We start from the raw sequence: 288,358 nt of genomic DNA on the forward strand, positions 1-288,358 counted from the left end.
AGTTCTAGAATTACCATACCATTGTACTGACCTAGTAAGTATCTGCAGAAACAATCCTACCTCTTTCCATTCATGTGACATTGGACATCACTTTATGGGATTGGGGTTACATGGAAAGTACTCTTGAAATAACAGAAGGTGCCTATTTCCTCCCAGATATTCTTCGAAAAATTTAGGAAATACTGCCACCAAGTGGATAGTAGAATTTAGTTTGGAAAAAAAAAAAAAAAGAATTTAGTTTAGGTTCCTGTTGCTTTACTCCTATGTAGAAAGAAGAATAGAGTAGACCAAAGAGTGTATATATCTGGAGAAACTCCTGGGGGCTTAGGCTGAATCAGGAGGGTTAACTCAGATAGTTGCTCATGTATATGTGAGCCAAGTAGGAAAGATGAAATCTCAACTAGGAGGGAAGCTAAGGTAGAAATCTTCAAGAGACTGATTGAGTATCTAGTACACTGAGTAGTATGTCCTGAATTATCATGGATGTGCAGATTTAATGCTGCTGTTTAATGCAATGTGTTTTACTTTATCATTTTTTTATTTTTTATTTTTATTTTTTGTTAATCCTCACTTGAGGATATTTTTTCCATTGATTTTTAGGGAGAGTGGAAGAGAGAGGGAAAGACAGAGAGAAACATCGATGTGAGAGAAACACGTTGATTGGTTGCTTCCTACACAAGCCTCGACCAGGCCTGGGTCAGAGAGAAGCCTGCAACCAAGGTATGTGTCCTTGTTCGGAATCAAACCCGCGACCATTTGGTCCGCAGGCCGACGTTCTATCCACTGAGCCAAACCGACTAGGGCTCATGTTTTTTTTAATAAAAGTAAAAACAAAAATGTAAATGTCCAATTATTGAGGATTAATAATGATATGTATCTACAATTAACTACTGTTTGATCTTAAAAGTGATACTAAAAATGTGTAATGACAAAGAATGATATTTATCATATACAATTGACCCTTGAACAACATAGTTAGGGATGCCAACTCCGCACAGTTGAAAATGTGTGTGTAGCATTTAATTCCCCCAAAATTTAACTATGGTATCCGAGAGAGATTGGTTACAGGATCCCCTGTGGATACTAAAATCTTAGGATGCTTAGGTCCTTTCTATATGGCATAGAACAATGCATACAGTTGGCTCTCTGCATCAGAGGATTCCCAGCAATGGATGGAAAATAATGCTTTGATCAGTGGTTGATTGATGCCTCCGATGTGAAGCCCAGGAATATAGTGGGCCAACTGTATATTTACTAAAAAAATAAGTCTACATATAAGTAGACCCATGAAGTTCAAACCCCAGTGAAAAATGCAGATCACAAAGTAGCATTTTTCACAGATAGCTAAAACACAACAAGGATATACATCAAAGTGCTAATAATAAAAATGTATATGTATTTAGTGCTTGCTATGTGTCAGGCAGATTAAAATAGTTATCTTGGACTCACCTTGGACCCTCTCTTCTCCAATTTAGTCCTCCTGATGCTCCCCCCTCCTTCCATTCCTAGCCTTTCTTGGGCCCTGGGCCTCTTTAGCAGGCTGGTCATGCATATGAAATTTAGAAAGATGTCTTTAAATACATAAAGTAAAACACATTGCATTAAACAAGAAATAATTACAATGAAATAGTTATTAAAATAACTAAAAAGAAATGTGTGATATAGTAATATGTACAAATAGTGTAGGTATATGTAATATACTAATGTATATCTATATACTTTATTTTTCTTTAAAGAATTTTATTGATTTTAGAAAGAGGAAGGGAGAGATAGAGAGAGAAATATTGATCAGTTACGAAACACACCCGGACTGATAAGTTGGGTATGTGCTCTGATCAGGAATTGAACCCACCACCTTTTGGTGTACAGGATGCTGCTGCAATCCACTGAGCCACACCGGCCAGGGCTCTATATGCTTTTTTCAAACATATACTTTATTATTATTATTATTTATTTTTTTTTTACAGAGAGGAAGGGAGAGGGAAAGAGAGTTAGAAACATCGATGAGAGAGAAACATCGATTAGCTGCCTCCTGCATACCTCCTACCAGGGATGTGCCCACAACCAAGGTACATGCCCTTGACCGGAATCGAACCTGGGACCTTTCAGTGCTCAGGCTGATGCTCTATCCACTGAGCCAAACCGGTCAGGGCAACATATACTTTTTTAATGCATTAAATAAGATTCAGTAGAAGGTATAGTAATAATTTATAAGTAGAGATATTAATAAATAACATTTCAAGATAATTGAAACAACTGTGATATGATATGAAAATATTTGTGATTTCTGTTAGTGACAAAGTCACTGTGTTTTGTTGGCTATATTCATAATTGAAGTAAATGTTAAATTGCAGCTAAAACTTAGTGACAATAATTTTTTTCCTATCCATAAGATATGAGTTAAGAAGCCGTGCCCTTCAGTCTATTATGCAACCAGCTATCAGATCACGTCATTTCCTTTTTAAACCCCTTAAATGGTTTCTCATCTCACTTAAAATCCTTATCCCAAGAAGATGTGGCCCATAGTGTCCTTTCTGCTCTCATTTCCTGCCATTTCCTACCATCCCCTTCTTGCTCCCTGCCATCTAGCCACCCTGCCTTCTGTGCAGATCTTTAAACACAAGCCAACCACAGTCCTGACCTTTGCTCTTGCCATTCTCTTCCCCAGAACATTCTCCCCTTAGATATTGGTATGACTTGCTGTCTTATATCAGGGGTCCATATTTTCCATCAAGGGACAAATAGTAAATATTTTAGGTTTTGTGAGCCATATCATCTTTGTGGCAACTACTCAACTCTACTGTGAGGGTGCCAAAGCAGACATAGACAACCCATAAATTAATGGGCTTCAATAAATCTTTATTTTTGGACACTGAAATTTGAATTGTGTATAATTTCCACGTTTGGAAATAGTTTTCTTTCATTTTGATTATGTTAGCTCCCTCATCAGTTATCCTATCCATCTACATAATTGATTACTTTTATGTCTTCTTGCAAACCTTTCAGAGTAAGGCAGAGCGGGGGACTGATCCACATGACTCCTCCAGGTGGCTGGAGCACCATCGATTCACCCTTGTGGCATAAATCCTGTAGGTGATGCTTTAGGTGAGGGTAATGGGGAAGTCCTCCATCCTAGAACAGGGAATGGAAGAAGGGGGGCGGAGGGCTTCAGGTAATTCAACTAAATAGAACAGCTGAGACAGTCAAAGCACATTCTTAAACAGGGAAATGCCCAAGATTAAAATTAATGTGTGTCAATCACGAGGGTCTGGAACCTGCTGTGGAGAAACAAAGGAGAGTCCCTGAAGCAAATATGGGCCTTACTCACCCAGCCTTATGTCAAGCCTCCTAATAGAATATCACTGTTAATAACTGGCTTTTTGAATTATCTAACGAACTCCCTTTGTCCTATCTGATTCCAGACTCATACAGACACACTCTAAAGATTCAGCTTCCCATGTAGTGATTCCACAGGGACAGCATAGGCTGGTCAGATCGACTCCACTGTGTCACATTTCTCACTGAAAGTTAGTAAAATAGTGTCTGTTCCAACAAAGTATATGTTCATCAACGAAGTACATAAACTACTAAATTCATACATTGGAGTACTGCTTAGCAGTAAAATTAGAACAAATAAGCAAAAGGCACTTATAAGATCACAACAGACAAGGACGAGATGAGCAGAGGCTTGTTCGCCCAACCGTGGTGAACTAGAATCAAGGGCTACCTCTTCCTGTTTGTGAGATAAATTTAGGAGAAATAAAGCACCCACCACAAGATGAAATGAAAATAAAACAATGTAGAAATGAGCAAAAACAAAATGATCCCAATCCAAAGCAAGAAACAAAGTTCCTGCCCTCCGGCAGCGCTGGATCCAGCAGTGGGGACTGAGCCCCATTTAAGAAGTCTGGAGTTAAGCGTCCCAATCACAGGCTTTATTATTATTTTTTTAAATATATTTTATTGATTTTTTACAGAGAGGAAGAGAGAGGGATAGAGAGTTAGAAACATCGATCAGCTGCCTCTTACATACCCCCTACTGGGGATGTGCCCAAAACCAAGGTACATGCCCTTGACCAGAATCGAACCTGGGACGCTTGAGTCCACAGGCCGACGCTCTATCCACTGAGCCAAACCGGTTTCGGCACAATCACATGCTTTATTAAGTGAAGTTCTATCATTATAAAAGATATACAGTGTTTGCCTGAGTCGGCTCAGTGATATGGATACTTTTTCTGCTGATGTAATTAGGGGACAGTAACCAGAGTATAGCTTTATTGAATTCTGCAAACACAGGAGGCAAAGGGGAGATGCCATTTTTTTGAGCACTTGGTTCATAATAAATGTTCAATAAATGGTCTTACTTTTACCAGTACTCTCACTAGCCTTTCTAGTGTCTCTGTAGTGATACAGATGCATTTGTTAAATGCATTTGTGAAATTTAATAAATTTTCTTGGTTATTATTATTAAATCTGACCTGAAACACTTATATAGCACATATTCTGTGTTAGGCAGTGTCCTGGGTGTTTTATATGTGTTAATTTATTTAATTCTTACAATAACCCATCAGCTAGGTGCTACTATCACCCCCATTTACAGATTAGAAATCTAGGGTGTGTGGCATGGTTACTTTGCTCAAGATCAAGTAATTGGCAAATGGTAGATCTAGGTTTTGATCCCAACATGTTTCAATAGTCCTTGTGTTACTTGTATCTACTTGGGATTGTATTCATTAGAACCCTACCTCAGCCTACTCAATCGGAATCTCAAGGAATAGATTAATCTTAGGTTTTTAAAAAAGTATATATTTTTTATTGATTTCAGAGAGGAAGATAGAGGGAGAGAGAAACATCAATGACGAGAGAGAATCATTGTTTGGCTGCTTCCTGCACACCCCCTACTGGGGATTGAAACCACAACACAGGCATTTGCTCTTGATGGGAATCAAACCTGGGACCCTTCAGTCCCCAGCTGACTCTATCCAGTGAGCCAAACCAGCTAGGGCTTAATCTTAGATTTTAACAGGCTTTCCAGGTAAAGCTTCTACAAATTAGTCCAGCATCAGCCAATGGACTGACATGCAGGAACCAGAGCCCTAGGTTCCTCTTGCTTCCTATTGCCACTGTTTTAGGACATTCTCATCCATTAATTTTGCTTACATTTTCTTTTTCTTTTTTTGATGTATGCCCAAGAGAGATAAATTTGATAAAAGTCAAGAGATCTTTCAATAAATTTAAATATCCTTAGTAATAAGAAAGCAATGTGTCATAGTTTAATTAGCAGTTTCTGTTCTTTCCTTGTGGTCTATATAATAATGACAGTCTTAGAATCAGTGGCATCTTAGATGAGATAAAATACAAAAGAGTTTCTCTAATATTTTAGAATTATCCTTTGGTTCCTGATAAATGAATGAGATATCTAAATTCCTTTTCAGTGGACTTGGATCCTCACTTGGAAAGAAACCAGAACTAGATGGAGTCAGAGAGATCAAGCATTTTACTCTGTAACTACAAAGTGCTCCTCACTTTCCCAAAATATTCCAATTTTGGAACGTTGTTTCAAGTCTTCTGGAAACTCTACTCTTGGCCTATAGTTGTCAGCAAGACCTGAATAAAATTCTTTCTAAAAATTTCGAAGATTCGAGTTCTTTTTGTTGACAGCATAAATTTAAGGAAAATTTCCAGAAACTGCTATATAGCTCATCTTCAGCTACCATCTAATTTGTCAGAACTTAAGCAATGATCAAATAGCAACACGGTTGGCTGGGAAATGTAGTCTTTATTCCAGGCATTTATTTGCCAGCTGATAACTGGAGATTTTAATTAGGAGAAAGCAGATAATGGAAAGATAATCAACAACTATCATCAAGACACAGTCCTGGCCCGGCCGAAGTGGCTCAGTTGGTTGAGTGCCATTCCATGAAGCGAAAGGTCACTGGTTTGATTCCTGGTAAGGGCACATGCCTGGAGTTTCGGGCTCAATCCCCAGTAAGGGGCATGCAGGAGGCAGTCGATCAATGATTCTCTCTCATCATTGATGTTTGTATCTCTCCCTCCTTCTCCCTTCCTCTTTCTAAAAATCAATAAAACAAATAAAAACAAAAAAAGACACAGTCCTGGATTTCTAGGCAGAAAAGGGAAGGGAATACCTGTAGGGATGTATAACATAATTCACACCAGGCAAAGCTCTCCAGAGATGGGGGCTGTGGGCCGACACTGAGCCAAGCCAGCTAGGGCTGAACCGAATTTTTAAGGAAGAGTAGAACTTATTTAGGCAAAGGGTGTGGTGGTGGTGGTGTGATGGCGGTGAGGGAGTTTCTAGACGGGAAGTAGTGAGTTTCCAGAGGCTTGAAAGAGCAAAGAAATTACGAGCACTTCAGTGTGGTTGCAACATATATTTAGAGATCAGGAATATCAAAAGATGACATTGGAAAAGTTAGCAGGGGTCAGGTCATGCTATGTCTTCTCTACTCTACATAATGATTACTTAAATGATAAAATATTTTTAAAAATTTCTTCCCACTTAAGCTCTCACTTAAATGGGTTTGTGAAACCGCTAAACATTGATATTTAAGGAAATCAGAAATTACCTGTTTACAAGATTCATTCCTGCCCTTCTCCCCTATAAAAGTGTAAAAATCTCCCTGTGTACAATGCATCCATATTAGAGACAAAAAGCCAAAGGCTTAATAAGGGGTGAGTTCAATAGCTCAGATTCGGAGGTATAGTCACCAAGAATACAGTAATTTGATGTTGCCACTAGCAGAGAAAGACATCACAGAAAATATATAAACTTTTCATCCTATAAGTAGTATTCTTACTTAAAACAAACAAAAATAATAAATCAGAGGCTATAGAAATGATCAGAGGTAGAATCTGGGTCTGTGATAAAGGCTGTTTGAAAAAATGGCTATGATAATTCCTCTAATATCTCTTTGCAACGTGACTGTCCTGTTCCTCTCATTAAAGATGGGATTTATTTCCCTAGGCCTTGAATCTTTGCTGACCCTGTGACTTGTTTTGACCAAAGCATGTGATAGAAGTGACTGTGTGTAACCTTCAAGACTGGGCCTGAGATTGCTATGAAAGTCAGTCTAGGCTTATGGAGGTTGAAAGGTTATAGGGGCGGGGAGGGGAACCAAGGCATCCCAGCTAGCATCAACTGCCAGCCATGAGCCCATCTAGGACCCTTCTACCCTAGGTGACCCCCTCCAGATGAATGCAGCTGCATGAGTGAGCCCAACTGAAACCAGCAGAGGAACTCTCCACCCAGTCCACAGAGCAAAAGAAATAATAGATCGTTGTTCTTTTAAGCCACATAGTTTCAGAGCGGTTTGTTACATAGAAATAGATAAATTTCACTCCCTCAATATTAAAAATACATCACCACTATAGCTAATGACTCAAAAGCAATGAAGGAATTCCTATTACATCAATTTCAGGCTTAGTGTAATAGACTGCAAAATGAACTGGTAATAGGGAATCAGGACTTTCATTGCTGTCTGCTGAAGAAAAATTGTTAGATATCTGTAAGAAAACTAGAAGAAATATTGAAAAACATGGCATTAGACCCCTCAAACAAACACATTTCTCACTTAGGAAATTCAAAACATATAAAGAGTTTACTGATAAAGAACTGATAACAACAGATATATCAAAGATTGTGGCACTCTAGATTTATGAGTAGAAATTCCAGGTACTTCTGTAGGTAAGAATAAGAATGACTCAAAAGATGCCCCCTGACACTTGAAGATACAATCCTTGGGTTCTGTGGTGTGCTAGTCCAAGGTGGCCCTTAGTGCTTCTCATTTCCTGGTATTCACTCTTTTGGGAAATATTCTCCCATGCTAAATCATGGCTGGTCTGTGTATCCAATAAAATATGGTGGAAGTGATGGTGTGAGACTTCTGAGGCTGGGTTATAAAAGACATTGCAGCTTCCACTTTGGTCTCTCTTGGATCACCCGCTCTCAGGGAAGCCAGCTGTTATGCCTTGAGGACACTCGTGGAGCACGATGGAGAGGACCATAGAGGGAGGAGCTGAGGCCCTCAGCCAAACACCAGGATCAACTTGCCATCTTGGAAATTCTTTTAGTCTCAGTCAAGCCTTCAGATGACTATAGTCCTGGCTGACACTTGTGTTTTAGATAGCTTTAATGAGGTTATAGTTTATTTACCATAAAATTCACTAAGTACAATTCAATGATTTCTAGTAAATTTAGAGAGTGGTACAGCCATGACCACAATCTAATTTTAGAATATTTCCATTGTGTCCAAAGAAACCTCATGCCCATTAGCAGTTACTTCCCATTCTACCACCAGCTCCAGGCAACCACTAATCTGTTTTCTGTATCAATAGATTCGATTTTCAGAAAAGTTAATCTAAATGAAATAATGCAGCCTGGCCAGCGTGGCTCAGTGGTTGAGTATGGACCTATGAACCAGGAAGTCACAGTTTGATTCCTGGTCATGGTCCATGTCAGGGTTGCAGGCTCTATTCCCAGTGGGGCGTGTGCAGGAGGCAGCCAATCATATTCTCTCTTATCATTGATGTTTCTATTTCTCCCTCTCCCCTCCTCTCTGAAAACAATAAAAATATATTTTAAAAAATAATAAATGAAAGAAAGAAAAAATAATAAATCAAATAATACAATATGTGATATTTTGTTTTTATTTATTATCTAGCTGACATTTTGACCACAACATCAAGAGAGACTCTGAACTAGAACCTCCTAGCTAAGCTACTACCAAATACTTGATGTACAAAAACTGTGAAATAATAAATTATTATTGTTGATTATAGCCACTAAGTTTTGGGTTACACAGTAATAGATAACTAGTGTATATGATTATATGATTATTGCTGGGAAACTAAGTCCCTCTGACATGTAATATTCCATTAAACCCAACCCCAAAGGTACAACATGTGCTACTATTAAAACCTGTGGACATGAGAAATAATACCTTAGAGTTGTACTGGCATGTTTTGTTAATAACACTAAACATATTTTTTTCTAGTAAAAAAAGCCATTTCCAGATCAAAAGAAAGAATCTTCCCTTTATTTTTAGGCCCATGGAAAAGGTTTGATGAACGAGTTAGAAATAAAATTGTGGGCAGTTAAAATGTGGCCCAGCGACCTAGTTGGGTGGGCTACTAAGGAAACTTGCCATATTAGTCGTAAATGAGTTTTGGTCAATCAGATTAGACTATTAAAGGCTTGCCTATAATTCCAAGAGACTTACTTGCCAGTTGCAACCTTGAGATGTTGATCGATCAAGAAGTCATTTAAAGGATTCATGACGGAAGAGGGAACAGGTGTATACAGGCTTCAGGTTTTTTGAGTTGATACCAAAAGAAGAAAGAGCCTTACAATTTCATAGCTGTGTGAATGCGTCAAAACTTCAAGAAGTGCTATAAAACGAGAGCCAGTTGTGAAGTGGTTAAAATAATGTGGAATTAATGTTCCTGATGATCTGACTACAATTTCTTGTTTGATGATGGTTTTGACTCAGTTTTTAATGTAGTGAAGGTTGAAAATTAAGAGATTAATCTAGAATTCAGTAGTAGCAATGGTTTTTCAAGCTTTGAAATATTTATGTTTCGAGAGTGGAGATTAAAATCTTTATGACACTTTGAAACAGTGTTCATTTCTTGTTATGCAGCTATTATTCACTAAAACACTAGTTTGTCATTTCCCCCCCTGTTATTCAATGTGTATAAAAAACTTAGTAAAATATTTGCCTTTAAGTATGTCGTGACCCACAGGTTGAGAACCGCTAGCAGGGTCGCCTAAGACCATCGGAAAACACAGATATTTACATTACGATTCATAACAGCAGCAAAATTACAGTTATGAAGTAGCAACGAAAACAATTTTATGGTTGGGGGTTACCACAACATGAGGAACTGTATTAAAGGGTTGCGGCATAGAAAGGTTGAGAACCACTGTTCTAGATGAAGCCAGGGCTGTGAGAGAAGCCCAGGTCCTGGGTGCCAGAGGGAAGCCGGTGTGGCAGCTGGGGGAAGGAAGGCCTACTCTTGCACAAATTTTGTGCATCAGGCCTCTAGTATTAACATGAGCATGTAATACTTCCCTCCACAAAACCACTATAAAATCATTTAAACATCTTCACAGTACATATACAGGTATAATGAAAGGTACTTTAAAAATTTATTTATTTATTTGTTTGAGAGAGGTGGGGGGCATTGATTCAATTTGTTGTTCTGCGTATTTATGTATTCATTGGCTGATTCTTATATGTGCCCTGAACAGGGATCAAACCTGAAACCTTGGCGTGTCAGGATAATGCTCTACCTGGCCAGGGCCTTGAAAGGTACTTTTTACTCCAGAAATTTTTCTTGCAAAATTGGGTGCTCTTGCTCACATTCAAATCTTGTATGTCAGCAAACAAAGTACAGTACTGTACTATGATTCAGGCACTGGGGAAATGGGGAAAGTAAGATATTGATCCTGGCTTGAAATATCTAAAATATCTAATATCTAGAAGAAGAACCAGAAACAAAACAATACTTACATTGCTATGTGATATGTGTGTTTCAATAGGAGGAAGCCTCAAGGTGTTTGGGGGTGGATAAAAAGGCTTTACTAAATAGGTGACTTTTAAACTGAATTGTGGATTGTCAGGTCCAGAAGAGGAGGAAGGGCATTCCAGACAGAGCAAAGAACATGAATCAGGATGAGGAAGCATAAGAGAATGCAGCATGCTCTGGAAACAGCAAATAACTCAGTGGGGCTGGAGCATAGTGGTTGTGAAGGAACAGCTTCAGATGACAAGATTAGGGAGAAACCGGAATGAACAGGTTGGTCAGACACCCGAAGGAGTTCAGATTTTAGCCTGCAGGGAAGGGGGATTTTAAGCAGAGGAATTTTTCCTTAAAAAGGTTTCTCTGGCTACAATGTGGTGGGTGGATTGGAGAGCAAGAGATGGAAGGCAAACTAGTTAGGAGGCTGTTATGGTAATTAAATGAGAAATGATTAGGTCTGAAATGAAGGTAAATGGCAGTGGGGATAATGAGGGGCAAGAATTAGAGACTTCGAAAAAGGGTCCTTAAATATAGGCAAGAGAGAGAAAGGAGCCAAAAGTGGCTCTATGGTTTCTACATTGGAGGAACAGTTATGTCACTAAGTGAAAAGGAAAATGCCCTAGGTCATCAGAATTATCTTTGACTCCTTCTCCTTTCCACTGAAAAATGACCAATTCCTCCCAGGCATTTGCCTCTAATCTTCCCCACCCTCCTAACTGTGCTTGCAAAGTCATCTTCCTAAAAACAGTTTTGACTGTATAGACATTTGAAGGACACCTCCCTCCCCCATCCCCATGCAGGATGAAACCCAAGCTTCTTCGTGGAGCATTCAAGACTCTCCACCTTCAGGCAGGCCACAAGCTACCTACTGAATACCTTTATCTCCTCAACTATCATTTCCTTTCCCTACCTCAAACATCAATCTGATCTTTGTTCCTCTGCCAAAAATATTCTTCCTTTTCTGTGATACAAAGACTTCGTGTCTCACTCATGACACTTGGCGTTCTGCCGGTTTTATAGATAGTTGTGCCTTGGTATCTCTTCTACTTCTTTGGCCCCAATGACTCCTACACAGTGTAGGATAAAAAAATTGTGATGAATTGACCTGGAGCGGGGATCTGACCCCCCCCCCCCCCCCATCAACCACTCAAAGTTTAGCAGACAGCCTGGAAAAATCAGGTGATTATGCGAATCCATGACATCATGCATGGGAAAAAAAAAAAAAAGGAGTCTATTCTAGAGGAATCACCAGTCTCTAGTGGCCCTTTCTCTGTCTACAACAACCGTGACAAAAGGTGGGAGCAAAATAATTTGCTGTCAGGGAAGTACGGCATCTCGAGGTTGAAGATGCCTTTATTGTTTATGTAAAATAAAATATCATAGGCACTGTACTTGGAAAAAGCTCTTAGGGATCTAAGATCTCCCGAGGTGGAATTTCCCGGTGGCGGATTGTCCTCCTGAGGTCAACTTCACTGACCATCACACAGCGTACCTGGCAGTGGGTTAAATACGGCAAAACACTCGGCGGTGTTTCCCGGGTCGGACAGCGTGCGGCCCCCAGCGGCCTCCGCCCGGCCCGGGTCCCGCCCCCGCCCCCGCCCCCGCCGGCGGCCGCAGCCCGGAGGCTCCCAGGGAACTCCCGCACGTCTGCGCGCGCAATCGGGCTCGAGGATCCGCACGGCGGGCGCAATTGCCCTGGAAACCACTGCGCGCGCACGCGCAAACGCGGGGCTGGGCAGCAGGGCTGAGCTCAGAGCCCAGCGGCGGGAGGAGGGGTTTGCCCTCCCACTTGACCGTCGCGCCCAGCTAGCTCCCTCGGGCGGAGCGTCCCTGCCTGCGCGCTCCGGCTCGCACGTCCCCCGAACGCTCCCCGCCTCGCGCGCACCCTCGCCCTCCCGCATCTGTGCGCCGGTGCGGCGGGCGGTGGGAGCATCCGGGCATTTCCGCCGCCGAGCTGCGACCCGGGCGGCACCGGCGGTTGAGGAGCTCCCATGGCAGGGACGAGGCGGGGGGAGGCGAACGGAGTGTGAGGCGATAAGCCGGAGCCGCTGTGCGGCGGGTCCCGAGGGAGGCGGCGGGGCGGCGCTCTCGCGGCCGGGGGAGGGCCGGGCGCGGGCGCGGGCTGGTCAAGCCTCTCGTGCATTCCCCGGCCAGCCCGGCTCCGGACATGCATCTGCATCAGGTCCTCACCGGTGCTGTCAACCCTGGAGACAACTGCTACTCCGTGGGCAGCGTCCGGGATGTCCCTTTCACGGTGAGCGGCGCCCGGGAGCCCGGGTGGCGGGCGGTGTGGGTGGGCGGGGGAGAGACCGGGGCCGGACCCGGGGCCGAACCCCCCCCCCCCCCTCCCGTCCCGGGCCCCACGCTTCCCCGGGGGGCTGTGAGATGTTGGTGGGCCCCACCCGCTCTCCGTCTGCGGCCCAGTGAAGGGGGGAGGGGGCGTGGGACTGTCCGTCCTGCGGCTGGTGTAGGAAATTACCCACCAGGGAGAGGGTTAAGAATCCACCCCCACCCCGTCCGCCCTCAGCAAATGGTCCGGGGGCTGTCTAGGCGAGAAGGTTCCTCTCCGAGGGCTGCCCCGGGGCTGCGGTGAGGAAGCGGGTTGCAGCGGCTGACACCCCAGGGCGCCCCTTTCGCACCTGCTCTGGGCGTGGAGGCGGAGAGACGCGGTCGTGCCTCGGAGCGTGGAGGCGACACCGCGGCGCTGGGCTCCCCTGGCCCGCCCTGTTAGGGCGGCTGGGCGACGTTGGAGCCTGCGGCTTTAAACCCAACCCAGCCCTCTGTCTCCTGATATGCAGAATCTTAATTCCAAGAAGAAAACAGAAAAATTCATTCTTTTAAGCGAAGACAATGTGAAATGTTACGACAGTGCTTTCCTTGTTTGTGCGAGTCAAGTGTGCATAAACAATAACGTGTTAGAACCTCTTTGAAATCTAAATGAAATAGGTATGTTTCTCCCGCAGCGTGGATGGATCAGTCCTTTTTGCGAATGGGATGTTGGTAGTATAGCAAATTCAAACCGAGCTCTAGAGCGTTTATCTATAGACTCCCATGCATGAGTTTTTTTTTTTTTTGTATTAAATTTATACAAGGCCCTCCATAGAAGAAACTGTAGGCAGAGACCGCGATTAAATACACATTGTTATTGACGACCATCTGCTTGATAAAATTGGAAATAGCAAAATGCTTTTTAGACAAGGGAAACACTTTGATCTGATGTCTGCCTCCCAACAGCATGTGTTTAAAGCTGCAGAAATAAGAAAAGCTCCAGCAAAACTGCAGAATCATTATGTAGCACAGTGCATTCTGGAACAGAATTTATCTGTCATTGTGATACATTAGAAATAACTACAAGATTGCTTTTTTTGGGTCCATTTTAATTTTTAAATGTAATTAAGATGGCTTTGTTCCAGTTGAGAATGAACCCTTTAAAAATATAATTTGCCTGACTTATATTGTTACACCTTTCTCTATCAATAGTGTCATCTGTGTTTTGTGTACATGAGACCTAAAAGATCCATATAGTATTGAGCATGTTTGTCAAGTGTGGAGAGAATATTTGGGGCGCAGAGAAGAAATTTCCCTCTCCCCCAATTGTGTAGGTGGTGGAGAAGTTCCTCAGGATTGGAAGAGCAGACTTCCTCCATGAAGTAACAAATCTGGAATCCTGGGTTATGGGGTATTTCCACACTATCGTGGTGGTAATTCTCCTGTTTTCTTCTAAAGCAGAATGGTGTCTCACTGCGGGGCTGGTATATAGTGCTAAAACGGATTCAGATGCAGTCTGGAAAAGTCATTGCAAAAACTATGAGTGCTGTGCAGGTGTGGTTATGCTGGAGGCCACCTATGACCAGGTCCTTGGGATCATTTTCATATCTTTTTCACACACCCCCCTCCCCAATTCAAACCTGTCACCAATTCTCGGTGACTCTGCAGTGTCTATTAGATTTACCCCTTTCCATGTCCCGAGTTGACACCTTATTATAGAGCCTTATTTGTATTTTTTAATATGACAGCTTCCAACTGGTTTTCTTGACACTTATTTGATCACTTCAGTTCATCCTTCACATAGCTGCTGGGTTAATTTTCTTCCAATACCATTTCACTATATCATTCTGGGCTCAAGAATATGTAGTTGTTTCTAATAGCTGTGTTATGAAATTTAAACTTGTCAGATATTCTTCTGCCATCTTTGACTTTATATTTGTTTATATATACTTCTCATCTTGGCCCTACTGCTCTAGGCATACTAATCTTATTTTAGCCTACATTTTTGTGTTGCAACAAGAGAATCCTGACTTTCCCCCCCCCCCAAATAAGACTCAAAAATTACCTGGTTTAGGATGCCTGCCTGTGATTATATGGCCCTTTGGCATTGCAACCCCACCCTCATTTTAATATCTTAGTTTTCTTAAAAAAATATTTTTATTGATTTCTGAGAGGAAGGGAGAGGGAGAGAGAAATAGGAACATCATTGATGAGAGAGAATCATTGATTTGCTGCCTCCTGCATGCCCCCTACTGGGGATTGAGCCGGAAACCTGGGCATGTGCCCTTGACTGGAATTGAACTCGGAACTTGTTGGTCCACAGGCCGACTCTATCCACTGAACCAAACCGGCTAGGGCTAATATATTAGTTTTGAGTACACTGATCCAGTTGTAACTTTGCCTTGAACTAGAAATGACCTTTTGGACTCAAGAGAGTTGCTTACCAGAAACGAGAACAAGCTGTTTTTAAGTACTCTAGAATTAACTAAAAATTATTTGAATGCCTATATTAGTATGGTAAAAATACATTTTTTTGGGAAGTAAACCTCCTTTACATAGAACATGCCATTTAATTTCTATAGCAATCAGATGGCAAAACTTCAGTTCTGGTCAGATGACTAAAAAGGGGACCAGCCAGGACTGGAATGAAGTCTTGTGACTTCTCATCTGGTGGGCATTTTTTTGGTTGTGTTTCTTTCCTATGGGAGTTCTTGCTCTGAAGGGGTGTATGTGTGTGTAAGGCCATTGTAGAAGGAAAGACTGTCTTGTAGCTAGCCAGTGGTTCTTAGCCAATGATAACTTGAAGACCTTTTCAATATAGGGTAGATCTATTTTTTTGGGGGGTCATTTATTTAGGAGTCTATAAATGGAAAGTTTTTGTAAAGGAATTGTTCTAAACGGATTTTGAAGTATTCATAGCATTGTAATTGAAAAACAGTGTTATATATATTGCATTGTGCCTGGTGGGTGGTGGGTGGTGGGTGGTGTGATTGGACTGTGAATGACTGCTTGGTTATGTCACTGTGCTCAATCTGTGCTATGGTGACATAGTTGTGTAATTTGTAGTGGACAGTCTTAGTGTTGTGTATGCTTTTAGTGCTAACATGTGAGCTATGATGTTTCACTTGTGTTTTGGCAGTTAGCAGTTTTTTACAATTGTGATTTTATAAGTATCATCGTACAAGTGTCCCGGTGTATGGATTAGTGCACATTGAAAGGAAATTAATTAGAAGAAATATTATAATACTGCTATTCACCCTTTCTCTATAATATAAACCAAATTCACAATCGACAATGACAGATCTAAACACACGCGTGCAATTGGCGCCAGCAAGAGCTTTATATGTATTGCGCATGCACAAGTCAACTTAGCCTTTTATATATATACTAGAGGCCTAGCGCATGAAATTCGTGTGCGGGTACCATTCCTAGGCCTGACCTGTGATCAGGGCCATCTTCCACAGCTGCCCACAGCCGGCCCTGCCCGCTGCCGCCACCCACCCCTGGTTCCCCATTTGCCATCTGGTGATTGGTGCCTGATGGCCAGGGGAAGGGACCAAGAGGTTGGCTGTTCCCACCCGCTTGTCAGCCCCGCCCCCACCTCGGGTGGCCATCAGGTGATCAGAGCCTGCCAGCTTGGGAAAGGGACCAAGAGGTGGTCAGTGACTGGTCTAGCAGTCGTTCTGGTCATTCTGCCATTAGGGTCAATTTGCATATTACCCTTTTATTATGTAGGATAGAGGTCTGGTGCATGGGTGGGAACTGGCTGGCCTGCCCTGGAGGGGACCCCTGATCGAGGTGGGGGGGTCCCTGCTGGGGGACGGAGCCAGCCTGGGCTTTGGGCCTCTGAGGGTTTGCAGGCTGGCCATGCCCCCGATCGGGGCGGGGTTCCACGCTGCAGGGTGGGGCGGCCTGAGTGAGGGGCCACTGGGGGTTTGCAGGCTGGCCACACCCCTGATTGAATTGGGGGTCACCGCTGGGGACAGGGCCGGCCTGGGTGAGGGGCCTTGGGTGGTTTGCAGGCCAGCCATACCCCCAATCAGAGTGGAGGTACCCGCTGGGGGATGGGCTTGCCTGGGTGAGGGGCCACTGGCAGTTTGCAGGCTGGCCATGCCCCTGATAGGGGTGGGGGTTCCCACTGGGGGACAGAGCCGGCCTGAGCGAGGGGCCACGGGCAGTTTGCTGGCCGGCCACGCCCCTGATTGGGGTGGAGGTCCCCGATGGGGGGCAGGGCTGGCCTGGGCCAGGGCCTGTGGGTGGTTTGCCATGGGTGGTTTCCATTATCCAATATGTATTTAATAAACTTTGGGCACATTATTATAAATTAGAGGCCTGATGCACAGAATTTTGTGCAAGAGTAGGCCTTCCTTTCCCCGGCTGCCAGCACCTGCTTTCCTCTGGCATCCGGGACCCAGGCTTCCCTCGCAGCCCTGGATAAATCCAGTAGGTCATCCAGAAGGACCTCCGGAAGGATGTCCAGTCTAATTATCATAATACGCTTTTATTATTATAGGTAGAATAAACTTGTTTAATTTGACCTGCTTTCGGATTTAGCTAAACTTTTTCCAGCCCAGTGAAGCACCCCAACTTCTCTTTCAGGTAGTTATCAGCAACACAGCAGTAAATATCAACATGAAGCAGATTATTATTGTAGATCATGCAGGGAGAACAAAGGGTAAAATATTTAACTGCAGCAGTGTTTGACTATATTCTGTGCAGTGAGAAAACCTGAAGTCATTTTCAAGTTCCACCATTTCTTACTTCTTTTCAGTTGGGTCAAGTTTCTAAACTTTATAAATCTCCATTTTCTGGCTAATGAAAAGAAAATAGGGTTCTACTGAGTCTCCTATCTACCTACTCCAGGACTTCTGTGAGGATCAAATGAGATGAGGCATGGGAAAACGCTTTACAAACATTTGGTTAAAGTGTAAAATGTTTGCACTTGGCAATAAAGCAAGTCGTGTTCCTGGGCTGAAGAAACTCCAAGGATGCTAGTCGCTAGGGAGAGGAAGCGGGGCATTGCTATGTGATGTCATTCCCCGGCGCCCACAACAACTATTCCAGAGCTGGGCTGTGGTCCACATTTTGCGCCATGGGGTCTTGGCAGTATTGGCTGTGATTTGGTGGGCTGTCGCTCTTGGGTGGTGGCGGGGCCTGTGTCGCATTTGGTGTGTTGGCGCCTGGCGCCGTTTATTTTTAAATGGCCAGTGTGCATCTTGGCAGCTCCTGCATTGAGCGTCTGCCCCCTGGTGGTCAGTGTGTGTCATAGCACCGGTTGAACGGACACTTAGCCTTATCCTCCTATATAATAAAAGCCTAATATGCTAAGTGTCTGGTCGTCTGGTGACTGGTTGACTGTTCAGCCAATCAAAGTGTAATATGCTAATGATATGCTAAGGCCGCTCAATGCTCGCTATGACATGCACTGATCACCAGGGGGCAGACAGTCGACTGGTCGACCAGTCGCTATGACATGCCCTGACTACCAGGGGGCAGATGCTCCGACTGGTAGGTTAGCTTGCTGCTGGGGTCTGGCTGATCGGGACTGAGCGAGACGGGCCAGACATGCCCTGGAGTCCTCCCGCAGTCCCTCCCCAGCTGGCCAACCTCCTGCGTCCCTCCCTGGCCGGCGATCATCGGGACTGGGCAAAATGGGGCTGGACACACCCTGGAGCTCTCCTGTGGTCCCTTTCCAGCCCTGATCTTGCTCTGGTGGAGTCCCACCAGTGCACGAATTTGTGTATGGGTGGGGTCCCTCTTGGCCTGGCCTGCGCCCTCTCGCAATCTGGGACCCCTCAGGGGATGTCGGAGAGCCAGTTTCAGCCTGATCTCACAGGCCACTCCCATAAGAAGGGCGCCAGACACAGGGCTCACGGCTGTTGAGTGCTGCTGCTGCAGCAGCACAAGCCTCTTCCAATTGGGACTGATTGGGCATGAGCCTGCGGCAGGCGCAGTGGGGCCGGGATGAGTGGGAACGGCAGGTAGGACTGCAGGCGGCGTTGGACTATGGGTTTCGGCCCGATCCGTGCAGGCCACCCAGAGGGACCCCACCCATGCACAAATTTGTGCACCGGGCCTCTAGTATAAATACACACACACACACACACACACACACACACACACACACACACACTCTGAGTGGCCAGATTATTATGATCTCTGAACGCATAATAATCTGGCCACTCAGTGTATATCCTATATAATAAAAGGCTAATATGCAAATTTTCCCCTCGACCAGGAGTTCGACCAGCAGGCAGGCCGGCCAACCACCCATGTCCCCGCCCCCTGGCCAGGCTGGCTGGACCCCACCCATGCACGAATTCATGCACTGGGCCTCTAAAATATATATATATATATATATACACACACACACACACACACACGTACTCACACACACACACACACATACATACATACACTGAGTGGCCAGATTATTATGCATTCAGAGATCATAATAATCTGGCCACTCAGTGTGTGTGTGTGTGTGTGTGTGTGTGTGTGTGTGTGTGTGTATGTATCACCTTTTGATCATTCTTTTCTTTTCAATGTAGATATAAATTCTGGAAATACAGTTATCCTGCAAAAGTTAGGTCCCAGACAGTCCAAGGAAATAATTTCTACCATGTATGAGCTTTCTTATATTTTATTTTGCCATTCAGACATTTCCAACTACATTCTTATAGATAAGTGAATGCTTCAAGTCTTAATGCAATGGATAGTGTAAATTTTTTCCTCATTTATGTTTTTACTTTCTTGAAAAATAGTCCTTAGTTATTTTTTGTAAGCATTAAAATACTAATTAAAATGATGATGGTACATGATTATTATTAATCTAACTAGAGGCCCGGTGCATGAAATTCGTGCACGGAGGGGGGTTGTCCCTCAGCCCAGCCTGTACCCTCTCCAATCTGGGACCCCTCAAGGGATGTCCCAGGGATCGGGCCTAAACGGCAGTCGGACATCCCTCTCACAATCCAGGACTGCTGGCTCCCGACTGATCACCTGCCTGCCTTCCTGATTGCCCCTAACCGCTTCTGCCTGCCTCTCATAATCCAGGACTGCTGGCTCCCAACTGCTTGCCTGCCTGCCTTCCTGATTGACCCTAACCGCTTCTGCCTGCCAGCCTGATCACCCCTTAACCACTCTGCTGCCAGCCTGTTTGCCCCCAACTTCCCTCCTCTGCCAGCCTGGTCACCCCTAACTGCCCTCTCCTGCAGGGTTGATCACCTCCAACTGCCCTCCCTTGCAGGCTTGGTCCCTCTCACCTGCCCTCCCTTGCAGGCCAAGTGCCTCCCAACTGCCCTCTCCTGCTGGCCATCTTGTGGTGGCCATCCTGTGTCCACATGGGGGCAGGATCTTTGACCACATGGGGGCAGCTATATTGTGTGTTGCAGTGATGATCAATCTGCATAGTACTCTTTTATTAGATAGGATAGAGGCCTGGTACAGGGGTGGGGGCCAGCTGGTTTGCCCTGAAGGGTGTCCCTGATCAGGGTGGGGTACCCTTGGGGCGTGGGGCGGCCTGAGCGAGGGGCCTGTGGTGGTTTGCAGGCCGGCACGCCCCCTGGCAACCCAAGCGGAGGCCCTGGTATCTGGAATTTATTTCCTTCTACAATTGAAACTTTGTAGCCTGGAGCAGAGCCAAGCCTGGGGCTCCCTCCGAGGCCCGCAGCCATTTGTGTTGGGGTTATAATTGAAACTTTGTTGCCTTAAGCGAGTGGGCCTGGCCAGGGTGTGTGGAAATCTTTGCTTCCCCTGTTGCCGGCGGCAACCCTGGCCTGCTCTCTCAAGCTCCATTCTGCCGCCATTTGTTTGAATTTGTTTACCTTCTATAATTGAAACTTTGTAGCTTAAGTGGAGGCTTAGGCCTGCAATGGCTGGCAGAAAGCTTGGCTTCCTCTGTTACCTAGGAAACCTTGCTCTCTGTGGCTGTAGCCATCTTGGTTTGGGTTAATTTGCATACTCGCTCTGATCGGATGGTGGGCGTGGCTTGTGGGCGTGGCTTGTGGGTGTGTCAGAGGTATGGTCAATTTGCATATTTGTCTATTATTAGATAGGATTTTAAAAATTCACCATTTGGTTTTAAGGGGTGCAGACTGTATTTTCAGGTGGATAGGGGCAGTTGATGTTATTTCAATCTGATATGAATTCTACACATTGATCAAAGTTTACAAAAATTAGTAAATCATTTCCACTCTTAGGGAGTTTGTAATATAATGGCAGAGATAAAAAAGGATGTACATAATTATAATGTAAGAAGAGATTGCTTATATCTGGGAAGATTTCACAGATGATTGACATTTGAAAAGAGTGGTTTTAGGCCTTTCTGGATGGCAAGAACAACAAAAGCCAAGGAATGGTGTGATGAGGATAAATTATTGGGTATAACAGTGTGATAGGATGAATTCCTTCACAAAAGTGATTTTTAAAAAACAAACTGAACTCTTTATTAAAGAGCAGACACCCTTAGAATGTTGAAAAATATGATTCTCAAACATTACCCATATCTTTTTAGGAAAACGTATCTTGATATTTCTTGACTTTAGTTGTTGGCACTGTGTTTTTTTTTTCTCTTTCTCAAAGTCACCAGGTTAGTAATGAATGAAGAAACATTAATTTAAAAGTTAGAAGATAATGTTATATGATCTGTTTTCTGGTATTTAGATATATTTTATCATAGCATCATATCATTCCAGTCCTAGAATTATAGCAACACCAAACTTGGAAAATGATAAGGCTGTTTATACATTTAGTAAATGTTTGTTGAACACATAGTGTGTGTGAGGCTCTGTGAAGATTAGGGGGAAAAAAGGAATAAAAAAACTTAGTCCTGATTTCAGGGAATTTATTAAGTGCAGGAACCTGGTAATCTACTTGGAGAGTTAAGACATATACTTAGCCACAGCAGGCCAGCTGAGTGGTATTGTGAGGCACTTAAGTTCTGGTGGGGTTTCAGGAGGAATAATAGATCACTTTTGGCCAGGGGAATTGGGGAGTTGGACAGAAATATGCTTCTGTATTAGCTGGTTATTAATAGGTCTAACAACTCTTATACCTATTGACAGCCTATGCTGAAAGTAAAGGGGAAGACAGAAGTCAAGAATTTATAATAGGCTTGTTTTCCAAGAGAAATTGGCCCATTTTTTTTTCTTGGAGAGTAGCTTCTTGTTTATTTAAATAGATATTTTTTAGAGTTTGTGGGCATGCGTTTTGTCAGCCTGTAGGTGTACAGGGTGACAAAAGTAGGTTTACAGTTGTGAGTATGCAAAACAAAATTTATTCTTATATTATTATTTATTAATTTCCATACAAACAACTGTAAACCCACTTTTGCCCTGCCCTGTATATGAGGTTATATAAGTTCTTTTCTTATGTCCTGATGTAGATTGTTAATTATCCTTCCTACTTTTAGTGACAAGACTTCCAGCAGCTACCCAGAAACTCTGGTATAGTCCTGAAAAATATAGTCCAGAGACCGAGTACGACCTTGGCTAAATCACTTAACCTCTTCTAGGTTTTTCATCTGTAAAATGAGGTTCTTAGATTAGGTTCTCCTTAAGTATTCAGACCTCAAATGAGCATTGTATCGGCTTGTTTAAAGATTTCCAAGGGGCAAGGGAGAAAATGAACCAGAAACATGAAGTGCTTGTGGTGAAGTCTGGCATGTTGTATATTTCTCTTCACTTGTATGTACAAGACTGTTGGTCAGACTTTACAGTCAGGGAGTGTGACCTCCTTTTTGGCTCAGGAAAGAAGCCATACAGAGCGTTTATGAAGTAGTGGCTCTTTGGGCTCACAGTAGAAAAGGAGGCTCTTGTTTTTGATTTACTAGAGGCCCAGTGCATGAAATTCGTGCAGGAGGGGGGTCCCCTCAGCCCAGCCTACACCCTCTCTAATCCAGGACCCCTTGGGGGATGTCTAGACCGTCAGTCGAACATCCCTCTCACAATACTGGACCGCTGGCTCCTAATTGTTCACCTGCCTGCCTGCCTGGTCGCCCCTAACTGGCCCTGCCGCCGGCCTGATTGCCCCTCACTGCCTCTGCATGCCGGCCTGATTGCCCCTAACAGCCCTCTCCCCCGCCAGCCTGGTCACCCCTAACTGCCCTCCGCTGCCGGCCAGGTTGCTCCCAACTGCCCCCCCCCCCCCCCGCCAGACTGGTCACCCCTAACTGCCCCCCCTGCCAGCCTGGTTGCCCCCAACTACCCCCCTCTGCCAACCTGGTCACCCCTAACTGCCCCCCCTGCTGGCCTGGTCGCCCCCAACTACCCCCCTCTGCCGACCTGATCGCCCCTAACTTCCCCCACCCCCCCGCCGACCTGGTCGCCCCCAACTGACCCCCTGCTGGCCTGGTTGCCTCTTACTGCCCCCCCTGCTGGCATGGTCACCCCCAACAACCCCCCCTGCCAGCCTGGTCGCCCCTCACGGCCCCCCTGCCAGCCTGCTGTTCAGTCGTTTGGTTGTCCCTCACTAACCCCCCTGCTGGCATGGTTGCCCCATGCAGCCTGCTTGTTCAGTCATTTGGTCATCCCTCACTAACCCCCCTGCCAGCCTGGTTGCCCCCAACTACCCCCCTCTGCCAACCTGGTCACCCCTAACTGCCCCCCCTGCTGGCCTGGTCGCCCCCAACTACCCCCCTCTGCCGACCTGATCGCCCCTAACTTCCCCCACCCCCCCGCCGACCTGGTCGCCCCCAACTGACCCCCTGCTGGCCTGGTTGCCTCTTACTGCCCCCCCCTGCTGGCATGGTCACCCCCCACAACCCCCCCTGCCAGCCTGGTCGCCCCTCACGGCCCCCCGCCCCCCGCTGTCCTGGTTGCCCTACACAGCCTGCTGTTCAGTCATTTGGTCGTCCCTCCCTAACCCCCCTACTGGCCTGGTTGCCCCATGCAGCCTGCTTGTTCAGTCATTTGGTCATCCCTCACTAACCCCCCTGCCGGCCTGGTCGCCCCACGCAGTCTGCTTGTTCAGTTGTTTGGTTGTCCCTCGGGCCAGCCCTGGGCAGCTGGGCAGTCTCCATCCGAGGCTTGCCTGCACCTTGGGCCAGCCCTGGGTGGCTGGGGGGCTGAAGGGACTGGGTGCTGCCATCTTGTGGCTGTGGGTGCCGCCATCTTTGAGGGAATGACAGTCAATTAGCATATTCCCTCCTTATTGGCTGTGGGCTCCACCAGCATTGTGAGGGCGTGATGGTCAATTAGCATATTCCCTCTTTATTAGATAGGATGATTGTATCTTTAGTATTTGGTTACTGGTAGTTGCCTGGAACTGTCACATGCAGTATGGAGTGGGAGATGGGGCCAATGTAATGGTGTTCAGGTTCTCCAGCCCCTACATATGGTCACTCCTTTACTTTCTGTTCTTAGGATTTGTGATATTTGAAAGATGACTTAAGAAATTATAATCAGTATCTTCACTTGGATCTTGGGAAATTCTTAGAACAAATCAGTCTCAGTATCTATATATATAAAAGCCAAGCAACCAGAACAACTGAAATGACTGGAACAACCGGTACGACTGGTCACTATGACGCGCACTGCGGCTGGCCAACTGGCCCGATCAGGAGCGCAGCCAGCTGGCCAACCTCCTGTGGCCCCTCCCCCAGGCTGACCCCACCCCCAATCGGTCCCCAACTCCGATTGGGGGCGGGGCTGGCCGGCCAACCTCCCGTGTCCCCTACCTTTGGCCAGCTGGACCCCACCTGTGCACAAATTTGTGCACCGGGCCTCTAGTTTAATCATCAAAAAGGACACAGGATGTTGGGTTACAGCTACAGTGGCACAGTGGAAAAAGAAGTCATGCCTGACCAATTTAATTTTCTTCTATGATAGAAAGGAAAGCACTATTTCAAAAGTAATAATAATAGAGAATATCTAATTCAGATTTAGTATGGCTTTTTTAACCCTGTGGGTTATTTTTTAAAATTAGTTTGGAAGCCAAATATTTTAATAGAAGCTTTAGGGTTTTCAGACTTTTTGAGTATGTGGAATCGTTTTGCATTATATTTTTGTTCTGTAACCCTAATTCATGATGTAACAGGATAGGACCTATTATTGAGGGAGCACGTGCAACTTACATAGGTGGTATGAACTGTACTTTTTTTTTCTTTTAGATATAGTTCATGTAACCCTGGGACTTGATGTATACATGTGAAACCAATTGCCATGTTTTCATTCTGATTTTTAGGAGAAACCCAGGAAACCTGAGACCATATGGGCATTATGCAGAGGGGCTTCAAGCATGTCAGACTTGCGGCCGGCGGGCTGCATGTTTGACATGCTTGGCATGTACCCGAAAAACATGAAAGTTTTGGCTTAGATTCAGTTCAAAGATACACTTAGCTTATATGGTAAAATGTTAACATTTTCCTAGGAGTGATTGTTCTTGGAGAATTGTGCGGGTGGAATTTCTCCATTGCTAGTGGCAGTGGGGTTCTTGGGGCACTGCTGGAATAAGAATTTCTGGAGGCCCCAACGGGAGGATGAGATGTGGTAGAAAGCGTTATTTGTGTGAAGTTATATTCCTCGGTTTGCAAAGTCCCATTTCCCTTAAACTTTCTGGAAAAGGTGCAGCTGGGATCCAGCAGAGCTAGAAACAAAGCCAGTGTCCAAAGTTTCCAGTCCATGGTGGAGTTGAGTCCAGAACAGCATTGGGCTAATTTTAGTCTATTAATTCATTGTGTGTGGGGCCCACGTGGCTGTGACCATGTGGGTGAATGCAGAGCATGAGAGCCCCACAAGCCAGGAATCAGGCAGGGGCAACAAGAGCATAAGCAAGAGAGGGAATCCCCCTTGTTTAGGACCGGGATGGGGAACATCCAGCCCTCATTTGGTCTGGCCCTGCTAAGGCATTAGAGGTGAGTTAATTAAATGTTTGACCAAATATAGCAGGCTACTTTTTTAGTCGTTAATTTTGTATGGCTTGCAAAAGATGTTATGAACATCCAAATGGTCCTTGGCAGAAAAAAGGTTCCCCAGCCCTGGTTTAGGAGATTAAATATCAAATCTTCCCAGGCTTGCAGTGGCCATGTCCACACACCTACTCTGGCCAATGCCCTGTTCCCAAGTATGACTGATAAGCAAGCACCCTTTCTAGGACATTTAGACTTTACTGGGCATGCCTATCATATTTAGCCTCCCCTCTGTTCCTTTTTAGTTAATTAATAACCAGGTCATTAAAACAGTATCACAATGACTTTGGTTTTGTGATATGCTGGCAACTTCCTCACGTGTCTGGCCTTGACTGTATTGTACTTAGAAGGATCTACTAAGGAGATAATTCAAATTATTATATACTCAACCCATAGAATCTTCCATCATTCCTTTTATGTGGATGGATTGTGTCTCTAGCAAAGTCCAGTTCCTCCATTTATACATCAGTGATTTTGCCTCCAAGGGGACACTTGACAATTTCTGGAGACATTTATTTTGACGGAGTTGGCAGGGAGGACTGGCATCTAGTGGCAAAAGGCCAGAAATCCTGGTAAATGTCATATAATGCATAAGACAGTGCTCCCCCACCAATGAAGAATTAGTCATCCCCAAATGTAAATACTGCCTAAGTTGTGAGAAACCCTGGTATACCCTAGTCTCTATTCCCTCATTACTCAAGGGCATTGCACTATAATTTCTCCTTTTTGGGATACTTTCTTCACGTAGCTCTCCTGGTTTTCCTCTACTTACCTTAATTGCTCCTTCTCAGCCTGATTCCACATTTCTATATCCAGCTATTTCTTTGACATTTCTCTCTTGAATGTCTAATACTACCTCAGAGTCCCCATTCTCATAACATTGTCCTCCTCCAGCCTTTCCTAAACCAGTAAATGCTACTTCAGTTTTTTTCAGTTCCCTTGGAATTTTTCACTATTTTAAAATTTACACCTTATCCTATATAATAAAACCCTAATATGCAAATCTAATGAACGGTGGAATGACTGGTGGAACATCTGGTCACTATGATGCGCACTGACCACCAGGGGGCAGACGCTCAATACAAGAGCTGCCCCCTGGTGGTCAGTGCGCTCCCATAGAGAGCGCAGCTCAGGCAGAAGCGGGGCTCAAGGCTGGCGAGTGCAGTGGCGGTGGTGGGAGCCTCTCGCGCCTCCACAGCAGTGCTACAGAGCAGTGAGCCGAGTGGTAAGGAGCAGTGAGCAGGCAGGTGGTAAGGAGCGAGGGGTCCCAGATGCGAGAGGGCACAGGCCAGGCTGAGGGACACCCCCACCCAGTGGACGAATTTCATGCACTGGGCCTCTAGTACCTAATGTTGGCAAATTATGTTGGCTCTACCTGCAAAATAATCCAGAATCTGACCAGTTCTTATCATTTGTACTGCTACCACTCTGTTTTTTTATTTTATTTTTTAAAATTGATTTCAGAGAGGTAAGGGAGAGGGAGAGAGAGAGAAACATCAATGATGAGAGAGAATCATTGATCAGCTGCTTCCTATACGCCCCCTGCTGGGGATTGAGCCTGCAACCAGGCTTGTGCTCTTGACTGGAATCAAACTCGGGACCTTTCAGTTTGTAGGCTGGTGCTCTATCCTCTGAGCCATCCAGCTAGGGCTTTTACTGCTACCACTCTGGTCCAAAACACCATCATCTCTATGATTATGGTGGTTTTATCCTCCTTCAGTTTATTCCCAACATAGTAGCCAGAATGATTCTGTTAAAATACAGTCACATACCACTTAATGACAGGGACATTCTGAGAAATGTGTCATTTATGATTTTGTCATTGTGTGAACATCATATATTATACTTACACAAACCTAGATGGTATAGGCTACTACACACCTAGGCTATATGGTATAGCAGTTATCAAATTTTCCTCAATTATGATTTGGAAAGACTTTAATGCATAAAAAATTGGAGTTAACCTAATACCTAGAGTGTAGTGATTCTGTATTTTAAGAGTTACATGTTTTAACAATCAACTGAGTTTGGCCTGGAAATGAAAATTGAGGAGCCTGACAAAGAGATGATTGAGGTGACTTTCCCATTTGGCAGTAAACTAAAGTCAGCCAAAGGAGTATTCTTGGATAGAAGCAAGATTCTCTTGGGAAAGTAATTTTAATAATATACCAATGGAACATTCAAACATGGCTAGAATAATTTTATGCTGGAAAAATTTTTATATAGATATAATAATAGAGTAATATGCAAATAAGCATAACTCTGCTACGCCCACAATTGGGCCGGCAGGAGGCTGGGGGGCGGGACTCGGGGTGGCCTCTCAAAGGCCGGATTGGCCCGGACCCGCTCCCATCAGCGTTCGCGCGGTGGCGGAGGCAGTGGCGCCCAGACCCGCCCCATCAGCATTCACGGGTCGGAGCAGCACCCGCTCCCAGACCCGCCTCCATGCACTTGCACTGGGGGAGGGCCTGGTCAGCAGCCACGAGGCTGCTTCAAGAGCCAAAGAGGGAGGCAGGGCCAGACCCCAGTGGCCGCAGCTGCTGCGGGGCCCGGGGAGCCAGGCAGGGCTGGACAGGCAACCTCAGGGTGGGCCTGGGGGTGGGTCCAGCAGTGCAGCTTGACAGCAGACAGCAGGGCCTGCTTGACCTTAGCTGCCGGCGACCCACAACAGGCAAGTGGGCCTGCAGGCAGCACCCAGCAGGGCCTGCTTGGCTGTTGCGGTGGCAACCCGGGAGCAGAAAAGCGCAGCTGCAGGCAGCACCCAGCAGGGCTTGCTTGCCCATCGCTATGGTGTGGAGCAGGCAAGCCCCGCAGAGAGCAGAGAACCACAGGGAGCGGGAATAAGCCATCAGCAGGACATGCCCTGAGGGCTCTCGGATTGGAGAGGGTACAGGTCGGTCTGAGAGACCCCTCCCCCTCGTGCATGAATTTCATGCACCGGGCCTCTAGTATAGATATAATCAAGTGCTCAATTTTGCTTTTAAGAACAAAGACCCTAAAGCACTCTTTTTAAAAAAAATATTAATGTAAGCCCTGGCTGGGTAGCTCAGTTGGTTAGAGCAGTGGTCGGCAACCTCATTAGTCTACAGAGCTAAATATCAACAGTACAACGATTGAAATTTCTTTTGAGATCCAAATTTTTAAAATTTAAACTTCTTCTAACGCCATTTCTTCAAAATAGACTTGCCCAGGCTGTGGTATTTTGTGGAAGAGCCACACTCAAGGGGCCAAAGAGCTGCATGTGGCTCACGAGCCGCAGTTTGCCGACCATGGGGTTAGAGCATTGTCCCCATATACCAAGGTTGTGGGTTCGATCTTTGGTCAGGGTGCATATAAGAATTGATGTTGCCGAAACCGGTTTGGCTCAGTGGATAGAGCGTCGGCCTGGGGACTGAGGGGTCCCGGGTTCGATTCCGGTCAGGGGCATGTACATTGGTTGCGGGCACACCCCCGGTGGGGGGTGTGCAGGAGGCAGCTGATCGATGTTTCTCTCTCAACGATGTTTCTGACTCTCTATCCCTCTCTCTTGCTCTCTGTAAAAAATCAATAAAATATATTAAAAAAAAAAAAAAGAATTGATGTTTCTCACCCCTCCTCTCTCAAAAAAAATCAATTAAAAGTTATTAATATCTGCATTCTAAAAAACTCACAATTCAAACAGTGTTGATATAGAGAGTGAAAAGGAAAGTTTCCATTTCCCAATAGAATTTTGATTAGCATAACTTCCTGGTTATCCTTTATTAAAAAATATTTGAGTGCCTAGGCATTGTGTTAGGCAAACCAGCAATTAAATGTGCACTGTTGTACAAGAGGACATGGTGTGTGTTGTTATAAGCTATAAACTAGTGAAATTGGGGGTCATCTATCAAAGTAATGATTTTGGTTATAGGATAATTGAACTGGAGCCCTTCTTTCTGGCAGTATTTAATAGTGCCATTTGTATGTAGTGGTATATAGAAACAAGACAATTTGTGTGTGTTTTTTTTTTAAGTGGTAAGATTAATTTCTACCTTTATGTTAAATTGGTATAAGAAATGAAATGTTTTACAAATTACATCTACTAAAGGAATTTTATATTTAGGCATTAAAGGGTTTAGTCAAAGTCACATAGCTAGACCTGTGGCAGAATTAAAACTAGAACACAAGGCTCCCAATCTGTTTTTTTTATCCTCTCCCAATCCTTTTTGTCCCTTTTAAATTTAAAAAGTAACATATGCTCTTGTAGATCATTTGGAAAATGTAGAAGAAAGCTAAAAATTACTGTTATGGTACAATCCAGTGATAACCCCTCTTAACATTTTGGTAAATTAGACCGAGGGCTTAAGGAGGAGGCTTATATTACCAATTTGAGAATGTTTATCTAAACTTTTTTTTCATAATGAATTTTGGGTCATTAGTTTTCTAAGAATTTATTCTTTTGCAGAGATTTCCAAATTTATTAGTTTAAAATTGTTCACAGCAACCTCTTATTATTTTTTTAAGATCTGTAGCATCTGTTGTGTTGCTTCTTTTCTCATTACTGCTCTTGGTTATTTGTGCCTCTTATTTTCTTCAATAGAAGTTTATTAACTTTATAAATCTTTTAAAACAACCTACTTCTGACTGTTCTCAATATTATGCATTTATTTTCTACTTTATTAACTTTTATTCTTAATTTATTATTTTCTTCTTTCTATATTATTTGGATTAATTTTGCTGTTTCCCTCATAACTTACTGGATAAATGCTTAGCACATTCCAGTTTTTTTCTATATGTGCATTTATGTATGTTAGTTTTATATCCTTAGGATTTACTTCTATATCTTCATACCACACAGATATTTTTTAAATCACTAACTCATAAATAATTAGAGGTGTGTTTCTACCCTAGAAATTACAACATGCATTCTGCAATTACCATGTGATTTACTAAAGTCTGATGAGGCTTTATATTCTTGCAGACAATATGAGAACCCTTTGCAATGTTTTTTTAAAAATAAATCTTTATTGTTCAGATTATTACAATAGTTCCTCTTTTTCCCCCCCAGAGCTCCCCTCCACCTGGATCCCACCCCACCCTGTGCCCTTACCTCCCCACCCCCACTGTCCACATCCATAGGTGTACGATTTTTGTCCAGGCTCTTCCCACACCCCCACACCCTTTGCCCTCCGAGAATTGTCAGTCCACTCCCTTTCTATGCCCCTGATTCTATTATATTCACCAGTTTATTCTGTTCATCAGATTTTTTATTCACTTGATTTTTAGATTCACTTGTTGATAGATATGTATTTGTTGTTCATAATTTTTATCTTTACCTTTTTCTTCTTCCACTTCTTAAAGAATACCCTTCAGCATTTCATATAATACTGGTTTGGTAGTGATGAACTCCTTTAGCTTTTTCTTATCTGTGAAGCTCTTTATCTGACCTTCAATTCGAATGATAGCTTTGCTGGGTAGAGTATTCTTGGTTGTAGGTTCTTGCTATTCATCACTTTGAATATTTCTTGCCACTCCCGTCTGGCCTGCATAGTTTCTGCTGAGAAACCAGCTGACAATCATATGGGTACTCCCTTTAGGTAACTAACTGTTATTCTCCTGCTGCTTTTAAGATTCTCTCTTTGTCTTTTGCTCTTGGCATTTTAATTATGATGTGTCTTGGTGTGGTCCTCTTTGGATTCCTTTTGTTTGGGGTTCTCTGCACTTCCTGGACTTGTAAGTCTATTTCTTTCACCAGGTGGGGGAAGTTTTCGGTCATTATTTCTTCAAATGGGTTTTCAGTATCTTGCTCTCTCTCTTCTTCTGGCACCCCCATAATTCTGATGTTGGTACGCTTGAAGTTGTCCCAGAGGCTCCTTACATCATCTTCATATTTTTGGATTCTTTTTTCTTTTTGCTTTCTGGTTGGGTGTTTTTTGCTTCTTTGTATTTCAAATCTTTGACTTGATTCTTGCAGTCCTCTAGGCCACTCAGCAGGAACTACGGAGAGATCTGCAGATTCCTCTTCTTTGTTTGGGTTTTAGAGGTGCCCAGATGAGGCCCAGCTGTGAAACAGTGCAAGCTGCTGCAGGGCCTTGGGCCTTCTTTTGGATGTTCTGGGTCTCACTGACTCAGCTGCAGTTTGTTAGGTAAGTTTAGAATTCAAAGGACCAGGCCATTCATATGCAAAAGCCTCTGCACTCATCTTGGATGGGGCGGAGTCTCAGGGCGGAGCAAACAGTAATGGCTTCCTGTCAGCCTTGCCCTAAGAGGCCCCTAGGTCTCAGTGTCCCGTGGTAATCACTGCAAGCACCTCTGAGAGAAAGCCGCCCTCGAGTTCTACCCGCTGCCAGACAGTCGAGTTTCTCCCTGTATGAGTCTGGGTCCCCGAGTCTCGCCCGGAACTGGAGTTCGGAGCAGTCGGGAGCTTGTGTCTCCCTCTGGCTTGAAAAAGCCAGCTGCGTACTCAGTTACCAGCCCTCTCCGCACGTGCGCTTCCGTACCTCTGCCTTCAGCAGCTCCTCTGAGTCTTAGTGTGTTTTCTCTTTCCTTCTAGTTGTAGAATTTCCACTCAGCCAGCCTTCCAGTGGTTCTGCATGATGTCCATTTTGTCTTTTAGTTGTAGTTTTGAAATTGTGCGAGGCAGCAGTTCAAGTGTTTACCTATGCCGCCATCTTGGTTTCTCCCCTTTGTAATGTTTTTTACCCTCTTCCTGCTTATAATCTATCCTCCTGTGATAAGTTGTTTATATTCATAAATTCTATAAGACATCATTATTTTACAAAAACAATGGTTATTTAGATTTACTTACATATGTACTATTTGTTTTCATCCCTTCCTACATCGCTCACACTCAATTTGGGATCATTTTCTTCCTGGAGAAACTTTTAGAATTTCTTTTGGTGTGCATGTGTTGGCGTTGTAATGTCACCTTTTGTTTGTCTGAAAATGTCTTTATTTTGTTTCATTTTTGAAAGACGTCTTTGTAAGTCGAGGATGGCAGTATTTTCTTTTCAGCACCTTGATATCTGTCTTCTGGCCTTTACTGTTTCTGTTGAGAAGTCAGTTGCCAGCCTGTTCTTTAAAAGTTGTATTTTTTGGGAGAAACCAAGATGGCGGCATAGGTAAACACCTGAACTTGCTGCCTCGCACAACCACTTGAAACTACAACTAAAAGACAAAACGGACATCATCCAGAACCACAGGAAGGCTGGCTGAGTGGAAATTCTACAACTAAAAGGGAAGATAAAAGCACACTGAGACTCATAGGAGGTGCAGAAGTAAAGTGCGGAGTTACGGAGGCGTGCACACAGAAAGGGCTGGCAACTGAGAACGAAGTTGTCTTTCTCAATCGAGAAGGGAGACACAAGCTCCCCACTGCTCTGAACTCCAGTTTTGGGCGAGACTCTGGGGACCCAGACTCATACAGGGGAAACTGGAATAGAATCAGGGGCATAGAAAGGGAGTGGACTGACAATTCTTGGAGGGCAAGGGGTGGGGGGTGCGGGAAGAGCCTGGACAAAAATCGTACACCTATGGATGAGGACAGTGGCGGGGGAGGGGGGGTAAGGGCACAGGGTGGGTTGGGATCCAGGTGGAGGGGAGCTCTGGGGGGGGGAAGAAAGAGGAACAACTGTAATAATCAGAACAATAAAGATTTATTAAAAATAAATAAATAAAATAAAAGTTGTATATATATATTTTTTAATCTAGCTGCTTTTAAGATTTATTCTTTGTCTTTCTGGAGTTATACTGTGTTATGTCTAGGTGTGCATATTCTTTTTTTCAGTCCTGTTTGGGACTTTTAAGATTTTTAATCTGTGAATTGATGTATTTCATCAAATCTGGAAAATTTTCAGCTAATATCTCTTCAACAATTGCCTCTGCCCCTTTGACCTCCTGAGACTAATATTGTCATGCGCTGCATAACGACATTTCTTGGTCTCAACAGACCGCATATACGCAGGTTGCCCCGTAAGATTATCATGGAGCTGAAAAATTCCTATTGTCTAGTGATGTTGTAGTGTCCTAACTTTGTAGTGCAGCACATTACTTATGTGTTTATGGTGATGCTGGTGCAAACAAATCTGCACTGCCAGTTGTATAAAGTATAACACATACAATTATATACAGTACATAATACTTGAAAATGATAATAAACTATGTTACTTGTTTGTATACTTACTATATTGTTATTGCTCTTCAATTTAAATATGTTTTTATTGATTCTGGAGAGAGAGGAAGGAAGAGGTAGAGATGGAAAGGGAGGGGGAGAGAGATTGAGATTTGATTTCTTTAATACCTAAAGGACTATTTAAGTAATATATTCATGTTCTGTGTGTTTTTGTAGTTTCTGTTTTGGAGGAATTAATCTTTTTAACCCATTTTATGGTCATATTTATTTATAGTATTTCATTCATTATTATCCTTTTACTGCCCACAAGATTAGTACTGATGTTCCCTCCTTTATTGTTGATGTTGGTATTTTGTGTCTTTTCTCTTTGTCTTGCAAGAAGTTTATACATTCTATTGATTTTTTTCAAAGAGCCAGATTTTTATTTTATTCATATTCTCTGTTGTTTTTGTTTTTAATTAATTAATTAATTTATTTATTCATTCAATTTCATTGATTTCTTTCTGATTTTTATGATTTCCTGCTTTTTGCATGCTTTGGATTTGCTTTGCTCTTCTTTTCTAATTGATTAAGAAGGAATTTTAGATTACTGATTTGAGAGTGTTTACCTATATACTCCCTTTTTTTAATTTACCTATATACTTCTTTGAGCGTTTTTTACTAGCCACTTTAATATCTTGGATAATTTCAACGTCTGTGCTGGCTATCGTATATTTTTTTTTATATGAAATTCTTGGTCTTTGGAATCAAGTGTTTTTGGTATGAAATTGTTGGCCTTTGAAGTTTTCTGCAGTGGGTGTTGGGCATGTGGTCTGCCTTTCCGAAGGACTGTTCTTTCAGAAGGACTGGGTGGGAGCAGTTTTGTCAGGAAAGGTCTGTGAGTAAGATGGACAGTATACTTGACATGATAAAGCATAATTTTTCTAGAATGGGATGTTTAGGTGGTTCCCATTTTAAAAAGTATTTAAAAAATGCTGCAATGATTATTTTAGTACTAGTTGTAACGTTTGTCTGCATGTCTGAATGTTTTCTTAGCCTAGAGCCCTAGAAATAGACTTAATGAATCAAAGTACTTAAAGCTCTTTATAGTCTCTTAATTCATATCACCAAGTTGTTTTACAGAAAAGCCATATGGTTTTATACTCAAGAGTGTGTGAGAGTGACAGGTGCACCATACTCTCTTGCTCATTGCTTTTTGCTATTCTTTATTTAAGGCTGAAAAAACTACATTTGGCTATTCAGTGCTCCAAAGCATTATTCTCTCTAGGTATATATTCTGGGTTCGAAGGGATCACATATGACTGCTTTAGTACCTATATCTGTATTATATATCCTGTTTTGCTAGCTTTCCATCCTTGCAACCTCATTGCATTCCCTACTCTAATATCATGGTCAGTTCTGCATTTACTTTGAGTTCTGCTCTGAGTATCTCCGATCTTCGTTCCAGTTATGGTTCTAGTCAGGGACAAATGAACTAAAGTTAAAAACAAGGTTTATTTCAGGATATATGATGCACCATCAAGGAAGGGCAATTGGGCTTCAGAGTGATTGGAACTAGAAGCTGGTAGAATCAAGACTGCCTTTTCTTAGGGATTTTATATACTTGTTTTCTCATGAGATTGTTCTTGTTTTTTGATATGTGATCCATTCGCTTTTTAAACTGGTGGTTTCAGTTTCAAATTGCATGTAGTTCTTAATGGCTACCTTATCCCTGAATATGTATGTCTTTTCAGTTCAACTCTTCCTGCTAACTGTGGTTGTTTTGGTTTAAATTTCCCAGAGTGGACTTTGATTGGCATAGCTCATCTTTTCTGCTGGTCATTTTCCTGGACCATCTTTGCCTCCTGTCAGCTGTGAGTAGGGGAAAGAGTCACAAGATAAAAAACACTAAGTTGAGCTCTATATAAAGTAGTGTACACTGGATTATTTAATCTTTTATCAGGACTTTTTGAAGCAAATTTGTGCAAACAGTAGATACAGCTTAAAAGTTGAAAGGTCTTTGGAGTGATCTAGTCACAATCTTTTATTTGACTGGTGAAGGAAACATCTACAGAGAGATTTTGGTTTGTTCATTATTATAGTTGGTGTCAGCACCTCTAGATTCTCAGGAATTCTCTTTCGATTATATTGAAGGTATTGAAAGTTTAGTTACAATTCAATAGTTTAATTATATTATTTGGGAAACATTTTTTTGAATGCTATCAGGACCATCTCCCTCAAAATATCAACACTTAGATTAAATGATTTTCTGGAAATGTCCGGTAGTTACAAAGTAATTGGAAGTTGTCATAAACATTATATATTAATAAGGCTACATATTATATAATATGCTATTAACCTGCAAATTCTTTTAAATGTGGGTAGGATTGAGAACCACCTAAGAAAAAAAATATTGGGTCACTTATTTTCTCTGTTTCTAGTTATTTAATGTTAAAAATTTGTTTATTGATTTTTTTAAAGTAGCCATTTTAAAAAGTAGTATTTTACTTTAGTATTCTCTGTGAGGCAAATTGTTATATACTCTAAGCTTTAGAGAACAAATTAGAGGCTGAAAGGTGACTCTAGGTTTTTATAAATGCTAATCAGTCCATGGGGCTTATTTTGATCATTATTACTATGATTGAATTTTAGAGAGAGTGCAAAGGAGAGGGAGAGACAGAGAGAAACATCGATGTGAGAGAGATACATTGATTGGTTGTCTTCCCACACCCTCCCTGATTAGGGCCGGAGAATAAGCCTGCAACTGAGGTCCATACCCTTTCCTGGGAATCGAACCTGGGACCCTTCAGTCCTCAGGTTGACTCTATTGACTGAGCCAAACCAGCTAGAGCTCCTGTAGAAATTTTTCATAATTAATACTTTGAATGGTTTATTCTTAGCACTGACATAACATATTCATAAGAGGTGATTTTTGGTTTCTACTTCTAGACCTGCCTTTTAATGAAAATGCAGGCCAGCCTAGAGCTGGTTTAGTAATGGTTAATTAGAGCAAGTTAACTAATATTACATATTTCTCTTTACAAGGTCTCATTTTTCTTTCAGATGATACTAGAATGAATAAATTAAAAAACATGTTTTGTTCAGGGGTACAGCCATAGGTTTAGTCTGGACTGCAGTTGGTTATGTGCTTTTTTAATCTTAGTACTTAGAATTTTTTATATCTCCATTTTGTTAGTAAGTTATCCAAATTGGCTAGTTTTTAACTAATATTAAAATAGTTTTTTAAATATAAAGTTTTAATTTTAAAGAACGTTCTCCTTTTTTTAAAGATCTTTACTTTTTTGGGGTTTTTAGGAAGAAATTAAAACAAAAATTATTTTGTCTTTTACTACTTAATCACAAACAGATAATACTTTATTAAATTTTCTTCTATTTTTTTTATGGTCATATATTTTTGTCTTATGTTTTACTCAGCATACCACTCACAGTTCTGCTTTTTTCTACAGTAGGCTGTTAATTTTGCAAATCCTAATTTGCTTTGTATTCTAAAAGGAACAGTCCCCTTGGTTACCACACAAGTAATCATTATTAGATTATTTCTGACATTGCTCCACCTGTTAACTTAGGTTAATTTTTTTGTTCTAAGCTTTTTGAATACTATTTAGTTTCTTACTTATTCATTTTGCTCATTTAGCATTCTTGAATGGACTTTAGGCTGTTAGAATGAATCATCTCAGTAAAGTGTGTCCTTAGTCATGTGGAAAGAAGAGCAACTTACTCAGCTACTACCCTCTCCCCCCTTTTCTTTCTTTTTTGTTTTGTTTGTTTAAATTTCTTTATTGATTATGGTATCACATATTTGTCCTCATCCCCCCATTCCTATCCCACACCCCTCCCCACGCATGCCTCCACCCCCCCTGTTGTCCTTAACCACTGGTTAGGCTCATATGCATGCACACAAGTCCTTTGGTTGATCTCTCCCCTTTATCCCCACCCTCCGCTACCCTCCCTCTGAGGCCCGACAGTCTGATCCATGCCTCCTTGTTTTTGGGTCTGTTCTTGTTCATCAGTCTATGTTGTTTATCATTTCCCCTAGATGAGTGAGATCATGTGCTACTAGAAATATACTTATAAGAACTGAAAATGAGACAAGCAATAATGGTTATGGTGACAGGCAAATGAATCAGTCTGTAGTGAGTTTCTTTCTGGGCCAACAGTTCTTTTGAGACCCAATTTCAATGTCAAACAGTTCCTTATGTGTACATGTCAGCAATGATATTTCAGTTCTGGATGGTGGACAAATGGTGGTAATGCAGGTCCGACCCTGTCTGGTTTGGTCCTGGGCAACCTGCAGTGACACACAGCTGCTAACTGCTAGTATGGCAAGGCGACGTAAGCGTCTTCCATCTCTGGACTGCTTCTCTTCTGTCTTCATGGCTGGAGTAGTCCTGTCGATTCCTCTCTGTTGCCAGAATCCACATGGTCTCGGAGTTGTTTTCTGAAAATATACAAACATATTCTCGACCAAAAGTTAATAAAGGGATATTTTCTATAAAATTGACTTGGGCTCCTTCTTCATTTTTTGCCCAAATGATTTTCCTCTGGCTTGTTTTGACACCATGTATGTTTTTCATGGGTGTCTTGCTTTTAGCCTTACAATTAATTTTCTAAAGTACAAATTTTCTAGATGTAATTTACTTACAGGGTATTTTTCCTTACACGATATTCTTCTACTATTCCCCCCTTTTTTGATTTAAATATTAGGAGGCTTTTGAAAATTTTATAATGTAGTCTTGATAGCTTTTAAATTTTAATTTTTTTGCACTATAATATTATTGCTTTAGGTTCATTACATGTTACGCAATTTTATCATGAGATGAACTACCAATAAAAATTTAATTAACACTTTAGGAACTGCTTTTTGTACAGTACAATTAATTTTTCTAGAATATTCGCTTGTTTCAATTAGCCAATTTAAATTAGCCTGAAAATTTGACTACTATTTTACTGTCAAATTTATTATTCTAACAACAATCTTATTTTACCCTGTAAATATTAGTAGAAAGGATTATTTGCCTTCTTGAGTAGGCCCTGAGCATTCCTGGTGGTAGGCTGGATTTAGATATCAAAAACCCACTTCCCCACTTCATGGGTACACGACAACTCAAACAATTCTTGTTGGAGTGAGAGGGCAGCTGCTGTAGGCCAAATCTGTCTGTTACCTGGGTCCCCATTTGAGCTGGGCATGGGAAGTTAAGCAGCCATGGGGGCAGAAGACTTCCTTCAGAAGTCTTAATATCTTTTGATCCATCAGTGCTTTTTCTTTTAAGTGATTGCTCCTTGGGAATGAGGGGTGAGTGTTCAGGCCCCTGCAAAGTTGGGGGGGTGAGGTTCTGTGCCCCACCTCTGTTGACCCCTAAGTTCTCTCCTGATGGCCCCTCTGCGACTGTGCCTGTCTTAGGTTGTTCCTTCCCTGAGGAATCTTACCCGTCTCTGGCTAAACAGCCATCCTCCAGGGCCAAGCAGGGTGATGTGAGGTTCAGTTCTGTCTCCTTGGTACACTATGCCCCCGTGGCCTCCATGCCCAGCACCTGCCTTGTCTCCCCCCTTTTCTAACTGTAGTGCAGACGTATCTAAATGAAAGGAGGCTTATTTGTTTTGGAGGGGAGGTGGTAGTGATGGGCAGTAGTTGATAATGGTAAGAGTTTGACTTCATGTGTGGAAGCTTGCTAGCTATACAGTATATGACAAAGGGTGGGTCATGTAAAGAGCTTTTATAAATCACTTAAAACAACAAGACTAAAGGCCCAGTTAAAAATGGACCAATAACTTGATTAAGCAGTTTTCAGAGAAATACATACAAATGGCTGATAAATATATGAAAAGATGCTCAACATTCCTCCTAATAAAAATACAAATTAAAACAGCTCTGTCAGGGTTTGTTGGTTGGAAAGATTAAAACATTTGATAATGATCAGGTTTAGTGAGAAGTGAAGAAGTAGGTACCTTTATATACCTGAGAAGTACAATATTTTTGGAGGCTAGTTTGCAGTTGTTATTAAATTTTAATCACTGACCCAGCAAATTATGTCTTAGAATTTATCCTATGGGTATATTTGCACACATATGCATAATATATTTTATACATAATATATTTTATACTTAATATATTTTATACATTGAAGCATTATTTTTGCTTCAGTGGTAAAAGACTGGACACAACCTAAGTTAATGACAACAAAGCCACAAAATGGAATACTATGCAACAATTAAGAAGAATGAGCTTGGCCAGGGTGGCTCAGTGGTTGAGCGTTGACCTAGGTTCTGGTTTGATTCCCGGTCAGGGCACATGCCTGGGTGGCGGGCTTGATCCCTGATGACGGGTGTGGAGGAGGCAGCAAATCAATGATTCTCTCTCATCGTTGATGTTCTATCTCTCACTCTCTCTTCCTTCCTCTCTGAAATAAATGAAAAATATATTAAAAAAAAAGAAGAATGAAGTAATTCCTTCTTTGCTGATAAAGGAAATTTTTAAAGATATATTACTAGTTAAGTGGGAAAAAGTTACAGAATTGTGTATAGCATAATCCCTTTATTAACTTAGGTTAACTAGTAGATACACTTGTATGTACACTAAACATTTTAGGAAGAATTCATAGGTAACTTTTAAGTGATTGCTCCTTGGGAATGAGGAGAGGTGGTCAAAGCTAAGAAGGTGGCCTAATTTTTCTATTTAGTTTATAACTTTAGTACATGTGTTATTTTCTCTATAAAAAAGAAAATCTTGTTACTGAAAACATTAAAATTAAACATTTAAAATGGTTAATTTTGCTTGTAGATGGCTTTAATGGATAAGTAAAATATGAAAATTCTAGCTTAATAGGGAAACCTACTTGTCCATTTTAGAAGTTAATTTTTAATTCTGAGAGCATCATAAGCAGTTAGAATTTTAATTAGGTGACTAAAATGAAGAGAGGGAAAGGATTTTTTTGGGTGGGGGGAAAGTTTTGTTAATCTGTCCTTTTTTGTTTTCTTGGTTGTAGGATTTTTCATAGGTCAGCATTGGCCTCTTACGAGTATTTTCTCAAGATAACCCTGTCTTCTCTTTAGCTTTTTGTTTGTGACTAGAGCCAAGATCACAGCAGAAATAAAAAATTTAAGTGAATTTATGTAATTAACCAATAAGAAAAAAATTTGAACAATAGAAAACAAACTATCTGAGATGGTCACTAAGTGGATAAAAAGTATAAAGAAATCTGAATTTGCACCCCAGCATGTATTTACCTTATGACTTAGGACTTTGATTAAATCATATAAACTTGCATTTCCTTGAATTAAAATGGGATTAATAACCAACTTCTAAGATTATTGCTGTCTTGAAATGCATAGTACTATACCTGTTACCCTGTAGGCTTTCAATAAATACCTCTTTCTAGTAAGTATTTTTCTAAGTCTTAACACATGTGCCCTCACTTGTAGAAGTATGAATATACTTTCATGAATTAAAACTCACTCTCAGGGAGATGTGGGAGTTTAACAGTAACACTCTTTAGAGTAGAGTATTCTTGGTAAGACTACACCTTGTTAAAGTAGACAAACCTCTCAACATACTTAATATCTTTTGATCCATCAGTGCTTTTTCTTTTAAATTTAGACACATCTATCAGTGGCTGTCAATGATCTCAAAATCTGATTTTATAACTACCAGGATGTTAAAGCATCCAGGTACTCCCTTAGAAAATGCCAATATAATTAATCTATTTGTATTCTGTATTCTCATAGGAAAGTTCATGCTTCTGTGAGATTTAAAAAATGTTTTATTTCTTTTCTTTACACTTCAATTTATCTAAAACTTGAAGGAAATTTGATAAATTAGTGCAGTATTTGTAGAATATGAGTATTAGTTGTTTGCTTTTCTGAAAGTAATGTAGTCAAGGCAATTATATGTAAAACGGAAGTTAGAGAAGACAATGAGTGTGTTATGCTTATTTGGATATACTTAATCATTGTTCAAATGACATTAAACACACTGGAGAAGGCAACAATATTTTCATTAAGATGATAGTATGTTAATGCAGAGTATTTTATGACGTTAGAAAGTATTTTAAAAAATGTTTTATTGATTTTTTTTTTTTTAGAGAAAGAGTAAGGGAGAGAGAGCAAGATAGAAACATTGCTGAGAGAGAATCATCAATAGGCTGCCTCCTGCACGCCCTCTACTGGTGATTAAGCCTGCAACCCTGGCATGTGCCCTGACTGGGAATCAAACCAGTGACCTCCTGTTTTATGGTTAACAGTCAGCCAGGAGACTTTAGAAGATACAGTATTTAATTTTTAGCTTTTTGTTTGTGGTCAACAGTCAACACACCAGTCAGGTGACTTTAGAAGATACAGTATTTAAATTTTTTTACCAACTAACATTTTTTAAAACAGTAAATGCATGTCTTGATTGTTTTACTGAGTGCAAAAATATTGCCATACATATTGTATAAAATTAAAACGTTACAGAAAAATACAATCTAAAAAATAGGTAACCCTAGTAACGTGATCGTCAAAGAAAACTGCTGTTGACTGCTTGGTGTCTTTTTTGGCAGAATTTTTCCCATGCAAAGAAACACCTGTAAATAAATATTTTTAATAGGAGCATAAACACATTTTATTTTACATTATTTTAAATAATACATCCTGGAAATATCGATACACAGAGACTGTTAAGTGTAACATTTTAATGAGGTAAAAGAAGAGGGTTACTTTGTTTTTCAAACTCAACTAACTGGCAAGGCTCTTGTAACGAAGTTTTTGATGTCATAATGAGAAACACAAAAGAATCTCAGTAATAACCATTACTCAAGTGGGAAAATATGACACACTTTATCTAAGGAAGAGATTCTTTTAGACAAACTAATGAGATCTGTGGACCCAGGGAAAACAGTATATTCATGTGACTTTAATTTCAAGGCCTGGCCAGCATGGCTCAGTGGTTGAGCATCGACCTGTGAACCAGGAGATCACAGTTGGATTCCTGGTCGGGACGCCTGGGTTTCTGGCCCAATCCCCAGTAGGGGGCATGTAGGAGGCCGCTGATCAATGGTTCTCTCTCATCATTGCTGTTTCTATCTCTCTCCCCCTCTCTCTTCCTCTCTGAAATCAATAAGAACATATTTGAAAATAAAAAAAGAAAGAAAGCGGGGCCTCTAAAAAAAAAAACAAAAAACACCATACATATATTTTCCAGGAGTTCACAGACCTCCTGTGACACCCATTACACTCCAGGTTGAAAACTCTTAGTTTCAATGCTTAAAGTAAAGATAACTTGCCCTGCTGATTTGGCTCAGTGGATAGAGCATCGGCCTGTGGATGAAAGGGTCCTGGGTTTGATTCTGGTCAAGCGCACATACCTTAGTTGCAGGCTCCTCTCTGGCCTGGGCCCTGGTGGGGGTTCATGCAGGAGGCAACTAATCGATGTGTTTCTCTCACATCGATGTTTTTCTCTGTCTTTACCTCTCCTACTCTCCCTAAAAATCAACAGAAAAATATACTCGGGTGAGAATTAACAACAATAAAAAAAAGTAAAGATAAATTTCTCTTTCCTAATTGAAATTTCTGTAAAAATAAGGCTAAAACAAGTGAGGTTTATAATTTTAAAGCACCCTCTTTGACTTTTGAACTCATACTACAGGATTATCACTTCTGAGTTATTGTTAGCTACTTATTAATTCTTTATCATTATAAGGACAGCTCAGTCCTTCCATAATAGAAGTCCTCCCACATGAATGGAAGGAATGGTGTTTTTCTGACTCTTTCTCTTTCCTTGGGCCTTATCTGTGTTTAGACCAAACCTCCTTAATTTTGAGGTGAAATGTTTTGTAGGTCAGTACTCTTATCAGTGCAAGACACTGTTATATGGTGCAATGGCACAGGGACAATTCTTCCAGGAACACAAAGGAGTACAACCTGGTTAAGGGATTCCATTTGCTCCAGAAAAGGGTTGGTTGTTGCCCTTTTTTCGGCTTCTCTGTAATGATCCTGTGGTCTGTCTCCCACATGTTTATACTCAGCTAAGACAGATATATTTCATTTACCTGCTACAAAGGAGCCCACATACCATACTCTCTGAGGTCATTTTAGTATTTGCTTATAGTCTCAGTGAGCACCCTCTTCCTCCTGCACTATTACCAGGTGTACCAGTTAAAAATAGCGGATTTTGTAATCAAAGAAAACGCGATAATTTCAAGAGAAACATCAAAATGCTTATTCAAAGTAAAGTCTATTGCTAGCTACACATTTCCCCATCTTTCAGGTAATTTGTGGATACCGTCCCAATAGAACTTTTCTTGTTTTGAGGCAAACCATTCAGAGGCCCAATTTTCCACTTCTTTGTATGTTCAAGTGCTGTGCAAAAAGTGTGTGTGCCATCGATCAGAACAAGTGATAATCTGAAGGAGCAAGGTCTGGTGAATACAGTGGGTGGGTTAATACTTCCCAGGCAAGATCTTTTAATGCAGTGATTCTCAACCTTTCTAATGCCGCGACCCTTTAATACAGTTCCTCGTGTTGTGGTGACCCCCAACCATAAAATTATTTTCATTGCTACTTCATAACTGTAATTTTGCTACTGTTAATGAATCGTAATGTAAATATCTGTGGTTTCCGATGGTCTTAGGCTCTACAGCAGCGGTTCTCAACTTGTTGGTCGCGACCCACAGGTTGAGAACCGCTAGCAGGGTCGCCTAAGACCATCGGAAAACACATATTTACATTACGATTCATAACAGTAGCAAAATTACAGTTATGAAGTAGCAATGAAAATAATTTTATGGTTGGGGGGGTCACCACAACATGAGGAACTGTATTAAAGGGTTGCGGTATTAGAAAAGTTGAGAACCACTGTTTTTTTTTTTTTTTTTTTTTTTTTTTACAGAGAGGAAGAGAGAGGGATAGAGAGCTAGAAACATCGATGAGAGAGAAACATCGATCAGCTGCCTCCTGCACACCCTCCACTGGGGATGTACCCGCAACCAAGGTACATGCCCTTGACCGGAATCGAACCTGGGACCCTTGAGTCCGCAGGCTGATGCTCTATCCACTGAGCCAAACCGGTTTCGGCAAGAGAACCACTGTTTTAATGTGTCTTTAACTGGTTTTGAAATGTGTGATGGTGTATCATCATGAAGTCAAATTACTTTGCCGTGTCTTCTGGAACATTCTGGTAGTTTCACGATCAAAGCATGGTTCAAATTGATTATTTGTTGTCGGTAGCGATGAGTATTAACCATTTCACCTGGTTTTAGAAGCTCATAATACACCACACCTTCCTGATCCCACAAAACGCAGAGCATTGTCTTCTTTCCGAAGTGATTTGGCCTTGCAGTCAATATTGATGGTTGACCTGGATCAACCCATGATTTTGTGCATTTGGGATTCTCAAAATAAATCCACTTTTCATCACCAGTCACAATTCGATGTAAAAAAGACTTTCTTTTGTGTCGTTGAAGCAACATTTTACTGATGACTTTTCGGTTTTCCATTTGTCTTGCGTTCAGTTGATGTAGCACCCATTTTCCTTCCTTTAAAATCTTTCCTATTGCTTGTAAACGATCAGAAATTATTTGCTGAGCAATGTTTAATCTTTCTGCAAGTTGTTTTTGAGTTTGACACACATCTTCATCCAATAATTCTTATAATTGTTGGTCTTCAAACTTTTTCGGTTGACCTAGACATCTTTGTCTTTCACATCGAAATCATCACTTATAAAACATTTAAACCAGCGTTCACAAGTATCTTGAGATAGAGCCCGTTCACCATAAGCTTCCCGAAGTATTCAGCAACACTTTTCTTCAAAATAAAGTAATGAATTAAAACTTCCCTCAAATGCGCTTTTTTTTGGCACGAAATTTGACATTTTTAAGCGTAAAAATATCTATGATGTTAACACCTTCGGAAAATTTGACATATGAAGTTTTGAAGCTTATTGTCAATACAACAAAATAGCATGCATATCAAATCGCATATTTATCAACATATGTGTAACTCCATCTATTGAAAAAAATCCACATTATTAACCAGTACACCTAGTAAGTCTTCCTCTGGTTAAACTGAATTCTAAAAAAAAAAAAAAAAAAGAATAGAACAGATTTGCTTTTGACTAAAAATTGAGACAATGGTAACCTCTTGAGTAATTATAGATTTTTGTATAAACCTTCACAGCTATTGGTGTTTACTAAGTGCTTACTTGGGGAAAGGGCGCTGTGGTAAATATCTTGGGATCACAAAGATGAACATGGACCTTTTAGTACTAATAAGGCAGAAGGTAATGGAATACAAGTGGGATATTGCAATGGAAAGAGTAGGGGCTTTACTATGAAGCAAATGAATCCTCCAGGAACTTGGGCAAATTACTTATCCTTTTTGGGCCTCACTGTTTTCATCTTTGAAAGGGGGGCCTGTGAGGATATAATGTTTATAAAGACCATAGCAGACTGCCTGATCATGATAGGTATTCAGTAAGTGATACATTATTATTGTTATTTTAATATATTTTTTATTGATTTCAGAGAGGAAGGGAGAGAGAGAGAAAAACATCAGTGATGAGAGAGTCATTGATTGGCTGCCTCCTGCTGGCCCGGCTCTGGGGATCACACCTGCAACCCGGGCATGTGCACTGACTGGGAATCGAACCCCTATTGTCTGGTTCATAGGTTGGTGCTCAACCACTGAGCCACACCGGCTGGGCATAAGTGATAAATTATTAAGAAAGGCTTTAGTAGATTCCCTTCTGGTAGGTGATTTAAATTCATGACACTTGTTAGACTGGAAAATCAGCCAAAAATCTTTCCTTTTATAGCTACTGTCATAGACTTGGCCAAATTATTAGGTTATGTCAACTATCTGAACTTCATGTTCTTTGACCAAGTTTCTAGGTACTTAGGCTTCTGGAGCCAGACATTAGGAAGATTTTTTTTTGGTTCAAACAGTGTTTATTGAATGTAAAGTAACCCCAGCCCCATGGGGAAGAAAGTTCCAAGGGGAACAGAATAATACAGATTAAATACCCACCTGTGCATTCACTCTCTTGCGTGCGCGCGCGCGCGCGCACACACACACACGCACACACACACACACCACATACATATCCAAATTCGTAACAGTGACATATCAAACACCTGCTTCCTCCAGCCTAAGTGATGGCTGTTAGCAGGTGGTTCAGAGGTGGGGCTCCAGAATGGGTTTTAATAGCAGCAGCCTGTCCCTCCCTGCCCTGCCCCAGAGAGCTGGGGTGTCTAGGAGGTAGGTGGCAACTCTTCCCCACTCTGCCGCAGACGCTTCTTGGCTCGGATCTCATTCATGGCCTCTTCAATGGAGAGTGTGTCCTTCTTGTTGGCCACGGGCACACAGCCATAGGTCTTGTTTGCCTGTAGAATATGGGCTGAATCCTTGGCTGCCCCCTTGCCGATGAGGTGGCTGTACTTGTCCTTGTAGTCACTGGTGGGGCTCACTACCACAGGTCCCTGCTGAGCTGCCTCATCCTCCTGCCGCTGGGCCAGCTCCTTCAGCTTCCGTTTCTCCTCAGCCTTCTGGGGGTCCCATTCCTCTCCACGACGGTAGGAGTCCAGCTCTTCATCTGAGGGTGCAAACTCCTTTTTGATGATCATGACATAGCGACATTCATCATCTTCTCCAAAGGAGGATGTCCGGCCAGCCACTTCCACCACATCGTGTAGTATGCTTCTCTCTATCTTGTTCATCGGCTGAAACTTTTTCTTGATCTGCCCACTGTCTTGGATGAAATCGGATACCTCTTTCTCCATCCTTTTACGAAACTCCACTTTCTGTTTGTCTTCTCCTGTAGTTTCTTCAGGCGGGCAGCCTGCTCTCGGGCCCTGCGCCGAGTCTCCTGGTCACTGAGGCTGGGTGGCTTTTCCATGGAGCTCAGGATGGAGCCCAGTAGGTCCGCCATCTTGGGAGTGACCGACATTAGGAAGATTTTGAATCATTTATTTGCTATACAGATATTTATGGAGGGCTGCTTATGTGCTAAGTGCTAAGAATACAGTGCTAAACAAGGACACGGTCCTTGTTCTGATGGACCTTTTAGTATTGGGAACCAGATAGACATTACACACATGTTTGTATAAATAATTAAAATCTTGTGAACCTTCAGTTATAGAATGCATGTGATTCAGTACTGATTGTTTATGGTCCTCTGTTCTTCCATGGCTGTTTGTGCCTTAGATTCTTGTGTGTGTGTGTGTGTGTGTGTGTGTGTGAATCCTTACCTGAGGATATTTTCCCATTGATTTTTAGGGTGAGTGGAAGGGAGGGGGAGAGATGGAGAGAAACATTGAAGTGAGAGAGACACATTGATTGGTTGTCTCCTGCACACGCCCCAACCAGGGCCAGCGATGGAGCCTGCAACCAAGGTATGTGCTCTTGACTGGAATCAAACCCTGGACCCTTCAGTCTGTGGGCTGATGCTCTATCTACTAAGCCAGACTGGCTAGGGCTATGCCTTAGATTCTTTAGAGAAAGGTAAAGAATAATAATATGATTTCTCATACTTTTGCAAGCTCCTAGTGTGCAGTAGTTGAGTGGGTTCTATTGTAGCTATGACCATGGATATTATATAAAAAGGCAGGCATTGCCTAAGTATAGTTCAACAGGAACCAGTACCAGATATAATTGTTCCATTATGATGGTAATTACTAGTTTGATAAAGGATTTGAGATCATTTTAGACCATAGGTCTCTAAACTTGTAGTAGCTGCATAATATTCCCGTGTAAGGCTATATCATAATTTATTTAACCACTTCTCTATTGATCGATGGTATGGGTTTTTTTTTTTTTAATTTTTGCTGCTATAAATAATGAGGCAGTGAATATCCTTCTATATATTTTTTGGCAAACTTTTCTAAGTATGCTTATAGAGTAATTTAGGGATTTATTCGATCAAAGAGTACATTGTATTTAAATTTCGATAGATATTTGCCAAGTTCTTTTATCCATGAAGATTCTGATTTAGTTAAGTCTGGGGTGGGACCAAGCAGTCTGTGTGTCTAAGTTCCCTGGGTGCTTTTCATGCATCAAGGTAGGAATTATTTTAGGATCAGAAAAATGGCAAGATTCCCTGCAGGTAAGGAGTATGGCACATCTATCTCCTCTGGAAAAGATCTTGCAATTATGAATATCTAGGGAAGAATAAGCTCCCTTTTTAATAACTGAGCAGTGAGCACCAATCTGTCCACAGTAGCACTTCTAGGGATGACCCATCTTTAGAGAAGCAAGTGTACTAATAATTATCTGGGATATTTTATTTATTTATTTTAACAAGTAATGTTGGGGGAAAAAGCATAAAAATTATAAGGACCTGAGTTTGAACATCTACCTACTAACTGCGTCATCTTGGACAAATGAATGAACTGGAATTTTTATACAATGATAATGACATATCTTCCAAATTTGTTGCAAAGATTAAAGCAGGGTAATATAATATTTATTGAGGACCTTCTGTTTTCTGCTAGTATTTTGTGGATATCTCTGTCATGGCAGTTTTTTATTTAATTGTGATTGGTGATTCACTTGCTCATCTCCCCATTAGACACACTGGGACCACATCTTGTGGTTTTGTAGTTCTAGTCCCTAGTGCACTGGTTTGTTTCTTAATTGAATGATGTATGCCAAGCACTATGCAAATAGATTTTCTATTTTAGTTTTCACAATTATCCCAAGAGGTAAGTATTATTTCTTCCATTTTATTACAAGGAAGAAAGCTCAGAGAGCTTAAGTAACTTGCTTAAGATCACACAGTAGTGCAGAACCATAATTAAAGAATCTACGTATGTACTTCCAAACTAGATAAAGTCTATGCTCTTTCCATCAATTCACTTTGCTGAGATAATGCTATAAAACTTTGGAAATTGTGAAATGTTGTTCAAGGGTAAGGTTATTTTGATAATGTAATTTTTAAAACTAGACTATTTGATAATATAATTTTAAAGATTAGCAGCCTATACACTGAGTGGCCAGATTATTATGATCTCTGAATGCATAATAATCTGGCCACTCAATATGTGTGTGTGTGTGTGTGTGTGTGTGTGTGTGTGTGTGTGTATTAGAAGCCTGGTGCATGAATTTGTGCATGGGTGGGGTCTGGCCAGCCTGGCCAGGGGGAGGGGACATGGGCGGTTGGCTGGCCTGCCTGCTGTTCGAACTCCTGGTCGAGGGGACAATTTGCATATTAGCCTTTTATTATATAGGATATACACTGAGTGGCCAGATTATTATGTGTTCAGAGATCATAATAATCTGGCCACTCAGTATATGTGGACCTCTTCAAGGCATAGGTCACTGACTTAGGTGCCTGGACATGTCAGCCCTCATTATTGGATATCTGTATTTTGTAGGACATGACCATATTGCATAATGGTGTAGAAATAGAAAAAATACTACCTCACGCATTTTATATTTATGTTGCTTTTAATGCAGCTTTTTCATTCGAGAATTAGATTGTTAAGTTGTTTTGAGTATTTAGTCATAAGGCAAGTTTGGAAGAAAAAGGAAAATGTCCCACTGCCTGTCCCTATCCTCCTATATAATAAAAGGGTAATATGCAAATTGACCCTAACAGCAGAACAACCAGAATGACTGCTGGACCAGTCACTATGAGGCGCACTGACCACCTCTTGGTCCCTTCCCCTAGCCATCAGGCACCAATCACCCGATGGTGAATGGGGATCTGAGGGTGGGTGGTGGTGGTGGTGGGGGGGGTGGCGCCCGCTGTGGGCAGCTGGGGAAGATGGCCCTGATCGCAGGCCAGGCCTAGGGACTGTACCCATGCACGAGTTTTGTGCGCCGGGCCTCTAGTGTCATCATAAAATTCACAAAGTTGCAAAACAGGAATAGCATACACCAAGAAGTTTGGCAATAGGAAGAAATATGTGGTTTTACTCATTATAGTTATGTTGAGCAAGGGAATTTCCCAGGAACCCAATTTGGTCTTATATTGTATTTTCCAGACCATATAGTTATATTTGCCAACATTTTATACAAATCAGTTTATTTTTTTAACCTTTTTTTTTTTTTTTGGTGAAACCACTTTGGGTTTGTTTCCTATCTTTCTCATGCCCGGTAAGGTTGAGGAGAGTGGGCAGGCAGGCTGCATCATGGATTCACTTATGCATGTTTAAGTTTAGTCTTTGCCTTAGTGCATGTAATTCTGTCTTGAGGGTTCATGTCTATTTAACTAGTTCTTTAAGCCATGTGGAATTGTGTTGGAAAATGCATATGATTTCTATCTTTCTCAAGCCTGGTTTGAACCCTGGGAACACAACTGCAGCCTTCAATGCCTTATTACTTTCAGATGGAGATTTTATTCTTTAGGGTTTACTGAGATAACTTTTGGAGAGAAGCTCTGAACAGAATGACTTATGACCTGCAAGACAGTGTTTAAGAACTGAAAGAATATTTTTTTGTTGTTGTTGTTAGTAGCAGTTGTTGAATGATAATGTGTGGGGTACCATTACCCTATTTGTTTTATGTGAATTTTAATGTTATTTGGAAATTGATATTCTTAATATTCTTACATTAACTATTTAAAAAAATGTGTCAAAGTATACATTTCATTAGCAACAAAATCTAAGCTAACTATTATATTATAATAATTCATAAGTTACATATCTTACATATTGTAAAACTTTTTTTTTTAGGCGTATGGATCAGGCTGTGACATTGTTATTTTGGCAAGTGACTTTGAATGTGTGCAGATCATTCCTGGTGCTAAGCATGGAAACATCCAAGTCAGCTGTGTGGAGTGTTCTAACCAATATGGAAGAGTAAGGGATTTAATTACTTTATTAAATGTCTCTTAATATATTTAACAATCTCAGAAATATTCTTATCCTTTTGTACAAGGCTTACCTACAATTTCCTATTAATATACCTTGCTTAGGTGGCTACTGATAGGAGTGGGTGAAGTGATAGGTTGTATACAATTGTAAAGAGCCATTAAGCTGATGATGTGATAATTAATTGTTCTGCAGGTTTATTCTATCTTGAAAGATCTGTGGGCTTCACAATCCTGTAGGTACTGATATTCTGTCAGTTAATAATTCTAGCAGCTAGTAAGCCAACAGAAGGGAAGTAACTTTTCTCTACCTAGCACCCCTTATCTCTCCCAAATTATAATAACATTAAATTTTTATCAAGAAATTTAGCAAATTGTTAGTGTCTAATATAATATTTTTCATTTAAAGATACTTTATAAAGTTTCTGTTACCTTTTTTTTTAACTTAAAATGAAATACCTTTTTTATTGGGGGAAATTATCCAACAACTCAAGTTTCAATTACTTTAATGAAAGTTTATTTGGTGAATGAAGAATCTTAAAGTTCATTCCTTTACACTTTAAAACAGAGGGCTTAAATTTCATCATGTATATCCCTCCTCCAAAATTTCAAGCATAATGTACATCAAATTTTGGTTATATGTAAAGTAAATATAGCATATTGTATATTCTAGCAATTCAGTAAGGCCACTATTGTGTAGCAGAATTGAAATACTCTACAAGAATATGAAAATGAGATTTTTCTTGTAATAATGATAATAATTTAAACCGTCTTAGCGTTCTAGAAATTGTTCTTTACTGACTAACAATAAATTTTATCAAAGATATATTAAATCATAGTATTCATGGTGATGGTGATAAATAGTAATCATGTAAGTTTATGCCAAATAATAAATTATTCTACAACTTCTACTGTTCTTCCCTGCTGCTTGTATCAAGCTTTAAATTTATGTTAATGTACCATAATATGGCAGTCCAGTGACATAATTGACCTAGAATTGAAACACTGAATTTCCTGGTGTGTTCTGATACTTGTTTGTTGTTTTCTGATTCTTTGTCATGGTTTTCCTTAAGCAACCATTGTTTACTTTTTTGGGAACACTGAGAGTGTCAGATTCTTTCATTAATTTTTTATTGCTCATCTCCCTAGGCCAAGCAAGGTAGCTTTAAACCTACCTAGAGAAGTATGATAATTGTCAGAGATAAATTTTAGTAAATTATGTATGTGCTGGTGGATAATCACAATGAACATGTTCTCTGGGAGCAAAGTTTTTAAAAAATTTGGTGTCCATAACTATGTTTCTACTTTTCCTTACCTGATTGATAGCCTTTTAAAAAAATCCTCACCTGAGGGTATGTTCATTGATTTGAGAGAGAGAGAGATCGATCAATTGGTTGCTGCCCATATGTGCCCCAACTGGGGATCGAATGGCAACCTAGGTATGTGTCCTGACCAAGAATTGAACCTGCATCCTTTCAATGTGCAGGATGATGCTCTAAGCCACACTGGCCAGGGCCTTACTGGTTGAAAGTAAAGAAGGCAAAATTGTGACATCTTTGATGTATTATCTTTTATTTCCCTCCTCTCTTATTTCCTTTATTCCCAGTGCTTGTGACAACTTTCACATTTATGACCTTGTATTAGCCAGCTGTAACCATTCATTGACAAGTTGAATGTCATGATTCATAACACTTTTTGCCTAAGTATTACCTCAGCCAGGCATTTTAAGTAGCTCCCCCCCCCCCCCACCATTTTGGATGAAAAGCTTTTTCTTGGAAAGAATATTAGATATTAATAACAATTAAAATTACTTTTTTGGCATGAGAGTACCTTGAAATTACAGTGCACCTTTTTTTTAGCTGACTTTAAAAGAATATATACCTAATTTAGTTTTATAGGTTAACCCATAGGTCCAGAGGTGTCAAAAGGGATGGTTTTGGTCTGTTCCCTATAGTTGATTCCCTCTTGCCAAGAGCAGGATGAACTGGGAAATGTCTTTCAAGGAATTATTGGAAAGCAGGCTCTGGTAGTTCCTAGGAACAGAGGGATTTATGTCCCCTCTTATCAGGTATGTGACCTAGAGCAAAGTCTCCTTGGCTCCCAAACCCCTAGCTAAGTCAGCTCTTTCTCCTCCATTTGTAGCAGATGTCTCTCTTTCTCCTTAGTCCATTTTCTCTATTCCTTCTTTTAAAATCTAGATGGTTTTCCCAATTGATATTTTTGTTTGATGGTATCATTAATATAATTTTATTTGACATTTTAATGCTTGTTATTCTTTGATGTTTTTTTCTACTTGTCATAGTTTTTATATTTACTGGACTATGAAGTTTCTGATAGATGTACCATTGAAATGTGTTTTTGTTAATAAAGTTATTTCAATATTAAAAAAATACAAATTCTTATAGAAAACGATGATTTCTTTGAATGAGTCAACCTTGTATTTGATATGTGAAATAAAGCCTGCTGAATTTTTGATAAAAGAAGAGATTCTTAAGTTCAGTAATTTTCCAATTATATTTATGAAAGGGAATAAATTGTGAATACTGTATCGGGATTGTATTGTATATAATTAGTTTATACATTATTGTAACAAGGAGGTTATCTTTAATTTTCCTTCTCCTAAGTATTAATGTTTTGTTCATTCTTTTTTTAGATTGCAGCTTCATATGGTAATGCTGTTTGTATTTTTGAACCTTTGGGCATAAATTCTCATAAGAGAAATTGTGTAAGTATTAAATGATAGTAGAAAACATTTAGAATTCAATTTAGAACCAAATCTATAGTAATAAAGAGCTTCTTAGGAGCTGGTGCTGACGGTGAGCTGGAATATCAATGTGAAGCTGGTCTGATGCTTTGGGGTGAGACCTTTTACATTCACTGGGAATATATCCCTTTGCCTTTTAGGAACTCAGTTTTCTGGAAGGTTGCTAATTGAGATTTACCTTGTTAATTGGTATCTTTCCTAGTTGAACTATTATTTCTTGTCTAGATTACTAGACTAGTCTCTGTTTTCTATCCTTTTCTGCCCTTCTCTCTTCTCACTGAAGCAGATTATGACACATCTCTGCTTAAAACTCTGTAATGGCTCCATATTTCCCTCAGATTCAAAGGCAAAAAGCCTTAGAATAAACTACTGCTTTTCTCCCAGCATCCACTTATTACTTCTCACAGTTCATCTTGTACTATTCTTGCCCTCTCTGATATCACTCAGGCCACACTAGCATTTTTACTGTTCTTTAAACAGTTATTTTCCTATCTTAGGGCTTTGCATTGGTTGTTCGTTTGTCTGAAATGTTCTTTCTCTAGATAGCTCCTGGGCCAGCTTCTGCAGATATTTGAAATCTTTGCTCAATAATACCTTCTCAGTGGGTTCTACCTTGATCACCCTTTAAAAAATTGCACTTGCATCTACACCTTTAACTCCCATTCTTCTTTTTAAAAAAAAAATATATTTTATTGATTTTCAACAGAGAGGAAGGGAGAGGGATAGAGAGCCAGAAACATTGATGAGAGAGAAACATCAATCAGCTGCCCCCTGCACACTCCCCACTGGGCACATGCCTGCAACCAAGGCACATGCCCTTGACTGGAATTGAACCTGGGACCCTTGAGTCTACAGGCCGACGCTCTATCCACTGAGCCAAACCAGCTAGGGCTCATTCTTGTATTTTTAACTTTTTTTCCATAGCACTTCCCTTGTTTATTTACTTATTGTTTACTGTTTAGAACGTAAACTCCATGAAAATAGGTAGCTTTGTTTTTTGTGAGTTCACTAATGCATCCCAGTACTTAGAATCTATATCTGGAACATAACAGGCTCCTAAATATTTGTTGAATGAAGGAGTTAAGACCTTAGCTAAATTCACTTACCAGCTAAGTGATCTGGCATACCACATTGAGAACCATTGAGAGTCATTCTGAGTTCTGTGTTTTATTTTATCTTAATATTCAGAAAATCCCATATGATTAGAATTATTAACCCCTTAAAAAACACTGCATGAATTGGAACTCCACCATCACTCACAAATAGTCAAAACTGCCAATGTGAAATTTGAATTTACCAGTAATTCAAAAAATATATATATTTTTATTCATTTCAGAGAGGAAGGGAGAGGGAGAGAGAGAGAGAAACATCAATGATGAGAGAGAATCTTGGATCAGCTGCCTCCTGCATGCCCCCCACTGGGGATCAAGCCTACAACCCAGGCATGTGCCCTTGACTGGAATTGAACCCGGAACCCTTTAATCTGCAGGCCACTGCTCTATCCACTGAGCCAAACTGGCTAGGGCTGCCAGTAATTTTTTAAAAAAAGTTTATATTCTTAAATACATTACAGCAAGTGGTTTTAATGTTTCATTAAATGTATATATTTGAGTTTCTTTTTACATTGCCAAGAAATACCAATTAAAATATTAGTCTTTTTCCTGTGATAGTTTTATGAAATGAATATCAAATTTTAAAGTCACATCGAGTATTTATTAAAAATTCAGATTCCATGGCTGGGAGTGGGGGGTGAAGGGAGCCTAATATATGGTGACAGAAGATGATTTGACTTTAGGTAGTGGGTACACAGTGCAATATATAGATCTTGTATCATAGAAATATACACTTGAAACCTATATGATCCCATTAACTAATATCACCCTAATACATTTTAAAAAATTCAGAATCTAGGCCTCACTTCTAAATTTCTGCTATATGTTTGGTCCACAGATTATACTCCAAGAAATACTAAAGGAAAGAATATTAGGGATGTTTATAGTTTTAGGAATGACTTAATTAGTACTTTGAAATAGATCTGTTGAACAGTATTTAAAATACTGTTGTGCCCTAGCCGGTTTGGCTCAGTGGATAGAGCATCGGCCTGCAAACCGAAGGGTCCCAGATTTGATTCCCATCAAGGGTATGTACCTTGGTTGTAGACTCCTCCCTGGCTCAGGCCCTGGTTGGGGCTTGTTCAGGAGGCAACCAGTCAATGTGTTTCTCACATCAATATTTTTCTCTTTTTCCTTTTCTTACTCACTTTAAAAATGAATGGAAAAATATCCTCAGGGGAGGATTAACAAAAATAATAAAAATAATAAAATACTGTTGTGATTGTAGTCTGTTCAGCAGTGGCAGGGAAAATAACATTTTCCTGGTTAAAAAATATAAAGTTAGTTTGGGATAATAAAATTCAAGTTTTGCAGTTTTATTTTAAAATTATGGCTGTAGATAAATAAATTATTAAATAAATCTTAAATAAATTATTTCATTGTTGAATACTCTAAAAATATTATAAAGAGAGAAGGAATTACGATTCATTAATATTACTGTCCAAGCGGTTAATGTATAACTTGCCTAAGGTCACATAGCTTTACATTGCAGAATACTTTCACAAAAGGCTACTTTATATTTATATACTAAAAAGAAATATCTAAATTTCTTTTTACTTAGATACTGTATGTAATGGAAAAGGCCTTGGACTTTCAACTTTAAATCTTTCTACCTTTTAGAATGAAAATAGTTAAGAAAAAAGGATGGAAATTATTCAAATAAATTTAATATAGGTCAGGTTTGTGGATTTTATACATTATGTAATTTAAATTTGTTGACTTTATGGGAGGAATATCTAGTTTTATTTTAGACACTAGAGGCCTGGTGCACGAAATCAGCCTGCACCATCTCGCAATCTGGGTCCTCTTCAGGGATGTCCAGATTGGGCCTAAATTGGCAGTCAAACATCTCTCTCGCACTCTGGGAGCTCTGGCTCCTAACTGCTCATCTCCCTCCCTGCCTGATTGCCCCTAACCACTTGCCTGTCTGCCTGATTGCCCCTAACCACTTGCCTGCCTGCCTTATCATCCCTAACCATTCGCCTGCCTGCCTGATCACCCCTAACTGCCTCTGCCTTGGCCCCCGCCAATGTGGCTTTGTCCAGAAGGACGTCTGGAAGGTTGTTCGGCTGTCCAGTCTAATTAGCATATTACGCTTTTATTATTATAGATAGCACTTTTTTCTAAGGTGCATTTTATTTTATTTTTTAAAAATGTATTTTTATTGATTTCAGAGAGGAAGGGAGAGGGAGACAGAGAAACCAATGATGAGAGAGAATTATTGATTGGCTGCCTCCTGCATGCCCCCTACTGGGGATTGAGCCCACAACCCGGCATGTGCCCTTGACTGGAATCGAACCTGGGACCCTTCTGTCCGCAGGCTGACGCTCTATCCCCTGAGCCAAACCAGCTAGGGCTTATTTTGTTTTTATAAACATTCATTGAACATATGCATTCTAGCCATTTTAGTGCTAAAGACAATTCCTGCTCTAGAAGAGTTTAATATTATGGGAGAATCAAACATATGAACACATAATAATTCAGTGTGACCAATCCTCTCTAATAAAAGGGTAATATGCAAATTAACCATCACTCTGCTACAACAAGCCACACCCACCACCCAAGCCATGCCCACCAGCCAATCAGGGCGAGTATGCAAATTAACCCCAGCCAAGATGGCTACCATAGGGTTTCCCCGGCAACAGAAGAAGCCAAGTTTTCCACACACTCTGGCAGGCCCAGGCCTCCACTCAAGGATACAAAGTTTCAGTTATAGAAGGTAAACAAATCCAAGCGGCAGCCACGGATCCAGCAGGAGGCTTGGCTCTGCTCCAGGCTACAAAGTTTCAATTGTAGAAGGTAAATAAATTCCAGATACCAGGGCCTCTGCTTGGGTTGCCAGGGGGTGTGGCCGGCCTGCAAACCACCACAGGCCCCTCGCCCAGGCCGACACCCCAAGGGAACCCCACCCTGATCCAGGACACCCTTCAGGGCAAACCAGCTGGCCCCCACCCGTGTGCCAGGCCTCTATCCTCCTATCTAATAAAAGAGTAATATGCAGATTGACCATCAATCCAACACACAATATGGCTGCCCCCATGTGGTCAAAGATCCTGCCCCCATGTGGACACAAGATGGCCACCACAAGATGGCCAGCAGGGGAGGGCAGTTGGGAGGTACCAGGCCTGCAAGGGAGGGCAGTTGGAGGCAATCAACCCTGCAGGGGATGGCAGTTAGGGGTGACCAGGCTGGCAGAGGAGGGAAGTTGGGGGCAAACAGGCTGGCAGGGGAGCAGTTAAGCATCAACCAGGCTGGCAGCAGAGTGGTTAGGGGGTGATCAGGCTGGCAGGCAGAAGCGGTTAGGGGCAATCAGGAAGGCAGGCAGGCAAGCAGTTGGGAGCCAGCAGTCCTAGATTGTGAGAGGGATGTCCGACTGCCCGTTTAGGCCCGATACTGCTAGGATCGGGCCTAAACGGGCCGTCGGACATCCCTCTAGGAGTCCCAGATTGGAGAGGGTACAGGCTGGGCTGAGGGACAACCCCTAGTATTTTAGTATTTTAATAACTGTGGATGGTGTCTGATGGGTCCTCAACTTACCAGGGTGATTACTTCTAGTATTTTAATAACTGTGGATGGTGTCTGATGGGACCTCAACTTACCAGGGTGATTACTTAGTAAGTTCCTTACTTATCTAATACTCTTTTGTACTTCTGAAACTAATATGTCAACTGTAATTGAAAATTTTTTAAAATATATATTTTTAAAAGTACAGATGACCCACCTTCCCACAATTCTGATCTAATTGGTCTAGGAGGGAGCCCACTGATCCCAGATTGGAGAGGGTGCAGGCTGGGCTGAGGGACACCCTCCCCCTCCGTGCACGAATTTCATGCACTGGGCCTCTAGTATTATAATGATAGAATGTAAAAAGTGTTAGGAGTGCTGCTAGGATGTCAGAAAAGGCTTCACAGCAGAGGTGATGATTTATCCAGATCCTGATGTAAGCATAGGAATTTTCAGGTGGAGAAGAGAGGAAAAGCTGTCTTAAGTATAAGAATGTGTTTATAGACATGGAAAGAAGCCTGAGAGAACATGCTTTGTTTGGGCATGGCAAACAGTTGGATATGGTAGAATAGACAGTAACTGGAACCATTGGAACTTTTCAAAAGAACAATATTTTGAAAGTAATAGTGAAATATTTACATCTTTATTTTAGATCGTAAGGTCTTAAGTTGAAGAAAATGATACAGTGTTTGTGGATATTATTTTCAAAACATACCTTTTTCTTTTTTCTCTTTATATGTTTCAGCAACTCAAGTGTCAGTGGCTTAAAACTGGGCAGTTTTTTTTGAGTTCCGTGACATACAATTTGGCATGGGACCCTCAAGGTATTCAGTAGTTCTATTTAGAAATTATGAAAATTAAATAATTTGTTTAAAATGTATGGCGACTATGTGATATAATAAGAAAGTGATCAACTGTAAAATTTATTTTTGCTAGTGAATGAATGTACTTTTTTCCTTCTTGGTGCACATGGCTTTATACAGTGCTGAATTTACTATTAGTTCTGTGCTTTCCCCCTGCCTTTGAATATTGTATTTTAAGAACAGTGATGATTTGTTTCTTTAGTGAACATGTACTGCATTTTATCCTTAACTGTATTTATTAAGAAAGAAAATCAGAAATTAAACAGGACCAAAAAAACTCCTATCTTATTTTGTTATTTGTATTTCAGGAAGTTATTCTCTTTAATTTTGAAAGATTAGAAACTTCTAATGATAATGGCTTTTGTCCCATTTAACATTCATAATTAATTAAATTAATTTTTATATTCCAAGTAGAAAAACAAATTTCACTAATTTTTAGTTATGTCTTACATCTTGACAACATCCTATGTGGTATTTTGGGGGCTTTTTTTAAAAAAAATTCTACTTTGCTGTTATTTTTTTAAAAAGATTTACCTGATATAAGCTCTTTCTCAGTAAAGCTTATTTTTTTTTGTGTTTGTTTTTGTTTTGTTCTCAAGTTTCTGCCAAGAACTACTCTTTTTTGTGTAGTGGATTCTTAGAGCTTTTAAATGGATATGTCCCAAGTGTTTTGCATAGAAAATATTGCTCATTTTTCACAATATAGTTTAGAAGCCCACGTGTATGTTCTTTCTCTAATTTTTGCTTATTCATCAGAACATTCTTTAATTTTCAGATAACAGATTGTTGACAGCAACTGATTCTATTCAGTTGTGGGCTCCTCCAGGAGGTGACATTCTGGAAGAAGAGGAAGAAATTGATAATAAAATTCCCCCTGTTTTAAATGATTGGAATTGCATCTGGCAGTGCAAGTTAGTGTCTAACTCTGTTGTTGTGTTTGTTAATGTTTAAAAAACGTTGCCTAAAATATATTACCTTTCACAATCATCTTTATTTTTTGATGGTACTGTCGCATTTAGCAGCCTAGAAAGTAGAATTTTTCTAAGCAAAAGTCATTATAATATATCATTCTATCTGTGCTATAGTTGGTTGTTTAAGAAAAGGACAAAAATATTTTCATAGTATAACTCAGGACTTGGGTTGACAGGGTTGCACATAGGAATTACTCATTATTAGAAGAGATGTGGATGGTGAAGGGGAAGGAAAAGATGTGATGAAAATTGCCAGCCACTCTTTCAAGTGGAAGGGTGGCTGAACTATTAACAATGTGGATTATGTGAAGGGGACCAACTAGCCAGGGAAGATGATGAGCTTAGTTTTTAACATGGTATATTTAGGATGTTGATGGGACTTGTAGGTGGGGATATAATTTATACATTTTAATTACACTCTTTTTTGTTTCCCTAAAGTAAACTCTGCATTAGTTTTAATTAATTGTATTTTTAAAGAGGTGATATATTTTATTTTTAGAGTGTTGAAAACACTCTTGTTCTGATTATGTTAAAAATCTTATTTTGACCATCCTATATAATAAAAGGGTAATATGCAAATTGACCCTAATGGCAGAACGACCAGGAATGACTGGTCACTATGATGTGCACTGACCACCAGGGGGCAGATGCTCAATGCAGGAGCTGCCCCCTGGTGGTCAGTGCACTTCCATAGGGGGAGCATCCACGGGGAGTGGGCCTAAGCCGTTAGTTGGACATTCCCTAACTCCTGGCCTGCCAGAGGGATGTTTGACTGCCAGCTTAGGCCCAATCCCCCGGGGAATGGACCTAAGCCATCAGTTGGACATCCCCCGAGGGGTCCTGGACTGCAAGAGGGCGCAGGCCTGGCTGAGGGACCCCTGAATGCATGAATTTTCATGCACCAGGCCTCTAGTTTATATATACAGTGTTCCAGATTTTTAAAATGTTAACTCTTTAACATTTTTTTTTTTTTAGAACTGCAGTATCTGTACATTTGATGGAATGGTCCCCTGATGGTGAATATTTTGCTACTGCTGGAAAGGTAAAGGACCAAACAAAACAGAAACAAAGAAACAAAACAAAGATGTTTCTATTCTCATTTTCAGTTTTCTCATCTGTAAAATTGGGATAATCTTACTCTTTAAAGCTGGCCTGAGGCATAGTAATAGATTTGTAAAAGATTAGGTATGTTTTCTGTAGGTAATAGGCACTGGGAAATAATGGCTATTATTCTTATTTCACCTTTTAAAAAGTCTATATTTTTAAAAATTAATTTTTATCTTTCCAAAATAGCATGTGTGCATAATTTAAGAAGTAAACTAGTACCACTAGAATCACAATGAAAAGAAGCTTTCCTTCCTTGAGGCAATTATTTGTCAAATTGCACATTTTGGCACTTCCTCCCATGTTCCTAAATAACTTGCTTTTGCTCCCATTTCTTGATTCTTTTCCCTTTATTTTTATGTATCACCTCTTGGAAGCTGAGACTTTAGTTCTCTAGCTGATGATTCTAACCCTCTCTCTACTTTTAGCACATACACACATTCACTTCCCTTCCTCCTGTCTTCCTGAGGTATCTCATAATTTTGCATAAATCAGTATTTATTGTTTAATTGATTGTGAAAAATATTCTTCACAGAATAATTACTTTGGTGTTAATAATTACTGTGTTTTACTCTTTGCTTAGTTTTCTGTTTACCTAATTTATCTCCTAAACCTCTGATCATTTTTGAATCTTCTCTCATTATAATCCCACATAGGAGGTAGATATTGTTCTCTTTTCTCCAATCTGGGTTATGCTCTCCAAGTCTAAAGTAGCAGACCTATAATTTTGGGGTTTTCTTTTAGCGACCTCAGGAGATTTTCTTTGCCTATCTCCTTTGTTATATTCCCTGTTTCTTAGCATCATTTGTCTGCCTCTCTCCTTGATGAAGATATCCTTTAGTAGGTTCCTTAGAAAAGTTGGAGGGGAAAAAACATTTTGAGGCCTTGCAAATCTGAATAAATATTTCTTTGGCTTTTATGTTGATTTGGCTGGGCAGAGAATTGGGTTGAAAATATTTTTCCCTGAGAATTTTTTGTCATAGTTCTATTGCCTCTTAGCTTCCACTATTGCCATTTGTGAAGTTCAGTGCCATTTTGACCATACTGACCTATCTTCAGCTTATAGAGGTTTTGAGAATCTTCTTCTTTTAATTAAAAAAAAAATATGTTATTGATTTTTTTATAGAGAGGAAGGGAGAGGGATAGAGAGTTAGAAACATCGATGAGAGAGAAACATCGATCAGCTGCCTCTTGCACACACCACTGGGGATGTGCCCACAACCAAGGTACATGCCCTTGACTGGAGATGAACCTGGGACCCTTGAGTCCACAGGCTGACGCTCTATTCACTGAGCCAAACCGGTTAGGGCGAGAATCTTTTTATTTTTTTTTTATAGTGTCACATGTCTGAATTCTCAAATAATATAATGTTTAGTTCTACATAGTTTTGGATTTATAAATATGATACCATATAATTATTGAAATACAACTTAAAGATATTAAAACATAAATATATTATAATAGCCATAATGTACTTTTAAATTAAGGCATTCAGTAAAAAATTACATTTAAAAATCATAAGTTAAAAATTAAATTGTATTTTTATTATGGAGTTAAAATTTCCATATTACACTTTATAAGGCAAGGATAGGTTTTCTAAGAACACCAGAATTTACTCAAGGCTTTTGGCTTAATCTCTAGTTGTGGAACACTCAACTGTTTTGTGGCTGGAAAATTACTTGGCACAGAGGTAGTTGCTCAACAGTTGATGACAACACAAACAGGAAGAATGTGCAACACTGTAGACAGAGAGACTGCAACCATGTGTAGTAGTTTAGCAGTAAGCTAAGTAATAACTCACAATTTCAAAGTACTGAGGAGTATACAAACTTTTGAGATAATCTGCAGAACTATAACGTAATTTTAAGACATATGTGATTTTTATTAGAGACAAAGTCATATGTACTGCACATATTACTTTGGTTTGCTTATATCATAACTGAAGTTTAACCTTAGTGATTTTATAATTAACAGTTATGAAAATAGAAACATAATTAAAATAATTTTTTTAACCAAGGAGTGAGGATGTTTTTGCAATTGATTTTTAAGAAAGAGTGGAAGGGAGGGGGGAGGAGGAGAGAGAGAGGGAGAGAAACATCATGTGAGAGAGACATTTTGATTGGGTGCCTCCTGCACATGCCCTGGCTGGGGAGGGCAGAGAGGGAATGTATGTTCCCAAGACCAGAATCCAACTTGTGACCCTCCTTCGGTTCACAGGCTGACACTCTAACTACTGTACCACACAAGCCAGAGTGAAACATAATTGTTTTTTCCCCCACTCAAATTCATGGTAATTTTGGGTCTTAGTTTTCTTGATTTCTGAAAAGTAGACCCCAAAACAAGGACTCGAGTATAAGTAATTAATATGGGGAATGATCACAAAGAAATATACTGGATTTAAGGCTAGTAAGTGAAGGTGCTGAGTAAAGGGTATGTTGTCATGCAGGTGATTAATAAGGTTAAATCTCTGGGTAACTCTGGGAGCCAGTGTTCCTCACACATTGTTTCTCACACATGTTCTTTACACACATTAGTCATTGGTTGAGGGCTAGTGAGGGCAGGGTGTTAATTCGCAGCTTTCACACAACTCCTGAAAAACCTCAGGCAAAGAGATGTAGATGCTGGAACTAAAATGCTAAGGCATGTGGGGGATCCAGTTGATATATTTTTATTAATTTAAATGAAAAAGTATATGTTCTTCTTTCTCTGACAGGTTGCTTGCCTCCATTTTGTTTACTTTCTTTTCTGGTGATGCCTGCTTTTCTTTCATATGTGGGCTGTTTCTTTGTCTCCCCATGATCTCTCTTCTCCGGGTGTCTGGTTATGTAGTTCTCTCTCTCCTGCGTTGATTTAAAGGCACAAAATACAACACAACAAGGCACAATGCACAAGGCATGGAACACAAATGTATTCACGATGTTAATAACCCCAAATAAAGGTGACCACCAGAGAAAGGCGAATTAGAGAATAAGAAAGAAAGAAGAAGAAGAAAAAAAAGGACTGCAAAAATGAAATTTGGAAAAGGAAAAAAAAGTAAGAAAGAAAGAGGATAAGAAAGGAGAGGGGAAAAAACTATTTATATGGGGAGAAAACTCCAATAGAACAGCCACTAATCCCAACAAATGCCAGCAACAAATACCTAGAGATGAATGCAAACTACAAACAACAACTAATATCAAGCAAGGCGAGGGAAAACAGAAGCAAACAACAAACAAAAACAAAACAAACAAAAAGAAAAAGCGAAACAATCTCACAAACAAGCATAAAAAAACTGATATAATCAACAATCAAGCAAACAACAACAAAAGGACAGAGAAAAAAATTTTTGGATAGTGAAGTCACCCAGTCTGTGGTATTTTGTTATGGCAGCCTGAACTGACTTAACACAATGTAGCATATGAAATGTGCTATAATTTGCCCATTTTAAAAGCAAACTAACAATAACAAAATCTCCTGACCTTTTCCCTCAGCTTCTGCCACATTTTCCCCACCCTCCTTATAGCACCTTGAAAAGGTTGCTTATAGTTGCTGTCTCCAAGATTTTTTTCTCATTTTCTGTGGTGCCTACTTACCACCACTCCTGTGAAACTGTCATTGGTGAGTTCCCGTTACTGAATCCTGTGGTTAGTTCTTACTTAACCTGTTAGCATGATTTAACTGATTACTTCCTCCACCTTGAACACTTTTTTCAGTTTACTTGTAGGACACAACACACTCCTGATTTTCCTTTTTTTTAAAAAAAAAATTATTTTAGAGTAGAAAGGGTTGGAGGGGTGGGAGGGGGGAGGGAGAGAGAGAGAAACATCGATTTTTTGTTCCACCCATTAATGCATTCGTTGGTTGATTTTATTTTTGACTTGAAATAGTTCTTCATTAAATGCATCATCCCAGACTGAGCAAAATTCTCTTTCCTTGGAAAGAACAGTTCCACCTCAATGTGCACCAAATATTTTTGAGGAAAGTTTTACAGAAATACAAAATATTATGAGTCAGGCAGATATCAGTGATCTTATTTCCACCACATTTTTGCCACTTGCATGGACTTTCCTTATATTATTTTTATTTTAATTTAAAAATCTGTTATCACCACTCTTAGCTGGAATGGTGATAGTAGATTTTTTTTTAAAAAAATCAAGGAATGGTGATAGTAGATTTTTAAAAAAAATTTAAGGACTAAAGTAACTTATAGTCATCTTTTGATAAATAGTTGATGAATGAATGATCAGAGGTAAATATGTCAGATAGTCTTTGCTTCTCCTTTTGTACCATAAATCCCTCTTGCAACATTGGTTGATTTTTTAAAAATTTCTTTATTGATTAAGGTATTACATATGTGTCCTCATCCCTCCATTAACCCCCCCCCCCCCAATCCACCACTCCCCCCCGCCCCGCCACTCATGCCCTCACCCCCCTGGTGTTCATGTCCATTGGTTAGGCTTATATTCATGCATATAAGTCCTTTGGTTGATCTCTCCTCCTTTCCCCCACCCTCACCTATCTTCCCTCCGAGGTCTGGCAATCTGATCGATGCTTCTCTGCCTCTGGATCTGTCCCTGTTCATCAGTTTATGTTGTTCATTATATTCCACAAGTGAGTGAGATCATGTGGTATTTGTCTTTCTCTGACTGGCTTATTTCACTTAGCATAATGCTCTCCAGTTCCATCCATGCTATTACAAATGGTAAGAACTCCTTTTTTACTGCAGCGTAGTATTCCATTGTGTAGATGTACCATAGTTTTTTAATCCACTCATCTGCTGATGGGCACTTAGGCTGTTTCAAGTCTTAGCTATGGTGAATTGTGCTGATATGAACATATATCCTTTCTGATTCGTGTTTCTAGTTTCTTGGGATATATTCCTAGAAGTGGGATCACTGGATCAAATGGGAGTTCCATTTTTAGTTTTTTTGAGGAAACTCCATACTGTTCTCTACAGTGGCTGCACCAGTCTGCATTCCCACCAGCAGTGTAAAAGAGTTCCTTTTTCTCCGCATCCTTGCCAACACTTGTCGTTTGTTGATTTGTTGATGATAGTCATTCTCACGGGTGTGAGATGATACCGCATTGTTGTTTTGATTTGCATCTCTCGGATAGTTAGTGAATTTGAGCATGTTTTCATATGTCTCTGTCCAATTTTCCCAACACCATTTGTTGAAGAGACTATCTTGACTCCATTTTATGATCATGCCTCCTTTGTCAAATATTAATTGGGCATAGTGGTTTGGGTCGATTTCTGGGTTCTCTATTCTATTCCATTGATCTATATGTCTGTTCTTGTGCCAATACCAGGCTGTTTTAAGAACAGTAGCTTTGTAATACGGCTTGATATCTGGTATTGAGATCCCACCTACTTTGTTCTTCTTTCTTAGGATTGCTGCAGCTATTTGGGGTCTTTTTTTATTCCAGATGAATTTTTTGAAGGTTCGTTGTAGGTCTGTGAAATATGCTGTTGGTATTTTAATGGGGATTGCATTGAATCTGTAGATTGCTTTGGGTAGTATGGACATTTTGATGATGTTGATTCTACCAGTCCATGAACACAGTATGTTCTTCCATCTATTTATGTCTTCCTCTCTCTCTTTTTTCAGTGTCCTGTAGTTTTTCGCATATAGGTCTTTTACCTCCTTAGTTAAGTTTATTCCTAGGTATCTAAATTTTTTTGGTGCGATGGTAAATGGGATTGCTTTTTTAGTCTCTCTTTCTAGAAGTTCACTATTGGTGTAAAGAAATGCCATAGATTTCTTGGCATTAATTTTGTATCCTGCTACATTGCCAAATTTATTTATTAAGTCTAATAATTTTTTGATGGAGTCTTTAGGGTTTTCTACGTACAATATCATGTCATCTGCAAATAAGGACAGTTTTACTTCTTCTTTTCCAATTTGGATGCCTTTTATTTCTTCTTCTTGTCTGATCGCAATGGCTAGTACTATGTTGAACAGGAGTGCTGAGAGTGGGCATCCCTGTAATGTTCCTGTTCTTAGGGGAAATGGTTTTAGTTTTTGTCCATTGAGTATGATGTTGGCTGTGGGTTTGTCACATATGGCTTTTATTATGTTGAGGTATGATCCTTCTATTCCCACCTTGTTGAGTGTTTTGATCAAGAAGCGGTGTTGGATTTTGTCAAATGCTTTGTCTGCGTCAATTGATATGATTATGTGATTTTTATCTCTCAATTTGTTTATGTGATGTATCATGTTTATTGATTTGCAGATATTGTACCATCCTTGCATCCCTGGGATAAATCCTACTTGGTCATGGTGTATGATCTTTCTGATGTATTGCTGGATCTGGTTTGCTAGAATTTTGTTGAGGATTTTGGCATCTATGTTCATGAGGGATATTGGCCTATAATTCTCTTTCATTATCTTGTCTTTATCTGGTTTTGGTATTAGAGTGATGCTGGCTTCATAGAATGAGCTTAGAAGTGTTCCTTCCTCTTGAATTTTTTGGAATAGTCTGAGGAGGATAGGTTTTAGTTCTTCCTTGAATGTTTGGTAAAACTCCCCTGTGAAGCCGTCTGGCCCCGGGCTTTTGTTTGCTGGGAGCTTTTTGATGACTGTTTCAATTTCTTCCATAGTTATTGGCCTATTGAGATTTTTAGAATCTTCCCGATTGAGTTTTGGAAGGTTGTATTTTTCTAGGAATATGTCCATTTCCTCTAGGTTGTCTAGTTTGTTGGAGTAGAGTTGTTCATAGTATTTTTTAACAATCCTTTGTATTTCTGTGGGGTCTGTTGTTATTTCGCCTCTCTCATTTCTGATTTTGTTTGAGTCATCTCTCTTTGCTTCTTGGTGAGCCAGGCCAGAGGTTCATCAATCTTGTTTATCCTTTCAAAGTACCAGCTCTTGGTTTCATTGATCTTTTGTATTGTTTTTTTTGGTCTCTATGTCATTTGTTTCTGCTCTGATCTTTATTATCTCCTTCCTTCTGCTCACTCTGGGCTTTTCTTTTTGCTCTCTTTCTAATTCTTTGAGTTCTAGAGTTAGATGATTTACTACCATTTTTTCTTTTTTTTTTTTTTAGGTAGGCTTGTAGAGCTATAAACTTCCCTTTCAGGATTGTGTCCCATAGATTTTGGATTGTTGTGTTTTTGTTGTCATTAGTTTCCAGGATGCTTTTAATTTCTTCTTTGATCTCTGGTAACCCAGTCTTTATTTAATAGCATGCTATTCAGCTTCCAACTGTTTGAGATTTTTGGATTGTTTTTATTGTAGTTTATTTCTAATTTTATGGCATTATGGTCTGAGAAGATGCTTGGTATGATTTCAATCTTCTTGAATTTGGGAAGACTTTGCTTGTGACCCAATATGTGGTCTATTTTGAAAATGTCCCATGTGCACTTGAGAAGAACGTATATTCCGTGGCTTTGGTGTGAAATGTTCTGAAGGTGTCAGTTAAGTCCATCTGATCTAGTGAGTCATTTAGGATTGCTGTGTCTTTGCTGATTTTTTGTCTAGAGGATTTATCCAGTGATGTCAGTGGTGTATTAAAGTTCCCTACTATGATTGTATTGTGGTCGATCTGTCCCTTGATATCTTCCAGGAGTTTTGTTATGTATTTGGGTGCTCCTGCGTTGGGTGCATATATGTTTATCAGGGTTATATCCTCTTGTTGTATCAATCCCTTTAGTATTATGAAGTGGCCTTCCTTATCTCTTGTTATGGCATTTACTTTGAGGTCTATTTTGTCAGGTATAAGTATTGCTACCCCAGCTTTTTTTTTTTTTTCATTTCCGTTTGCCTGAAAGATATTTTTCCATCCCTTCACTTTCAATCTGTGTGAGTCTCTTGTTCTGAGGTGGGTCTCTTGTAGACAGCATATATATATGGGTCATGGTTTTTTTTATCCATTCAGCCACTCGATGTCTTTTGATTGGAGCATTTAGTCCGTTTACGTTTAAAGTTATTACTGAAAGGTATTTGTTTGTAGTCATATCTGTTTTTGTGTCTGTGTTCCTTCTTACCTGTTTATTTCTTCTTTTTACAGTATTCCCTTTAGTATTTCTTGCATTGCTGGTTTGGTGGTGATAAACTCCCTGAGCCTTTTTTTTTGTCTGCGAAGCTCCTGATTTCCCCTTCAATTTTGATTGATAGTCTTGCTGGATAGAGTATTTTTGGATTCAGTCCTTTGCTTTGCAACACTTTGTATACCTCCTTCCATTCCCTTCTAGCTTGATGTATTTCTGTTGAGAAATCATTTGATAATCTGATGAGTGTTCCTTTGTAGGTAACTCTCTGTTGAGAAATCATTTGATAATCTGATGAGTGTTCCTTTGTAGGTAACTCTCTGTCTCTCTCTTGCCGCCTTTAAGATTCTCTTTGTCGTTGATATTTGCCATTGAAATTATGACGTGTCTTGATGTGGGTCTTTTAGGGTTGATCCTGCTTGGGACTCTCTGTACTTGTGTAACTTTTTTCTTCCCCATATCTGGGAAGTTTTCTGTCATTATTTCTTCAAATAGATTTTCTAATCCTTGCTGCTCTTCTTGTCCTTCTGGAAGCCCTATTATACATATGTTACTTCGTTTTGTGTTGTCCCAAAGCTCCCTTAGGCTTTCCTTCCATTTTTAAATTTTTTTCTCCAATTGCTGTTCAGAATGAGCTTGTTTCTGTACCTGATCTTTTAACTCACTAATTTGGTCCTCTGCTTCTTCTAGTCTACTGTTGAAACTTTCCATAGTGTTTTTGATTGTAGCTATGTCACTTTTTATTTCTTTCTGATTCTTGCATAGGTTGTTGATTTTCTCATCCATCTGATGTATAAATTCCACGACCATTACTCTGAACTCTTTTTCGGTCATGTTGCATGCTTCAGTTTTACTAATTTCCTTTCTTGGCGACTCCTCATTTTCTTTCCTCTGGGGATTGTGTTGTCTCTCCATTCTGACTATCACCAGAAGGTTCAAGCTTCAAGTTGCGTGGACCTGGGCCGTGTGCTGTGGGAACTTCACACCACCCAAGTTTCATTAAAGTGCTCCGACACTAGGACATGTGGCTGCCGTGGGTTGGTGGGAACCAGGCTTGCCCAGGGTCAGTGTTCCCAGCATTCATTGTGGTCTCGTGTCCGCACTTAGAGTCAGGGACCCTGCCTGCACCACATTGTTGGCATGTGCCAAAAATGAGTCCCCTAGTGCGTGCTAGGAGTCAGAGTTTCCCTGTGTCTGCACCAAGAATCGAGTGTCAGAGTCTCTGTTGCCTTGTGCGGCTTCTCGCTGAGAATCAGGGTCCCTGTGTGTGCATGCACCAAGAATTGGAGTCACTGACTCTTAGTGTGAATGCGCTGTGAGTCAGGGATCTCAGGCGCACACGGTAAAAAACAGAGTCAAGTCGGTGGTGCTCAGTGCAGCCTCTTGCCGGGAGAATTTGGGTCCCGGTCACCATGGGGGACTGGGTTGCACAATAGCTCTGTGGCATGCCTGCGCTGCGGAAAACTGACTTCCGTGTGTGCTTGCCCAGAATCAAAGTCAGGTGGCACTTCCGCCCTGCATGGGCTTCGGGTTTGGTCACCTGATTGCGTTGAGGGGAGCAGATTCCAGTCTCTCAAATTCCAGTAGCAGCGCTGCAATCCTCGCGCTCTCTCAAGCTCAAATTCCCCGTAGGGGAGCTGTGTCCTGCGTGCGCATGCTCTCAAGCTCGAATTCCCTGAATTCCCCATAGGGGAGCTGTGTCCTGCATGAGCTCTCAAGCTCGAATTCTCCATAGGGGAGCTGCAGCTGGAGCGAGGGGCAGGTCTATCAGTTACTATGGCGCTATCTGCGAGCCTGCGGGGAGGGGGATAGGCTCTTTGACTCACAGAAATCTGCTGCCGGGAAGTCTGGATTCTTGTTGTCTGTTGGTTTGAAGCTGTGGTCGCAGTTCTCTGTCCCCAGTGGCTGCAGGGTCCTGGTTTGTGTCTGAGACCAGGATCCTAGTCTCAAGCAGCTCTGTTTGTCAAGATGGCGTGGTCTCTGTGCCCGCACTGGCTGCCCAGAAGTGTCTGCTTTGTGCACGGGGCCCCACCGTCTAAGACTGCCCGGTTTGGCAGCCCCTTGGAGGACCTGCAGAATCTAACTGTCCCTAGCTCATACACATACACACCACACACGTCTACACTCTCCTCTCTGGGTTCCTCACTCTCTCACACTCTCTCCCTCCCTACCTTCCTGCCGTCATCATCTTGATCCTCTTGTTGGTTGATTCTTATATGTGCCCTGACCTGGGAACAAACCCGCAACCTTGGCATATTGAAATAATACTCCAACCAACTGAGCTACCCGACAAGGGCCTGATTTTCTTTTTGACTCTCTGGCTGTTCATAGTTAATTTGCTAATATCACCTTGTCTCCACTACTTTTGAACGTTGGAATACCCCAGGGCTTGTTTCTTGGACCTTTTCTCTGACCATAAGCATTCCCTTGACAATTTCATCTTATCTCATAGCTTCAAATTTGTATCTATTGCCTGTACATCTCCCTTGATCTCCAGATATATGGGCAAAGGTAAGATTACAGTTGTGAGTACGCAAAACAGGGTTTACTCTTGTGTTGTTGTTGTTGTTATTATTATTCAAATATATTTTTATTGATTTCAGAGAGGAAGGGAGAGGGAGAGATAGAAACATCAATGACAAGAGAGAATCATTGATCGGCTGCCTCCTGGATGCCCCTATTAGGGATTGAGCCCACAACCCAGGCATATGCCCTTGACCAGAATCAAACCCGAGACCCTTCAGTCTGCAGGGCGACGCTCTATTCACTGAGCCAAAATGGCTAGGGCTATTCTTGTGTTATTATTTATTAATTAATTTTATTATTTTCATACAAACAGCTGTAAACCTACTTTTGCTTACCCCTGTCTATAGCTCATACACATGGTCAAGTAAACATGTCTAAAATGGAATTCCTGTTCTCTACCCTCCGCCCCCAGTCCACTTCCCTGATAGCTCTACCTTCAGAATATATCCACAATCTGCTCACTTCTTTCCATCTCCATTGTTATAATCTGGTTGAAGCTGCCATCATTTATCACTTGTATTATTGTATTAAATTATTACTTGGTCTTCCAACTTTTGCTGTGCTCCTGTACATTGCATTTTCAAACCAGGAGCTGGAGGAATCTTTTTAAAATATAAGTCGGATCATGTCATTCTTCTGTTCAGAACTGTGCGAAGGCTCCCCATTTCATTTAGCAAAGGCCCAAGTCTTAATGATAGCATATCAGGCCCCATGCTTACCAGGTCCCCCATTACTTCTTTCATCTTATCTCCTGTTACTCTCGTTGCAAACTTGACTCCAGCCACATGCTCATGTTTTTGTTTTTGTTTTTTGAAAAGATCTTATTCACTCTACCTAAAAAATTACTTCCCCCAGAGACCTGCATGTCACCATCTCAGTGAGGCTCTCCCTAAATACCCCCTTTATTTTATTTTATTTTTTATTTATTTATTTATTTATTTTAAATATGATTTTATTGATTTCAGAGAGGAAGAGAAAGAAAAACATCAATGATGAGAGGGAATCATTGGTTGGCTATGATTGCGTGCCCTTAACTGGAATCGAACCTGGGACCCTTCAATCTGCAGGCTGACACTCTATCTACTGAGCCAAACCGGCTAGGGCCCTAAGCACCCCCTTTAAAACTGCATTCTGACTCTCTCTGTACTTTCTGTTCCCTTTGACTACCTTAATTTTAACTTGTAGCATTTATCACTACGAATCTTAGTTTTTTTTTGTTATGGCACAAATGTAACATTAAAATCACACATTATCTGAGTTTTTCAGGGTTAGGTGTCTGGGCATGGCTTAGCTGGTTGCTATGATCAGAGTCTCCAAAGGCTGTAACAAAGGTGTCAGCTGGGCTGAATTCTTAACCCTGAGGCTTGTCTAGGGCAGAATACTCTTCCAGCTCACTCAGGTTGTTGGCAGAATTTATTTCTTTGTATGAGTGAGGACTTTGCCTTTTGCTGGCTGTTGGCTGGAGCCTCCTTCAGGCCTGAGGCTGCCTGCAGTTCCTTGTCCTGTGGGCTTCCTCTCCTCTCCCTGTTCCTCTTCTCTATCTCTGATTCCCCTTCTCCCCACTTGCTTTCCTTGCTCTCCTCTTCCCTCTCATGAATATAGAGCTACCTAAACAATTTGGCAAGGCAGAAAGTAAGGAGCCAAAGGAAAAAAGTAGAAAATACAGATTAAATAAATTAGAAGAAAAAAATTAAATTAGATTTTTTTGTTTTGTTGATAAGACTTAATTTTTTTAAAATTTTTTTATTGTTTAAAGTATTACATATAGTAGTATATATATCTCCTTTGAGATTTTAAAAACAAATACTGAAAATTTTGATAAGCCAGTTTACCTACAAATTAAAAAATTGGATAGAATGTAGAGCTACAGGAAGAATTTTTCACTAAGTCTAAAAAGCAAGGTTAATAAAGCTGAAACTGTTAGGAGAATTATAGTAAAAAAACTAGGCAGCCACCTTTAATCTTTAAAAACCAGTATCCCATTACTCCTAAAACTTTACCGTGAAAAATACTTGCCTACAAATTTGTTCTTTTTTGCTACTCATATTCCTTAGGGTTACCATATGCTCATGAATGATTAATAAAGTTAGTCATTCTTTGATTTAATGAGTCCATAGTAGGTAAACCATGATGATTTAGTATAGGACCAATCAGTGTGCCCAGAAAGCTACTCTAGATTCATACAGCTTTATAATATTCCTGGTTAGTCATTGCTCTGACATCAGCTTTGACATTCTTGTGCATGCTGTTGTGTATCATTTGAAGCATGTGTTCCTACCCTCTTCGAAATAACATTAATGGGCACTATGATTATAGGCAGGTATTGTATACACTTACATTTTCCTTAAAAGATGTACTTTGACATATATATTGTCTGATATCCTCTTTATTATGGAACTAACTTGTCTAAGAAAATGCATTTCAGAATTCTAGCAATCTATATTTGCAAGGGTACAGAATCTATTACAGTTGTATTTACATCATGATATACTCTAATATGCAATATATATTTATATGTATATATAATTTGCCTCTCTCTATTTGATAACGCATTTTTTTTAGGGAAAATTAATTTGAAAATTTACCTGAAATTAACCTTCTTGTGTTTGGCAAGTATTTTTTTGAACTTCACCACATATCCAGAACTGTTCTATGTGCAATCTCCTGATGAAGAGGACAGACAAGGTTCCTGTCCTCATGCAACTTAATTTGAGGAAAGACAGAGAAAATATTGTATATTAATAAGTTCCATCCAGAAAATTAACACAGGATAATATAGTGTGACTTGATGTCTGTAAGCGTCGGTTTTTTTTAAACTTTTATTGGTTTCAGAAAGGAGAGAGAGAGATAGAAACATCAATAATGAGAGAGAATCATTGATCAGCTGCTTCCTGCATCCCCCTCCCCCACTGGGGATTGAGCCCACAACCTAGATATGTGCTCTTGACTGGAATCGAACCTGGGACCCTTCAGTCCGCAGACTGAGGCTCCATCCACTGAGTCAAACCAGCCAGGGCGGTGTCGGTGACCTTTAGAGAGGTTTTTCTGGGGAAATAACTTTAAACTGAGAACTGAATACTAGGAAGAAGGAAACTGTGAAGTTCAGAGGAAAGAGTACTTTTGGCCAAGGGAACACCAAGTGCAAATGCTCTGACATAGGAATTAGTAGGGTTATTAAAGAGCAACAGAAAGCTGGAGTATAGTGACTAGGTCAAAGTTTCAGATGCTTCCAGGTAGGCTGTAAGTAGGACTTTCCTGGGGAGGTCAGAGTTAGAGATAGAGAGTTTAATTCATTAGCCAAAAGACAGTGCTTAAAGTTATTGATCCAGGTGAAATTAACTAGGGAGAAAATGTGTGATGGAAAAGAGAGTGGGACTCAGGATGAAGTCCCAGAATTCCTGAAAATCAAAAGTGGAGAAAAACTGATGAGAAGCGTACAAAGGATGCTGAGAGGCAGGCCCACTAAGAAGGAAAACCAGCAGAGAATGTGACATGAGAGAAGTCAGCAGGGAGAGAAAATTCAAGAAGGAGGGAATAGTTATAATTCCATCAAATGATCTAGAACAGCTGTCGCCAACCCGTGGTCCGTGAGGTCTGAAAGGTTGGCAACCGCTGATCTAGAATACACAGGAGAAGAGTTTGAACATGTGTAAATAGGATAGGCCTATCTGTCTGGCACAAGTTAAAATATAAATCTAACCATTTTTAGAATCATAGGATTCTAGTGATCTTAGAGGCCATAGAAAGAAGCTGAGGTCTTTGGGAGGTACTTTAAAAACAGTTAATTACTCATGAAAGATGGTCGGTATTCATTATCTGAATATCTTCTGAATATTTGAACTTTTATCCTTAATGAATCTGAAAGAAGCCTTTGTACTTCCAACAAAAATAAATAATGAGACTAACAGCACATCCTCTTAAATGGGGCAACTAAATTTTAAGCATCATTTTTTTTATTCCTATAATTTTATTAATAATACATAAATCACTTATGGATAGGTATCACCAATTTGACTAACCTATCTTACAAGCTATTCTATGGAAGAAGTTTTTTTCTATTTTATCTGACTCAATTAATGCCTGTTCATAAGCAGGTTAAAAATGTCATCTTGGACCCCACATTTACACAATATATTAATCTAACTTCTACAGACAGCATATTTTTATTTAAAAAACCTTAAAAATTTCACTATTCTTCAAATTTTAAAATACTTGCCCAAGTTGCTATCTAGGTTTAGAGTCACAGAGGGCTGACAATCAAAGAAACAATAAATAAAATTATCTGTGAGGCTGTCCATCAGTGCTTTTTTGATGGCAGGGGCCTCATACTAGTGTATCTATATAAATAAAAATGTAAATGTTTGTTTGTTCAAAATCTTAAATCTCTGAAAGTTCTTCACCGATTGCTTTGAAATTTTGACACAACGTTGCATTCGAATACGCGCGTGTTTTTATATACCCTATACCTACTATTATATAGATGTCACACCTGTGACAGGTAAAAACATGCTTTTTTTGAAAACAGCGCCATCTGTTGGACGTAAAAGCAACACACGCTATACTAAATATTTTAGGATTCCATTTCATTGTTTCCGATTTACGATCCATTTACGATTTCCAAATTTCCAATTTTATGATTCCATTTCAATGTGGATAATGATTGAAGATTTGTGCTTAGAAATCGCGAACAAAGTTCTCAATCAATTGGGAATGCCATCACTGAATCGATCTGCTGCTGCTTCATTTGATGTAGAATTGCGTCGTGAACAAAATTACAACACAGGTGATCTTTTGTCGTATGTGCAATCAAATATTCCTAAGCTAACGCTTGAGCAAAAAGGCATTTACGATCAAATAATGCAAACTGTCAATAATGGGGTTGGAGAAATCTTCTTCTTAGATGCGCCAGGAGGAACTGGTAAAACGTTCCTAATTAGATTGATTCTGGCAGCAATTCGATCCCAAAATGACATAGCCTTAGCTCTTGCATCGTCTGGAATAGCTGCAACATTGCTACCAGGTGGAAGTACTGCTCATTCCGCTTTGAAATTGCCATTGAACATGCAATTCATTGAAACTCCCACGTGCAACATTTCCAAAGCATCCGGCATGGCAAAAGTATTGCAGAAATGCAGACTTATTGTTTGGGATGAATGCACAATGGTGCACAAAAAATCGCTTGAGGCTCTTGATCGATCTTTGCAAGATTTGCGTGGAAACATCAGACCATTTGGGAACACGTTAATATTGCTTGCAGGAGATTTCAGGCAAACATTACCTGTAATTCCTCAATCGACACCAGCGGACGAAATAAATGCTTGCCTGAAATACTCAACTTTGTGGTGACACGTAAAGACGTTAAAATTAACTACAAATATGCGTGTCCAGCTGCAAAACGATCGATCAGCTGAGATATTCTCACATCAATTGCTGGAAATTGGGAACGGAAAGGTGCCGGTTGATCTGACCTCAGGACGAATTTCATTGCCTCAGAACTTCTGCAATTTAGTGACGTCAAAAGAAGAATTGGTTGAAAAAGTATTTCCCAATATTCAAACCAATTATAAGAATCACGATTGGCTGAGTGAACGAGCTCTTCTTGCGGCCAAGAACAAAGACGTCTACGAACTTAACAATATTATTCAGTCTAACATTCAAAGCGAGGCAGTCACATACAAGTCGGTTGACACTGTTGTGGAAGCAGATGAAGCGGTTAATTATCCAACAGATTTTTTGAATTCACTCGATCTGCCAGGGATGCCACCGCACGTACTGCAATTGAAAATCAGCGTGCCAGTTATCATGTTGCGAAATATCAACCAGCCAAAGCTTTGCAACGGCATGCGGCTTGCAGTAAAAAAATTAAGAAGCAACAATCTTGACAGGACCTTTCAAAGGTGAAGATGTCCTCATTCCTCGCATTCCTGTGATTCCAACAGATATGCTTTTCAATTTAAGAGATTGCAATTCCCAGTTCGATTAGCATTTGCAATCACCATCAACAAAGCTCAGGGCCAATCTTTAGAATTGTCGGTTTAGATTGCTTCTCACATGGACAATTATATGTTGCATGTTCTAGAGTCGGCAAACCAGACAATCTATATCTATATGCACAGACAATGGAATAACAAAAAATACTGTATACCCACAAGCATTGTGAAATTAAACATATTAGAAACGTGTGCTTTCTCTTTCCTTTCTTTTCCATTTAACCAGACTGAGCCACAGCAATGCGTGGCCAGGTACAGCTAGTAAAAAGTAAAATTTAAAGAGTGAAAAAAATACTTTCATTTATTAAATTTTTATTCCTTAGTGTCCACATTAATAAATCTTAAAATCTATGTAGATTTTAAGTATCTTAAAGGCAGTTCTGTTTGTATAATCCGTCTTTTTTAAAAAAAATTTTTATGGCACACTACCTTAGCAATTGATTTTTTTTTCATTGTATTAGTCATGTTTACCTAGCTTCTTTTTTAAAATTTACTTATTTATTTTTAATTGATTTCGGAGAGGGAGAGAGGAATAGAAACATCAATGATGAGAGAGAATCATCAACTAGCTGCCTCCAGCATGCCCCCCACCGGGGACCAAGCCCACAATCCAGGCATGTGGTCTGATTGGAATTGAACCATGACTTCCTGGTCCATGGGTTGATGCTCAACCATTGAGCCACACCGACCAGACTACCTAGCTTCTTATATTCAGTTCTCCTAAGACTTAAGTGTTTCATAATACTTATGGAAAGATAAGAATGCCTTGCTTGTAAAGACCCTTTGGGGATTCATAAAATGTGTCATGGATTTAAAAAGCTTATTTCCTTACATTTTTAATAAGATACCACATCTAATTAAGATCCACTTGATTAAGAGAACAGAAACTAACTCTGTAATGTTGGCATTCTCCCCACCCCCCCACAATCTGTTCTGCTTCTGTTAATAAAGCCAAATTTGTCTGATTTGATGAAACAGATGGTAACTGTGTGATCTACCACTAGAAGGCATTTTCCACCGCCTTCACTACATATGACAGGGTTTCAGTTCATGTTGTGGGACTCAAATCCAATTACCTTCAGGATTTTTGATATTACAGTTCATTGAGCACTTTCAGTGGTAAGATCTATTTTTTATAAGTGTGATAAATTAAATTTTTCGGGTTTAAGAGTATTTTAACTTTTTATCTAAGCTTAAAATTTTACTTATTAAAGAAACTTTTATCTTCACAAGATATATGATTAAATCTTTGGGTCAAGAATTATTTTGCTTGCTAGGTGTTTATTTAAATTCTGTTATTTTTTTTTTAACGTTTATATCTGAATACTTTGTAACAGTTGGTTATTTTGTAAAATTTGAAAGTAATTTAAAATATTGTTTGCTCCAGAAATGTTTTTCTTTAATAGATGATTACCCTTTTGAGTAAAAAAGTGGGCTATCTAAGGGCTAGAATAAGAAGAATTTTTGGGGAGGGTAATTTTGTCCGAAAAGGAAGGAGAGGCTTTAGAATGTTCCCAGAAACTTTTTCTCCTCTTGAGAATGCTCTGTTCTTAGATTGTGTTTTGGTTATTTCAGGATTAGCTTATCAACTCCCAGTCCCCCTTTAAAATGAAAATATTTTTACTTAAAAAAACAACCATAGTATGTATTTATTACAAAAACATGCAGAGAAAATGAAAATCCTCTACTAAAAAAAGCCCTATTCCAAATAGAAAAATAGCCAGTTTTCTATTTAATACAGGTTCTTTCAGACATTTTGATGCCTTTGTAAACCAGATGCTGGGGTGTGTGTGTGTGTGTGTGTGTGTGTCTGTTCATGCATACTGCAATGAAATCAGATTCTTTAAGCTTATTTCTTCATTTAATATGTCATATATAGGTGATTGCTGTGTCAATATATCTGTATTCTAAAGGTGATGTAATTTTCCATTGTATGAATGAATGTACCATAATTTAGTTTAACCACACAACTACTAATGAACATTCAGGTTCCAGTTTTCTCTATTGCTATTAAAAATGAACACCTTACATTAATCTTGTGCTATTTCCTTTTTATAATGAATTTTATTGAGGTAAAATTAGCATAAAGTGTGTTTTAAGTGTATAGCTCAGTAAGTTTTGACAAATTTATAGATCCACATAATCACCACCACCATCAAGTTATAGGACATTACCATCATCTCAGATGGTTTCCTTTAATCTCTTCCCAATTTACTCACTTTCATCCCTAGTGTCTGATATTAGCTACTCTGCTTTCTATCATTATTGATTGACTAGAAGCCCGGTGCATGAAATTGGTGCACGGAGGGTGGTGTTCCTCAGTCCAGCCTGCACCCACTCCAATGTGGGACCCCTCGGAGGATGTCCCTTTCGCAATCTGGGACGGCTGGCTCCTAACTACTCTCCTGCCTGATCGCTCCTAACCCCTCTGCCTGCTGGCCTGCTGGCCCCTACCTTGCCCCCCTCCTGGCCTGATAGCCCCTACCTTGCTGCCCTGCTGACCTGATCACCCCTACCTTGCCCTCCTGCTGGCCTGATCAACCCTACCTTGCCCCGCTGCTGGCCTGATCGCCCTAACTGCCTCTGCCTCAGCCCCCAGTCTGGCCTCCCTCTGTGGGAGGCGACCTGGTGGATCAGGGGAAGGCACCGCTCCCATTACCCTGCTGCTGCTGCCACTGCTGGTCTGAGCCTCAGCCCTTCACCGCCCATGGCTGCCTGAGCCTCAGCCCTCACAGCTGCTGCAGTTTTGTCTGGAACGACATCAGGAAGACATCCTCTTTAATTAGCATATTACCCTTTTATTAGTATAGATTTGGGCACTGTTACAACCACGCAGAACTTAAAGAAAACACATGGCCCTGGCTGATTTGGCTTAATTGAGAGAGCATTGACCTGTGGACTGAAGGGTCCCAGGTTTGATTTTGGTCAGGGGCACATGCCTGGTTGCAGGCTCAATCCCCAGTAGGGGGCCTGTGGGAGGCAGCTGATCAGTGATTCTTATCATTGATGTTTCTATCTCTCTCTTCCTCTCCCTTTCTCTCTGAAATCAATAAAAAAATATTTAAAAAAAGAAAACACATGATCTTCACTTTGGGCTTAGTTATCTTACTATAATATCCTTTGTGCAGTATTTTAACTTCCCTCAACTTTCCTTTACCCACCCTTAAAATGCAATCTATTTTGGGGAAGATGATCAGGAAAGTGATTCTAGTGGGTAGAAGTTTTTTTGGGAGGGGTTGGGATCGTGAAAATATTTAAAAATTGAGCATGGTGATGGTTGTACCACTCTGAATTTACTTTAAAAAACCAATTCATTGTACACTTTAGGTGACAAGTGCAGTATATGAATTATATCTCAACAAAGCTGTTCTTTTATTTCTTTTTAAATAAAGACCAGTCTTATAATCAGTTGCAGATGTTTTCAGAGGCCCCCCAGCATTTGCTTACCGCATCCCAAACCACAGCTGCGACTCCCAGTTGCCTCCAGTCCTGGTGGATCTGGATGGTGTGCTTTGCAAAGGAGAAGGTGGCAAGAGGCTTGTGGAATTTCTGCAACCCCATTCCCATGGTCTCCTCATAGGGCACCAGGGCCATTTCCACTGTGCCAGCTCTCTGCTTCCTTTAACCTGTTGGGCAAAAGAATCCTGCATGCTCTGGCCAGAACTTGCATTCTCTCTTTGGTGGCCTGAATGCTTTTTTTTAAGGTCGTTTTATGGATTCAAAAGAATAAACAGAGATGTGGAAAGCTTCTGTCGAATTCCTTTTACATGGTTCTTCCAGGCTCATGGGAAGTGAGATGTGGCTCTGAATTCATCCCAATAGGGTGTCTTTGGGCAAAATCACCCAGAACAGCACAACTCCTGCAGGATGCCCTACACACTTCGCTGTCAGGACTCAGGGGGGCTTGAGGGTGAGCGAGGCAGCGGTGCCAGCACAGGACCTGGGAGAAGATAGCTTTCTACACTGCCCAGGCCCGCGTGGACTGCAGCTGCGTCCACCGAGGTGGGCAGGTTGTTTCTGCTGTTTTGTTTTGGTCTGGCCTTCACCCCGTCAGCCACAGACCCATGCCTGCACTGAGACTATGAATGGTTCAATGGTCCTACTTTTTGGTGGACGGTAGACGCACTCCCACCTCCTGGAGACTGGCAGTTAGACACTGGCGGCTTCAGAGTTGCTCACGGGGAGAGAGTGGCCCTAGGTCCAGAACGGACTCGGGTGTCCTCGGCTAAGAGGCCTCCCCGGGCTAGGGGCCGCCGGCGGTTTGAAGGCTAGTCACGTCCCTGATCATGGTGGGGGTCCCCTCTGGGGCACTGGCTGGCCTGGGCTAGGGGCCACCTGCGGTTTGAAGGCGAGCCATGTACCTGATCGTGGCAGGGGTCCCCTCTGGGGCACTGGCTGGCCTGGGCTAGGGGCCACCTGCGGTTTGAAGGCGAGCCATGTACCTGATCCAGATGGGGGTTCCCTCATGGTGACCGTTCATCCCGCTCCCTCAGCTTCCTAGCCTGCTGTTCGGTCATCCGTCTGGTCGTTTTGGTCGTTACGGCCCCTGGTTTTTATATATTAGGATTGGTCTTCCCTAGTTTTATATAAATGAAATTGTATAGTTTGTACTCTTGTGTGTCTCACTTCTTGCACTTACTGTAGTTTTGAGATTCATCCATGCTCTGTGCATCAGTAGTTCTTTTTATTGCTGAGTTGTATTTTGTTATATAAATATATCACAATTTGTTTATCCATTTACCTTTTTCTCATCCTCACCCGAGGAGCGAGGATATTTTTCCCATTAATTTTTAGAGAGAGAGGAAGTGCCGGGGGCGGGGGGAGGAAGAAGAAAGAGAGAGAAACATCCATGTGAGAGAGACACATCGATTGGTTGCCTCCTGCTTGAGCCCTGACCAGCAGCCAGGAATTGAACCTGCAACTGAGGTACATGCCCTTGACAGGGAATTGAACTGGAGACTCTTTGGTCTGAGGCAGACACTCTAACCACTGAGCTCACCGGCCAGGGCTGTCCTTTTACCTTTTGATGGACATTTGGGTTGTTTGGAGCTTTAGGCTAAAATGAATAAAGCTACTATGATCATTTACTTGAAAGTCTTTTGGAGATACTTGTTTTCATTTCTCATGGGTAAAAAAATACCTAGCAGTGGAATTGGTGGTCATATGGTACTTTACAAAAAAGTGCCAAATCCTTCTAATGTTTTATCATTTGCATTTCTACCAGCAATGGAATAATTTTAGTTGCTCTACTTTCTTGCCAACAATTGGTATCATCAGCCTTTTTTTTTTTTAAATCCTTACCTGAAGATATGTTTTTATTGATTTTAGAGAGAGAGAAGAAGGGAGAGAGAGAGAAAGAGAAAGAAACATTGATCTGTTGCCTCCTGTGTGCTCCCTGACTGGGGATTGAACCCACAGCCTAGTTTCTAGTATGTACCCTAAACAGGAATTGAGCTCGAACCTTTTTGGTGTACAGGAAGACACTCCCACCAATTGAGCCACCCAGCCAGGGCATCATCCGCCTTTTTAACATTAGCACTCTAATAGTCGTGTAGTGGTGTCTTCTTAGGTTTTAGTATACATTTCCCTGACTTCTAATGATGTTGAGCATGTGTTTATTGGCTATTTGTATAATTTCTGTGATAAAGTTCTTATTTATCTTTTGCCCATTAAAAAAATTGGGTTAGTTTCCTCATTATTATTGGGTTGTAAGAGTTTTTTGTATATTCTTGTGTAATTTAAAGATCAATGCATTGCAGATGTTTTCTTCAGTCTGTTACTTGTCTTTTTATTTTTTTAAACAGTGTTTGTCATACAGAAATTTTTAATTTTGAAGAGGTCTATCTAGCTTATTAATTTTTTGTATTGGTTTGTGCTTTTTGTGTCCTCGATCTAAGAAATCTTTGTATACCTCAGAGTCACAAAGATATTATATTATCATTTCTTTTAGAAGCTTTATGATTTTGAGTTTTACATTTTGAGGTAGTTTTTTGTATTTGATATGAAGTTAATTTTTTTCCAAATGGATCTTACAGTGACATTTTTTGAAAAAGCGCCATTCTCCATTGAATTATCTTTAACTTTCTTGAAAACCATTTTTTTTTATAAGTGTGTGGATCTGTTCTGGCCTTTCTGTTTTGTTCTATTGATCTTTATATCTATCCTAATGCTAATAATATGCTGTCTTGATTACTATAGCTTTATAATAAGTTTTGAAATTGGGTAGTGTAAGTCCTGTAACTTTTTTTCAAAATGTCTTTGGTAGTATGGTCCTTTGGTTTACATACAAATTTTAGAGTAAGCTTGTCAGTTTTTGTGAGAAAGCCTATTTTGATTTTTTATTATGTTTACATTGGATCTTTATAGATCAGTTTGGGAAGAATTGACATCAGTACATGTGGTCTTCAGATTCATATTTATTTAGATTTTCTTCCTCTTAGTAATGTTCTTTAGTTTTCACTGTACAAATCTTGTACATAACTTAGTAAGTTTATCTTTCTAATGTAAAATGTATTTAAACAAGTTACATTTCCAGTTATTGCTAATATAGAGAAACTAGAGACCTGGTGCATGAATTTGCGCACAGGTGGGGTCCCTCGGCCTGGCCGGCAATCGGGCCAATTAGGGCCATCTTGCCCAGTCCCGATTGGGGCCGATCAGGGCCAGCCAGCTGGGGGGAGGGACTGTGGGAGGTTGGCCGGCGGGGGGGGAGGGACCGTGGGAGGTTGGCCAGCCATGGGAAGTTGGCTGTGGGAGCGCACTGACCACCAGGGGCAGCTCCTGCGTTGAGCGTCTGCTCCCTGGTGGCCAGTGCGCATCATAGTGACCAGCCGACCGTCGTTTAGTCGTTCGGTCGCTTAGGCTTTTATATATATAGACAGATAGAATTTATATTTGAATTTGGATCTTTAGTCTTAAGACCTTGCATATCAGTTTTAGCTTTTTTTTTTGTAGATTCCTTAGGATTTTATGAATAAAGACAGTTTCACTCTTCCTTTCTAATCCATATACCTTTTATTTTTTTCCCCTTACCCAATTTATTTCATATTCTAAGACTTGTAGTACAATGTTGAATAGAATTGATAGAGCAGACATTCTTGTATTGCTCCTGACTTTATGGGAAAAGCTTTCAGTGTTTCACAATTATATGTAAGTTGTAGGTTTATTGTAGATGTACTTGAAGAAATTGAGAATGTTCCTTTCTTTTCCTAGTTTGCTGAGAACTTTTTTCCTCCCATGAACTAGTGTTTACTTTTGTTTTTTAATTTTTTAAAAAATATATATTTTATTGATTTTTTACAGAGAGGAAGGGAGAGGGATAGAGAGCTGGAAACATCAATGAGAGAGAAACATGTGTTTACTTTTGTCACATGCTTTTTCTACATATACTAGAGGTATGGTGCACAAAATTTGTGCCCAGGGCGGGGGGAGAGGGCAGTTCTCTCAGCCTGGCTTGCATCCTCTTGCAATCCAGGACCCCTTGGGGGATGTTGGGCTTAAATGGGCAGTCGAACATCCCTCTTGCAATCCGGGAAGCTGCATGCACCAGTGACCATACTTTTCATACAGGTGAAAGGCATCTTGCTGTTGTATGGGCAGTTACATTTTTTGCCCTGATTATAAAAAGTAGTACATAACATGATCCTTCTGAAGCAGTAGTACTATTTTCCCCATTTTATGGGTGGGAAAACTGAAGCAGAGAGAAGTTAAGTAATTGGCTTTGCCACATAGTTATAAGTGTCAGAATGCGGGCTGACCACAAAATGTGCCAGCCAGAGTCCATGCCTGTCATTGCTGCATCATCCTGTTTTTTCAGTGTTAGAGTAGCCTTGCCAGGTTTTAATTTTTAAATCTAAGAGACTGTTCCCAATACATAGGGTAGGGTCCCTAGGCCTGGCTGGCGATCAGGGCCATCTGTGGGGTGACTGGTGGGCAGGGTGATTGGGGGGCCCCCACTGGCACCTGCCTTGACTGGCGGCCTGGCGCCACCCGCTGGCTGGCCCCACCCCCCGATTGCTGCTGGCAGTTGCCTCCCTCTCTGGGAGTAGATACTCCTGCCTTGAGCATCTGTCCCCTGGTGGTCAGTGCGTGTGATAGTGACCATTTGTTCTGCCGTTCGGTTGATTTGCATATTAGGGTTTTATTATATAGGATAGTTGATTCTTGAACAACATGGGTTTGAACTTTGTGGGTCTATTTATATGTGAAGTCTTTTCAATAAGTACACAGTCAGTCCTTTTTATCCCCAGGTTTCACAACCACAGATTCAATTAACTGCAGATTGAAAACAGTATATTTTAAATCTGCATTTGTGAATCCGTGGGTGTGCCTGGAACCAATATTCCACAGATACTGAGGAACAACTGAAGTTTTGGGGGAGTCAAAAGTTATATATGTGTTTTGTTTTTTTAATTTTAATTTTTTTCTTTATTGATTAAGGTATTACATATGTGTTCTTATCCTGCCATTCCTCCCCCATTCCCCACTCATGCCCTCACCCCTCTGGTGTCTGTGTCCATTGGTTAGGCTTATATGCACGGATACAAAGTCCTTTGATTGATATCTCCCTCTTACCCCCACCCTCCCCTACCTTCCCTCTGAGGTTTGATGGTCTGATCAATGCTTCTCTGTCTCTGGATCTGTTTTTGTTCATCAGTTTATGTTGTTCATTATATTCCACAAATGAGTGAGGTCATGTGATATTTATCTTTCTCTGACTGGTTTATTTTGCTTAGCATAGTGCTCTCCAGTTCCATCCATGCTGTTGCAAATGGTAGGAATTCCTTCTTTTTTACTGCAGCATATTATTTCCATCGTACCACAGTTTTTTATTATTATTTTTAATTTAATAAATCTTTATTGTTCTGATTATTACAATTGTTTCTCCTTCCCCCCCCCCATATCTCCCCTCCACCCGGTTCCCACCCCCCCTTCTGCCCTTGCCTCCCCCCGCTGTCCTCATCTATAGGTGTATGATTTTTGTCCAGTCTCTTCCCGTACCCCCCACACAGACACCCGTTTCCCCCTGAGAATTATCAATCCACTCTGATTCTATGCCCCTGATTCTATTATGTTCACCAGTTTATTCTGTTCCTCAGATTTTTAATTCACTTGACTTTTAGATCCACTTGTTGATAGATATGTATTTGTTGTTCATAATTTTTATCTTTACTTTTTTCTTCTTTTTCCTCTTTTTAAAGAATACCTTTCAGCATTTCATATAATACTGGTTTGGTGGTGATGAACTCCTTTAGCTTTTTCTTATCTGTGAAGCTCTTTATCTGCCCTTCAATTCTGAATGATAACTTTGCTGGGTAGAGTAGTCTTGGTTGTAGTTTCTTGCTATTCATCACTTTGAATATTTCTTGCTACTCCCGTCTGGCCTGCATAGTTTCTGTTGAGAAATCAGCTGATAATTGTATGGGTGCTCCCTTGTAGGTAACTAACTGTTTTTCTCTTGCTGCTTGTAAGATTCTCTCTTTGTCTTTTGCCCTTGGCATTTTAATTATGTTGTGTCTTGGTGTGGTCCTCTTTGGATTCTCTTGTTTGGGGTTCTCTGTGCTTCCTGGACTTGTAAGTCTATTTCTTTCACCAGGTGGGGGAAGTTTTCTGTCATTATTTCTTCAAATGGGTTTTCAGTATCTTGCTCTCTCTCTTCTTCTGGCACCCCTAAAATTCTGATGTTGGTACACTTGAAGTTGTCCCAGAGGCTTCTTACACTATCTTCAACTTTCTGAATTCTCTTCTTCTCTTCTTGCTTCTCTGGAGGAGTGTCCTTTGCCTCTTTGTATTCCAAATCTTTGACTTGATTCTTGTGTTCCTCTAGTCTGCTGTTGGGTCTCTGTATAATATTTTTTATTTCAGTCAGTGTATGTTTAATTTCTAGTTGGTCTTTTTTCATATCCTCAAGGGTCTCATTAAATTTATTGGCCTTTTCCATGAAATTCTTGAAAAACCTTATAACCGTGGTTTTGAACTCTATGTCCATTTGTTTGTTCTCCTCCATTTCTTTCATTTGTGATCTGTTTCCTTGCCCCCTCATTTTCGCTGCTTCCCTGAGTTGGTAGGGTAGCTTTGTGTACTAGGTGTCCTATTGGTTCATCGGGTCAGCCTCCCAGTTACCTGAGGTGGACACTCTTGGTGCACCCCTTTGTGGACTGTGTGTACAGCCTTGTTGTAGTTAAGTCTTGATTGTTGTTGGTGTCACTGGGAGGAATTGACCTCCAAGACAATTGGCTGTGAGGACCCGCTGTGTCTATAACGGAAGAATTGCTGTGCTGGAGACATGTTTATGGGGCAGGACTTGTTCCAGTAGGGCTTTGGTGCTCACTGAGTCTGCCTCTTGAATGTGTCCCTTATGAGAGTGGTTGAAATCTGGTGTCGTCTCACACCCACCACTAGATACACTAGTGTCTGGATCTCCAATGGGGTGCAGGTCAGCTACTGTCTGAGGCCACACAGCAGGAGCTACAGCAAGAACTACAGTTTTCTCCTCTTTGCTTGGGCTTTGGTGGTTTTGGAGCAGTCTGACTGGCTGAGGCTTGGGCCCTGGGTAGGGACCCCCAGCTTGCTCCGATCGTCCACAGGCGACCCCAGCTGGCTCCGATAGCCAGGCTCCCCTCCCAGCCAAGGCCGCAAGCCTCTGTTTGAGGCTCGGGCCCTGGGCAGGGACCTCCAGCTGGCTCCAATCACCTGCAGGGACCCCCAGCTGGCGCTATCGCCCAGCTCCACCCACGGCCAAGGCCACAAGCCTCTGGCCGAGGCTTGGGCTCTGGGCAGGGACCCCCTAGCTGGCTCCAATTGCCCGCAGGGGACCCCAGCTGGCTCCGATCGCCCGCAGGGGACCCCAGCTGGCTCCGATCGCCAGGCTCCGCCCCAGAGACCAAGGCTGCAAACCTCTGGCCAAGGCTCGGGCTCTGAGCAGGGACCCCCAGCTGGCTCTGATCACCCCACTCCACACCCAGCCAAGTCTGCAAGCCTCTGGCTGAGGCTTGGGCCCTGGGCAGGGATTCCCAGCTGGCTCCGATCGCCCGCAGGGGACCCCAGCTAGCTCCGATGGTCCGGCTCGGGCCCTGAGCAGGGACCCCGAGCTGGCTCTGATCGCCTGCAGGGACCCCCAGCTGGCTCAATCGCCTAGCTCCACCCACAGCCAAGGCAGCAAGCCTCTGGATGAGGCTTGGGCTCTGGGTAGGGACCCCCAGCTGGCTCCAATCGCCCGCAGGGGACCCCAGCTAACTCCGATCGCCTGCAGGGGACCCCAGCTGGCTCTGATCTTCTGCTCCGATCTTTGGCTCTTATTGCCCAGCTCTGACCATGGCCAAGGCCAGCAAGGGCAGGCTCCTGCTCTCCACGGCTACAGCCATCTTGGTTGTGTGTATTTGCATATTCACTCCTGATTGGCTGGTGGGCGTAGCTGGTGGGTGTAGCTGGTGGGCGTGGCTTGTGAGTGTAGCGGGCGTGCAGTCAATTTGCATATTACTCTTTTATTAGATAGGATAGTCTGAAACCATTGCCATAGATTGTGCAGTAAATTTGGTTAGATGAAAATGATGCTAAGGTGAAGAAGGTATTTGAAGGTATTTAGTACAGTCTTTGTTAAGTGGTGGTCTTGGAGTAAGCACTAAAAGAAATTTGCTGTATAATTCAAATATCCAAATGAAACATTATTGGAAACATAAATTATGTAGTATAAATTGACAATGAGTACCAAGAAGGAAAATAAAACAGAGGTGTTTATCCAGTTCAGATAAAAGTATTTGGACCTATACACACTTTTCAGGAATACATAATCTCATTGTTTCTTAGAGATTGATAATTTTGCATAAATGATAACATTTCATTATTTTCCTTAATACACTTTTTACATTAAGGATAAAGCACTATTAAGTAGATAGTGTGTGTTAAATAAGATATAATTATATAGGCCTATAACAAAATTGTTAGAACTAAGTAAAATGATAAAGCCAGTGCCTGTTGTTATACCTGTAAATATCTTATGTAGGCATGGAGCTGATTCCTGACAATTGCCTAAATGCCTTCTCGTCATTTGGAGTAGAGATCAGAAAACTGTGGCCCATGCACAAAGCATGGTTTTACATTTTTAAAGGGTTGTACGAAAAAATCAAGAAGAATTTGTGTCAGAAGCTGTATGGTCCACAAAGGCTAACTTACTCTCTGGCCCTTTATAGGAAAAGTTTGCTGATTCCTGACTTAGAGTAAGAAACAATTCATATTTAAAAAGGGTTTGTTTCACCCTTACAGATCCCTTGAAAAAGGAAAGGGTGATAAAAGCAGCTGATAACATGGCATCTTTCTTATTCTTTATCTTATCCAAGGGGCTAGCATCTGGTTTCAGAATCTTTCCTCTACAGTTACCCATGTATATTTAAATGGTGGAATTTGGCATTAGCTGCTATTTGAAAAACCACCATTATGCAGAGAAGATTGATAATGATGAGCAAATGGTCCATTTATTTTTCAAGAATAGTATTCTTTAGAATAATAAATATCATTTTAGATTTGGTTTTATACTATACATATATAGTACACATTAATTTTGTAATATGTATCACATATTAGTGTTTTATATAGAGAGGTTAATTTTAAAGCTTCTTCAAACCACTTAAATATTGAATTGTGTATGTGTAAATTAATTTTATGCTGACCTATATATTTTTGCAGGATGATTGTCTTTTGAAAGTATGGTATCCTATGACTGGATGGAAGTCTTCAATTATACCTCAGGATCATCACGAAGTGAAAAGGAGACAGGCATCTACCCAATTTTCCTTTGTTTATTTGGCACATCCTCGAACTGTGACAGGTTTTTCATGGCGTAAAACTAGCAAGTATATGCCCAGGTTAGATAAATATATCATATAACTTCCATTTGTATCCTTATATGTTTATAAAAATAATGAAAACAGTCTTCTTTTTACTGCATAGACATAGTGGCAATTAAGAGCATAGGCTCTGGTGTCAACTGCCTGAATTCAGATCCTGCTGCTATTGTTACTAGCTTCATGAACTTTTGACTAAAATTTTTTTCTTTAATTTTTAAAAATTGATATTTAGAGAGAGGAAGAGAGAGAGAGAGAGAGAGAGAGAGAGAGAGAGAGAGAGAGGAGAGAGAGAGGTGAGAGAGAAACATCGATCGTTTGCCTCCTGCACGTGCTCTGACTAGGGATTGAAACCACAACCTGGGTATGTGCCCCAACCAGGAATTGAGCCCCGCCACCTTTTCTTCTCTTTTTTTCTTTCTTTTTTTAAAAAAATGTTTTTATTGACTGCCACCATTTGGTGTACGGGGCGATGCTCCAACCATCTGAGCCACACTGGTCAGGGCTACTAAATTTTTAAGTTCTCTATGCCTCAGTTTTTCTCTCTGTAGAATAAGGGTAGTAATAGTACCTATCTCAGGAGTCATTGTGAGAGTACAATGTGTTAGTGTATATGAATGCTTAGTATAGGCTTTTGTGCATAGTATGTACTCAGGCAGCATTAGCTGGTATTGTTGGCAGCAGTAGTTGAGCATTCTAGGAAGGAAATGTTTGCAAGTAACAGGAAAGCACACATTGAGGGGAAATAAAACATAAATAAACTGCCAGTAATACACATGATGGGGAAGCATGTCATATACAATGAATCAAGTGGCCAGGTATTTCTTAGGGCTATCAGCAGGACCTTAAAGGATTTATTATTGTAAGTTTTTCCTCCTTGTTACAGCATCTTTTGAAAGTATTTAGAAGATGAAATAAACTACGAAAAAGCTCATGCAAATGATTCCTGTATAATATATACAATTCTATAAAAGCTTGCTTAGAAATCTGTATTCATTACATTGAAGGAGGGTTATTTCATCTGCTAAATATATCTGAGATCTGTTTACAACTGATGGGAAATACAGCACACATTGTAAAGATGCTCAGTAAATGATAACATTGGGAATTTATACGTTTTTGGAATCTAAATGAAAGGTTTATTCTTTTTAAGTTATTTGCATCTATTGAAAACATTTGAAAAACACTCTCCCTTTGACTCAGATTCTATGAAAGCATTTTTAAAAAGGGAGAATTACTTTGTTGTTCTTTCATGACCAGGTATTAAGTCATTAAGCTGCTTGATGCTGTGACATTTTTGCTTATAATGGAAATTAATTTATAGTTTGAAATGATATTCTCTTTATAGTTTTATTGTGAAGATGCTTATTTGTTTACCTATTTATAATTACTTAGATTATAAGAAGGATGATGCAAAATGATGTAGCTGATGCCCTAAGTCATATAGTTTAATTACTTTTAGTGATCTTTATTATGGTCATTCTGTAATATGCAATGATTAGGTTTTCTTTTGCTGTTTGTTTTGTTTTGTTTGGAAGATATTCATGTTCCTCTAGAGCCTAGTTTTTAAAGCAGCACACGTGTAATCTGGCATTAATTTCTGTTTCCTTTGTCAATACCATTTCCCAATTTTTATGATGATCACAGCAATACTGTGTATGATTTCAAGTTAATTGACCATTTTTTTCCCATACAGTGTGGTTTTTAAAGCAATTGGAAGAATACTGTATTGTCACTTAGCTTAGCTGGTTGAGGCATGATTTTAATGAATTAAGGTGAATGTCAGGGAAAGATAGCTTGTTCCTATTTTATGGTAATTGATTGCAGCCCTATATCCAACTTCCCACCCTGCAGGTATGAGCAGGTGATAAATGGGGTTTGATGAAAGTATGAAATAGTGGAAATCCATTCCATTATTGGAAAAATAACTACATATAAGTCATACTGTTAATTTTACACTAATGTCATCTTTATATGTAAAGAGCCAAATATTAATAGCCTTTAATTAATTGATGGTGTTGATATTCAGAGTTACCTTTGTTTCTTTCTCTTTGTCATTAGAGGTTCTGTCTGTAATGTGTTGTTAACTTCATGCCTTGATGGTGTCTGTCGGCTCTGGGCAGAAACCTTGTTACCAGAAGACTGTCTGTTGGGTGAGCAGATTTGTGAGACTACCACTTCCAGCATTGCCAGCAACCTTACTCATGCTGGGAAACACAAAGACAGAATACAACACGCTCTAGAGGTATTATATTGTTTAAGATGGTAAATGAATTTTGAAGATATGTGTGCCTATAAACTGAGATCAGATAATGCATATGGTACATGTAACGATAAAGTTAATAGCAGAGAAATCTCACTTATTTTATGCTTGTTAAATTACTCTTTATACCACTTAGAAGCCAAATACAGATAGTAATGATCAGACATATAATCTAGGTAAATAACATAATTTTAATTCCTTCATTAAATGTGAAAATGTGAAAATCTATTGGAGTAAGCAGCTTTGATTAGTAAAACGTAAATGTAGCTTTACTTTTTCTTGAAATTAGTCATAATTAAAAATATTTTGCTTGTTTCATGAGGGTTACATTTTACTTTTATTGTTTTAATTTTAAAAATGACTTTTGATTCTTAAGAATAAAGATGTTAAGATATTAGATGTAAATGAAGTTAAATAAGTGCTTTACAATTTCCATGGTTTACTATTTTGAAAGTGAAATATTTTTTCAAATATTTAAATGTAATACATATGAAATAGATGTGCTTTCTAAGAAATTAAATTATTTATAATATAGTGTAAACTGTTGTATGCATTGTGATTAGAGAATAAAATGAGAAAAACGCATTATTAGAAATTACCAGAAATTTATTTTAGTAAACTTAATTACTGATTTTCTTAATTTTTCATGTGACTGTTTTTATTACATAAAGAATATGTGTTTATTCTATAATTAGGTTAGAAAAAAGAAAAATATGAAATTTATAATGCCCCTCTTCCATTATGTGCATATGTGTACTTTTCTTTATTTACAAGATTGAGACCTATTTTAAAATAGTTTTATAACTTGCTTTTTAAACTTAATGTTTTACCTCTCTACATTGCTGATTATACATAAACTAGAGGCCTGGTGCATGAAATTCGTGCAAGAGTAGGCCACCTCAGCCACAGCGGCTGCCTGGATTCCCTCCCTTGCAGTCCCAGCGGCTGCCTGGATCCCTCAATCCCATGGCTGCAGCCCCAGCTTCATCTGGAAGGACGTCTGGTCTAATTAGCATATTATGCTTTTATTATTATAGTTTGTACATTTATATTAACACTCTAGTGGTTGCACAGACAAAATGGCTTTGCTGTTTCAGCAAGCTGAACTATTACTTGGGTTTGGCTAAGGATGTTGTAGGTACAAGTTTTATATAAAGTAGGCCTGCTCTGAAATGAGCTGTGATTGGGTGCTATTTATACAAATTTTTCTCAACATTTAAAGCATAAATGAAATTAAAAGCAAAAGTCAGAACAGTTAAAGTTATATTTGTTTCGATATTGATTTTCATTTAGTGGGAAAAGTGCTTAATTTACTACACAGTTACAGTAATTTATACTCATGTAACATATTTTATCTTTTAATTATATATGAGCTTTTAGAGACTAAGAGGTTTTAGACTTCTTTGTACTTAATATATTGTTTTGTGTTTGTTAAGTTGAATTACTAACTGTTATCTATATATATATAAAAAGCCAGCAACCGGAACGCCATAATGACCAGAACGACCAGTTGCTATGATGCCCACTGCAGCCAGCCTCCTGCTGCCCCTCCTCCCAGCCGGCCCTGCCCCTGACTGGCCTCTCCCATCCTGATCAAGGGTGGGGTGGCCGGCCGGCACCTGATTACCCCCCCACCTACTCCAATAGGGGGCAGGCTGGCTGGCCAACCTCCTTCAGCCCCTCCCCCTGCCTGGCCCCATCCCAGATCAGCCCTCCCACCCTGATCAGGGTCAGGGCTGGCTGGCCAATTGCCTGCAGCCCCTCCCCCAGGCTGCTGGTCCCCGATTGGCCCCCCCACCCCATTTGTGGGCAGGGCCAGTCGGCCCACAGCCCACAGCCCCTCCCCATAGCTGGTCCTGCCCCCAATCAGCCCCCCTCAATCAGGGGCGGGGCCCACTGGCCAATTGCCCATGGCCCCTCCCCCCAGCCAGCCTGGCCCTGATCAGGCCCCAATCGGGGCGGACCGGCCAGCCGGCCAACCTCACACCGTCTCCTCCTCCCCGCAACAGGCCCAGGCCCGATCTGCCCCAATTGGGGCCGGGCCAGTGGGACCCCACCCGTGCATGAATTCGTGCACTGGGCCTCTAGTGTAAAATAAAAGCAAAAATATAAGTAACCATGTATAATCTGTGGTTTGGCAAATTTTGCTATACTTTAATAATGTTAAAATTGCTTTTAATAGTAAAAGCCTAATTATCTGACTTATGAGTTATTTTGCTTTCTGACATCCTTTCCTGTGAAACTTCTAACTGCATTCCTAGGAGAAAATAAGCAGCCAGTATTACATCAGCTGTGCCAATCTAATTAAAACTGATGATAAATGTCAAAGATGGAGTGAAAATAATTTGATAAGCAATGTGGAGCAGGAAGTCTCTAATACCCACCTTTACCCTATTGTCAAAGAAATAAGCAACTCCATAGCAGGGAGACCAGAGGAGGAGGACACACATTAGAACTGATACTGTTTTCCATATGAAAAGGGAGAGGGGCTGTGGAAATTGAAAGACAGGACAAAATGTGTTACTTTAATGGAGAAAGACTTGAGGTGATGCTTCATTTTATTTGATTGAATGTGAGGAACAATGGAAAAGAAGGGGAAATTATTATAAAGCATGACAATGTGACAATAAGGAAGTACTGTGAGGGTGGGTTATGGTATGGAGAAAAAAATGCAGAGAATGAATGATAGGGACCCATCTCAAAATAGTTCATATGATCCCGTATGTTAGTAGAGAATTTTTTCATATAGACATATCGCAATTTAAACATATCTCATTGGTCACTATCATGAGGTCTTTCTTGGCTAGGTTCCCCTTGTTATTCTGTATTTTTGTACCCTTTTCTTTATAATAGAGATCATAAAGTAGACTGTTTGGCTGACTGTTTAGTTCTAAGTGAGACTTTCGGGGAGAAATGTTCTTCCTGGTAGGAAGACTTGGAAAAAAATATTTTAAAAAATATATTTTTATTTATTTCAGAGAGGAAGAGAGAGGGAGAGATAGAATCATTAAAGATAAGAGAGAGTCATTGATCAACTGCCTCCTGCATGCCCTCTACTGGAGATCGAGCCCACAACCTGGTCATGTGCCCTTGACTGGAATCGAACCTGGGAGCCTTCATTCCGCAGGCTGATACCCTATCCATTGAGCCAAACCAGTTAGGGCAAGACTTGGAAATTTTTTTTCTCTTATGAATAGTAAATTCACTCTGTACTCCAAATCTTAATAGGGGTTTTTATAGATAATACTAGAGGCCCAGCCTGCACCCTCTCCAATCTGGGACCCCTCGGGATCGGGCCTAAACGGGAAGTCGGACATCCCTCTCACAATCCAGGACTGCTGGCTCCCAACTGCTCGCCTGCCTGCCTTCCTGATTGCTCCTAACCGCTTCTTCCTGCCAGCCTGATCATGCCAGCCTGATTGATGTCTAACTGCTCCCCTACCAGCCTGATTGCCCCTAACTGCCCTCCCCTGCAGGCCTGGTCACCCCTAACTGCCCTCCCCTACAGGCCTGGTGCCTCCCAACTGCCCTCCCCTGCTGGCCTGATTCCTCCCAACTGCCCTCCCCTGCTGGCCATCTTATGACAGCCATCTTGTGTCCACAGGGGGGCAGCCATCTTGTGTGTTGGAGTGATGGTCAATTTGCATATTACTCTTTTATTAGATAGATTAAGTACTTTTGAGCAGCTACTTCTGCCTTGAACTATAAAACATGCAAGAACTATGGAGACTACATTTTGAATTGTTCTACTGTAGTGAAGAGTTTCCTTTAAAATATCAGATTTTACAGAGAAGAAAATCATAAAATACTTAATAAAAAGTACTTAGATCGGCACTGATTAGACTTCTGAAAGTTGGATTTAACAATTATTTTTCTATTTTAGACAATACACCATTTGAAAAATTTAAGAAAAGGACAAAGGAGGTCTTCTGTTCTTGTAACTCACACTGAATTAATGCCTGATCAGATGACAACGCATGAAGTACAAAGACACATTTCCCATCACGCAAATGCACTGTGCCATTTTCACATTGCAGCGAGCATCAATCCTGCCACAGGTAAAGGATAGTAAAAGTTTTCTTTCTTATAAATATGCTGAAATAAGGTAAATAAAAAAGTGAGACTACTTTTATAACCTGTTCTTTTATTTCTATAACCTGTTCTTTATGTTAATACTAGAGGCCCAGTGCACGAAACTCGTGCACTGGGGGGCAGTCCCTCAGCCTGGCCTGCACCCTCTCGCAATCTGTGAGCCCTTGGGGGATGTCCAACTGATGGCTTAGGCCTGCTTCACACGGGGACTGGGCCTAAGCCGGCAGTTGGACACCTTTAGCGCTGTTGCGGAGGCAGGAGAGGCTCCCACCACAGCTGCTGTGCTCCCCAGCCGTGAGCCCAGCTCAGAGCTTCTGGCTGAATGGTGCTCCCCCTGTGGGAGTGCACTGACCACCAGGGGGCAACTCCTGCATTGAGCATCTGCCCCCTGGTGGTCAGTGCATGTCATAGCAACTGGTCATTCTGCCGTTCTGTCGATTTGCATATTAGCCCTTTATTATATAGGATTCCATTTTGTCTTAAATATAGATTATGTGATTCTCATGGAATAACTTCAGGTAAGTATTTTGAGCACCTTTTTCTGTCTAGAATATAGCAAGGGTTCTAAGTAAAGTGAACTTTATTTGAACTTGGGAGCACAGGTGGTGGCGGCCTGGTTACTTACTGTGATTTATCCCCTTTTTATGTTATTCTTTCTCCTCAACTCTTCTTTATAACTATCTAAATATATTTTTTGCACAGTTTTCCTTATGTCTCAGCATGTCTTGTTTTCTACTCTCATAGACTTTCTTGTCTTACACTGAGGGAAAGATATTTTTTCCTTTAACCTTAATATTTTCTTTTTGCTTTTTTTGTCCCAGGTGATTGAGAAGTTTTTTGACGCAGGTCCAGTGTTGGCAAAAGTGTATTTGAAAGCTTTTCTTTAAGGGCATTGTTTTCTTTCTGCCTGAAAAACATATGAGAAGGCCTATAAATTTTATTACATTGCAGGTAGAACTCTAGTTATATAAAGTTGTAATCATTTTTAAAAATATTTTTATTAATATCACAGAGGAAGAGAGAGATGGAAACATCAATGATGAGAGAGAATCATTGATCGGTTGCCTCCTGCATGCCCCACACTGGGGATGGAGCCTGCAACCTGGGCATGTGCCCTGCCTGGGAATTGAACCATGACCTCCTGGTTCATGGGTTGACGCTTAACCATTGAGCCACACCAGCCAGGCTAAATTTTTAAACTTTTAAAAAGAACCTTGAATAACTGTCATGAGGATGTAACTTTAAGCAAAATGCAATTAGTGATAGTATGCAGTAAACTCAACACATATTAGAAAGCTTGGGTTTTTAACTGTACACACTATGCTAATGAAATGGAATAGGATAGAAGGATTATTCCCTGTGGATAGGACTGCATATGTTCATCATTTTGAAAAAAATATTTAACATTATGCATTTGTAGTTAGTGTATGTAAATATAGCATTTAGGTTGACCAAGTTGATTGCTAAATGCAAATACTTTGTACTATAGGACTCTTCTTCTCTACCTTTTTTTTTTTTTCCAGGAAAAATTTTGAACTCATAGTAAAGCTGAAAGCATAGTACAACAAATACCCATATATCCTTTACCCAAATTCATCAGTTAACATCTTATCATGTATGCTTTTATTCTCCCTCTTCTGCCCTTATATGTCTTTGCTCTCTCCTCCCTCATTTTTGGCTGACCCACTTAAAAGTAAAGTTGTCACTGACATTATCCTTTATCCCTAATCTAGAATAGTCCCTCTGTCTCAGTTGTCAAAAATAGTGTCTCAGTCTCAAAAAAACTATCTCTCAGTTACTTTTAAAAATGTCTTGCAGTTGTTTGAGTATTTGTTCATGATAAGAGTTAGGTTAAACTTTTTTAGCAAGAATACTACATAGGTACATATGGAATATACTGGTTTATAGGATTAATTTACAAGTCCTCTTTTACATGATTTGTTTTATTTTACTCAGAAAACCAGGACTGCCATCCAGGAATTGGCAAGAAAGAACAATCTGGAGCTTATTTAACAAAGATATTTATTAATAGAACACTACTAGAATATTCTGTCCTCTTATCTTTAGATTTTCTCTTTTTTTAAATAGAGGACAATGTTTTGTTTTGTTTCCTTTCTGTTAAATAGATTATTTGTAATGTACATTGGGATTAAAGAGATTAATTTTTTGAGTTATACTATTTTATATGAACTAATTTATATCATGAATTTTGGTTACCTCAAATGGAGAAAACCTGCTATACTTAGAATTTTGCCTGCCTTCCTGTATTCTTCCTTGCATTATTTTCTGCCAAATTATTAGGAAAGTTTCAAATATTCAGAAAAGTTGGAAGAATAGTACAGTGAACACTCAGTTCTTCCATTTTGATTCAATAATTGCTACCATTTTGCCACAGTTGCTTTATTCTGTCTGTATACACACACATATATGTTTATGTGTGTGTGAGCACATGGGTGTGGACTCACTTATGTATGTGGCCATGTGTATGTAAAATTTTTTCTTTCTTTTTTAAAAAAATCTTTATTGTTGAAAGTATTACATAGTCCCCTTTTTTCTTGCATTGACCCTCTCTAGCCTGCCCCTACCCCTGTGTAAAATGTTTTCTGAATCTTTTCAACATAAGTGACACATATAATGGTACATCACCATGATATACTTTAGCAAATGTCTCCTAAGAATAAGGAAATTCTCTCACATAATCACAATATCATTATTATACTCAAGAAAATTAGAAGTAATTCCATAATTTCTAATATTCAGTTAATATTTAAATTTAAATTACTCCAGATATCTCAGCAATGTCTTTCATAGTTGCTTTTTGTTATTCTGTCCCCAAACCAGGATTCAATAAAGGTTTGTACATTTGGTGTATTTGGTATTTAATTAGTAATTTAATTCCATATAAGTCTATGTCATTAGTTCTTTTTTTTTTTTTTTAATATATTTTATTGATTTTTTACAGAGAGGAAGAGAGAGGGATAGAGAGTTAGAAACATTGATGAGAGAGAAACATCGATCAGCTGCCTCTTGCACACCCTCTACTAGGGATGTGCCCGCAACCAAGGTACGTGCCCTTGACCGGAATCGAACCTGGGACCCTTGAGTCCGCAGGCCGATGCTCTATCCACTGAGCCAAACCGGTTTCGGCTGTCATTAGTTCTTAACATTTACATTTATCATTAAATTCAGTTAAATTTTTTACAAATCATGCTAGAGTTATGTTGAGTTGTTGTTTAGCACTTTTTTCTGTGTAGGTATGGAATTGATCTTTATCAGCACTTGTAATATTTTTAAAGACATTAAAAATATTGAAACCTTTTTTGTTTTCACAGATATTCCAAGTGCCTTGGTTGGCACTGTATTTAACATCGATGATGGAAATGGGGGCTTTGTAGTTCATTGGTTAAACAACAAGGAATTTCATTTTACATCATCTACTGAAATATTTATGCAGGAGTTACGAAAACTTTCTGAAAAGCAGGTAGATCATGAAAGTGATGCAGATAGAGAAGATGAGGAGCATTCACAGGAGGAAAGAGAGAGGGGTTTACATATGAAACTAGACCATGGTTAGTATCCTATATTCAGGTTTTTCTTTTTTTCAAGCTAACAACTTTTTGTGGTGCCACTTTTAGTTTGTAATACTTTCTTTCTGCTCTCCTTCCTTTTGACTTTTCCATTCATCCCACAAATATTTACTGACCATCTATATATTTTTTTATAATCTATTGCTTTGAGTACTGTGTTATTTTGGAAGCCATATCACTTTTTGGGGAATAGATTTTGCTAATGGTAATAATGGTAGTCTGAATTAAGTTTTGATTTTACCCAGAGTAAAAAGTATAGTAATTTTCCGTTCAGACCAGAAAATAGCTTCCTTCTTTGCTTTTTTTCTTGACCATAATTTGGGAAAGGAACTTATAGTTTCTAAAGACGGTATGCTATTTATTTGCAATCTAGTATATAAATGAATTTTTATAGTATTAGTAGTGTGTACTAATAAACTTGTATGTATTGATAAAATTATTTTCTGATTCAGAGTTATCCCTGGACAGAGAATCTGAGGCAGGTACAGGATCATCAGAACATGAAGATGGAGAACGAGAGGGAAGTCCTAGAACCTATTCATGGTCTAGTGCACCAATGCCACTACCTACTGTGCTGCTTGATCGGAAGATTGAAATGCTGCTAAGTGAATGGAATAAGAATCCTGACATGCTTTTTACTATACACCCTGTAGATGGTACCTTTCTAGTGTGGCACATAAAGTATTTGGATGAATATAATCCTGGAATATTTAGACAAGTCCAGGTATATTTTATTGACAAAACAATTCATACATTTTATATAATTATAAAAGGAAGCAGATTTAGCAGGTTTTCAGAATTACTCAAAGATTTTTTTAAAAAAAATATTTTTATTGATTTCAGAAAGGAAGGGAGAGGGAGAGAGAGAGAGAAAACATCAATGATGAGAGAGAATCATTGATTGGTTGCCTCCTGCATGCCACCGACTGGGGTTCGAGCCTGCAACCTGGGCATGTACCCTTGATCAGAATTGAAACCGGGACTCTTCAGTCCGAGGCTGACGCTCTATCCATTGAACCAAACCTGCTAGGGCAAAGATTTTGTTTTTTTTTTTTTTTTTTTATTTATATTTTATTGATTTTTACAGGGAGGAAGGGAGAGGGATAGAGAGCTAGAAACGTCGATGAGGGAGAAACATCAACCAGCTGCCTCCTGCACATCCCTACTGGGGATGTGCCCGCAACCAAGGTACATGCCCTTAACCGGAATCGAACCTGGGACCTTCCAGTCCGCAGGTTTGGTTCAATGAGCCAAACCGGTTTCGGCAAAGATTTTGTTTTTGATAAGCAACTAAGAAGAGAATACTTACATTGCAAGTTTGAATAGTTCAAAGTAAAATGAATTGGGCTTTGAAATGTGATACTGAATATTTGAATATAGGTATGTTGATATTTTTTGCAGTATTTTGAATAAACTAAGAAACTACCCTAAAAATGTGATTTAGGATGAGCCCCCTCCCTTCACCCTCCCCTCCCGAGTATATTAACTAAATCTAGCTAGCTTTATCTGTTATCTTTTGAAGTTTAGATGTGGTTGTGGTCATTTATTTGTGTAGGCAAGGCACTTGAACCTTTTTTTCCCTTCAGTCTTCTCTTACACTGTGAATAGTGATATATTAATTAAATAAAGGAAAAGGATTAGACCATAAAAAGTTTAAATGATAGTTTTTGCTAGGAAGCTTAGATTTGGAATTTTGAAAATAGAAGTATTTTTGGAAGACTTTGAGAGGAGACACACTACTTACACTTAATCATATACTTGTGTTTTTCAGGTTTCTTTTTCTTCTCGGATTCCTGTTGCATTTCCTTCTGGTGATGCAAGCTCTCTTAGTAAAAATATCATGATGTATGCCTGCATAAATGCTACAAAAGAGTCTCACCCCACTCTGCTATACCAAGACATGATGGCTGTAGGCAGTCCTCACAGATCACAGTCACACTATAGATCACACGGTACAAATATGAACATTCTAGCTCCCACAGTAATGATGGTCTCTAAGCACATCGATGGTTCTTTAAATCAGTGGGCAGTCACTTTTGCTGATAAGTCTGCCTTTACCACTGTTCTAACTGTATCTCACAAATTTAGATATTGTGGTCATCGATTTCACCTCAATGACCTGGCATGTCATTCAGTTTTACCACTGTTATTGACATCATCTCATCATAATGCTTTGTTGACTCCTGAATCAGATTGTCAATGGGACTCAGTCAATAAATTAAGTAGGATAATGGATCCTGTAAAACATATAAAAGGTTCTTCGAAACAACCTCTTAGAAATGCAGCCACGCGTACATTTCACGACCCAAATGCAATCTACAGTGAACTTATTCTATGGCGTGTAGACCCAATAGGACCTTTGTCATACACTGGAGGAGTATCAGAATTGGCTCGAATTAACTCTTTACATACTTCAGCCTTCTCTAATGTAGCTTGGCTTCCAACTCTGATTCCCAGCTATTGTCTTGGTAAGTTCATTTTAATTGTGAACTTAATAAAAGCATTAAACTGTTATTTGTTATCCACCAAATGGTTTATACTTGTCATTATTAGGGGGATTTTAAATAAGTATTCAGAATGTAGGGATCAGACTTATGTTTAGAATTTCTAGACATTTGTTTTTAATCTTTTCCCTCTCATAATCTAGTTTCTCTTGAAATTTTTTGCTAATAATTTTTCATCCATTTATTATATGAGATTAATTATGATTCTTAACCATGATTATGCCTAAAAAGAAAAGTGTGAATATTGTTTCTCATACTTTAGCTAATAATAATATACATTATAATGCCACGTGTTTACTTTTTCAGGCACATACTGCAATTCTGCAAGTGCTTGCTTTGTTGCTTCTGATGGCAAAAATCTCAGACTCTATCAAGCTGTGGTAGATGCAAGGAAATTACTAGATGAACTGTCAGATCCAGAATCTTCAGTAAGTATTTACTAAACTTTATTAATATAGCTAAGCTGATAAGAATCATTTTTTACTTTGTCTAGGATCTATATTTGTTGGTGGTTAGGAAGTGAGCATATGTTCTGGGCTCTGTATGACAAATTCATTATTTAAAATTTGTGTTCTGAGGTACATGAAACAAAATTACAGTCTACACATCACACATCAATACATTTTACATTTAAAGAAATAAATTTTTCTTTTTTCTAAAATATGACAATTTATTTTTGACATTTTTTACTTTTTAGTTTGGTTCTGTTAGTCTTTCTAAGGTAGCTTTATTAATGTCTGTGTTAAGGTTAGAACATTTGACTTTTTTTTGAGCTTGATTCATTATTTTAAAAAGTGCTATGGTTGGAATATATTATCAGTGGGAGGCAGTATCTCTGGTAGTTCAGCATATGAACTAGAAATTATGTCTATTAGTTAATATTCAGATTTGAATAGTGGATTGTCTATTTACTTATAAAAACATGCCTCTTTATAAAACAACTGTTCTAATAACATTTTTTCCAATATTTAAAAACAAAGATTTTTTGAGTGTCTACTTTGTGCCTCTAAATGTGTAGGGGACACAGTATAAGTTTCAGTGTCTGCCTTTAAGAGCTTTTAATTTAGTTGAGGATAGAAATTATTAATAAAAGGTTAACTAGCAGTTTAAGGCAGAAAAAGTATCTGAGGACTGTTTGTAACTAATTGTTTAATAGATGGCACCACAGTATTTTATAATTCAGAGGACAGATATATCAGTTTAGGGTAGGCATAGAAGTCTTTATTAAGGACAGTATTTGGATTTATTTGTGATGGCTGGATAATATTTAGAAAGACAAATTCTTTTTTTTTTTTGCCTGAGTAAGAGAATGGCCTGATAGTAAGTGTGGATATAGGAAAGTTCATGTATAAATAAGGCTTATTCCAGAAACAGTGAGAAAACAACTTGGACTGGATGGAGCCAAAGGTTTAGCATCTTAAAATTATAGAGTCAGAAGATACTTTAAAGGTAACTTAGTTTAACCAGCCATCTGATGCTTTATTCCCCTCTACCACATTCTGACAATTTGTCATCTGGCTTCCAAAAAGGGAAAACTTAACTCTAAAGGCAGCTCATTCTGTCTTTGAATTACCCTCACTGTTCTATCAGAATTACATTTGTATTTCTTAAATTCTATTCATTAGTCCTAGCTCCATTTAGAATAAGTCTAATATTCCTTTCCTATATTTCACCTCAGATATTTGATGACAACTATCTTGTACCCTTGAATTTCTATTTTACATCTGACCCTGGTCAGGTTTCTTATATAGCAGTCTTATGGCCTCTTTCATTAGATACTATTATGTTTTGGCAATCACACCACATTCTTTGTATGTAATTGATTCATATTGAGCTGACTCTCAATTAAATATCCCAAAGTTTTTGGTGTTTTTTTTTGGCCAGTAAGCCATCCTATATTTGTGCATTTGAATTGGGCCCAAATGTAGGCCTATTTTTCCTGTTACATTTCATTTTGTTAGGCTCAACTTAGCAATACAACTTTTTAGTATATTTTTGAATCCAGATTCTAATATGTTATTATTGTCTGACTTACAGGATCAGCCTATTTGATGAATGTTGTATCTACATCTTCATCTGAGTCATTTATTACAATTTTAAATGGGATAGGTGTGAAGAAAGAGTCTAGTAGTGTACATTTGAAATCTTTTTTCATTTTTATTGTCTGGAATATTTCTCCAGCTGTCCCAAAGATTTCCATGAAGCAGCTTGTTACGTACTTTGCTGAAATGAAATACACCCTGTCTGCCAAATCTTCTTAAGTGAAAAAAGGAAGTGCAATATATATGCTATGACTGTTTTAATGGATATTAGATTGAATGTATATAACTTGTTCTCTCCTGATGACAACATAGTACTAAGTAGACATCAAGCACTTTCTGTTTTCCTTTTTTGAAAATGGTAACGTTTGCCTGTTTTAGTCTTTTAGATAAGACATTCCCCATAATTTCTCAGGAAACATCCTGTTGTTCATTGATCTCATTTGCAAAATTTCCCTAACCTGGGCATTATTTTTCTACAAAATATAAATTCATTTAGAGCAATTAGACACATTCTTGGAATTTCTTTATTTATCTTGGCGTCCTACTTCCACATTACCAATGCACTTCTTTTCTTAAACCTTCCATTAAAAAAAATTTAGAAGTAATACTTACTCATTGTAGAAAATTTTTGGTTCTTTCTACTTTTGCAAGCTAAATTATTGAAATAACATATCAGAGACAAAGTAGGAATCACGGAGTTCTTTATTCTCTGGACTTTATTAACATTAAACCACCAGCCTCTGTTAATGATCTTATTTTTTCCTTTTTCTCTATACTCTGAAAACATTAATTTATTCATTGCCTTAGTTATTTTTTAAATAAACTTTTAGTTTTAGAATAGTTTTAGATTTACAGAAAAGTAGCAAGTATAGTAGAGTTACCAGAATACCCCACAGCCAGTTTTCTCTTACATTACCAGGATACATTGGTCACAACTAATAAACCATTGTTGGTATGATAAAATTAATTAAACTCCAGACTTTATTAAGACTTAACTGATATTTCCACTAATGTGTTCCAAGATCTAATCCAGAAAAACACATTATGTTGAATTATAATGTCTCCTTAGTCTTCTCTGATCTTTAAAAGTTTCTTCATCAGTTTTTGTTTGCTTTTCTAATATATTTTTATTGATTTCAGAGAGGAGGGGAGAGGGAGAGATAGATAGAAACATCAGTGATGAGAGAGGATCATTGATCGGCTGCCTCCTGCACACCCCTACTGGGGATCGAGCAGAAACGCAAGTATGTGCCCTGACCAGGAATCACCCGTGACCTCCTGGTTCATAGGCGACAATCAACCAATGAGCCACCCCAACCGGGCTCTTCATCAGTTTTCTTGCTCATGACTTTGACAGTTTTGAGTAGTACTGGTCAGATATTTTATAGAATTTTCTTTTAAGTTGGGTTTTGTGTTATTTTTCCTCATGGTTAAACTGAATTTATGAGTTTGGGGGAATACCACAGATGTACAGTACCCTTCTCATCACATTATATGATGGCTACTTGCTGTCAATGTTTGCCAGATTTTCCCAGGGGGAAAGTTATCGTCCTTTCCCCCTATCCTTTCATGCTCTATTCTTTGGAAGTCATTGTGCCACTATGCACAGCCCACACTCAAGAGAGAGGGGGAATTAAGCTTCACCTCTGCTTGGGGAATAGGGGCCATTAACTTCGAATCTCATTGCTATAATTGGGTTTAAGTACTGTCTGGCTATTTTTCCTCCTATTTGTTTCATCTGTTCTTTTTTCCTCTTTTCTGTTTCTTTTGAATATAGTATTTTCTTATGCTTCTATTTTATCCATTTTCTATGGGTTTATTAGTTACATCCTTTGTGTTTGTTTTTAGTGGTTTGTCTAGGGTTTTCAGTATGCATCCTTTATCTCCAAGACAAGGGAAACACAGATTCCAGTTTGATATAGTATCATTGTGTAATGATGCCAATCCTATCTAATAAAAGAGTAATATGCAAATTGACCATCACTCCAAGACACAAGATGGCTGCCCCCATGTGGACACAAGATGGCAACAACAAGATGGCCTGCAGGGGAGGGCAGTTGTGGGCAGTTAGGGATGACCAGGCCAGCAGAGGAGGGCAGTTGGGGGAGACCCAGGCCTGCAGGGGAGGGCAGTTGGGGGGGACCAGGCCTGTAGGGGAGGGCTGTTGGGGGGGACCGGGCCTACAGGGGAGGGCAGTTGGGGGGGACCAGGCCTGTAGGGATGGCAGTTGGGGGGGGACCAGGCCTGCAGGGGAGGGCAGTTGGAGGCGATCAGGCAAGCAGGGAGGGCAGTTAGGGGTGACGGGGCCAGCAGAGGAGGGCAGTTGGGGGAGACCAGGTCAGCAGGGGAGGGCAGTTGGGGGGGGTCAGGCCTGCAGGGGAGGGCAGTTATGGGTGATCAGGCAAGCAGGGAGGGAAGTTAGGGGTGATGGGGCTGGCAGAGGAGGGCAGTTGGGGGAGACCAGGTCTGCAGGGGAGGGCAGTTGGGGGGTACCAGGCCTGCAGGGGAGTACAGTTGGTGGGGGGGACCAGGCCTACAGGGAAGGGCAGTTGCGGGGGACCAGGACTGTAGGGGAGTGCATTTGGTGGCGACCAGGCTGGCAAGGGAGGGCAGTTAGGGGTGATCAGGCTAGCAGGGGAGGTCAGTTAGTGGTGACTGGGCCAGCAGGGGAGGGCAGTTCGGGGCGACCAGGCCTGCAGGGGAGGACAGTTAGGGGTGATCAGACTGGCAGGGTAGGGCAGTTAGGGGCAATCTGGCCGTCCAGGGGGCAGTTAGGCATCGATCAGGCTGGCAGGGGAGTGGTTAGGGGGTGATCAGGTTGACAGGCAGAAATGGTTAGGGGCAGTCAGGCAGAGGCAGGCGAGCTGTTGGGAGCCAGCAGTTGTGGATTGTGAGAGGGATGTCCAACTGCCTGTTTAGGCCTGGGCGGTCGGACATCCCTCAAGGGGTCCCAGATTGGAAAGGGTGCAGGCTGGGCTGAGGGACACGTTCCTCCCCCTGCGCCGCCCCTCCTTCCATGAACGAATTTTGTGCACCGGGCCTCTAGTTCAGTCATAATACTCCTTGGAACCTAAATTGCAATTATACCATCAGTACTCATCACAACAGGGAAATTGGGGATGGGTGGGGGCAGGGCTGGGGGAGAAACAATTAACATAACAGAAAGCTGTTCCTATGCTTATGGACAGTCACAAAGCCAAGGTTCATCATCATAGCCTCCTCCTCCCTCCACCAAATTCTGCATTCCCTTGGGTGTTTTGTTTTGTTATGTTTTTTTCCCCTTTGTTTTTAAACCTGGTGGAGTGGCCCATACATTCCCACGGGATCCAGGTCCTTTGAGGTCCTGTCTTTTTCTAGTTGCTGCTGTTTCCCATCAACATGTTAAATAGGTATGGGAATACCAAGAATATCTTGAATTTCAGACACAGTTTTTTTGTGTGTCCACATTTTGTAGTAACAAACCAGGATCATTCACCCTGACCAGTCACTCTTCTTTGTATGTTGGTTAAGTAACATGAGTTAAGACAGTCAAGTGGCTATCTCAGCTTTCAGGATAAAGTATAATGGACCTCTGACCATGTTCCCCGACAGAAATGTTTGGCTTTTGAGCACTAGCACTCTTCAGGTACATCAAGTGCAAGATTGTGGGGACAGGGAAAAAATTCTATAGGTGCGTTGTTAGGTGTAATAGGGAGAGGGGTTTACTTCTCCCTCCCCCTTTAGTTTGCAGACCTCGCTGTGGAGGAAATGGCATCTTACTAATCATCAGTTTAGGCATATACTGTAGCATGGAGGCAACCCCCCACCACATAGGGTATTACCCCCAGTTAGTGCTATATTTCAGTAGGCATTCTACTGTGCTGTTAAGCCAGCTGCTCTCAGGTGGAGAGCCACTTGGTTAAGTCCCAGCAAGTTTTGTGGAATTAGACTTGGTACCATATTTCTTCCAGATGGGCTGGAATTAGGGTCAGTGAGGCAGGGAGTTAGATCCTAAAGACAGGATCTAACAGTACCATGGTGAACCATATCGGACCCTGAGGCAAAAAGAAGATTATTTACTCTATAATCATATTAAAACACAACACTTATTTTAAGTTTAAGTACTTATACTAAAACCAGAATTAATTATAATTTTTATTTTTCTGTCACTAATATAAGCCAACTTTTCAGAATATTATAAAAATGTCTGTATGGAGCTTTAAGGTTGCAACATGAAGAAGATGCGTTAAAAGATGCCTTAAAGTTATTTACTTACTATTTATGTAAACACTTGATTTTTCTAACTGCTTATTTAGTTTAAAAAATGAGAATATGACTGAGTATAACAAGTTGAAGTATTTCTTTGAATGTTTGAATTGTCATTGTCAATCACTTAAGTTAGAGGGGCCTTTAATGTCTGGGATGCTATGTCATATTGAGATAGATTCATAAATTATTGATTTTGTGCTTTTTATTTACAGAAACTTATTGGAGAAGTGTTTAATATTGTGAGCCAACAATCTACTGCTCGACCTGGCTGCATTATTGAACTCGATGCAATAACCAATCAAGTAAAAACATGCTTGTGAATTGGTGATATTAATATACTTTATCCCAGTGTTTCATATGCCATATAATATATTTCATTCTCAAAATAATTCTCTTGTTTAACACTAAATACAGCCAACTTCTCTTGATTCTTATAGTGGAAAACCTAATGATTTAGGAATTATTTTCCTCCACTTGAATTGTATCTATAGCCATATTTTCTTGTTTAAAAAGATCATTTGATGTAATTGGGGAAGCCATGAGGGAAAATATAGTACAGCTGCATAGATGCTTGGTTTGCGGTTTCTCTTACATTATTACTCATTTCAACTCAGTAGAGGGTGACTTCATCTTTAGAGTGTTTGTCTTCTTAGGCTAAACCTTAGGTATTTCTATGAGGTCCATTAAAATGCAGATGAAAATAGAATAAAAATATACATCTTTCTAATCGTAGGTCTTTTATGCAGCCAGTGTTCTTCCCCAGCTATTAGTGAGGAAATGAGAACCTTCTCCCTTAGGGAGTTTGTGAATTCACTCTAGCTCTCAGGATATTTGTTTCTTCAGGATCATATTTATGGACTAAAAGATAGAACTAATATATTCATTCTAAATACAAAAAAAAGATTAGTTTGGTGAAGAAGTTACCGATATTTTCAAACAAGGAAATGAAGAAAGAGCCCACTATACTTAGAAACAGCTATAGAGTTATGTCATTATTTTTCCATGGTGCCTTTCATGATTTTTTTTTTTTAAACATAATAATTTTCACCAATGTAGAGAAATTACCACATCAGTTCTTGGCAAGAGAACTCTGGATGCCAGACTTGAATTACTAATGCCTCCTAGAAAATCCTTAACTTTTCTATCCATGCTTTTCTTACACATTCACCCTGTGATTTCCTTCTTCTGTTCCACAGGGATATAATAGAAGAGTGGATTGGCTTCATTCCCATAGATATCTTAACTTTTAATGGCGTGGGTATGAAATTCACCCCCCCCACTTTAGCCCGTTCTTTACTCTTTACTATAGTATATTAATATAGTGTATTACATATTGTGAATTGCTAATATTCACTAGCTTTTTACTTCATATTTGCTCATAGTTTTTCCCCTCCTAGTTGTGCCTATTTTTTTTTAAGATACTTTATTGATTTTTTTTAAGAGTGAGAGGAAGGGAGAGGGAGGGAGAGGGAGGGAGAGAAACATCGATGTGAGAACAAGACATTGATTGGCTGCTTCCTGCATGCCGCCCACTGGGGATTGAGCCTGAAACCCGGGCATGTGCCCTGACCAGCTGGCAACCTTTTGGTGCATGGGATGATGCCCAATCAACTGAGCCACACTGGCCACTGCGTGGCTATGTTTAATACAAGAGTTGATAAACAGTAAGCACTGATAAATGGCAGGCTTTTTATAAATGATAAAGTTTCAAACTTGTTCTAGGTTTGTGCCCAGTGTGTTGTACGATTTCTGTATCTGTGAAGACAGCACCCTCACCTTTTATTTCACTTATTCTTTCTCTCTGGCGAGGGACCTTCTATACTATGACTGTGAAAAAAAATTTTTTTTTTCATATTTCTACCTTGAAATCTGTGGAGCAACTATCTAATTGTCCTGACACACTTCCATACTAGGCTTTTGTTTGGTTTTAGCCTTTCCTTGAATTTCTGTTCATTTTTATGATTCTAAGTTGCCATTTGTGATTGTCTTTACTCTTCTCTGGCCCAAAAACATGATTATGTAGCATAGCAGCTGACAGTGATGCTTCAGCCGTCCTCCTAGAAATCCTAGTTACGTATTAAGTACATTGCTCCAGAGGTGTGTCATCCTCACTGAATGTTTCAGGATTCCTCATAATTCCCACCAGACAGATTTATTGGGAGTACCCTGTACTTAGAGAACCTTTCTGGTTTTTGTTTTCTTGAAGTGGAATTAGGAAAAGCAAAGGAGTCCTATGCTAATGTGCCTTACATAATGAGCTTTATCTTTTCCAGCCAGGCATGAGGCCTGATACTTTTGAGCTCAGAGTGGTATAGATCACTTAACTACGTTTTGTTTTTTTGAATTCTTTTTTGAGAAGCAAATCTGTTGATTTGTTTTCATTAGAGCTCCTCATTTCTGCTATTGACTATAGCATCTTTGAAAGTACTTTTCTCTGTCCAGATAGTTTTAATGACTTTTTTTCCCTGTAGCTTTTTCTCTCTCCAGTTAATCAATAGATAAAGAAATCATGGGAGAGATTTATTTCTTCTACATTAGTGTTCTTGGGGCAGTGGTGTGTGGGAGATAAAGAATTTCAAAAATTAAAAACTTTTTTTCGTATTTATAGTGTGGTGCAAATACACAATTGCTTCATGTGTTTCAAGAAGATTTCATTATAGGATATAAACCACATAAGGAAGATTTGGAGAAAAAGGAAACAGAAGTATTTTTTCAACCATCACAAGGTACTTTTTAAAAAGTCATGAATTTACTTACCTTAACCTTAAATAAAGAGGCCTCCAAAAAGTTTTTCAAGTATAGATCTTTATAACACAAGTAATCACTCTCATAATTTTAAGCAAATATACCAGTTCTATCAGAATTGCTTATTTGTAGATTTAGAAGGTATGTGGCTGAAATTACATTTTGAAAGACAGTTTCATTGGCAACATAGACTTCTGTCAAGAAATGTTATTTATGGAATACTACTCAGCCATAAGAAAGAAGGAAATTTTACCGTTTGTAGCAGCATGGATGGACCTGGCGAGTATTATGCTAAATGAAATAAGCCAGTCAGAGAAAGACAAGTACCATATGATTTCACTCATATGTGGAATCTAATGAACAAAATAAACTAACAAACAATATAGAAACAGACTCATAGATAGAGAACAGACTGACAGCTGTCAAAAGGGTAGGGGGGTGTTGCAGGGCTAGGTGTAAAAGATGAAGGGATTAACAACACGCACACAGACTCATGGACACAGACAGCAGTGGTGATTGTCAATGGAAAGTGGAATGGGGAAGGAAAAGGCATGGGGGGATAAATGGTGATGGAAGGAGACTTGTGGTAGTGAATACACAGTACAACATACAGATGATGTATTGTAGAATTGAACACCTGAAACCTATATAATTTTATTAACCAATGTTACCCCAATAAATTAAATAAAAAGTAAAAAAAAAAGTTATTTATGAAATCTAGTTTAATTATTTTTAAAATTAATTTTTAATTGTTTAACTCTACAATTAAGTTGTTCTGAATGGTAGTAAGTTTCCTGTGGCATCTTAAGCAAACCAATTAATTAGTATAAGTTCAAAAAATAATAATAAATTGCTACAAACTTATTGAATATAGAGTGTAAGATACTATGTTGTATGGTATGCTAGAAACCTCAGGTATGCTGTGAATTAAAGGTACTGTCTTACAGTTTTCTCTTGAAGTATAACATTTCCTTTTTCTTTTTATGAAATTAGCTTTTCATAAGAACTATCAAGAACAAACCATATGATGTTTAGTTTGTTTACTTATTTATTTAAATATATTTTTATTGATTTCAGAGAGGAAGGGAGAGGTAGAGAGATAGAAACATCAGTGATGGAGAGAACCATCAATCAGCCGCCCTCTGCAAAGCCCCTATAGGGGACCCAACTCACAACCTGGTCATGTGCCCTTGACCGGAATTGAACCTGGGACCCTTTAATCCGCAGGCTGATGCTCTATCCACTGAGCCAAACTGGCTAGGGCAAATTATTTATTTTTTAAAATATATTTTTATTGGTTTTAGGGAGGGAAAGAGAGAGATAGAAACATCAATGATGAGAGAAAAATCATTGATTGGCTGCTTCCTGTATGCCCCACACTGGGGATCGAGCCTGCAACCCAGGCATGTGCCCTGACTGGGAATCAACCGTGACCTCCTGGTTCATAAGTCAATGCTTAACCTCTGAGCCATGCCAGCCAGGCTATATAATAATTAGTTTAAACTTGAGCTTAAAATGTTCCCTTTAGAAGATATAACTTTGTAATTATAAACCTGCCATGTTCCATTTGAACACAGAACAAATTGAATAGAACGTTCTACTTGAAAGTAGGAAAGACATATTCTAGTTTAATAATTCATTTTATTTGATAAATACTTTTTTAGTTTACAGAATTTCCAGATACTTTTTCTGATTTGGTTATGGATTGTAAGTATCTAGATGGACATATTTAATTTTCTTGTAAAGCTTTTGTCACAGAATTATGTATAGACATTTAAGGAAAGTATTTATAATAAACTAGTGGCCCAGTGCACAAATTTGTGCACATTGAAAGGTAATTAATTAGAAGAAATATTTTAATACCACTATTCACCCTTTCTTTATAATAGCAGTGTCAACCAAATTTACAATAAAAAATGACAGATTGAAACACACACATGCGATTGGCGCCTGTGAGAGCTTTATATGTATCATGCATGCACGAGTCAACTTAGCCTTTTATATATATAAACTTGCTTAATTAGACCTGCTTTCTAATTTAGATAAACTTTTTCCAGCCCAGTGAAGCACCCCAACTTCTCTTTCAGGTAATTGTCAGCAACACAGCAGTAAATATCAACATGAAGCAGATTATTATTGTAGATTAGTAGCCCATTTGCAGGAAGAATCCTGCAAGCGGCCACTGCAGCGCTGTTGCGGCCGCTAAGCCTGCACCCTCGGGCCGCTGCCACCCGCCCTGCTCCGCCCCACCCCGCCCAGGCTTTCCCTCTGGCAGCCACCTTGCTTTCCGCTTTTCCTCCCTCTTCCTTCTAAGTTGTCTTCAGTCTTCACTCCTCCCTCCCTCAGCATATGCAAATTAACCACCATCTTCGTTGGGTAATTTGCATACTCACCCTGATTGGCTGGTGGGCGTGGCTTTGGCTGGTGGGCGTGGCTTGGGCGTAGCGAAGGTGCGGTCAATTTGCATATTACTATTTTATTAGGTAGGATTCATACAGATAATTTTCTTTCATTTTGTGGAAAATCAGAATGAGTTCTTCTATGAGGTTTATCTCAATTATCTTTTCATCCCTCAGACTAGTAATTTTTTTCCTCTCGTGTATCTTTCTTCATATACCAGAACTTTTCTTCTTTATAACTTATGCCATTGTCATGTTCAGTTTTTGTTTTTTAACATCATTATAGAACTAGTGGCCCGGTGCACAGAATTCGTGCACTGAGGGTGGCGGGTGGGAGGGGGAGGGTGTCCCTCAGCCCAGCCTGCACCCTCTTCAATATGGGACCCCTTGGGGGATGTTTGACTGCTGGTTTAGGCCCAATCCCATCGGCAGTTGGACATCCCTCTCGCAATCCGGGACCGCTGGCTCTTAATTGCTCACCTGCCTGCCTGCCTGATTGCCCCTAACCACTCTGCCTGCCAGCCTTCTCACCCCCAACTGCCCCCCCTTGCTGGCCTGATTGCCCCCAACTGCCTCCCCGCCAGCCTGATCACCCCCAACTGCCCCCCCTACGAGCATGCTTGCCCCAAACTACCCCTCCTGCTGGCCTGATTACACCCAACTGCCCCCCACTGCTGACCTACTTGTCCCCAATTGCCCCCCCCCACCAGCCTGCTTGCCCCCAACTGGCCTCCCCTGCCAACCTTGGCCCCAACTGCCCCCCCCTTTTGGCCTGCTCACCCCCACCTGCCCCTGACTGCTGGCCTGATCACCCCCAATTGCCCCCTCTGCTGGCCTGATTGCCCCCAACTGCCCCCCCCATTTTGGCCTGCTCACCCCCACCTGCCCCTGACTACTGGCCTGATCACCCCCAACTACCCTCCTCTCCTGGCCTGATCGCCCCTAACCACCTCTGCCTTGGCCCTGCCACTATGGTTTTGTCTGGGCAGCAGCCATGGAGCCAGCTGGGGCGACCAAGGAAGCCAAGCCTCCCGCCCACTCTCCAGCCGGCTTGGCTTCCACCCGCTCTGGTCAGCTCCATGGCTCAGGCCAGCGCCACCATCTTTGTTGCATCAATTTGCATATTCCCTTATTGGCTGTGGGCGCCGTCATCTTTATCACGAAGTGACAGTTAATTTGCATATTACTCTTATTAGATAGGATAACTACTACTTTATAGATTTAAAATTTGCTTTTTCTTAGCATTTATCTTGCTATTTCTAACAGTAAACACATACTAATCTAGAACACAATGCTTATATAAAGTTGGTATTTTTATTTATGGTATTTTTAATTGAAAGACTTACATTTTAAAATATATTTTATTTTCACTATTTTTATTTCTTTGTCAATACAAAATCAGGCCAAAAGATATTTCTAATTTCTTTCTCGATTTTGCTTTGATTTTTATGCAGAGTTTCTCCGATATTCCTTCTGATTTTATAGCTATTTTCTTAAAAGACTTGCTATGAATAAAATGATGTGTAATCTACACTAATAAAAGAGAAACATGCAAATTGACTGCACCTTCGCTACGCCCACAGCCAATCAGAGTGAACAAGATGGCGGTTAATTTGCATATGCGGGTGCTGAGCAGCCTGGGTCCCATAAACATCCTCCGGACCCAAGCCGCTCAGAGCCTGTAGGCCCTCGCTTAGGTCCTGGGTGGCAGGGGTCCCAGAACGCCCCCTGGGTCCCGTAAACATCCTCCGGACCCAGGCCGCTCCAAGACTATAGGCCCGCGCTTAGACCCTGAGCGGCAGGGGTCCCAGAATGCCCCCTGGCCACTCGGAGCCTAAGGGTGCATGCGCCAAGCGGCCTGGGTCCCGCAAACATCCTCAGGACCCAGGCCAGTCCAAGCCTGTAGGCCCGCGCTTAGGTCCTGAGCGGCAGGGGTCCTAGAATGCCCCCTGGCCACTTCAAGCTTATAGATGCAGGCGCCAAGGGGCTGGGGGCGGGGCGGGAACATCCCGTGTCACCATAGTGCCCCCAGCCTCTTGGGAATGCTCCAGCACCAAGAGGCAGTTTGGGTCCACGCCCCCAGCCTGGCACCCACGATGGGGAGCTGGCTGCTGGCCTCTGGGGTGTGTGGAAACCCCGGCGGCCACTGCTGCGTGCGGCCCAGGGGTCCCTGCATGCCCCCCAGCCTGGCGCCCATGGTCAGGACTCATGCAGGAGGCACCCAATCAAAGTGTCCCTCTCACATTGATGTTTCTCTCTGTCTCTCCCTCTCTCTTCCACTCTCTCTAAAAATCAATGGGAACATATCCTCAGGTGAGGATTAAAAAAAGAAAAAAAAGAAATGCATATTCTATGAAAGATACATCTTGAAAATGCCTAAAGAAAGTTGTCATTTTTCCTTGGTGAAGGGACTGGAGTCTTTGTTGATGAAAACACCTTGGTGACTGTGGTGACTGGCAGTGGATGCAGGAGCGGGGTGATGGGGCTGGTGCCTTCCCCTCATCAGCCCGGTTGCCTCCCACAAAGGGAGGCCAGACTGCGGCTTAGTCCTGCTCCCCATGGGGATCGGGCCTAAGCCATCAGTAGGACATCCCCTGAGGGCTCCCAGTATGTGAGAGGGGGCAGGTTGGGCTGAGGGACCCCCCAACCCCAGTGCACGAATTTCATGCACCAAGCCCTTAGTTATGTATAAAATTACAGTAATTACTCTTATTTTTAAAAATGCCACTTATAGGCAAAAATGGAATGCATAGTTGAGTTAATCTCCCTATACTTAGATTAAAGATTTTAAGATTTTGTCACACTTACTTTACCCTATTTTCCTTTTGTTCTGAAATACTTTAAAGAAAATCCAGCCATCATGTTGTTTTTACTCCTCTGTACATGTGTGCTATTAGCACACTATAAAACAACAAAATTCCTCAGAATTATCTAATAACTAGTCCATATTGACTTCATTTAATAGTTTCAAATATGTTGGGGATTTTTGTTTTTAATTTTTTGGATCCATATACAAACAAAGTTCACACTTTGTGTTTCATTGTTAATTAAGAGTGCTTTAATCTTGAGTGATCACCTGTTAACTCTTTGCACTCGCTTGCTTTTTTCATCGAGCTGCTACCGATGCTAACCATGTTGAGTCACACTCGACATCAGAGTGCAAAAGGTTAATGCTCTCATTATGCCACTGAGTTGTTTTAGAGAAAGTTATTTTATAGAAATTTCTCTGACTAGTAACTTGTGATGTCATTTAAACTTTTTCTTAAAAAGTGCAAATTAGCTCTATAGACTTGATTAGATACAAATTGTCAACTTCTTAGGCAATGCTGTGTATTTCATCTGTATTACACCAGAAATAACATGTTAGAATGTCTCATTTTTAGTGATGCTAAGTTAAGAGTCAGATGCTTCAGATACTGGCTTCAATGTAAAGATTGCCAGCAATACTTTTATATCATGGTTTCTTCCATTGATAATGTTGCTTTTGAATCAATTATTTCATGAAGAATTACAAATTTATGATTTTCTAATTCTGTAGGTTCTCATTTATTAGCTGGAATGTGTTTTTAAAGAAAAACTTGCCCTTATGAACTGGAGCTATATAGGCTACTTTGGAATAGATTTATTTTTAGGAAAGGTAGGGTAAGTGCTTAGTTCTTTCCCATTGACCGTCTCAGAGGAAGTAGTGTGTGCCCAAGTTACCACCAGGAGTTACTGAAGAATTTGTTGTTGGTGTTTGGCTTTCTTTTTATTTTTAATATCATATGAACCTATTAAGAAAACACACACATCCCTTTATTGAAGGATAATATCCTATATAATAAAAGGCTAATATGCAAATTGTCCCCTTGGGAGTTTGACTGCTCACTATGATGTGCGCTGACCACCAGGGGGCAGCATGGAATGAAGGAAGGCCCCAGCCAGCAGCTGGGGGAAGGAAGGCCCCGATCAGCCCTAATCACCGGCCAGGCCTAGGGACCCAACCATGCACAGAATTTCATGCACCGGGGCCTCTAGTATATACAGAAAAGCACTCACATTACTCATGGATATTTATGTTCTTAGTCTATTTCAGTCAATTTGCAGTCATTATTCTTTTTATTGCACACATTATCTGATATTAAGCTAGTGAGGAGCCCTTCAAGTTGGTCCTCTGAGTCCTTTTGACACAACCTCATGCGTCTTGGTAGTTGACTTTCTTTCTGGCACAGCTAGATGTTCCAGGTTCATCTTGTCACTGTCCTTTACAAGAATGGAGTCATTGCTCCAAACTGTTTCTTTTAATGGGGAATGGACTTTAGAGACCACAGTCTGGGCTCAGGCACTGCCCATTCCCCCTGAGTTGTCATGGATTTTTATTTTTTAAGGAAAGTGTTTGTTGTCCTGTGTATAGATCTCATTTCTTTTCTTTTTTTTTTTTTAGATCTCATTTCTATATATGAAGAGTACAATTTACATTTATGAAGAATAGGGAAAATTATACCCCTAAATAATGTCTTTTCATAAAAAATACATAAAATTTCTAAAAAGTCTCTTCTGTATCACTATCAGGACCCCTCCCCCCATGCCTTTTAAAAAAATGCTCTTTTCATATAGGAAATATAAGATAAATGCTTTTTTTAAAGTTAAAGGTAAATTCTTAATATATATATTTTTAATTTAAATTCTTTATTGTTTAAAGTATTACATATGTCTCCTTTCCCTCCCCATTGACCTCTCCCCAGCTGTCTCCACCCCCCCCCCCAGCATATGCCCTCCCCCCCCTACTGTCTGTGTCCATTGATTATGCTCATATGCATGCATATAAGTCGTTTGGTGATCTCTTACTCCACCCTCCACCCCGCCTTCCCTCTGAGATTGGACGGTATGTTCGATGCTTCTTTGTCTCAGGATCTATTTTTGTTCATCAGTTTATGTTGTTTATTATATTACACAGATGAATGAGATCATGTGATATTTATCTTTCTCTTACTGGCTTATTTCACTTAGCATAATGCTCTCCAGGTCCATCCATGCTGTTGCAAATAGTAAGAGTTCCTTATTTTTTTACAACAGCATAGTTTTCCATTGTGTAGATGTACTACAGTTTTGTAATCTACTCATCAGCTGATGGGCACTTAGGCTGTACCCAAATCTTAGCTATTGTAAATTGTGCTGCTATGAACATAGGGGTGCATATATTCTTTCTGATTGGTGTTTCTGATTTCTTGGAATATATTCCTAAAAGTGGGATTACTGGGTCAAATGGGAGTTCCATTTTTAGTTTTTTGAGGAAACGCCATACTGTTCTCCACAGTGGCTGCACCAGTTTGCATTCCCACCAGCAGTGCATGAGGGTTCCTTTTTCTCTGCATCCTCGCCAGCACTTGTTTGTTGATTTGTTGATGATAACCATTCTGACCAGTGTGAGATGGTACCGCATTGTTGTTTTGATTTGCATCTCTTGGATGATTAGTGACTTTGAGCATGTTTTCATATGTCTCTTGGCCTCTGTATGTCCTCTTCTGAAGAGTGTCTATTTAGGTCCTTTGCCCATTTTTTGATTGGATTTTTTATCTTCCTTTTGTTAAGTTGTATGAGTTTTTATAAATTTTGGATATTAAACCCTTATTGGATAAAACATTGGCAAAAATGTTCTCCCATGCAGTGGCCTCTCTTGTTGTTTTGTTGATTTTTTTTTTTTTTTTGCTGTGCCTAGCTTTTTATTTTGATGTAGTCCCATTTGTTTATTTTCTCCTTAGTTTCCATTGTCCTAGGAGCTGTATCGGTAAAGACATTGCTACAATATATATCTTATATTTTGCTGCCTATGGATTCTTCTAAGATTTTTATGGTTTCCTGTCGTAACATTTAAGTCCTTTATCCATTTTGAGTTTATTTTTGTGTATGGTGTAAGTTGGTGGTCTAGTTTCATTTTTTTGCATGTATCTGCCCAATTTTCCCAATACCAGATAAATGCTTATTTCATTTTTTTTTTAATTGACAATTTTTCAAATAAGGAGTTAGTGCCGCAGATAATTTGAGGGTTGTCCAGTGAGACTGGCTTTGGCTCTTGAACTCTCCCTCCCTCTCTTCCTGCCTTTCTCTTCCTTTCTCTCCTCCTTCCATTTCTTCTTATTCTTTTCCTGTGTGCCCTCTCTTTCTCTTTAGGTATTTTTATGAATTAATGTTTTTTAAAAAGTATATAGTCGATTTTTAAAAATAAATGGTATTCATTTTTATTGTCTAATGCTCATATTGTCCCATCTTTGACTAGTAGGTGTCCCTTCATGTTGGCTTTTGTGTACTGTTGACGTAGTCTCATTAGTCTTTGTTAACTATCTAACTTTTGGTACAAAAATTATACCCCTAAATAATTATACTTCCTTCTCCCTCCAAACTTCTATGTATATAAGAGATGTTTTAAAAAAGTGTCTTTTCTTTTTACCCTGTAGAGACATATTAACTTAAATATCCTTTTCCTTTGAACAACAGGGTACCGCCCACCACCCTTTTCAGAAAAGTTCTTTCTAGTGGTCATTGAAAAGGACAACAATAATTACTCTATTCTCCATATGTGGCACCTTCATCTTAAATCTGTACAGCCATGCTTAGGTAAGTAGTTATATTATAATTTTTATGTAGAGATGATATGAAATTTTATTTTATTGAACATGCTTTAGATTACTTAATTCTTTAAAATGGAAATCGAATGAACTGTAAATTGAGTTGGTGAATCGAAGTATATATGTGCCAGACTTTTCATTTCATCATAAATTATTAATGAAACCAGTGATCTAAAAACATTATGGATACATTAGACATTTAAAAAAAAACCCAAAAGCTTGACTGACTTATTTTTCCCATCAATACTTAATGTTTATTATGACTATGTCTCTATAAGCCAGTTTTCTATATAATTAATGTTGTACTTTTCTGTTGATTAATACATAATGCCTTCTGATACAGTGTACATTAGCTTAGTATCAGTAAGAGAAGTAGATTTGCTATTTAGAAAAATATGGTGGAGCATCTGAACCGTAGCTCATAAGTAGCACTATTTTGGTAGCACACTAGGAGATGCACCATTGATAAAAAATTATTTCAGCCATGCTTTTGCTATGTACATTTATAGTAATTTTTTAGCAAAATAGAAAATCTATAGTATGAAGCAGAGGAATTGAGCAGAGATCTTTCTTTTTAAAACAAACTTACTTCCTGAGAGAGAATTTTTAAAATGAAGAACTGTAAGATAGCCATATCAAACTGAATCTCCTTTAAACTACTTAACTCAAATATTTGAGTTATTAAAAGATTTTATTCTTTCTTATCCTATCTAATAAAAGAAATACATGCAAATTGACTGTACCTCTGCTACTCCCACAAGCCACGCCCACCAGCCAATCAGGAGTGAGTATGCAAATTATCCCAACAAATATGGTGGCGGCCACAGAGCTGGAGCAAGCAGGAGGCTTGGGTTGCCTCCAGCGATGGAGGAAGCCAAGCTTCCCGCCCACCCTGGCCGGCCCTGGCCTCTGCTCAAGGCTACAACGTTTCAATTATAGAAGATAAATAAATCCCAGATACCAGGGCCTCTGCTTGGGTCGCTGGGGGGCGTGGCCAGCTTGCAAACTACCACAGGCCCCTCGCCCAGGTTACCCTGTGCCCCAAGGGAACCCCCACCCTGTTCCGGGACACCCTTCAGGGCAAACCAGCCATCCCCCACCCGTGCACCAGGCCTCTACCCTATCTAATAATCCTATCTAATAAAATAGTAATATGCAAATTGACCATCACTCCAACACACAAGATGGCTGCCCCATGTGGACACAAGATGACCACCACAAGATGGCCAGCAGGGGAGGGCAGTTGGGAGGGACCAGGCCTGCAAGGGAGGGCAGTTGTGGGCGATCAGGCCAGCAGGGGAGGGCAGTTGGGGGCAATTAAGCCTGCAGGGGAGGGCAGTTAGAGGTGACCAGGCCGGCAGAGGAGGGAAGTTGGGGGCGACCGGGCCTGCAGGGAAGGGCAGTTGGGGGGGACCCAGGCCTGCAGGGGAGAGCAGTTGGGGGTCACCAGGCCTGCAGGGGAGGGCAGTGAGGGGCAATCAGGATGGCAGGGGAGCAGTTAGGCATCAATCAGGCTGGCAGGGGAGTGGTTAGGGGTGATCAGGCTGGCAGGCAGAAGCAGTTAGGGGCAATCAGGAAGGCAGGCAGGCGAGCAATTGGGAGCCAGCAGTCCTGGATTGTGAGAGGGATGTCCGACTGCCTGTTTAGGTCGGTAGGGTTGGGCCTAAACAGGCAGTCGGACATCCCTCGAGGGGTCCCAGATTGGAGAGAGTGCAGGCTGGGCTGAGGGACACACACCCCCGTGCACGAATTTCATGCACCGGGCCTCTAGTAATTATATAATTAACTGATTTTATACACATTAAATATTTATTACAGTGAACTAGTTGTAAATATACATATGTGTGTGTGTGTATATATATATATATTTTTTTCTTTCTCTTTGTAATCTAGATTATCACATAATTATGTAAGTAGCAGTTCTAACTGGGCCATGAACTGGCATTAGAAAAGCCAAATGATTTGATAGAATCTTTTACCTGTGGCTAGTAAAGTCTAATCTTCTTGAGCTAGCAGGAATCCAAAATTTATTTCAAAGCCTTCGGAGTTTTAATACTTGGCATTACATGTTGTTAAGAGTAGAGGAATCTATAACCACCTCATTAGGAAGAGAAGTCTTAACTCACTAGAGAATATAGTATTTTATAGAGTTGGGCACAGAGCCAGGAGTGATTCTAAAGAGATTAATAGAGGTGGTAACAGATCCCTGTGGTAGGACAGGAATCACGTGATACCTTCTGTTCTCATTGCTTATGAGCGAAGTGTCCCACTGCTGTTCTGCAAAGGCCAGGTCTCATGTAGAGTTGCTTGTTTACCCTGTTTGTGACAATAGCATGTGATCACAAACAGTAAGATTGCAGTAGAATCTAATAAATAATATGTTCTTTTCCACTCTGACAGAAAGCACTTGTCTTTCAGTTCTAATATTCGCATCTGCTTTAGCGTAGTGTATGTTGCCATTCACAGCTATTACTTGAGTTTATCAGTGTGTTGAAAATCCTGGCAGAGTTTGAAATGGTAGGCTTACATTTAGATGTGGAAGGAACATGTTGAGTAACTTCTAGGTGTCAAGTACTGAGATAGGTGCATTAAACATGAGATAGGTACTATCCCATTTTACCAATGGAATAATATTAAATAACTTGACTAAGTCCCACATGTCACAAAAACTGTTTTCAAATCAGGTTTCTGGGTCTAAAGCCTTTGAATCTTATTTTCTTTCTTAGCATGATATGTATGAAAACTGCCCATTTTATAGGAAGGGAAGTGGGCAGTTTCCCTTTTTGCAGATGAGAAAATAGCCAGAGGCGGTGGAGTGTGTTACCTAAGGAAACACATCTAGTTATTGATGGAGCTGCTGGATAACTGGATAAGTTTGTAGTCTTATTCCATTTTACAAAAATGGTTTTCATATTTCTTCTTGAGTGGTCTGCCATTATAAAATAGAATGACATATTTGACTTCCACCAACAGGGATTGATTATCTCTGGGTGTTCTGGTGCTTCTTTAGATGTACAAAGCAGTAAGACATCATCCTTGCCATTGATGAATTCAAAGTCTAATGGTGGGGGGATGTAGACACAGAACCAAATAAACATAATGCAAAATACCCCTAACATGTAGCAGAGCACAGGTAACTGAGTTTGCTTAGAGATTTACACTTCACTCCAATATGAAAGATCGAAACTCTTTAGAAGAAGATCAAGGTCAGTGTGCCTTACAAAGCCAGTCAATTTATACTATCTTAAATTTGATTGGAACTTTTATTTTATTGTATTTGTTCTTGAAATCATTATTTTGTTTCAGCATGTAATATTTAAGAGGTTGGTATTTTAGTATCTTCTTTGCCACAGCTAATTATATGACCTTAGGAAAATCATTAAGTTCTCCAAGTTTAAATTTCTTTATCTATTAAGTGAGGCGGAACCTTATTATTTCTCAAAGTTTGATTCATGACTCATATGTTTCAGCAATACCTGGGTTTATTAATGCAGATTTCTGGGATCTACCCCAAAATAACTGTATCAGTGCCTCTATGGTTAGGCCCAGGAAACTTGATGTTAACAAGTTCTTCAAGCTTTTTGTATGTTTTAAAGGTTGAGAACATTGGACTAGATAGCTTTTACAAGTTGTGATTATTTCCTGACAGTCTCCCTGAGATGGAGATGCTAAGCAAAAGTAAAAGGGTAAAAAAAAGTTTGTTTGCTTGTTTCTAAATTATCAAGGTAACTGAGCAAAGTCTGAAAAATACTCTTGTTTAAGTACTTTTAAGAAACCATGTTTCTTAAATAACAAAATTTATTCAACTACATTTGTATAGTGATGATAGTAATATAGTTCACAATTTTGTAATTTATTTAAAGCTAAAGCTTCAGAAGGTGTTTCATCGGAGAGTCTACTTTCAGTCCCTGGACAGAAGAATGTAGACTCTTCTCCAGAAGCCTCACCCAGTATGAGCCCCATGCCACATTCTTCATCAATTGCCAATCTTCAAACTGCCAGTAAACTTATTCTGAGTTCTAGACTGGTATACAGCCAACCTCTTGATCTCCCAGAAGGAGTTGAAGTAATAAGAGCAACCCCTTCAGCAGGTAAGTTAACTTTAAGACCAGGCAGTTGTAGCTCAGAGCGATCTTCAATGGCTAAAAATGCCTGAACTCTTCTGAAATGTGCTATGTTGACATTGAAATAAAGATTTATTTTCTAGTAATTGTATATCTGTTTAAAAACATTCTTTATAAGTAATAATCTGTGATAAATGTAATCAGCTTGACAGATAATGGTATAAATATTTTAAAGTGAGGTTTCTTGCCTGCCCTATGATTTCCTGTAAATAGGAATATTGTGATAGCAAAATTGAAAAGAATAAAGATATTCATTTGCACACCATTAAATCTTATTTTTTAAAATTAAGATTTTTTTATCCACATCATGCTAATCATGTCTCACTTTTATTAAGTACATTGAACTAGAGTTGGCAGATATTGGTGGCGAAAAAATGTAGGCTATACAACTATAGTTTGGCTAGCCTAGAATGATACTGACTTTAACACGGTGGATAAGATAGCTTGGAGGGCAGGATTGGAAGACAAATTTAAAATGATCTGCCACATGTGGAATTGTAATGGAAGAGTTCCTAGAATAGTATTTTTGGGGAACTGAAATTAGAGGCTCAAGACTACTCAGTTACTGGTGAACGATTTTGAGATGAGGGTTCTCTTATTCATCCCTAAGATAGGATTGAATTCAGAGTTGGAAACATCACATTAAGAGTTTACTCTGGGCTTTTGTGGCAAGCGCAGATCTAGACGAATTTTTTAATCTTTAAAAATATTTGATAAATTTGGGATACATTTAAGTTTGTTGGCATTGATAATAAATAATATTTTTCTGGAGCTTTATAAAATACTTTCAGATATGTTATTTGACAGTAAAACTCCGAAAGAAGTAGTAACATGATTCCTATTATTTAGATGGAACAGGCTCAGATGTTTAAGTAGTTTTTCCACTGTTACAAAGGTATCAGTGGACTGGAACTTGAATATAGGTCTTCTGACTCCAATCTTAATTGCTATTACACCTACCTGTACTATTATATCTACACTATTGTATCGCTACTAGAGGTCTGGTGCATGGATTCATGCACGGGTGGGGTCCCTCAGGCTGGCCTTCACCCTCTTGCAATCCGGAACCCCTTGGGGGGATGTTGGACTGCCAGTTTCGGCCTGATCCCTGTGGGCTGGCCAAAACTGGCAGTCTGATATCCTTCTCCTCCCTCCCCCCAGGGATGTAGCAGTGCCGAAGTGGCAGGTGGCCGGGGAGGAGCCCCAGCCGGGGCTGGGCACAGCTCCACTGCTGCTCATCCTGGCCCTGCTGTGCCTGCTGCTTCCACCACTCCCCTCGGTAGCCCTACCGCAGAGGCAGGAGAGGCTCCCACCACCGCAGCAGCACTCACCAGCCATGAGCCCGGCTTCTGGCTAGGCTGTGCTCCCACGGTGGGAGCTCACTGACCACCAGGGGGCAGCTCCTGCTTTGAGCACCTGCCCCCTGGTGGTCAGTGCATGTCATAGTGACCAGTCATTTGGTCATTCAGTCTTAACGGTTGCTTAGGCTTTTATATATATATAGATTATATTTCAACTGTAGGTTGATAGATGGGCAGTGTTAGACTTTGGCAGCCAGAAATAAATATGAGGGTCTGGTTTAGTGTTAAGAGAACATGAATTAAATCTGGTAAAAAGATTGAGAATTAGCGGTCTGTTTAGCTGTCTGAAAACATTTTGATGGTAGGAACAGGTCCAGGGTCTAGATAATTTCTGGGCAGGTTAGGGACATTTGAAGGGCAAATTATAAAGATTACTTAAGCACCTATGATGAAAGTGAAAAAAGATAAGAGAATGAAAGTCCAGTGAGGCAGGTTGTGGCAAAAGCATATAAAATTACAGCAGATAACAGATTTATTTATTAAAGATTGAACTGAATTTTTAATAAAATATTTGCCTCCTTTAAGCTTAATGACCTAAAAGCAAATTAAGTGATTATTATTGCATATTTTGATTTTACCAATAAGCTGTTCAATACTTTAATAGATACCTTTGGCCAATGAACATTTAGTGTCAGACTCTAGTTATGGGGTGGGGAACTGCAGAGTTATTTTCAAGAAGTCATAGAGACTTTGGATTGATCACATTCCAGAATTTGATTATGAGCATATTATTTTGTTGTTCTATTATTATGACTATATACTTTTTCTTTTTTAAGGCCATCTGAGTTCTTCGTCAATTTATCCAGTGTGCCTTGCACCTTACTTAGTGGTTACAGCTTGTTCTGACAACCAAGTACGCTTCTGGAAATGTAGTATGGAAACCAATGTACAATGTAAAAGTGATGAGAAGGAAACCTACCACTGGAGGAGATGGCCCTTGATGAATGATGAAGGAGAAGATAATAGCAGTACAGTGAGCATTGTGGGAAGACCAGTTGCTGTTAGTTGTTCATACACAGGTCGCCTTGCAGTGGCTTACAAACAACCTATCCAACACAATGGTTTTGTTTCCAAAGAATTTTCCATGCATGTTTGCATATTTGAATGTGAATCTACGGGAGGATCAGAATGGGTTTTAGAACAAACAATTCATCTTGATGACTTGGTCAAGGTTGGGAGTGTAATTGATTCAAGAATCAGTGTTGACAGTAATCTGTTTGTATACAGCAAATCAGACGCCCTTTTGAACAAGGATAGATACCTTATTCCAAATATCAAGCATTTAGTACATTTGGATTGGGTCTCAAAAGAAGATGGCTCCCACATTCTCACTGTGGGGGTTGGTGCTAATATCTTCATGTATGGGCGGCTTTCAGGAATTGTGACTGAACAAACCAACTGTAAGGATGGAGTAGCTGTCATTACTTTACCACTAGGTGGTAGTATCAAGCAAGGAGTTAGGTCAAGATGGGTTCTTCTTAGATCTATAGACTTAGTGTCTTCTGTTGATGGTACACCTTCACTGCCTGTGTCTCTCTCTTGGGTAAGAGATGGAATATTGGTGGTAGGGATGGATTGTGAAATGCAGGTATATGCACAGTGGAAGCATGCTGTCAAATTCGGAGACACTGAAGCTGATAGTCCTGATGCAGAAGAGACCGCAATACAAGATCATTCTGCCTTAAAATCTAACATGTTGTCAAGAAAAAGTATTGCTGAAGGAGCTGCTGTTACTGATGATGTTTTTTGTTCACCAACTGTAGTGCAAGATGGTGGCCTATTTGAAGCTGCACATGTACTCTCCCCTACTCTCCCACAATATCATCCAACTCAACTATTAGAATTGATGGATTTAGGGAAAGTTCGCAGGGCTAAAGCTATTCTCTCTCATTTAGTAAAATGTATTGCTGGTGAAGTTGCAATAGTTAGAGATGCTGATGCTGGAGAAGGAACTAAGCGACATTTTTCTCGAACCATTAGTGTAAGTGGCAGTACAGCAAAGGATACGGTCACCATAGGAAAAGATGGTACTCGAGATTATACTGAGATCGATTCTATTCCTCCACTACCATTATATGCACTGCTTGCTGCAGATCAAGATACAACCTACAGAATTTCAGAAGAAAGTACAAAAATACCACAGAGCTATGAAGATCATACCAAAAGTCATCCAGAGGATCAGTATTCACAGCTGTTCCAAATACAGGATCTAATAATAGATGATATTGATTTAGAGCCAGAAAAGAGAGAAAACAAATCAAAAGTAATAAATCTTTCTCAATATGGACCAGCTTATTTTGGCCAAGAACATGCTAGGGTACTTTCAAGTCATCTTATGCACTCAAGTCTGCCAGGTCTTACCCGTTTAGAGCAGATGTTCCTTGTAGCTTTGGCTGATACAGTGGCTACCACCAGTACTGAGCTTGATGAAAACAGAGATAAGAGTTACTCAGGTAAATATTCTTACTAAAAATTTATAAAGTTATCATTAATAGAACTATTTGTGTTATCTAAGTAGTGACTCACATATTAAATTGTAGTCTTTCTTTTAACCTTGCAGGGAAAAGACCTCTTTAATAGACAGTTACTGTTACATAACATGATTAGTTGTGAAAGAAGACAATTGGGATAGGCCATGACTTATGGTTATGACTTCATGGGTTCATGATATCTATGTGCATTCCTACATGAGTTTGACACTGAAACCTTTGTGTGATTTTGGATATAGTCTTTGGCCTTTTCAGATTGATTTCTATTATTTGTTTGTTTATTTATTTACCTATTTTTAGTCATAATAATAATTTGTTAATTTTACTATTGAGCTATGAGGCTTATAGGCACTGGCTCAACTTGTTCATTTTACCATTTCTAGGTATAAATAACTTTTACAGTTACCTACTTTTCTCCACAAGTTTTTTCATAAGGAGGTTTTTACATATTTTAATATAATGTGTGTCTTGCTTAATTCATTCTGTAACCAGAAGAGTTTTGGCTGCCTCTTGAAACTAGATTCCATTCTCTTTTATGCAGATAGTTGAAGGTAATGGTTTTGATTGTAAATGATAGCATTAGCAAAGCACACCAAAAATGGTCGATCATTTATTCAGTAAATATTGTGGAGGAGTGCACAATTACTATGTGCCAGGCATTTTATGTACTTTATCATATTTATTTATCATAATAATCTTCTAATATGTAGCTATTACTATATTTAATTTTATAGATGAAGACACTGATCCTTAGGGAAATTAAATGACTTATCTAAGATCCCACAGGTAGTAAGTGACAGAACTGGGGTTCGTATGTGTTTCGTTGCCTTCAAGTCTGTGCTCTTAACTATTTCACAAGATTTCTAAATTTGAGGAAAAAAGACTATCCCTCAGAGCCATCGGATTATATATATTTGTAGAGGTTTATACCTTTATAATATATCCCAAAGTTTTCCACTATGTAGATTAAAATAACTAGAGACCTTTGACAGTTTTGCCTTGTGACCTATTTTCCGACCATGCTAATTTAGAAAATCCTAATCATTATGAATTTGTGTACAACAGAGCAACATTCTTCCCATAATAGCCTTAAGCCTTTATATTATCTTAAATATATATTAGAATTTTTACTCTGGGACATTAAGAAAGTAGGCATGCCACAATCCAAGAAAAGTAGTTTAAACTTCCTGATTCAAAACTATATCATTGGCAATATAAAATGGCTCATCCTGGTCACAGTGAACTTAAGGTAGAGAAGGCAGGAATTAATATCTCCATTTCACAGGTGGGACACTGAAGCTCAGAGATTAAATAAGTTGCACATCTCAGTCAATGGATCCTAAGTAAATGAACTCTTCCATTTGTTCAGATGAGACAACTTAGAGGCGTTCTTGACTTTGCTTTCTCTCACACCCTATATCCATTCCACTGGCAAGTGCTATCAGTTCCTCTGCTCAGCACACACCAGTGGCTGCCTACCTCACTTTAGAATAAAAGGCAGATCCTTACAGTGGTCTACAAGGCCCTCTGTGGTCTGTGCTTACTTCGGCTCTCCTACATTGGCCTCCTTGCTGTCCCACAGACACACTAAGCACATTGCTGTCTCACGGTCTTTGCACATATTGTTTCCTTTGAGTAGAATCCTCTTCTTTCAGATTTATGTGTGTTTTCATTCCCTTACCTCCTCAGATTTCTGCTGAAATGTCATCTTACTGGTGTTCTTTCCTGGTCAGGCTATATAAAATAGAATTAACTCCAATATTCCCATTTTCTCAGTCCTGCTTTATTTCTCTCCCTAGCATTAATTTCTGCTAGACACATTATTTGTTTATTATTTCTGTCTCCTAAAATATAAGCCCCATGAGAATCAGCACTTTGCCTTATTCAGTGCCAAATCTCTAGTACCTAAACCATTTTTTGCATGTAGTAGATGATTAATTTGTTGAGTAAATAAATGAATGGATGAATGAATATAGCTAGCTAATAGGAAGTAGAGCGGGAACTTGAACTTCGACAATTCAAAACATTTTCTTTTCTTTTAGAAAATGTTATTTGATTCAACACTCTGAAGTACTTCCTAAGTAGCAGTCACTGTGCTGTTAATACTTCCGCATTGCATTTTTCCAATTGTCATTATTGTTTTGATTAAACTTACTACACTTGCATACCTTTGTTCAACTTTTAACAAAAGTAAATTTCTGGAATTAAGGTTATGGTTCAACTTTGACTTTGTAACAATATCCTGGGGAATCAAAAAAAATTTTTTTAAAGATTTAAAAATTGATTTTTAGAGAGAGAAAAAGAGAGAAACATCAGTGTGAAAGTGAAACAAGGATCGGCTGCCTCCTGCAAGCCCCCCTATTGGGGATAGATCTTGCAACCGAGGCATGTGGTCTGATGGGGAATCGAATCAGCAACCTTTCAGTGCACAGGACAATGCCCAACCAACTGAGCCATACCGGCCAGGGCTGTAAAGATATTTTTTATAAAGATATCAAAGTATTCATGAAGGGATACACTCAAAATTATCATATATTTTGTGTGAATTATCACTAACTAAATTTATTGTTTATTTTCTAACTTTTGATTGGTTTGTGACCTGTTGCATTCCTTTTTTTTCTTAAATATATTTTCTGTTTACTTTATAGGAAGAGACACATTAGATGAGTGTGGTTTGAGATACCTATTAGCTATGCGCTTGCACACATGCCTTTTGACATCACTGCCTCCTTTATACCGAGGACAGCTTCTTCATCAAGGTATTTAACTACTTGTTTGAACCTTTGCACAACTTTTATTCAGTATAGAAGTGGTTGGTGTATTCATACTTCTGTATAAGCATCAGGTAAATCATATGCAAACCTAGACTTAATATCTTCCTGTCACATAGTATCCACTTACCATTTTTCTGTGTATCTTTCATCTCTATTCATGATTTTTGTTCACATATTTCAGTTTCTTAGACTTTACTCAATAAAGGGTGTAGTAGCTTAGCAGTAAACCTGACATTGTAACCCAATGTGGTTCTGAATTTCTTTGACACCTGTTGTATTTTCTTTAAAAATTCTGTAAATTTTGCCCTACATGTTATTATGTATGTTTATTTTAATATAAGCATTATGTTCTAAGTCAGTGGTTGGCAAACGCATTAGTCAACAGAGCCAAATATCAATAGTACAACGATTGAAATTTGAGAGCCAAATTTTTTAAACTTAAACTATATAGGTAGGTACATTGTTATTAACTTAATTAGGGTACTCCTAAGCTGGCCTTTGCTAAAAACTCAAGGGGTCAAAGAGCCGCATGTGGCTCCCGAGCCGCAGTGTACCGACCACTGTTCTAAGTTATTTACTCACAAGTAAAGCTGATATTTCAGGAATATCTCCATATAGTAATCCAGCATACCTCCAGCATACTGCCCCACATGCTACTAGGAGACCCAGGATTTGAATCATTTTTCTTATAGATTAAAAAATTGAGACTAGAGTTCAAAGTGACCTGCCCAAAATATAGGGATATTCATTAATGGAATTGGAATTAATTATTATTTACTCATGTTAGTTTTCTAATGGTGGAATTACTGAATCACAGGGCTTAAAAATTCTTAATTCTTGTTAAGTATTGCCATAGTCTAAAAGACTGCTAATTTACCTTCCTGAAAGCAATGTTTGATGATGCCAAACATAACCCAGTGCCAATACTTGATTATTATTTTAAACAATCTATGCCTTTCAGATAGGTTTTGAAAAATGTCTTGATGTTCTTTTAAATTTTAGTTTAAAATGGTAATCAAATGGTACTGACTCACTTAATGGCAATTGTGTGCATTGGCTAGGGAGATTTAAAATACCTTAAATTTCTAAAACTTAGTCAAATTCCATTTTTCCTTTAATACAGTTAAAACTGGAGATGAGAAGGGACTGGTGTTGTAGGTGATGGTCCTGGGAACAGTTTTCAGGGAAAAAGAGAAATGGCCAGTATTTCAATAAAAAAGTTAAGAGGAACAGAGATAAACTGCAAGGAATAGCCTGCCATTGCTAGGCAAATAAAAATGAGTGCCCGTGTCCTGGCCAGGTAGCTCAATCGGTTAGAGTGTCGTCCTCATATGCCAAAGTTGCACGTTTGACCTCCTGGTCAGGGCACATATAAGAGATAACCAATTAAAAAAAAACCCACAAAACTGCCTGTTGGTGCCTCTGTTCTTTCTTTTTAATACCTTTTTTCACCTCTAATAGTTAGGTTTCCAAATACATTCACTGCTTTTAATCTTGCTCTCTGAGTTTAATTCCCTCAACATGCCTCTGCATTTTCAAAAATTTCATTACTCAAATTTCATTTAAGGGTATAGAATATAACATATTGTGTATTCTTTTATATTAGACATTTTATATCAGTAAAGTATGCTTTTGCATTGCTATCTAATAGCAATTTCTAAAGCAAAGTGTCAGTTATTTGATGTAGTAATTATCTCTTAAATCAGATGAAGATTTAAATGGTGAGAAAATTAATCTGCCTTTTAGGTTCTGAAAAATTGCAAATTGATGTTATTTAATTTTGTCCATTCCCCCCCTCCCCCCCCCCAAATTTATAGTGGCAGTCAAGGCTTACTGCATTGATTTTGTGATATAATTTCAAAACAGTTGTATATAAATACTAGCAATGGAAATTTTAAAAGACAAGATTATTATTCAAAACTAGAGGCCCTATGCACGAAGATTCGTGCAAGAATGGGCCTTCCTTCCCCTGGCTGTCGGCACCACCTTTGCTCTAGCCGGAGTCGCCTTTTTGCTCTGGCTTGGAGCCGCCTTTTCGCCTTCCTATGCTGCCCAGAGGCCCGGAGCGGCTGGGGTCATAGCGATGACACAAGTATCCCACCCCACCCCCAGCTGCTTGGTGCCTGCATATGCAAATTAACCTGCCATCTTTGTTGGGTTAATTTGCATACTCATTCCTGATGGGGGTCGCAAAGGTACGATCAATTTGCATCTTACTCTTTTATTAGTGTAGATAGTCATATTAACCCTTTGCATTCGCTTGCTTTTTTCTCGATTCCTGCTACTGATGCTAACCCTGTCGAGTCACACTCGACATCTGAGTGCAAAAGGTTAAGCCCTAGCCAGTTTGGCACTGTGTATAGAGCATCGGCCTGCAGGCTGAAGGGTCCCAGGTTCGATTCTGGCCAAGGGTACATGCCTGGGTTGTGGGCTTGATTCCCAGTAGGGGGCATGCGGGAGGCAGCTGATCAATGATTCTCATCATTGATGTTTTCATCTCCATCTCTCTCTCTCTCTCTCTCTCTCTCTCTCTCTCTCTCTCTCTCTCTCTCTCTCCCTCTCTCCCTTCCTCTCTGAAATCAATAATATATATTAAAAAAAGATAGATAAAATGGTCATATTAGTTTTTTCCTTTTATACTTTCTAAAGGAATTATTTTAAAGCAGTAATTATTAGAAAAGCTTTAAGCTACATGTAAGATTTATATAGTACATAGTTGTTAATGAAAAAACTTATATGTAGTAATTTTGATGGCCTTATAGCATTGAGAGGCCTGTGTTGTAATGTTACTATCATTGACCCTGGATATTTCTGTTTACAAAATGGGTTCACATAGATGGCTACTTTGGCCCATCTGGCTTCTTTCCTAGGCTTCTCAGGGTTCTTCCCAGCATTCTCACTACCTGTTAACCAAGTAGGGTCCACTCTCCTCATGTTTCCACTTTACCTGCTCTAAGTGGAGTAGTAAAGTGTTATTAGTAGTTAAACTGTTGATAAACTCATTTGTACTTCCAAGTCTGATGGTGTCACTAAACCCATTTTGTTACCTAGATCCCTGTCAGCCTTTTACCAGGGCAAAAAAAGAATTTGCCATATCCCATCAATATTAGACAGCTTTAAACCACTTTCAACTGAAGTGCTAAACACAGAGGAATGTACCTCCTGACTTTTAGTCCCTGGAACTCGCATGAAATTTAGAGCTTCCTTTAAAGTGATATTTAGCTCTTTGGCTAGAGGGATGAATGGGGCAGTTTACAGTATTCAGTACTAAAGGATATGGTCTGCAAGCAAGAGGAACTGGGAAACACCAACCCAAGCCCATGGGCCAAGATGCTTTGACTCCACCAAAGCTTTCACTCTTGATAAGTTTGGTATGTGTACATATGAATGGCTTGATATTCAGATATCTTTCTTTCCAATGAGTAAGTTTTAGTGTCTCTATATTCTTGGGGGGGATATATTTTCTTTATTGATTAAGGTATTACATATGTATCCTTATCTCCCCATTGACCCCCACCCCACCCCACTCATGCCCTCACCCACCTGGTGTCTGTGTCCATTGGTTAGGCTTATATACATGCATACAAGTCCTTTGGTTGATCTCTCTCCCTTACCCCCACCCTCCCCTATCTTCCCTCTGCTGATGAACAAAAACAAATCCAGAGATAGTGTCTCTATTTTTGTAGGGAACAAAAGCAAGTATGTTTGGGAAAAAGGTAGAGATTATTGTTGTTGTTGTTTTTTATCCTGTTACTCATCTTTTTTTTTTTTAATTTCTTTATTGATTAAGGTGTCACATATTTGTCCTCATCCCCCCATTCCCATCCCACACCCCTCCCCACGGATGCCCCAACCCCCTGTTGAACTTAACCATTGGTTAGGCTCATATGCATGCACACAAGTCCTTTGGTTGATCTCTCCCCCCTCCCCTGTTACTGATCTTATATATAGAAACTTATACTATAAAAATCCTGAATGAGGAAAGACTTCCTTTCTTCCTTCCATTCTTTTCAGAATGAACACGTGGCTATATGAAGAGTTGTTTTGTTCTTTTTTTGATATAGTCCTGAAGGTTATTATTTATATTTCTAATGTAGGTGTGTCTACTTGCCATTTTGCCTGGGCTTTTCATTCGGAGGCTGAGGAAGAACTGATTAATATGATTCCTGCAATTCAGAGAGGAGACCCTCAGTGGTCTGAGTTAAGAGCAATGGGAATTGGTTGGTGGGTCAGGAATATTAACACTCTCCGAAGATGCATTGAAAAGGTAACTTTACTTTAGTGGATTTTGAACTTTAAAAATGTATTTTCTTGAAGGATAAAAGATATTATCTTCAAGAAAAACCTGTAGTGGGGAATTAGTTTGTATATCTTGAGATCTTGAAATTTCTTAAAGAACACTTTTTGGAGATTCCAAAACTTGATTTTTATGAAATGTCATGCAATATGTCAATTGTCTTTTTCCATATATACTGAGTTTATAATACTATGGAATAGCAATATTTTCTGCTATCTGTTAAGGTGTGTTCTAATTTAAGAAACTAAAAAATCTAAATTTAGAAAGTAAAGTTCTTGTCAGTTATATACATTACATAGAAAAACCATTCTTTTTTTGTAAAGGATTCTGCATGGCTTGTATAATAAACAGCAAACTTCCTGTTCACACTTAAAATAACATTCAATAAAAAGTTTTTATTTGTGTACACTTGAAGGACATATCTATGGCAGCAAATGAAACATGCTGTACATTTTTTAAGACAGGTTTTTGGAACCAGTTTTCTGATAGATTCCCTTTAGGTAAAAAATTGTTAAAAATTTTGTTAGTGGAAGCTGCCGGTTCTTTCAGTGTTGCAGAAATTAACAGTTATTGAGCATCTACTGTTTACCAGGTTTGGTGCTAGTTGCTTTTCATAAATTATTTCATCATCTCATCAGCCCCAGCCCCATTTTTCACCTGATGGAACTAAGATTCAGAGAAGCTAGGTAATCAGCCAAACTCCCCATCAATTATAAGTGTCAGAAGTGCGCTTTCTTCTCTGTCAGGGTTAGGAAAGTGTAATTCTTATTCATTGTTTACTTTCAGGAGTCCATCAAAATTCCATAAATACAGTTAATGATACTACATTTGTGAAGTATTGAATGTATTTCTCCCAAGAGGAATTTATTTTCTACAATAGTAGTTCTCAAATTTTAGTGCCAAAGAATCACCTGACAAGTTTATTTAAATTACATATCCCCCAACACCCCTGTTCCACTCCCATTTCATTTGGTAGGTCTGTGGCCTCTTCCTCTTAATTAGTGTCCTGTGATTCTGGTCTTCATGGTTTTCAGATCACAGTTTGAAGTGTGAGTATAAAAGTGTCATTTTCCTGCTACATGTAAGGCAGCCAATAAGATATCCGCATTTCTCCTCTCAAAATAGACACAAATGTCAGAAGGAATTTTTCTCACACCAACCAAGAAATCTAGTTTCTGGTATATAGGAAAAGTTAATTGTTATATAAATAACATAGTAAGTATCTGCATGAAATTTCTTATGTCCCAAAGAAAAGGAAGACATATTTTGTCTGAAATGTTTCAGATATTGCCTACAAAAAAATCTCTAATTTCTTGTCAGTGATGTGTTGTGTTATAATTAAACTAGAGGCCCAGTGCATGAAATTCGTGCACCGGTAGGGTCCCTGGCGGCTGCCAGCTGCGGCCTCCCTCCCTCCCCCTGGCCACCCACCTGCCACCGGCCAGGGCCTCCCTTCCTTCCCCCAGCCAGCCCCGCCCCCTGGTTGAACTCCCAGAAGAACTCCCAGTTGAGGGGACAATTTGCATACTGTGTTTTTATTATATAGTATATTTCTTTCTATCTATCTCTACAAGTAATGTATTGCTTAAAATTAAATCAGAAAGGATATGTAAATTGTTTTGCCTTGAGATGTGTATTATAAATCCTTAACTGAAGATGAATAAAAATTCTTCTAAAAATTATTAAACATTGGAATACTAAGTTAAGTGATTGAAGACTGAGAAAATACTAAAAAAGGGGAAGAGAAATAAAAGAGTATTGAGAGTAAAGCATTTTTGTGGTGCAGTTTTAGGTGTCTTTCCCCTTTCCCATGCTTCAGTAGCTTCCTGCTTCATTATCAGTCAATGTAAGCTAATAAAACATCCATTATTTTTTATTATTATGCCTCTCAACTTAGTGATTTGCACAGGTTATCTCAGTATCTTTGAGCAATAAGAGATGGTTTATTTGATATTTTATTCAAAACAATATAATGATATATAATAATGTTATGTAATTTTTAAACTTACACTGAGTTGCCCTGGCCCATGTGGCTCAGTTGGTTGGAGTGTTGTCTCATCTACCAAAAGGTGGCAGGTTCAATTCCCAATCAGGGCACATGCCCAGGTTGTGGGTTCTATCCTGGTCTGAGCCAGTGCTCAAGGCAGCCGGTCAATGTTTCTCTCTCACATCGATGTTTTCTCTTTTTCTCTCTCTAAAATCAATAAACTTAATACCACATTGATTGGTTCTGTATATAATCAGCCACTTTGGTTTTATGGCTCAAAGAGGTTATCACTTATAATACAAGGAGAATTACATGTTCATTAAGACTTTTTCTCATGAAATTTCTGAGAACTAATATTTGTAAGCCCTTCAAAATAACAGACTTTCAACCTTCTGTATTTTAATTACTTGTTAGAGAGAATGTATCAATCCTTCAGAGTTGTCAAAATTTGATTAAAGAATACTAGCTTTTAAAAAATCAATTAAAACCCTGGAACTTTTAATTTTGTCTATAATTTTATAAATGTGTATATATATAATTAATATTTATTTATAGATGTCTGTATCAGTGTTAGTTGAAAGCTTTAAATTGTGAAATCATATATACCATAGAAGTTACCATTTTAACTTTTATAAAACATTAAGAGATGTAATATGTTTGATTTTCAAGAAAAAGTCACATCTATTGAATATTCATTCTGCTTTTTTTTTTTAAATTGTTTCCTGTGTTAGACAATTTTATTACTACCAGGGTTCTAACCCCTTGTCTACCCCTTACTGTGTGACTTTAGGCAATTCACTTAACCTCTCTGTGTTTCATATCTAAAATGGAAATAATAGTACCTCAGAGATTGTGGTGATTCAATAAGATAAATAAAAGGTGTTTATTTTTATTACTTTTATTATTACTGATATCAAATGGTTATCCTATCCTATATAATAAAAGGCTAATATGAAAATTGTCCCCATGGGCGGGAGGTCAACCTACCAGGAGTTAGACATGCACTGACCACCAGGGGGTGGCACGGAACAAAGGAAGGCCCCAGCTGGCAGCTAGTAGGGACCCTATCCATGCACGAATTTCATGCACTGGGCCTCTAGTGTATTATAAGGAGCATGTATTATAAGATATTGGAGATTGTAGGATAGAGCCAAGTTTTCTTGTTTCCATAGTTTCTATCAGCCATGAAAATATCAGGGAAGCATTAATTGTTGTTTAATTGGTTATAAATTTTAATTAAGTGGTTAATTTAATATAATATTTTATTTACCATTTAGGTTGCCAAAGCTTCTTTTCAAAGGAACAATGATGCCTTGGATGCTGCATTATTCTACCTTGCAATGAAGAAGAAAGCAGTAGTGTGGGGTCTGTTTAGGTAAGTTGTCTCATCATTTAACATAATTTAGTTGAATGAAGATTGTGCTTTGAATCAGAAACTTAATACTTTTGGAAGTATTTAGATATTTAGATATATCAGCTTGATCAAATCAGCTGACTTCTTTGGGCTTTGGTTTCTTTATCTGCAAAAGATGGGTATAAAGAATGGGATGTTGTTTTAAAAAAAGTTGGTAAAAGTACTTTGTAAACTAAAAAAATGCTCTTGCTTCCTACTTAGGTATACATAGGGTAATTTGAGCTTTCCTTATTAGAAGGAAAAAGAAGCTGATAATAAATACTTATCACTGAAGTTATTGTTTTCTTTTTAGATTGATGTTTGTGGTTTTTATTTTTCATTTTTGCACTTTTCTGTAAAGGATTCAAAATATTTAAAATTAGTTTAACCACTAGTGTTTGTATTCTGGTTCCCAGGTCACAGCATGAGGAAAAAATGACAACGTTTTTCAGTCACAACTTTAATGAAGATAGATGGCGTAAAGCTGCTTTGAAAAATGCTTTCTCTTTACTTGGAAAACAACGCTTTGAACAGTCTGCTGCTTTTTTCTTGTTAGCTGGTTCATTGAAAGATGCCATAGAGGTATAAATAAGAAAATATGCTATGCAATACTTGCAAGAGATTTAAAACCTGTTAAGGTTGTAGAAGAGATTGTAATTTTTGTCATATGTTTGTAAGGACAGAGAATAACTACAGAAGTTACTGAACTTAAATAGTGGTACTGTGAAAAATAAAATTATAAATAAGTTCAAGTGAAAAACACAAATAAAAAATTTTACATAGGGAATATTTCATTTTAAGAATACATGCATTTCAAATATAAATGTATGAAACATGGCAAAAATGGCTTCTGAATATCTTCTTCCTTGCCATCTTGTGATTCTGAACTATTTAAAGTATATAAATAGTCACAACTTCCTTATCTAGTGTAGAAAGGCAGATACGTCTAAGTTCTTTTTTCTTCTAAATGTAAGTCATAGGTATGGAACCAAAATTGAAATTTGAACTGTTTTGTAATATAACTCTTCTGTAGATACTGGAAAATAAATGAGAATAGGTAAAACTTGTACTACTAAGTTAAGTGATTGAAGGCTGAAATCAATAAAAAAAACACATTTTTTAAAATTGATTTCAGAGAGGGAGAGGAGGAGAGAGAGATAGAAACATCAATGATGAAAGAAAAGCATTGATCTGCTGCCTCCTGCATGCCCTACACTAAGGATCAAGCCTACAACCTGGGCATGTGCCCTGACCGGAAATCGAACCATAACTTCCTGGCTCATAGGTCGATGCTCAGCCACTGAGCCACGCCAGCTGGGCAAACTTTGCATTTTTTAATATATAGAACCCTGGTAACTAGTTAAGAGAGTAATTACAGATGTTCCTGTTTATTTATGATAGCTTCCTCTTAGGGTACTTACTATTGTTATGAACAATCCAATGGATGAAGGAAAAATAGAACTGGAAATAATACATAATAGAAGAAATAGGAAATATCCAACAAAGTGAAAGTACTTCACAATTAGAATTAGTCATATTTTCAAACTTATCTCAGGGTATGATTTTTAAAAAGTAAACACTTAGCCCTGGCCAGTGTTGTTAGGTGGTTAGAGTGTCAGCCCAAGCACCAAAGGGTCTCAGGTTTGATTCCCGGTCAGGGGCACATACCTGGGTTGCAGGTTTGATCCCAGTCTTAGTTGGGGCACGTGCAGAAGGCAACTAGTTATCTCTCACATTGATGTTTCTTTCTTTCTTCCCCGTCTCCTCTCTCTTTCTCCCTCTTCCCCACCTTTCTCTTCCCCCCATCCCTTCCTCCTGTCCACTCTCTCTAAAAAAATCAATGGAAAAAATATGCTTACAATAAAGAATTGTTTAAAAGAAAAGAAAAAAATATGCTTAAATGTTTATAATTTTTAATGGAAAGTTTAGCCTAGAAGATATTCAGGTAAAGAAGAGACGTGTCAATTGACTCATATCGTCTGACCTCAAAATCTCAAGATGTGTTGTTACATTAGAATATAAATAAACTCATAGAGAATAAGATAGGATATGTGGCTTCATTTCATGCATTATTTGCTATATAAGTAGAAAGTTCTTTTAAAATAGTAATAATTATGTTGATACTAGAGTGAACGAAATTTGTGCACTCAGGGGAGGGAGGTGTCTCATCCCAACCTGTGCCTTCTCGCAGTCCGGGAGCCCTTGGGGAATGTTTGACTGATGGCTTAGGCCCGCACCCCCTAAAGGGAGCAGGCCTAAGCTGTCAGTCAGACATCCTTAGCGCTGCTGTGGAGGCAGGAGAGGCTCTCACCACTGCCACTGTGCTCGCCAGCCGTGAGCCTGGCTTCTGGCTGAGCGGTGCTCCCCCTGTGGGAGCCCACTGACCACCAGGGGACAGCTCCTGAGTTGAGCGTCTGCCCCCTGGTGGTCAGTACATGTCATAGCGACCAGTTCTGCCATCGGGCCAAAATCGGCTCTCTGACATCCCCCATGGTGTCCTGGATTGTGAGAGGGTTCAGGCCAGGCCGAGGGACCCCACCAGTACACAGTCAGGGCCAGGGAGGGATGCGGGAAGTTGGCCAGCCGGAGAGGGACCACGGGAGGGCTCCAGGGTGAGTCCGGCCTGTCTCGCTCAGTCCCAATAAGCTGGACCCCAGCAACAAGCTAACCTACTGGTCTGAGTGTCTGTGCACGTCATAGCGACTGGTCGACCCGTCAACTGTCTGCCCCTTGCTGGTCAGTGCACATCATAGCGAGTGGTTGAGTGGCTTTAGCATATCATTAGCATATTATGATTTGATTGGTTGAATGGAAAACTGGATGACCGAACACTTAGCGAATTAGGCTCTTATTATATAGGATGGAAATACAATTGGAAATTAAGAGGAATTGATGTGTATAAATTCAAATGTCATAATAGGCATTTAATTTAAAAATGAATGTTACTAATTTAAATTGATCCAAGTCTGAGGTGATGTTGATATACTTTGTTTTATACTTTTGTATGTGTGTTATTTGTTTGTTTGTTAATCCTCACCTGAAGATATTTTTTCCCATTGATTTTTATAGAGTGAGCAGAGAGAGACAGGGAGAGGGAAACATAGATGTGAGAGACACACATTGATTAGTTGTCTCCCATATGTGCCCCGACTGGTGCTGGGGATTGAGCCTACAACCAAGGTACATGCCCTTGACCACAGTCGAACCTGTAACCCATCAGTCTGTAGGTCAATGCTCTAACCACTGAGCAACTGGCTAGGGCTGTTTTATGCTTATTTTGTAAATGATGTGGTTTTTTTTTTAGGCTGGAAGCTACTAAGTTCAGATTTCTTACTCTTCTTGCTATTCTGTAATCTTCTATCAGGCAATCATTTAACTGCCCTTCAACCTCAGGTCTCACTCCTTCCACTGTGAAATATAAGTGGTAGATAATTTAAGGATATTGTTGGGATATTTTATATCTAAATAATTATCATTAAATAAATATTTCATAATATTAAAATTTACAGGTGTGTCTTGAAAAAATGGAAGATATTCAACTGGCCATGGTTATTGCCCGTTTATATGAATCTGAATTTGAAACTTCATCCACTTATATATCCATCCTAAATCAGAAGGTTTTAGGTTGCCAAAAGGATGGCTCAGGGTTCGATTGCAAAAGATTACATCCTGATCCTTTTCTGCGTAGTCTTGCCTATTGGGTAATGAAAGATTATACCCGAGCCTTGGACACGTTATTGGAACAAACACCAAAGGAGGATGATCATCATCAAGGTAGGATATTTTGTAAGTTTCTCTCTTTCTTTTTAAAAGAATACAGTTTCTGAGCTAATGTTCACTTAGATCAAAACAAAACCAATAACAACAGAAAACTCACTGTTACCAGATTTACTTTTCAACATTGAGAAATTATCAAAATTCCTTGTGTGCTAAAGGATTAGTCACTTACTGTTTGTAATTGAGTCTATCATCCTAATATATAAAAACCCTGGGTCGTAACAACCAGTAACGACCCAGGCTTGACCAACCGGAAGTCATTCCTGCAGTCTGCAGGCACGGTGTCCCAGCACTGACTGCTAAGGGGGCTGCGATTCAGGGCTAGAGAGAGGCCTGAAGAGAGAAGCAGGGACTGATCCATTGCCTCTGTGGCAGCTTTTGATCAGTACTTGCCTCTCTCTTTCTCTCCCAGTCTGGCCAGCAGCTGTGCCTCCATTTCTCTCCAGGCCTCCTGCTTGCACCCGCTGACAGCGTGGAGCAATTGGTGCCGGCGCTAGCAGCGGGTGTGAGCGGGGCTGGTGCCATCAGCGGGTGCAAGAGGCAGCTGCCGGCCCTGATCACCCCTCAGGAGCAGGGGGAGGTGGAGAAGCCCTGAGGGGCGATCAGGTCCAGCACTGGGCGGCGGCAGTGGGTGCGAGCGGGCTGGCGCTGGCAGCGGGTGCGATTGGGGCCAGCGCCAGCAGCAGGAGTTGAGTGCCGGGTGGGACTGCGGCTCACAGGAGCAAAGAATTTTCAGTAACCACCAGAGGGTCACCCCAATGACAGCGATTGGCACCCCACCTTGGTCTGGCACCCCTGCTCATCTGCTCTACCATCCCGTCATGGCTGATGCCCTCCATGTTCTGTGCTCTACCGCCTTCTACTGATGCCCTCCATGTTCTGCACATACCCCCTAGTGGTCAGCGCATGTCATAGCGACCGGTTATTCAGTTATTCCGCCATTTGGTCTATTTGGATATTAGCCTTTTATTATATAGGATATTGACATGGTTTTAAAATAAAATATATAAAACCAAGGTATTTTTAGAGAAACCTAGCTGCTTCTTTCCTAACCTCTCTACCCTGTTCTTCCCTCCCCTTTTAGAGAACCAATTAAGCAATTTTGTGTGTGTGTTTTCCTTCCGTTTAAAAAATATAAGTGAATGCATGTGTGTGTGTTCATATGGCTTCTACACTTTCTCAGATAAAAAGTAATATATTGCTTTTTGTACCTTCATTTATGTAGAATATCCTGGACATAACTCATAGCAACACATAGGGATATTCTTTTTATTTCAGCTGTGTAGTTTTATTGATTATTTGGATGTACCATAGTTTAACTTATCCTAGATTGATATTTATTTTGAGGAAATGCTGACATATTTTATTCCTTTTAATATAAATACAAATTAATCTAGTACTTTGTGATTGTATCTGCTTGATTTCTATAGTTATCATCAAATCTTGTAATCCAGTGGTGTTTAGTTTCTACAACTACCTTCGAACTCATCCTTTGCTAATTCGAAGAAACCTTGCCTCCCCTGAAGGATCTTTGGCAACCGTAGGACTCAAAACTGAGAAAAACTTTGTTGATAAAATCAACCTCATAGAAAGAAAATTATTTTTTACCACTGCAAATGCTCATTTTAAAGTTGGATGTCCTGTTTTAGCCTTGGAGGTACTCTCCAAAATTCCCAAAGTTACCAAAATACCTGCTTTACCTACAAAAAAAGATCAACCTGATTTTATTTCTAAGAAAATGATTGATATACCTTCAGAATCAAAAACTCTGAGTGGTGGCAAAAGCAGTTCTGGCATTGATTGGTCAAATGTGACTTCATCACAATTTGATTGGAGTCAACCAGTAGTAAATGTTGGTGAGGAACCTCTTACTCTTGATTGGGGTGAAGATCATGACAGTGCCTTAGAAGAAGAGGAAGAAGATGCAGTTGGTTTAGTAATGAAAAGTACAGATGTCAGGGGGAAAGATAGACAAGAAGGTCAGAAAGCGTCAGACCCTAATATGTTACTGACTCCTCAGGAAGAGGATTGTCCTGAAGGTGATACTGAAGTTGATGTGATTGCTGAACAACTAAAATTCAGAGCTTGTTTAAAGATCCTTATGACTGAACTGAGAACACTGGCTACAGGTTATGAAGTAGATGGAGGAAAACTCAGATTTCAACTCTATAACTGGCTTGAAAAGGAAATTGCTGCCTTGCATGAGATATGTAATCATGAAACAGTTATTAAAGAATATGCCAGTAGAATATATTCTAAAGTAGAAAGTGATCTCCTGGATCAGGAAGAAATGGTAGACAAACCAGATATTGATCCCTATGAGCGTCACCAAATAGAAAGACGAAGATTGCAGGCCAAACGAGAGCATGCTGAAAGACGAAAATTGTGGTTGCAGAAAAACCAAGATCTCCTGAGAGTGTTTCTTAGTTACTGTAGCCTTCATGGGGCCCAAGGTGGTGGTCTGGCCTCAGTAAGAATGGAACTCAAATTTTTGCTACAAGAATCACAGCAGGTATGAACTTCATTTTGTTTTCAATCTTGGTTATTTTAACAATTTCAGTAGTTCTTCCTGTTATAGCCATAAAGCTCCTTTTTCTAGTTAATCTAAATATGTTCAATTCCTCTATAGGAGGCAGATATTTATTATCTACATGGGTCTTTTTAGACTAAAGTTTTGGGAATTAGGAGTAGACTTAAAAGACTTAAATGACATCTGTGTCATACTCATCTTTATCTTCTGTATCTAACATAGTACCTGGTACATAATGTGTGCTCAATACATTTTTGTAGACTGGGCAATAGGTACATGCTTATACTTCTTATATTCCAATATTAATTACCAGTATTTTTATCAGGTAACTATAAATTGTTTTTTCACCTCTAACTACTTTGAAAAAATAATCTGTTGCCCTCAGGAAACTACAGTGAAGCAGCTCCAGTCTCCACTACCATTACCTACCACCCTACCTCTGCTTTCAGCAAGTATCGCATCAACAAAAACAGTCATAGCTAATCCTGTATTGTACTTAAATAATCACATCCATGATATACTTTATACTATTGCTCAGATGAAAACACCACCTCATCCCAGTATTGGAGATGTGAAGGTAATGTAAATTTTATGATCATTTGATATTGTACACACTGAGAAGGTAAATACGTTATACTTGTCTTACAGTTTGAACTTAGAGGGAATATTTTAAAGTGCTCTTATGTGCTACCTATTTACTCCTGATCAGTTCAAGAGACAAAGGGTGGTAAAGGCCTGTGGCAGGGGGCGGGGCTAGAAGGGGTCAATGGGGAAAAAAGGGAGACATACATAATATTTTCAACAATAAAGATTTTAAAAGAAAAAGACCATTTGTCCAGTGAATGTAACTTAAAATTAAGTATTCTTCTTACTTCTGGAGAAGGTGTCTTCCTTTAAGACAGGCAAATACTTTTTTGATAATAAAATTAATTCTCTAGATAGTATTGTTGCCACTTAACATTCCTTTAGATCCTCCATTCCCCTTAAATGAACCAACATATTGTGAAAATGCAAGTTCAAAGAGGTATTTGGAGAGAACCATGATTAATCAGAAATAGTCCAAGACAGTGGTCGGCAAACTCATTAGTCAACAGAGCCAAATAACAACAGTACAACGATTGAAATTTCTTTTGAGAGCCAAATTTTTTAAACTTAAACTTCTTCTAACGCCACTTCTTCAAAATAGACTCGCCCAGGCCCGTGGTATTTTGTGGAAGAGCCACACTCAAGGGACCAAAGAGCCGCATGTGGCTCACGAGCCACAGTTTGCTGACCACTGCTCCAAGAGAAAGTATTCTTGTAGCTATTTCCCTGATGATTTTGTTTGTTCTGCAGTATTTAGGGGTAATCAGAGTTTTGGCAGAGTTATTACCCAAAATTAAACCCATCCCTTGTTTTTAAAAACTTAAAAAATATAGATTTTAAGAAACTCTAGGGAAGTTGGAGGCTCTGGAGAGTTGTCAGACTTCCACTGTGCGAGTCTAAGTGTATCTGTGCTGTGATTTCTCCGGTTCCAGTGGCCAATGCCACTTCAGGTCCCCAACATTTTTATTTTTTATTTCTTTTGTTTGAAAGGTGTGTTTGATTTCTGGTTGTACGTTCTTCTGAAGGACCCAAGATTTTACTGGTCACATCAACCTTTTAGAGACTTCTAATCCATAGCATAAATGAATCCATGTCAGTATTCTAGCAGAAATTATGTAAATTTATTTCTTAGGTTAATATGGACATATAGAAATGCATGAATACATATAAAGTCTAATTAGTTACAAGAGTATGAAACTATTTCTGAAGTCCCTTCAAAATTTTAAGATTTTATGAGTCTGAAGATGTTATTTCAACATGGCATTTTAGAATGTGGTTTTTATATTATGTTGATAATTTTTAAACTTTCTAAATTATTTGCTTCTGGAAAATCAGCCCTTTCACAGAGTGATTGATATATTTTCTAAACATTTAATTCATTCTTATTGATAAGAACAAGTCTTTATTTTCATCAAGGTGAATTTCACAAGGCAAGCTTAAATAAAAGCTCTGAAAAGCCTATACTTATTTTGATTCTAATTTTTTGGCATATTACATTTTAAGCTAATTGTTAGCAAGCTGCATTAATTAGCTTTATTGTGGACAAGCATATAAAGTTGGGTGAGTCTTATTATAGAAGTTTTAAAGTATAGTTAGTAGTCTCATATAGGAGGATCTAGTCTTATGATATTGCTAGTTTCCTGGGTATTTTCTGATTTTTAAGATATTACTATTGTGTAGAATTGTTAGTACAAAATGTAATTGTGGCTGTTTTGGTTTTAGGTGCATACACTTCATTCATTAGCAGCATCACTTTCTGCATCAATTTACCAAGCATTATGTGACAGTCATAGCTACAGGTAAAAAACAAACCACTGAAAATAGTATTAATACAGCAAAAATATTAAACTGTTCCAGAATTATATTAAGGTTCTATTTCCTAGGAACTGAAAAATCCTCAATATGACTGCCATGTTTACTCCCATAAATGAGAGAGAATGAAAAAAACACACAAGTATTTGTTTAGCTGTCATTTAGTAACAACAGAGACATATAGAAAATGACAGATAGTAAATAGAAATTATCATCACCATCTTTTAAAAAATATATATTTTATTGATTTTTTTACAGAGAGGGAGAGGGATAGAGAGTTAGAAACATCGATCAGCTGCCTCCTGCACACTCCCTACTTGGTATGTGCCCGCAACCAAGGTACATGCCCTTGACTGGAATCGAACCTGGGACCCTTGAGTCCACAGGCCGATGCTCTATCCACAGAGCCAAACCGGTTAGGGAATCACCATCTTTTTGTTTCAAGAAGAGAAGTGTTCACTATCCAAAATAATTTATAAAATTAAGTTTTCTAATTTTTTTTCCTTAGGAAATACTTTTTAAAAAAAATATATTTTATTGATTTTTTACAGAGAGGAAGGGAGAGGGATAGAGAGCTAGAAATATCGACCAGCTGCCTCCTGCACACCCCCTACTGGGGATGTGCCCGCAACCAATGTACATGCCCTTGACCGGAATTGAACCTGGGACCTCTCAGTCCGCAGACCGACGCTCTATCCACTGAGCCAAACCGGTTTCGGCAGTAAATACTTCTTTTAGCTTTGGATTAACTTCTATTTATGTAGTTGGTTTTAACCAGAAAGAGGAAATACTTTTGAAATATGAAAAGGTACATTCCTAACATTGAATTGTTAAAATCAATTTTATTTGCTAATTTACATATAATATGAAAGTCTTTGAAAGTGACACCCATTAGAAATTCTATAATGGTTTGAATTTTTTAAAATGTTAAGTTGCCTTCATCAGTGTGTACTTTGCATTTTAATGACTAGGGCTGTGTAGGTAGTAAGAAACTGAATCACTTGGAAAGGTGACCCAAATATAAATAAATTATATTAATAAATGAAAAGATTGTACTCTACATAGGATTACATTAAATTCATATTAAACAATGTCTAGATTTTTTTTTCTTGTAAATTCAGCAGCCTTTTATGGAAAGATTTGATTTGCATTAGGAATTACTCTCTCAAAATGGCCTGTTTGATTTAGCCTGAGGAGACCTAAGTATTCTACCAACTTAAAAATGTAAATAAGAAAAAAACATTTATTTAGTTGACTGTGGTCATCTTAATGTTCAAAGACAATTTGCTTGTTATGAATCCCTGGTTAAAATGGCACCAAATGAAAATTCATATAAATTTTTTTAAATGTGCATTTTCTAGTCCTTAAGCTATGATTAACTCTCAAGGTTGTCAGCTTTACTTTTGCTTTTGTATTTTCTTCAACTCTACAAAGATGAGGGAAGTAAATATTTAGGCACATTTTGGCTTTAGAATTAGATATTTCTAAAATATGATTCTCTAGATTTTAGTTCATATTTTAATTCAGGGTTAAACTATCACAACCTTGCAGAGCTAAGAAATGCACCACAGTAGTACCCTGAAACTTTCTAATATATCCTACTCCCAACAGCAGTCTCCTTACCTCAAACTTTTATAAAAATAAAAATGAATGAGTAGAGAAAATATATTAAAGTATTAAGGGACATCTGGAAAAGATTAAATGTCATCTGCCCAACATAGCAAAATTTGGTATTTTGTTAAAAAAAATCAATAAACATTTGTAACTAATTTCAAAAACTTTCTAAAATAAATTCTTACTAGAACAGTGAGTGGAGTTTAAGAAATTTTAAATTATAATTAAAATAAATATGTATAAAGTGAAATTGCTTATTGCCTCTATTAGGATGATAAATAACTGGACCCTTATGTTTACTTTGGCAGTCAAACGGAAGGAAATCAGTTTACAGGAATGGCGTATCAAGGACTTCTGTTAAGTGATCGTCGAAGACTAAGGACAGAAAGCATTGAAGAGCATGCAACACCAAATTCTTCCCCTGCTCAGTGGCCTGGTGAGAATTTCAGTGTTTTCTTTCTTTTTAAAAAAATCTATTTGGCAATTCTTTTAAAAAAGCTACCAACTGGTTTCCTGAATGTTGGTTTTTTTGTGTGTGGATTTGGTGGTTTTTTTTTTTAATGGTGTTTTTTGCCATGGAGTAAGTGCTTAAGTACTGTAATGTCTAAAGGCTCCACAAGTTGAGGCTTCAAAAGCAGCTCTGTTGACCAGCATAAAAAAGCAAGTTTTACATCTTTCATAAGGGTGAGCACACTATCTTCCATATCCTTGGAAATTCTGAATTAGAAGCGTAGAGGACAACAATCACAGAGGTGTTCTCACAGATATATTAGAGAGAATACAATTGTTCTCAAGTATACATTTATGTATTAGGACAGGAGCAATCATTTTGTAGCACATATGCCATGCTATCTGTCAGTCCTTCTTTTTTCTCCAGTTAGCTCTCATTCTCCACATTTCAAACCTTCCTCACTCTGTTAATAGCCTTTTCTGGTTTGCCATGTCATTTAATTTTTACTCTATTTGCTTTATAACTCTGAATTTACATGTTAGTGATCATTGTGAAGAGTGGCAGGAGAAAGAGGTGACAAACTCAAAGTGTGTATTTAAAATACATTTTTACATAAGTTTATAGAAACACTGTTGTTGTTTTAGCTTTGTATTGAAATAATTTCAGATTTTATAAAAAATTGCAAAAATAGTACAAAGGGTTTCTCTCTAACCTTCACACAGAATTCCCCAAATGTTAACATTATACCATACTGCCTTATCATTCATTCCTTCTCTTTTTCTCAGTCACTCACTTTGTGTGTGTATATATTATATATTTTTTTCTGAAATATTGGTAAGTTGCAAATATGATGCCCTTTTAAATCTAAATTTATCAGTCTTTCCTAAAAACAGACATTCTCTTGCATAACCCTAGTGTTACTGGTGAAACAACAAGACCTCAGTTCTTGTCTTTTTGAAGGAAAGATTTCAATCAAGAGACAAAGTGCAGCAAAGCAAGCAAGAATTTATTGGCCAAAGCAAAAACACATTTAGGACAGTGAGATAAGAAAGGGCATAGAAGAAGCAACAGGAGAGCCTAGGCCGGGCTTCTTTGGCTCACTGGAGACAGGTTCAGGGGGTTAGCCTGGGACGAGCTGCCACTGCCCATTGCTCCCCTGGTTGCAAGTTTCATGGGGACTTAGAGGGAAGAAGGGGAAAGGGAGAGTGCTCCCTGTGGGGAGAGTGTGCACTGGGTCCTTTTTCCCAAGGGCATTTATCTCTCTTGCTGGTGGAAATCTTAGGGGAGGTCTCATAGGAGGGTCTTAATAGAATATTCATCAGCTTTTCCAAGTGTGCTCTTTCAGGGTCATGGTCTCCACTGGTGCCAGGGCAGGGGTCATTAGTTAATGTAGCTTTACTTGTGTGATTTTGTGCTTTTTTGGGCCCGGAGTTGAAATGCAACTAGATGTTATCTTTAGAGAGGAAAAGGTCAAGGGCTTCAAACCACATGACCAGTAATATGAAAGATCAGGGGTCCAAACCACATGACCAGTCATATACTAGGGGAGGAGAGGTCGCTCTGGGGGTGAGGTTCTTGTTTTCTCAGTTGTGCCCTTTGCTAGACACCCAGGGCTTTACAGCGTTTCTGTACCTGGCTCATCGTCCTTGCTCTGCTCGTGTCTGTCTAACTGTCTGTAATATTTGCACAATTTCAAATTCAGCATCTTAACATTGATGCAATACTATAACCTATAGATTTTTTTCACATTACACTTTTTGTCCCACTAAATGTCCATGTAACATTTTAGTTGTAATTTCTCATGAGTTTCCTCCAATATGAGTAGTTCCTCATTTTTTCTTTATATGGAGTAGTTCCTCATTTTTTCTTTGACACTTTTGAAGAGAACTAGCCAATTATCTTTTTAGAATGCTCCTCAATTTTTAAAAATATTTTCTTAATATTAGATTCATGTTATGTAATTTTGGCAGGGATACCACAAAAGAGATACTGTGCCTTTCTCAGTGCAAAATATTAAGGAGTATACAATGCCAGTAGGTCCCATTACTGGGATTACTGCCCTTGATCTCTTGGTGAGGTGGCTTCTTCCAGATTTCTCCTTTGTTAAGTTACTTTTTCCCCCTTTGCAGTGAATAAGCATCTTTTGAAGAGACAGTTTAAGGCTGTAAAATATCATACTTTTACCCACTCATTCTAGCATTTAGTGATGATTTTTGGCTGAATCAGATATTGCTGTGGGGTTATAAGATAGTGATTTTATAATCTGTCATTCTTTCTACTTGAAATTATACTGAAATGGTTTGGTAAGGAAGAACTTTCCCTTCTACCCTTTTAAGTTATTTACTTGCTCATTTCTTATACCAGTATAGAATAATGGAATCTTATTTTGTTTTATAGGTTATAAGCCATTCCTATCATTATTTTGTTGCTCAAATTATGGAAATACTAGTGGCCCAGTGCACGAAATTCGTGCACTTGGTGGGGGCGGGGGGAGGTCCCTCAGCCTGTCCTGCGCCCTCTCGCAGTCCGGGAGCCCTGGGGGGATGTCCGACTGACAGCTTAGTGGGCCTAGCCATCAGTCAGACATCCTTAGCATTGCCACAGGGGCAGGAGAGGCTCCCACCACTGCCGCTATGCTCACCAGCTGTGAGCCCGGCTTCTGGCTGAGTGGCGCTCCCCCTGTGGGAGCGCACTGACCACCAGGGGGCAGCTCCTGCATTGAGTGCCTGCCCCCTGGTGGTCAGTGCGCATCGTAATGACTGGTCATTCCATCATTCAGTCATTTGCATATTAGCCTTTTATTATGTAGGATACACTGTAGATAAGGCCCCCTAGAACGATGAGAAATGCAAAAAATTCACTGTTAACTCATTCTCGAATTGCCCCCACTTAAAATCAACCCCCCCCCCCGCCCCCGGGCGTGTGCTACACCTTGGGAACCACTGGGCTTGATACTTTTCCTCTCTGAGCTTCATTTCTGAATACATACGCATATACCATGGGAATTGTAACCTCTTCTCCGCCTACCTCACTGGGTTGTCATGAGGAGGTTCTGAGCTAATAAACCTAGAAATGTTTCATCAAGTAAGTGATGTCTAAATGGGAAGGGATTGTTATTTTTAAGCCCACAGGTACCCTCGCAGGTAGCAGGTGCTGATTAGGGGAGGAGGGCATGATTGTTTCCTGGGACTGTAGCTATGGAAGCTTTGCAGAGGGTTCCGCAGGCCTCCGAGGGGCCGGCTCTGGTCAACAGCCCTGTAGTGGTGGCCGTCCCTGGAGGCGCTGGTGGGGAGGCAGGGCGTTAGTGGGGTGCTAAGGGGGCAGCGAGGCCGAAGGGGGAGTAACTGTCAAATCTTCCTGCTTGGCGCCATTCTTTAAATTGTACGTGGCTGTTTCGCAGCTGTACCTGCTCAGGGCGGGGTTCCAATCTCCTGGAGCCGGATGGGGGCTGGGCCAGGGCAGAGCCAAGTGGGCTAGGAGGGCGGGTTTAGCTGCGCCCCCAGTGAGGTTCAGCATGCTTCCTCTGTGGAGACAGCACTGCTCCTGTCGGGGGTGGGAGAGGGGAGGGTCTGACCCTGGGGAGCCGCTCAGGCCTGCCTCCACCCAGGTCCGGAGTTGTAGGGAGGAGAGGCATGCCCCGCCCCAAAGGCGGGGGCCCGGCAGCGGCAGGCTGTGGGCACCGGGTGCCTAGTGGGTGCTGACAGGTAGTCACCAGTGTGCTATTGTTATGGGTGCCCCTGGCGGGGGTGGCAGGGAAAGAGATCGGGAGTCGGAGGTGCAAGCTGCAGCTACCCCCGAGACTGGGTCTTCTCCCCATCCAGTCAGCCTCCAAGTTCCCCCAGGGGTGCGGGGGCTGGGGTAGGGTGTCCGTGCAGGGGGATTGGAAGAGCTCCCTGTGGCCGCTTCCTCTTCCTTCTTTGCAGTCTGGGCTCCAGTCAGGCGCTCTCCTCAGACCCCTGGGAGCTTGGCTCCGGCCGCCCACCCCCTGCTGCGCGCACAGCCTCCTGCTGGTCTGTCAATATGCAAATTGGTCATTACTGGGACACTGTAATGGACAATTAGCATATTACCTCTTTATATGTATAGATGTATTTCATATAATATAGTCCCATAATTATAGTTAAATTGCAAATTTAGAATTTTTTCCTTCTTGAGCTTCATTTATGCTGATATACTTTTTATGATATTATATATCCCTACAGGTGTGAGCTCACTTATTAATCTCTTGAGTTCAGCACAAGATGAAGACCAGCCAAAATTGAACATTCTGTTGTGTGAAGCTGTTGTTGCTGTTTACTTAAGTTTATTGATACATGCTCTTGCCACAAATTCCTCCAATGAATTGTTTCGACTTGCAGCCCACCCGTTAAATAATCGAATGTGGGCTGCTGTTTTTGGAGGGGGTGTAAGACTTATTGTGAAGCCTCAAAGACAATCAGAAAGTATTTCAGGTAAGACTAATGTATGTAAATATAAATAATTACCATTTTAAAGTAAAAGATTTTTTAGCACTTTAAGAATTCTATTTTGAAAATTAGTGATTGTTGAAGTGTAATCACTCTTGTTATGATAGTAAATAACTAAACTCATGTTAGAATAAGAAATATACAATGAACAATTTTGGATACCAGGACAAATTTAAGGATGATAAAAAAGAAGTAGAGGAAAGTTAAAGGTAAGTGAGGAGACAATGTTAAGGAATGAAGCCATGGAAAAAAAGATAGTTTTTAATTAGAGAAAGGATATTTAAAATTTTTTTTTTAATTTTTCACCCTGGTCAGTGTGGTTAAGTGGTTAGAGCATCAGCCCTCCACTGAAGGGTCTTGGGTTTGATTCCCAGTCAAGGACACATGCTTGGGTTATGAGTTCCACTAATTCACCTGGTTTATTTATTCCGTGTGTGTGTGTGTGTGTGTGTGTGTGTGTGTGTGTGTTTCCTCATGGACTAGAATATATTTTTTGTCTCACTTTTTAAAACGGTAGGATATGGTGAGATGTAGACTAATGCCATGGGAAAGGTTTCCATCTTGGTGCCAAAACATAGAAATCATCTTAATTCATCTTTAGAAATGGCCATATTACAGATGAACAATCCGAGGCAGTTTAAATGCCACAGGTTCTAACCTGTGTCCTTAGTGCCCAAGGTAGATTTAAATAATAGGTTGCTCTGTAAGTCAAGGTAAGGGAGGAGATCTCACCCACTCCAATTGCTTCTACTCCCATTATATGTAGGTGACTCTTAATCTACAACTACCTAGTTGTAGTCCACCTTAAACTTAAAGTTTTCCCCAAAAATGATTTCCTGAATTTTCTATCATTTTTTATGGCAATTCATTCACCACCAAGTTATCCACACTTAAAACCTCTGACTATGCATTCATATTTACATTCACTTAACACCTACTATCTGGTAGATAGTGTTCAAGATTCTGGAGGTTTGGAGTGAACAAAACAGACAATTCCCTTACCTTCATGAAGCTTACATCTAGTGGAGGTAAAATTAACAAATAATATCTCAGGTCTGATAAGAACTCTGATAAAAATAAAGCAGAGTAAGTGGAGAGTGATGAGGGTATAGGGATGAGGACAGTTTAGTTAGGGTAGTCAGAAGGCACATTTCTGATTAGGTAGCATTTGAGCAGTTTTATGGAGTAGTTCCTCCGACTATGCATTCGTATTTAGGGAAGTCAGTGATCACACCATGCTGAGCATTCTAGGCAGATGGAGCAGTGAGGGCAAAGTTCATGAGATAGGACTGGATTTGGCCTTTTCTAGGAACTACAAAGAAAGCCAGAATGGCTGTCATGGGGTGAGGGTGGAGGAGTGTTTAGAGATTAAGTAAGGTCAGTAGCTTGGGGCAAGGTCATTTAGGGTTTCATGGATCATTGTATGGACTTTAGTTGTTTTTCTAAAGAAAGATAGGAAACTACTAGAGGTTTTTAAGCATAGGAGTGACATAATTTATTTAGGTTTTCAGAAGATCCATTCTAGGTGCTATGTGAATAGACTACGCAACAAGAATAAAAGTAGGGAGCCCGGGTGGGAGGCTATTGTTTAGTCCACTTAAAAGATAATAGTGGCCCTGGCTGGTGTTGCTAAGTGGTGAGAGCTTTTGGCCTGTGCACTCTATTCCCAGTCAAGGGCACATACCTGGGTTGCAGGTTCAATCTCTGGCACCAGTCAAGGCATGTGCAGGAAGCAACCAATTGACGGTCCTCCACCCCCACCCTTCCTCCTTCCTTTTCTCACTTCTTCCCTCTCTCCCTCCTCCCTTCCTCCCTCCTTTCCACTCTCTCCAAAAATCAATGGAAAAAATATCCTTGGGTGAGGATTAAAAAAAAGAGAGACAAAAACAAACAAACACCAGGTAATAACGAGTTACCATCCAGAATGAATGGATTTTATCATCTCACAACATACGTATATTGTTAGGTCGCCTAAGGAGGAACACAAAAGGCCAGAGTGGTGAGGGATTATGAATTTATTCGATCATCCGCACACCAGGTGGCTGAGCCTGGATGGTTCCAGCACCCAGTGAGGAGAGTCTTCGGCTTTTAAAGGACTTTTGGCGGGATTTTTCTGGGTAGAGACTTCTTTATGCATACCCGGAAGGGAAATAATGGAATGTGGTCACTGCAAGTGAAATGTGGTCTTCAGCAAAGGGAATGTCCATAGTGAAATGTCCTGAAAAGCCAGTTCCGGGGGGAAGGGTATCAACTCAGTTGCTCCATCAAACCTAACATATATCAGACAGACCGTCATGCTGTACACCTTAAACTTACACAGTGATGCATGTCAGTTATTTCTCAGTAAAACTGGAAAAAAGACTGACGGTACAAGTGTTGGCAAGGATGTTTAGCAACTGGAACTTTCATATGTTATTTGTGGGAATGTAAATATGCAACCACTTTGGAAAACAGTCTGAGAGTTTTTATCAATTTATCATGTGACCCACTTACCTTGTGTCCCAACAATTCCACTTTTAATTATTTACATAGAAGAAATGAAACCATAATTCACACAAAGTCTTATAAATAAATCTTTATGCAGCTTTATTCATAATAGCTCCAAACTGGAATTAACCCAAATGCCAGTCATCGAGTGAGTGGATTTAAAAAAAAAAAAAAAAGGTAAACTATGGTATACACATGTCATGGAGTGTTACTCAGCCATGAAAAGGAATGAAGTGCGAATATGTATATATGCTATAACCAGCATGAACCTCGAAAACATGCTAAGTGCAAGAAGCCAGACACAGAAGTCACACATTGCATGATTCCTTTTATATGAAATATCCAAATAGGTAATCCATAGAGACAGAAGCAGATTAGTGGTTGCCATGGGCTAGAGAGAGGGAGGAATGGAGAGTGATTGCTTTAATAGGTATAGGGTTTTCATTTGGGGTGATGAGAATACTTTGGAATGAGATAAAGGTGGTGGTTGCATAACAATGTGAAAGTACGAAATGCCACTGAATTACTCATTTTTAAATGGTTGGTTTTATGTAAATTTCACCTCATTTAGAAAAAAGTGAAAGAGGGGTTAGCATAGGTCATATTCTGAATATAATGTGGAGTTACTGCTGATTGTTGATGAATTGTGTGCGGTATGGGAGAAGGAGGAGTTGACATAGAATTGTCATTTTCTTTGGTGGGGAGATTTAGGAGTGGAGTGGGTTGACTTCTACTTTCTGTATCTCCTATATCCAATGACTCCCTGATCCTTTTGATACTTCATGTATGTGTTCCTTGTATCTAATACTTGTTCTCAGTGTTTACCACCCGCAGTATTAATTCAGGCCCTTCTTATGTCATCTTGGTCCATATTCCTTTCTAATTGAGCAAGGAAACCACATCTCATCGTATGACTAGCTCGAGACGTTTTTTATGAGAATGCCCATAGGATAAGCTTCCAGGCTCATATCTACAAGCTAGTCCTGGCCTGACTCTGGACTGTTGCCCTCCCTGATGCCTGTCGGGCAAAAGTAGTTAACTCAAACCTGTCATTTGTTTCTGTCGTCTCTTCTCTTTTCCCACTGAGCCTCTGCCCTTTTAAGGCATGCTTTACATCCTACACATTCAGTGACTCTTTCTTGGACAGCATAGCCAGAAATGACCACTCAAGCACTTTCCTTATGACTATTGAATATATCACTTATTTAGTACATTATACCTAGAATTATTTTAATCCTTATTCTATATAGCACAAAGGCTGTTCCATGGCAAGATATTCTTTTTAAAAATATATATTTTACTGATTTTTTACAGAGAGTTAGGGAGAGGGATTGAGAGTTAGAAACATCCATCAGCTGCCTCCTGCACACCCCCTACTGGGGATGTGCCCGCAACCAAGGTACATGCCCTTGACCAGAATCGAACCTGGGACCCTTCAGTCCGCAGGCCAACACTCTATCCACTGAGCCAAACCAGTTAGGGCCAAGATATTCTTTATGCTCTGTCCTCATCTCTGCCATGATGGCTGGAACACTGATGGCTGGAACTAGAAGACTTTAGGAGCACTAAACTCTTTAGATGCAAGTAGGTAATTTAGTCTGAACTAAAACATGGCAAAAGTGGGATGAAAAGAAGGGTTAACTTACTGGATTAATAATGAAAAATAAATGCTACTTTTTTCCTCTTTTTTATTCAGCACCTTCTGTTCCGTCTGAAGACATAGATAAACACCGGAGGAGATTTAACATGCGAATGCTGGTCCCTGGAAGGCCTGTAAAAGATGCTACTCCACCACCCGTGCCTGCAGAAAGACCATCTTACAAAGAAAAATTTATTCCTCCTGAACTTAGTATGTGGGATTATTTTGTTGCGAAGGTAAGGGACGTGAGGAATGCAGGTTTTGAGTGTGTCTATTTTATGAACTCTTGTCAATGCATCACATAGGACTAAGGGGAAGCTTCTGGACTGAACCACCATAGCTTAGACATGTCATCTCTCACATCCAGAAACTGGATATTCATTCACTGAGCATCAGATATGTGAGAATGATTAGATACTAGATATGGATGAGACAAACTATATGGGATTTAGGTATAAACCAGAAGTCAGTTTATTAACATGTAGTCAGCATCATCATGTGCCTGGAATACTTTTAGGTTCCCTTCATCTGATTATCATTGTTTCCCTGGTCAGCAAAGAACTAGAGCAGGAGATGTTTAGGGGTTTTATTGTTACCAGTCCAAAGAGGATACTCAAAATGTCAGAATATAGAGTAAGGGAAGGTTATTGACCAAGAAGGTGCCAATCCAAATGAGAAAATATTTTGTATAAAATAAAAATGAAAAGCAGTGTAACGAAGTTTATGGAATGCAAATGAAGCAGTGGTTACAAGGAAATTTAGGGGTTTTATTGTTACCAGTCCAAAGAGCAAAACTCAAAATGTCAAAGTTTAGAGTAAGGAAAGGTTTATTGATCAAGAAGTTGCCAATCCAAATGAGAAAATATTTTGTACAGAATAAAAATGAAAAGCAATGTACCAAATTTTATGGAATGCAAATAAAGCAGTGGTTACAGGGAAATTTATAGTTTTGAATTCTTTTTAAAAAAATATATTTCTTTATTGATTTCAGAGAGGAACGGAGAGGGAGAGAGAGATAGAAACATCGATGATGAGAGAGAATCATCGATCGGCTGCCTCCTGCACACCCCCTACTGGGGATCGAGCCCGCAACCCAGGCATGTGCCCTTAGCCGGAATCGAACCTGGGACCCTTCGGTCCGCAGGCTGACGCTCCATCCACTGAGCCAAACCAGTTAAGAGGGCTAGTTTTGAATTCTTATATTAGGAAAAAAAAGATTAAAACCAGATATCAAAAGACTTACCATAAGCTAGAAATATTAAAGAAAACCTAAAATAAAAGGTAGAAAATGTACAGATATAAACAGAAATAAAATAGAAAACAATAATTTATCATGACAGAAAGCAGATTGGTGGTTTCCTAAAGATGAGGTTGAGTTGGAAAATTGAGAAAGAGCAATAGGAATCTTTGGGGATGAAGAAAATATTCTATATTTTGACTTGGGTAGTGGTTACATAAGTGTATATGTTAAAAAATCAATTGTATGTGTAAAATAGATAATTTTTATTCTATATATGCTATAATAAAGATTTTAAAAATTATTTTAGATAATTGAACAGTGATACTATTTGAATATTTAATAGTTATCATGATTTATGTAAAATAAGATTATGATTATTTTAAAAATAAAAAATCCTTATTCAGTAGAAGAAAAAAAAAGAAGGTGCCAATCCTCAAATCCTTAAGAAAGTACAGAGTTCAGGTTTCTTTTATGTCAAGGGAAGGGAAAATGAGAGGGGCTATTTTTTTTAAATCTCAAGCCTCAAGCAGAATTTCTCTAATGATTAGCTTGCATAAAGCAGGAGCTATTAGCCCCAAGGCCCTGGGACAGAAGGCTCAAACAAGATGGAGACAGAAAGACTGCGCATTTCACCTGTTACATTAGCAGGCCATGGTGTGGCCCCATGACACATCTCTGGTTCTCCAAGCAGAGGAAATGTCTCAGGGGCTCAGAATCCTTATGGGGACTAGATCCATTATAGTCCCACTAGTATCATGTTGGGTGCATCACTTGCTCTTTGGCACTTTGCTTTTAAGAGCTCATCACCCTCTATTAATATTTCCCTCTTTATATATGTTAACACTGTTGTCACCTTGCTGTAAGTGCGCAAGAGGGAACACATCCCCCTCGTGCCTCCTCCCGATGTTAAGTTAGGACAAAGATGACCCAATTATATGTTTTAAAATAACTTTACCTTTTATTTCAGCCATTTCTCCCTTTGTCTGATAGTGGTGTTATATATGATTCTGATGAAAGCATTCACAGTGAAGAAGAAGAAGAAGATGATGATGAATTTTTTTCAGGCACACGAATACAGGAGCACCAAGACCCAAATTCCTATAGGTAAATTGCCTTTTCTTTTATAGGAAATCCTTATAGTACTAATTTTAAGTAACATTATCATGAACTTATACAAGAACTGATTTATGTTTTTAGGTAAAGAATTCTGTACCTTTGAAGTAAATTTCCAGACAGTACAGTATTTCACATCCACTTTTAAATAGTAGCTTATATACAGAGCACAAGCACAAACATTTTTAGTGAGGGAAAAGTACGTAATTTATTGATGTGCTATTAGATTGATGTGACTGTGGTAATTTCCAGATATTGCAAGTGTAAGGATAATACAATTGAGGATAATTTTCTTTTGTCCCCCTTGAACAGCTGGGTTCTTCTGCATTTGGCAATGGTTAAGCTAATACTTCACAATGTCAAGAATTTTTTTCCCTTTGCTGGATTGGAATTCTCTGGTAAGTCTGGAATTTGAAAATTAATGTTCATAAATATAACAAATTACCATCTTTAGAAATCCATATGAAAGGGCATTTGGTGCTAAAAAAAAATTACTACATTGGAGCTTTAAGAGGTCTTGTTTATTTTACACTCCAGTCTATGGTTTTAATACATAGCAAGAATTGCTATCTTCCTAGGAAGTTGAAATATAAAGCAAAAAACTAGACTGGAGAAACTAGACATTTCCTCGGATCATTTTAGAGAGCTGGCTTTTGCTTTGTTGAAAGCATTAAGAATCCAAATGATACCAGTGTGGCTCAGTTGATTGAGCATCAGTCATCCTGTGCACCAAAAAGTCACTGGTTCGATTTTGGGTCAGGGCACATACCTAGGTTGTGGACTTGATCCCCGGTAAGGAGTGTGTAGGAGGCAGCCAATTGGTGTTTCGCTCTCACATTGAAGTTTCTCTCTCTCTTCCCTCTCCCTTCCTCTCTCTCAAAAAAAGAAAAAAATCTTTTAAAAAAATCTAAATGGTATTAGATTAACATTTTTAGACTTATTTGTACTAGTATATTCAGAAGTTTTGCCTGTAAATTCAGGTTTGATAAATATGTGGATGATGACCAACATTTTTTATCAAAATAAAATGACATATTCTATCACTTTGTAGAGTTGCCTGTAACATCACCATTAGGTATTGCTGTGATTAAAAACTTGGAGAATTGGGAACACATCTTGCAAGAGAAAATGGATCAATTTGAAGGTCCACCCCCTAACTATATCAACACATATCCAACTGACCTATCAGCAGGAGCTGGACCAGCTATTCTTCGAAATAAAGCAATGCTAGATCCTGAAAATACTCCGTTCAAGTAAGAATGCTTTTTATATGTCTTCCTGGGAGACAGTGTGGCAAAATATGCCAATAGCCTCAAAACATTCATAACTTTGAACCTGCAATTCTATTTCTAGCAAAATACACTAAGGAAACATAAGAAATCTTGTTAGAAGATTATTTTTCCCAGGATTACCTATAATTCAGTAAGCATTACTTTTATATTCAGGGAAAAACCTTTATTACTATTTTTGTTTTTTTAAGAACTCTTACAGAAATTCTTTGAGGTAATCTACATATGCAAACCTGATGCTACTGTACTGACCTTTTGTCAGTAATTTAATAGTAAGCACATTGTTCTTCATAGATGCTGTGATCAGTGAAATGTTCATCTGGGTCCCTATCCTAAACGGCATGCTTTTTCTCTTGAAGCAGCTGGCCCTGATTAAGAGCATTGCTCATAAGCTTAAAGAGCAGGGTTTTTTAGCTTGTTAGGAGGTTAGAAATGAAATTTATGACTATCTTTATTGGTGATATGCTTTTAACCAATAGAACCAACCTAATGTATGATTTTAAAAGACTAGGAGATTCATTTGACTCTCAGCTCAATCTCTTCATTCAGAGAACCTGTAATTAGATAATTAATTGCTATATTTTTTAGAAAAATTAAAAATGAAATTACAAAATTTTGTTAAGTTTAATGCTGTAACTTCTTTGCTATAGATAATGGAAGTTTTTAAAAAAGTACCTGTAAATGTGAAACATTTTCTGTAGACTGAAAGAGTGGTATGTTGATTGTTTTACTAGATCCCGGGATTCCTCTGCACTTCCAGTCAAACGACTTTGGCATTTCCTTGTTAAACAAGAAGTCCTTCAAGAGACATTTATTAGATATATTTTCACTAAGAAAAGAAAGCAGAGTGAGGTATTTTGAAAAAAAAAAATCATTTTTCTGTTGTAATTTTTGTTTAGTTTTCTTTAATATTTCTAATGGAGTGAGTGCTTGATTTGAGATTTATTTTTTGGTTGGAACTTACTATCTTTAATACATCATGGGTAATAGTTTACCAAACTACAATAAATTATATTAAGGTTAAAAACTTACAATTTTCATTTCATAGCAATAAAACAATATAGGTTCCTTGATAAATCATGTATACTCAAGTGAAATTTGGTACTTCTTTTATAGTATTTGCCATTGGGCTTTTCCATTTGATAAAGATTTTGATGGATGGTTTAGAGAATTTAATATATAAATGAGTGTGCTCTGTATTATAATTCTCTGAATATCATTTAATTGAAAATACAACGTAGCCCTTTAAAAGCATTTTATTTACTTAGCATTTAAAAATGAACAAGATAAATTTTAGAAGCAACAAATTCAGAGAATAAATTATTTAAATAACAAATTCAAAATGAAGGAAGATGGCTTTTACAACGTTGGACAGAGGAGAGGTTCTACATTGCATGGTTAACCTAAATGTAAATTAATAATGTGATACCATTCAGGATTTAAGAAGTCTCAGGAGTTTGGGAGACTGGCACTGTGAAACTTAAAATGATCTCTTCCTTATACAAGGCGGGGTCCATATATCTTTTATATGAGCATTTCAGTTTATTTGGCCACTTAATGACGTAATGGGCAGTTTGGATTGTGTTCTCAGGATAGTGTGTCAGGTATGATTAAAGATTTGGCAAACAGAATTTATAAGAAAAGAAGATGAATTATATTTCACTTAGGAAAGTGAAAACCGAGAGGGACAGTCCACACGATTTCGTTTCCCAAGGTAAATTAGAAAGTTGCTTCTCAGTTTTCCCCGTACCTAGGGCAGCAGAACCTGCCGAGCTCATCACCCACCTACCTGATGGTAATGGTGGTCAGCCCTCGTGAAGTCTTTTATTTTCTCTGTGGATTTAAAATGTGTGTACTTAAGTAGGAATTGGGGGATTGAACTACAGAGATTTTTTTAAAAGTCTTTTTTGATAATAAACAATAAACCCTGATGGTATTGAAATTATTGATGTAGGATTTGTTAGGGGATCAGAGCCAAATTCATTTCTTCTTTTATTTAGTCCACTGTTTACACCATGTTCTATAGTGATGCTGAGTCCAAATGCCATAAAAATAATCTAAGAAATAGATTTAAAAAATAGATACTTGTTTAATTAGGGGTTTCTTATTCACAGAAAACTAGTTCATTGAAGGATCTGTTTTCTGTGTATTTAGTTCTTCAAATTACTAAACATAATGACTTATTGAAGATATGCTTTAATTATTCATAAGGTTTGTAGCAGTTTGATTGAGTTGGATTGTTACGAGTCTCAGATTACTGTGGGAATCCAGGGGTCAAGGTTGTTTGGACCCTCAGACTCTTGTCTTGCCCTTGCCCTTCAGGTTCTGTTTTTTCCCTCTTCCTTAACTAAGCCTCCCCCCATCCTTTATACCCCCTCAGTCTCCGTGCTCTTGGGATCAAATGTGTGTTACCTGCTATTTTTGTACCAGCCTAGGGTCTCCATGGACAGGGAGGTAGGACAGAGATAAATAGAACATTTCTTAAAATGCTATGTAAGAATTGGTTGGCTCTACGGAAGGGAAGTACATAGCTGGGAGTTTGGATGGGAGAAGAATTTTTATCATGTACCTTTTTGTTTGTTTTGTTGTTGTTAATCCTCATCGGAGGTTATTTTCTGAGAGAGTAGAAGGGAGGGAGAGAAACACATCGATTGGTTGCCTCTCACGTGCTCCCTGATGGGCTGGGGATTGAACCTGCAAGAGTACTGTGGGACCCTCAACCCAGGTACGCACCCTTGACTGGGAATCAGGCCTGCAACCCTTCCGTGGGCAAGCTGGTGCTCTAACCATTGAACTACTGGCCAGGGCTTCTTTTGTAACTTGAGTTTTAAATTGTTGAATGAAATTCTGTCCAGTGCTGTCAAGTAGAATTTTCTGTGACAATGGAAATTTGTCTCTTCTGTACTAGTAGTCACCAGTCACAAATGGTTATTGAGCAGCTAAAATGTGGCTGGTGTGACTGAGGAACTGAAGTTTTAATTGTATTTAATTCAAATTTAAGTAGCCACATATGTTTAGTGGCCACTGTATGAAATCTCATAGATCTGCTGAAAAGTTGTTTGCATTAGGGAAAAAACGTTAAAGCTGTTAAGACAAAACATAAACTGGTCACTAATTTCAGAAATGTGCAGCATTATTAAAACCACCCACCTACTCGCCCTGGCCAGTGTGCTCCGTTGGTTGGGTGTCCCATGCACTGAAAGGTTGTGGGTTCTATCCTGAGTCAGGTTGAGGCCAGTAGTGGTGGCGGTGGAGAGGGAGAGGGAATGGGTTCTCGCTCACATCCATGTTTCTCTCTCTAAAAAAATCAATGAAAATATGTCCTCCGTTGAGGATTAAAAAACAAACTACCCATCTACTAAGAGAGTTTTATCTTTTAAAATCATTAAATAGGATTTTGGTAACCAATAAATTTGGTAAGTTTACTGGATTAGTAAAATTGGCAAACTAATCCTAAAAGTGCTAACATGCTGGCTAATTAAAAAAAAAAAGACTTAATAAAATTCTTCTGAAAAATGCTGAAATTTTAGACGAATTCACATGGAAGTTTAACTCATTGGCTATATTAAGAATATTTCACAAAACAGGTGTTGGTGAAATTGATCAATGTGACAGACTCAGCTACGTGATACAGGCAAATAGTTGCTCTGCAGTTTGGCCCCGGCACAGGTTTCCTCCTTCACTGTCAGGTGCAGCAGCCCCAGAGCAGCTGCTGACGGCAGGGGCAGAGAATTTGGCCCTTTCAGCTTTAAGTGAAACAGCCACTTTAGGAGTGTATTGCTCTGATCAAACCTTCAGAGGTTTCCACAACAGAGCAGAAGTATTACTTCTAACTGTAGCCATTCCTAATGACTCTGTCATCAACCAGCACTCATTTTATGCCTCATTTTATGAAACATTTACTTCCGAGGAGAAAAGTCCTTGATTAAGTAAATGGTTGATGTGAATTCTAATCCCTGTCTCTTCATGGATATATTCCTTGTGAGAGTAAAATAATTATCAGTACTTTCGATCTGTGTTTAGAAGTTAGTTTTAATTTTAATTTGAAAGAAAGCCCTATAGGATAGGAATCTAGGTATTATAGAATGCATCTGTTTGTACAAGTAAGTTTTATTTTTAGAGATTACAGTTTAAGTTAGAACTTTAAGTTATATAACTGATATACAAATAACTAGTTTTTATTTTGAAATAGTTTTTTATATATGTAACAGTTACATTAACTTTAATTTTGCCTGGTTTGCTTTGTGTTGTGTTTATCTGATAACATCACATTTTACTCGGTTTAATTTCTTTCATGACTTTTTGCTTTGAAAAGGAAACCTTGCAAATTCATTTTTACCATCTTTAAGTGATGGAGTAACCATTTCAGTTTGAAATTTTTCATTCTCTTTATAATTTTGTTTCACGCATGGCTTTGTGTTTGTGACGGTGTGGTGTTATTTAGTCTGTAGAAGAACATGTGGAGCATGTCAAACAAAACTCCGTAGCAGAAGATTGCCACAGCAAGGTAGTATTCCAAGCTCTTGTATTTAGCTCATTCTTTCAAGTGCAAGGAACTAATGCCTGATCTCTAATACTAACCATGACCTGCCCAGTTGGTCAGAGTACTCATTGCACACCTCAGTGACACACGGTAGGAAAAGCTGCACTAGGTCTGGCTCTCCCTGCCACTGGTTCTTCTCTTTCCTGCTTTCTGTTCCACCTCTACTTAGGTCACTTTTTCCAGTCTGTTCTTAAACATGATTGTATATCTATCTTCTTCTTTTTATAAGTTATTATTGATTTCAGAGAGAGGAAGGGAGAGGGAGAGAGAAATAGAAATATCAATGATGAGAATCATTGATTGGCTGCCTTCTGCACGTCCCCTGCTGGGGTTCAAGCCCACAACCCAGGCATATGTCCTGAGTGAGAAATGAACCGTGACCTCCTGGTTCTTGGGTCAATCCTCAACCACTGAGCCACACCAGCTGGCTCTATCTTTCTTCTTGATTCTGCCTCTTCTTTCCTTCCTGTCACCTTTGACCCTAAGCCACTGCACCTTCCTCTCATTAATTTCCTTCATTCCTTTCTATTTTTCTTTCCAACTTCTCCTTAGTCCTGTCTCATCACCTTTATTTAACGTTTCATTTCTTATGTGACTCCTTTGTCTTTCTGTCTTTTTTCCTTCACTTGTTCCTCTTATGTATACACATTCTTATTACAGTATCTTTGCACTCTTTTGGAAGAGGTAAGAGAGACATATTACTGCCGTAAATACTAGTGAAAATTGTGCTAGCTATCTTTTATGACAGTTAATCAGTATCTTATAATCAGAATGGAAATATTTGTAATTGGATGATTACAGGGCATCAGCGAATTTAAGCTAATTCCAAAGCTAATTTCAACACAGTAAAATTACTAGTACCTTTTTACTTACTGCTGCTGCTGCATTTTCTCCTTATTCTTTTTTTAATGTTGTGGGGAGTGCAGATCTCTGCATAGAGCTGTGCTGCAACAACTATAATTGCCAACAAATGTTTTGCAGGTTGAAGCTGATCTGGGTTATCCAGGTGGAAAGGCAAAAATAATTCATAAGGAATCAGACATGATTATGGCATTTTCTATTAACAAGGTAAAAGCTTTAGTCATTATAAAGAATGTTGTTCTTTTTAGTGAAATTGACTGAATTATTGACTCTGCCTTTGCTTTACAGGCAAACTATAATGAAATTGTTTTGGCTTCAACACATGATGTACAAGAACTCGATGTTACTTCTCTACTAGCCTGTCAGTCATACATGTGGATTGGAGAAGAGTATGACAGAGAATCCAAAAGGTTGGATTGTGTTACGTAGTCAATTTTAAATGTAGTTTTCTTCAAAAGGTTAAATGTTTTTGCACATGATTTGAATTATCTAGATTAAAAAAGTGTATTTTTATCTACCTTCATTTGGGTAGGAGACAAACATAAGCAAATTACTCATACTTGTTCCATTAGACCCTGAAGTATTCTTTGAGTCGGAATAATCCCCAACACCAAAGTCTAATGTTGACAATTGCTACTTTGACATTTAACTCCAAAGAAATGCCAGGAATTATACAATATTCAGTAAATTCAGCTGATCTGGATAATGAAAGCAAAAGGCCGTATACACAAATATATTCATTAGACTGATGAAGCATATTCACTGAGTAATTTCCAGTGTTTCTTCTTATCTCCTTATAAGCATACCTTTTTTTACAGATAAAAATGTGGACACTGCACCAAACGTTTTGTAACACTTTCCTTTTTGGGGTTTCTCCTCCACGTTTGCCCTCCCTCTTGCTTTTTTCCAGACTCTCGAAAATTTTATATGCTTGGGAATGGTGCCATGATAACCTTTCTCCTGTTCTGTTGAGTTTTCTATTTTGTCAGTATATAATATAACTAGATTTCACTATCACACTTCAGGGTAGATATAACCATGTAATGTGATATAGTCCATCATAAAAATTACTTTAACATTTTTATGTGATAATTAGTATCTTACTCTTAAGAAATCTTTAAAATCAAATTTCTTTAAAATGTATGAATTTGATACATGGGATTACTGTACTTGAAAAAGAACATATACTCTTTTTCTAAAAAGAAAATCTCTATTAAATATTCCAAAACAAACATTTGTTCCAACTTGTGTAATAATAAATTTATCACTGAGCAACATTTGACTAATTTATATTTGGCTAATGGAAAAAGTGAACCAGAAAGAAAATTGGTTATGATTAGGACATATACTTAAGTTTTCCTCATGGATATTTATTTATTTTTAAATAAAGACTGTCCTATGTGTACATAAGTTCTATAATTGGAATGTGTTAAGAGAGAAAGGAATTTTCACAATAACACATATTTGTTTTTCACAGTTCAGATGATATTGATTATCGTGGTTCCACTACAACTCTTCATCAACCCAGTACATCAGCCTACTCAGCAAATCCAACACATCCACTTTCATCTCTGCCCTGGCTGGGCAGTGGACAGACTAGCACTGGAGCTAGTGTGGTATGTCATTTAATATTAGATGTAGTTTTTGGATATGGACTTCCTCAAAATAAGTTGAAATCACTTTGACCTAGGAATGATCCAAAAGATTAGGGCAGTGATCAGTTAGACCATCCTATCTAATAAAAGAGTAATATGCAAATTGACCATACCTCCGCTACACCCACAAGCCACACCCACCAGCCAATCAGGATTGAGGATGCAAATTAACCCAACCAAGATGGCTGTGGCCACGGAGCGAGCAGGAGGCTTGGGTTTCCCCGGTAATGGAGGAAGCCAAGCTTTCAGCACACCTTGGCCGGCCTAGGCCTCCACTCAAGGCTACAAAGTTTCAATTGTAGAAGATAAATAAATCCCAAAAAAAATGGCGGCAGCCACGGATCTGGAGAGAGCAGGAGGCTTGAGTTGCCCCCGGTGATGCAGGAAGTCAAGCTTTCCGCACACCCTGGCCGGCCTAGGCCTCCACTCAAGGCTACAGAGTTTCAATTATAGAAGATAAATAAATCCCAGCAAAAATGGCTGCATCCAGGGAGCAAGCAGGAGGCTTGGCTCCGCTCAAGGCTACAAAGTTTCAATTATAGAAGATAGATAAATCCCCGATACCAGGGCCTCCGCTTGGGTCGCTGGGGGCCGTGGCCGGCCTGCAAACCACCACAGGCCCCTTGCCTAGGCTGCCCCATGCCCCAAGGGAACCCCTCACCCTGATCCAGGACACCCTTCAGGGCAAACCAGCTGGCCCCCACCCGTGCACCAGGCCTCTAGGCTATCTAATAAAAGAGTAATCTGCAAATTGACCATCACTCCAACACACAAGATTGCTGCCCCATGTGGACACAAGATGGCCACCACAAGATGGCTGGAGAGGGCAGTTGGGAGGGACCAGGCCTGTAAGGAAGGGCAGTTGTGGGCGATCAGGCCAGGAGGGGAGGGCAGTTGGGAGGGACCAGGCCTGTAAGGGAGGGCAGTTGGGGGCGATCAAGCCTGCAGGGGAGGGCAGTTAGGGGTGACCAGGCCTGCAGGGGAGGGCAATTAGGGGCAAACAGGCTGGCAGGGGAGCCATTAGGCATCAATCAGGCTGGCAGGGGAGTGGTTAGGGTGTGATCAGGCTGGCAGGCAGAAGTGGTTAGGGGCAATCAGGAAGGCAGGCAGGCGATCAGTTGGGAGTGAGCAGTCCTGGATTGTGAGAGGGATGTCCAACTGCCTGTTTAGGCCCGGTCCTGGTAGGATCGGGCCTAACCAGGCAGTCGGAAATCCCTCAAGGGGTCCCAGATTGGAGAGGGTGCGGGCTGGGCTGAGGGGCAACCCCCCTAGTGTACGAATTTTGTGCACCGGGCCTCTAGTATAATAAAAAAATCTAACATACTGTGAGTTTCTGTGTCAGGTGCATGCTTTTTCTCACAACAACCCTAGGTGGGAGGTGCTGTTATTATCCCCCATTATCATTTTATAGATGAGTAAACTGAGAGGCACAGAGTGAAAAAGCAGAGTCAACAAGAATTCATGTTTACTCTAAGTGTGAAAGCGCATCAGTAGCATTGCTAGTCATTATAGTTGAAGGGGTCCCATTCTCATGTTCTGTGAAGACCCTGGAGATACTCATTGTCTTCAGGGAGGGGCACTTGGAGGAGAATCCCCTTTATCACTAGATGAAGTGCCTGGTGTCCTCACCGTGCACACGGCCGGGGCTCTGCCAGGAAGTGACTTGCTTCCACAGGCTGTTCAGACAAGTGTCAGACATTAGTGGTTCAGAAAATCCACAACAGGGTTTATTTCAGTGATTAGCCAGTTGTAAAGAATAAATGTTATCAGGATTAGAGTTGGCATGAATCATATCCCTCCTCACCTCTTCTGTTATGCACAAAATAAATTCATTTTTATTTTCTTTTAAAGCTTATGAAAAGGAATCTACATAATGTTAAGAGAATGACCTCACACCCTGTCCATCAATACTGTAAGTCTTTTATTTATGGTCCAAAGATTGTAAACAGCCTCTATCATTTTGAAATTGTTTTATAGAATGGAAGATATTGGACCTCTTTCTTTAGCTTCTTTATTTCTTATCTTTTGCCTTTCCTCTGGTGTTTCAGATCTTACAGGTGCTCAGGATGGCAGTGTACGCATGTTTGAATGGACACGACCTCAGCAACTTGTCTGTTTCCGCCAAGCCGGCAATGCAAGAGTAACCAGACTATATTTTAATTCTCAAGGCAACAAGGTTAGTTCTTGGGGATTACTGCTAAACTCATCTGAAAATAATTGTGGATGTTCATGAGGATATGGTTAGTAAAACCACATCTGAAAGCAAATTCAGTGACCCTGTATTTAGCCGAGCAGGTAGTTTGTTGGTGTCTCTTTACCCCCTTGTCTCCCAATAACAGTATAAATTCACAAAATTTTGTATGGCTTAGTTCAGTGGTCGGCAAACTCATTAGCCAACAGAGTGGCAAACGGCGGCTCGTGAGCCGCAGTTTGTGGACCGCTGGCTTAGCTAAGTTATCCTCCTAAAGACACTAGGTGTTCTGAGCGGGTAAAGGACTCTTGAGTGTGTTGGTGGTCCTATAAGCACATTCAGGCACCTGAGAGAAATCTTCCAGTTTCTCACTGAATTGTACTACAGAATATTGGAGGAAAACAGTAAAATAGGTGTGGGAAAGTATTTAAAAGATAGCAGGCCATGACTGGGTGGCTCAGTTATTTGGAGCGTGTCCCTACACAGGAAGGTGGCGGGTTCGATTCCCGGTCAGGGCACATGCCTGAGGTTGTGGGTTTGATCCTCAGTTGGGATGCGTATGGGAAGCAACCAATAGATTTCTCTCTCTCTCAAGTCAATAAACATATCCTCAAGTGAGGATTTTTTTAAAAAGGTGGTAAGGTATTTATAGTATTTGGACCTTCTTGGGACCTATAGCAACAGAAACATACAAGTGGGCAGAATTAGGTAAGAGCAGGTTAAGGGCCTCTGGTTTCCAAATGTCCTTACCTGTGAGATGGATGCTAAGAAGCTGTGTTTAATATTTACGCCTTTTTTACAGTGTGGTGTTGCAGATGGAGAAGGTTTTCTGAGTATCTGGCAAGTAAACCAAACTGCAGCGAATCCTAAACCTTACATGGTGAGTATCACTCAGCATTCCCAGAGCGGGTAGAGGCCACTTGTTTATGGAGTGTCTGTTTCAGACAGTGAGTCTCATTGGCGGATCTGGTTGAAAAGAGACAGTCTGTCCAGCAACCACAGCCCGAACCCATCATTGCTCTGGTTTAAGACTGAAATGACCTGAAAAACAAAAACCTTGCTTTTTACAGCTGAAGGGCAACCATTATATTTGAAAAATTTCACAAGCTTTCCATTTGCATAGTCCTACACGGGATACATTTTCATTACACTTTTATCCATTTTGAAAATTCTATTTTTAATGATAGAATTTTGTAGTGATACCTATGTTAAGAATCAAACAGGTTGCAGGTACAGTCATCCCTTGGTATCTGTCGGGGATTGGTTCCAGGACCTCTGTGGGTGCTGGAATTCCTTATGTAAAATGGCTTTAGTCTTTGCATATAACCTACAGACATCCTCCTGTATATTTTAAATTATTTATAATACCTAATACAATCTAAGTTTTATGTAAATGGTACCTTTGCTATGTATTCTGAAAACAATTCCTTATTGTTTAAGGAATAATCACAAGAAAAAAGTCTGTACATGTTCAGTACTGATGTAGCCATCTCTGGCCTAATTACAGATACACACTAGCAACAGTGTAACTTTTAAAAAAAATACATATTTTTGACCTGCAGATATGGAGGGCCAACTGTATTCCAGTTTTCTCCAGAATTCTGTTTAGTAGATTATAAAATAACCAGACCCAAAAGGCTGCTGTATTCATGAACCCAAATCATACGACGCCACTTGGTGATACAGACAAGCACATTTTCACTGGGTGGGGTGAGGCAGGAGGAGAGGTGGAAAATGGTGCTCTTCTATGCAGAACTTCCGCTTCGTATATTTTGATTTTATAGTGTCTTGAACCATAGTGTCTTGAACCTCCAGGGTTTGGATAGATTCCCAAATACTTTTAAATTTTCTTTTCTATACTATACACATGTTGTTGTACATATGAAGTATTTCTCTTAAGTTGGTACACTACAGGCTGTGTCATAAAGTCTTTACAGAAATGGAAGTGATCTTGAAACTATCATTTACCTTCAGTCAGATCTATGCCATAATAATTTAAAATAGAAAAACATGTTTTATTTTAAAATACCCTGACATCCTTCTTCTGGGTCCTCACCTCCAAACTCCTACTCGTCCAGCTAATCCCACAGAAGAGTCCGCCCGACTCAGTAAATGGTCTCCACGGTGCTGAATAGCCGGGAGCTGCTTGGGGCGGCCTGAAACCTCTGGGCTATTTACTGAGTCACTCCCTTTGGATCTGGTTTTTGTAAGAACTAAACTCCACCAGGAGGTGTGGGCAGGGAGCAGGAGGTCGTAAGGCAGGTGGATGGTTACAAAGTTAACGTGACTTCCTGTTTCCGTCTATACTAGATGGGTACGTAAGAGTTTTTCTTCCTGGGTGGTTGTTTATTATGATTTATATTTTTAAAGTTTATTAAGTACATTTGAGATTTTTATCAATAAAATTGTTTGATTGGGCCCTTACTTAACCAGACCATTTAATTATATGAAGTTCATGTGCTTGGTACCTTTGCTATGTATTCTGAAAAATATAACCTTTAATTCCTCGTTTTTATCATCCCTTTCCAGTTTTAAAAATATTATTGGGTATTAGTCAAATAATATGCAAATGACTGCTAATCCTCTTACTATCACTTATTCTTTATTCTAGACTTTTAAACAACTGTTCTTAGCTCATGCATATAGTATTATATTAGCAGAACTGTGTTTTTACTGTACCAAATTTTATTGGATGTTTAGATAACATCCACTGCACTTTGTTTTCCGTAGAGTTGGCAGTGCCACAGTAAAGCCACAAGTGACTTTGCATTTATTACCTCTTCAAGTCTAGTTGCCACATCTGGACAATCCAATGACAACAGGTAGGTTGACAGAAAAGCAAAATAAGAAGTAGTTTTTTTGGCAGACAGGTATTCTTGGAGGCTTTTTCCACCCTAGGAATTCAAAACTTTCTTTGTTACATAATTCTTAGATTAGTTTTCCTTACCCTAGAGAAAAACAAAAATTACTCCAATTTAGTCTATCAATAAGCATGTATAATTATTACGTTGAAGCTACCCAGTCATTTCTTTGCATTGCTGTTAGTACTTGCATGTTCTTGAGGGTTAAAAAGCATTTGACACTCTGTAGCCATCATTCTCAACGTCATCTTTGACCTCACACAGTTTTCACTGACAGTGCACGCCTATGAATAACTTCACATCCCTGCAGCGGTCCCCCCTGCGGGTAAAGGAACACCCCTCTACTCGGGACGTCACGTCTGTTTCCCGGCAGCGGTCCTGGAAGAGGGAGGGGCTGGGGGATGAGACTGGGCAGAGGCAGGAGGAGCATGGACAGAACTGTGCAGTGTGAAAAAGATAAAATCTTAGGAGAGATATAGCCCAGTCCCAGCCGCTACCTCATTCTAGTTGAGGATCACTACTTTATAAATGTAGTGAACAAAAAAGATAAGATTCAGTAAGATATTTGACTTGAAGACAGTTTGCCCCTAGTGATGCCTTAGAACAATGATTCATGATGTAATTTTGTTATTCTTTGTTTCTTTATAAGAAATGTGTGCCTCTGGGACACTTTGATACCACCTGGAAACAGCCTCATTCATGGTGAGTAAGGCCTATGGCTTTTAATACACTCTGAAGGAATGCTTTCCTGGTTTTATTTTACCAGGGGATCTAGTCAGTGTTTTATTACATGGGTTGACGATGGAGAAATATTTAGAAGTTAACTAGAATATCTGGCTACATTGCCAAGGTAAAGATGTGTGGGCATAGAAATCCAGCTAGATGGGCATAGAAATCCAGCTAGCCTAGCGTAGCCTTCAGTTGTATTCTCGTCAGAAAATGTGGCATGGAGGGCAGTGTTACTAACAACGCTGTGTAAGGAATTAGTTGCACTGTTCATTGGTCTCAACGGAAATGAGATCTTATTTTAAAGAATTAAACATAACATAAAAGTCAACCTTACAGTAGGAGCTGGAAATAGGAGCAATACCATTTAAATATTACTTTAAGACAGTATTTTCCAAATTGGTGTCCTAATGCTCTCTCTTCCTCATGACGCTGCTGAAAGAATGCTCCAGTCAATAAGTCTGGTTAAAGCTGGGTGGATTTTTATATTTTTAGTTTTATTTTTTAAAAAATATTTTTATTTCAGAGAGGAAGGGAGAGGTAGAGACAGAAACATCAATGATGAGAGAGAATCATTGATTGGCTGCCTCTTGCACTCCCCCTACTGGAGATTGAGCCTACAACCCAGGCATGTGCCCTTGACCAGAATTGAACCTGGGACCTTTCAATCCGCAGGCTGACTCTCTATCCACTGAGCCAAACCATCTAGGGCTGGATTTTTATTTTTAACAGAAAGATTTCTCAGTCTTTTACTGTGCTTTTGTAGATTTTGAAAAGTGTAGTTGTTTCCCAACTAGGAAGAGGCCCGGTGCACAGGTGGGGGCCGGCCAGCCTGCCCTGATGGGGGCCCTCGATTGGGGTGGAGGTCCCTGCTGGGGGTGTGGGGCTGGCAGGGGCGAGGGGCCGCGGTCGTTCTGGTCATAAAGGTTGTTCCTTTTGACCATTTCGGTCTCTGGGCTTTTATTATACAGAATGATTACAGAAATTAGAATGAAAAATGTGTCTAATCTCTATTAATTTCTATATTACTTAAATGCACATTTACATGTCAGAATTGCCAAGATAGAATTTTAAAAAAGGCTCTTGTTTTTCTTCAGGTTTCACATGCCATGAGCACGGTGCCACGGTACTTCAGTATGCGCCAAAACATCAGCTCCTGATATCTGGAGGTAGGAAGGGCTGCGTCTGCCTTTTTGACATCAGGCAGAGACAGCTCATCCACACATTCCAGGCACACGACTCGGCCATTAAGGCACTGGCTCTGGATCCCTGTGAGGAATATTTTACTACAGGTTCAGCAGAAGGTAACATAAAGGTGAGTTGGTAGCAGAGGTTGGAATTTCTATAGTATGTTGTCTTTATCTGCTGTCAAGGCTGCTTGGGAAGAAAACACTCAAACCCCCACTGTGTTCTTGCAAACGAGGGCATCAAGGGAAGCTTTGCGGAGATACTGTCTCCTGACACCCTTCCTTCCTTCCTTCTCGGTGGTTCTTCCTACACTGTTGTGGTTGGGAAAACCAGATAGAGTTCTAAGGCATTTTGAGTCAAGTGTAGGAGTTTAATTAGGGCCTGGATTTTTTGGTGACATTAGTTCAGCTCCTCCTCTTTCCCACCTGTGCTCTCAGTCCCTTACTCTGTCTGTAGTCGAGGTGAGGTTTGTGGGTGAGATGGTACTGATCTTTTATATTGCGAGGGCCTAGCTTAGCGTTGGGAACATATTTAGTCAAGTTAACTTAAATATGCAGTTGAATTAAAAATGGGGTATATGTGGTTAATATGAAATTATAAGAGGATGTGAAGAGAAATTTGAAAGAAGGGACAGCAAAGTGTAAGGACAGTAGTTAATCATCTGAGTGATTTATTTCCAGGCAGCTAAGCTGTTAGGAAGAGTCAGTGGGTGGGAAAGCTGGGCCAGCAGAACAGAAGTGAAGATCATGTTTTTGCTTTTGGTTCTTTCTCTCCTTTTTTGTGTGACTTATACTTTGTTTTCACTCTCCCTCTTTTAAACCAGGTTTGGAGATTGACAGGCCATGGTCTGATTCATTCCTTTAAAAACGAACATGCTAAACAGTCCATATTCAGAAACCTTGGGGCAGGAGTCATGCATATCGACATCATCCAAGGCAATCGGTTCTTCTCCTGTGGGGCAGACGGCACTCTGAAAACGAGGGTCTTGCCCAATGCTTTTAACATCCCTACCAGGATTCTCGACATTCTATAGATTAAATATTGGAGCTTTATTTTTATAAACATTTCAATTAAAAAACACACTGCAGTAGTTATTAGGCATTTCTGCTTTCCAAGCAGTTAACATACTGAAAACAATACAGAGAATCTCTGTAGAAATTGAATCGGATTCAAGCTGAGTGTTGTGCTGAGTATCGCCTATACAGGTTGTTAGAATGACTGTGCATGTACCTTTTATCATGCTGACGTTCTTAAAAAAAATCAAACCTAGTATCATATGAAGGGTACTGTTCATTACAGCATTTATTAAACCTGATTCAGAAAACATTAGTAAGTTATAATAATGAGAAGGACCTTTGTACCAAATTAAAGGAGAAAATGTTGCTGGTTCAGGTTTTTCTTCCTATTCTTACCACTGACCGAAGCATGCCTGCAGTCTCCTCTGTTGAATGAAGGACAGTCATGAGGTATTAGAAGCTCTTGATCACCGGAGTGTGCAGTGACCAACGAGGTCGTTCCCATGCTTTCCTGCTGAATAGTTTCCTGTTAGTGTTTAAACTGAGCTACTACTGTAACTTGCAAATGAGTGCAAATTTAAATGCAACGTTTTCCTTACGATTTGCACATTCACATTGTTTGGACTGCTAGTTTTTCTATTTAAACATTTGCCTTCATGTTAGAATGTAATAACGTGAACATGACACATTTGTAATTAACCAAAACATACCAGTGTAGTACTTTTTCTTTTCATGTATTCATGATTTAACATCCACAACATTTTAAGGCTATGTTGAAACTACACCAATAGAACATTCCATATCATACTTAAAATGAATGTTAGGCTTTTTGTGGCCAGTTAATAGTTGATGACATTGGTGATATTATTTATTACCACAGCCTATTGTATAAACTATGCAGGATTAAATATTATTTGCTTGTAAAATATTAGCCAGTGTTGTTATATTTTGCTGTACCTCCTTGGTTATGACCAAAAATATGTTAAGCTATTGAAACCAATGTCTGTGTGTTTAAATGTTTACCAGCAAATTGTCTCATCATTTTAATAAGAATGCTTAATGCCTGTGCGGTAAATAGTAAAATATAATGGCATAAAAGCACTTTTCTCTGAAGGCAATGTGATGTTCAGGCTGTGCAATATGTATGTAAAAGAAAAATAAATGTAATTTGTTTGAGTTTTACCTTAGTTTGGTCTGGCATTTTTGGATAATATTAAACTGTTGGGATCATTTTACATGTGATAAATGTTTAACTTTTAGAGAACTTTTAAGCTGTTAAGAAGTTCATTCATTCACGAATATTTACTGCGTACCTTCTTCATCAGAAGCCATTCTAGGAAATGAGATACAGTGGCAACCCAAATAGAGAGGGCAGGGCGCTCAAGGTGGGGATGTAGCTGGGTAAGAACTAACCTCATTTACTGAAATGCAGACTTTGGTGCTGACGCTGAGCTGGGAATGGTGCTTATGTGGAGTGTGGAGTAGTGAGGGAAAGAAGGAGACATGCTTGAATACATGGGAACACAAATTTGGAAAAAATTGAAAACATGTACGTACACTTACCTCATTTTTGTATACAAAAACCTGCATATGTTGCATCCTCTCCATCGTTGTATATATTACACTGAAATCGCCCCAGCTAATTCAGTTGGAATCTGTAAGGTAATAGAATTTTCAAACTGAAATTTTAAAACTATTGGTAGCTGCCACTTTCCTTAAGCTATTGCTTTATAGTAATATACCATGTTACTAATTTGTGTGTTTTTTTAATTAAAAATTTAGAAGGTTTAGGTTTATAAAAAAAAATTGAGCTGCCCTGGCCAGTTTGGCTCAATGGATAAAGCGTCAGCCTGTGGACCAAAGGGTCCCGGTTCGATTCTGGTCAAGGGCACATACCTTAGTTGCAGGCTCCTCCCCGGTCTGGGTCCTGGTTGGGGCTCATGCAGGAGGCAACCAATCACATTGATGTTTCTCTCTGTCTTTCCCTCTCTCTTCCACTCTCCCTAAAAATCAATGGGAAAATATTCTCAGTTGAGGATTAACAACAAAAATAATAATTATAATAAATTGAGCCAATACCACAGAGAGATTCCATCTACTCCCCTCATCAGTTTCCCTAATTATTAACATTTTGCATTAGTGTGATACATTTGTTATAACTAATGAACCAGTATTGTTGCATTGTAAAGTCCATGGATTACATTAAGTTTCATTCACCCTTCATGTTGTACAGTTCTGTTTCTACAAATGCAGAATATCCCGTATCCAGTATTACAGAATCATACAGAATAGTCTCATGGCCCTTAAACGCCTGAGTTCACCTATTCGTTTAGTAATCACTGGTCTTTTTCCTGTCTCCACAATTTGCCTTTACCAGAATGTCATATAGTTGGAATCATATACTATGCAGCCGCTTTAGATTAGCTTCCTTCACTTAGCAATATGTATTAAGATTTTTTCATATCAGTAATAATATTCTATGTTCCACAGTTTGTCTATTCACCTTTAGAAGAAACTTGGTTGCTTCTAGTTTTTCATAATTATGAGTAAAGCTGCTATAAACATTTGTGAGCAGGTTTTTGTGTGGACATAAGTTTTCAAATCATATGGCGAAATACCTAAGAGTGAGATTGCTGTATTGTATGGCAAGACTGTTTAGCTCTGAGATTGAAATGGAATTATAATGGCATTTTTTCCTAGGGAAATTATGATAATGGTGATCATTTATTGAATTCTTATTGCATACAGCTCTGAGTTAAGCAGCTTATATAGATTATCTTACTTAATCTACAAAACAACCTATCAGATACTATTTTTTGTTAGAGACAATTATTTTTTAAACCCTATTTTACAGGTGAAAAAGTTAAGACTTTGAGAAATTAAGTAATATAACTCAGAAGCATAAAGGTTCTAATTTAGTTTGACCAGAGTTCACACCCACTTAGCCTATATTATATTGTAAACTTTGTTCTGCAGATGTGTAAATCCTGTTCACAGACCCCCAAGAACTTGCTGAGAGAAGCTAGGCATATATTACCAGGTGGATTTTTGTATGTAGGCACAAGGACATAGCACCTGACGCAGACCATCAAACCCTTATTGATCTGCTTTCTACCAAAACTCAAAATCTGAGTCTGGGTTCTAATGTTGCTCCAAAGTAAGGGAGAGGTCAGAGTATGCACACTAACAAGAGGACCTAGAGATAAAAAAAACTTGTGAGAAACTTTATGATCCCAATCCCTAAAGCAAAACTGGCCCAAGCACTCTAGCTGGTTTGGCTCAGTGGATAAAGCGTCAGCCTATGGACTGAAGGGTCCCGGGTTCGATTCCATGTACCACAGTTAAGGGCACATGCCTGAGTTGCAGGCTCGATCCCCAGTGTGGGGTGTGCAGGAGGCAGCTGATCAGTGGTTCTCTCTCATCATTGATGTTTCTATCTCTCCCTCTCCCTTCCTCTCTGAAATCAATATACCAGTATATAAAACAAAACAAACAAACAAACAAAACTGGCCCAAGCTACCCAGCCAGGTAGGATACTTTAAGCCTAAATGCATTGAGTGAGAGCTTTCAAAAGGATGAAAAGCAGTTCCTCTGTCAGGTAAGAGCAATAAGAGACTCTAGATTTGCCCTCTTGCTTGAAAGAAAACAAAAATAAACTATATAAAAAAATGATCCTCAAGACATTGGACATCAGGCAGTAAAGGACAGTGATCCCTGAGACACTATTAACATTGTTATTGTCCCAACTTACCACGTAGGGAGGGGAGACCAGGCAGGGCCTCTCTGCCTGGCAGCCTCTCTGAGTTGCCAAAGAGAACTGGGAGTTGGGACGCATGTTAGCTCGAGGTCACAGGCCAGACGAGAGCCGCATAGAGAGAACTGCAGAAGACCTACTTCCAGCATTCAGCTGAATATGAATTAGTGCACATGTGTAAAAAACGAGGGGCCAACGAACCATCTAAAGGACTAGGGTCTTGGAATAGTTTATATTTTCACCAACAAAACTGGAAAACCTCGCAGTCCATGGGGCATTAGGTACAGCACTCAGAAGAGTTTTGCTGCAGTAATCGGACAAAATGAATCCCAGACAAAACACTGCTCTGGTTCCACCCACGAGTGCTCAAAAAGGAAAGGACCAAACTATTTTCAAATTGCTAAATTGCATCTCACAACAAAGCTCCAGAATAATTATAGAAATACAAAAATATCCAGCACTCAACAAGGTAAAATTCACAATGTCTGACATCCAATTAAAATTACCAGGCATGAAAAGTAGAAAAATATGAGCCATAAAGAGAAAAATCAACCTCTTAAAAAATGATCCATAAATAACACAGGTGATGAAATTAGAAAGGATATCAAAATAGTTACAACTATATTTTTATGTACAAGAAGCTGGAGAAGAGATTAAACATGTTAACTGGAGATATAAAAGACATTTTTTAAAAAATCACATGTCTAGCAATAAAAACTACAGTGTCCAATATGAAAAATACAATGGTGGAGATTCACAGATTAGACATTGCAGAAGGAAAGTTTAGTGAATATGAACACATGGCAATAGACACTATACAAAATGAAACAAACACTGGAATAAAATGGGCACAGCATCAGTAAGCTAGGGGATAACTTTAAGCAGCCTGATATAGGTGTAATTGGGGTCACTGGAGGAGAAGAATAAAAAATATAATTGAAGTGAGGTCCAAAAAAGCTGTGGTACATTTACACCATGGAATACTATGCAGCAGGAAAAAAGAAATATCTGTTACCCTTTAAGACAGCATGGAGGGACCTGGAGAGTATTATGCTAAGCAAAATAAGCCAATCAGAGAAAGACAAGTATCACATGATCTCACTCATATGTGGAATCTAATAAACAAAATAAACTGATGAACAAAATAGATCCAGAGACATACAAGCATGGAACAGACTGTTGAATCTCAGAGGGAAGGTGGGGAGGGTGGGTGGGTGGGAAGAGATCAATCAGAGAACTTGTATGCATATATGCATAACCCATGGTCACAGACAATAGGGTGGTGAAGGCCTGGAGGGAGGAGGGTTAGAAGGGGGTCAATGGGGAAAAAAAAGGGACATATGTAATATTTTCAACAATAAAGATTAGAAAAACAAAAAACAGAAGAAAAGAAGTAATGTCCAGATATCTTCCAGTTTTGATAAAAATGGGGTGGAGTGTGCGGCCCTTCTCCAGAACTCGAACCCTGAACTGGAACCCTGAACCACGCGGGACGTGGAAAGGGATTCCTACATAAAAACAAACAAACAAACAAACAAACAAAAAATGGGGTGGAGAAGAGAGTAAGTTGGGAACCTATATACATTATGCAAAACCCATGGACACAGACAGGAGTGTGGTGAAGGCCTGGGAGGGAGGGTGTGGGGGGGAGAGGGTCTATGGGAAAATAAGGGGGGGATATCTATAATCCTTTCAACAATAAAGATAAATAAAAAAAATAGATCTAAGAAGTTGAATGAAATTCAAGCATAGGAAACATGAAAGAAATTACATCGTCACATCATAATCAAATTGCTTAAAGCCGGTGGTAAAGAGAAAAATCTTTAGTGCAGCAAGAGAAAATAGACACATTTTATACTAATGAGCAAAGGCAAAGATAGAGAAGCAGCATTTTTTTCCTGGAAACAAAAAACCCACAATATTATTTTTTCAAATATACTAGTATATATTTTTCCATCACTATATATCATCCCCTAGAAACGAAAATTCTTAACACAGTGAAAATAATTTTTAAAAATAAAGGTGAAATATCCTCAAACTCTTCCAAAAAAAAAAAAAAATAGAAGAGGAACACTTCCAAAATCATTTCATGAGGCCACCATTAACCTGATATCAAAACCAGACAAAGATGACACAGAACATAGAATCACAAGCCAATATCCCTGATGAACATAGATGTAAAAATCACTTACAAAATATTAGCAAACCATATTCAACTGCACATTAAAAGGATTATACACCAATGATAAAATGGGATTTATTTTAGGGGTGCAAGGATGGTTCAACATCTGCAAATCAATAAGATATATCACATTAACAGATGAAGGATTAAAGTCACATGATTGTCATAACAAATGCAGAAGAAGCATTGGACAGAATTCAATATCCATTTGTGATAAAAATCACATGTATTTTACGTACCTCAACATAATAAAGGCCATGTATTACAAGCCCACTGGTAACATTATACTCTATGTTGAAAAACAAAAACATTTCCATTATGATCAGGAACAAGACAAGTGTCCACTCTTCGTACTGGAAATTCTAGCCAGAATAATCAACCAACAAAAAGAAATAACAGGTATCTAAATTGGAAAGGAAAAAGTAAAACTGCCTTTCTTTGCAGGTGACATTATATATAGTAAAATCTAAAGACTTCATTGGAAAAAAAGAAACACCTGTCAACTAATAAATGAATTCAGTTAAGTTGCAGATACAAAATTAATGTACAAAAATCATTATGTTTCTTTGAAGCAACATTGAATTATCAGAAAGAGAAACTAAGAAAACAATCCCATTTATAGTTTCATCAAAAAGAATAAAATACCTAGAAATAAATTTAACCATTGAGGTGAAAGATCTGTAAAATGACACTGATGAAAGAAATTGATGACACAAATAAGTGAAAAGATATTCCATGTTTACGTCTTAAAAGAATTGACATTGTTAAAATGTCCATGCTACCCAATACAATCCCTATCAAAATTCCAGTGGTGAGTTCTGGTTCAAAATGGTGACATAAGAGAATCCTAAACTCAGAACTTCTCCCTAAGGGGCAAAGGGCTTGGATCACATATCAGGCACCCCAACTTTTAAGATCTGCATGTGAGAGACAAGACCCCAAAACATCTAGCTTTGAAATCCAATGGAGCTCGTGTCCACAAGACCCACAAAGCTCAACAAATGACCCTTGGCTCTTACATGGCTTGCACACTGACCCAGCACAGACAGTCAATTGAGTGACACCCAGACTGTAAGTGAAAGGGGCCTTTTAGCTTAAAACATCAGTCTGGGGGGCAGGCATTTAACACACATCTGAAGGTCTGATGAGGTCTTCCTCTCGGGGACATCTTGGCACTCTCCCTCCGCCTCTTTCCAGCTCACTGGTATCTACCAACAAGGACCTGTGCCCTCCTGTGGCACTCCAACTGTTACAGCGTGACAGGGGCCATCCTCCGGCAGCCTTGCTTTAATGGCCCACAGGGCTTGCATTTCTGGGTCCTGTGGGATTAGTAACAAACAAGTAGTTCTTGACTGGCCAGCACCCTCGAGGCGCTGCGCAGACACGGACGGAAACACACCCTCAGTGTTTCTGTGAAAGGCTTGTTTGCTTGTCACGGAGCTTTGGCCTGAGGACAGGCATCTGGTTTTGCACACAGCTAGGGGCCTACTTAGGTACACGCCAGTGATGGAGGCCTGTGGAGGCCATCTTACTGATATCCCTCTGCCTCATCCCAGGTCTGGTACCCGGGCTTTTTGCAACTGCTGCCCAGGGACACTTCTAAATCACCTAGTTCTGATGGCCTGTGGGATAGACGCTTATGTTTTCACAACACTGTACATACAGGGCAGGGTAAAGTACATTTACAGTTGTTCATATGGAAAATGACACAATAATTAATAATTATATATATATATATATATATATATATATATATATATATATATATATATAGGGCTAATATGCAAAGTGTCCCCTCAGGAGTTCGACCAGGGAGAACAGTTCGATTGCTTGCTATGATGTGTGCTGACCACCAGGGGGCGGCTCGGAACATGGCGGGCCAACAGCTGCAGCAGCAGGGCGCTGAGGGAGCGAGGGAAGGGGGAGGCAGGGAGGCAGTGGGGGAGTGGCACAATATACTCTACCTGGCAATTATATATCAGAATAATCTAGTGTTATAAAAGTGGTCGATTAATCTAATCTAATAATAGACAAATATGCAAATTGACCGCACCTTCGCTACACCTAAGCCACGCCCACCAGCCAAGCCACGCCCACCAGCCAATCAGGATGAGTATGCAAATTACCCCAACAAAGATGGCGGCTAATTTGCATATCACGACAGCGTCCAAAGAAGCCAAGAGCTGCAGAAGGGAGTAAAGCTTCGAAGAAACAAGCAAGCCGGGGCGGGGGCGAAGGGAAACGCGGGCGGGCTGGAGGAGAAGGTGAGCCGGGTAACAAGGGCGGGGCGGAGGCGGGGCCGGGGGCGAAGGGAAACGCGGGCGGGCTGGAGAAGGTGAGGCGGATGACAAGGGAGGAATGGAGGCGGGGTAGAGTGCAGCAGGAAATCCTATTGCAGGATTTTTCCTGCAACGGGAAAGCTAGTTACTTATAAAGCTAGTATGAAGGTTAAAAGACCAACGTTGTTAAACTACAACTACAATAATTAGTTAAGGGATACACAAGATAAAATGATGTAAAAAGTGACATAAAAAACACAGAACATGGGAGTGGAAGAGTAAAAATGTAGAGCTTTAAAATTAATTTATAATTAAGTTGTTACCAATGTAAAACAGACTGGTATATAAGTTGTTGTATGTAAGCCTCATGGTAACCACAAAGCAATTATCTATATTAAATACATAAAAGATAAAGAGAAGGAAATTTAATAATGCTATTAAAAATCATTAAATCACTGTCCTGGTCGGTGTTGCTCAATGGTTAGAGCATTACCCCATGGACCGAAGGGTCATGGGTTCAATTCCTAGTCAAGGGCACCTACCTGGGTTGCAGGTGCAGTCCTGGCCCCAGTTGGGGCTCGTGCAGGAGGCACCAATCAATGTCTCTCTCTCTCTACTTCTCCCCCTCCCTCCCTCTGTTCCACTCTGTCTAAAAATCAATGAAAAAAATATATTGAGTGAAGATTAATAACAACAAAATATCATTAAATCACAAAGGAAGATTGCAACTGAGGAACAACAAAATGGCCAGAAAACAATGAACAAAATGGCAATTAAGTACTTATCTATCAATAATTACTTTAAATGCAAATGTACATCTACATTTAAAGTTATTATTGATAGGTGCTTGTTTGTAGCCATTTTTATTTTTTGTGCCTGTGTTCCTTCTTCACTTTTTATTTCTTCTTTTTATACCAGTCCCTTTAGCATTTCTTGCATTGCTGGCTTGGTAGTGATAAACTCCCTTAGCCTTTTTTTTTTTTTGTCTGTGAAGCTCCTTATTTCTTTGTTTTTAATTTTTTATTTCTAGTTTGTTTTGGACATCTTGCTAGGGTTGTTAGATAATGATTTGTGTGTTTTTTAAATCACATAACAATCATTAACAGTTTAGTTAAAAATACAAATATCAATGGTATAAAAATAACAAAAAATGTAAATGTACTAAATTTTCAAAACAGAAGACAGAGTGGCTGAGTGGATTAAAGACCTGCCTACATGCTGCCTATAAGAAGCTCACTTCAGAGATCCAAGATGGCAATGCAGTAGGTGGGAACTACACTCACTTTCTCCTAGGACCAAACTGGAATTACAGACAAAATTTAGAGCAATCAACCTAAATAATTAAATGAAGACTAGCTGAAGAGAAGTCTCAGAACAAAGGATTTACGGAAGCAGTCACATGGAGAACTGGTGGGAAGGGCGGAGATGTGAAAAGGGTTGGTCTCACTCCCATGGGTGGCTGCTGAGATTCCAGAGGGATAGCTCAGCTGCAAAGGTTCCCCCTGAGAAGCGTGAGGTCTCAACCCCAAGCCGGGCTCCCCAGCCCAGAGTACGAGAACCGGGAAGAGGCACCCACATAATGTCTGGCTGTGAAAATTGGTGAAGATTCTGTCTGTCAGAGACATAGGCAGCCTTTTTAAAGGACCAGCACACAAAATTTCATTCACAGCCACTCACCCCGTGCTCCAGCAGGAGGAGGACGGAGCAGACTAGAATCATGTGAGGAGAAAGGGTTGGTGGCTCTGAGGAGAGAGCTGAAGGGATAGGCATCAGGATCCCTGTGCCAAGTCCCTCTCTCACGGTGCAGATGCCGTCTTTCCTAGGTGGAAATGCAATAACCCCAACTTCTGGACTCCCTGTCACACTGCCCTGAGGAGCTTTCACCCTGCTGAGGAGTCAGCAGCATGGGCTGGGGTGTAGAGATCTGGACAGACTCAGAGGATGTCAGTGACTGGTGTGGCTTTGGGGCAGAGGCCATTCCTCCCACTTTCCTGTGAACCTGACAGGTGCCTCACTCTGCTAGCCCCACCCTCTGGGCTCCCAGTGGCCCCACCCTCCCGACTCTGACTCCAGGTTGCTCTGCCCTGCTGAGGTCTGGGCAAAATCCAGGACAGACTGAGTTGTGCAGCTTTAAAGCAGGTCCACTCCCCCACCTTCCCTCAAACCTGACCAGCACTGTCCCCTCCTAGGAGATCCACTAGCCCCATCCTCACAACCCACAGTGACCTGCCCTTCTGAGATCAGGCCCCTGGCAGAATCTGGGACAGACTGTGCAGCTATAGAACATGGGCCATTTTTTCCTCATAGGCCCAACGGGTGCAGAGCCCTCCTTTCATACAGCCACATCTTGGTCTGTTTGGGCCTGATAACCTCTGCTGGCCTCACCCTGATGACCCTCTGAGACCCAGCCCCACCACAAATGTGTGCGAGCACTCAGCTGGTGGCATATCACAGTCTTGGTCTTTCTCTGCTGCTGTTAGGGTTCCAAATATCTGGAGAAGGGGCTGCTGTAAATTAATCAAGAGACTAGAAATATAATATTTATAATCCATGGGGGAGTCAGAGGAGCTTGGCTGTAGGAACCAAGTTCTCTCTGTCCCAGGACCCCTTGCTCTTTATTAACACAAATTGTCCTAAGGCGAGGTAGATATACATATCAAAGGTTAAGGTTTAGTATACAGTAGGCATTGTTAGATTGGGGGAACTGCCTTCAGCTATTCAGGTGTTTGGCCAGCAGGAGGCAATAACATGTAGATTAAAATGCCCTCAGCTGTCTGGTAACAGGCAATAATATATGCAAATCTTTAGGTGTGGGGAAATGTCCTTCAGCCATTCCAGTAGGTAATAACATGTATTCAGGCCTGCTGAATAAGCCTCAAGTTCCATCAACCTTTTGATGAATCTTCTTGCATTTATGACATGCTGGCATTAGCCTCCAGCAGTGGCAGCTAGACTTGGTGTACCCTGGGATATTTGCTGAGTGGCCTCAGACCCAGCACTGGCACCAAGTTTGAACCTTATCAATCTGGTGTATACCACTCGCTCCTACCTGGTGACTCACTAAGAATCTACCTCATGTAACTTGAGTACTGTTTCAGTGACTGAGTCTAACAGGCAGCTGGCAGGCAGAGGCAGCACTTGGGGTGCCTTGGGACTTTAACTGACCTGCCCCTGGGCCTGGTGCTGATAAAAGCCAGCCTTGGTGCCCAGGTTGGCTCTTCCTGTGCACACCCAGGCCCATCAGAGGCAGCCACAAACTGTGGATCACTTCGTAGCTCCAAGCAGGTTACCCAGGGCCAGTCCCAGGCTGCATCTGACATTGGCCCACACTAGAGTCCCACACAAGAGGCTCCCAAACCAACACACCCAGTGGCCAGTTTTAGACATCAGAGCAGGATCCAATAGCTTCACAAGTAGATAGAAAATGAAAAGGAAATTGAAGCAGGCACCAGACCTTCCTGGTGTAAATTCCACTACTTGTGAAGTAGCTTGTACACTGTTGTCAGGGTTTATCCTCACAGTCAGCTAGCCTGAGGCTCAGCTCCATGCACACATGAACTAATAACAATCAAGACTCAATTACAACAGGAGGGCTCTCATAGCCCACACAAGTGAGGTTCCTAGAACACCAAGTTCAGGTGATCAAGGAGACTGCACCACTGGGTCCCACAGGACACCTTCTATATAAGGCTATCCTATGAAGACTGGAAGTCATAGCAGATCTACCTAATACATAGAAACAAACACAAAGAGGCAACCAAAATGGGGAGACAAAGAAATATGCCCCAAGTGAAAGAACAGGAGAAATCGCAAAAAAGAAGAAGAAGAAGAAGAAGAAGAAGAAGAAGAAGAAGAAGAAGAAGAAGAAGAAGAAGAGCTAAATGAAATGGAGGCAAGCAATTAATCAGATATGGAGTTAAAAAAAAAATGGTTATAAGGATGCTTAAGGAACTTAGAACTACAATAGCATGAAAAAGGACATAGTAACTATAAAAAAAGAGCCAGTCAAAAATGAATACAATATCTGAAATGAAGACTACCCTAGAAGGAATAAACAACAGGTTGGATGAAGCAGTGTACGGAATCAGTGATTTGGAAGACAAGGTAGCAAAAAACACCCAATCAGAGCAGCAGAAAGAAAAAAAGAATTTTAAAAAATGACAACAGTTTAAGTGACCTTTAGGGGTAACATGAATTTTAACAATATGTGCATCATAGGGGTATTAGAAGGAGGAGAGAGAGCAAGGGATTGGAACCTATTTGAATAAATAATGGCCCTAGCTGGTTTGGCTCAGTGGATAGAGCACCGACCTGTGGACCAAAGGGTCCTGAGTTTGATTCCAGTCAAGAGCACATACTTTGGTTGCAGGCTCCTCCCTGGCCTGGGCCCTGATCAGGGCTTGTGCAGGAGGCAACCAATCAATGTGTTTCTTTCACATAGATATTTCTCTCTGTCTTTCTCTCTCTTTTCCACTCCTAAAAATCAATGAAAAAATATCCTCGGGTGAGGATTTAAAAAAAGAAAAAGAAATAATGACTGAAAAATTCCCTAACCTGGTAAAGGAAAAAGACAAGCCCAGAAAACACAGAGTCCTAAACAAAGAGGCCCACACCAAGACATATTGTAATTAAAATGCAATGGTTAAAGACAAAGAGAGATTCTTAAAAATAGCAAGAGAAAGACAGCTAGTTACCTGCAAGGGAGCTTCCATACACTGTCACCTGATTTCTCAACAGAAACTTTTCAGGCCAGAGAAATTGGCATGAAATATTCAGTGATGAAAAGCAAGACTATTTTATCCTGGAAGGCTATCATTTAAGACTGAAGGAAAAATAAAGAGCTTCCCAGATAAGAAAAAACTAAAGAAGTTCATTACCACCAAACTAGTAGCAGAAGAAATGTTAAAGGGTGAATAAGAAGGATGAAGAGTGGGAGAAGGAGAACAGAGGAACATAGTAATAAAGACTAAAATGGCAATAAGTATGTACCTATTAATATTGACTTTAAATGCAAATGGCTTAAATGCTCCAATCAAAAGACATAGGGTTGCAGAATGGATATGAAAACAAGACCCATGTATATACTGTATACAAGAGACCCATCTCAGAACAAAAGATACACACAGACTAAAAGTAAAGGGATGGAAAGAGATATTTCATGCAAATGTAGATGAAAAGAAGACTGGGGTAGCAATTCTTATACCTGACACAACAGACTTTAAAATAAAGGCTATAGTAAGAGACAAAGAAGTACACTACATAGTAATGAAGGGAGCAATCCAAACAAGAGGTCATAACCCCTATAAACATTTATGCACCCAACATTGGAGCACCTAAATATATAAAGCAAATATTGATGGACATAAAGGGAGAAATTGACAGTAATCCAGTCATAGTAGGGGATTTTAACACCACATTGACATCAATAGACAGATCTTCCAGACAGAAAATCAACAAGGAAACAGTGGCCTTAAATGACACACTAGAGCAGATGGGTTTAATTGCTATCTTCAGAGCATTTCACTCAAAGCAGCAGAATATACATTCTTTGCATGTGCACATGGAACATTTTCTAGGATAGATTACATATTAAATCACAAAACAAGTCTCAATAAATTTAAGAAGATTGAAATCAGATCAAGCATCTTCTTTGACCATAAGTGTATGAAACTAGAAATCAAACACAAGAAGAAAACATGAAAAATCCACAAAGACATGGAGGCTAAATAACATGATACTAAACAATGAATGGAGAGAGAAACCAAGATGGCGGCATAGGTAAACACCTGAACTTGCTGCCTCGCAAAACCACTTCAAAACTACAACTAAAAGACAAAACGGACATCATCCGGAACTACGGAGAGGCTGGCTGAGTGGAAATTCTACAACTAGAAGGGAAGAGAAAAGCACACTAAGACTCAGAGGATGTGTGGAAATAAAGTGTGGAGGTACGGAGGCGCTCGTGTGAAAAGGGCTGGCAACTGAGGATGCGGTTGTCTTTTTCAATGGGGAAAGAGACATAAGCTCCCGACTGCTCTGAACTCCAGTTCTGGGCGAGACTCTGGAGACCCAGACTCATACGGGGGGAAATTGGACTGTCTGGCATCAGGCTGGAACACGAGGGCAGCTTTTTCTCTGAGGTGCTTGCAGCGATTACCACAGGACACTGAGACCCGGGGGCCTCTTAGGGAAGGGCTGAATGTCAGCCATTGCTGTTTGCTCCACTACTAGTTTGGTGGTAATGAACTTTTCATCACTGAATATTTCATGTCCTGAGACCCCGCCCCACCCAATTTACAACCCCACCCCAGCTGTGCACAGAGGCTTTTGCATATGAATGGCCTGGCCCATTGCAATCTAAAATTACCTAACAAACAGCAGCTGGGTCAGAGAGACCCAGAACTTCCAAGGCTCCACAGCAGCTTGCACTGCTTCACAGCTAGCCTCATCTGGGCATCTTCAAACCCCAAACAAAGAAAAGAAATCTTCAGATCTCTCCATAGCTCCTGCTGGGTGGCCTCAGGCAGAGGATAAATTTGCACCTCCTTGAAGATCCAAGAGCCAGTGTACCCAGTGGTCAGAGTAGGACCATCCAGATTACAACTCCTCAGATCCATAAGGGACACACTCAGGGGGCAGACTCAGTGAGCACCAAAGCCCCATTGAAGCAAGTCCTGCCCCATAAGGGTGTCTGCAGCACAGAAGTTCTCCCATTGTAGACACAACTGATCCTCACAGCCAATTGGCCTGGAGGTCAATTCCTCCCAGTGATACCAACAACAATCAAGGCTTAACTACAACAAGTCTGTTCACATAGCCCACAAAGGGGTGCACCAAGAGTGTCCACCTCAGGTAACTGGGGAAGCTGAGCCACTGGGCCCTATAGGACACCTAGCACACAAAGCCACTCTATCAACACAGGGAAGCAGCCAAAATGTGAAGACAAAGAAACAGGTCACAAATGACAGAAATGGAGGAAAGCAAACTACTGGATATAAAGTTCAAAACCATGGTTATAAGGTTTTTCCAAGAATTTTCTAGAAAAGGCCGATAAATTTAGTGATTCCCTCGAGGATATGAAAAAGGACCAACTAGAAATAAGCATACACTGACTGAAATAAAGAATAATATACAGCGATCCAACAGCAGACTAGAGGATTGCAAGAATCAAGTCAAAGATTTGAAATACAAAGAAGCAAAAAACACCCAACCAGAAAAGCAAAAAGAAAAAAGAATCCAAAAATATGAAGATAGTGTAAGATGCCTCTGGGACAACTTCAAGTGTACCAACATCCGAATTATGAGGGTGCCAGAAGAAGAGAGAGAGCAAGGTATTGGAAACCTATTTGAAGAAATAATGACAGAAAACTTCCCCCACCTGGTGAAAGAAATAAACTTACAAATCCAGGAAGTGCAGAGAACACCAAACAAAAGGAATCCAAAGAGGACCACACCAAGACACATCATAATTTAAATGCCAAGAGCAAACAACAAAGAGAGAATATTAAAAGCAGTAAGAGAAAAACAGTTACCTACAAGGGAGCACCCATCCGACTGTCAGCTGATTTCTCAACAGAAACTATGCAGGCCAGAAGGGAGTGACAAGAAATATTCAAAGTGATGAATAGCAAGAACCTACAACCAAGATTACTCTACCCAGCAAAGCTATCATTCAGAATTGAAGGTCAGATAAAGAGCTTCACAGATAAGAAAAAGCTAAAGGAGTTCATCACTGCCAAACCAGTATTATATGAAATGCTGAAAGGTATTTTTTAAGAAGAGGAAGAAGAAGAAAAAGGTAAAGATAAAAATTATGAACAACAAATACATATCTATCAACAAGTGAATCTAAAAATCAAGTGAATAAAAAATCTAATGAACAGAATAAACTGGTGAATATAATAGAATCAGGGGCATAGAAAGGGAGTGAACTGACAATTCTCAGCGGGAAGGGGGTGTGAGGGGTGCGGGAAGAGTCTGGACAAAAATCGTACACCTATGGATGAAGATAGTGGGGGGGAGGGGGTAAGGGCAGAGGGTGGGGTGGGATCCTGGCAGAAGGGAGCTATGGGGGGAAAAAAGAGGAACAACTGTAATAATCTGAACAATAAAAATTTATTAAAAAAAGAAACAACAACAATGAATGGAATACAATGAGATCAAGGAAGAAATTAAAAAATACCTTGAAACAAATGAAAATGAGAACACAACAACCCCAAATCTGAGGGACACAGTGAAAGCAGTCCTAAGAGAAAATTCATAACCTTACAGACCTATATCAAGAAACAAAAATAAAGTTAGAAATAAACAATCTAACTTTACACTTATAGGAACTTGAAAAAGAACAAGAAACAAACCCAATGTGAGTAGAAGGAAGGAAACAATAAAGATCAGAGTAGAAATAAATGAATGTCGAGGAGGAGGGTGAGGGTGAGGGGAAGCGGGAGGGGGAGGAGAAGGAGATGATGATGATGATGATGATGATGATCAATGAAACCAAGAGCTGGTTCTTTGAAAAGATAGACAGACTCAACAAGAAAATAAAAGAGAGAAGACCCACATAAATAAAACCAGAAGTTAAAGAGGAGAAGTAACAACTGACACCAAAGAAATACAAAGGTTGTAAGAAAATATATGAACAACTATATGCCAACAAATTGGACAATCTGTACAAAATGGATAAATTCTTAGAAACATACAACCTTCCAAAACTGAATCAGGAAGAATCAGAGAATCTGAATAGACAGATTACAACTAATGAAATTGAAGCAGTAATAAAAAAAACTCCCAACAAACAAAAGTCCTGGACCATATGGCTTCATAGGTGAATTTTACCAAACAAAGAAGAACTAACACCTATCCTTCTCAAACTATTCCAAAAAATTCAAAGGGACAGAAGATTCCCAAACTCATTTTATGAGGCCAGAATTATCCTAATTCCAAAACCAGATTAAGACAATACAAAGAAAAAATTATAGGCCAATATACTCGATGAATATAGATGTTAAAATTGTCAACAAAATATTAGCAAACCAGATCCAGCAATATATTAAAAAGATAACACACCATGATCAAGTAGGATTTATCCTGGGGATGCAAGGTTGGTACAATATCCACAAATCAATAAATGTGATATACTACAAAAACAAAATGAAGCATAAAATCACATGACCATATCAATAAGTGCAGAAACTGATAAAATCCAGCACCCATTTATGATAAAAACTCTCAGCAAAGAGGCAATAAAGGAACATACGTCAATGTAATAAAGGCCATATATGACAAACCCACAGCCAACATCATACTCAATGGGCAAAAACTAAAAGCATTTCTTTTAAAATTAGCAACAAAGCAGGGATGTCCGCTTTCAACATTGTACTGGAAGTTCTAGCCACAGCAATCAGATAAGAAGAAATAAAAGGCATCCAAATTGGAAAGGAAGAAGTAAAGCTATCTTTATTTGGTGACGACAATACTATAGAGATCCCTAAAGATTCCATAAAAAAATTATTAGAACTGATAAATGAATTCAGTAAAATAGGATACAAAATAAATATTCAGAAATAAGTTGCATTTTTATACACCAATAATTATCAGAAAGGGAAACTAAGAAAATAATCCCATTTACCAGTGCATAAAAAAGAAATAAAATACCCAGGAATAAATTTAACCAAGGTTATAAAAGACCTGTACTCAGAATATTAAAAACACTGAAGAAAGAAGTTAAAGGAGATACAAATACATGAAACTATATATTGTGTTCATAGATAGGAAGAATTCACATCATTGAAATGTCCATACTACCTAAAGCTACCTATAGATTCAACACAATTCCTATCAAGATGCCAATGGCATATTTCACAGAACTAAAACAAATATTCCAAAAATATTTATGGAACCACAAAAGACTCAGAGTAGCCACAGCAATCTTGAGAAAGAAGAACAAAGTTGGAGGAATCAAATTTGATGTCAGATTATACTACAAGGCCATAGTATTCAAAGCAGCATGGTACTGGCATAAAAACACACATAGATCAATGGGACAGAATACAGAGCCCAGAAATAAACCTATGCCTTTACGGTTAATTAATATTTGGCAAAGGAGGCAAGAACATACAATGGGTAAAGATAGTCTATTCAAGAAATGGTGCTATGAAAATTGGACAGATACTTGAAAAATGAAACTAAACCACTGTCTTACACCCATACACAAGAATACACTCAAAATGGATTAAAGACTTAAATGTAAGACTTGAAACCATAAAAATCCTAGAAGAACATAGTAAAATTTGGGACATTTCTTATAGCAATATATTTTTCTGATATATCTTTCCAGGCAAGAGAAAAAAATATAAACAAATGGGACTACATCAAACTAAATGTCTTTGCACAGCAAAGGAAATGACAAACAAAATGAAATGATAACCCACTGAATGGGAAAACATATTTGCCAATGACACACCTGATAAGGGGTTACTATCCAAAATTTATGAAGAACTTATTAAACTTAACACCAAAAAAACCCCTCAAACAATCCAAATAAAAATGGACAAAGGTCCTGAATAGACACTTCTCCAGAGAGGACATACAGATGGCCAACAGACATATGACAAGTTGCTCAAAGTCACTAATCATCCAAGAAATGCAAATTAAAACCACAATGAATGTCGGGCAGGGTAGGTGGAGTATTTGGCCTTGAGCTTCGGCACCAAGAAAAAGTCAACTGTTCATTTTATTTTAAAACCAGAGGCCTGTTGCATGAAATTTGTGCACTTGGGGGAGGGGGGGAGTCCCTCAGCCCAGCCTGCATCCTCTCCAATCTGGGACCCCTCGGGGGATGTCCGACTGCCGGTGGGATCAGGCCTAAACTGGCAGTCGGACATCCCTCCCACATTCCGGGACTGCTGGCTCCCAACCACTCACCTGCCTGCCAGCCTGATCACCCCCTAACCACTCCCCTGCCAGCCTAATCAATGCCTAACTGCTCCCCTGCCAGCCCGATTGCCCCCAACTGCCCTCCCCTGCAGGCCTGGTCGCCACCAACTGCCCTCCCCTGAAGGCCTGGTCACCCCTAAATGCCCTCCCCTGCTAGCCCGGTTGCCCCTAACTGCCCTTCCTTGATGGCCCAGTCACCCCCAACTGCCCTCCCCTGCCAGCCATCTTGTGGCAGCCATCTTTGACCACATGGGGGAGGCCATCTTGTGTGAGAGTGTGAGGGTCAATTTGCACATTACCTCTTTATTATATAGAATTGGGACATGTTGTCATGGAGACAGATGCTGTTGGTTGCACAATAAACCGACCTTTAGCCAGTCCATTGCCTTCTTGAACCCATCCCAGTCTGCGGACGGTTTGCACAGTGCTGTGCGTGATGTCAAGATGCAGGAACACTATGATGCATTTTTTGAGGGTTTTTACAGAAATGGAGAAGTACGATGAGGTTGAGGAGAGGAATGTCTGTGATAACCTTGGAGATCACCTGGTTGGAAATGTGAATGTGAAGTTTCGCTGTGAAGATGTGGAGAAAGCTGTGATTGACTTGAACGACTGTTGGTTCACCAGGCAGCCCATTGCCGCCGAGCTTCCCCCATTGCCCCCTTACCCCCCACCCCAACTCCCGGGCAGCATGCTACCGCCAACATGCAATGGGAGAGTGTGCAAGTGGCGGCTTTTGCAGGTTCCTGCATCTGAGGCCCATTTCCTGAGAGCTGTATGGGCCTAGATGCAAGAAGCATCTATTGAAATCTGGTCCTGGGAGCGTCGCTTTCACTATCGTTCTAGAGACTGTGGTCCTGGCAGTGGCAGTGAGGGCAGGAGCGGGACAGGAGGTGATCAAGAGATCGTGAGAGATCTGGGTGATTCTGAGCCAGGCCATTTTCACTGTATGTCTGCTAGAAAGAATGGTAGTTGATTGACCAAACGAGTTAATAATGGGAATTAAAATTAAAAAAAATTTTAAAAAGATGGGTTTCTGAATAAAATTTGTAGTGATACAGTAAAAAACAAACAAACAAAAAAAACACAATGAGATATCACCCCACACCTGTCAGAATGGGTATCATCAATAAACCAAGAAACAAGTGTTGGCAAGAATGTGGAGAAAAGGGAATCCTCATGCACTGTTGGTGGGGATGCAAACTGGTGCAGTCACTGTGGAAAACAGTGTGGTGTTACCTCAAAAAAATTAAAAATGGAACTTTCTTATGACCCAGTGATTCTACTTCTGGGAATACATGGAAGAAACCCAAAACACTAATTCCAAATATTATATGCACCCCTATGCTCATTGCAGTGTTGTTTACGATAGCCAAGATTTGGAAGCAACCTAGGCACCCATCAATGGATGAGTGGATAAAAATGCTGTGGTAGATTTACACATGGGATACTATTTAGCCATAAAAAAAAGGAGGAAATTTTACTTTTCGTACATCATGGATGTACCAAGGATATTATGCTAAGTGAAATAAGCTAGCTAGAGAAAGACAAGTACTATATGATTTCACTTACATGTGTGATCTAATGAACAAAATAAACTAACAAACAAAACAGAAAGAGACTCATAGATACAGAGAAGAGACTGACAACTGTTAGAGGGGAATGGTGTTGAAGGGCTAGGTGAATAAGGTGAAAGGAATAAGCAAAACAACAACAAACAAACAAACATAAAAAGAACAACTCATATGCGAGTGTAACCCCCACATCCTGCGTGGTTCAGGGTTCAGGTTCAGGGTTCGGGCTCTGGAGGAGGCCGCACACAAATGAAAGAGACAAGACAAGAAAATACTAATTTGGGAATTGGGGGCCAGGCGGAAGCCCAAGAGAAGGCTTTGCTCTGCTCTGGTCTTGCGATCCCTTTTATTCAGGTTTGGGATCCACCTATAGCCCTCAGGCAGTCAATTTCCAGTAACAGGCAAACTATCTTATCAGTAAGGATTTACATGAGACTAAAAGGTAGGAGTTGTTTCAGCTACCTTTGTTTCAACCAGACAGTGGGTGTATGACTCTGACCCTTGCCAGAGTCTCAAGGTTGACCAGCCTTCCGGACTCCTTATCCACCCTTTCTGCTAGTGAAGGCAATGGGCAGCTTCCAACACTCATAGTCACAGACAACAGTATGATGATTACCAGAGTTAGGGAGGTGGGGGGTATGGATGGGGAGTAAATGGTGATGGAAAGAGACATGATTTGGAGTGGTGAACACAATACAATATACAGATGATGTATCATAGAATTGTACACATGAAACCTATATAATATTATTAACCAATGTCACCCCAATAAATTCAATAAAAAAGAACTTATATCAAGATCCACAAACAAAACAAAACAAAAAAAACAACAAAAAGAAACTCATTTTGGCTGTAAGTACCACACAGACTGAGAGTGAAGACATGCAAAAAGAAATTCCATGCAAATTACAACTAAGAGAAACCTAGGGTAACTATACTTATATTATACAAAATAGACTTTAAAACAAAGCCTGTAATAAGAGAGAAAATGTTATGGAGCGAACGCGAGTGAACGACCACTGGAGTCAAGACCAAATTAAAGTTTAGGAAGCCTCTATTAGCCGGCTGGTGACTGCTCTGCCTTTCTCCACGCAGGGAGTCCAGAGAGCAGCCCCGACCCTTTGTGCAGGACAGTTTTTAAACACATTCACTACATCCTGTTATTGCAGAGCAAGCAATTTAAAACAAAGCAGTTTTTCTTAAGTGATGTCAGCATGTTATTTATAGGGTCCTGGCACCTGGTGGGGTAAGTAATTGCATCCTGTTCTCAGGAAAGTTGACAGTGATCTATCTTGTAAGGCTTACTGGCATCCTGTTCTCATAGGCTATTTTGTGAGGTGCAGCTGGGATTCAAGGCCAAGTTGACTAGGAGGGAGCATGCTCAAAAATTCCCACTCTCTAACAAAAGAAGGGCATTACATAATAATAAAGGGCTCAATCTAACAAGAGGATTTATAACATTTGTAAATATCTATGCACCAAATATAAAAGTACCTAAATATAGGAAGCAAATATGAACATACCTAAAGGGAGAAGTAAACAAAATAATAATAAGATGGAGCTTAAATATACATTAGATCAATGGATAGATCATCCAGATATAGATTTAAAAAGGAAACACTGGTTTTAAACAACACTTTAGACTAGGTAGATTTAATATGTACAAAACATTCCATCCCAAACAACAAAATACTTATTCTTCTCAAGTGCACAAGAAACAGTTTCCAGGATAGATAAGTATGTAAAGCCAAAAACAAGTCTTTTACTTTTTTAAATTTCTTTATTGATTAAGGTGGCACATATTTGTCCTCATCCCCCGATTCCCATCCCACACCAAAAACAAGTCTTAATAAAAAGATTGAAATCATAGCAAACATTTTTAAGACCACAATATTATGAAACTAGAAATATATTAGTAGCAGAAAACTGGACAATTTACAAATATGTGGAGGTTAAGAAACATGATGCTGAATAACCAATGAGTCAACAAAGAAATCAAAACTACTTTGAGTGAACAAAAATGAAATGCAACATAAAAAGCTATGGGATGCAGCAAAAGCAATTCTAAAAAGGAAGTTCATAGCCTAAATGTCTACATCAAGAAACAAGAACAATCTCAAATTACAACTTAACTTTACACATTAAGGAACTAGAAAAACAAACAAACAAAGGAAGACAAAGTTAGTAGTATAAAGAAATAACAAAGATTAGAGAAGAAAGAAATGAAATACAGACTAAAAAGACAGTAGAGAAAAATCAATAAAACTAAGAACTGGTTTTTTGAAAAGATAAAGTTGACAGCCTTCAGTAAGATTCACCAAGAAAAAAAAGAGACAGGACTCAAAATAAAATCAGAAATGGAAGAAAAGATGTTAAAACTGATACCACAGAAATACAAAGGACCTGAAGAAACTACTATGAACAGTTATATACCAACAAATTGGACAATTTAGAAGAAATGAGAAAATTTCTAGAATAATACAACCTACCATGATGAAATAGAAAATCTGAACAGACCGATTACTAGTAGGTCATTGAATCAGAAAATAGCTCCCAAGAAACAAAGGTCCTAGACCAGATGGGTTCGCTGGTAAATTCTGCCAAGCATTAAAGAATTAATACCAATCCTTCTCAAACTCTTCCAAAACAATGGAAGGGGAGGGAACTTTTTGAACCTCATTTTATGAGACCAGCATTACCCTCATACCCAAACCAGATATGGATACCACAAGAAAAGAAAATTGTAAGCCAATATTTCTGATGAATATAGATGCAAAAATTCTCAACAAATATTAGCAAACCACATTCAATAATATAGTAAAAGGATTATTGCCATGATCAAGTGGGAGTTATTCCAGGGGTGCAAGGATGGCTCAACATCCACAAATCAATGTGATATATCACACTAACAAAATGAATGTTAAAAATCATGATCATCTCAATACATGCAGAAAAAGCACTTAACAACATTCAACATCCATTCAAGAGTAAAATAAAAAAAAAACAAAAAACCTCTCAATAAATTGCATATAAAGGAAACATACCTCAACATAATAAAGACTGTGTATGACAAGCCCACAGGTAACATCATACTCAATGGTGAAAAACTGAAAGCATTTCCTCTAAGATCAGACAAGAGCCCACTCTTACCACTTTTATTTGACGTAGTACTAGAAGTCCCAGCCGGAGCAATCAGGCATCAAAAGCAATAAAAGGCATCCAAATTGTAAAGGAAAAAGTAAAACTGTTTCTATTTACAAATGACATGCTATTATCCTATATAATAAAGAAGTAATATGCAAATTAACCCTCATGCCCTCACAAGATGGCTGCCTATGAACAGGCTGGCAGGGGGGATAGTGAGGGATGACCAAACGACTGAACAGCAGGCTGCATGGGGCGACCAGGCCAGTGGGGGGGCCATGAGGGGCGACCAGGCTGGCGGGGGGGGGGGGCAGTTGGAGGCGGCCAGGCTGGCAGGGGGGTAGTTGGAAGCAACCAGGACAGCATGGGGGCAGTTGGGGGCAACCAGGCCAGCAGGGGGGGCAGTTGGGGGTGACCAGGCTGGCAGGGGGGGCAGTTGGGGTGATCAGGCCAGCACACAGAGGCAGTGAGGGGTGATCAGGATGGCGGGGGGGGGGGGGGAGAGGGAGGCAATTAGGGGCGACCAGGCAGGCAGGCAGGTGAGCAATTAGGAGCCAGCGGTCCAGGATTGTGAGAGGGATGTCTGACTGCCAGTTTGGCCTGATCCCCGGATCGGGCCTAAACCGGCAGTCAGATATCCCCAAGGGGTCCTGGATTGGAGAGGGTGCAGGCTGAGGTGAGGGGACCTCCTCCCCTGCCCCCCCATACACAAAATTCATGCACCGGGCCTCTAGTATATATAAAAAACCCTACTGACTTCATCAAAAAATCTAATAAATGAATTTAGTAGAGTTGCAGGATACAAAATCAATGTACGAACACCTGTTGCATTTCTATACACTAATTACAAACTAGCAGAAAGAGAAATTTAGAAAATAATCTCATTTACAATTTCATGAAAAAGAATGAAATACCTTGTAATAAATTTAACCAAGTAAGTGAAAGATTTGTAAACTGAAATTAAGACATTTATGAAAGAATTTGAAGATGATACAAATAAATGGAAAGATATACCATGCTCATGGACTAGAAGAATCAATATTGTTAAAATATGCATACTACCCAAAGCAATCTACAGATTCAATGCAACCCATATCAAAATTCCAATGGCATATTTTATAGAAGTAGAACAATCCTAAAAATGTTTATGTAACTCCAAAATACTCTGAATAGCTTAAGTAATTTTGAGAAAGAAAAACTAAGCTGGAGGTATCATGTTCCCTGATTTTAAACTGCATACAAAGCTATAGTAATTAAAATAGTATGTTATTTGCCTAAAAACAGACACATAGATCAATGGAAGAGATAAAGAGCCCAGAAATAAACCCTACATATATGGTCAATTTACGATAAAGAAGTCCAGAAGTTGGGAAAGAACTGTCTCTTCAATAAATAATGTTGGGAAAACTGGACAGCTGTATGCAAAGAATGAAACTTGACCATTATTTTACACCAGACACTAAAGTTAACGTAAAACAGACGAAAAATTGAATTAAGGCCTGAAACCATAAAACTTCCAGCAGAAAATATAAGAGGGTAATTTACTTGACATAAGTTCTAGCCATGATTTTTTCAGTCTGACATCAAAGACAAAAATAAACGAGCAGTACTCCATCAAACTAAAAAGCTTCTGCACAGCAAAGGAAACAATGAATAACATGAAAAAGCAACCTACTGAATGGGAGAATATATTTGCAAGTCATATCTGATAAGGAGCTAATATCTAAAATATATAAAGAACTCATACAACTTACTAGCAAAAAAATATATAATCAATCAAACAATAAGCAGAAAATCTAAATAGACATTTTCCCAAAGAAGACATACAGATAGCCTATAGTACATGCAAAGAAGTTCAATATTATTAATCATCAGGGAAATACAAATCAAAACCACAATGAGATAACACCTCACATCTGATAGAATGGGTATTATAAGACAAAAAAATAACAAGTATTGGGGAGGATGTAAAGAAAAGCAAACTTGTGCACTGTTGATGTGAATGTAAATTGGTACAGCCACAGTGGAAAATAGTATGGTGTTTCCTCAAAAAAATAAAAAATAGAGCTACCATATGATACAGCAATTTTTCTTCTGGGTATTTATTTGAAGAAAACAAAAACACTAACTCAAAAAGATATATGTATCCCTATTATCATTGCATCATTGTTTACAATAGCCAAGATATGGAAATAACCTAATGTTCATTGATGGGTGAATGGATAATTAAATTGTGGTATATTAATCAGCAATGGAATATTAATCAGCCATAAAAAAGAATGAAATCCTGCCATTTGAAACAATATGAATGGACCTTGAGGATATTATGCCAAGTGAGGTAAGTCAGACAGAGAAAGACAAATACCATATGATCTTAATTTTATGAGGAATTTAAAACAACAATAACAAAAACCCTAAGCTCATAGATACAGAGAACAGATTTGTGATTTTTGTGATTGCTGGGGTCGGGGGTGGATGGGGGGACAGGAAGGGGGAGGTGGGAAAAATGAGAGAATGGTGTGAAAAGGTCAAAATTTTCAATTATAAAATAAGTTCTAGGGGTGTAATGTATAGCATGGTGACTAGTTAACAATACTGTATTGCATATTTGAAAGTTTCTAACAGAGTAGATAATGAAAGCTCACATTACAGGAAAAATGTAACTCTGTGAGGTTGCTGGATGTTAACTAAACTGATTGTGGAGATCATTTCACAATATGTACATATATCATATCATTATGTTGCATGCCTAAAGCTAATTCAATGTTATATGTCAATTATATCTCAATAAAACTGGGAGGAAAAAACAAATAACTGGTTGCCTGCCCCACCCCCGCCCAAAAAAAGTGAATGATTAAACATGCAGTAGGTGAAATAATCATCCATCACCAGTGGGTCTGAACAGCAGGAGATGGGAAAGGAATGTAGAAGGAGTCCGTCATCAAGCCAAAGGAAGGTGATACCAGAGGGAAGCCTGGCTACACACAAAGGAATAAAGAGCACCAGTAGTGGTAGCTATACAAGTACATGGAAGACTTCCCCCTCCATTATTTAAATCTCTTTAAAGAACAATGAACTGTTTGAATAAATCAATAATCAACATATAAATGCTAGGTGTATGCATGACGACGCCAGCCAAAGGCCAGGAGAGGAGAATGGAAGTGTACTGTAATAAGGTTTTCACGTAAGTGAAGTGGCACTCTGTGATAAAGATACATACCTTAAGCTTTACTGTAAAATAACACAACAATAAGTTATCCTATCTAATAAAAGAGAAACATGCAACTTGACCGTACCTCCGCTACGCCCACAAGCCACGCCCACTAGCCAATCAGGAGAGAGTATGCAAATTAACCCAACCAAGATGGTGGTTAATTTGTATATCCAGGCACAGAGCGAAGACTGAAGACAGCATAGAAGGAAGCCAAGTGCTGCAGAAGGGAGTTGAAGCTGCGGAGAAGCAAGCAAGCGGGGCGGCGGAGAAGGGAGGGAAGCAGGCGGGGTGGCGGAGACCGCTGCAGGAAGCCCTATTCTTGCAGGAATCTTCCTGCAATGGGCTTCTAGTAACTAATAAGCCAAGAAAGGAAATACAGTGAAATTATAAAAAATATTCAGTGCAAAAGACAACAGAAAAAGAGAAAAAAGGGGACAGAGTAAGATTGTAGATTTAAACCAACCATATCAGTAATTACATTTGAGGTAAATGGTCTAAACCACATGTGTGACCTACAATAATAATCTGCTTCATGTCGATATTTACTGCTGTGTTGCTGAAAATTACCTGAAAGAGAAGTTGGGGTGCTTCACAGGGATGGAAAAGTTTCACTAAATCAGAAAGCAGGTCTAATTAAGCAAGTTTATTCTATACTAGAGGCCTGATGCACGAAATTCATGCAAGAGTAGGCCTTTCTTCCCCCAGCTACCAACAACAGCTTCCCTCTGGCACCCAGGACCTGGGCTTCCCTCTGGCTGCGGCAGGCACCTGGGACCCGGGCTTCCCTCACAGAACCTGGCTTCATCACTGGCACCAATGCACACGTGTGTTTTGATCTGTCATTGTTGATCATGAATTTGGTTAACACTTTTATTATAGAGAAAGGGCGAATAGCGATATTAAAATATTTCTTCTAATTAATTTCCTTTCAATGGGCACAAATTTATGCACTGGGCCACTAGTAGATAGATAATACAGAAATGAACAGACATGATGCATTCCAATAAAATATTATTTACAAAAGCAGGCAGCCCACCAGGCCATACTTGACTAGTGCCTTAAGTACCTTAATTTAAAAGGCATAGGCGGACTAGGGGTCGGGGGGGTGGGGGGGGTGGGGGGAAGCAAGAGCCAAATACATGATGCCTGCAAAAGAACGTTAATGACATGGATAGATTCAAAGTAAAAGAATGGAAAAACATATGCCTTACTCATATGAACCAAAAGAAAGCTGGAGTGTATATGTTCATATTAGCCATTCTAGAGCAGAAAGAGGGGTAGGTTGGAGAAAGAAAGAGAGAGCAAGGCCCAGCCAGTGTTGCTCAGTGGTTGAGCATTGACCCAGGAACCAAGAGGCCGCCAATTCGATTCCTGGTCAGGGCACATGCCCGGGTTGTGGGTTCAGTACCCTGTGGGGGGGTGTGCAGGAGGCAGCTGATCGATGATGTTTCTATCTCTCTATCCCTCTCCCTTCCTCTCTAAAAAATCAATAAAAACATATTTAAAAAAGAGAGAGAGAGAGCAAGCAAATAGAAAAATGCCCAAGCAAATCGGTTGCCAGTATTTCATTGCCAGGCAGCTAGGAACAAGCAAGACCCTGTCTGACCAAGACAGACAATGGCTAGCTCAATCTCCAGCACGTGGGTTTGACTTTAGCTTTTATTGCACTGGGAAAGGTCAAAGGAGCCAAAAAGAATGGAGAAATCTTTGGAATTCTGTCTGAGCGGCAGGAAGGAATAGTTGCCAACCGTGTGGGCTCTGGTGTCAGACTTCCTAAATTCGAATCCTAATTTCACCATTTACAAGCTGAGGGACAGTTGGTGAGTTTCTTAATGTCTTTTAGTTTGAAAAATGGGGATGATAAAGTTTACCCTTTAAGGGCTTCCCAGGAGGATCACATGAGTTCAATTTGAAGCACTTAGTACAGCACCTGGCACACAGTAAGCACTCCATACATGTGAACTATGCTGATGGCCTTGATGTTGCCACCACTATGGTATTCCTTTTCTAGGCTTTGGAGAAAATAAAAAAAAAGGATCTCACCCTATTGCGCAGCAGTCTTTAAGTTGATACAGTGACCCCCATCCTCAAGGAGGGCCAATAACATGTTCTTAAATACAAGCACCGTGGGAGGTAGCATGAGCTTAACCCAGGTAAGAACAAATTCAGCTTGCATATGTGCGTCTCCTTTACGCTCACAATATAGCCACCCTCACAGTAATTCCGACACCAGCGGTGGGCAGGTATTTCCCTACACCACCAGCTGGGTGACCGATAATTCATCTCAATCCTGACTGCCGCTTAGAGGCAGCGTAAGCTCCCCCAGGTTCAGGGCTCAGTCCCGCGAGACTACCCCCACTTCAGATGACAACTACAAGTCCTGGTTATCACCTGTGCTGCTGACCAACCTGCTATAGATCAGAGCAGGGGTCCTCAAACTTTTTAAACAGGGGGTCAGTTCACTGTCCCTCAGACCGTTGGAGGGCCGGACTATAGTTTAAAAAAAAAACTATGAACAAATTCCTATGCACACTACACATATCTTATTTTGAAGTAAAAAAACAAAACGGCAAAAACACCCGCATGTGGCCCGCGGGCCGTAGTTTGAGGACGCCTGGATCAGAGGTTCCCACAACCTCCTTCTCAGGTTCAATTAATTTGCTAGAGCAGCTCACAGCACGCAGAGAAACGGGATATAACCCAGGCACAGCCAGATGGCAGAGATGCGTAAGGTGAGGTACAGGGAGAGCAGGGAGCTTTCCTGCCCTCTCCCAGTGCACCCCTCTCCCTGCATCTCCACATGTTCACCAACCCAGAAGCTCTCTGAACCGCCCCCCCCCCCTTTTGGTTTTATGGAGACTTCATTGCATAGGCATAATTGACTAAATCATTGGTCATTGGCAAACTATTCAACCTCCAGCCTCCCTTTCTTCCAGAGATCCAACTCTCCAATCACGTGGTTGGTGCCTAGAGATTTTCCAAAAGCCAACTCATTAACATAAGAAAAGACATCTTTATACCTCTCCTCACAGGACATTCTTAGGGTTTTAGGAGTTCTGGACCGGAACTGGGAGGAAGACCAAAGGTGCAGTTCTTATAAATCACTCTCACACCACGGCTTGGCCAACGGGCCTGTAGGTCAAATTGGGCCCACCACCTGTTTTTGCACAGTCTGCATTTTTATACAGTTAAAAAAATCAAAATAAAAACATTGTGTGACCCATGAAAATTATAAAATTCAAATTTCAGTGTCCGAAAAGTTTTATTGGAATATGGCCATGCTCACTCGTTTATATATTGTTTCCAGCTACAACAAGAGTTAAGTAGTTGCAACAGGGACCCAGTGGCTCAAATATTTATTATCAGGCCTTTTAGAGAAAAAACATTGCCAACAAGTTTAATTTAACCCATCCTTAAACTTCCCCTTTATTTTCAAATGACCACAAACAACATACAAACTACACCTTGGAAGCAGCCAATCCAGATATCCTCACCCCAGGCCTCCCCACCTTGACCAGGTCCTCACCTTGGTTTAGCGACCTTCTTTTGCTGGGCGTTTAACCTTCCTGGGAGCAACTTTAAGTCCAGCGTCTGGTCCTCCCTCTACTGCTGGAGCAGCGAACCTCTTTGTGTGCTGCTAGGAAGGCCCTGGCCTTCCCCCGCCCCCGTAGCTTTCAGCTAGTAATTAATTACTCTCAGCTTTCTCCTATGTTTTTCCAGAGGGTCAATCAGGCTTAGCAATAACCACCTGATTCCCTTATGCTTTTAGTCCATGAATCTCCATCGCTTGATACATCACATTCGCTAACGTATTCCATTCCAGATGATCACCGGTGGGAGTTTTAACGTGGGACCACCGCCTTGTCCCGGTGGCTATTTGTGGCCCATCTACTCCCAGCGATGGGTCCTCACTGCAAACAGGGTGGTGAATGGTCCAACCACAAACCTCCATCTCCAAGGCTTCTTTCTGGGACTCTACCTGGTTAGGGTTACCAAGTTTAGCAAATATAAATACAGGACTCATGGTTAAAAGTGGATTTCAAATATGTAATTTTTAGTAGAAATATTATGGTTGGGACAGAATGTTGTTGTTGTTGTTCTTTATCTGAAATTAAAAATTAGCTGGGCAAACCTCCAACGGGTTAGGTTCCCCAGGAAGCAAGTGTGAGGTGTACTTTAGCCAGGTGAACTAAAGAGGGCTTTAGTTCAACACCTGTGGAAGGAGGCAACAGAAGCAAGACGGATGGAGGGTAGGCTCAGTGACACACGAGGCTGACCCATGGGAGCTCTGGCACTACGGTGGCCCTGTAGAGTCATTCTGAGTTGGGCTGAGCTTCCAGGCCTTTATACTCACGCACAGAGCAGCCACTGGATGAGGGGACGTGCCCTGGGGAAGAGGTCTCTGCAGCCCAGGCAGTTCCGAAGGGGCAGACAGCTGAGAGCTATATGCGGACGGCACTCCCAGCACCAGGGGCAAAAGGTCTTTCCTGATGTGGAATCCAAGGAGCAGCGGGTGCAGCACAGTGCCCTCCGCATTTGTAGACAGGATGAGAGAATAGGTGATATTTAAGGACAGTCCCACTTGTGCATCTATGATTAAATGAAGTAATATGTACAAAGTGAGGGTGCCTAGGAGAGACATGGCATACAGATGTGTGCACCAAGTAGTGGCTACTTTAGCGTCTCTAGAACTCCGGGAGGGTCATCCAGTGGGGGTGGTAGTTTGGGAATAACCAGGTGCTGGACTGGGGCACGTGCGTCTACCTCCCAGGGTGATGGCTGGCATCTTTGCAGGGAGTGTCTCTGCCTGACTGGGCTGGGTTTGGCTTATTCCTCTAAGTCCGGTTTTTTAAAAAGGAATGTTTTTAACAAAGTATTCGAAGTTAATTATTTTCATTTTCCAATTACAAGGACCGGATCCTTACTCTGGAAGCGGCAGAAGGTGGTAGAAAACATGATCACAAAGTCAGGATACTGTGGACGCACGCTGGTGCGTAAGCCGTGGTGTTACCTTCTCTGGCTTCCGTTCTCAGACGTTAAGGTGGGAGGGTTGGGTTGGGTGTTCTGTGAAGACCCCTCCAGTGTTGGCCTCTTGTAATCCTGTGATTACGCATGTGGCCTCTTGGCAATGAGTTTGGGACACTGACAATGCCAGATGGCTGGACACAAGAACCTAGCAATTTTAGAATTACCTTTTTAATAGATGTTAGAAGTACTTTAACCATAGTTTCTTAAATAGCTCAGCTTTGGGGCCTGATCGTAGCAGATTGCTTGGAGGGAAAATAGTGAGGCAGATTAATTTCATTCTTATGTAAGAACGGATATCTTAACATCACATGCAAAGTCTGAAAGGGCAAGACTACTATTTCCTTCGTGGGTTTTCTCTTTTGCCGGAAACTGATCATTGTCAACAACCTTCATTGCTCTGAAAGGTCAGAGCTAGTTCACTCACTGTGTTAGTTCATTGCTCTGAAAGGTCAGAGCTAGTTCGCTCACTACTTAGTTGAAACATTGTTAGCTGAAGCAGTCTCCACCTCTGTTGTCTTATGTAAATTTCTGTTATTGGAGTTTCCTGCCCAAGGGCTATGGGTGTATCCCAGGTGTCCTCAAACTATGGCCCTAGGGCCACATGCGGGTGTTTTTGCCATTTTGTTTTTTAACTTCAAAATAAGATATGTGCAGTGTGCATAGGAATTTGTTCATAGTTTTTTTTAAACTATAGTCCAGCCCTCCAATGGTCTGAGGGACAGTGAACTGGCCCCCTGTTTAAAAAGTTTGAGGACCCCTGGTGTATCCCATCCTACCTAATAAAAAGGTAATATGCAAATGGCCATACCATCGACACACCCACAAGCCAATCAGAGCAAGTATGCAAATTAACCCAACCAAGATGGCTACAGCCACAGAGAGCAAGGTTTCCCAGGTAACAGAGCAAGCCAAGCTTTCCACGAGCTGTTGCAAGCCTAAGCCTCCACTCAAGCTACAAAGTTTCAATTATAGAAGGTAAACTAATTCAAACAGAAATGGCGGCAGAACGGAGCTTGAGAGAGTAAGCCAGGGTTGCCGGCGGCAACAGGGGAAGCAAAGCTTTCCGCATACCCTGTCCGGCCCAGCCTCCGCTTAAGGCAACAAAGTTTCAATTATAACCCCAACACAAATGGCTGCTGGCCTCGGAGGGAGCCCCAGGCTTGGCTCCGCTCCAGGCTACAAAGTTTCAATTGTAGAAGGAAAATAAATTCCAGATACCAGGGCCTCCGCTTGGGTTGCCAGGGGGCGTGGCTGGCCTGCAAACCACCACAGGCCCCTCGCTCAGACCGCCCCACATCCCAAGGGAACCCCCACCCTGATCTGGGACACCCTTCAGGGCAAACCAGCTGGCCCCCACTCCTGCACCAGGCTTCTATCCTATCTACTAAAAGAGTAATATGCAGATTGACCATCACTCCAACACACAATATGTCTGCCCCCATGTGGTCAAAGATCCTGCCCCCATGTGGACACAAGATGGCCACTACAAGATGGCCAGCAGGAGAGGGCAGCTGGGAGGCACCCGGCCTGCAAGGGAGGGCAGTTGAGAGGGACCAGGCTTGCAAGTGAGGGCAGTTGGAGGTGATCAACCCTGTAGGAGAGGGCAATTAGGGGTGACCAGGCCGGCAGAGGAGGGAAGTTGGGGGGCAAACAGGCTGGCAGGGGAGCAGTTAAGCATCAACCAGGCTGGCAGCGGAGTGGTTAGGTGGTGATCAGGCTGGCAGGCAGAAGCGGTTAGGGGCAATCAGGAAGGCAGGCAGGCAAGCAGTTGGGAGCCAGCAGTCCTGGATTGTGAGAGGAATGTCCGACTGCCTGTTTAGGCCTGATCCCACCGGGCCTAAACGGGCAGTCGGACATCCCTCGAGGGGTCCCAGATTGGAGAGGGTACAGGCTGGGCTGAGGGACAACCCCCCTCCGTGCACGAATTTCGTGCACCGGGCTTCTAGTAGTCTCAATAAAAGGGATAGCAAGGCCAGAGCAGCGTGTAGTCCTCCCACTAGAGGTGGGCTCCCGCCTGGCCCCCATTATTCCCAAATTAATACTTTTCTAGTCTCTTTTCATTTGTTTGCGGCCTTCTCCAGAACCCGAACCCTGAACCGGAACCCTGAACCATGCGGGACGTGAAAGGGGTTCCCACACTCTTTTTGCTTTATATTTTAATGACAAAAGTCATCAGCAGTGCATGCCTGGGCCACCCACTAACAGAGACACTTCTAGAGGAGGTTATAAAGAAGCTCTATAGGGCAAAGCAGCATGTTCTTAAACTTTTTTTTTTTTTTCTTAATTTGGGGCAGTTTTATTGTAAATTTGTTGTAGAACGAAGGGACCTTTTTTTTTGGTGGTGTGAAGTGTTAACTAGCTAATCAAACAGGCCAGCAGATAGAAATAGTTGATGCTGTGTACCTAACCAGCCCCTGAATAAAGCCATAAGAACAACAGGGTCATTCTGGTTTCCCGTAGGAATGAATATAAAAGTAACAGCTATAATTTATCAAGACTTGTATTATTTCAGAGCATTTCTCATTTCATATAGAAAAATCAAAGGAGGTTAAGTAATGCTCTTATCAACATTTTTACAAAAGAAACAGAGGTTCTGAGGATTAAAAGACTTGTCCAAATTCACGCAAATCCAGTTTTTAACATTTGTTTCTTTTTATATTTAGCCCCAAATGTTATATTCTCTTCAGGTGCCTTGCCTATGCCAATAAATGAGCAAATCTCCATTGCATTTATGGCTGTGTACATCTAGTTCTAGTTATGATGTCTTTCTATAGAGAAAACAGCCCATTTCAGTGAGTTTTCAGTATTCGGAGGAAACTTCTAGTAAATTGCAGAAGTTTCGACAGAGGAACAACCCAATAAAATTCCACCACAATAGTGTTTTGGGTTGTTGTTTTTTCTTTTAAATGTTGCATCTAAATTAGCAAGAGGTCAAAATAAAATACACTTGTTCCAATATGTGATTGTGTTCAGCAGTGATTATTTTATTGACTAGGTAGATTAAAGTTAAATAAATTACAACAAAAAAAGAGACAGTTGTTGTTCAGAATTATTCAGAATCTGTGGTTACAGATGGGAAATCGTGGCTTTTGGTGACATGATCCCCAAGGTCACAGCAGCTGGATGGAAAGGGAAAAGCCCTATCCCACACTTCTCCTTCAGACGCTTCGGCATCAAACAGGCCAGAATGTGCAGCTGGAAAATGACACCTGGCTCCTGAAGAACTGTGGTCTTGCACTTGACTTTTCACCTTGCGACCTTGAGGGGAATAAGATTGTCAAAATGCCTACGACCAGAACTCCTCATCTTAAAACGTTCACGCCAGAACTCTTTCTCTGTCCTAACACCTGTGCTGCGCGATACGCTGAGACTGAGAAGGAAAACTCCTATTTTGTAAAACTACTGTTTGGAATTCTTTGAAGATAAACTTAGCTGCCTGACCTTATGGGCCAGACACTAGATATGCCCATAATCTCAATGCCATGCCAGGTGCATTTTTTTAATTGGATAGAACTGTGTTGTTTTCAAGGCCAGCTGCGAGATAACCACTAAGTGCACATAGGGCTGGCTCCTTAATAAAAAGGGAAGCTCTGCTTGTAACTTGGCTTAGAATTTGAATTCATTTTCTCTAGGCCCACCGCGGTGAATAAAGTGGATCTCTCCAATCTCTCCTCCTGCATTGTTTGATTGATTCAAATCTCTGTAACATAAATTGGTGCATTGCTTCGGGAAAACCAACCCATGCTTGGCTCTTTAGCCTCTGGTGAGTGGACAGGGTTAGGGGTCCGGGGGCGTTGGACAGGCCTCCGGGAGGCGCCGCTCTGCTGAATTAGCAGAGTTAAACCGGGGGACTCTGGGCGCTCCCGGACCTCAGCCCAGGACCCGGCCAGCATCTGGAGAGAGCGGACAGACACTTCTGGACCTGTTGACAGAATCTGTAAGGTAGGGGCCCCATCAGTTCAGCCCAATCCAAGTGAGTGGAAAGGGGAGCTTGATCACCTCCCCGGAGGACATAGAGCTTCCTCAGGCAAATTAATCAGGAATTGGGTGGATTGTTGTTTAAACTCTGGGTGAATGTCTGGTGAAAGTGTGTGAGTGTGGAGGGAGAGGGCCTGCCCTCTCCTCTCCTTTGTGTGGCTCCACGACTTTGGTTACGGAGTCCGAGTGGGCCCCAACCTGCGGTTCCGCGATTCGTCATATGGCATAACGGTGACTCACGTGGAGGTGACCAGGCCCAGGGTTTATACGGGTGCACCTTAGCTAAGACGAATCTAAGCTCCCAAGGGACGTGGCCAGGCAGGCATCTGAGTGAGGATCTGTGAAAACAGGTCACCCCCTCCCTTGTCTGTCTCGCGCCACCAATCATCATGGGGTCGGGACAGAGTAAACCCACTGTTCTCAATTGCATGTTGAAAAATTTTAAAAAGGGATTTGATAGAGATTATAGAATTAAAATGAAGTCTGAAACATTGAGGAAATTCTGTGAAGTAGAGTGGCCAGCCTTCGGGGTTGGCTGGCCCTCGGAAGGCTCTTTAGATGAAGGAATTATGCTGTTTGTTTGTGTGTGGGATTAGCCAATTTGTTACCGAGAAGGGGGGACTGGACACAGTCTTAACTCCTCCGGTAGTTTCTCACCAAGACATTGGTCGAGAATTCTGTTCTGGGGCATGGGTGCCTGGAGAGCCCCCAAGCCCGTCTGGGGAGTTGGGCATTGTTTCAGCTCCAATCTGGGCTAGTCTACTGAGAGAGTGTGAGTATGGATGTTTGTCTTTCTTGGCATAATTATCTGTTCATTAACTGGTCTGTGTGAAGTGAAAGCTACTTTGTGCTATATGGCTATGCACATGAGAGTATTTGTTATCTCTTTCTATTGTTTAATTTGTTTAAAGATAGGACCTACTGTGATGGTCTGCAAACGTCTTAAGCAGCGCTGCTGATTTATTTTTTCAGAGGCGTTTGCTCTCTACCACAGTGGGAGGGAATCATCCCATTTAGCTAATGAAAATTCCTCTCTCTGTTTGTATGTTTGTATAAGTAAGGGTTTCAGTTTGCTCTGATTTGTGAATTTGCTGTATTAAATTGAATTTTTAGAGTCCTAAGGTTAATTTAAAAGTATACATTTGTAATATTTCAAAGAACTTTTATTTATGGCTTTCTTATCTCTTTTGGTGCTCGGAGACTCCCAGGGACGGGGCTTACAGCTCCACAGGGCGGAGAGATTTACAGGCCCTGTTCCTGCCTGTGACATCATAGTCCAATGTGGAACTAAGGCTAAAGTTATTATTAACTCTCTATAGACCCTGTTAACCGTTTGTTTAACTTACTGTTTTCCGTTATTAGGATCCTCATAGAAGACATAACCTGGACTTTCCCTTCCTCTCTCATCCTGATTCTATTAGCATCTGTAACTGGATTAAAGATCTTTTCTTTCAGGAGGCCATCCAGGCTTTCAGCTCGTAAGAAATCTCCTCCTGTGAGAGGAGAGAGGGACCCCCCCAGAAGGGGCTGGAGGCTCTCCCTCCCGACAGGTGTTTGTTTTGTGTTTTTTCGTGTTGGTGTCAGGACTGTTTGTTTTGTCTTGTGTTTGTCTGTCATATTTGGGCCCTATATGAATATTATTTGTTGAGTTTTGATTTGTCAAGGTTTTGTCAGTTTGTTGTCAGTTAGTTGAAATCCTCTTAGAGGACATTGAGTGGTTCTTCCCTTCCTGTTTAACCTTTGATTATGTGATTGGATTACTGAGCTTTTTATCAAGGTTCCTTACAAGGTTTTGCCTCTCCTGGAATAACGCTCTATGTGTAACCTGTCCCTCCGCGAGCCGGACTGCAGGATGACTTTTCCTTCACAGTCTCTGGCGGACTCCAGGAGTGGTTTTAACTTTTTTTCCCTTCAACACACTGGTCCCACCCACTGGCCTGCGGCGGCGGTGGCAGCGGAGTTTGCAAGTCTATTAATCTTGTTTCCTTTGTCCAACATGAGTGCCATTTCTGTTTTGCTGAAACATGGGTCAATAATCCTGTCCTGGGATGTGGGTAAGGGAGGCCCCTATCAGGGGACTTAGAGGCAGTATTTCTGTTATCTACTCAGATCCCAAGACTGTAAGAATACTTGTTTACTGAAATGGTATAAGTACAGATGTTTGTTTGATATTTTGTTTGTCTGTCTGGTTATATGTTATTTGTTCATATGTAGAAGTCTGTGAGAAGAAAAAAAAACACATTTAATTTGTTTAAGGCTGAGTGCTCTGACGGATAGCAACCCCCCGAGTGGCCACTGGGATCCCTTTTTCCCAGGGGTGTTTTCTCTCTGTCAGAGGGGGAATCGGCCTGCCTAACAACATTTCTGTCTATGTTTATTAATTTAAAGGTATGAAGTTGTAACAATTGTAGTCCAAAGAGGTTTAAAGCAGGGACCAAATTTTAAAGTTAACTATTTGCAAGAAGGAAGCCGGAGCTGGCAAAGTCACCAAGTCTGCCCAGCAAGCTCAAAGAAAACTAAATGAATCTTATTTCTGACACCTGCCACTACCCAGTCTTAATCAGTGATGGAGAAACGGTCTCAGAAGTATTTGTCTCAATTGGCCATTTAAGTTTGATGTGATTAATGATTACAATACATTGCAAAATCTTTAGAAGAAAAGAAAAATATTTTATAGGCCATTTGGTCCTTGTATGTATATGTCATTTCTTAAGTTATAGTTTTAAGATCAGTAATTTTTAATAGAAACACACTCAAGCAGAGTTGCTTTTCAGAAAGGTCAGGGAGTCTGATTACAGTGTAGGGGGTCACTGGTTCCCCCATGCCACCTTCATTGGCAGGAGGCAAGCACTTTTCCCAGTGGGAACAGAGCGTGGACTGCCAGATGAAAACACCTCGGTGGGAGCCCTCCTTTGCCACCTGGGACCCGCGAGGCACTCCCTGCCTCCTGCCCAGCCGGTGTCCATCCCCTTCAGGGGTTGTTTTGAGTGGCTGGAGGCGTGGCGAGGAGAGAAATTCCCTTGTGACCCCCTGCTCCCCAATGAGACCCAAGAACCCCTGGCGACTCCTTTGACACTTTTCACTGTGTTCTGTTAAGGGGGCTTAAAGAAGGCACAGCTAGAAATTCCCCCATTCCCCTTTTCAGGCTTATCAGAATCTGAGATCCTTATCTCTGTAGGAAGAATGTAGCATTTTGAATTTCAAGCAGCTGGAGGCCTGGGAACAGGGTACAGGGCCTGCTCCCTCCTCCCTCTGCCTTTTTCTAAATATTTTAAAATAATAAAAGGTTTGAAAGTTAATTTGAAATTATGAAGATTTTTGTAAAGGTTGTACATGTGATGAGAAAGAGGAACAGAGAAAGAAAGAAAAGGCCATCAGCAAATAGGAAGGAATTAGTATGCCTATTGTAGGAAGCAGGGGCACTGGAAGAGAGAATGTCTTGGCAGGTTAGCTAGAGAAGCAGAAAGGGGAGACTCAGACTCCAAGGGGCTTTAACTTAGAGGAAAAGGACTGATAGGACCGGGGTTCCTTTCCATTAAGCCCCCAGGGTAACCTTACAAGTGTGTGTGTGGGGGGCAAACCTGTTAGTTTCCTGGTGGACACTGGGGCAGCCTATTGAGTCTTGACAGAGTCGATGGGACCCATGACCTCTAAGAAGACATCAGTCCAGGGAGCCACCGGACAAATTGCCTGTTTTCCTTGGACATCAAAGAGGACTGTGGACTGGGGTTCGTGGAGATTGCTAAACCTCTATACTGAAGTACTAGGGGAATGCAGCCACTGAACTGGACCGAAGTGGAACAACGGGCCTTTGAGGAGTTAAAGAAGGCTCTCATCTCAGCACCTGCCCTAGCCTTGCCAGATGTCACGAAGCCCTTCCACCCCGATGTGAGTAAGGTAAGGGGCATTGCCAAAGGGATTCTCACTCAGACTCTAGGTCCCTGGAAGAGACCTGTAGCCTATCTGTCTAAGAGGCTAGACCTCGTGGCAGCAGGGTGGCCAGCGTGCCCCTGGGCAGTGGACACCACAGCATTGCTGGTGAAGGAGGCAGATAAGCAGACTCTGGGCCAGGAACTAGCCCTGACAACACCCCATGCTGTGGAGGCCCTCCTTCGAGGTGCTCCGGAGAGATAGATGTCAAACACCAGGATCACCCAATGCCAAGCTCTTCTCCTGGACCAGCCCTGCGTCCGGTTCCATAAGACACTGGCCATCAACCATGCCAGCCTGCTTCCAGATGATGATCCAGAGGAACCCATTCGTGACTGCACATAGGTAACAGACGCAGTACAAACAGCTTGCCCAGACCTGACAGATGCCCCGCTATCATCACCAGATGTGGTACTGTTCATGGATGGGAGCAATTACGTTTAGGATGGCATCCGATATGCAGGAGCAGCGGTAGTCACCCTGGACCGCACCATTTGGGCACAGTCTCTGAACAGGGGGAAATCAGTATTAAATAGCTGAACTTTTGGCCTTAATCCAGGCCCTTCGATGGGGACACAGTGCCATCCCCCAGGAAAGAGGGTTACCAACTTCAGCCGGAAAGGACATTAAAAGATATTAGCCTTATTAGAGGTCCTCTGGCTCCCAAGGGCAGTTGCAATAACACACTGCAAAGGACATCAGAAAAAGGGAGACAATTGAAGTCAGAGGAAATAGAGCCACAGAACAAAAACCGCCAAAGAAGCCGCCCAAAAACCAGTGGGGCCTTTACACGTTTTAGTAACCCTGCGGGACTCCGACCTACGACGGACCCCCTCCTACATCAAACAAGAGGAGGAATTGGCAGAACAGAAGCAAGCCATCAAAGGACCAGATGGTTGGTGGACCCTACCAGATGACAGACTGTTGGTCCCAGAGGCTCTAGGTCGGACGTTAGTTGCCCTGTTACACCAGGCTACCCACATAGGCGTAGATAAGGTAATTAGAAGCATAGTCACTAGAAGTACTGTCTGTGCACAGGTAAATACTAAGCAAGGTAAGAGGGTCCCCCTAGGAATTCGGGCCCCACGGAAATTCCCCAGGAGAGCATTGGGAGGTGGATTTCACAGAGATTAAGCCACCAGCGTCAGGGTACAAGTACCTGCTAGTACTCATAGACACCTTCTCAGGTTGGGTTAAAGCATATCCCACTAGGACAGAAACTACCTCTATAGTTGTCAAGAGATTACTCCAGGAGATTATACTTAGATTCGGGCTGCCAGTAGTCATAGGATCAGATAACAGCCCCGCCTTTGTAGCCAAGGTATCTCAAAGTATAGCTCAAGCCTTAGGACAGGCATGCGCAGGACTCTAAAAAGGAGTTTAACTAAATTTGTCCTAGAAACCGGTGAAAACTGGACCAACCTCCTGCCCTTCACCCTCTTATAGGCCAGGTGTAACCCCTACCGGGAGGGGTTTCCCCCTTTTAGAGATCATGTATAGTAGACCTCCCCTACTCTTCCCAGGGCCAGGGAGAAACTAAAAGCTGGAATTCATAACCATTCCCTTACTCAAGTCCTTACAGGTTCTGCAGTATACCCAGAGAGCCACCCATAAGCTTTTTCGAGATGCTCTGCTAGTGCCCACCGCGGACCCTGTACATCCCTTCCAGCCCGGGGACTCGGTGTGGGTAAAGTTCACTGCCCAAGGACTCACCCTAACCTGAAAGGGACGCTACACTGTTATCCTGAGCACGCCCATGGCTGTTGAAGTAGATGGCATCCAGATCTGGCTACACCACTCCAAGCTCCTGCACCAGGAAACGGCCTGGATACTGGCAACCAGTGGCCTCACCCGTGAGATCCCTAGCCTGGGCTCCACGCAGGCCAGGAGGAGACTCGACGCCTGCAGGAGAGGAACTGGACTTCAGTGTGGACAGTACTGATGGGGACTGTGGTACTAGGGGCCTTAATAACTAAAAGAGTTTTGACACCCCTGTTCACCATAACATCCCGTGGTTATTGTACCACAAGGCTGAAAAGCTTGTGGGACAAGTGGCGGGGTGGGGGGTGGGGGGGGGGGGATGAGAAGGAAAACTCCTATTTTGTAAAACTACTGTTTGGAATTCTTTGAAGATAAACTTAGCTGCCTGACCTTATAGGCCAGACACTAGATATGCCCATGATCTCAATGCCATGCCAGGTGCATTTTTTAATTGGATAGAACTGTGTTGTTTTCAAGGCCAGCTGCGAGATAACCACTAAGTGCACATAGGGCTGGCTCCTTAATAAAAAGGGAAGCTCTGCTTGTAGCTTGGCTTAGAATTTGAATTCATTTTCTCTAGGCCCACCGCGGTGATTAAAGTGAATCTCTCCAATCTCTCCTCCTGCATTGATTGATCCGAATCTCTGTAACAAGACCATAACCACCTGCGTGGCTTTAAGAGGGCACGTTATCAGTTGAAAGAAAATGCTTTGAAATAGGGTCCAACCTACTGCTGAGGTCGGGACGGGTGGTTTTATTTACTTTCCCCTGGGAAGCTATCTACTATAGATTAAAGAGGAACTAGAGAATTATCTGGTTTGATTCTGACATCAGAAGTGCAGATATTTGGAAAGTGCTTTAAAGCAACTTGGTAATGAGTGAGAGCGGAAACTGCCAAAATGATATCTTGACTTAAAAGTATTCGGTGGTACGTTCTATTTTAGCAGTGAGCCCACACCTTTTTGTCTTTAATCAAGTGCTGCTTGCAGAAAAGAATGAGTCAAATCTTTATTCTTTTCCCTTTGTAAAAACAAACTTTCAACCATATAAAATTACCCATTAGACCTTGATCAAACTCAGCTGTCCTCATATTACTCTGCCATAGCAAAAACAAAACACACATTCCAGTACAACCTTCTCTGGTAGTGAATATATAATTCCTTACCCACAATTAAGGGAACCAAGCTAGCTCAGATATCAAGCAAGACTGGGGTTTCTAAAACGTTTTCCTAAAAGGAATATATGCTAGTTTAATAACTCACCATTTTGGTTGCTACCACACATACGATTAATTACTATTATTACTAACCTGGCTGTTACTATGAAATTATGTTCATATCCAGGCCCCCTGTGTCCAGAAACAGCAACACACATACTTAAATACTTTAAAAGCAGACTGGCATTCATTACACATTGATCTTGAACATGAAACTCTACTTACTTTTCTACAAACATGAATCTGAAAAAGAGTATTTTTAAAAGCTGTGATGACACAACACAATCAATGTAATTAATAAGTGTGTGTGTGTGTGTGTGTGTGTGTGTGTGTGTGTGTGTGCAGGCGGCGGGGTGGGCGGGGGGAGTTGTAGAAACCTTTATTTTGAGAACACAACAAAAAGTTCCCTCATAACTGCCTGGGTATTTTCAGGGGTGGAGAGATTTAAAATCTAAATCTGTACACCCCCTGAGTTTGAAAATGGTTCTTTTAGTAAGGTATAAGACCAGGACTCAGAGTCAATGAGGATAGATTTAGCCCCAATCAAAAAGCTGCAGAAGCTTTCCCCCAAACACATGCATGTATTCGATGAGGGCAAATTGCTGGAAAGTCTCTACGTCAGTTTCCTTAGGTGCCCTCCTGGCTGCAGGACCCCAGTACCTGTGTAGATTCCTCTCTGCTCTCAGTGGCCCGGCCTGGCTGAAGTATGTTTGAAAACGAAGCTGGCAGAAATAGACGTATTCAAGGGCGTTTAGGAGTAAGTTAAACTGGATTTTCTCCTGCTTTCAAGAGGACCAGAGCACATCCTTTCAAACGACATCAGAGAAGGGATAGTTCACTACTGCGTTTTGGAAGGCCACTTAGTTTTATGCTGGCCTCACCCTTTCCCTCTATCAAAAACTCAAACCATATAAATGACCACTTCTTGGTCTGGAATAAACCAAACATAACAAACAGCTCTGGTGAATATGCCCTTCCAAAAACAGGCTCTCTTTATATTCTAAATCAAGGGAGGGCAAAGGGCCAGACGGCCCATGTTTTAGGCTTTGAGGCCACTACTCAACTTTCTTGTAGTGACTCAACTCCGTCATTATAGAGCAAAAGTAGCCACAGACTAATTATAATAATGCATGTAACTAACTGTGCTACAATAAAACTTTATTTACAAACACAGTTGAGGGGATGGCTTTGGCCCAAGGGCCATAGTTTGCCTGCCCCTGTTCCAGTTAACCACAAATGGTGCTTCTCTTCTGAAAACTGCGGAGTGCTTCCCATAGTTGTAGCCCGTTAATGCCCGCACAATATTTAGTACTCTGACAGCGGAGACACAGCTGTGGTAGGAGCCCGAGACCCGAGGATTCAGTTTATGACCCACTGCTGCCAACCAGCAGGATCAGAAGCTGATAGGAACCTGGAGGGGCCTGTAGCTGTTTTACTGGGAAACCTGCACATGTAGCTGTGCTGCTTTTGCTAATCTGGGATCAGCGATCAGGAGCAGAGGATACTGGCCGTTCTGGTGCTGTGGTGGCAGGTGCAGATGCAGAGAAAGGTAATAAACTATGGGTAATGTGCTACTTCAGCAGCCTTAAAGGGCCAGGGCAGCTTCAAGGTGCCAAATATAAGTCGGCACTAAGGAATTCATTGCTCAAGCAATTGGGCTGATCAACTCAGAGGTCAATTTGCTCAGCACATGGCTAAAAACAAACAAACAAAAACAACGACAACACCCGAATATATAAAAGTTGTAGAGCAGCAATAGCCAAGAAACACTGAATTCCCTGCAGGTAGAGAAAATCTTACCCATCATGTTAGCCAGCCCTCTCATATCACCTATGGAAGGGAGAGGTAACTTGCCCAGCTGGTTTGTGGAGGAATTACCAAATCTCAGCCATTTGGTTTCCAATCTGTTATTTTCCTCTAAAGGACCTGAATTTAAAGGGCATTTACCAACCATATAAGGACTCATGTCATGAAATTATGACAGCGAAGTCCCTGGCTCCCCTTAAAGACAGTTTTCTGTTGGGATAGAAATGGTGCCTGAGGACATAGGAAGTTTACAGAGGGGAACAGACTGCATTGCGTCACTGGCTCAATGCAGCTGACAAAAACTGCACAGGATAAAGCATTAAATGGCCATCTTCCCACGAATATAAATGCTGGTCTCTCATATTGTATGATAACATGGCAAGAACAGACTGAGTAGTTCTTAAATCAAAATTTGCATTGATCTGTTTCCCTGCTAACAGATCAAAGGCAAATGTTATCCTCATGTCTTTGGTGTCCGTGACATAGAGGATCCCTCGGGCAATGAATGCGTTGCCGGCCTTGGATTTGGGGTACGTGGTGTTGATATGCTGCACCACAGAGAATGTCCTCTCATCCAGCTGGGCTACCAGAATGCTCGAGCCATCCACACTGGAAGCATAGATAATCCAAAGGCCCTTTTCATCCACAGCTAAATTGAAGTAAGTCTTGGAATTGGCAAAGAGGTATTTTCGATCAAAATACAAGGCATTTTCAAGCTTCAGAGTTCGGGATGTTTCTTTGCCAAATTCAAATCTGAAATGTGTGAAAAAGGTAGATATGAGTCGCCACTTTTTCCGACAAGGGTGGTTTTCTAGGCTCCCCTATTAAACTGGTGCGGGGCCTGAGCCTCTGCATTTCTAGTAAGCTCCCAGGTCATGCTCGTCCTACTGGTCCATCCCAGCGCTATGAGCAGTGGGGTGTGAAGGATAGTGACGGCCTCTAGGTACCCACCTCCCAGCCATGTGAGCCCAGGAAAAGTCCTTCACCTCAAGAGTTCTCGTGTTGGCTGACCTCCTGAAATGCCTTCTCAAAGGTTCCTGGAGCTACAGGGGGCTCCAAAGATGATCTAGTTCAGTCCTTTCGTTTTGCAAGTAAAAAAGGAGAAGTAACAGGCCCAGGATACAAGTAACTCACAGACCCAACTCCAAGTTTGGGGCTGTTTTACTGGGAAACCTGCACGTGCAGGTTCTTCTCCCACCCCATGCTGAAATCTTAAGTAAAAAATTTCACAGCAGCCCTGCCGGCGTGGCTCAGTGGTTGAGCATCAACCTATGAACCAGGAGGTCACAGTTGGATTCCTAGTCAGGGCACATGCCTGGGTTATAGGATTGCTCCCCAGTGGTGGTGGTGGTGGTGGGGTGTGGGGAGTGTATTCAGGAGGCAGCTGATCAATGATTCTCTCTCATCATAGATATTTCTATCTCTCCCTTCCTCTCTGAAATCAATAAAAATATATTTTAAAAAAATTTCCACAGCAGGCTAACTTAAGAAGAAGGTCACCAGCTGGAAGAGATGCAGCAAAGTCATGGCTGGTGGGTGACTGGACAGAGGGAGCTGTGCATGGAGGCTGTCTGATGTGACCAGCTCCAAATCTAGACTGAATCATAACGGGAATTTATGATTCCAGAGGCACCTGCCTGCAGGAATGAAAGTTCGGACATTGGTTACAGGAAAAGAAAAACACCAGAGGGTGCCATTGAGCAGCAGAAGAAATGTGCAGCCTGTGAGTCTGGGGACGTGCACTGAGCCTAACAAACCTGATTCCAGTGAAGAAATACTGGATTTTGGAAAGAACCAGAGAGGAGAGGACTTGAGAGGCCTGGCTGCCCACCTCAGCTTCCTCTGAACACCTGGAACGCAGGACTGCCTTTTGGTCCCTGTCTGGTCCTGGCAGGGACCCACTTCGGGGTGTGGCACCTTCCTGCCAGAGGGAGCCCTGGGTTCTGGCTGCTTCCTGTCTCAGAGGACGAGAAAGCTGCCCCTCTGACCACTCCGGGCCTCCTTCTCTCGGGCTCCAACCTTACTCTGGGTGTCCAGACCAGCAATGAATGCAGACCCAGGCAGGGGCTGGGCCAGGGGCTCACGCTCGTGTCCTGACTGACCTCTGAGTGTGTGCCAGGCCCTGAGGGCACAAAGTGATGGGATCAGGTAACTAAAGCACATAGTAGGTGCTGTCTGGGATGCGGGAGAAGGTGCTGTGGGGCCCACATGACTCACCTCACTATGGTGTTGGATCCTCCTTTGTGGTAGTAGAGAGAGTTGTTGTAAACGGCATGCCCACAGCCGTGGAAATAATACGGGAGGTGGATGAGCGAGTAACTGCCATTCAGCAGGGAGGGCTGGTCTTTGAACTCCTTCACCCTGATGCCTGCAGGAGAGAAGCCCAGGACAGGCTGTTACCTGCTCTTCGGCCTGTCAATCACAGCTGGGGAGGGAGTCTAGCGGGGGGAGGGGGAAGGGTAAATGGAGGGAAGTGGAGGGAGGTGTCCCGTAAGGAGGGTCCTTGTCCAGCTTGAAGAGTCTCAGACTCTCAAACTCACAATGCTATGGTTTCCCTCTGGACACTTTGCCTAAAATTGGATAAGCTACACTCGGGGTACCCTGGTCATGTCCCTGTGACCTGACCAAACTCAAAGGCCAGTTCTCTTCTACGGATTCCCGATTTGTCTTTTGAACGCAGTCTCCACAGAGTCAGCTTTGTGCTCCAGAAAAACTGTCACCCCTCCCCACCTCGCTCTCGATTATTTATAAACTTTTCTATCAGACGGACATAGGCCTAACCCAGGAACAGTTGTTCAGTCCCCTCCTGCCTCCTCCTGCCCTCCACAGCAGCTACTGCTCATTCACATTATTGCTCTTTCCTTTTGAGCCCAGAATGCTTCTCGGCTGGTCATCTGGGAAGTCGCCACCAGCTGGACAGTTAGCCTGGATGAAACGAAGCCGCATATCTCAGCTATTGCTCCGACCAGTGAGCGTGGCGAGACCCCTTCTGGAATGAGGGCACTGCTACCACGACCAGCAGTTCTTGACCACGTCCCTCTGAGGCAGCGTGACTAGGGTCACATGCAGGAGCAGTGTCCCTGGGAGGAGGCACTTCACCTTCCCCCCGGGGGCTCTGTCCAACAGATACCCGAGACCGATGACCAAAGTGCTCTCCCATGGGCGGAGCCAACCTCAGACAGGTGGGCAGTGCAGAAGCCCTCAGCTCTGGCATTCTCCCCCATTGTGCGTTTGGGCTTTCTGAGGCCATCGGTCATAACGCTATATGGTTTCCTTTGGATACTTTGCCTAAAGCTACACTGGGGGTGCCCTGCTCATGATGTCCCTGTGACCTGAACAGCAAGGTTCGCCATCAGTGTCCTCAAAGGAGGAAAGTATTCTGCCCACTCATTTGTGTTTCCCAAAATCAAGAGTCATTGTTACACCAAATAGCGGGGATTTCAGACAGACACCAAGAGGACCAGCCTGCCGGCGGGCAGCAGATGGAAGACACAACAACACAGGTGCAGATCACCTGCCAAGGGAAGGTACCTGAAAAATGTTCAGTCACCCAGACCCGCTCATCACTCTTGTTCGCAGACTCTCGTATCCAAGTCCCAAATGTCTCCGTGACCTTCAGCACTTGCGTTGCGTTTCCAATGGAAGTGATCATGGATTCTACCAAAGGAGGAGAGAAAAAAGTTGCTCACCTCCCAATTATGACTTTAAGGCATCCAATTTCTGAATTTCGAAATAGGATGCTTTGTTTCTGTACCCGCTTGTGGGGAATGGTGTTCATTGACTTTCTCATCGGCTTTTCCCACCAAGGTATCGTCATTGGGGACAGCACATGTCTCACCTAAAACAATAACAACAGTGATCAGGGCAAGCGCAGTCGGCACAGTGAGCGCATCACTCCCCGCCTCAGTCCAGACTAGGCCCATAGGCATCCCTTACAACAGGCCCACCAAGTGTTCTGGTTGCTTGCTTCTAAGCACCACCAAGTCATACACTTCCAAAGTTCCCCCCCCCCCTCATTGGTGAGTTCCCAGCAAGCTTTCCACGACCACAGCTGCTAAGATGGAACCATCCCCAGAGATGTCAATAAGAGGGGAAACGGAGGCCTGAGCCAGTGTGGTCCGGCCCTCAGCAATCCTTGGGGAAGAGGCTTACCGACTCTCTCCTGGCCTCCAGGAGCAGGAGGATTACTTATCGAGATTGCAACTTTCTGGGAGGGTTTTCACTCTCAGGGGGCCGATGGAGAGGTGGGAGGCAGCAGCCTCAGGAGGGACTGAACCGCCAAAGGCAGGGATCACAGAGGAAGAGGAGGCAGCCTGGCCCAGACCGTCTGAGCCCCTCACCACCATCTCCCCACTGCCCCTGCTCAGAGGCCTCCACCCTTGATGGGCACCTGACTCACACTCGGTTTGAGGCTACGCCTGAGCTAGAATCCACCCTCCTCAGTCTGTCACTGTTCCTGTATCAAATGGGCTTAACTCAGACCTTCGGTGATGAGGTGGCTCAGGGCGGCAGAAGCAGGACAGGAGAAGGGGAGGGACATGCCACTGTGAAGACGGGAGGAAGTGGATTGGCGGTAAGGGCCGCGGTCTGGGGCAGGTTGGGGCAAATGGGACTTTCTGGGAAAGGCCAGGCCATTCTGATGGGTTCACACCACCCCGTGGCTGCTAGACTCAAAGCAGCAGCTGGGTGCTCAGTGAGGAAGCTCAGAGCAATCTGGAGCGGTTTCCTTAGCAGCCACCAGGGGGCGGGGCCCTCCGTGATCTCCAAGCTCCTTGCCGCTGGATGAAGTCCCCTTGTCCCGGGTCGGTGCTGACTCGCCCACATACAGTTCCCCTCAGGAGCCTGGGCTTTGTACAAGAAAGGGACAGGGAGGCCCTCCTGTTCTTCGTCTGGAGAAAAGGCTCTCGTTAGTTCCTCAGTACCAACCTGCTTCTGATGCTGAGGCGGGAGGGAGAGAAATGGAACTGGAGCAGGGGAGAGGAACAGTTGTTCAGTCCCCTCCTGCCACGTTCAGGCGCAGGAAGCCTGGCGGCTGAGGACTCAGCTCTAGGGGGCGGCGTGGGAGACGATGGCCTCTCACTGAAACCTTCACAGCTCAGTCTTCCCAACTCTGGGGCCTAGCCCTGCCTCTCAGCAGCGATGCTGGGAGTGCTTCTCCGGGCACCACCATCACTGGCTGGCGGAGCCTTGGCAAGTCAGAGTTCCACAGGCTCAGGTCAGACCTCCCTTCCTCTCAGATGAAGTTCAAAGGTCCCATTCAGCTCACTCTCCAAGGGAAGCTGAACAAAGGGCTGATGCTAATGGAGAGGGTGGTGCTGAATGCCAGTGATGGAACCAAACTTCCAGGGAGAATCCTAATCAGGCTCCATTTATGGGGGGAGAGGGGGTATCACGTGTGACATCTTTGAAAGCACAGATTTGCCCACTCTGATTACAGAGTGCATGGCCCCAAAACACCCTCCAGAAAAAGCAGGTCACCAGAGAGAACTACAGACTGCTCAGGAAGGCGGCTGTGCAATCCAGTGAGTGAGGCAGACACTCCCGGCAGGGCCTCCTGTCTGCCACTGAAGCAACAGCAGCAAGTTGAGCCTCCCTGTGGCTAAGCAGGCGGGCAGATCCCAGGTCTCACCTTGGGGAAGAAGTCCTAGCATCACCTACAAGTATTCTCCATTAGTGTGGATCTTGTTTTTAAGCAGCTGTCAATCCTGTGGCCACACCCATCACAAAATGGCCACAGAACAAGGCCCCTTGGCCTCCTCGCCCTTAGTCTTAAAGTGTGAATTTCCACCTCTGATGGAAGATGCTCTGAGAGCCGGGGCCTTACAGTTAAGTACAGGACTCAAACCCTACAGGGCTGGGTTTGAATCCTAGTTCTGCCACTTACTACTGAGTGTTTCAGTTTTGTGTCTGTAAGTTGGTGACAATAACAATTCCTATGTCCTAGGACTGCTGTGAGAGTGAAATGAACTTAGCAGTTGGCACCGTGCCTGGCACACTCTTAGCACTCAAAGCTTGATGGTGGCAGCGGTAGTGTTGTAGTGTCAGTGGGGATTAACCAGTTTGACCTTCCCCATCATCTCCTCCAGCATCCGCCAAGCCCTTCAAGCTCCAAGAGTGAGCAGCTTAGCCTTCCAGACTATTCTGGGGAGAGGGATGTGCATTTGGCAGAAAGAGAAACAGTCCAGTGACAAGCGAAGGGAGGGAGATGAGGAAAGGGGGAGGGAGGCCCAATTCTAAACTTGCCACCAGGCCTCACCCCAGGATAGACTGCTCAGGCCTCCCACAAACATGTTACAAGGGGGGAACTCCTTGGATAAGATCTCCTCCCTCTGTTTAAAAAACCCGGTCACAAAGCCGGGAGGAAGCCCGGGTTGGGAGCGGTAGTGGGAGAGGCAGGTTCCCTGGGGCAAGGTTGGTGACCTGGGCACTGGCCGTTGAACATGTTTGGCTGCCGCGGGCCTTTGGATCTTCTGCTTCCCGGGGGCCCTGGGGGACCTGGAGGGCCTGGGGGCCCAGGTGGGCCAGGAGGGCCTGGTGGGCCTGGGTCACCTTTGGCACCTGGAGAGAGAGAGAAAGAAGGTGGGGGGAGATTGGTTAAGGAGCCATAATCAGAGTTGGGTTTCACACAGAAGATAAAGAGAATGAGTACCTCCCGGGGGCTCGCCACAGGTGACTGCTCATGCCCTTGTCCACATGGAGCTGAGGAAGCTCCCACAGCCAGGCTGAGCTCCCACTGTGAGCCAGGAACTGCGCTAGAATTTATAAATCTCCTCAGGGCTCCACCCAACCACTCTATGAAGCAGACTCTAAACGACTTCAGTCTCAGGGAAGTCCAGTGCTTTGCCCGAGGTCACGTGAATAGGCTGGAACTCAGGCCCAGGGGTGTCTCACTTCAAAGCTCATCCTTTTGTCACTGGCCATTCGGTGGGTCCCAAACCTGACTGTTCATCAGAATCGTGCAAGGAGCTTTAATACAATTCTAATCGTGGGCTCCCTCCTAGACCAATTAGATCAGAATTGTGGGAAGGTGGGTCATCTGTACTCTTTAAAAAATATATTTTAAAAAAATTTCAATTACAGTTGACATTAGTTTCAGAAGTACAACAGAGTATTAGATAAGTAAGGAACTTACTAAGTAATCATCCTGGTAAGTTGAGGACCCATCAGACACCATCCACAGTTATTAAAATATTATTGACTAGATTCCCTATGCCAGTGATGGGCAACCTTTTGAGCTTGGTGTGTCAAACTTCGCCTAAAAACTGAGCATAACTCGGGTAGTGTGTCACTTTGAGGAAAAAACATTATTTTGCAAATGTTTCATCCTCAGGAGCAGCAAATGTTTTATCCTCGGCATGCGGCTGCCTCAGCGGGCGCGTGTCATCAGAAATGGCTATGCATGTCAGTGCTGACATGTGTGTCATAGGTTCGCCATCACTGCCCTATGCTGTACTTTATATCCCTGTGACTATTTTTATTCATCTGTATTTTTTAAAGTTTCCTACTATGTAGCCAGCCGCAAGAAGCACTGCTCTGTGTGGTAGACATAAGGCGCTCCTGTCCAGCTCTGTGACCTTGAGCAGGCAGCTCAACCCTGCTGAGCCTGTTTCATCTCCTAATCAATCTCCTACTCCTGACCCTGCCTCTTGAGAATGACTGAGGTCACTGGGGCCCCTACACACCTGAAGTCATTCCTCTAGCCTCAGGTGCCAACATGGATGTAGCGCTCTGCAGGGGCTGGTTCTGGAGCTCTTAGGTGCCATCAGGCTGGGCCGCTCAGCCCTTCTGTTCCACTCACCTGGCCAGTCCCATTCTAAGGTCTCTAGCTGCCTCTTCCAAGTCAATCTCTTTAGGGTGGGCAAGCAGGGGTCACAGAGGCCAGAGGCGGGTCTGTGCCCAGGGCAGGGCAGGCATGATCCAACCCTACTACACCTCCTCTGCTCTCTGACCAGAGGACACCCTCAGCTCTGGCCTGGGCTCCTGAATTGGGGTGCACTCAGCATGGTGTGTCATCACCCTTCACTTGTTCAGCAGTATAGGGACCATGCAGTATTCCGGATGTATAGACTTCCCATATAACTGAAGTGTAACATGGTCTTAAATTTTAAAAGTATATTCATGTATAATACCCTGTGAAAACACTTCTTAAATTTTATGCGTTTTGCACAACACCCTCCCATTTATGAAACAAAGCATGCTAAATATAACTTGATCTTTCCTTGATGCTTTGGTCTTAGCACAGTGCCTGGCAAATAGCAGGTGCTCAGTTAATTTTCAGTGGATAGATGGGCAAATGAATGATTAGGGTCATTATTCTGAACATCTATCATCTTAGCTTTTTGAGGACAGATGCCATATCTTGCTCATTTTCACATTCATAATCTCAGCTCTTAGCAAAGTGTCCAATTCATAAATACTGCTCTCTGATGTTCAATAGATGCTTACTGAATACATTAATAGGATAGTTATGTTTTTATGATATAAATGGTCTCCAAAGTCCTGTGCTTTTAAAATTCTTCTGCCTCATCCTCCTCCATGACCATCAATTGTCACCTACTTTATCCACCAGGTGATTGTCTTTCTGTGGCTTTTTGCACCTCCTGCACCTCCCCCATAGACACCAATTATCTGCTTTTAATCTGGGCTGAAAACTGGAAAAAGAAGACCAGCAACCATGGTTGCCCCCATTCTCTATGTCAAAGGCTTAGGATAAAGGCCCGAGGATGGCCCTATCTCTACTGCAAAGGAAACGTCTGCACTTCCTGTCAGTTGTGCTCTGAGGCATCTGAAACACGCTTGCTGACAAGTATTATTCTGGATTGTGCTGGATTTAATGGATATTTGGAAAAAGGAAGTTTTGTTCATCCTAATTTAATCCAGCCATGATGTTTAGACCTGAATTATTTAGCCTACTTCTGTGTAGATCCCAGATTTGGTCTTGCCAGGGGGGTAACATGCACAGTCTTCTCCTTTTTGAAAGCATAGAGCAGATGGCCTCATCAGGCAGATGAGGAGAGAAGACCCGGAGCAGCCCTTGCATTGAAATCCAGACAGGCCTCGCGCCTGTTCCCCCAGGAGAGGGCCCGAGCGCAGCCTCTCACCTGCAGGGAGCACGTCATTGGACACGTCCCCTTTGTCCCCCTTTTCACCCTTCTGCCCTGCGGGGCCCTCATTTCCAGTCAAGCCCAGTTCACCAGGGTCTCCCTTTTCCCCCGGAATTCCTGTGGCTCCAGGTAGCCCTGAGGGGGGAAAAAGATATATTAGTCTTTTGTACAAGAAATTCTGACACACTGCATTGTGATATCATACTGTGCACTTTAAAGGTGAAGCAGCTTCAAACACCAAATACCTAACACACACAACCCCTTTAGGACAGCAGCATGGCCATCACTGAAGAATAGTATTTGCAGGTGGCTCTGATGGGATATTTTTAGACATTTGATTGGAACAACAGGCTGAACAGAGTACTGAACCACAAGAGGGATAGTCTCAGGAAGAGTAGAAAGAAGATGAGGCCTGATCAGAAGTCTGATCCACCCACACAGGTTGGATGCAGCACTGTGCGGGGCTGACTTGGTGCTATAACAGTGGAGATGTCATCTGCATTATTTGCTTGATTCCTCACAACATATTGGAGTGGAGGCTAGGCACTTATCCATACTTTCATTTTTAGAAATTGGAACTAAGCACTACAGTGGTTATAACTGATGCTGCTGAGAGAGTAGCAGAGAGCGATCCAATTCTATCACCAAGGCCCCCTCTGTGGCATTCCCATGCAAAATGCTTTTACTCAAAATAGCAAAACAAGTGAAGCTGCTGTAGGACAGGCATTAAGACGGGTGGTTACAGTGTGAACAAACTGCAGTGGGTGAAACGTCTGCCTCCACTCTCGAGGAGCCATCACTCCAGGAACTGCAGCCCCGCCACACACAGCAGCAGTCGAGATGTGTGCCATGACCTCTCAGCACTACTCTATGGGCAGCACAGGATTTGACCCCTGGGAGAAAGGAAGCAAATAGGTTCATACGACTGTTACAGCTCACCGCTGGTGGGTAGTTTCCACACAGCAGCATGGGGATGGGAACCCAAATAGAGCCTGGCAATTTTGCTTTAGTGAAGAAACAAAAACAAGGATTTGGGGACTAGAGGTGGCTAGAACTTGTGGGGGTAGAATATGAGAGTGGAGGTCGTTGTGTAGAAAGAGCTGGAGAACTTCAGAACTTGGAGTCTTTGGCTGAGAAATGATCTGTGCAGGATGCTAAGGAGGGGAAAGAATGAACAGAAAGCACATCACTACAGAACTCTCAGAGCTTGCACAGGGAAAGTTCTCATTCCCACCAGTCAAGGCAGAGAGATCTCAGACAATATAGGATACTGGGTAGAGTCCTTGGAAAAGTCTTGTCTTAGTAATGGGGCTAAATGAGCCCAAGAGACAAGGCTGCCATGGGTCCATCATAACAATGCTTAAAAATAAGCTTTGAAAGGATTACATGAATCTGCCAACAGTTTAACTGCATGCCCGAATAGAGTCCAAAATTTGTATCATTCAGTCAAGGTGATGCAGCAACTTAACAATTTACGAGAAAATCATGTGATCATCTCAGCAGATGCAGAAAAGGAATTTCATAAAATTCAACACCTATTCTTAATAAAAATTCTCATCAAACTAGGAATAGAGGAAACTTTCTCAATACGGAAAAGGGCACCTATGAAACACCTACAGCTTCCATCATCCTTAATGGTGGAAGACTAAATGCTTTCCCCTAAGATCAGGAATAAGACAAGGTATCTACGCTTATCACTTTTATTTCACACTCTGCTGCAGGTTCTAGCTAGTGCAAAAAAAGCAAGCCAAAAGGAATAAAAGGCAAGCAGATTGGAAAGGATGAATTAAAAATTTTTTTAATTCAGATGACATGTTTATGTAGAAATTTTCATGAAATCTATAAAAGAGCTACTCAACCTCACCAGCACCCAGGGACACTGGGGTCCTGAGAGGGGAAGGAATTGCCCAATATTGTGCAAAGGTATTGCCAGGTATGGATAAATTTACATGATCTACTATTGCAGGGAGCCCCCTGTTCATTTTGATGACAGCTTCTAGAGGTATTTCTCAATAGAGATATTATTCAGAGTGGTAGAGATTTCAGGCAACAGGAAAGACCCGAGGCATGTCTTACTGCAGGAAAAACTTTGATTCCTCTCCAAGTCTATAACCAAGAGGGCTGAGGATCTTTTCTAACTACCGTGTCAGTCTCTATTCCCCTTTTTATAGGCTCTGGCCAAGTGACTGCCCTTTCACCACTCTCCTAAGTGCCATAAACTGGGACAATCCCACAGTCCCCACTCTCTAATGGTTATCCTCTGGCATTACAATTATCCTCTCTCCAGATGAAAAATCAAATCTGGACTGACCCCACCCGCACTGCCTGCTAGCACCACAGGATTCAACATAACTGTCCCAAGTGAATCATAGAATTCCAGATTGGAAGGCACCTAAAAGGTCAATTAGATCAACCTCCCAAATCCTGAAAGCCTCTCCTCATATCTTTTCAGCAATGGGGAGATAACTGCATTCACATCACATCACATCACATCACATCACATCACATCACATCACATCACAGATCGTACCCAAATACACTGCACAGCCATGGAAGGCAGTTAGTCTCTAAAACATAAATCTGAATCTCTTAACACCTTTTCCTTTATGCCGGATGAGTAATACATATTCAAAATGTTTTTTGCTCTTCGATACTCAAGGGACCCTACACAAACCATCCCAAAGAAGACAGTGTATGAGAGAACCTTAAGATGTTGATCACTATTAGTAAATGTAGTGAACAAAGAAACATTTGCTACATTTCAGCCAACCATAAAAAAAAAACCTCAGTGAAAACCATGAAATTCAACTGTAGTGGGGAGTCAGAGGCCTTGGGTTCCCTACCAGCATTGATCTCAGGCAGATGCCATGCACTGAAGGGGGAGCTGTTACACAACAAAGAGGATGTGCAGAAGAGCGGAAGCCCCCCACCTTACTCCACCCCGTTGTCGGCATTTGCTCTGCCATGGATTCAGTATGAGGCAAATCATGCCTCTTGGGTGGTTCATGGCTCATGATACATCTCTCACAACAGCACTGGAAATCCATCAGTCTGGGTCATCCCTGCCCAGGTCATCAGGACATCTTGCTGGAAAGTGGTTTGCTCACTTAAAGAAGCTCTTAATCGGGAATCTCTTCATGAGAAGACTTTCTTTTGTCAGTGTTTTAAATAGGCAATTTGGCACATTATCTGCAGGACACAAAAGATGAGTCCGTTGCCATAGAGTCCAGTCAGCACAATGCACCAAGTATAACTGATATCGTCTAAAGGTTTCACATGCCCAGATTTAGCAAAGCTCAGGGAAATGGTATCTTCTCAGTACCTCAGAGTTTTCTTTTTCAGGCATTTATTCTAGTCACAAAAAGCCTTTCTGCATCATCATCCTATTTTCCCTTCTTTTCTTTTATTCTTTCCTCATATGCCTTTTATTTTCTTTCTCAAAAAGGTCATGTGTGAAACAGGAAATATTCATGCTGTAATGCAGCTGTTGTAAGGCAGCCCCTACAAGGGCAGGTGTTTAAAGCTAAAGATATTAAAGACCTTTGCTTAAAGGTGTATTTTGATACTTATCTGGATGTGCATGATATTTCTTTTTGTTATTGTTAATCCTCCCCTAAGGATATTTTCCCCATTGCTTTTTTAGAGAGAGTGGGAGGGAGGGATGGGAGAGAGAGAAAGAAAAAGAGAGAGAAAGAGACACATTGATAGATTGTCTCCCACACTCACCCAGACTGGGGCCAGGGATTGAACCTGCGATCTTGTGCACAGGCCAACGCTCTAAACACTGAACAACACCAGCCATGGCATGCATTATCATTTTTAAGCATTTGTTAAGAAAGGGTGGGGGCAGAGAGGACATTCCTGGAGCACCCAGCTCAGGTGATTTAAGGAGACTGCACCATTGGGTCCCCAGGACACCAACTACATAAGGTCACCCTACCAAGACTGGGAGTCATAGAAGATCCACCTAATACACAGAAACAAACATAAAGAAGTAGCAAAAATAGGGAGACAAAGAAACATACCCCAAATAGAAGACCAGGAAAATCGCCAGAAAAAGAGCTAACTGAAATGGAGGCAAACAATTTACTAGACATAGAGTTAAAAAAATGGTTATAAGGATGCTCAAGGAACTTAGTAAACACTTCAATAAGGAGTTATCAAGCATTCAAAGGACATAGAAACAATAAAAAAAAACAACAAATCAGAAATGAAGAATACAATACCTGAAATGAAGACTACACTAGAAAGAATAAATAGTAGATTAGATAAAGCAGATAACTGAATCAACAATTTGGAATACAAGGTAGCAAAAAACACCCAATGAGAACAGCAAAAAGAATTTTTAAAAAATGAGGATAGTTTAAGAGACCTTTGGGGTAACATGAATTGTAACCCATGTGCATCATATGGGTACCAGAAGGAGAAGACAGACAGCAGGGATCAAGAACCTATTTGAAGAAATAATGACTGAAAACTTCCCTAATCTAGTGAAGGAAAAAGTCACACAAATTCAGGAAGCACAGAGAGTCCCAAACAAAATGAACTCAAAGAGGCCCACAACAAGATACATCATAATTAAAATGGCAATGGCTAAAGACAAAGAGAGCATCTTAAAAGCAAGAGAAAGACAGCTATGTACATAAGACTGTCAGATGATTTCTCAACAGAAACATTTTCGGCCAAAAAATATTGGTATGAAATATTCAAAGTGATGAAAAGCAAGAAACTTTTATAACCAAGACTATTTTTTCCAGCAAGGCTATCAGTTAAAATTGAAGAAGAAAGAAAGAGCTTATCAGATAAGAAGAAGCTAAAAGAGTTCATCACCACCAAGCCAGTATTATGAGAAATGAAGAACACAGTTCTTAAAGAATAAAATGGAAATATATATGTACCTATCAATAATACCTTTAAGTGTAAATGGCTTAAATGCTTCAATAAGAAGACATAGGATAGCAGAATGGAAAAGAAAACAAGACTTACATATATGTTGTCTATAAGAGAACCAACTTAGAAAAGAAGAGGATACACACAGACTAAAAGTAAACAGATGGAAAAAGATATTTCATGCAAATGGAAATGGAAAAAAAGCTGGGGTAGAAAAACTTATATCAGACAATATAGACTTCAAAACAAAGACCATAACAAGAGACAAAGAAGGACATTACAAAATGCTGAAGGGATCGATCCAACAAGAGGATGTCACCCTTGTAAACATTTATGCATCCAACATAGGCACACCTAAATATGTAAAGTAAATCTTGATGGACATAAAGGGAGAGATTGATAGTACTAAAGTCATAATAGGGGATTAAAACACCACATGGACATCAATGGGTAGATCATCCAGACAGAAAATCGATAAGAAAATGGTGGCCTTAAATGACACACTATATCACAAGGATTTAATCGCTATCTTCAGAGCAATTCCACCCCAAAGCAGCATATACATTCTTTTCAAATGCACATGGAACATTTTCTAGGACAATCCACAAGTTAGTACACAAAACAAGTTTCAATAGTTTTAAGAAGATTGAAATGCATCTTCATGCATTCAATATCATGCATCTTCTCTGGCCATTATGGTATGAAATTAGAAATCAATCACAAGAGAAAAACTGAAAAACATGCAAAGACCTGGAAGGTAAATAACATGTTACTAAACAATGAATGAGTTAACAATGACATCAAGGAAGCAATCAAAAGATACCTTTAAACAAATGAAAATGAGAACACAACAATGTATGGGACACAGCAAAAGTAGTTCTAAGAGGGAAATTCATAGCATTAAGGTTTACAACAAGAAACAAGAAAACTTTAAATAAACAATCTAACGTTACACTTAAACAAACTAGAGAAAGCATAACAAACAAAGCTCAAAGTGAGTAGAAGGAACAAAATAATAAATATAGGACCAGGACTAAATAAAACAGTCTAAAAAGCAATACAAAATATCAAGACATGAAGAACTGGCTCTTTGAAAAGATAAATAAGATTAACAAACCTTTAGCCAGATTCATCAAGAAAAAAAGAAGGACCCTTGCCCAGCCAGAGTGGCTCAATGGTTGAGCACTGACCTATGAACCAGGAGGTCATGGTTTGATTCCTGGTCAGGGCATATGCCCGGGTGGCAGTCTTGATCCCCAGTGTGGGGAGTGCAGGAGGCAGCTGATCGATGATTCTCTCATCATTGATGTTTCTAACTCTCTATTTCTCTCTCTGAAATCAATAAAACATATTTTTTTAAAAAGAGGGAGAACCCAAATAAATAAAATATAAAATGAAAGAGAAATAACAACTGACACCAAAGAAATACAAAGGATTGTAAGAAAATATAAACAACTATATGCCAACAAATAGGACAATCTGGACAAATTAGATAAATTCTTAGAAACATATAATCTTCCAAGACTGAATCAGGAAGAATCAGAAAATCTGAATAGACAGATTACAACTAATGAAATTGAAGCAGTAATAAAGAAAAAAAAAACAAAACCTGACAAACTCCAACAAACAAAAGTCCTAGACCAGATGGCTTCACAAGTGAATTTTACCAAATATTCAAAGAAGAACTAATACCTATCCTTCTCAAATTATTCCAAAAAAATTCAAAAGGAGGGAAGACTACTAAGTTCATTTTACAAAGCCAGATTATCATAATTTTAAAACCAGATAGATAAAGACACTGGAAGCAAAGAAAATTATAGGCCAATATCTTTGATGAATATAAATGCTAAAATCATCAACAAAATATTAGCAAACCAGATCCAGCAACACATTAAAAAGATAATACACTATGCTTAAGTGGGATTTACTCTAGGGATGCAATGTTGGTACAAAATCCACAAATCAATAAACATGATACACCACATACTAGTAAACAAAATTAAGATAAAAATCACATGATGATATCAAAAGATGTAGAAAAAAACATTTGATAAAATCCAGCCCCCATTTACGATTAAAAAAAGCTCAGCAAAGTGGGAATAGAGGGATCATATCTCAACATAATAAAGGCCATATATGACAAACCCATAGCCACCATCATATTCAATGGGAAAAAACTAAAAGCATTTCTCTTAAGATTAGCAACAAAGCAGGGATGTCCATCTTTTCCACTCTTATTCAGTACTAGAGGCCTGGTGCATGAAATTCGTGCACTCAGGGGGAGTCCATCAGCCTGGCCTGCACCCTTTCACAGTCCGGGAGCCCTCAGGGGATGTCTGACTGACAGCTTAGGCCCGCCACTGTTGCTGCGCTCTCCAGCTGTCAGCCTGACTCCAGCCAGCCATGAGCCTGGCTCCTACATTGAGCATCTGCCCCCTGGTGGTCAGTGCACATCATAGCAAGCAGTTGAGTGGCCTTAGCATATCATTAGCATATTATGCTTTGATTAGTTGAACAGACAATCGGACGACCAGACATTTAGCATATTAGGCTTTTATTACATAGGGTAGTATTGGAAGTCCTAGCCACAGCAATCAGACAAAAAGAAGACATAAAAGGCTTTCAAATTGGAAAGGAAGAAGTAAAATTGTCATTATTTGCAGATGACATGATAATATATAGAGAATCCTAAAGATTCAATCAAAAGACTACTAGAACTGATAAATGAATTCAGTAAAGCAGCAGGATACAAAATAAATATCCAGAAATCAGTTTCCTTTTATACACCAATAATGAACTATCATAAATGAAAACTAAGAAATAATGCCATTTACAAATGTATCAAAAAGCAATAAAATACCTAGGAATAAATTGAACCAAGGTTGTAAAAGTCCTATACTCAGAAAATCATAAGACACTGAAAAAAGAAATTGAAGAAGATGCAAATAAGTGGAAGCAAATATTGTGTTCATGGATAGGGAGAATTAACATCATTAAAATGTCCATACTACCCAAAGCAATATGTAGATTCAACCACAATTCCTATTAAGATACCAATGTCATACTCCACAGAACTAGAACAAATATTTCAAAAATTTATATGGAACCACAAATAGCCTCAGCAATCTCAAGAAAGAACAATACTGGAGGAATCATGTTACCTGATATCAAAGTATACCACAAGGCCATATTAATAAAAACAGTATGGTACTGGCATAAAAACATATAGATCAATGGAACAGAATAGAGAGCCCAGAAATATACCCATGCCTTTATAGTCAACTAGAGGCCCAGTGTACAAAGTTCATGCACGGAGGGGAGGGGGCGGGTCCCTCAGCCCAGCCTGCGCTCTCGGGGGATGTCTGACTGCCAATTTAGGCCTGATCCTTATTTCATTGTAGTGTTGTTTATAGTAGCCAAGACTTGGGAATAGCCCAAGTGCCCATCAATAGGTGAGTGGATAAAAAAGCTGTGGTACATTTACACAATGGAATACTACTCGGCTGTAAAAAAGAAGGAAACCTTACCTTTGCGACAGCATGGATGGACCTGGAGAGCATTATGTTAAGTGAAGTAAGCCAGTTAGAGAAAGACAAGTACCATATAATTTCACTTATATGTGGAATCTAATGGGGAAAAAAAAAACAACTAACAAAATAGAAACAGACTCATAGATACAGAGAACAGACTGACAATTGTTAGAGGGTAGGTGGGTAAGGAGCTGGGTGAAAAAGATGAAGTAATCTAGCAAAAAAACAAACAACAAAAAAAAACCCCCCACACCAAAACCCTCAGAGACACAGGCAGTAGTATGGTGATTTCCAAAGGGAAAGGGGGTTGGGAGAGGATGAAGAGGGTACAGGCTGGATAAGTGGTGACAGAAGGAGAGGACTTTGGGTGGTGAACACACAATACAATCTACAGATGATGTATTATAGACTTGTACACCTGAAACCTATCTATTTTATTTAACCAATGCCACCCCAATACGTTCAATAAAAATAAAAATAAAAAAGCAAGGGTCATGGACATTTTGTCTACATACAAAATGTTTTGTCTTTGCCCTCTTATGACTATTGCCTGTGACACGTTCCCTTTGTCTGTAAATAAAATCTCCTTGTCCACGCGCTGGCCGTGCGCTGGTGTCAGAAGCGCCCTGCGACCTAATCACACGCACCATCAGAAGACCCGGGGGGGTGGGGGGGGGCACTCCCCGCCGCCCCACTCCGATGTGCTCAGTGATACTATCGCTGTGTCGCCTGGGCTCTGGCAGGCTTCGAGTCAGCACATTCTGCCAGGGGAGACAGCCCAGATCTGCTTGCCTAGGTCCTGTGCTACAAGGGGCTCTCTGCTATTTTTCTTCCTCCGTGGCGCCCACTCAAAACAAACCGTCTCACCAGCGTTAGAGTTGGGGGTTGTGCAACGCTGCAGGGGTCAACTCCAGCATCTTCTCAGCAGGGGGTGAGGGAGGATGGCTTATTTTTGGCAGGACCATCTGTCACAGACTGAGGGTGGGGGGAAGGGTACTGGAGGGTGTCCACAATACCCAGTCCCAAGACGGGGATGAATAAGGAGGAGGGTGTTTATTTCTGTTTTTATGAGGATTTGATTTTTAGAGAAGACACTGCAGCATTAACTCTTAAGTGAGACAGTAAGACACATGGAGAGAGAAAGTAAATGTTTGGTTTTGAGGCAACAGAATGTCAAACTTAATATAAGATGCTAGTTGCAAAATGACAACATTTAAGTCTCTTTTAGTTCAATTCTTATCTCCAAATCTAAGTCAGTGTTTTCAAATGAATACAGGTATTTCCACTTAGATTTCCTTTAGGTATAAAACCAAGTTTCTCCTTCCCATTTTTGGTAACAATAGCTAACACTAAAATACCACTTACATCCTATATATATATTAATTCACTCACTCTTCCTAATAATGCTATGTGGTTGGTACTATTATTGTCCCCGTTATACAGATGAGGAAACCATGGCACAGAGTGATTAAGTAACTTGCCCCAGGGCACACAGCTACCAAGTGGAAGAGCCAGAACTCGACCTAAGCCAGTGGTCGGCAAACTCATTAGTCAACAGAGCCAAATATCAACAGTACAACGATTGAAATTTCTTTTGAGAGCCAAATTTTTTAAACTTAAACTTCTTCTAATGCCACTTCTTCAAAATAGACTCACCCAGGCTGTGGTATTTTGTGGAAGAGCCACACTCAAGGGGCCAAAGAGCCGCATGTGTCTTGAGAGCAGCAGTTTGCTGACCATGGACCTAAGCCATTGGCTTTGGCTCCATGCTAGTCCTGCATCGTGCTTAGCACTCCTAAGGTCATTAACTGAGGGTTATCTTTGATGCTTCAATCTCTTGGAAACAATGGTTAGGCTAGAGCTCTGAAATTCTGATTTCATCAGACCAGTGTATCTCAAAGCACCCTGTTCTTTCCTTCAAATGTGTATCTAATGTGATTACCGATGTACCACACTGCTGACTGTGAACAATCAGATGGAAAGGGGTCCAGAGGGGGAGCTGTGTCTGCTTTGTTTCCCCAGCAGCATTCTCAATCTGTCCCATAAATATTTGCTGACAAACACTCCCACCCGCTTCTGCTGTCCTCAGCCTCCCCCGTCGGCTCACCTGGAGGCTCACTTCTACGTGGTCACTAGATGCTACTGCTCCTCAGGGCTCCACCCAGGCTCCCCCACAGCCACGTCCACATGCCCGTGGTCTCTGATACTCCGCCCTGTAGACCTCTAGCCCGCTGGTCTCCTCTGACTGCAGACCTGCATCCCCAAGGCCCCCCGACATCTCCTCCCCTGGTGTCTCAGTCTCAGCACATGCCACGCTGAGCTCCTGACAGCCTCCCTGAACCTGAGTCAGTGCAGGGCTCCCACCTGGGGGCAGAGCAGTCAGGCAGTGCAGAGACCTGGAGTCTGCCTGAGGGCCTCCCTCCCCCACCTCTGTTTATCCACCTGCCATCAGGGACTGCAGATTTCACCCCCAAATACCCACTCCATTTGTCTCTCCATACCCATTCCCGCCATCCCTTTCGCCTGCTCTTTGAGAAGTTTCTGAACGTCTCCCTGCCTCCACACTTGCTTGTCTCCTGTGCTTATTTCAATGTGTTCCATGCACATTGGTTCTTATGAAGGCAGATCTGATCACGTCACTCTCTCCTGCTGGAACCCCTCTGTGGCTTCTCCTGCTCTCAGGATAAAGACATTCCCCCTCCGTGGCTGTGCCATCCCGGGTGCCCTGCAAGAAAGTTGACTGCGGGGTGGTATGGACATGCATTCTAGGCTCAGGTAGGGAGCAGGAGGGAAAGCTCAGCCCAGGGCCCTTAGCAGGGTGACTGCGGACAGCACAGCCCTTGCTCTGGAGTCTGAGCTGGCCCAGGGCTGAGCAAAGCTTTCAACAAACTCTTTCCATAGAGCCAGGCTCTTCCAATGGCCTTTGTCTCTGTATAATAGAAGGGCGGTTAGTCTCCACTTCCCCTGGCCAAGGGTGAGGTTAGTCACCTGTTGGGCCCTTGGTGACTCCAGTTCTAACGTGGACCTTAGTGGAAACTTCTTGTTCTACGTTCTAACGTTGCTGAACCTGGAGGCCGCCCTCACTGGGAAGGCCTGTGTCTTTGCTGCCCTTTCTGTGGGATCTCCAGGAAATGAGGACTTGGTCAACCCCCAGAGAAACAGAATCCAGCACCTTCTCACCCCTCACTGTTGCCCCTCTCCAAGCCTCCTCCCTTCTGCCCTGCAGCCTCCCCGGCACAGCCGCCAGGGTGGCGGGTTCCCCAGTGGGGCAGGGCAGGTCTCTGCTCTGCTGTAAATCCTGCCCATCTCGCTCTAAGCACAAACCACAGTTCTTCAAATGCCCAGGGCCAACCTGATTTGTCCTCTTTCCTTTCTGGTCTTAACTTGACCACGGTTACCTCTCATTCTCTGTCCGGCCACCCTGGCTTCCTTGTGGCTTCTCAGACTCATGGGGGGCAAGCTGTCCTCCCAGGTTCTGCTGGAACCCTCTCCCCAGGCCCCCGCTCTCACCTCCTCCAGGTGTTTGCTCAAAGCTCCCTTCCCAGGGGTCTTACATGGCTTCCCACTCCACAGTCACCCCCCACACACCCCATTCCCTCTCCTGGCTCTATATTTCCCCTTACCACCGTGTAACAATCTACTCTACTTGTTAATCTTGTTGACTGTTCCTTCTCCCAGCTTAGAATTTAAGCGTTATAAGGGCAGGGATGTTGTGAGCGTTTTCACTTCTGGATCTCCAGCATCTACAACAGTACCTGCCACATAAACATGCATTACCTGAGTGGACAGACCTTTGCTTTGCCCTCACTGGGTTGTGGGCCGCATGCTAAGCTCACCTCTGCAAAGCCAGAGCCCTTCTGGAAACCCACACCCTTCCCCCGGCCCACGCCCATCCCAGCACAGTGGCTGCCTCCCCTCAGCTGCCCCTCATACACTCGTTGCTGAATCCTTAGGACTGGGTCACATTTCTGGGGGCTTCCCAGGATAAACCAAATGTCTGTACACTGCCGGTCATCATTATTCAATGCTGATGTTCATTTATAATTATTATCCAACACGGAACAATCCATTGCTGCTCTGTAGCACGGGCTGTAATTACCGGCCTTCTGGGGGCTGTGTTGCCCATTGTCACAGGGGCTGCCCCCTGGGAACGTGAGCACGCAGGTTTGGCCAAGTGGCAAAGCCCCTCCACGACTCTCCCTCTCCACGGGCTCTCACTTACATTGTTATGGGAGTAAGAGCAGAGTGCTGGGAGGGGGACTGTGCTGTCTGGAAGAATCTCCCAGTAGCTCTTCTAGCCCAGAGCCACGTGAGCGGGAGTAGCAGGGCCCCAAAGTTGGAAATAAACTAGAGGGTGTGATGGAACCTCCTCCCGCCCAGAGACTGAGAGCCAGGCCTCCTAGAGGCCTCCTGAGCAGCCCTACCCCTGGCACTCGAGCTTCCACATGCCACATGCAGCTTTCTTCAGTGAATCTGCCCTGCAGGCCTTTCCCCGGCCCCCCTGAATTGGTACTCAGAGCCCCTCAGAACCCGCCCGCTCGCCCCCTGCCTCCTGCCAGGCCCCGCAGGAGCCCTGCCTTTCACTGACCCCTGGACACACCTGACACCTCGGTGCTTCGGGGCCTCGGCTCGGGTGATGGCAGCACCGCTGCTCACAGAGGCACAGGCAGTCTCTCGGAGAGGCCACCACATCTCTGTAATCACCCTGTGGCCCCTGGACAGGAGGCCCTTTCAGCTGGGACCCCACAACCCGAGTGGAGGCCTCAGGGAGGCCGGGAGGCCACCAGTCCATTCAAATCATTCCAGCTATTCCTCTACTAGGAAAACTCAGGGGCTGACATCACACAACTGATTTTCAATCAATCACATTTCTGGGCAGAAGAAGGCAGTGAGAGGGCAAGGCAGGAACTGACCCTGGAAAGACTTGGGGCGTGACACATGCAGCCAGCACACAGCCCATGGCGTGCCCTGCCCTGGGCTCCGGCTCCCGCCCCTTCCATCTGTCAGTCTGCATCAGAGCAAGCAGTTTCCAGGGAGACAAACCATTGTCAGTACCAACAAGAATGCCCTTGTCCCCCGAAACACAACAACTTCCAGGCAAGAGTCGAACCAGCCTTGCCTGCAAAGATACAACACTTTCTAGCCACTGCACACACATTAGCCCATTCAAAATGCAGTAGCAGAAATGAGCAATAAGGTAAATAATGAAAGAGTTGCCAAAATACCAATTTTTCCTCTTTTTCCATTTGCTCCTTTTTCGCCCTTTGGGCCCTGGGGACCAGGCTGTCCATCCGACCCGTTGTGTCCTGGTAGCCCATCAACTCCTGGCGGTCCTGCATCAAACACGGGAAACAAACATTAAAAACATCTCTTCACTGAAGTTCAGGTCATTCCCTGAAGCCAGTAAACTGGGCAGCATTGACACCTTTCCCAGATCCTTCCCGCTTCTTCCCTCCCTTAGTCTCCTTTGCTACCCTGGCCTGGAGCAGTGACAGGTGGGGGATGGTGAAGGCAGGCTCTCAAGTGGGAGGGGCAGGAGAGTTCAAGATTGGGGCAGAGAGAAGGGGGACACGTGATAGTTGGGGTTGGCTCTAGAATCTTTCCCCTTCCCCACCTTAGTCCCTTCTGAGTGATCCTGGGGAGTTAGCCACCCATATTCCCCCCTATGAACTAGGAAAAGCCATGGGCTCTTACCTGGTGGGCCAGGTGGGCCTAGAATAGGAAAAGAAATTTAAATGGTGAACTATAGGTGGAGGAAAGCAAAGCCAGCTCCACACCCCAAAATTATTTCCCCCCTCTTAGAATGTACTGGCAAGGAACCACCCCATGCCTTTTACTTAGAAGTCAGTATATTTACCCAAAAGATTCTTAAAATCAAGTCAGTACAGGCACATTTGCCAACCAAAACCACTTTAAGTTTCAGTGGACCAAGAATAATTGTATTGATTCAGAAATCAGTCACCTCTCAAGCAATCAACTTAATTCAATGAGGTTGGGTGACAATACAGGTAGGCACTACAGCCCTGGCACAGGTAAGTGCCGGCATTGCAGGGCTGAGGTCTGGCTGTCCCGAGAGCAGTCCCAAGCGCTCCCAGCCAGCCAGTGTGTCTCCCGCTAGGCCACTGAGGGAGGCTGACAGCAGAAGCTGGTTCACCTCCCAGGTCTCTATTTTGTTGCACGAAATAGCCCAGGACGAATTGAGGGCCCAGATCAGGTAGCAAATAGTTTCCTTGGTGTGTAATTACCCAGAAAATCTAAGGGTGTTCAGATGGATCATTTACACATAATCTATCAAAAGGATTTTGCTTTCCCAAATAGGAGAGTCTTCTTATCAGTTATTCCATGTGAGCACTCAGACAAGCTGGTGAGGCTGTAGCGGGAGCAGCTGAGGTCCTTCTGTTCTCCAGGCTGCATGTGATCACCAGTACTACAGGGGAAAGGTCTTCCATAAATCCAAGCTGTGACCTTTCAGAAAGGTCACCATTTACTAAGCACCTACTATGTGCACCAAAATTCACTAAGCAGCAGCAAGCTTGGCCCCTGTGTGCATTGTGTTGACAACCTACCAGGCGAAGGTAGATACTTTGCAATCACAATGAAATGTGAGGGAGCTGCAGAGAAGCAAAACCCCAAAGGGGTGCTGGGGCAGCCTGGGCACACGGCTGTCTGGGAGGCCTCCAGAGAGGGTGAGCCTGGAGCTGGGGCACCGAAGAAACAATGGGCCTGGGATGGCTGCAGGGGTGAGGGCTGGACATCCCATGGAGGAGCAAAAGTACAGAGGTGGGAATGTGTATGATTCAAGGTGAGAAAGGAAGAAGATAGATCAAGCTGGTGTGTGGGGATGAGGCCGATAAGGGGCAGCGGCACTTGATTGCCAAGCAGAGAGGTGTGGACAGTATCTGTGAGGCAGTGGGGAGCTACAGTAGGTTATTAAGCAGGGGAGAGGGGTGATACCATGAAGTCAGTGCATTTGAGATCTCCTCTATAGATGGAAGTTGAAGAGAACTTGGGAATAAGACGAGAGAGAGAAAGAAAGAGGGGAAAAAGAAAGGATGGAGAGAAAATACCCAGAAAGTCTTTGTAGTTAAAATTAGGGGTGAGGCTATGGATAAATGTGGTTGGTGACTGTAGAGTTGTGGAGAAAGCTAGACATTCCAGAGGTATTTCAGTAGAATGAGCAAGGTTCTGTGTGAGGCCAAAAAAGGCCTGGGATATTAATGGAGAGAGGCTATTTTACATACATGGGGACTCATGGAAGAACACGTGTTTGAAGGTATGCTTTCAATACATATGTCCTATCCTCCCTCGAGGGTAGGGGGAGGGTGGGGGGAGGGGGAGAGTTCAACCAAAGGACCTGTATGCATGCATATAAGCCTATCCAACGGTTAAGTTCAACAGGGGATTGGGGCATGCATGGGGAGAGGGGTGGGATGGGAATGGGGGGATGAGGACAAATATGTGACACCTTAATCAATAAAGAAATTAAAAAAAAAAAAAAAAAATACATATGTCCTACCTCGGGCCAAAAAAATTTGCTGAAAATGGCACCACATTTTTAGGATTAGTGTAGCCTGTGCTACATGACTCTGCCGCAAGATGGCGCGCGCGCGCGCACACACACACACACACACACACACACACACACACACACACTGGATAGTTGACAGAGGTCCAAAGAAATCAATCAATCTAATTCCCGACTGCAGATGGAGCCAAATTCTTATGTGCAGATTGGTAAGGGGTGGGTGGGGGAAGGAGGTAAACAAGTAAGACCAACTGTATATAATAGGCTTCAAAGTTCCCAGGACAGTCACACCATTTCCAGGCAGTGGGACTACTGGAGAGAGGTCCTAGCTGGAACTATATGTTTAGGACACATTAGCCATGGCCAAGGGTGTCACTAGAGTGAAGTGCTTAGATTAGGGTTTCCTGATAAAAGATCCATGGACACCCTATGGCTACAGTTCTTAGTCATTTGAGTCCACAAAATCGCCTGGAATGCTTGTTACAATGCAGCGACCTGGGTCCCATCCGGAGATTCTAATCCAGTTTGGATGTAGAGGCCCAGGAACCTGAATTTTTATCGAGCATGACTGGGATGCAGATGGTCCTGGGTCTCCTCCCTCCACCCCACACCTGATGTGAACATTTTCTTGGAAAAGAATCAATCACTATCAGCAGATCCTTGAAGGGGTCCCTGATCCTAGAAAGGTTGAGAGCTATTCATTTTGAGGAAGAGTAAAAATTGGGGCCAGCCTAATTTTGGGGTGCAGAGGGATGGGGGACACACCCTATCTGTGGGGAGGCAGGTGACAGAAGAGGCACCAGGAAAGAAGACGTAGGGGGCCATCCAGCAGGGCCCCTGCCCTGAAGCCGCTGGAGAGGAGAGAGAGCGCAGAAGCAGAGAGCTCCGGTGATGGCGAGCCCCTGCCACTGTCTTCTCAGGACGCCAAGTCAGCGGCCAGGGCTCCTTACACCTGGAAGCAGCCCCAAATATGCGGCATTATAATCATGTCAAACGTCACATTCTTTATATGTGCCAAATGGCATTTAGAATACTGTTTCTCAGGATGTTTTCTCAGCTCCTGACCTTTCTCCTCCGAGTCCCAGACCCTCTCGGAATACCTGCGGACAGCGGCCTTCCTGTGAATCCTGCACGGGCTGGTCCCCTGGGCCTGCCACCTCAGAAGGGGCCCTGTGCTTGGGAATAATGCGCGGTGGTAGCCATCTAGAAATTGTAACTTTATCTTTGAATCTGTGGTTTGTAAATGAAGTCTGAGGGGACGATGATGACTTGGGGCCTCGGTTCGGTTCGAATGTGGTGCTGCTTACCTGGTCTCTCTGCATCCCCAGGACCGGTTTCCTGCCTGCTCCCTGCCCTGGTGTGGTGTGTTCGCCCCGCTCTCCGCCCCAGCCCCCAGCAGCGACTGCTGCTGCCTTCCATCCCAGTGGGGCCCTGGGCTTGAGTGCAGGGAAGGCTGAGCCACAGGGTGGGCCCCTGCGCCTGTGAGAGTCTGTCTCACTAGGTGAGTACCATGCCTCAGGGGGTCCGACATCAAGTAGCAAACAACAAAAGCCCCACCACAGCAGGTTGCATGTGAGACGCTGGAAGAGAGGAAGAGCCTTTTTCCTGCCTTTGAACAAGGCCCCCTGCATCTTCATTCTGCGCTGGGCCCTGCAGTGACGCAGCTGCTCTACCGTCCCCACCTGCACTCCCAGGCAGAGTGCATTCGAACTGGCCGGATGCTTGATAGGAGCTGAGCCACTTAGATTCTTTTTCTCCTTAAAACCAAAAACTGACCCACAATGAGCCCAGTTTGTAAACCGGAGATGTGTGAATGGCCATGCACAGTAAATAAAAATGTCCATCGTCAGAGAGAAGAGAAGGAAGTGGAGAGAAGCAGAGGTGAGAGAGGAGCTGTGTGGGTTCCTGGTCCCACCCTCCTGGGGCCTGGCTGCCATCCCGTCCTCCAGGCTCCAGGCTCTCTGCAAGTTACCCTTTTGAGAAACCAGCTTTGTGCTCACCGAGCTCAGGGTCACTGTCCTCTTCCCGGACCCACAGAGAGACCGCATTTCCCAGCCTTCCTGGGGTTAGGCTGGGGCCATGTGAATGGTGGGGTTCTGGCCGGTGGGACCCATGGTGGTGAGATACTTCCAGGCCTGGCCTATTAGAGGACCAAAGGTGCCCCAGGGGGAAACCGAGGTGCCTAGCACTGAAATGATGGAGCCACAGAATGGCAGCAGCTTGGATCCCCGTCACCAGAACTACCCTGAGTCAGCCGAACCTTGCTGGACTTTGTGGACTGAGAAATAAGCTAAGCCACTGAGATTTTACAATTTGCTACCAGAGCATGGGCAAACACATCAATTTGTAACCCGCACTCTTTTCCCCTCAAATATGCTCTAGTGGTCTTGCTACTAGCAAACGGAAGAATCTTAATTGCAAAAGAAAATGTGGGCACCACAGTTATGGGCAATGAATGATAAGGAAGTATACGGCTCAATTCCTGTCTTCAAGGGCGGGCACTGGTCCGTGGCTAAAGCTACGGGCCTCTGGAGAGCCTGCCCACCTGGCTCCTCCCTCCAAGGTCCTTCCAAATCACAGCGGAAGGTGCCCGGCTCTAATTTCCTTCTAGTAGCCTCTCCTTCCACCTTGGGACGGTGTCAGAACAGGTGTTGCATGACCCAAGGCACCTGCTTAGCACAGCAATGACCAAGGAAGTGGCTGCACATTTCCCAAAGTCTGGCTGATAAAGAGAAAAAAGAAGCAAAAAACAACGCTCAAGTGGAAACATTTGAGAAAGTGAGGTCTGGTTCTCCTCCTGCTTTAGGAAGAGCCAGTGGAAGAGGCAGCTTCATAATCCGGGTGCTGCCAGGCCTGGAGCACATCTGAGAGCTGAGGTCTAGAGTCCTGATCCTTTCTCACTCTTACCCCAGCAAGGACCTCCCCCCCGGGGCTCAGGATTCATGCCAGCCACAACGTCAGGGCCAGACAGGAGCCCTGCCAAAGGAGGGGTGGTCTCCTTCCCTCCGGGAGTCACGCATGCATGGTTCTCCTGAAGGGTGGCCTGAGCAGGCCCAAGCTCTCACCCGGCTCGGCTGTCTGCTCAGGGAGGCCAGCGGAAGGAGACATGATTCACGGCACTGGCTAGGAATGGCCTGTCCTCCATTCCGCAAGGGCTGCGCTGGCTGCAGCTGTGAGGCCTCAGCGCCCACTCTGAGTGCTGGTACCCCCTCTGCAGCCACCCGCCACCGGCTCCTGGGCCAGTGCTCAGCCACCTGACATGGAAAGGTATCTTTCCTCACATGCCCCCATTAAACTGCGGCTTTGTATTCTAGAATTGTACACTTGAAACCTATACGATTTTATTAACCAATGTCCCCCCAATACATTCGATAAAAAGAAATAAAAATAAACTGCAGCTTTGGTCCAATCCCATCTATTTGGTGCATTTCCACTTTGAACTATGGCAACCTTAATAAGTTAGCATAGGCATGGCAAATGGGTTTTATTTCAGGTGCCTATTCTAACCAATTAGCAGCTTTCCGGAGCACCAGAACGGAACGATAGGAGGCCATGCTCAGAGTAGCTGTGATCCGTTACTGATGTCTGCCTGGACACAGGATACGGAGTGGTGACAAGTGTCATCACCGGGTTGGAGTCACTGGCTGTGAGGAGAATGAACACTGGAGTCGAAGTGTGTCTGTGCATCTGTTCTAACAAGCAGTTCAGCAATGTGACGGCTTAGAGAGTTTTCCAACGAGACCCTATGGGGAGGCCGCTGGAAGTGAAGAATAACCCAAGACCCGCCTTCTTTAAGCCCCCTGTTCTCCCAGAAGAGATGCTTCTGGGGTTCCAAGGAAATCTGGGTTCAGGGGTAAGACGCAGCCAGAAAAGCCCATGTTGTTTGATACGCTCGGCACCAGCAAGACCCGCTACTACTGTAGCTGCTGAATTGCCCTCCTCTTCACCAGAGATGTCCAGGCTGCACAAAACCCGGCACCTGTCCTTGTCCCCATACCAACCTCAGCTGAGCCCAGGACAAGGAACAGGAAAGCGGTCGGTCCACGGTCACAGCGGGTGAGCCCCACCTCACAAGTGCCTGCTTTTTCACAGATGAGCCCAGTGTAAAGCTAGATCTTGTTCCCGGGCTCTGAGCCCAGGGTCTGCCTGCCCACATCTCCTCGGGGCACCAAGGCTCTCTCCCCTGAAGTTGCCAATTCAGTCCTGTGTCCCATGGCCTTCCCACCCCCACCCCAGGCAGCCTGGCCTCTGCCAAGGCACCACCTCACGTTGTAACTTGTACCTTTTACACCAAAGTTTTAATAGAGGAGCTTTCTGTGTAAAAGGAGGCCCAGTTTCAAGCTGGTGTGAAAGGGGAAGGTGTGGCCTTCGAAAAGCATTTTAGGTGCCAAAGAACCTCCCGCACCGCTCCTGTAGGGATGCACAGATGTGCTCTCCCACCGCGTCACTCTCCCCTAAGTGGTCTCAATCGCCCCGCACACATTCACTGAACAGTATGGCCCTCCTGTCACTATAAAAATAAGAAAGAAAGAGGCTTTTCCTGTGCCTCTCGACAGGGCTTTTGTGCCTGTAATTCCATCCATCCGAGCATTTCCCCAGCGCTCATTACGGTCACACGAGGGAACTCTGAAAAGGGACTTCCGGAGAGGGAAGAAAGGTGCTTAAGCCACAAGAGCTTCAGAATAAAGGACCAAGCTGTTCTGAAGATATTTAACTTTCTGTGAGGGCTGAAATGTGACTTGAGTAATTCAATTAGCATTTCCCAAGAAGCCACAGGATTACAGCTTTTCTCTCTGAGGCCAAACCAAGCAAATGAGAGTCAGACTGGACTGGGGTTCCTCGGGGAAGTGTCTTTCTTAGCAGCCCAACACCCCCATTTAATACTCACAGAAACCCTAGGTCATTCGACAAACTCCCAGTGATCCCCTCCTGCACACAGGTAATGTGGGTGCTGGGGAGAATACTGCCGAAAAGGGTGAGGTTTCTTACTCCTCAGTAGACACAGCGCAGCCCTGGGCGCAAGTGAAGCGTGAAGGGGATCTCCCCAGAGCCTGGGCCATGGTCTGAGGGGCCCAGCAAAGCTTCAGAGCGCTGCAAAGTCTTGGTTATACTGTAAGGTCCACCGGAGCATGCATTTAGTCCATAACAGACTTTTAATGCGAAAAGGATTCTTCCTGTTTCCTCAGAGTGTAGCGTATTCCCTTTGGAAATGCAATGTCTGAAATCAGGCTCTATGGCCCATCCTGGGGTGGGGGTGTGTATGAATTCCTTGCTCCCAGCTTCTGAAGGCAGGAGGCAGGCACCCCTCCCCTCAGGTGAGATGCAGGACTCTGTCTGACTGAGGTGTAGATAAGCATATCAAAACCACGCCCCTCCTCCCCTGCCCCATCCATCAGCCACTCCTTGTCGCAAGGCTTGCTCTGCCCAGAGGTTCATTCCCTCTCCTGTCTATTCGTCCTTGAATCACTGAGTGACCCTGCCAGTCCCACCCAGCACACGGTAGGCACCACACAGACCACACTTCAGAAAAAGTGCTTTCTCGACTAATTAGCAGTTTGCTTCTAGAGCTTCCCAGGCATGTATATGTATCATATGTGTATGATGTAGGGAAATAATGATTTCTGGTAAGAGAACATTATTCTCTGGTAAGAGAACTCTACCACTTAGCGAGGTCTTTTTATTTCTCTTCCTTTTAAAAAACTAACGGGAACAGGAAAACATCCATGGCTCTGGTTCAAGGTACCACACGTTTCTAATTACCCGAGACCTCATTGTTTTTCATGGCTATATTTCTATGGCAATACTGAAAATATTATTTTTCATAATTATCTGACAATTGATTTTCATGCCATTAAAAACATCTGCTAAAAGTAAACCAACATGTATTTTTATAACCTACAGTGTTACTAGGTGCTCCCTCCACCCGGCCCTTGGCTAGCATGCCTGTGCGCCGTGGCAGCTGGGGGTGAGCGCGGTCGGCCTACCTGTCAGGCAGATGCCCTTGGTGCTGTTGCACAGGTCCACCATCACGCGGATCTGCGGGGGGAGAGAGGCTGTGATTAGGAGCAGCACAGCAGGCAGGGGGCCATGAGCTTGCCCTTTATTCACACAAGAAGAAAGCAATTATAAAAATTCACAGAGTAACTTTGGGAGAATACATAGATGTCCAAGGAAGACACAAAAGAAATCTTTAAAACATCTGAAGATATTTGATATCAGAAGCTCATCTATCAATGATGTCAATAGAATTTTCTTGATTTCTATTGGAGAGACAGAGGATGGTGAAGGAATTGTCAAATTCAATTTTCAAGGCTATACTAAGCCGGCCCCCCAGCGTCTAAAGGTCTCAATCTGCGGGCCTGAATACAGAGGGTCGACAGGCTCAGTGGTTAGGAGCAAGCACTTATAAGCTGGGTGAGCAGGGACACTTTTGTTTTCTCTGAAAATGTAAACAATATAAGCCCCAGAGGGTAGTTATCTCAGGCCATGTGGATGCTGCCTACTCACCACTGGATGGCACCTGGGGTTGGGGGTGTCATTGCAGCGAGGTGTTAGCCTGATATCTGGGTCTCCCACACCCACTGTGCAGCCCCTTCCCTCATCCATTCTCCACCCTGCTCCTAATGAACTTCACAAAAACCCAATCTGATGGGGTCCGACCTGATTCAAACAGGTCTGTGATTCCTTGCTGCTCTAAAGATAGAGCAAAATTCCTCCTTCTGTGGACTCACCACATGCTGCTCCCCCTCCCTTTTTGTCTGTCCTCCAGTTACACTCTGCCTCAGTTTGCTTGTCTGTAAAATGGGGAAAGCATTAGTGCTTACTTCTTAGGATTGTTGTGAAGATTAAATAAAAGTGTTATGTGTGAAGTTCTTAGAACAGAGCCTAGCATGTAGGAAGCATGCACAAAAGTGTTTTCCATTTCATGAAGGCAGAAGAATATGTGGAGAGAATCATGGATTCTAAAGTCAAACTGCCTGTGTTCAAAGCACAACTTTGCCCCTCATAGCAGCGTGACTTTAGACAAGTTACTTAACCTCTCTGTGCTTCAGTGTCCTTGCCTGTACATAAAGTTCACAGCACCTACCTTATTGCATGGCTACATGGATTAAATGAACAAATACATGCAACTCATTTAGAACAGACCCAGCACATGATAAGCCCACTCTGTTTATACTGTTGTTTTGACGATTCATTGAATGTACTAAGAACTTAGTTAACTTATCATCCAAGAATTTTCAATATCTAGATACAGCATTTTTTAGATCCAAATCATGTGGCTTTTCAAGCTGTGGGGAGAAAACTTATTAGTTAAGAAGTAAAGTTGACACAGCTAGATAGACATTCCAGGAGAAAATAGAAGCTGAATCCCTACTTCACTCCTTACATTAAGTAAGTTAATTAAATGATACTGATAAAAAATGTAAAAGTAAAAAAGAAACTAGTAAAGTTACTAGAGGAAACGTGGGGAAAATATTTATAATAGCATTAGAAGAGGAAAGACTTTTCTAAGAATGAAACAACCCCCATACTACATATATAGAGAGATTGAATTGATACATTTGACTACCTAATACTTAAAAATTTTACCAGAGGTAAAACACTACAAGCAATAACCAAGGAGAAACACAAACCTAGAAAAAAAACACTTGCAAAGGGCTTGTATATAAAGAGCTGTTTCAAAGAAACACACAAAGGAACAAGAAACCAAAAGAAAAATGGGCAGTGGACCCAAACTTGAAGTTCAGAAAAAGTAAAGGGCTTCATCTTCACTTGGAACTAAAAAAATAAATCCAAGCAATGGAATTCTATTTTCGCCTTTTAGGTTTGTAAGTAAAGACGAAGAGATCATACGCCACAGGCTTGTCAGGAAAGCAGTGGTCTCATGTCCTGTTCATGGAAGTGTAAAGGGATACTCTGCCTCTTTGGAGGGATTTGGGCAATAGCTACCAAAATGTACATGAATTTACCTTTTGGTCCATCCATATACTCTGGGATTTACTCTACAGATGCACACATACAGTATATGTGTGAGAAGACGTAAGCATAAAGATGGTTGTTGCAGAAATATGAGCAAGAGCAGAGACTGAAAACAACCTAAATATTTATCAGTGAGCTCTGGTTAAGGTGTAGCATAGCTGCACAAAGAAATACTGCAGGGGTGGGGGGTGGAGAATTTCAATCCATAAGGCTGATATTGTGAGCTCTCCAAGATAAATAAAAAAATGCAAAGTACAGAGCAGCATATGTAATGTACTTCCATTTACACAAAAAAGCGACGCAGCCCTGGCCAGGTGGTTCAGTTGGTTGGAGAGTTGTCCTGTACATCGAAAGGTTGTGGGTTTGATTCCCAGTCAGGGCACAGACCTAAGTTGTGGGTTCGATTCCCAGTTATGCTCATACGGGAGGCAACCGATCAATGTTTCTCTCTCACATTGATGTTTTCTCTCTCTCTCTCAAAATCAATAAGCACATATCCTCGGGTGACATGTGCTCTGTTAGTCTTTTTATTTCTATATGCTTCCTGCTCCTTGCCGCTTTCAAGATTCTCTCTTTATCTTTGGCTTTCCAGGCTATTTCTGGAGAGAAATATAGAAACCTCAAGTGAGGAGGAGGGAGGGCCAAGTGGGAGGGAGCTGTCCTGAGCATGACACACCCTGTTGTTTTATTCGAAATCTTCACCTTTTCAATTAAACTCTTTAGAAAGAACATGTTTTGATTTGAGGGGAAAATTGTTTTGTCTTCCGTCTAGGTTTATTCTGGTTGCTAGGAGGTCCAGAGGAAAACTCGGTCTGCATTAACTTTTTGTAGTCTGTCAACAGTATTTATTGACTGCCTTAGAAATCTACTGTGAAATATATCACACACATCACAGATGTATAGAATGTGCAAGAACACTTTAAAGATGAGCAATAAAACAAATGCGTACATACTGCCCTCACCTTAAGGACTGGGAGCATGCAGGTGCCCCTTCACAGAACACACCCTCCCACTCCAACAACTCCAGCGTGGGCCCTGCTACTTTCCCTTTCACACAGATAAGAACACAGAGGCTCAGAGAGGTCGCCTCATTTACTCAAGGTCACACGCTGGCTCACAGAAGAGCTGGGCTCAGCTCCAGGTCTACTACACTTTTTATTATGGCTCTGATGATTACCTCAAAGGAACCAGACAGAAAAAATTTTGATTCATTGTTTTTAGTCATTTTCATAAATGAATGTAATCAGCAGCATGACTGACAAAATTTATTATAAAAAAATGTATAATTGCCCATTGAGAAGACCATTAAAGACTTTACAATGCTTCATTTGTTGCCTGGGGGATTACAGCAGAAGCAGAGGTGTCAGACAATGGAAAATCAATAGGGGAAATTAGTCTTTCTCTTTTATACTCATACGGGTCTGGTGTAGGCCCAGGTTCTGTTAAAAAAGAAAAAAAAAAAAAGATGAAGATTTCATTTCCTGACCTTTTGACTTCATTTATATGATGAATGTCAATTCAGATATTTACCAGGAAATTGTGTTACTCTTCACTGGGGAATATTACTTGGGAATATTCTTTTAACAAATGTGGGCTGTATAAGATTGCATCAAGGGGAAACATAGGGTACAAAGAGGTGAATGTAAGAAAGTCAGAAACATTTATTTTCCTGATAATAGTGATTAAGAATTGGGATGAAAATAAGAAAATCCAAATTGAAAGTTACAAAATCTACATTGTCAAATTAAGGAGTCACAGTTGGCATAGAGGGCTTCCTGAATCTTGATTTAGGATTGGAGAATGGGGCAAGCTGAGAGAGGCTTTAGAGCTCATTGTCTGGGGGTGTTGGCATGATCCATTTGTAAGGTGGCCCTGCTGGGAGGCCATCCCCCTCCTCCACACAAGTCACATTGGCCATTCCCATGGGACGGTCTTTGCCGTGCCCAGTATGCTGTGCCCACATCTTTACTGAGGCCTCAGTTAAAATAAATGCCAGCTGGCCAGGAGGCTTTCCCTGACACCCCAACTGAAAGTAGCCCCATCACCTCACCCGATTTTTCTCTTTGTGGCACTTACCATTATCCCATATTGTCTTGCCTACGTATACATTCATTTATTATCTGCCCCTGCTCTCCAAAGAATGGAAGCCTTTAGACAGCAGGAGAACTTTTGTCTGTATCCCGTGTGCAGAGAACAGTGCCTGATTCCAGGCCCAGAACTTCATGGGGCAGACGGGGTTCAAGACAGAAAGCACATCAGTGGTCTCCCAGGGAGAGCTTACCTTGAGAGGAGGCGATGACCAGTTGTTAATCTGGGTTTCTGATATGAGAATCCGACAGTGTTGGGAATAGGGTGGGTGAGGCATAGGAAAGGTCTATGGCTCTGGTGGGAAGCCCTCCCAACCCAGCTACATGAGCTTGGAGGACACATTCTATGGGAACAACAGCTGCCCCCTGAGTGCAACAGAAAGAACAGCATCCCCGAGAGCTCAGGCTTAGCGTACCCTTGGTCAGCATGTCACGGAGGAGCTGGAATTGTCTCCTCGGAAGGAAGGCTGTGGCAGGTAAGGGTCATCTTCCCAATGAAAAGGTCAATGCAGCAGTGGATAAGGACACACCAAACTGTAGGGGACTTGTCAGCATCGACAATGCATGCTAGTGATGGGAGAAAAGAGCCAGAATGGGTCCTACCAGTGGCCTGACCAGACCTTCCTGATTCCTCGCTGAACATAGAACTGGTCTCACTGGATTAGTAGCACTCATGGGATTCATGGACAATTCACAGGCAAGGAAGGGGTCCCCAGAGAAAAATAATGGACTTCCTGCTAATCTGGCATCAGATGGCATGAGCTGACTTTAAATCCAACTAAAAAGACATTGGACATAATTTGGCAGTTTCTATTAGAAAGAAAATGCTATCAATTAGGAATTTCCTTTGTAGGAAGAGTATATAAAGATATCTGGACAAGAATGCTCATGGCAACATCCTATATAATAAAGAGGTAATATGCAAATTGACCCTCATGCCCTTGCACAAGATGGCTGCCCCCATGTGGTCAAAGATGGCCACCACAAGATGGCCGGCAGGGGAAGGTAGTTGTGGGCGATCAGGCCAGCAGGGGAGGGCAGTTGGGAGCGACCAAGCTGGCAGGGGAGGGAAGTTGGGGGGAACCAGGACAGCAGGGGAGGGCAGTTGGGGGCGATCAGGCCAGCAGGGGAGCAGTTAGGCATTGATCAGGCTGGCAGGTGAGTGTTTAGGGGGTTATCAGGCTGGCAGGCAGGCGAGCAGTTGGGAGCCAGCAGAACCAGATTGTGAGAGGGATGTCCAACTGCCGGTTTAGGCCTGATCCCACTGAGATTTTTTTTTCTCCTGGAGACTGAGACTAAGGATACAAAGAAGATTTTTGCTTCTTAGTTTATATAGTTTTAACAGATGGGTTAGGGTTTTACTTTGGTAATTTTTCCTTTGTGGTGTTTTGAGTAATTCAGAGCGACAGCATTATGTGAATCTAATGGCCCAGCTTTCCATGGGAACCCACATATCTCGCCTTCACAATTACCCCCATCACTCAGAATAACTTAGATCTCTGTTGTTTCTAGGCAAATAAATATGGAAAGAACTAGAACAGTTGTCTAGTCCAGTGATTTTCAAATTGTTCATTATTAGTCATGAGAGTTTTCTTTTTCCCACATAAATGGCCAAACCCAAAAATATAAAACACAAAAATGGAGCTACTCTGGGTGAGCTGGGGTGGGGCTTGGCCTTACTTACTTATCTGTAAAATGAGAAGGTTAGACTAGACAGATGATTTCAAACACTGCTCCCACTGGGGAGAGAGGGAGGAGATGGGGAGGAACGCCCAGAGACTTACAGTCGGGGAACAGGGATGAGAAAACTGAGGTCCAGAGAAAGCGAGTGGAGTAGCTCGCCTGGGCTCATCCCCAGCTCCCAGAGCTGAGTATTACTTTCCCCCCACATCTACTGTTCCATACTGTCTAGCCTTTGCAAAACAAATAGCCTGAATTCAATGTGAGATACTAATGTTTGCTTTAGTTTAATTTGAATATGAATGGAATATTAGATTTTTACAAATTGAAAATGCGTCAGTTTTGAGAAATCTTTTCCATGCAAAAGTGAAAGGTTTAGTCAAACGTATTTCTTTCTCGTCAGAATGATTAGAGCTAAGTGCAGTGAGCTGCCACTGTTCACCTGAACATAAAACCTCTTGGTAACAGGCTGGTTGCCCTCTAGAACTCCCTCCCTGTGGCATTTTACTCTCAGGACTGATTCATGAGAAACTAAGGGAGCGAACCTGCCTGCTATCGCCAGCTTGGCCTGGTCTGCAGTGGCTAAAACAGGCTCCTCTGAAGCTCCCAAGCATAGGCTCCCTGCTGTCTGCTAGCCGGGACACTGTTTCAATTCTAAGTTACCTTTCAGATCTGACCTATTTTGTAATTGATATTATTATGTGCATGCAAATGAACTTTTAGAAACAGCCCTAGGGAGCTGATAATCAGCCTGCCATTGACTGAGATTCCTTGTACTGCAGAGATGGGCCTACAGATGTGGTGGCCCCGCTGTCTAACACCTGACGGTTAGACTACAGGTGTTAGAGCAGTTCCTCACGAGAGTCTGAAGCTGGCTGGGGTCAGCTCATCCCTTGGAAAAGCAGGAATTCACACTGGGGCCAAGACATGGTGACAACAATCTGCAAACCCCAACAGTAAATGGGGGTTGTCTTGTATGTTAGTGAAGTTCTGGGGCCCGACAGGAAGATCAGCCAAGGTCCAGGCATTTGTCAGCTCAAGTGAGCCAGCCCTGGTCACCCCACATCAACAGCCTGGGGCCGAATGCTTGTGTGGGTTCATCCTTCTGGGGATCCTCAGAACCCAGCTGAGTCCTGCCCAGCCTTCCCCAAAGATCCTGATTCCTGAGCCCAGCAGCATCCCTGTGTGGCTGGGGGTTGGCACACAGTTAGTGCATCACTTTGGCTTCTAACCAGATAGGCTTTTATCAGTAGGGACTGTTTCATCCTTTTTCTGTTTGCCCCTTTCACTGGGAAGTCACAGACACTGAGGCAGCCGGTCTGTCTGGGCCCAGGACTCCTCAACAATCCCAGATGCAGGGGGGCAGTTCCAGCAAATGCCCTCACCCAAGGTCTCCAGCAAAATTACTTACAGCTGGGATTAGGAACCGCCCAGCCTGGCATTTATTAACACTGGGGACATCCAACAATGCAGGACAGAAGTCCCCGAAGGAGTATGTACTCCCCTAGATGTGCTTCAGGCCTGCCCCGGGGCAACCAGGGGAGGCAGGTGCCTGGTGTTGCTACTGCACTGCCCAGGACCCTGCACGAGCGCCCCAGCCCTTGACAAAATAGGACCCATGGCAATACCCCAGCAACGACTGTGAGGAGTAAAGGAGGGAGTCCTTATAAAAACCATTTCGTATGTTGTTTCAAGATTTGAATATAAATCAGCTAATTTTGCTCTTTGAAAACCAATTCACACTATTTTACAGCCGAAACCGGTTTGGCTCAGTGGGTACAGCGTCGGCCTGCAGACTGAAAGGTCCCAGGTTCGATTCCGGTCAAGGGCATGTACTTTGGTTGCGGGCACATCCCCAGTAGGAGGTGTGCAGGAGGCAGCTGATCGATGTTTCTCTCTCATCGATGTTTCTAACTCTCTATCCCTCTCCCTTCCTCTCTGTAAAAAAATCAATAAAATAAAAAAAATAAAAAACCAATTCACACTATTTTATAAAGGCATTTAGCCAAAGTCCAATTACCAGATCAGGTTATCAACTGAATTAAAAATGTAACACAGAGTAGGATTTGTAGAAATAACCAGATACAAACCAGTAAGTGTCCTAACCCACTAAATATAAACTGCCGTAGGTCACTGTAACCTCCTTCCTGACCTTTCCCTTCTCCCACCAGGAGCTCCTCAGGTGCCAACAAGCCCCAGGGTCTTAGCCTTGTTCCATCTGCAGTGCAGGCAGCTACCTCTGGGCTGCACCTTGGAATGGCCAGTCCTTTTGCTGCTCCTCCTGATGAGAGTCATGGGCAGCAAGGACTCCTGCTGGCACTGACTGACTGACCCAGCTCAGGCACCAACCCCACGGGGCCACTCTCTGAGGAGGCTTGGGACGCAGCCTCCACCACCTCTGGTGCTGAGGTCGTCCTCCCTGCAGGAGACAACACGGAGACAGCGTGGTATTTTATCTGGTCATGCTGCGTCCATCTGAGACAGTTCTCCCCCGTCATAAAAAAGAAAAATAGCAGCCAAATATCAAGTTACTAATCTCAAATCCTTGTCTGACCTTTACTTTTAAGAAGTTGTTATGTTGCAAATTGCCTATTTTTGAGTCCAGCAATTTTACAACTTATTCTGGCCAATTGCTTCTTAAAGGGGAAAGTACTAGTATGCATATATATTTTAAACACATACTAATGCAATGGAATAGCTTTCAAATGAAATGATGTGTAACAATGAGACAATAGAGGTGACTATTGGATCTTGAGATCTTGAGGTAGGAAAGAACATTCTAAGCAAGGAAGCAAAAGAAGAATCCATAGAGGAAAGGCTTTATAGATTTGATGACATGAAAATGTATAAACATGAAAAGGCCTAGAAACAAAAGTAAAAGGGAGATAACACCCAAGGCCGAAGAACATGGGCTTTGGAGTCAGACGCGCTCCGTCTGCTCTGATTTCTAATTCCTTCACTCACTGGCTCTGGGACCTTGAACAGGATGCTTAATCTCTCTAAGCCTCAGTGACCTGTCTGTAAAATGGGAATGACAATAATGGTGATAATGGTGCCCACCTCAGAGGTAAAGACAGTTTTGACATATATATCTAAAGGTCTTAGCATAGCATCTGGTGAGTTGTAAGTTCTCAATAAATGTTATAAACTTCATTAAGGGGAAAATATGGCTACATGTATAATACACAAAAAAAACTAATAACTTTCCTATAAAAGGTTATTTATAAATTAGTAAGAAAAATATTTTTAAAAATTAAAAAATAAGCTAAGACATGAATGAACCAAACTCACACAATGAAAATTTTCAAATCACCAATAAATATGAAAAGAAATTTACCCTCGCTGTAATCAAACACCTGCAGCCCCCTCTCTGCTGTGAGGGGTCCACCTGTTAGGTTTTCCAGCCCTCCTCTTTTAAACCTCGAACTACCAACCCTCTAATCCAAGCATGTCTAACTCAAAGGCTAACATGGGCCAAATAAACGAGGCATGTGGCCCACAGGCCGTGAGTGTGACATGCTTGCTCTAATCCCTTCTCCCACCCAATCTGGCTAAATTCCAGGCTTGTGATTCTCCAAGTTAGGGTGTATTAGAATCACCTAGGGAGCAATTTACATACAGATTCCCAGGCTCAGCCTCCATCAGTTCTGATGCAGGAGACCCTGTATGGAGCCCAGACACCAGCTTTTTAAACAGTTTCTCCCAGGTCTTCTTGATGCAGATGGCCCTACCCACACTTTGACAAGTTCTACCTGTGCCATCAAAACAAGGGCCTGTTCTGGCATCTTCCAGGTTCTGCATTTTCTCTCTCACCTCTTCCCCTCCTTTCCCAGAAAGCTCTCTGTAAGCTCAGACCTTGAGAACTGAGCCCTGACTAAAGAGATGGGGATCCTTATGTCCTTTCCCTGATGATTTTTTATAAGTTTAAAATAACAAAGTAAAAAGGATCATAGGGTAGCCTCTCCATAAGTTACCATGCTAAATCAACTTATTAATTTGCAAAATGATTTAAAAATCATAATGTTTATACTTTTCTGTATTTTCTAACTTACTATAAAGGACACACTCACAATCAGAAAAGAAGTTATAAAACTCCTAGCCATTCTCTCACATCATGTGCCATCCTAGTGGTAAATTAGGTGTCACTTTCCCAGAAGTGTTTCCTCCTGTCCCGGGTTAGGGGTGTCTTATGTGGTCCCACAGCATCCAGGCCTCCCCCATTGGGGTACTTCTGCCATTGCCTGATTACTTGTTTATTCCTCACTAACCTAAGATTTAAGGCAAGGGAAGAATACAATTTAGTTATTTTTATAACTGCATCAAATAGTCCAGAGCCTTCCACATAGTAAGCTGTGAATGAGTAAATTCTTCGTCTATCGACAGGCAGGAGAAATGGCCACCCTCCCTTCCTGATCTTCCTGGATTTATCTTCTGTTCTTTTTGTATTTCCTTTGATTTATTACTCCAGGGTTAGACAGTTGGACCTTTTTGGTACGAGGTTGGAATGTGCCATTTGTAGGTTGGTCAGCCATGTGGAACTTACCCAAGGCTGTGTTTCCTCCCCTTGGCAATTAAAAGGTGTTCAATTGAGCAATAGCACCCGACAAAGTAAAATTCACAATGTCTAGCACCCAATAGAAAATTACCAGGCCTGCAAAGAAGCAGGAAAACACAACCCATAATGAGGGGAAAAAGATCAGTCAATTGAAACCCACCTGGAAATGACCTATATAAAGGAATTTGTAGACAGAGACAATAAAATAGCTATTCAAACTGTATTCCAAATGTTCAAGAAGCTAGAGGCAAGACTGAACATGTTAAATAGAAACATCAAAAATATAAAAACACTGAATTTAAATTTCTAGAGATGAAGATTACAGTGTCTGAGGTGAAGAGGATACTGAATGGGACTAAGAACAGTTGGGGCTCTGCAGAAGATTAGCGAGCTGTACTGCAGCCATTAAGCCAAAATGAAACACATGTGGAAAAAAAGATTAAAAAGTAAACAGATTATCAGTGAGCTGTGGGACAGCTTCAAGAAGCCCAATACAAACTTTCCCCCAAATTTTTTTTTTTTAGAGAGAGAGGAAGGGAGAGACATAGAAAGATAGAAACATTGATGAGGGAGAAATATCATTGATCAGCTGCCTCCTGTATGCCCCCACCCCCGGGAATCGGGCCCACAACCCAAGCTTGTGTCTTGATGGGGAATTGATCCGGGGACCTCTTGGTTCCTGGGTCACCACTCAACCACTGAGCAACACCAGCTAGGCATCTTTTCATAATTTAATGAAAACCATAAACCTGTATCTCCAACAAGATCAATAAAACCCAAGCACAAAAAACGTGAAGAAAATGATGCTAAGGCTTATAATAAAACTGCTTAAGACATGCAATGAAGGGGAAATCTTAGGGGCATTTCTAGAAACATTTCCAATTCTAAACTCAAAATAAATTTCAAGAATGGAGGCAAAGACTTTTCAGACATTTTTTTTTTAATCCTCACCCAAGGACATGCTTTTATTGATTTTGGAGAGAGTGGAAGGAAGAGGGAGAGAGAGAAACATCAATTGGTTGCCTCCTGCATCCCATATGCACCTGACCAGGATGAAGCCTGCAACCTGGCTATGTGCCCTAACTGGGAATCAAACCCGTGACCTTTCGGTGTATGGGACCAACTAGCCACATGGCCAGGGCTGACTTTTCAGGTATTTTTATGTTTACTTGTATCATGCTCCAGTTAAAATGAAACATCTGCCATTCAACTGCCTTCTTCCCTGCTCCTGCCCTTGCTTCTAAAATCCTGCCCATCCTTCCAGGCATGGCTCAAATGCCGCCTCCTTCTTGAAACCTTTCCTGATCGCCCACTGGATGTTTTAATCTTACTTCTCTTAAGATCCTATTATCCTTTTCATTGTGTCGGACATGTTTGAGGATTTGTCTTTTCCCTCCCACTAGCCAATACATTCCTCGGGGGCTGTTGCTCCTCCTCCTCACCCACAGATGCACCCACACTGCCCAGAACAGGCACTGAGCACGTTATATTGACTTATATGTTGCTTATTTGGTGAAAGGTTTCCTTTGAACTCCTTTCCAAGATACTTCTGACTGATTTAGAAACATTTATTTATTCATCAGCAAACAATTCATAATCCGGACCCTGTGCTTATAAAGGTAGGACAGTCTGGATGGTGTGACTCAGTGGTTGAGCATTGACCTATGAACCAGAAGGTCACAGTTTAATTCCCGGTCAGGGCACAGGCCCGGGTTGTGGGCTTGATCCCCACTGGGGGGGGGGGGGGGTTGCAGGAGGCAGCCAATCAGTGATTCTCTCTCATTGATGTTTCTATCTCTCTCCCCCTCTCCCTTCCTCTCTGAAATCAATAAAAATATCCTATATAATAAAGAGGTAATATGCAAATTGACCATCATACCCTCACACAAGATGGCTGCCCCATGTGGTCACAAAATGGCCACCACAAGATGGCCAGCAGGGAAGGGCAGTTGTGGGTGATCAGGCCAGCAGGAGAGGGCAGTTAGAGGTGACCAGGCCTGCAGGGGAGGGCAGTTGGGGAGGACCAGGCCTGAAGGGGAGGGCAGTTGGGGGGCACCGGGCCAGCAGGAGAGGACAGTTGGGAGCGACTGGGCAGGCAGGGGAGGGCAGTTGGGGGCAACCGGGCAGGCAGGGGAGGGCAGGGGAGAGCAGTTGGGGGCAATTGGGCTGGCAGGGGAGCAGTTAGGCGTCGATCAGGCTGGCAGGGGAGTGGTTAGGGGGTGATCAGGCTGGCAGGCAGAAGCAGTTAGGGGCAATCAGGCAGGCAGGCTGGTGAGCGGTTATGAGCCAGCAGTCCTGGATTGTGAGAGGGATGTCCGAGGGGTCCCAGATTGGTGAGGGTGCAGGCTGGGCTGAGGGAGAGGCCAGTGTATGAATTTTGTGCACTAGGCCTCTAGTATTTAAATAAAAGTAAGACAAAATCTCTGGCACCAAAGGCTCACAATTCAGTTAATTGATTTAATTTGTTTTTAAAAGAGCTTAAAAAAAAAGTTTGGGTTTAATAAGGAGTAGACTGACTCTTGGTTAGAGCCTCCCTGTGTCCAGAAAATGAGTATTCTCAAGTTCAGTATCTCTCCTGTTTCCTGGTACATTTCCAACCAGGACCCGATCCCAGACTCTGGTATGCAGCTGCCTCTTCAACAGCTTCCCTTGGACATCTAATGGAAATAACGTTAAGATGTCCCTCCCTGAACTCCTGGCACTCCCCTCAGTCCTGTTCCACCTGCAGTTCTGCCATCTCACTGAATGACAATTCTGTCTTCCCATTGCTTGGCCACTAACCTTGAAGTCATTTAATTCCTCCCCCTTCACCTCACACCTCATGTTAAAGCTGTCAGCAAATCCCATCTACTCCACCATCAGACATATCTAGACACTGTCCACTTCTTACCATCTCTGCTGCTACCACCCTGGTCTGAACTACTATCGTCTTTCATCTGGATTAATGCAATAGCTATACGAATGGCCTTTCTGCTTCTACTGCCCCACACAGTCTAGTCTCAGCATGATGATTCTTTGAAAAGGCACGTCAGATCATTATTACTTCTCTGCCTAAAATCCTTTAAAGACTCCCCATAAAGGCCAATATCTTTACAAGAGCTTACAAGGTCCTACATGAACTGGTTCCCTTGTTCCTCCTCCCCCCAATTATCTTTCTAATCTCCTTTCCTACTACTCCCTCCCACCCACTCTGTTCCAGTCTCCTTGCTGTTCCTTGAGCTCCCAGACACAGTCCCACCACAGGGCCTTTGCATTTGCTAGTCCCTCTACCTGAACGGCCCTTCCCCAGATATCTGCTTGGCTCACTTCCTCCTCCAAGTTTTTCCTCAAATGCCACTTTCTCAGAGAGGCCTTTCCCACCCAAATGACATAATTGCATCTTCCCTTCCCGCTCTTTAAACCTCATCCCTATCTCATTGTTCTGCATAACTCTTATCTCCTTCTAATATTGTAGGTAATTTACTTTGGTTTACGTCTGGCCCTCCCCCCGCCCCTTGAAAAAACATGAAGTCTAAGAGGATGGTGCCCAGTGGGGCTCAGTTGGCTGAGCATCATCCCATGCACCAAGAGGTTGCGGTTCGATTACCAGTAGGGGGCATGCAGGAGGCAGCAGATCAATGTTTCTCTCTCATAGATGTTTCTGCTTCTCTCCCCCCCTCCCTTCCTCTCTCTCTAAAAATCAACAAAAACATATTTTTTTAAAAAGTCTAAGAGGATGGGGATTTGTATGCATTATTCATACTGTTTCTCTTGTACCCACAATAATGCCTGAAACTGTGTTGAATGAATGAATCTATTTCTGACAGAGAAGACACCTAAATCAGTCTTTCCAATACCTGACACCATCTCCCATTTGGTGGGTGGCATGAATTCTGAGGAAGGAAGTTAAAAACTCTTAGCATGTCAAGAAATCGGATTCAGAAAGTGGGCTTAGTCTATATTTGCACTTGTTGAGTTGTGGATGAATTCATTTGTGAAGAGGTTGTCATCAAATACCTCACTAGGGGCACAGCAAAGAACGATGAGCTATATTTAAAGAGACAAGGTGACTAAAGGTGGCAAATTAGAGACCCAAACTGTACAGAGACAGGGTTTTAGTTGTGCGATACAGAAAAGTAAGTGCAGAAGGAGTTGGGGGAGAAAGAGATGAGTGTTTTGAAGTGAGCTGAGAATCACTTGTCTCCCCCAGGCCTCTAATGCAGTTCTCTGAAGCGGGAGTGTTCCTGGAATAATCTTTCACTAACTGCTAATAACAGCCTTTTGTGCCCACACTGTTCCCGTCAACAAGCATCTTTAGAGGATTTCTGATTCTTATCTAAGCATTCTTACCCTCACCTTTTAGTCAGAAAAGTGAAATCATAGTTAAGTAAGTTGTCTGATGTTGGGGGAATGGACAAAGTATTAAACCATTATCCCCAAACTCTGCCCTGTGGCACTCTTTGTACACAGCAAAAACGCTTGTGAAGACGCCTGTCAAGCTGCTCCCCGCTCAGCCCTTCCTCCCTCAGCACAGGGAAGAGCTGAGTGGTTACTCCAGAAAACATTTGGAGGAGGTCCTTAGGGTGAGTTGCTCACCCACAAAATAACTGTTGATGCTGTTAGCATCATTACACTGGCTGGATGGGACCATTGGTCTGGCAAACATGCCATTCATATGGGCTCCCAAAAGATTTGGTCAGTGAAAGAATGAATGCATGAGTTCACATTGGGCATACATAAAACTATTTGCAAATTATGATTACTATAAATAACTTCCCCAAATCATATGTCTAAAATATATATATATATTTTTTTTTCCTTTTGGACCCATCAACCAGAAAAACAACTATCTGGGAAAAAACATTCTTTTTAGAGGTCTGTGCATTTCCCCAGTCACCAAACTTTAGAGTCATCATCCTAGCATCTACCTTTCTCTGGCAAGTTCTGTTGATCCCATCTCCATTGTTTTTATTATAAGACTCCAAAATTCCCTGGATCACAGAAAGGATGCATTTGAGAAATACTAAAATATCAATAACAATAAGCTAACACATACTGAGTTCTAGGAAACATGCTAAGGACTTTTCATGGATTATTGAATTGAATCCTTATGATAACACGCAAGGTAGACACTGCTATCAATGCTCTCTTAAGAATGAGGGAACCGAGAGACACAGAGAGGTTGAGTGACCTGTTAAAGGTCACACAGCTAATAGAGGGGTCCCAAGTTAACATATACCATATGATTCCAGCACTCATTATAAAGGCTTTGGGGTCTGCCTTTTACTTTTTAGACTTGCAAAGACCTCATTCATGAAGCAAACAGAGTTCTTAGAAGCAGAATGTTCTCTCCCTGAGTACTCTAATTCCTCAATTTTCCTCCCCTCTTTTTCCTTTCTTTTCATCTCATATTCAGTCTCAAATTCAGCATCCTCACTTCCAAACTAACCCCCTTCTGTGTTTCCTCAATTTTGACCCTGGTGCCACCACCCTTCTCAGTGTTGGATCGTCTGGACCAGATGGACCATTTCTCCTTCTTATTACATTTGTAGTTACCAAGATCAATTCATTCTTCTCTCTTGATATTTTGAGGATATATACCTTCTTCTCCATTTCTGATGTCACCACCTTAGCCAGACAAAAGTTATTTATTGCCTGGACTAATGCAATAGCTTTCTAATGTTCTTGCCTCTGGCCTCTCCCCTATCCACTCTTTCCTCCATTACATCACCAAATCATTCCTATAAAACCACTTTTCTCAAGACTCCCCCCTGGCAAAGGATCTACAATACTTAATTGTCCATCACATTCATTTCTCAAAAGTGGAAATTCAAGGCTCTCTCTCACCCAGCCAACCTTAGTTCCACCCCACCCCCCACCCACACTTCCCAGTTCAGGAAGGCCTGCTTGACCTCTTGCTCTTCCAGCCCTGTACAATTTTCATTCTGTCCCTAGATCTTGGCTCAAGTTATTACTTGTGCTCGGAACGATTCGCTCTCCTTGCCTGCTCAAATCTCACCAACCCTACATTGCCCATTTCAAGTTCTATCTCCTCTGTGAAATCTTCCTTCATCAATTCAGTGAGAATTGGTTTTCTCTCCTTGACTGCCCTCATACTCATCACACATCTCACTTTCCTCTATCGGTCTTCCTGTTCAGAGGGATTGGTTCCAAGGTCCTCAAGTGCTGCATATATGAAAAGGACTTTTTTTTTCTTTTTTGCCTTTCAGTGAAAAGGATTCCAGACTCCAACACTCACCCACTAGTGTTACCTAAAAAGAGGAATGATTTTGTAGTTGCCAGCTCATCATTTTAGGCTGAGTATAGTTACCCACAACATGTTCCCAAGTGCTTCACAGTTTTTACAGACAGCCCAGGCAGGGTCTCCAAAGTTCCCAGCACTTGGGTGAGCACAAGAAATTTTTTCTCAGGTTACTTTATCTACTGCAATCAGAACAAACTCCACAAATTGCATTTTAAATGATCTTTAGTTGGCCTTGTTGTTTCAATTCCACCTTTCAGTAAAGAAAATTGTGTCTTGAACTTTAGTTAAACTAGAAGTAAATTATATCTTCTTAAAATACAGAGCTGTTAAAACCCAAAGAGCTACATAAAAGCAACTGATGGGCTGAAAAATGGTCCCTTTGTAGCAGAATCACAACCTAAAAGCTTCAGCTTGTTTCACACAACATGACCTTTAGTCTGTAGATAAAATGCATGTAAATTAAGCTTGAATGTCAACTCGATTTGGACAAGGATTTCTTTTTGGGGGAAGGGGAGGGGAGTTTGAAGAATGTCAGTGAAAAATGAATGTCTCCCCCCTACCTCCCGACAGACAACTGTGTTTTATCAGATCTAAAGACTGTTGATGGTTTCCACACAGGTAACCATATCCTGGAGAACATGAGATCCTTTGCTCTTCCAGCCCTGTAAAGTAAATTGTTCTCCTTTCTTAGAAATTGTTTTTGCTCTATCTCCCACTTATATTTTGTCAATTTTCCAAATAAAAGCACCCAAAAAAATTTTTAGGACTGCCACCAAATAGAAATGAACAGAATTTAACAACAGTGGAGCCAGTCAGAATTGAGGTCAAGATGACTCTGTTAGTGGGTGTCAACCTTCGTCACCAGTGGCCATGCACAGGGGTGGTTGCCCAGGAAATCCAGGACAGACGAAGAAGCCCTGTTGCCATATCAAGGCTAACTCTTTTGTTTTCAATGACAAGATAATTTAGGTTGGTGTAATGCTGATCTAGGCTTGAAGAAGCCAAATATTATCATGAAGCAGCAGCTGATAGAAGCACATATGAACAGACAACTTGGCATTCTGAGGGATTCCAGATAAAAAATAAACCCAGAAATAAAATGCGGAGAACATGGGGCAAGAAGGGCCAATGATAAGTGTGATTATCTTACCAGCAACAATGAACACTTACTGGGAACCTGACTAGACCAGGCTCTTGTACTTTAGCAGCAGCATTTCCCTTAAAACTCCTAACAACTCTATGAGGTGCACTATTATCTCAATCTTACAGATGAGGAAACAGAGGCTTGGAGAAGTTAAAAGACTTGCCAAGGTCACCCAGCTAATGAGTTGTGAGCCCAGAATGTGAATTCGCCTGACCCCCTCTCCCCCTCCCCGGGGCCACGCTGCTCACGACCACAACATACCTCAGGGAAGCATCAGGTCGAGAGGACTTGGTTGGGACCTAACAGTGAAGAAAGACTCCCAGGTTGTTCAAGTTAAGGGCAGGGACACAATGGCTGAAGGCAGCAGCAGCACCACATGGGGATAACCCTGGACCCGCCGGAGAGAGATCCTGGGACAAGGGCAATCAGGAGAGAAACAACCCCTTGGCACTGGAAGACCCGTGATCTGAGTTGTTCTGGAACTCACCCAGAAAGGGCCCTCTGTCCAAGGACTTCTCAGTCTGTGGTCTACTGGCCAGTGCCACTAAGTGATGGGCTGGTCTTCGGGGTTCTGCTGTCTTCCCAGAGTGGAGTGGCACTTCTCAAGTGGGGCATTTGTTTTGGGTTCCAAAGGGGAAAACCCTTTTTATCCCTGGCTCAGTGGCAATGAAAGTTGGAGAAGAGGTAGGGATCCAGCAGATAAAGAGGAGGTGATTCATCAGGCCCTTGAAGATCCATCCTGCTCAGGTTTAAAGGCCCAGTAGGCTTGTTCCTACTGCTCTCACCCCTGCTGTTTTGGCTAGAAAGAGTCTAGGGGTGTGTTAACAGCTCCAGCATCTGGGAACAGGTCCAAATGGTTTAATGCCATCCATGTGGTCAGTACAACTGCTCTGCTCTCATAGGTCCAGATGCTCAGTCTTGACCCACTTGTTCCTTACATATGTTCTTAGAGAGTCATGACAACCATATATCTACATTGAATGTTTTTTTGGCATGTGTGCAGAATTTGTGTTGATGAAGCAAGTATCTGAAGCAAGTGCTAAAGAGCAAGCTCTTTCCTGTCTTCCTCAACATACCGCCATGACCTGATACACGAGTTAGGTTTATGGTATGTCCACAGTACCAACATGAGACATGATCTTAGCAGAGATGCAGCTTCTAGTTTGCCCCCACCCTTAATTGACACCAAAAATAGCTTCTGACTTGGAAATCACCCACACAGTGACAGGTGTGACATCCCAAGTGCCCATGTGCACATGCTGCTATGAGGAAGGCTGCTATGAGCTTCCCCTCCCAGGCTCTGCATTTGGGTTTATGGCTTGGGCAGTCCTGTCTTTTTTTGTCCTGCTGTACCTGATTTTTCATCAGTGCCACGCCATCCTGTAGGACCTATGGGTTATAAATTTCTCCCCTTCAACTGAAGAGAACAGATGAGGTCTGAGACAAGGCCTAGCTATGGGATTCATGGGTGGTTCACACTGTCCTAACATTGACTGCACCTGACTGGGGAAGCCAGCCTCCCTCCAGAGTGTAGCCCCACTCTCAGGTCAGCTGTGTCCTGGGTTATGTCTCCTTCAGGGAGGTCTTAAAACCCAGGGTTAACCAATGCTAGAACAGTCCTGATTTAGTAGCTGGGCTCTCCAAAGGAATGACCCCTAGTGCCCCTCTGTTCTAATGGACAACAGTTTACTGTAACGGACCAGACAGAAAATAGTTTAGGCTTTGTGGGCCATATGGTCTCTGTTGCAATTACTCAATTCTGCTGTTTCGTGTGAAAGTAGCCACAGACAATACGTAAACACATGGGCATGGTTGTGTGCCAATAAAACTTCATTTATGGTTATGTTATGAAATATTATTCTTTTGATATTTCCCCCCTAACCATTAAATGTGAAAACCATAACTTTGTGGGCTGAACAAAAAACCAGCAGCAGGCTGGTTTTGGCCCATAGGCCATAGTGTGCTGACCCAAGTTCTAAGTCCTCAGCTTTTACACCATCTGGAAGTGATCCAGTCCAAGGGGTGGGAAGGGGAGGTAAGCCCTGGCACAGCCTTCAAGGAACTATAGCATCCATGCAAACAGGAGCTGTGACTATGGGTAATATGATTCCCCCTCCCCACTTTGAACAAGATAACGTATAGATCCATACACGTGTACCTCATAGCAGTCATCGTGAAAAGCTGTTTGTTACAATCATGAATTACTGCTTAGCACAACTGGAATCTCCTCCTTGAGAACCACCCTCAGAATTGGAGCACATGCTTTTGAAAAACCACAGTGAAGGAAAATCTCCATCCACTGAAGGTGGAGTTGATTTTTAGAAAAAGCCAAAAAAAAACACCAAAAGCCAAACCAAACCAAAGGCAAAAAAGCCATCTCCACTCATCAACCAACAACAACGATGGCACCACTACTACCGCCCTACTGGAATCAGGTTGGGAAGAACTGGGTGGCATGGAGTTGTGCTTGAGCTAAATGAAGCCATTTTTGTTCAAAATCATTCATGAGACTGTAAGATGAGACTGCTGCAAACTAAGCTTGGAAGCCCTAACATGGCCCCTAACAATGTGAGTGTTGTCTAGCCAACACTGTCAGCCAATTAAAAACATTTTGGGGGATATTTTTGTCAATATTTAAAAGCCAAGCAAGTTCACATAAAAAGTCAAGATTTTTTTTAATTTTATTTTTTTCCTTTTCTTGAAAAAAAAAAAAATCAAAGGATCAGGCACACTGAGCTCTAGTTCTTATATGGCAACAATCAGCAAGAGCTTCTCTCTTTAAAAAAAAAAACAAAACACTTTCTTTTAAAATCCTCACACGAGGGTATGCTTTTTGTTTACTAATTCCAGAGAGAGTAAGGGAGAGAAAAGGGAAGGAGAGAGAGAGAGAGAGAGAGAGAGAGAGAGAGAGAGAGAGAGAGAATGATTTGTTGCCTCCCACAAGGACTGAACCTACAACTTAGGTATGTGCCTGACTGGGAATCAAACCTGCAACCTTCTGGTGTATGGGATGACACTCCAACCAACTGAGCCACTCCGCAAAGGCAAGGTAGAGCACATGACTTCAGGTGGCAGTGCCTACACACTATCATCCCACAGCCTGGTGGCAGCTGCCATGTAACCTTGTGCTTATGGCCTTTCACTCCAAAAAAGTAACACAATCACATGGTTCAAAAGTCAAAATAATACACAAAACTATACAGTGAAAGGCTCATTCCCACCCTCCCTAAGTAAGCCCTTTTATTAATTTCTTCATTTATCTTTCCTCTTCTTCCTTACTCAAAGTAATACAACATATACTTTTCTCTGCCTTGCTCTCTTCACTTAAATTATGTACGCCCTGGGGATTGTTCCAATAGCCATACCGAGAGGATTTCCTCATCCTTGTTTCACAGCTACCTAGTATCCCAGTGGGGATATAGGTCAATTTATTTAACTAGTCCTGCACTGGTGGACACAGGTTGTTAAAAGTCTTTTGCTTTTACAAATATTGTGCAGTGAACGACTATATGCTTATGTCATTTCATAGGTGATAAAGTCTGCCATGCATTGATAAATTCTCATAAGTGAAAATGCTGGGTCAGAGGATAAATGTATTTGTAATTTTTCCAGGTATTGATAAATTGCCTTCCACAAGGGTTGCACCATTTTGCACCCAAACCCAATGCAAAAGTATGTCTATTTCCTCAATAGAATGTGTTATCAAACATTTGTAGTTTTGTCATTCTGACAGGTAAACATTATTCAGGGCACTTTTAATTTGCATTTTTAAATCAAGAGTTCTTTTTCATGTGTTTAAGAGACATTTGCATTTTTTTTTTCATGAGAACTGTCTGTTCCATTTTCCTATTGGATTCCTATTTCTGTTGCTGATTTACTTATTCTTCTTGTTTTTTCTTTTTTTCTTATCATCTTCTAGGAGTGCTTATATGTATCAGAAGATTAGCCCTGCATCTATGATATGAGCTGCAAATATGTTTTCCAGGTTGTCATTTATCTTTGCCTTTGTTTATGGCATGTGCTTGTTTCTTTTTGTTATTTGCTACACAGAAGTTTTGTTATTGTTGTGTGTGCTTTTTAAATGTTGTTTTATTTATTTATTATTTGCTTCTGGCTTTCAAATTATAGTTTGAAAGAAAGCTCTTCCCCATTTCAAGATTTAAAATGAAGTTACTCACATTTTTCTTCTAGTAATTTTAGAATTTCATTATTTTTTAAATAATAATTATTTATTGTTGAAAGTATTACATAGGTCTCCTTTCCCCCCCACCATTGACCCTCCCTCCACCATCGCCCCCACCCCAGGACCTCACTGCCCCATTGTCTGTGTCCATGGGCCATGCATATATGCATACAAGGTCCTTGGTTGATTACCTCCCACCCACTCCCCCTCCCCCTCCTTCTCTCCTAGATTCTGCACTCTATTCCATGCTTCAAATCTCTGGATCCACTCCCTTCATCAGTTTATTTGGTTCATTAGATTCCACATATGAGTGAGATCATGTGATACTTGTCTTTCTCTGACTGACTTATTTCACTTAGCTCTCCAGGTCCCTCCATGCTGCCTCAAAGGGTAAGAGATTCTTTTTTACTGCTGCGTAGTATTCCATGGTATAAATGTACCACAGCCTTTTTATCCACTCATATACTGATGGGCACTTGGGCTGTTTCCAGATCTTAGCGATAGTAAATTGTGCTGCTATGAACATAGGGGTGCATACATTCTTTCTGATGGGTGCTTCAGGTTTCTTAGGATATATTCCTAGAAGTGGAATCACTGTGTCAAATGGCAGTTCCATATTTACTTTTTTGAGGAAACTCCATACTGTTCTCCACAGTGGCTGCACCAGTCTGCATTCCCACCAGCAGTGCACTAGGGTTCCTTTTTCTCCATATCCTCGCCAGCACTTGCCGTTTGTTGATAGCAGCCATTCTGACAGGTATGAGGTGATACCTCATTGTCGTTTTAATCTCTAATGATCAGTGACTTTGAGCATAGAGTTCCATTATTTTTAAACGTAAATTTTTGATCCATTTAGAACTTAAGGTGCACACTGTGAGGAGTAAAACTTTCTTCCTACTGGGTGCTCAACCCTAGATTTTGGGCAGGATGATAAAGCTACCAGATCATCAGCAAGGAGACCTGGAGAATGGAATGAGAGAGAGCAGCTAATGGGAGGAGAAGCGGGAGAGGGGTGGGCGGGTGGAGCCCAGGAAGAACAGCAACTCCTAAAGGAGTTCCCATTACTCATCTGAGTGGTTCCCAGGGCCCCTTTTATTACTTTCCTCCAAAGCACCCACTTATTTTTAAAGATGTAATGTGTTTGGCTATACCAAACTAACTGTACTTAATAATTAGTTATGTTGCCCTTGTAACAAAGTCATTCACAGCTGCCAACCGGTCTCTGGTCAGAATGTGCTAGCCAGAATCACCATGCTGAGTACATGTACTTTCAGCCCAAAGCACAGAACTCTGAATTATCCGTTAGCTTGAGGAGGCTCATCATGGATAAATGAGCCATTCTGGAGGACTTTGAAATGATATTAATCTGCGTACAACTTACTTCTTTGTTCTGAGATCTCTAAGGACATGTGGTGACCTCAATGAGGGGACCTCTGATCTCCCCCTCATTTAAGACCTACTGGTGCTATATAAAAGGGCGGGAAAGGTATAAACTTCAACCTTAAGAAGAGTGTACACTTCTGTCATGCTGTGGACTAAATAGTTCTCTTAGCAACGTTTTCTACTAGAGGTGCCCTAGGACAGTTCTTTTTAAAAATTTTTTTCCTTATCTGAATAATTCTCTGTTCTAGGAAAAATAAAGATGAGAAAAAATTGTAAAGGTGAAGAGGGAGATGTTAGGGAGGAAAAAAAGTAAAGGGCTTCTCAGTAATAAAATTGGTTCCTCTGCCTGAAGCAGAGGCCTCAAGGGAGACCCAGTGAGAGTGAGATGCTAACACAGCTCTGCCATCAGGAAGGCATGTCCAGGTTCTTCCTGCTGGGGAGTGGGCACCCACCCCCAGGCGGCACCCTTAACAATTGGTTCAGAATCTCTAGGGGTGAAGTCTATGCATCAGTCATGTTTAAAGCCCCCCCATATGACTTCAGTGTGCAACCACTGCTCTAGAACCCAGCTACTCCAAGTGTGGTCCTCAGACCGGCAGCCTTGGTGTCAGTGGAGGTTTGTTAGAAATGAAGAATCTTAGGTCCCAACTTAGACCTTCTGAATCAGAATCAGCATTTTAACAAGACCCCTAAGACATTCATATGCACATTGAAGTTAGAGAAGCAGTGGTCTAGAGTAGCATTTCTCAAAGTGTGGCACCTGAGTCACCTGCATCAAACTCACCGAGAGGGTGGAAGGTGGGGAATTATGATTCTACTAGTGACCGGTGCACGAAATTCGTGCACATTAAAAGGGGATTAATTAGAGGAAATAATTTTATATTGCTATTTGCCTTTTCTCTATAATAGAAGTGTCAGAGATGAAAAAAAATTAGTAAAATGTATATGAAAACCTTCCTCCTGTCAGAGTCTGGGGCTCACCACGGGACCCAGAGTCAAGTCCCCGCCGACCCACATGCACCTCAAAATCATGTGAGACCCAGACCCAGCCGCGTCCCCCACCCCCTGCATTGGGCTAGATCCAGACCCGGCCAGGCCCACCCTTGTCAAGCCCTGCCGGGCAGGGGGCGTAGCCTCAGGTCCCCTGACCCGGTGCCAGGATGGGGGGGTGTGGCCTGAGGTCCCCCAGCCCAGACCAGGGAGGGGGGCATGCCTTGAGGTCCTCCATCAAGCCCTGCCAGGTGAGGGACATGGCCTGAGATCCCTTGTCAAGCCCCACTGAGTGGGGGGCGCAGCCTTAGGTCCCCTGTCAAGCCCTGCTGGGTGAGGGTGTGGCCTGAGTTGCCCTGACCCAGCACTGGGGGTGCACCTTGAGGTCCCCCGTCAAGCTCTGCTTGGTGGGGGGCACAGCCTGAGGTCCCCTGTCAAGCTCAGCCAGGCAGGGGTGCGCAGCCTCAGGTCCCCCGTCAAGCCCCGCCGGGTGTGGGGGGGCATAGCCTGAGGTGCCCCGGCCTGGCGCTGGGTTTGGGGGAGCAGCCTGAGGTCCTCTAGCCCAGCACCAGGATGAGAAACGCACCTTGAGGTCCCCTGTCAAGCCCTGCCGGGTTGGGGACATGGCCTGAGGTCCCCTGTCAAGCCCCACGGGGGCGGGGGAGGGTGTAGCCTCAGGTCCCTGCTGATTGCTCGTTAAGGCTCCTTATGGGAACTTGGCCTCAGCTGTGGGTGCAGCCATCTTTGTGACAGAGTGATGGTCAATTAGCATATTCCCCTCTTTATTAGATAGGATTTGTCTGAGGGAAGAGCCCTGGAATCATTTTTAATGTGCCTACTGTTTGAGAACTACTCCCAAGAGGAAAGCCAGCAATATGATGGTTGCCTTCCCTGGACCAGCGGTCGCCAACCTTTTGGACCTTGCATACCACCAGTGGTCTGCCGACCACCCATTGGCAACCGCTGCCTGGACTGCATGGAAGGCAGCTATGCTCACCACTGTACCACCAACGCTGGACTGCATGGGAATTCCCTCACTGACTCTAAGGTCAAAGCACGCCCATGTCTCAGCCTGACGGGTGTGATGTTCCTGCTCTCTGGCCTGTAATAGAGCAGGTGATGGTAGTTAAATTTAGCTTTCAGATTGACACAGACATGAGTCTATGTTCTTGAGTTAGTGACTGGACAGGCTACAACTTGGACACATAAGTCTCTACCTTAAAAGCAGGATTAAAATATATAAAATGGTGATGCTCAGATGCACCCTCTTGGAGGGTTTCAAATAAAAAAAACACATCAAAACTCACAGTAGAGAGACAAGAGAAAGAGCAAATTCCCCTAATGATAGTTCTTCATTTTACAGAGGTCTGTTTTTGAAGTTTCTTGCTTGGGCCCCGATTTTTAAATATTTATGGGTTTAAAAAAAATGAAGCCAGGAATGGAAAAATCTAACCTCTCAAAAGACGTGTGTGTAGTGTGTAGTACTTCCATGTGGTTTTAAAGCATTTCAGTTCATAGAAGATATTTAAAAGCTTAAAAGCTTCTATGATAACAGAAGCATTAAGTGGGTTGATCTTCAAATACCTAGGATTCCAAACTATTCCTCACACTTGACTTGAGGTGACAGAACTGAAACCTTTGTAATTATAAAGTGAAATAAGACCTCGGTGTTGTAATGGATAATAAAATGGAAGGGGGAACAGCAATGTGATCTACTTGTAATTGTTAGATAATTACTGAGTTAAAAATCAGCAAAATCAAAGAAACTTAAAACTGGAAAAAAAATGGGGGCTTTGCTTTAAAGACTCTCCTTAGAGCAGTGTTTCTTAAACCTTTGTTGGGGGGGGGGGGTGCAACGGAGCCGCTTTGGAAAGGTAATGGAAAGCTACAGCCTCTCCCCAAGATGCACCACCTGCAAGCGATTTCTGGAGTTCTAGAGACTCCCTGGAGTCCATATTAGAGCCTCAGCTTTGGCACCGATTTTAAGAAAACAGTTTTATGCTTAGAGCAACTTTCTCAGCATCAAGGTCCTAGGTCAGTGGTCTGCAAACTGTGGTTCGGGAGCCACAGGCGGCTCTTTGGCCCCTTGAGTTTTTAGCAAAGGCCAGCTTAGGAGTACCCTAATTAAGTTAATAACAATGTACCTACCTATATAGTTTAAGTTTAAAAAATTTGGCTCTCAAAAGAGATTTCAATCGTTGTACTGTTGATATTTGGATCTGTTGACTAATGAGTTTGCCGACCACTGTCCTAGGTTGTTGGTAAAATTAGGGCTGACTGTTTTCACTTAAACAGAGACAATTAGGTCAGCAGTCTCATGACATGGGATGGGCTGAGGCAGGTGAAAGACCAGATCACTAGATTATGCCAGGAAAAGAATCCCTTGGTTGAAGAAGTCTGCACTCTCAGAAACGGGGCCTCCCTGCTCTCAGGGGGCCCAGGGCGCTGCACAGGCAGAGCCCTGGACTGCTGTGGCTCCCTTCACACCGGAAGGTGAAAACTTTTGTCCAAAGTTAGAAAGGAAAGGAGGCTCTTACAAACACTTCCTACACCCCTCATTTATCTGCAGACTCAACGAGGACCCTTCCCCATTTAACACTGACTCCAGAGACATCCTCAGGGCCTTCGCTGCACAGCGCCCCGCCCTCTGGCCGGCGGGGGAGAGGGCGTCCGGGCTCTTTCCCACACTGCCCGCCGCCCACCCTGCCAGGGGCGCCACGGGGCCCGAGCCCCGCCTACCGGCACCATGGAGTAGGTCATCATCATCAGCATGTCCTGGCTCTCGGCGCGGAGGTGCGGCACGGGCTCCGCGCTGTGGCTGCGCTTGTTGCGCGCGGCGCCCGCGGGGTCCCGGGGTGGCGGGGGCCCCCGGCGCGGCGCGCGACTCAGCTCCTCCAGGAAGGCGCGCAGGGCGCCGTCCTCGCGCTGCTCCCGGCCCCGCTGCGCCTCCAGCGCCCGCAGCGCCGCGCTCAGCCCGCGCCACTGGCACAGGGCGAACACCGTGCCCGCGGCATTGAGCGCAGAGAGCAGCGCCACGGCGGCCAGGGCGCCGCGCAGCCCCCAGCCCGCGCCCCCGCAGCCTCGCTCCGCGCTCCGGGCCATGCTCTGCGCACCTCGGGCGGGCGGACAGGGCTGGGCGGCCTCGCGCCGGGGCAGCCTTTATACGCCACGGGCCAGCCGTGGGCTGGTGGCAGCGCCGTGAGTCACGCCGCCCTTTGGCCCGGCTGGCGGGGCGGGTGGGGGGACAGTAGCAGTGGCGCCCGAGCAGCCCGGAGGGACCGGCGGGCGGAGGTGTGCAGAGGAGGAGAGGAGCCAGTGGGGACGGCCCGCGAAGGAGGGGTAGAAAGGGCTCCTGTACCGGGCGCTGGCCAAGGAAACCAGGAAACCCGCCTCTCCCTCCTTTTCCAGCTGCCCAGCCCGTCGATATTGCTGTGGGCCAGACGGGCAGGCTAGGGTCAGTCTGAGGGGGAGAGCAGGAATTTCTATGACCAAGAAGTCACTGGATTCTTCCCTCTGTTCCCCCACACTGCCCTCTCTGAAAAAGATCAGCATGCCCCGACGCCAAAGCACAGGTCTACTGTCCCTGAAAGATCTGTTGCTGGGCGGAGTCCAGGCTGCCCGTCACTCCTCCCACCATCACAGGGCCGGGAAGAGCCCCTGATGACCCCACTAGATCATTTCAATGAAGGAGATGGATAGAGACAGACAGTTGACATTAGAGGGTTAAGAAGGCCACTGGTCAGAAACAAGAAAACCCAGCCTTGCCTGGCCAGTCATCTGTGCAGGGAGATTTCCTGGATTTGACAGGTCAAGAACTCTCCCCTGAAACCCATACCTGGGAGGTGGCAGGATGATAAGAGAACAATCAAGGGAGGAATCAAGAGACCTGGTTCTAATTCCATTCTGCCACTTGGGGGAGGTTTGGGGCAGGGGGCTTGCGCTGTCCCAGGACAACTCTGGACTGATTCCGAGGTGCTTTCTGACTGAAGGGCTGGGACTCTAGCCAGGCCCTTTCTGAGCCTTACTTAGCCTGCCTTGCTTGAGGGGGCACAACCTCCCTTTCCTGTCAGCTCAGATGCCTGCTGTGCCTCAAGGGCCACTATCCCCCAAAAGCAGAGTCACTTCTCAGCCTCTTTGCTCTCTGTCTTTCTCAGCTTTCCCCAGAATGGTTCTGGTGCTCCAGGGCCCCAGGGCCTGCAGGAGGCCCCCCACACCAGAGCCCGTTGTCTCAGCGGAGGAGGTGGTCCATGGAGCCAGCTGGAGCTGTCAAGGAGAAAGGACTTTCTCTAGCAAAGGGGGTCACAGCTGTTGCAGCACAGAGGGAACCAGTAGGATGATGGGGAAGCAAACACCTTATGACTTAATGGCAAGGGCTCTGTAACCATCTCCTCCCCAAAGATGTACATTCCAGTTCCTGTAGGTGGGTATTTTTATTTTGCACAGAAGAGCAATCTCACACTTCTTGCCCACTGCTCACCAGTGTGAGCCAGAATAGAGCCTCTGAAGAAGTACAAGAACAACTGAAGTTATATCTCAGAACTTCTGTCAAGTTCTGGATTCCTGAGTTTTAATAGGGACACTGACTACCTTGAGTATTCTTAGAAAACCATCGGGATGAGGAGCAATTAGGAAAGCATGCAAGTCCAAGTGGATCATGAAGGACCCCAACTATAGGGACATGATGACTGGAAGGGGAGGGAGATGATATAGACAACTTTGTCCAGTTCCTCCCAACTCTAGCACACTGTGACCTAATGGGAGAACTGCCATATACCCTTACCTTGTGTCATCCAGGCTTAGGATGCCATCCCTGTCTACCACATCAACCACCTGATCAACGCAAATCCCAACACTATGGACTTTAAATTGTGGCCTTGTCAGACTGCAGAGAGAAAGCTTTTTTTTCACCTGGAATTATGGCCTTTCAGTAAATAAAAAAGTGATTTTCAGAAACTGAATGAAACGAATGCTTATTCAGGAACAGAACTTTTGATTGCATGGTAAACTTGGACTGTTGTCTGAATACAGTGGCTTTGAAGTTGGTTATGTGGCCCCTTCAATCTCTAGCTTCTTAAGTCCCCCGCCACTTCTTTTTATATATATATATTAAAAGGGGGGTTTATTCCACAGTAACGAGCGAGATTCATTATGGAGGAGGTAGAAACCAGGATTAGAGTAGGAGGAAGAGGAGGAGGGACCCAATCGGGCTGTCTTCGCAGACGGGCAGACGGAGAGACGGAGAAAGATGGAGAGAGAGAGGAGAGCAGCCCCCCACCACTTCTTGAGAGGCAGATACGTCTACCTAGCCTGCCCTGCCTAGTATTTCTCAGGATGGGCTGATACTTTCTACTTATTATTATTTTCTTAAAGTTAGCTATTAATCTGGCCTGTTTTGTTGACATAGGGGGGTTCAAGATACAGTGAGGACACAGGGAGATATATGACTTCCCTTTTCTAGAGACCAAAGAGGCCAAGAACATTGTGTGCAATCTTTACAATGAGAAGTAGTTTTTCCATTAAAAGGCAGATGCTCCATTTCCAAAGGTTAAATAGGATACGCCTTAAAAAATGATTCCAGCTGGTTAACTTTAGGGACCTGGAGAATGAAGTCCAATTCAATAATATATTCCAACTTTAATTCTACAACATTTCTTCCTAATTGTGAAGTGAATAATTTTCATTTACTCTCAGTCCTGGGTATTTTTATTTGGTCCTCTATGATGAGGTTCGCAGCTATGCTGTGACTCCTGATGGTGCTTTGCTACCTCCCCACCCACCCTTCCCTCTTGCCAGTGGTTAGAGAGAAAGTCTCTCTAATTGTTGCCACCATGTACATCTTCTACCCAACCACTTCTGGTTTTAACTCCCCATTTCTACATTTTAACCTCAAGAAATTTCAAGCCAACCAAACCAAAGCCAGCAATTCTTTTTCTTTGTTTACAAACTCATTCATTCATCCATCCATTTATTCAACAAATTGGGTGCTTACTGTCTGCCAGGAACTGTGCTAGGAGCTAGAAATAGAATGGAGAGCAAAACCAGACACCATTCCTGCCTTCCTGAAGCCTATAATCTAAGTGGGAGATGAAAGTGACCAAGTAAGCACAGACATGAGGTATAATTCTAAATGAGATGAGATAAATGCCCCGAAGGAAAGGAGCGTGATTCTGTGAGATCTCATCACCGAAGAACCTGTCCTAGATGTGAGGTTTGGGGTCAAGGAAGGCTTTCCTGAGGAACTAATGATGCTTGAGCTGGAAAAAAGATGAGTAGCTGTCGAAGAGGCGGAGGTGTGGGTGGAAGAGTGGTGGGCAGAGGGCACAGCACGTGCCAGGCCCTATGGCAGGATGCACTATGGCTTATTTTAGGGGCCATAAGAGAGCCAATGCGGTTGCAGCAAGAGAGAATGGGGATCAGAGAGGAGAAGGGGATGAAGTGAGGCTGGAGACAGGGTTAGGGGTCAGACTCTGTAGGTGGGACCTCACAGGATTGGGGTCTTTATTGTGAGGTCAATGGGAATCCAGGGAACGGTTTTAAGTGTGTGTATGTGTATGTTGGGGGAGGGGGGGGCAGGAGTGTAAGAAGGGATCTGGATTAATGGATGACAGACTTTCATTTTCAAAGATTACCTTTTATTGCCAGGATTTGCAGTGGCTTCTGTCACTACAGAAACTTTGTATGATCTCTGACTGTCACCAAGCTAAATTTCAGCCTTTAAACCCACCTTTCCAAATGAAATTAGAAAACTCTAAGTTCTAGAACATGCCACCTTGTCTTTCAGTGCACATTTCAAGGTAGTTGAAAAATAGAACCATGACTAAGATTTAAATGATTTGTCAAATTCTGATACCTGCAGGGGTTTCTGTGTAATACCCAGCAGGTATTTGCATTTTCTGAGAGCGCAGCCTTGCTTCAAGGTGAGAGCTCCAATCAGGTTATCTCTAGGGTTGGGAATAAGACGATGATATTGCTTCCCTTATGAGATTTGGTCTAAATTGGGCATGTAACAAAAGCTTTCCACCTATCATAGTTATTGTTAGACACGGAGCTGTCCAAGGTTGTAGAGTAGTGTTATTTCAGTTTTCCACTACTCCTTCCATACTGTGTTTCCTTTGTTTGCAATAAACGTACCCCTTTCCACTCACCTCACCTATGCGGCCCTTCTAGCTCCTCATAGCCAATTGTCACAGGTGGGGTTCTCTGCCACAGATACTGAGATGGAGTTTGGGGTGCAAGATGTTTATTAGGATCAGCACCTGTGAAAAAAAGGAGGAGGAAGAAGGACTAGGCAGAGGTAGAAGTCCAATTCAGTGCAGTCCTGCAAAGCCTCAGCCCAAATACTGGGGAGCTCTGGGTTGAGTGTTCTGTGTCAGCCGGACTGGCTGGGCTTTCATACTAGTCTCCCTCAGCCACAGGGCAGATGTGGGTTGTCCCCAGAAAGGTGTGACCTTGGGCCAGGTGGCTCTTGAAGCTGAGGCACACCTTGACTTATCACCCTGCTGCTGGGCAGCAAATTCTTTTTTTTTTTTTTTTCAATTGGAATACTTCCAAATTATTATTATTATTTTTAATCCTCACCCAAGGATATGTTTATTGATTTTTAAAGAAAGAGTGGAAGAAAGAGAGAGATCAATCAGTTACCTCCTATACGTGCCCCGACTAGGGATTAAACTCGCAACCTGGCTGGAAATCAAACCCATAACCTTTCGGTACACAGGATGATGCTCCAACCAGGTCAAGGCCCATTCCTTCTTAAAAAGGGAGGGAACACATCTCTGTGTCAGAGACAGGTCTGCAAATGCCAACATTCGTAAGACTTTAAATTGTGACCTTGTCAGACTGCAGAGAGGAGGCTTCTTTTTCACCTGGAATTATGGCCTTTCAGTAAATAAAAAAGTGATTTTCAGAAACTGAATAAAAATATGAAGAGAACTTCTATGAGTGTCTTTAAATGGCTAAATTTAAATGGCTAAATCCACGAAAGTAAGTTAATACTGCAAAGCCTCACTTAAGAAACTTGAACCACTGTTTTTGAAAGGACAAAACAAAGCATACGTGTGTAGGCCTTCAGTTTTCAACATACTTTCTCATGTCATTTGAGCCCCATAATAAGCCTGTGAAGTGAGCAGGGCAAGTCTTAGAACCATTTCATGGATGAGAAAGCAAAGTTCAAGATGGCTAAGTGACTTGCCCAAGGTGGTCATACTATTGAAATCTGGCTAGCATTCATCCATGTCCTCTTCATCAAAAGTGGGAACCTGCTGCCCTGGTTAGATAGGTCAGTTTGTTAGAGAGTCACCCAGATATGCCGTGGTTGTGTGTTTGTTCCACCCTTGGTCAGGGCACATACAAGAATCAACCAATGAATTAAAAAAAAATTTTTTTAAGTGGGAACCTTTTTATCCTAAATTTTGGGCCAGTTAGGAATGTTCAAGATGATGTACAGGAAGTCAAAAAATAGGGCAGGGAAAGGATTCAAATTGATGAAATGGAAAATGGCTTAGAGTGGCACTCGGCTCCAAAGCTTAAAAACAAAGGCGGGGCAAGCAGTGAATACTAGAATGTGCAAGCTTCATGAGAGAGGAATCCAGTCCCCAGTCTAGCATTTTATGGAGGGTTCAGAGAGAGCAATGACCAGAACATGATTTCCTGGAGACCAGGTAGGGGAGCCATCATTTCTGCATCTCAGAGATGAATAGGGAACTGGAAAGAAAGGTGAACTGGGGACCTGAGAGTCCAAGACCTTTCCTTCCTGGGGTTAGGAGCCAGAGTGACAAGCAAGATAAGATTTGTTTCACCTCTCCAGAGGCTAAGTGGGAGGGACCAAAAGGGATTCCTGCCAATATCAAGCCTAAAAAGGATGGAAGTCCATCTGCAGGGCCAGTGGATGGAAGCCAGGCGCTGGAGGACTGCCCCTGGACATGGGGAGCGCAGGTCAGATACAGACCCTGAACTGAGGTGACTTCTTCTTTTAAAGAGATGTGCACAGCTGTGATATTGGGCCCTTCCTTCCTTCCTTCCTTCCTTCCTTCCTTCCTTCCTTCCTTCCTTCCTTCCTTCCTTCCTTCCTTCTTTCCTCCCTCCCTCCTTTCTTCCTCCCTCCCTTCTTTCTTTCCTTCCCTTTTTTTCTTCCTTTCTTTCTTATTCTCTTTCTATCTAAAAACAACAACAACAAAAACAACCAACAATTAGAAATGAGTTATTCTTATGTGCCATTTAAACTTCTTTTTTCTTCTAAATTTTATTTTATTATGGTAAGAATACTTAACATGAGATCTATCTCCTTTACAAAATTTTAAGTATATTATACAGTATTGTTGACTATAGGCACAATGTCATACAGCAGATCTCTAGAACATATTCCTTTAAAAATTTCTTGATTTTAGAGAGAGAGGAAGGGAGAGGGAGAGAGAGATAGAACCATCAATGATGAGAATCATTGATCAGCTGCCTCTGACATGCCCCCTACTGGGGATCGAGCCCACAACCCAGGTAGGTGCCCTGACTAAGAAGAGAACAGTGACCTCCTGGTTCATGGGTCAATGTTCTACCACTGAGTAACACTGGACAAGCCAAATTAATCTTGATTAACTAAAACATCATGTTCTTTGATTAGTAACTCCCCATAAGTTCCCTTTCCCCCAATCCCTGCAGCACCATTCCACTCTTTGATTCTATGAATTTGACTACTTTAGATACCTCATGTAAGTGAAATCATATATTTGTCTTTTTATGACTGGCTTATTTCACTTGGCATAATGTCCTCAAGGCTTATGCATATCTCAAACTGCAGAATTTCTTTCTTTTTAAAGACTAAATATTCCATTATGTGGAATATTTTTTTTATCCATTCATATGTCAATGGACATTTAGGGTGTTTCCACATCTTGGCTATTGTGACTAGTACTGGAGTAAATATGGGAGTGCAGATATCTCTTTGAGATCCCGATTTTCATTCTTTAGGATAAATATCCAGAAGTGAGATTGTTGGGTCACATTATAGTTCTATTTTTAATTGTTTGAGGAAACTTTGTGCTGTTTTCCATAGTAGCTGCAACACTTTATGGTCCTACCATTG

The 288,358-nt window shown here is 41.7% G+C and overlaps 2 protein-coding genes and 2 pseudogenes across 5 annotated transcripts; 2 read left to right on the forward strand and 2 right to left on the reverse strand.

Moving 5' to 3' along the window:
• The first annotated feature begins 12,663 nt into the window (after nucleotides 1-12,663).
• On the forward strand, nucleotides 12,664-179,366 carry DMXL2 (Dmx like 2). Of its 4 annotated transcripts, XM_008143148.3 has the most exons (44): nucleotides 12,664-12,799; nucleotides 51,452-51,577; nucleotides 54,242-54,313; nucleotides 59,714-59,792; nucleotides 60,607-60,742; nucleotides 61,778-61,844; nucleotides 91,073-91,251; nucleotides 93,292-93,475; nucleotides 97,377-97,551; nucleotides 100,918-101,154; nucleotides 101,625-101,896; nucleotides 102,944-103,640; nucleotides 103,983-104,104; nucleotides 110,179-110,268; nucleotides 112,575-112,692; nucleotides 121,585-121,704; nucleotides 125,579-125,806; nucleotides 127,977-129,653; nucleotides 132,338-132,448; nucleotides 136,561-136,730; nucleotides 140,025-140,122; nucleotides 140,557-140,722; nucleotides 143,650-143,914; nucleotides 145,348-146,429; nucleotides 146,833-147,024; nucleotides 148,755-148,831; nucleotides 150,767-150,894; nucleotides 155,112-155,360; nucleotides 159,559-159,737; nucleotides 161,709-161,845; nucleotides 162,167-162,252; nucleotides 162,906-163,107; nucleotides 163,878-163,995; nucleotides 167,588-167,650; nucleotides 168,668-168,754; nucleotides 168,836-168,957; nucleotides 170,025-170,163; nucleotides 172,054-172,114; nucleotides 172,251-172,378; nucleotides 173,196-173,273; nucleotides 175,124-175,215; nucleotides 175,904-175,956; nucleotides 177,078-177,295; nucleotides 177,992-179,366. In XM_008143148.3, exons 1-44 carry the CDS (start codon nucleotides 12,713-12,715, stop codon nucleotides 178,199-178,201), a joined length of 9,177 nt encoding a protein of 3,058 aa, XP_008141370.1. In that variant the 5' UTR covers nucleotides 12,664-12,712; the 3' UTR covers nucleotides 178,202-179,366. The 4 variants fall into 4 exon arrangements, with proteins under 4 accessions (XP_008141370.1, XP_008141371.1, XP_054572202.1 ...); XM_008143149.3 differs by lacking the exon at nucleotides 167,588-167,650; XM_054716227.1 differs by lacking the exons at nucleotides 162,906-163,107; nucleotides 167,588-167,650; nucleotides 168,668-168,754; ... (7 more) ...; nucleotides 177,078-177,295; nucleotides 177,992-179,366 and having other exon boundaries at nucleotides 163,878-164,077.
• Nucleotides 46,841-47,712, reverse strand: LOC103287479 (sperm-associated antigen 7-like; annotated as a pseudogene).
• A 17,697-nt stretch (nucleotides 179,367-197,063) lies between the features above and the next one.
• Nucleotides 197,064-198,104, forward strand: LOC103287557 (splicing factor U2AF 35 kDa subunit-like; annotated as a pseudogene).
• A 23,437-nt stretch (nucleotides 198,105-221,541) lies between these two features.
• Nucleotides 221,542-281,382, reverse strand: GLDN (gliomedin). Its single transcript, XM_054716229.1, has 10 exons — nucleotides 281,020-281,382; nucleotides 254,019-254,070; nucleotides 246,204-246,221; nucleotides 245,735-245,842; nucleotides 232,087-232,224; nucleotides 229,406-229,543; nucleotides 226,740-226,823; nucleotides 226,517-226,642; nucleotides 225,203-225,353; nucleotides 221,542-223,738 (listed from the first exon to the last, which is right to left on the reverse strand). Exons 1-10 carry the CDS (start codon nucleotides 281,380-281,382, stop codon nucleotides 223,261-223,263), a joined length of 1,656 nt encoding a protein of 551 aa, XP_054572204.1. The 3' UTR covers nucleotides 221,542-223,260.
• Nucleotides 281,383-288,358: the final 6,976 nt, after the last annotated feature.

Source organism: Eptesicus fuscus, chromosome 5 (assembly GCF_027574615.1).
Source record: "Eptesicus fuscus isolate TK198812 chromosome 5, DD_ASM_mEF_20220401, whole genome shotgun sequence".
NCBI lineage: Eukaryota > Metazoa > Chordata > Mammalia > Chiroptera > Vespertilionidae > Eptesicus > Eptesicus fuscus.

What these genes read in the sequence shown, in the direction of transcription:
- DMXL2 (XM_008143148.3), top strand. Translation starts at nt 12,713, where the DNA reads ATGCATCTGCATCAGGTCCTCACCGGTGCTGTCAACCCTGGAGACAAC. An exon ending in ACTAGCAAGTATATGCCCAG is followed by an intron (nt 91,252 to 93,291) that starts GTTAGATAAATA and finishes CTTTGTCATTAG; the next exon opens with AGGTTCTGTCTGTAATGTGT. An exon ending in AGGACAGCTTCTTCATCAAG is followed by an intron (nt 132,449 to 136,560) that starts GTATTTAACTAC and finishes TTTCTAATGTAG; the next exon opens with GTGTGTCTACTTGCCATTTT.
- GLDN (XM_054716229.1), bottom strand. Translation starts at nt 281,382, where the DNA reads ATGGCCCGGAGCGCGGAGCGAGGCTGCGGGGGCGCGGGCTGGGGGCTG. An exon ending in TGGAAAAAGAGGAAAAATTG is followed by an intron (nt 232,225 to 245,734) that starts GTATTTTGGCAA and finishes TTCCCCCCTCAG; the next exon opens with GGCTACCTGGAGCCACAGGA. An exon ending in CAATGACGTGCTCCCTGCAG is followed by an intron (nt 229,544 to 232,086) that starts GTGAGAGGCTGC and finishes CTCTCTCTCCAG; the next exon opens with GTGCCAAAGGTGACCCAGGC.